The sequence below is a fragment of the Mobula birostris genome, chromosome 9 (genome assembly GCF_030028105.1).
Source record: "Mobula birostris isolate sMobBir1 chromosome 9, sMobBir1.hap1, whole genome shotgun sequence".
In the NCBI taxonomy this organism is placed as follows: domain Eukaryota; kingdom Metazoa; phylum Chordata; class Chondrichthyes; order Myliobatiformes; family Myliobatidae; genus Mobula; species Mobula birostris.
This window is the reverse complement of record NC_092378.1, coordinates 31,195,425-31,457,519: the sequence shown is the minus strand read 5'-3', so window position 1 is coordinate 31,457,519 and position 262,095 is coordinate 31,195,425. Positions and strand designations below refer to the sequence as shown.

Here is a 262,095-nt window from a genome sequence, read left to right as displayed (position 1 = left end):
TGCCAAGAAGGGCCAAAAGGCCTGTTTCTGTGCTGTAATGTTCTATGGGTCTATGACAGACTCGTATGTGGTCTGTGTAATGAAGCGATTCAGAAATGCTTGCTTACTGTTAAGGATCCGGCCTGAACACTGGGTCAAAGGGCCTCTGTTGGTAGCTCTGGATCACAACAGTCTTTAATTTCTGTTTCCTTTCACCTGGCCATGTGGGTTCTGGCCCAGCCCCTTTCCTTTTCGGACTTCCTCCAATTACCTGCTTGTCTCCTCATTTGCACCCACCTGTGTCTAATTTTCACTCATTACCCTGTCCATTTCAACCCTGCCTTGACCAGTGTTCTCTGCCAGTTTGTCCCAGTTCTAACCTGTGTCAGTCTAGCCTGTCATTGTGACTTCTGCCAACTGATTTCTCCTGATTCTGTGTTTTGGATTTTGCCTGTTCCTGGACCTGATTTTTGCCTGTGCGCTCTGGATTGTCTGCCCTCGCCTGACTGCCTTTCATGGTAAGACCTCTGCCTGCCATTTTGGATTCGTGCCTGCCTTCTGTTTTTGAAAAACTGTTGCCTTTGTGCTCCCTAATAAATCCTGGTGAAAAAGTATTCATCAGTCTGCACTTGAGTCCCACCAAAACCCGACACTTACCGAAGGCAGACTAACATTACAGAAGGCAATTGAGATTAGTATATCTATGCAGATGGTAACTGAAGAAGCGCAGCTATTAAGTGCATCTTCCCAAGTTCATAAGGTTGACTGACTTTAAGAATAAGACACCTATTGGCAATCAATGTCACAGTTGTGGCAGAACTGGTCATTCAGCAGAAGAAAGCTGGTATAAGAATTCAGATTGTTGAAGCTGTGGCAAAAAGGGACAGATTGAACACATGTAAAAGCAAAAAGACACTGTCAACAAAAAACACTAATACAGAAAAATGACTTGGAAAAACAAAGAAATATGTGAACAAGATGGAACATACTGAGGACAGACTGGGTGACTCTCACTCTGGTTAAAGAAGCTTGGGATGTTTTATCTGTTTCAGGACACAAAGACTACTATTGGCTAACTGAGTGGTAGGATGGGGCCACAGTGAGGATGCAGGTGGACACGGGTGCTGTGGTATCACTGGTGTCAGAGACAGTTCACAAGGAGAAATTGCTGCATCTCACCCCTGAAGGGGCAAGGTCGACTTTAAACACTTACATTGGTGAGGTTGTTCCAGTGAGGGGAGTGGTACATATTACAGAGGAGGTTAACGAACAGAGAAAGAAATTTCCTCTGTACATTGTTAAACGTAGTTATCCAGTCTTCTGGGACATTTGTGGTTGGAGGAACTCAAACTCAACTGGCATGGAGTGCGCTTGATTGGTGGAAGCACTGGTCTACAAGAGGTATGGAAGAAACACACAGAAGTATTCGATGGAGAACTGGGCAGTATGAAAGGAATCTCTGTTAAACTGACTGTCAAGCTCAACACAACATCCAAATGCCTGAAAGCAAGGCCTGTTCCATATGCCCTCAAACCAAAGGTAGAGGTTGAATTGGAAAGACTGGTCCAGAGCAAGTATTGAAACCAGTGTGTGTAGGTAAATGGGCAAATGCAGTGGTTCCTGTTCTTAAAGGATGGGTCTTTAAGGGTTTGAGGAGCTTCAAGGAAACTATTAACCTGGTTCCTATGGCTGAACAATACCTTCTTCCCCTCATTGATGACTATTTTGCAGGATTGGCTGGAGGACTGACATTTAATATGATTGACTTGCATTAAGTGTACTTGCAATTGCTTGTGGAGCCAGAGTCACAGGGACTGTTGACCACAGTGACTCACAAAGGAATGTTCAAGTATCAAAGGCTTCCTTTTGGCGTCAACTCAGCTCCCACACTTTTTAAGCAAACAATGGACCAGATTCTGAGAGGGTTGACAGGTCCAATGCTATTTGCATGACTTACTTATTATTGGGAAAAGTAAGTCTGAGCACCTACAAAACTTGGATGCTATTCCACAAAGACTCACTGAATATGGGCTGAGCATCTGGAAAGACAAGTGTGAGTTCTTTCGACCTTCGATTGAATATTTGGGCCGTGTGATTGCTAAGGCTTCACTAGGCACCATCAAAGGAGAAGGCTAACATGGAGGCTCCATCACCACAGAACATAAGTCAATTGAGATCTTTCTTTGGACAACTAACATACTATGCACAGTCTGTTCCTAATCTGGGTATCATATTGAAACCACTTCATGAGCTTTTAAATAATTCAACACGCTGGCAGTGGACAGATTGCTGTGAAGCAGATTTTTAAAGGCCAAAGCAACTTTGTCACAATCTGAAGCACTCACACCCATCATTGCTCATACAATGGTGTGCGATGTGTCACCCTATGCTGTGGGGGTAGCTATCACACTAATCGTGCTGGCGAGTGAAGAGTATCCAATTGCTCTTGCATCAAGAGTATTAAGCAAGGCAGAAAGCCACTATGCCCAGATTGAGCAGGAAGCATTTGCAATTGCCTTTGGAGTAAAGAAATTCCATCATTTCCTCTTTGGTCAATGATTTACACTACAAATGGATCATCCTGCCCTCTTTCTCCCCCCCCCCCACCCCCCGCCCAAGTCAATTTTTGGTCCACTTACACTGATTCCTTCCCTGGCTGCCAGTGAATGCAATGTTGGGCTCTGTTATTATCTGTATATCAGTACGATATAAAGCTCAGGAGGTCCCAGCACCATTCGGCTGCTGATGGGCTGTCCAGACTTTCCTTCACTGTCAGAGATTCAGAGTCATACCCAAAAGAGATCTTTCAATAACTGTGGCACAAGACCAGAAGCACACCCTTACTGACCCTGTTCTATCCGAAGTGGTGGACATGGTAACTCATGAATAGAAAGAAGAGCAAACCATAGAACTGAAACCTTACCAGGCTCAATGGAAGGAGCTCCTGGTCCAAGCAGGATATTTACTGTTGGGGGGAAGGGGGGCACCATGTTGTCATTCCTCCACCATTAAGAACGTAAGTGGTTGATGAGTTACATGGAGGACACAGCGGCAGAGTGCACATGAAAGAAATTGCTCACAGCTGTGACTGATGGCCAGGACTGGATGTAACCAAAGAAGAGAAGGCCAAAGCATACCCACATGGTCAGTGACTGAGAAATGTTCCTTAACTTGCTCCTTTGCATCCATGGAAATGGTCTGAAGAACAATGGCAGAGGATTCATATAGATTTAGCAGGACCTGTAGAAGTCCATATTTTCTTGGTCATAGTAGACACGCAGAGCAAATGGCCCAGGGTTGTCATCATGAAGAGCACTACATCTGAAAAATGCATTGAGAAGCTATGTTCCATTTTAGCTGTTTTGAGTTTCCTCAACAACTTGTCAGTGACATTGGCCCACAACTCCTTTTTGAAGAGTTCAAGGCATTTGATATGGAAACAAATGGTATTCAGCTCATCAAGTCAGCACCATATCATCCAGCCAGGAATGACCTTGCTGAACGATTCATACAAACAACGAAACAAGCTGTCAAGACTTCAGTGGGAAGTGGATCCCTCGACCAGAGTCTTAGCACTTTCTTGCTGATCTAACAGCAGCACACCTCACACCAGCAGAATGGTTCCAGCCACTGCAATAGTGAAAAGTCAGCTTCTCACCTGACTTGACCTGCTTAGGCCCCCAAACACAAAACAGATTGAGCTAAATGAACAGAAATCCCAAGCAGAGAGATGTGCCAAAGTGAAGTATAGAAGTTTCACAGTAGGAGAGGGAGTACTTACTCAGAACAACATCTCTGGAACAAAGTGGATACCTGCAACAATGGAGGCACAAATTGGTTCTGAGTTGTACGTAGTAGAAACCAATAACCACAACATCTGGGGAAGGTATGTTAATCAGCTGTTCTCCACTTCTGAGGCAAGTGAAAACCAACACAAACTGACCAATCCAGATCCAGTTATAGAAATAGGACAGGATTCTGAGACAACTGCAGAACCTCTATGAAGATCAAATGGCACAGCCAGTGCTCCCCCATCACTTCTGCATCCTGAGCTGCCCCCAGCTAACAATGCAGTACCCAAGCCAAGATCTATACATACACAACCAAGGGATAAAATTACTTTAGTATCATCCCTAGGTCATCGGTACCCTCACAGGAACAGACAGACTCCAGGCAGATTGGATCTCCAGTTTAGTGACTAATCCCTCAGCATATGGAGCAGAATAATCACCAGGGTTATGTCTGGGATTAGAGGCTGTCTACCCTCTTTCCCTAGATTAGAAAACAAATTTTTTTGTTTTATTTGATGATTACTCCATTGAATGTTAATAGTTCAGCAATTGGTCTGTATATGGGAAGGGAAAGAAGTCTTTAAAATAAGGTGGGAGGGAATTGCTATATATTCTATATATATATTCTATATTCATGCATATATTGACCCTTACGGGTTGCCGTCAAGCTTCCCTGTGTGTTACGCTCTGAACGTAATGTGAGAGGAATTCTGGGTAGATAACTTACAAGCAAAATCAACAGCTCCGTGTTTGTTCTTCACCTCTCCGTCGCTTGTGTGTGTGATATTCATGGTCACTTGGCTTCCCAGTACCACCAATATAACAAAAGTCTTTGAAATTCCTTTGACCATTAAAATGTTATAGAGTCATAGATTTCTATAGCACAGAAGCCAACACTTTGGCCCAACTTATCTAAACTGGTAGCATTTGGTATTTGTCCAGCCTCTCCTTATAGCTAATCATTTCTCATCCATAGCTGCCTGAATTTGGCCCATGTCCCTTTTAACATTTCCTACCTGTGAACCTATACAAATGTCTTTTAAATGTTATAGCTGTACCTGCCCATAGTAAATGTTGTACCATTTCCTCTGGTAGATTATTTTGTACACCCACCGCTCAGCATATAGGAGGGAGATTGAAAATCTGGCTGAGTGGTGCCACAACAACAACCTTTTACTCAATGTCAGCAAGGACCAGAGCTGATTATTAACTTCTGGAGAAGGAAACCAGCCATCCATGAGTCAGTCCTCATCAGAGGATCATAGATGGAGAGGGTCAGCAACTTTAAATTCCTAGGTGTAATTATTTCAGAGGTCCTGTCCTGGGCCCAGCACGTAAGTGCAATTGTGAAGAAAGGACAGCAGTCCCTTAAAAGATTGGGGAGACTCAGCATAACATCTGTACTGAGACAAACCTCTATAGATGTGTGGTAGAGCGTATATTGACTGGCTGCATCACAGCCTGGTATGAAAACATCAATGCTCTTGAATAGAAAATCCTACAAAATGTGGTGGATATGACCCAATTCCATCATGGGTAAAGCCATCCCCACCAGTGAGCACATCTACATGAAATACTGTTGTAGCAAAGTAGCATCCATCATCAAGATGTGCTCTCTTCTTGCTGCTGCCATCACAAAAGTGGTATAGGAGCATCTAGACCAGGGGTGGCCAACTTTTTACATTCCATGCGTCAATTGTTTCACTCACGAGTTCAGATGCGCCACACAACTCTTGCACCCCCATTCAATTCTTGTAAAAATAAGTTAATATAGAACTCCTGTGTGGAAAAAATCGCATCTGAACTCGTGCGTGAAAAAAATTGAAGCATGGAATGTTAAAGGTTGGCCACGCCTGGTCTAGACTCAAACCACCAGGTTCAGGAAAAAGTACTGCCTCTTAACTGTCAGGCTCCTGAACCAAAGGGGATAACTTCACTCAACCTCACTTGGCCCATCACTGAAATGCTCCCACAACCAATGGGCTCACACTCAAGGACTCTTCGCCTCATGTTCTCCATATTTGTTGCTTATTTGTTTATTTATTTATTAATTATTTCTTTTTTCTATTTGCACAATTTCTTGTCTTTTGCACACTGAATGAACAAGTTGGTGCGGTCTTTCGTTGATTCTATAATGGTTATTATTCTATAGATTTATTATGTCCACAGAATATGAACCTCAGGGTTGTATATGGTGACATATATGTACTTTGAATTTTTGTGTGAATATTTGTGCAAAATAACTTGATGTCTATTCACACTACACTCCCATGGTTTAACATTGACACTTATTTCTAGAGATATCATTTTTAATGTCAGCTGTAATTGTGGTCTTAAAATATTTGATCTTCTTAAATCATATTTACCCTCAGAGCATTCAATTCTCTTCCAACGTTCCATATAATCTTATCCTTTGTGGCACTAAAGAGACATGACAGGAGCAGGGAAATGGAATTGGACCAAGTGACTCTTTCACCTACTGTAAATACAATGAATTCAATGGCCTCTTTAAATCCTACATATTTATAAGATTCAATAACTCAATTCGTGGGCATCTTCCTCTTCTGATTTATTTAGAGATACAACGTGGAACAGGTCCTTCTGGCCCAGCGAGTGCCACCACCCAGCCACACACTTATTTAACCCTTTAACCCCAGCCCAGAGGTTCCCAACCTGGGGCCCACAGACCCCTTCCTTAATGCTGTTGGTCCATGGCATTAAAAAGGTTGGGAACCCCTGCCCTAGCCTAATCACAGGATAACTTACAATCACCAATTGACCTACTAACCTGTACAGCTTTGGACTTTGGGAGGAAACTCATACATTCAAAGGCCAGACATATGAACTCCTCATGGACGGTGTCGGAATCCGACTCCAACATCCCGAGCTGTAATGGCGCTATGGTAACCACTACGTTACATGTGTTTCTATTTTCCCTATTCAATACTTAAACCTCCCCCTTAAAATGTATTGTCTTTTGTTTTGTCTTAAAAGCCATGTAGTCAGACAGTGAAAACATTCTCTCGCAGATGGAACTCAACCCAGATAAGTGTGAGGTGGATCAATTTGGTAGAACGAATATGACAGAATATAGTATTAATGGTAAGACTCTTGGCAGTGTGGAGGATCAGAGGGATCTTGGGGTCCGAGTCCATAGGGCACTCAAAGCAGCTGTGCAGGTTGACTCTGTGGTTAAGAAGGCATACAGTGCATTGGCCTTCATCAATCGTGGGATTGAGTTTAGGAGCCGAGAGGTAATGTTGCAGCTATATAGGACCCTGGTCAGACCCCACTTGGAGTACTGTGCTCAGTTCTGGTCACCTAACTACAGGAAGGATGTGGAAACCATAGAAAGGGTGCAGAGATTTACAAGGATGTTGCCTGGATTGGGGAGCATGCCTTATGAGAATAGATTGAACGAACTTGTCCTTTTTCCTTGGAGCGACGGGGGATGAGAGGTGACCTGATAGAGGTGTATAAGATGGTGAGAGACATTGATCGTGTGGATAGTCAGAGGCTTTCTCCCAGGGCTGAAATGGTTGCCACAAGAGGACACAGGTTTAAGGTGCTTGGGAGTAGGTACAGAGGAGATGTCAGGGTTAAGTTTTTTTTACACAGAGAGTAGTGAGTGCGTGGAATGGGCTGCTGGCAACGGTGGTGGAGGCCGATACGATCTTTTAAGAGACTTTTGGATAGGTACATGGAGCTTAGAAAAATAGAGGGCTATGTGTAAGCCTAGTAATTTCTAAGAGAGGGACATGTTCAGCACAGCTTTGTGGGCCAAAGGGCCTGTATTGTGCTGTAGGTTTTCTATGTTTCTATGTTTGAACTTTCATACTCAGTCTCCACTGCCTTAAAAGGCTGTAGTTCTTCAGTTTTTCTTCATAATCATAACTTCAAATTCCTGGTATTTTTCAATTGATCACTTTGGTACTGTTTTTTTAAAAAAAACTTAAGATTTGGTCTAATTGAGGTGTTTACCACCAATTCAATAAGCAAGTGTGATGTGACGTATCGAAGCACTTTCCACATAGAAAAGAATTTCACCTCCTAAAATAATATTAAAATATCTATCACTTGTGAATTCAATCCTCTAGTTACTGTTTAAGAAACCATACTGAATTTATATTTATTTTCCTTTTATTCAGCCAAGTGCATTCTGGTTAGCATTCCAGTAATTTCTCAAAACTTCAATTCACAATTTTCAGCAGTTTGCATCAAGGAAGAAAATGTTTACTTCAGCATTTAAACAATCATGAATAAAATATGTAAAGGAATGCAATGTTGCAAATGGTGGCAACTGAGGCGGCCTATAATCTACATCGAGAATGACACTGCATATTATCAAAACACAAATACATTCCATTACAATGCAATCATGCCTGCAAATGTATAAACATTTTTGATGAAAATGGTCATTCAATTACAGAAGATTCTGCCTAATGAGAAAATTAATGGTTTTGAACCCATATTACTTGTAGCAATACTTTAAGGCCTGCCCTACTTCCCTCTCATTACAGACACTACATATTCCTTTACGGGCAATAAATTGAAGGACATTAAAATCCATGCGTATGTTGTAACTGCATATTGTGGAGAGTCAGAAGGAAGTAACAGTGCTGATCCAGCAGAGTAACACAGCTGAATATACAGGTAACACAACAAGATGCAAAGTACACAAGATTGTAATTTAGAAATTATTTCAGTTGTTATGCGGTGTGAGCTCAGGTACAATCCAAAGGATATTCTTTTAAATCCACTGAAGTACATGGAAAAACAGAAATACATTGCACTGAGGACAGCAAATAGCCACAATCACAATACAAGGAAGATAACAACGAAGCTATGGAACATATGAATAGATCGGTGCACATATATCTGCATTCAATTTAATTCCTGATGGTCGCAGCAAGATAATATGTAAATCCTGGAATAAGTTTGGTTTCTGGTATCTCACGTCCCACAAGTTTAACTCGAACTAGCTGAATGATATAATTGTAAAAGTAATTTTCAATGACTTCTCAGTCTCCAACTTCCAGCAGTTTTTGTCAAAGGAAAAAAAATGTTAATTTCAATATTCAAAGAATCATGAATAAAATTTATGAAGGAATATAATTTGCAATGTTTTTTAATTTTTAAGTGTTATGTGAGGTATCTTCCCTGCAAGTGATGGCCAACTGAGGAGACCTAGAGCGCTCATTTTACTTAAATCAAGACAACAATGTTTATCATTTTAAAAAAAAAAACTGATCGGAATAGGATTAGGCTTCACCTGATACCCTTGTCCTGATTTTTTTTAAAGACCTTGTATAGTGTATACTAAGCTATGTGCTGCATTGTGGTTAGCAGATGATTTGAAGCAGATTACATTGAAAGTAATAGCTATGATAAAGGTGTAGGTAAAGTCAATGAACAAAGTACAGCAGGCTGCCCTTGGTGAACATTTTCTAAAATCAGCAACAAATGACACAATCACCAAATGATGTAACGGCACTGCATTAACTTAAAAGAATGTTGACTATATTATGTGCTGAGAGAGGATTCAGTTGTTTGTTTGATATACAAGTCATATTAGGCTAATTGAAGATAAATCATGGTTTGCAATCTTAAGACACAAAGATGCTACTATCGCCCCCTGATTTTGGTCATTTCCATTACTCTTTCCCATTTTGGTGTCGTGTGCATACCAGATCTCCTGCCATTGTTTCAGTAAAAACAAGCTGGTGGTAATCGCTTCAGACGAATGAGATCGAATAATGTCTCATTTATGTTTTGGGAACTTGGAAACTTTTGGTTGCAAGTTTGCATATTGTGGGAAAATAATATAACAGTCAGAAATTTCTTAAGTTCACGCAGGAGTTTTCATTTTTAAAAAAACTATGAACATGGAAATTTTGAAATGAATAGCCAATGCAAAACTGTTAGAAAGTTTAAACAAGCCAAGCTTCTGTACACAAAATATGTATTTACATGCAAGGTTTCTATAAATACATTTGTGAGAGGCAGGGTGGCATAAGTAAATCAAATTACACTTTGAATATCAAACGTTAACTTAAAATAACAAGGAATTTTATCCATTCGACAAGGTAGCACATACTGATCGAGGCACTTTAATCAAATTTAGCGATCACCATCAACTTCTTCCTTACTGCAAACAGGCACAAATATCCATCATATAGTGTACCAGAAGCTGACAACAGTGAGATAAAAATGAACAAAAAGATTAGGAAATGGTATCAGAGCTTTAAAAAAACTAGATTTTAAGATAAAGAAGAGTAATGGATGAAATGCAGCTTATATCAAAATGTTTTCTCCTCTAGACGTATCTGATAGCTTTGCTCATTTATTCTGATTGCATGAAACAACATGGGAGGGTGAAAATGGAGATGTGTTAGAGAGCAGAGCAGTGTGATTGATGAGGGATGGTGGCTTAAGAAATGTCACATAATACAAGTGTGCAATCCTTTTATGTATCACAACGAAGTGACTGCTCAGAATGGGGCTCAGCCAGCAGATGAGTTAATAGATTACAATACCGCCTCATTCTGGAAAAATACCACTTTAAAAAACACACCCACTGGTAAGGTCCATAATAATGCTGTGACTCAGATTTGTGGACAGTGGATGAAAGAAGGATTTAGGATGGAAGGTGACCACTGGAGAGGCTCAAGGAGAGGATCCTGAGCACTCATGCTAAAGAAACTCAGATAGGTTAGCAAGGAGAACATCCGATGCTCCTGCCTCACAAAAAAAAACTACAAAGCCATTACAAGAATAAAACTCTTTCTGTACTCAAATGTGCCTCAGATTTTTCTAGTGATCCAGCACTCAGTATAACCTGGGGTTATATTTACATATAAATGTGCCTTAGGACCCTTCTGCAGGCTAAGAACTACCATTCATCTTAATTAACAGAAAGAGAAAAGTTCAATCACACCATTCTACCATCGTCTCAACAGCCTAATTATCACATTCTCATCAGGTAAATGTGTTAACATTGAAATAATATTTGTATACAGTATATTAATACTACTACACAAATAAAGGCAAAGCATTGTTTACCAAAGGCAAATGATACCATCTTGTCCATAATAAGGTTCTATCTTGAAACGGACATCAATTCAAAGATGTATTTTAGTGTTTTTATATAAATAACATCTAATGCAATGGCATGACCATGATCATGGCTGTAACTTTGAAATCAACGTGAAAAACTACCACAAACACCCATTTCAAGCCATGTAGACAGTTACCAGTAACAGTCATACATTTGATTTTGTTATATTATATTTTTAGAAAAGTGTGGCCCAGCACTTTTCCCAAAATCTTAAATAACTAAAGAAAAATTCAAAAACATTGTTTCCATTTTTCAAAATTTGACAATAAAAAAGGACCTCCACCACCTGGGTGAAGTTAGCAAATATGCTGCTTGGCCAAGACCAGCTTTGACGATCCAGCACAGCACTTGGTTTACGATTTGTAAACCTTGCACACGATTGCCACACCCAGCATAGCAATCACAAAGATTCCAAACAGCCATTTCAAGACGACATGCTCAATGGAAAGGGCAGTGGTCTGTAAAGCAGAAGAAAAAGAAACTCAAATTAACAAACTCTATATTACAAGTTGCATTTACTTTCCTTTCCAGCAAGGATTTAATAAAACAATGGTTTACAGTTCCTGTACTTCAGAACTCGGTGGTAAACTCCAGGAGGTTTGAGACAAAACTGCATCTATTTACCTGTGCAAATGCCCACATGTTCATGATTTTGCCATGTGCATAATCAAAAATAGAAGTCCTGAATTTGTTTTTACATATTCTTGCTGACAAAATTTGCACTACATTCTGCTGTTGCATCTGTTTGGAAAAGACCACATCATCTAGTAATTACACTGAGGAGTTCGGCCTTTGAGCTGCAAGTACTTCCTTTAAGACTGGCAGGTATGTATCAGGTAGGTTACATAACATTATTTCTGATTGCTCTAAATGTTTTAGCTACTTGAATTTAAATAAATACAATTCCTTGTGCACATCTGAATGACAGGAACCAAGGTAAACAAATCAACCCTCAATAGCTGCCATCTCTAAACACATCAAAGGAACTGTGTGTTAACCACAGCAGAGACAATGTAAAATTAATCAATGAATAGACCCAAGAATGTCAAGTGAATGTGCCAACTACTTGCACTGCTAATATTATACTTCTGTCAGTAATGGGCTGGATCATACTGCTGTTAATCAGGTGGGCCCAAAGGAAAGGCAGCACTTCGGCCTTCTTGCTAGAGTCAGTGATGAATTGGATGCACTTTACATTTACCCATCAATTTTACGTCAAGTATAGTTAATTTTCTGTAATTTTGTTCATCTGAGTGGGAGCATAAGACACTTCTAAAAGGTTCAAAGGCCATTAACAGCAATGAGCTGTCAGAAGTCTATCAAAGCAGTCTGGGGCATGACCTCAGCTGAAGGTTAGCCATTTTTTTTGACCTGTCAACGTTGCAGAAAGGCTATAGCCATCAAGGCTCAAGTTTGGCAGTCTAAAAAGTAGGTACAACCGCAGTAATGACATTGATAATGAACTTGGGAATCAGTGCATTGCTAAAACAGCAATGTCCTCTTTGCCAGATGTTGAAGATCACACTGTTCTATTTTGATGAAATAATTCCCATGTATCTAAATCATAATTTTGACATGGGAATAAAATATTTAAAATTTCCACAGGGGATGTTTCTTACTTCTTGCCTGTAACAGACAAGCTAGCTAAAGCATGGAGAAAGATTGGTCACTAGTAAGCACAACCTTGATCACCTGGTGCTGTATGGCAGACTGAAGATGCAATTTGACAGGAACTAGAATGAGATAGTACACACTGGGAGGGAAATCCAAGAAATTGGGACTAATAGTTAAAATGAGACACCACTATCTTTGTGGAAAATAAATAAGTAGCCTTTGGATATTTGCCTTTGAAAAGAAATGGTCAAATCTCTAGTTGCTAATATGGATATAGATATTCTGTTGACACCATTATACACCCGTCATGTGATATTCCTAATTCTAACATTCCCCTTATGCTTACAACTCTAGAATCAGACTTACTTTTCCTTCAAAAAATTCTCAATTCATAAACAATTGTGAGGCAGAAATTCAATCACTCTCATAATACCCATCCCGCTTACCCAGCCTCCTTGCTCCGCAATCCATTGAGTAATTTGATTCTTTGCTATGGTCTTTCCAATGGGTTCTGTGACTCTGCCAAAATATTCCATGATTCCTCCCCGACAGACATATTTCAAACTCTTGTATCCAAAGCTTAGCAGGGTGATTGTGCGCCACCAGTTTATTTCATTATCAAATAATCTGTGTAGTTGAAAAATATATTTACAAAAATAATCATGTCATTAGATTAATATTAGTCCTGGACTTATTTCCATCTGGCATAATTTACATATTATTATCTAATTATTTATGGTTTTATTCTGCTATATTTATACTCTATTCTTGGTTGGTGCAACTGTAACGAAACGCAATTTCCCTCGGGATCAATAAAGTATGTCGGTCTGTCTGTCTGATTGAGCTTTGGAAAATTTTCTTCTTACAATGTGGTTGCACTTACTCTAATGCAAATTTTTGAATTATTCCATTTCCTTTGGTAACTTATGAACATTACAAGGACTGAAAGGATAATGGAATAGATCATTACTACTTTACATCCCCATGGAGTCTTTTCAGGCTGAGGGTAGGTTTGTACTCTTGCTAACCTACGTTATGCCAAATATTAAGAACTAAAAGACAGCAACGCCACTGTTATGTTAATTTTTAAAGACATTTATTGACCTCATAAATTGTCAGCTTACCTTTCAGCAACTCTGCGGAACGACTCATGCCCAAATGCAAAGGGAAAGTAGACTTGCACATCTCGAGATTCTCCGTTCTTTTGGTTATTGAGCTCATCTCCAATAATTGCCAGCTGACGCCCTATTTCCACAGAGGAACTGAGCAGATAATATTAGAACTCATTCCCAAAAAATCCAAAGCTTAACTTTATACTATAAGAAATAAATAAAAATTTCAGATCTTAATGACCTTGAAGCACAAATCCATGGACAAAACACCATTTACTTTATTCCATTTCTCCTTTTTACTGCCCTTCTCCATTCAGACCTAGAATTTTAGCACCAGATCAAAAATGCTTCTGGAATTCTATTTAACATTATAACAGTGACAGAAGGACATAGAGTTAATTCTAAACTACCAATCATTATCTCCAAACGTAAGCTAATGCTGATGCATAAAGCTTTGTGCTCAAAACTCTGAATCCACCTCTTCTGAACCAGAGGGGATAAAATTACTAAATAAACTAGACTGACTGAAATGATTATGTAAATTTTAGACAAAAATATTACAGAAGTTTTGTATTGAGAAACAAACCATACACCATGTACAAACACCAGGAATTTATGAATGGGAAACTTTCAAAATCTGGAGATTTACCACTGGAGAGAATGCAAGGAGCATTCATCAGGGTGTTGAATGGATTGGAGTACTTTAGTGATGGGAAGAAATTCGATAAGACTGCTTTCTGAAATGAGGCCATCTGAAGAGTGACCTGATACAAATGATCATGAGAGGCATAAAGATAGGGGGTACCAAAAACAAGGCAGAATACTGTAGATTTAAGTGACTCGTGAATAGGCAAGACATAAAAGGAAATGGTCCTAATGTGGGTAAATGGGATTAATGTAGGTGGGTGAAAAGGTCATCATGGACATGGTTTCTGTCCAGTACAATTCTATACCTGGAATGTGTCTGCCACTCGTCCACATCTGATGTCCCAGGCATTGTCACACCATTGCTCAGATCCTCTTCTACCTCATTCTGATGTTGGCAGCAGACATTATTCTGAAAAATGTGCTCTGTTTCTTCCTCCTGATTCTGCTCTGTATATGGTGGGGGGGAAAAAAAAACACAGAATAACACGTTACAAGCTAACATGGTTATTCCTATTCTCCTCTAAAGTTCAGACAGGTGGACCATCTATGGGCACCTCAATAAACTGCAAAACTATAACTTCAATATCATCACCACAAAAATCCTTGAACCAAAGTCAGAGACCCTTTACAGGGCAATATTTACAGCACAACAGCTGAGAACACACTCAACCTGCTCTCGTGGGTTGTCACCCACATACTTAACATCAGATTCCCAAAACAGGTACTTTACCCTGAGTTCTGCCACAACAAAAAAAATTCCCACTGATCCTATTGAGGAGATACTCATCTTCAAGGCCAGTATTCAACTCACAAGGGATCTGAACACAGAATTCCCGGTTGAAGAAGTAAAAGGGTGGGTTAGTAAGTTTGCTGATGACACAAATGTTGAGGGTATTGTGGATAGTCTGGAGGGTTGGCAGAGGTTACAGCAGGACATCAGTAGGATGCAGAACTCAGCTGAGAAATGGCAGATGGAGGTCAACCCAGACAAGTGTGACGTGCTTCATTTTGGTAGGTCAAATCTGAAGACAGAATATAGTCTTAATGGTAAGACTCCTGGCAGTGTGGAGGATCACAGAGATCTTGGGGCCAAGTCCATATGACACTTAAAGCTGCTGCGCAGTTTGATAGTGTTGTTGAGAATGTGTATGGTGTGTTGGCATTCATCAGCCATGGGATTGAATTCAAGAGCCATGAGGTAATGGTACAGCTATATAAGACCTTGGTCAGACCCCACATGGAGTACTATGTTCAGTTCTGGTCACCTCACTACAGGAAGGATGTGGATACTACAGAAAGAGTGCAGAGGAGATTTACAAGGTTGTTGCCTGGATTGTTCCCTTATGAAAATAGGTTGAGTGAACTTGGCCTTTTCTCCTTGGAGCAACGGAGGAAGAGAGGTGTCCCGACAGAGGTGTATAAGATGATGAGAGGTATTAATCGTCTGGATAGCCAGAGGCTTTTTTCCAGGGCTGAAATGGCTAACATAAGTGGACATAGTTTTAAGGTGCTTGGAATGCACTGCCGGTGACGGTGGCAGAAGCAGAAACAATAAGGTCTTTTAAGAGTCTTTTAGATAGGTATATGGAGCTTAGAAAAATAGAGGGCTATGTGGTAGGGTAGTTCTAGGCAGTTTGTAGAGTAGGTTACATGGTTGGCACAACATTGTGGGTTGAAGGGCCTGTAATGTGCTGTAACTTTCTTTGTTCTATGTTCCAAATCCCATGTAAAGATGATGTGCTGTGTATGTAGCATAATTTCAAGGTGAACATCCAACGGCAAGTGCAGATTTGATGAATGACTATTGTCACTTAACCACCATTTACTGCAAAATCTAGAACTTTCTATTAGTACCAGTATTCAAAATAATACAGCTACAGATATAATGCTACAAAAATGAGATTTATCACACGTGATAATTTTAGAATCAGTAATGCAGCTACTTCTAATAACATCCATCTTACAGACCAGCTCCCTTCAAACTGCACTCACCCACATTAATGATAGATCAGTTCTGATGCAAACTAATCTAACTCTATTTCCCACATATGCTACCTAATCTGCATGGTATTTTGTTGTGCTTAGTCATTAATTTACTGTTGTATTTACCCATTGTCAAGGTAACAGATTCAAAATTCATTTGTGCACAATCAGAATGAATTTTATCTAAAACTTGGCTTACAAGTGGGTTTTCATATATTTGATCCAGCTCTTTCATTGTTCGGAAATACATACAGCTGGAATAAAGATTAGAACATTCATCTAAGACTAATGGACAAGCTGAAATAACAAACAAAAGCATGTAGTTTTAAAAATTACATAACTTTGTAATAATTAATCCTGAAAATGAGAATCTATGCCAAAATTAAAAGCTAAATTTTAGGGTCAGAAGTTTAGAAGCTGTAAATGAAAACCCAATTTTCAAATTATTCAACATTTTCAAGGTTTTGAGATGAGAATCAGTTGGCCAATTCAGTGATTCATGATGATTATTCTGGAAAAGACTGTAAAGTGCCACAGCCAGTACCATTGTTGATGACAGAACACCCTTCTCTTTCTCTGTCAGCAACTTCTGCCTTTCCACAGTTGGCTGTGCAAGTATGTAGTCCAGCTGTAGTCACTTTCCCCAGTGTAAAGACAGCAAATTTACCTCAGAATTTGGACCATCATGTAAATGTTCCTTTCTTTCACTATAGCAGGCATCACCAAACAACAGAATTTAAACAGTTACTCAAGTTTACACAATATTCTTTCCACTCTAAGCAAACAAGCACTGTCAATAGTGTTAACTGCTAATTTGGTCATCCCTCATTTCCATGTATTTTCACCATACACCTACTATTTCATTATGAGCATTCAGTGACACAGGAGAATATTACAATGTTTGCCTGTTGAGCAAATGAGCTTTTCTAGTTTCTTTTTGTCCAAGTTTTTGAAAAAAGACAATCGGCAAGAATGGCAGAGAAATCCAGCTGAAATCCTCAACCAGTCTTTCAGCTGTAGTGATGACTGCTGGAAGCATGGCTGACTATAAGTGGCTGGATAATAAAATAATTTGTGCCTATAACCCAGAAAGTGACCAAAAGTTGTAACACTTACAACACACTGGAGGAACTCAGCAGGTCGGGCAGCACCTGTGGAAGTGATCAGTCAACGTTTTGGGCCGGAACCCTTCGTCAGGACCGACCTGAAATGTTGACTGATCATTTCCACGGATGCTGCCCGACCTGCTGAGTTCCTCCAGCATGTTGTGAGTGTTGCTTTGACCCCAGCATCTGCAGAGTATTTTGTGTTGACCAAAAGTTGTATATCCCCAGCAATTCGAGATTATACTTCATTGAGCATAATCTTACATCTTTACATCAGCCACCATCAGGGTTTCTATTACTGAGAATAGTCATGAAGCCATTTACAATAGACCGGTGTTGAGCACCTCCGCTCTGTCTGCTACAAGTGGAATTTCCTGGTGACCAACATTTTAATTCCTATCCCCATTTCTGTTCCAGCATGTCAGACCATGGCCTCCTCTTTTGACATGACGAGGCCACTCTCAGGGTGGAGGAATATCACCTCATATTCTGTCTAGGTAGCCTCCAAACTGATGGCATGAATATGGATTTCTCCTTCCAATAATTTTCCCTCCCCCTTTCTTCTTCCTCTATTCACACTCTGTCCTCCTTCCTTTCCAGTCCTGAAGAACTGTCTTGGCCCGAAACGTTGGTTGCTTATTCATTTCCATAGATGCTACCCAACCTGCTGAGTTTGTGTGTGTTGCTCTGGATTTCCAACATCTGCAGAACAGCTTGTGTTTGTGTCAGGCATACTGAACATTACAGACATATAGGAAAGCTCATCTCGCCAATGCTTGAGGTGAAGCTTTCTATTTTAAGAAATATCATTTTCAGGAATGCAAACATGGCAAACAATTAGAAACATAGAAAATAGGTGCAGGAGTAGGCCATTCGGCCCTTCGAGCCTGCACCGCCATTTATTATGATCATGGCTGATCATCCAACTCAGAACACCGCCCCAGCCTTCCCTCCATACCCCATGACCCCCGTAGCCACAAGGGCCATATCTAACTCCCTCTTAAATATAGCCAATGAACTGGCCTCAACTGTTTCCTGTGGCAGAGAATTCCACAGATTCACCACTCTCTGTGTGAAGAAGTTTTTCCTAATCTCGGTCCTAAAAGGCTTCCCCTCTATCCTCAAACTGTGACCCCTCGTTCTGGACTTCCCCAACATCGGGAACAATCTTCCTGCATCTAGCCTGTCCAATCCCTTTAGGATCTTATATGTTTCAATCAGATCCCCCCTCAATCTTCTAAATTCCAACGAGTACAAGCCCAGTTCATCCAGTCTTTCTTCATATGAAAGTCCTGCCATCCCAGGAATCAATCTGGTGAACCTTCTCTGTACTCCCTCTATGGCAAGGATGTCTTTCCTCAGATTAGGAGACCAAAACTGCACACAATACTCCAGGTGCGGTCTCACCAAGGCCTTGTACAACTGCAGTAGTACCTCCCTGCTCCTGTACTCAAATCCTCTCGCTATAAATGCCAGCATACCATTCGCCTTTTTCACCGCCTGCTGTACTTGCATGCCCACTTTCAATGACTGGTGTATAATGACACCCAGGTCTCGTTGCACCTCCCCTTTTCCTAATCGGCCACCATTCAGATAATAATCTGTTTTCCTATTTTTGCCACCAAAGTGGGTAACTTCACATTTATCTACATTAAATTGCATCTGCCATGAATTTGCCCACTCACCCAACCTATCCAAGTCACCCTGCATCCTCTTAGCATCCTCCTCACAGCTAACACTGCCACCCAGCTTCGTGTCATCCGCAAACTTGGAGATGCTGCATTTAATCCCCTCATCCAAGTCATTAATATATATTGTAAACAACTGGGGTCCCAGCACTGAGCCTTGCAGTACCCCACTAGTCACCGCCTGCCATTCTGAAAAGGTCCCGTTTATTCCCACTCTTTGCTTCCTGTCTGCTAACCAACTCTCCACCCACACCAATACCTTACCCCCAATACCGTGTGCTTTAAGTTTGCACACTAATCTCCTGTGTGGGACCTTGTCAAAAGCCTTCTGAAAATCCAAATATACCACATCCACTGGTTCTCCCCTATCCACTCTACTAGTTACATCCTCAAAAAATTCTATGAGATTCGTCAGACATGATTTTCCTTTCACAAATCCATGCTGACTTTGTCCGATGATTTCACCGCTTTCCAAATGTGCTGTTATCACATCCCTGATAACTGACTCCAGCAGTTTCCCCACCACCGACGTTAGGCTAACCGGTCTATAATTCCCCGGTTTCTCTCTCCCTCCTTTTTTAAAAAGTGGAGTTACATTAGCCACCCTCCAATCCTCAGGAACTAGTCCAGAATCTAACGAGTTTTGAAAAATTATCACTAATGCATCCACTATTTCTTGGGCTACTTCCTTAAGCACCCTGGGATGCAGACCATCTGGCCCTGGGGAAATTGTGCTTTTAAACCTGCAGTTACTATATGTAAATAAGTTTACTGTATGTAAATATGCAGATGGCCTGGCATTTTCAATGTTTATACATACAAGCCCTGACAGAGCTAGTGTGTGAAGAAACTGCTCCTCAGCGGCATTTTTCCAAAACTGGTTGAGCTGCTCACCAAGTGCCATTTCGGTCTTTGTGTTGTGGTATACAATGATGTCTGGCCCATACTGTCCCCTCTTCCAAAAGTTCTGGATTTATTCATTGGCTTTGAATGAGGGGAAAGAGCGATATTTTTCAGCAAGAGGAATTTGATCAGGTATCGAGCTGCTCTTCATATAGTGCTGTACGAGGAAGAGAGCCGCCATTGGCAGGAGCCTGCATCCTGGATAGAACTGGATTTGCATTTGTCATAAGGAACATCTTTATAATAGTGCAGATGATTTTATATTGTACACGTACTTTATTCTCCTGGTGGTTGTTTGAATGTGTGTGTGTGGTTTTACCACAATAGAGGCTCTCTGTTGGTTGAGGCTGACCATGGATGTTGCATTCCAGCTGTCCACGTGACATGCAAGCCAGGGCAGTACAATATGGAGAGCAAGCAGTTGTGCATGCAGCAGGCTCACCCTCTCCATGCAGCTGTTGAGTCCAAAGGAATGGCAGAAACCTATACAGTTTGGCACCTGTAGCGTTGCAGGAACTGCCAATCAGTATTGAACTCAACATTGGAACTCCACACCAGATATTTCCCCCTCAGGGTTTACTCCCAAAGCCATCCCCATTGAGTGGGCATAGTCGCAAGGCAGCAGTGGTTTAAAATCAGAAGTTTCCTTCTCCTAAGTGAGCTGCCAACCATGGCTGACGAGCCCCATCTGCCCAAAGTGACTGGTTTCAAGGCGCCAGAAACCCACCTTTGCCCCTTCTCCTGTCAGTAGAAACGGTTCCATTACTTTTATCACAATACAGTAACAATTAGAATTCTACTTGGGATGAAACTTTCAGAAGAATTTTGAAAATGCAATATGTTGAATTAAAGTAAAGATTCAAGATTCAAGTACATTTATTATCAAAGAATGTATAAATTAGACAACCTTGAGATTTGTTTGCTCCCAGGTAGCCACAAAGCAAGAAACCCAAAGAACCCAATTTAAAGAAAAAAAGAATAAAAATAAAAATAAAAGCCCTTGTAAAAAAAAGGCTTAACCTTGTTAGTATTAAGACAAACCAAAGGAGGAACTGACTTTAAACAAATATATTTTCTTGAATCTAAAAGAGGTTCACCACCTACGTTTGCAGAATTTTCCCTCCCACCTACAAAGTATATATTAACATGAATTACAGGATAGCAAATCAGGAAGTCTCCTGCATAGTGCTAATCTGGGCTCGGTGTTTATCACGTGAAACCAGGACAGTTTTGTATACAATTGAAAGCACCAGGCTGTCTGAAAATCAGCTCAGCATCTCCTTTCACATGAGAAAATAAACACAGCATGTTCACACTATGTTCAAGCCAGCAACAAAGGAGGGAAAAGCAACTTAATTCTTATTAGGATTTTGAAGATATATCTTTCAGCAAACCTCCTCATTACCCAACACTTCTTGAAAGAAAGGTTGATATTTGCAAGCTAAAATTTTTTTACTACTTCCTGTATCATATTTCACATGTATTCATATAACCAATAAAGTAAACATTGCACAATAAAATCAACTGCATTACATAATAGGTTAGAACACCTGCTGAGTTACCCGCTGTTGTCTACAAACAAAAGAACAGTAGCCTGCAACAGAAAATGCTTAATAAGGTGAAATATGCAAACAATAACCATGCATTCACAAGCAATTGACAATGTACAAGCAAAAAACAAAACTGCCACATTGATTGGTATACTATTGAACAACTTTCCTTTGACAAGTTATCAAGAAGTAACTCTTCTTCTTGAGACCAAGTAAACGTATACTCTGTTCGTACCAAAGAGTTTCAACGGCACAAATAACATTCTCTATTCCTCGTGCATCAACCCACATGATGTGTTTGGAGGCATTAACATAGATGCTTCTTTGCCTAAGCTATCCATTTGCAGTTGCAAAAATAGGTTATTACACAGCTCTTAGTAACGGCTACCATTACTTTTTCCTCCAACAATCAACACCAAAAAGAAACCACTTCCTCACTGATCTACCAAAGGAAGAATATCAAAGATTATCCAGGTGTTTTAAAACTCTGAAGCTTGCATAAAAATGAAGAATCCCCAAAGCAGCAGATGAGCTTTCACTTCATAAGCCTATTTTGTACAAACTGATATAGTAATGATTACATTGCTACTCCTTGGAAAGAAAGAGGGAGTGATCTGCTTGATGGCTCAATTAATACCATTGCAGATTTTTCCTAGCTAGAAGTATTATTTAATAATACAACCATGGAGTTCCTTACAGTAGTGTCCTAGGCCCAAACATCTTCAATAACTAAATCAAAGATCATAGGATCAGATCATAATACAACGATTAATTGTATTTAGAGCTCATCAGGTAATGAAGCAACATGTGCCCAAAAGCAACAAGTCCTAGACATTATTCAAACATGGGAATTTTTAGTATAACCATTTTTCAGAATAATCACCAACAACTTCAACATTTACTGTGCAAACTGCTAATTGGTGGCTGTGATCTGCCTTTTTGAATTACGGCAGTCCTTCTAGTGAAGAGACTCTGAAGAACCTGAAAATGTCAAAGTAAATGTATTATCAAAATACATATGTTACCATATACTACCTTGAGATTCATTTTCTTGAATGCATTTACAGGAAAAAGTAAAGAAATACAATTGAAAAAGGATCTAGTGCTTTCCCAGCATATATTTCGAATAAACTCTTCTTGGGACTTCTCATCCCTGAAGAAGATGGCAGAATTTGTCTTCGAAGTATCAGATACAACCGATATCTGTACCTGGCTGGAAGCCCAAGAACAGTTTACTTGAAATATAACAGAATTTACAAAAGACTACACATAAACTAAGACTGACAAAAGAACAATGTGCAAAAGACAAACTGTGCAAGTAAAAATGAATACTGATACCATGAGTTGTAAAGCGTCCTTGAGAGCGGGTCTGTAGGTCGTTGTTCTTTGTAAGTGAAGTTATCGATGGTGATTCAGAAGCCTGGTATCTTGTAGGGTAATAACCTTATGTTCCTGAACCTGGTAGTGTGGGACCGCAGGCTTCTGTACTTTCTGCCTGATGGTAGTAGCGAGAAACGAGCATGGCCTGCATGGTGAGGGACTTGATGACGGATGCTGCTATCTTGGCAGCGCTCTATGTCAATGTGCTCATTGGTGGGGAGGGCTTTGCCTTTGATAGACTAGGCTGTATCTAACACTTCCTGTAGTCTTTTCCATTCCTGGGCTTTGGTGTTTCCATACCAGTTAGGGCACTCCAACTGTGCATATCGAAGCTCATCAAAGTTTTTAGCATCATGCTGAATCAACACAACGTAAGAAAGTAGAGGTGCTGGCATGTCTTCGTTGTCATGGCACTTACATGCTGCTCCTCGAACAGATCCCCTCTGATATGATAATACCAAGGGATTTAAAGCTACCTCCAATCCCCTAATGAGGACTGGTTTCTTCCTCATGTAGGGGATAATCAGCTCTTTAGTTTTGCTGACATTGGGTGAGAGGTTGTTGTTGTGGCACCACTCAGTCAGATTTTCAGTCTCCCTCCTATATGCTGATCTGTCACCACCTTTGGTTCAGCCTATGACAGCGGTGGCGTCAGCAAACTTCAATATGGCTTTGGGGCTTTTACGTAGCCACACCATCATGGGTATAAAGTGAGTAAAGCTGGGGCACAAGCCCACAGCCTTGTGGCGCACCACTGTTGATGGCGAGTGTGGAGATGTTGACAATTTGTACTAACTGGGGTCTGCCAATGAGGAAATCGGGGATCCAGCTGCACAGGGAGGTATCAAGGCCCTGGTCTTGAAGCTCAGTGATGAGTTTTGAGGAGATGATGGTGTTGAATGCTCAACTGCGGTCAATGAAAAGTATCATGATGTATGCAGCTTCATTGTCCAGGTATTGACAAACTGTAGTATTCCCTCCCATCTGCCTGTTAGTCTTGTCCTTCTTGGAAGGAGAGGTCATAGCTTTGGGAGGAGCTATTGGAGTAGCCTAGGTGAACAACCCTAAGAAAATTCGGTAGTAATATTTTTGACTTGCGATGATCAACCATCAACAACCATGGCCATCTTTGTGTGAGTTACAACTCCAATCAATGGAGTGTTTTCTCCCTGATCCCCCGACCTTGGTTTACCATGGACCCTTGTTGCCATATTATTAATGTCAATGTCAACAGCAGGCACTCTCAGCTTGGATCTATCCTTCAGTTCTTTGGTCCATACTTGAAATGACCAGGAGCTGAGTATTCCTGGTGAATCCTAAATTGTACTTTGTTGAGAAGTTGTTATCAAATAACTCCCACTTGCTAATGACACCTTCCATCTTTTGATAACCTTTGAAAGCAGGCAAGCACGTCAGTGTGTGTGGTTCTGTAGACTGGATGTCCTGCTTTCTATGGCCAAAACAAGTCTGGATTGTTGCTCAACTCTTCTGCAGAACAGCTCTCTAATTTTAGATACTATTTCAGATGTTTTGAGGAGAACTCTTCAATTGCTTTTGAGCAATTGTGTTGAGTCCAATTTCAGTCTTTGGGTAATTGCTGGCTGATGCTTGCCCATACTCAGGTAGAAGTTATAATATAATGTCTTGTTGAGCCACTCAGTGGACATTTAAGAGTCAACTGCAATGCTGAAGGTCTGGATCCATATATTGACCAGACCAAGTATGTTCGTCAGATTTCCTTTACTGGTGGACACTAATAGACCAACTAGGATTTTATGAAACTCCAGCATTTTCAGGGTCCAAATTATTAACACTGTGATCTAAAAGAAACATCAAACCATACAAATGCTTCACAAAGACCATATCTGACAAGAGGAAGTCTAATCACTATCCCAAACCCTTCGATGGGCTCGTAATCATTAACTCCCTTGCAATTCACAGCCTGGGACTTCAATTGACCAGAATTTATTTCCACCATTTACTAGAAGTCCAGTATGGTAGAAATTGACCATTATCTGAATGAGTGCAATTCTCAAGAAACTCAACTCCAGGGTAAAGCAGTTTGCATGCTTAGTCTCCTATCCATCCAATCCTGCCTCACCTGTGCACCATGGTGTATGTTATCTATGAAATGTCATCCATTTATCTTCTACAGCATTCTGTCAACTTGTAATCTCTACCACCAAGGAGAATAAGGGCAGCAGGCACATGGAAACATCACACTTCCAATTCTCACTTGTATCAGGAATTCCAGATTTCACATGGAGTAAGTAGTTGTATTTTACTTTGACTGCTATCATCGTAAATTTTTTTTTAGAACATTGGTTAGTGTTCTTTCTCAATGGTGGTGCTCTCAGATCAATAATCCTATTTTATGTTAAGGGTCATAGCACACAGTCATTTCTTAATTCTGTAATTAGAGACTACAAATTATCTGTTTGGTTGATCGTAGCACTTTGCTGTTGGAGAATGATGTAATGTTTACCATTTACATGTAATTTGATCGCACCACACACCAGTATTTCAATACTCAGCAAACAGAATCCAAAGCTTTCACCAGTACCCCTGTATTATTTTGCTCAGTTCAATTTATGCTTTCATCCATAAAAAAACTTCCAAGCAGCCAAAGTAATTCCTGCTAAATGTGTACAGTACTCTTTTTTTCATAACTAAACCATTCAATAAATCCATTTATTTGAACTCTTGGAGTAAGCACAAAGTGATTGCCATTTTTTTAAAAACTGTCTACGTGGTTACGGGGGCCACTCAAGTCAGGATGATGAAATTTGATGTGAATACTGCAAAAGATTAAGATATTTTAGCTATGAATTTTCCAATGAAAGATTTAATACACAGAGGTTTCAATGAGCAAAGATTGCTTTCTTTACCAACTGTCAGTCATGTACACAGTACCAAAGCATTCAAACGTGGGTCTGGATTTTGTGATCATTAGCTAAGTGACAGTCGTTACTGCGGACCATGAAGTAAGCTCCCATTAAGCTCTAGGACCCTGTGGCATGGATTCAAGATCAGGTTTGTAGGCATACAGATCTGGGATATAAATGACATGAAAACTGGGCTTTCCCAATGTCTTTTGGTGTCCAGAATATTCTTCAGCTGATGTGAGGCATCCGTCGCTGGTGGATTCTTCCACCAAGGTGGCTGAGGTGGCAATCTAAATGAGGAAACAATTCAAGCAGTAAAAAGCTCTCAGATGTAACTTACTTTTTTTAATGTTCCCTGGTGGTCAGATAGAAAATGCTTGCGTCCTGCCTCCCATTGTAAACAAAAAACTACTCATACCCACCATTCTGTGATTGATGGGACCCTGCATTTCCAGGATAAAATATAAAGTCCTGCTCCAAAAGGGTGCTTTGACAGCATATTGATGCAATGCTAGCAGCTCCATTTCATCAGGAGTTTGAAGAGATTTGATATGTCACCAACAACTTTTGCCAATTTCTACAGAGAGCATTTTGACTTGTTGCATTACAGCCTGGTATGGCTGCTCCAATGTGCAAGATCACAAGGGACTGCAGAGGACTGTAAGCTCAGCTCAGCCAGCTCGATCAGGGGCACAAACCTCCCCACCATCAAGGACATCTTCAAGGGACAGTGCCTCATTAAAGACCCTTAGCACATGGGACAGGCCCTCTTCTTGCTACTACCACCAGGAGGAAATACAAGAGCCTCAAGGCCCACATTCAACTATTTAACAACAGCTTATTCTCCTCCACTACGGAGTTTCCGTACGTTCCACTTCACTGCACTGTTGCAGCTAAACAACAAATTTCACGTCATATGTCAGTGATTAGAAATCCAATTTTGAGCTCTACATTTACTGGTTAGCAAAACTGTTAAAAACATTGAATGTTTAAGAATTGCTCTAGGATTCAAACATTATTCAAAATTAATCATATTATTTAAGTGTTAAATAGTAAAATCTAAAATCTTCAAGGTTCATAAAAATATTGAAATATACTTAAAATACTAAAAGAAACACTGAATAAGTTGAAGTTTAATTTTCCTTACAGCCATTCCTCTCACACCACTGGGTTCAGGAACAGTTATTACCCTTCAACCTTCAGGCTTCTGAACCAGTCTGGATGAATTCACTCAGCACATTTCTAAACTGATTCCACAACCAGTGGACTTGCTTTCAAGGGCTTTACAACTCATGTTCTCTGTATCATTTATTTATTTAGTATTTGCATAGTCTGTCTTATTTTGCACAGAAGTTGTTTGTTAGCCTTTGTGTGTAATTTTCATTGATTCAATTGTACTTCTTTGTTCTACTGTGAATGCCTGCAAGAAAATGAATCTCAGGGTAGCATATTGTGACATATATGTACTTTGATAATAAATTCACTTTGAACTCTCTACTGAAATGAATGGAATTATGGGCTCAACAGACAGGTTTCAGATAACAGGAAACTGTAAAAAAGCTGGTGCTCTTCTGAGGATCTCCAATATAGATTGCAGTCAAAAAGACAGTGATAATATGACTTATCAAGAAGTTTTGCCTTGCACGTTTTTGTTAGTAGCCTTCAGTTTCGGGTTATCTGACCCTCTCCTAATCCAAGCAGTGTTGCACTAATAAATCTTGTGATGAATTAAAACCTGTCCTCAGCCAGCTTGCAATTTCCTCATAGTCAGAACCATTTAGACTATTCAGCTTTGCATTTTTCAACTAGATCACTCTCAATTCCCACCTCCAAATAATCAGCTGAAAACAAAAAAGAACGGATTAATACTGATAATCTCCATTGTTGGTTCAGCAGATCTGCCACTTTGTTCTGCAAGAAATGAAAAGTTGTCGTGGTTTGATAGCATGCAAGTTACAACAGTTTTTTGGGGAGGCACAAGTGAAAACAGGAAAAGTTCTCTAGCCCATTCAAGGAGGAGTCACAGAAAATATATATAAAATCTTTTTACCTTAATTTATTTTACTCATTCATCCAATATGAATGCTGCTGGCTCTGCCAACAGTCATCATTGATCTCTAATTGATCTTAAACTGAGGATGCATTTAACATTCAACACAGTGGCAGGTCTGTAGTCAAAGGCCATACTGAAGACTTCCTCCCCAAAGAACAGTGATGAACGTAACAGGCTTTAATCCCATTCTAGTAGCTTCACATTCATCATGACGTATATTTTTAAATTCCGTATTTTATTTTAAAGCTCAAAATAAATTTATTATCAAAGTATACGTCACCATATAAAACCATAAAATTAATTTGCTTGCAGGCATACCCAATAAATCCAATAACCATAACAGAGATGTAATAGTAATAATGAATAAATAAGCAATAAATATCAAGAACATGAGATGAAGGACCCTTGAAAGTGAGTCCATAGGTTGTGGAAATAGTTCCGTGGTGGGGCAAGTGAAGTTATCCCCTTTGGTTCAAGAACCTGATGGTTGAAGGGCAATAACTGTTCCTGAACCTGGTGGTGAGAGTCCTGAGGCACCTGTACCTTCTTCCTGATGGCAGCAGCAAGAAGAGAGCATGTCCTGGGTGGTGGGGGTCCCTGAGGATGGATGCTGCTTTCCTTCAACAACTCCTGTGTGGATGTGCTCAACCGTTGGGAGGGCTTTACTTATGATGCACTGGGCAATAACCACCACTTTTTGTAGGATTTTCCATTCAAGGGCATTGATGTTTCCATACCAGGCTGTGGTGCAGCCAATCAATATACTCTCCATCACACACCTATAGAAGTTTGTCAAAGTTTTAGTTGTCATGCCAAATCTTCATAAACTCCTAAGGAAGTAGAGTTGCTGCCATGCTTTCTTCATAATTGCACAAGTGTTGGGCCCAATACAGATCCTCTGAAATGATAACACCACGGGATTTAAAGTCGCTGACCCTCTCCACCTTTGATCCCCCGATGAGAACTGGCTGAGGAACCTCTGGTTCCCTCCTGAAGTAAAAAAAATCAGCTCCTTGGTCTTACTGACATTGATTAAGAGACTGTTGTAGCAACAACTTAGCCAGATTTTTTATCTCCCTCTTATAATGCCGATTCATCATCACTTTCAATTTAACCTATTACAATCGTGTGATCAGCAAACTTGAATTGGCATTGGAGCTGTGCTTAACTACAGTCTTAAGTGAAAAGTGAGTAGAGCAGGGGGCTAAGCACACAACCTTCTGGTGCACCTGTGCTGAAGGAAATTGTGAAGGAGATGTTGTTGCCAATCTGAACTAACTGGGATCTGCAAGTGAGAAAAATTGAGGATCCAATTGCACAAGGAGGAATTGAGGCTAAGGTCATGAAGCTAGTTGATTAGCCTCAAGCCCTTATTGAAGTTTATTGATTATTTATTCGCCTGAATTTAAATTTCTCGGCTGCTATGCTGGGATTCAATCTCAAAGCACCAAATTAGGAGTCTGAGTTCATCAACCATGGGATTGAGTTCAAGATCCATGAGGTAACGTTACAATTATATAAAACCTTGGTCAGACCCCAGTTGGAGTACTGTGTTCAGTTCTGGGCACCTCACTACAGGAAGGATGTGGATACTTTTAAGAGTGCAGAGGTGACTTACAAGGATGTTGCCTGAATTGGAGGGTGTACCTTATGAGAATAGGTTGAGTGAACTTGGCCTTTTCACCTTGGAGCAACGGAGGATGAAAGATGACTTGATAGAGGCGTATAAGACGATGAGGGCACTGATTGTGTTGATAGCCAGAGGCTTTGTCCCCAGGGCTGAAATGGCTAACACAAGGGGTCATAGCTTTAAGGTGCTTGGAAATAGGTAGCGAGGGAATGTCAGGGGTATGCTTATCCACACAGAGAGTAGGGGGTGAGTGGAATGTTCTGCCGGCAGTGGTGGTGGAAGTGATGCAATAGAGTCTTTTAAGAGCCTCTTAGATAGGTACATGGAGCTTAGAAGAATAGAGGGCTATGTGCCAGGGAAAATTCTAGGTAGTTTCTAGAGTAGGTTACATGGTCGGCACAACATTGTGGGCCAAAGGACCTGTAATGTGCTGTAGATTTCTATGTTCTACGTTATGAATGGTAGACCAGTACCTTAACTACCACACTATTCTATCATGTCATCTTCATGCATCAGTGCCAATGCTTGAAGCAACAACAGAATGAAAAGTCTTTGGAATATTGCAAGTCCAAAGGGAGTTAAAGGCCACTTATAACAATAAGATAGAGGAGCAGAATTAGGCCATTTGGCCCATCTAGTCTGCTCTCTGTACTCTCTCTTTCCTGGTCACCCTTGGGGACCCTGTTTGCAACAATGTTCTTGGACACAGTGTTGAAACTGTTCTTGGAAATTTCCATGGGATAAGAAGAGATGGTTGCACCTGTTGGGAAGATTTCTCTCATTTTGCTCCTGTCGTGGCACAAGGAAATTTACATGTTGTATCCAGGTAGCGGTCCAGTGAAAACTCCCAGCCTGCTCTCAGGAAAAGGAACACCATCACTCCTCAGAATAAAAGCCTGTCCTTAGAATCTGCAAGTTTATCAGTGCTCTGCCATTTGATTTTCCATTAGCTAAACTCCTGTTGTGGCCTTGAGTATTGATTATAGTTCATAACACTACAGTCAACAAGTTAGAAATTAATTAGACCATGTTCATAACATTTATTCATAAATTAACAGGATCAAGCATTCCAGAGCCTGCCTGAAGAGTTCGAAAAGACAGTTCCTTTGTGGCCAAGCAGATGAAAACAGAGGAAATAAATGTTGAGCACAGAGGGTGGGGAAGGTAAATTTATAAATTTATAAGCAAAAGCCAGTTTGGTCCATAAAGATTGAGCGTTAGAAAATCAATAATGACATGCTTTTATAATTAAAAACGTTATTTATTTAAAACAAAATCTCTAATCATAATTCCTTCCATTTCATTTGTTATGGGTTGCTGTCAACTTCAACTGAAGCTAGAAAAGTTCTACATTAAAGTTTGTCCTCAAGTGCCTAACTAAAAGGTGTCTTGTTATGTATATATAATAAATAGAAAAGGTTTCATGCAATTGACACTCAGAAGAAATTTGGATCATCAGATTGCCAGACCTCATGGTGGCTTATTGTGAAAAACACCGACAGTGGCCCAGGAATGCGGCGTGTACCTACTTCCTACCTGTAGTGGCATAATGGCGTGAAGCTACAAAAGAGAAAGCAGTATTGCACACAAATTCAACTGTGAAATAAAAATAATAATAAAATTCAAGATTTATGACTGCCTCAGAGTAATATTTATTAAACCTGTAGGCTGAAAGTCTATGGTTAATAACTAAACCAGACAATGTAAACAGATGTATAACAAAGGCTCAGAGTTCGATTTATGAGTTTGTTTGAATATCAATGCAAATGTAGGCAGATGCACACAGCCCCTGGAGAAGTCCAACCGTCAAAGGTTTAATAACTGCCAGGTCCTGGTTCAAAGTATTTGTTTGCTCCCAGACAGCTGTGGATTTTACGCTCAGTATATTTTCAGTGCTTGTCTCAAACCACATGGAACAAGACAAGGCCAATGGAAAGGAGCTGACTGCTGGTTCTTCAATCACTCCCTGCACAATATTTGTACGCATGCATTGAACACCAACTATTGTTCACATAATATAACATAAATATTATTGCTACGAAAGAGCCTGACTACCAGATTGCAGCTGATATCAAACACGCAAGAGATGTAGAGTTTCCTCATACTTTTTCCACAGCTGGGAACCTCTTTAAAAGTAGTTACAAGATTCCATTCAGCCAACAACTGTGCCAGGTTTTTAAAAAAAAAGTTAACGACTTATCAACAAGTTGCCTACTCTTTACCCATAGCTCGGTAAATCTTTATTTTTTAAACATAATTTCCTTTAAAAGCTATTTATATATTTATTTCCAATTCCTCACAGTCATATGCCTTAAACAATAGTTTCCTAAAAAGGATAGGTAATAGAAGAATATTTCAATAGATTCAAAGTATGTTTATGATCAGTGCTGTATGCATGCAGTATACAACCCTGAGATTCTTCTTCCCAGACAGCCGCTAAACAAAGAAATACCATGGAACCTGTTCAAAGAAAACATCAAACATCCAACAGGCAAAAGAGAAAGAACAAGTTGCGCACACAGCGAAAAAAACACAACGGAATATAAAACATCAAAACCACAGTTATTGGAACAGTCGAGGAATGTTCAGTTTGGTCCAGTACTTCTTAGCGCTGTGTCATTTGTTGGCGGGAGGCCGCAGAGCCACTCCACTCTGATCAAAATCGCAGAAAATAGCACAACAAAAGGAGAAGCTAGATACCGGAAACACATACAACATGGACTGCAGAATCCAACCACAAACCGTGACGACTAAACCTTGCTCAGGACCCAAGGCTCTGGCACCATCCAGCGAGAGGGAGAGAAAGGAAGACCTGTCAAGTGCAAGCACCCTTCCTCCGGGAGCAATAAACGAGAGTGAGAGAGAGACCAGTCACATGCAGGCAACTTCCTCTGGCAACAGCAAGCAAGAGGGAGAGAGAGGCAGCTCAAACACAGGCAGACCCACTCGCCTTCTGCTCTCATCCTCGTTGATCTGAATCTTGCTCGACTCCTCAGTCAGCAAGATCGATTCCACTTCTTGCCAATCATGGGCTTGTGCTTCACTTTCAGGTTTCCTGGCCTCCAGACTGCACACTACTCAAAACCTCTCTGGAGTCCCTCAAAGACAGCAAAGCACCAGGTTGCTCAATCAGCCTGAAAACACACCATCAATACGTAGGCCACAGGTTCCAATAGTAACTGAAGGAAGAGGAGGCAGTAAAAGAAGTAGCTTCGTGAACTGTCTGAAGGACGTCACCTTTGGTCACGTCATTCGCTGGTACCATCTTCTTCAGCAAATTTTGGTAAGGTTGAGAATAATTAAGTTATGGTCACCACAATTATAACTGTAATAATTTGATACGCAGTGTAGGCTCAGATTTTCCTCACAGAAACTGCCTCAGTCTTTACCAGCAAGACAATGCATGGCGACAGGCCTGCGAGTGTGTGAATGGTTCTACACACAGAGCCTTAACTCACTTTGTCTGGAAAATCTAAGCCACGTCCCCTAACCTACACTACACTATTGTCTCTCAAAAACATTTTCAAACAGTCAGCAATTTCAAATACCAATAAAAGTTAAGCCATTTGTACCTCAAGAACAGTAAAAAAAATTACAAGATATATAAATTGTCCAAAATTTACCTCTGTCTTTCACAGTTAATGCTCTTGCTGTGTAATTAAATACAGGACATTCAGGTAGATTTCTTTGCCAGATAATGGGGAAATGCTGGAAGTTTATGCTCCAAATTCAGCCTGCACTACTGTCCGAAGACTGGGCACATACCTCCAGGAAAATGCCGAGATGGAACAAACTCGTGGACAGTCCCACTGGAAAATGCTGGCAGCTTAGCACATGGCCATCAATGTTTCCCAATGGTTCTTTATTTACAATCTTAATTGATATTTAACTTCATGCTGCAAACACACCAATTACAAAGGGTAGCCTATAGCTAGAACTTAATGTATGTGCCAATCAGAGCTTAGACCCTTGGCTTTCCATTAACATGCATCCAAAACAAAACAAAAACTAGGAGAATAAATCAGGGTATAAAATATACAGGAAGTTATATAGCAAGCAAATTATTGCATGCTTGATACCACCGATCCCTCCAAAACAATATGAACCTATGAACATGAACAAAACACTTTCGGATCTCACTACTATATCCCTGTAAATGCAATTCTATTTTGAAGCAGCTCCTGAAATAAAATAATCAGAAATAACAAATCATTATATTAATGACCAGATAGATGGGCATCAGCATCATTCAGAGATCTTAATCTCATAATTTACACAGTGCTGAACTCCAGCTCACACTTGAAGTCTTTTTCATCTTATATTATCTGATTTATTATGTAAATGATCAGACGGCAGACATTCCAGGGCCAAACTGCATGTGACATTTTAAACAAATTTTTTACCTCCAACCCCAGCCCAGAAGTTTGTCATTATATATTGATTCTAGCCAGTGAACATACTGCTATCATAACAGCATTAGTAAAATAAAATTAGATATGATAACATTACAGCCAAGTCCAAGTTCTTTTGCAACAATAGTCAGCACCTTTCTTTCACATTTTGCAAAATGCAAGTGCTTCTATTTTTGTTTTTACCAACTTACAAAACAATGAAAGCATTACATACAGTTGAACTAAAATCAGTTTATGCTTTTCAGACACTGTGCATATTTTCAATGTCATCACAGTCACGAGGACAAGTAAATCCAGAGATTTCAAATTGCTGCTAGCTCCAATTCTACCATAATAGCGGCATTTTCCAATTTATTACTGCATCCTTTTAGAAAAGCAACTGGCAACTCTTTAATTTTCATTATGTCAAAGCGAAGATTAAGACATTTCCCGTTTCTGAGTCAATTTGATTTTTTCATTAAACAGAATGAAAATCTAATGTACTATGCAAGAAACTAACAATTCATACCCGTCCAAAAAAAGTGTGATAAAGGTTTGCCGGGATACTGACACTTCATCCACACTACGCCGGATAATTTTGAAAACGAAGCTTCTTCTCTTCGTTTTGACCTTCCGTCCACACTGAAACGACGTTTTCATCCCCCAAAAACTGAGATTTTCGAAAGCACTCTCCAGAGTGTGTAAATTTCAAAACGATTGTTTCGCGTTGTAGTGTGGACGGGGTAAACGGAGAGATTTTAAAATGTTATCAACACAACAACAATGCTTTTTCTGCTTCTGCTTGGTGCTGCACAAGCACTGCCGGATGGCTGTTCTTGGCTCTTGGTTCTTGATCCTCCAAAATATTCCGCATGGAATTTAAACTGGAGGTGGCTTTCAAGCTGGTCCCCTCGGTTTCTCTGTTTGCATCCTCTGTTCTTCCGCCCGTACCCTCCGGTCTCCCAGTCTGCGGTGGTTGTACCCTCGATCTCCTGTACCCCAGGGCCTCCAAGCCGGCACTGTCGCTGACTGACCACCGCTGTTATAACACACAGTCGGTGTGAATGGCGTGAGAGTTAAATTGTAAAGTGAGCTTTTTTGACTAGATCCCCTAAATTGATTTGATTGAGTCTATCTTTAAAAATATTAATGTCAGGAATACTGCGCAGGTCTGGCGGCAGAAGATTCCACTCTCTTGGTTCTTGGTTCTTAATCCTCCAAAATATTCCGCATGGAAGTTCAACTGGAGGTGGCGAAGGGTGGGCTTAAGAAGGAGATTTTTGAAGAAGAAAAGCTGCCTTAAATTTAATTGGGTTTGGTTGTGTGACTGCATTAGGGTTAAGATTATTCCATGCTTTAATTGTGCGGGGGAAAAATGAATTGCTGTACACATCTGACTTGGTAGTTAGTATTTCAAATTGAGTTGAGTGCCCTCTTCTGCTCCTAATAGGTTTGGGTTTGATCTGGGATTGGTAGTCTATGTTGAGTTGACCATTTAACATTTTGTAATTGTTGATCTTGTTGATCTTGGGTAGAGGACGGCTTCATGCTTGTGTTGTTTACTTTATCGTCTACGTTAATAGCTTGTTTGGAATTAGCTCTGCTGACTTTGTAATCGTTTGTCACTCACAGAAACAGCTCGACTTCATTGTCTGTCTAAACAAAGAAGTCCGGTCTGATTTTCCCAGCAAAGGTTTTCTTTGTATTCCTCGAAGACATTGTTGAAAACTTACTTTCGCTGTTGTTGTTGGTACTCTAGTTTTTGACCAATGGATATAGCACAACGCCGCCGGAGTGTTTTTGAAAATCTCCGTTTGTATTCCTTGAAGACATTGTTGAAAACTTTCTTTCGCTGTTGTTGGTACTATAGTTTTATTCTATGGAAATAGCACAACGCCATCGCAGAAACGTAAATATTACCCGTTTCCTCTTCGCTTGTTTTCTGTAGATGTGTCTGCGCATGCCCAGTAGGAGTAGATTCACCCAAATATCCGTTTTGGTGTGGACAGAGATATTTTGAAAAACGCGTAGTGTGGACGCCTGTCGCTTTTACTCGAAACCGGCATTTTCAAAATTATCCGGTCTAGTGTGGATGTAGCCTAAGTCTAATGCTCTTGCTGTCTCTTCAAAACAAAAGCAAAAACCAAACCAAATGCAGATTGGCTATTCGTTTTGTGAAGCACCTATCGCAACCCACAGGGGTGATCCCCTGCTTCCTGCTGCATATCACATTAATTCCCCCTCCAACATAACTTGTCCATCTGTCACCCAACAACAGCTGTACCGAGATCAAATGTAAACTAGAACAATGACGACTCACTTTCCATCCAGACACTTTGCAAATTTCTGGAACTAAACGGAGACTGAATGTTCCAGTTTCAGGTCAAGTAGTTGCTCATCGTTCCCCATACTTTTATTTTATTTGGAGATTCAGCAAAAAAAAAACAGGCCCTTCCGGCCCAATGAGCTATAACCGACCTATTTAACCCTAACCTAATCGCAGGGCAATTTATAATGACAAATTAAGTTACTATCTTTGGACCGAGGAAGGAAACTGGAGCACCCACAGGAAACACATGGGGTCAGAGCCAGAACTGAATGTCATAGTTATGTCCTTTCTTACCCAGTTTACTTACAATGCCTTGCTATCAGGTCAGTTCTCGGACTCCTTATATTGCAATCTGTCTTAACCTATCTCTAGGCTTTTGTCTTACACCTCACTCCTACCCCCTGAGATCCTTTGAAAATTATTAACTCTACACTCCCCCTACTCACCCCTCCAATTTCTGAGGAAGAGAAGATTAACTCATTTCTCTTTCCACACTAGCTGAGTTCTTCCAGCCTTTCTCCTTTTACCTCAGTTCAATATTTCATTTAAAGACTGTCAGAACAACGTTCCCATTGTACAGTACAGCCTCAGCCTAATTTCTGTTCTCAAATTAAACTCAACTTTTAAGTTAGGGGTGTGGCACTATTAAACTCCTTTGAAAACAGCAAAATTCAACACAACATACACATGACAGCCAAGAAATTTAATTGCATAACATCTAACCTCGATGTTATGTCTGTGATAACAAACTTTGCAAGTGCAAAACATACTAACGGCAACTGCCAACCTAGTCATATCACTTGCAAATTTGATTGGATATTTCCTTATATATCAGTTGCACATTAAACCACATCATTCACCATCAACGTCTTGCAGGGAATTGAGATCCTGGCTGCCCAAGAGTGGTCAATTCTCCTGATAACCCACCCTAAGGCCACTTCAATCCTCCTGAGATCACAAATGACCATTAAGGAAGTCTAACTTGGCTTGAGTTTGTGTATCACAAGTATTCGAACTTGTACACGACAAGTACATGACAGATGAGGTTTTGTTTAAAATGTAGTGCATTAGTTAATGCAAATAAAAAAAAACAAATGTTAACCAAATCCTGACACAAGCACTAGGTTTTGCAAGTCCAAGGATTAATATTCGATTCCTATCTGAAAAATACATAGTTCATATAAAAGTAAACACTGCTCTTTATAAAACCCAATGTCTTCAATAAAATGCAAAAGGATTCAGAAGCACCATTCAGAAGGCAAAGGGGACGGTCGATATTTTGGGTCAAGACCATTTCTTGTGTAACAAAAGCTACAAAACAATAAAAAGTGTTGGAAACATTGATCAGGTCAATCACAAAGTGTAAAGAAAAAGAAAAATTAATGTTTTATGAGCAGACCATTCACCCTAGAGAAAAAAAACATTAATTTTAAAATGCTGAGAGGATGGGGAGCATTGGTCCCTCTAAGCCGCACAGGTGCATGACCGCGTAGTAACTGAAACACTCCTGCACATAGCCTTTGTTGCCGTGCAGGTGAAACTTTCTTTGATACAATGTTAATATAAAGTGCCGCGTATTTTCCAGGCCATGTAAAAATTTCCTGCTTAGGGCAATGACTGGACAATGCAACTGTAAAAAAAATAGAGGAAACATTGGTGGGGAGGGGATAGACAGGACAAAAGGAATATCTCTGTTGGGTTGGGCCCCAGTTCACAGAGCTCAGTCGAGTAAACTCTTAGGGACTCCTGGACGAGGGTTACAGAGGCATGAGAGAGGACTTGGCCAAAGTTGATTGGAAGGGGAAACTAGCAGGGATGATGGCAGAACAGCAATAGCTGGAGTTTCTGGGAACAATTCAGATTGCGCAGGATAGATACATCAGAAGGAAGATGAAGTATTCTAAAGGGAGGGTGAGACAACTGTGGCTGACAAGGGAAGTCAAAGGCAGCATAAAAGCAAAAGAGAGGGCATATAATATAGCAAAACTTAGTGGGAAGTTAGAGGATTGGGAAGATTTTAAAAAACCAACAAAAGGAAACCATAAAAGACCATAAGGAGAGAAAAGATGAAATATGAAATTAAGCTAGCCAATAATATCAGAGAGGATACAATAAATATTTTTTTCTCATATACCTGTATAAAGAGAGGTGAGAGCAGATATTGGACTGTTGGAAAATGATGTTGGAGAGGTAATAATGGGGAAAAAAAATAGTAGTAAGTATTCTGTGTCAATCTTCACTGTTGAAGACACTAGTAGAGCACCAGAAATTCAAGAGTGTCAGGGGGCAGAAGTGAGTGTAGTTGCTTTTACTATGGAGAAGGTGCTTGGGAAGCTGAAAACTCTGAAGGTAGATAAGTTGCCTGGACCAGATGGACTACACCCCGGTGTTCTGAAGGAGGTAGCTGAAGAAATTGTGGAGGCATTAGTAATGATCTTTCAAGAATCATTAGAATGGTTCCAGAGGAGTGGAAAATTGCAAACATCGCTCCACTCTTTAACACGGAAAAAAAGGAAATTATAGACCAATTAGTCTGACTTCAGTGGTTGGGAAGATGTTGGAGTCTATTATTAAGGATGAGGTTTTGGTATACCTGGAGGCACATGATAAAATAGGCCAAAGTCAACACGGTTTCCTTAGGCAAAATCTTGCCTGACAAATCTATTGGAATTCTTTGAGGAAATAACAAGCAGGGTAGATAAAGTAGAATCAGTGAATGTTGGTTATTTGGATTTTCAGAAGGCCTGTGACCAGGTGCCAGAAATGAGGCTTCTTAACAAGCTAAGAGCCCATGTTATTACAGGAAAGGTACTAGCATGGATAGAAGACATCTTCAGGAGTGGTGTCTCAGAAAGACGGTGTCCATTATTAAGGACCTCCAGCACCCAGGACATGCCCCTTTCTCACTGTAACCATCAGGTAGGAGGTACAGAAGCCTGAAGGCACACACTCAGCGATTCAGGAACAGCTTCTTCCCCTCTGACATCCGATTCCTGAGTGGACATTGAACCTGTGAACACTACCTCACTTTTTTTAAAATATACAGTATTTCTGTTTTTGCACTGTTTTTAACCTATTCAATAGACATATACTGTAATTGATTTACTTATTATTTCTAATCTATTTTTTTCTTCTATATTATGCATTGCATTGAACTGCTACTGCTAAGTAAACAAATTTCACGTCACATGCTGGTGATAACAAACCTGATTCTGAATATTGGCTGACTGACAGGAGGCACAGAGTGGGAATAAAGGGGGCCTCTTCTGATTGACTGCTGATGACTAGAAGAGTTCATCAGGGGTTGGTGTTGGGACTGCCTCTTTTCACATTATATGTCAGTGATTTGGATAATGGAATTGATGGCTTTGTGGCCACGTTTGCAGATGATGTGACGATAAGTGGAGGGGCATTTAGTATTAAGGAAGCAGGGACTCTGCAAGACTTAAGACAGATTAGAATGGGAAAAGAAGTGGCAGATGGAATATGATGTAGGAAAGTGCATGGTCATGCACATTCATAGAAGGAATAAAGGTGTAGACTATTTTCTAAATGGGGAAAAAAGTCAAAAATCAGAGGTGCAAAAAGGAACTTGAGAGTCCTCGTGCAGGATTCTCTAAAAGTTATCTTGCAGATTGAGTCGGTGGTAAGGAAGTCAAGTGCAATGTTAACATTCATTTCGAGAGGACTAGCACGTAAAAGCAAGGGTGTAATGTGGAGGCTTTGAAACACCTTGATCAGACCACACTTGGAGTACCGTGAGTATTTTATGCCCCTTACCTAGCTGGCATTAGACAGAGGGTCCAGAGGAGGTTCACGTGAATGTTTCCAGGAATGAAAGTGTTAACATAGTAGGCTCTGGGCCCATAATCACTGAAGCTTAGAAGAATGAGAGGGATCACTGAAACTGATTGAATATTGAAAGGTCTAGATGGAGTGGCAGACCAGCGGGCAGAGGCTCAGAATAGAAGAAGTTCTTTAACCTGAGCACTGGTGAATCTGTGGAATTCATCGCCACAGAAGGGTGTGGAGGCCAGGTCATATTTAAGGCAAAGATTGATAGGTTCTTGATTAGTCAGGGAGTCAAAGATTACGGGGAGAAGGCAGGAGAATGGGGTTGAGTGGGATCATAAATCAGCCATGATGGAATGGTGGAGCAGACTTGATGGGCCAAATGGCCTAATTCTGTTCCTACAGCTTATGGTCCAAATCAATTAATGAGTGAAACAAGAGACAGAAGACAAAGAGACATGCACAGCTGTGAAATGCAGGTCATGCAATGGCATGCTGGGTTAATATTACAAATGGATTTCTTGTAGCAGAAGTAAGTAATTCTGACACAAACCTGAATTATCTGAAATGGTTCTATTCAATATTGAGTCTTGAAGGCTTCAATGTGCCCAGACAGGAGGTGAAGTACTGTTTTTCAAGTTTACGTATGTGAGGCCACAGATAGACTGGTTACAATGTATGTAATGGAGAATTAAAGTGACAGGCATTTCCCAGTAACTTTTGTGGACTGAACAGAGATTTTCTTTAAAGCAGTCACTAAGATTGCATTTTGTTTCCTCGGTACAAGAGGAGACTGCATTAAGAGCACTGCGTACAGCACGAGATTGGAAGAATTGCAAGCAAATTACTGAAACATCAACTGTTTCTCTCTCCACAAATGCTGCTTGAACGTCTTGAGTTTTATTTCAGACATCCAGCATCTACAGTCACGCAAAGCAGTACCCATTCCCACTGCTGGTGGACCTGAAACTCTGGTAATGGAAGTCCTTGATGGATCACAGTCTGACATTTTAATTACACATCAAAAACTCAACTTCAGGTGCCTGCCAGCTATCTATTTACATTGAATAGAAACAAACCTGTATCAATCTCATTGGTCTTTTTTTCATATGATGAACATGACCTGCATGGCTCACTATTCCTTCCAGATGCCATGATGTTGCAGTTCTGTAAAAAGAATGAAACCCAACAATTCAGAGAAGATAGCCATTTAGAAAAAAGTATGTTTTAATGTGCTCTTTTTAAAAAACTGACATAAGGTTCAGTGTTTTTGCAATGACAATTGTTTTTGCTTATCCTAAGTTCTATAAAATTACCTACTGTAATTAAAACAACTCTAAAACTAACTACATGCTGAGCAACACACACAAAATGCTGGTGGAACACAGCAAGTCAGGCAGCATCTATAGGAAAGAGTAAACAGTCGGTGTTTTGGGTCGAGGCCCTTCATCGGGACTGAGAAGAAAGGGGGAAGATGCCAGAATGAGGCGGTGAGGGAGGGGAAGCAGGCTAGCCGGAAGGGAGTAGCTGAAGCCAGGTGGGTGGGAAAGGTCAAGGGCTGGAGAAGAAAGCATTTGATAGGAGAGGAGAGTGGACAGTAGGAGGAAGGGAAGGAGGAGGGCACCCAGGGGGAAGGAATAGGCAGGTGAGAAGTGAAATTTCAGAGTGGGGGTTGGAGGAAGGGAGAGGGGGAATTGGCACACTGGAAGGAGATATCAATATTCATGCCATCAGACTGGAGGGTACCCAAATGGAGGTGTTGCTCCGCTACCCTGAACGTGGCTTCACCTCGGCACAAGGAGGCCATGGATCAACACGCTGGAATGGGAATGTGAATCAGGATTAAAATGTTTGGCCACCGGGAAGTCCTGCATGTGGCAGATGGCGCAGGGGTACTCGATGAAGTGGTTCCTCCAATTTACGACAGATCTCACCAATGTGGAGGAGGCCGCTTCGGAAGCACTGGACACAAAAGGCAACCCCTGCAGATTCACCGGTGAAATGCTGCCTCACCCAGAAGGATCGTCTGGTGCCCTGAACGGAGGTGAGAGAAGAGCCGTACGGGCAAGTGTAGCACCTACGGCTCTTGCATGGATGAGTGCCTGGAGGGAGATTAGTGGGGAGGGAATCGCGGGGGCGGGGGGCAGGGAGCAATCGCTGCAGAAATCCGGGGGGGGGGGGTGGAGGTCAAGAAATGTTAGTGGAGATGGTGTAAGTTATGGTGTTGGATATGCAGGCTGATGGGGTGGTAGGTAAGGACAAGAGGGACTCCATCACTGTTACAGCAGCAAGAAGAAGGGGTGAGCGTGGATACACGGGAAATGGAGGAGAAGCAAGTGAGGGTGGCAGCCATTGTAGAGGGAGGGCCCTTCTTTAAAGAAGGAGGCCATCTCAGATATCCTGGAATGGCAAGTAACATCCTGGGAGCAGATGCGGCAGAGGTGAAGAAACTGAGAAAAGGAGATAGTGTGGGAAGGGTATACTTGAGAATCAGTCGGTTATCAAAGATGTCCATTGACAGTTTGTCTCCAGACAGATCAAGAAAGGAGAGGGAGGTGTCAGAAGTGGATCAGGTGGATTTAAGGGCAGGGTGGGGAAGTTAGAAGCAAAATTGATAAAATTGTTCTGCTCTTTTTATCAACAGATCACTATCATACTTCAATTAATCTGTTCCTACAAAAACCCTTAGCTACCACCTGCATTCCATTTGATTGTGTGACTTTATTTGCATAATCAAAAGATCAACAAATTATCTTCCAGTAGAACACAGAGGTTATATCGAGGCTGACAACTAATCACATTTTAATTAAAGAATATTTAACAGATCTTCCATGGAATCAAAACATTGAATGCCAAGAGCTTGAATGCAGACCCTGAACTTACGTGCCTCCCTGTAATTCAAAGGAAATGTGTCTGTTTCAGAAGACATTAACCTGGGATTCCAGTCCCCTATAAAACTCGCAGAGGCTGCAGGGTGAACATCTAAAAATCTTTAGTACAAGGCAATTTCCCAGGATACTGACAGACTTTTACTGCTGTACCACTGAGAGCATACTCACCAACTGCATCTAGTGTGGTATGGCAATTGTCCTGTATTGGACCGCAAAACACTCCAGCGTGTGGTGAAAACTGCCCAGTGGATTATTGGCACGCAATTGCCCACATCTACCACAAACGCTGCCTGGGCAGCGCAAAGAACATTATCAAGGATGCATCTCACCCTAACCATGAACTTTTTACTCTCCTCCCATACGGTAGGCGCTACAGGAGCCTCCGCTCCCGCACCAGCAGGCACAGGAAGAGCTTCTTCCCTGAGGCTGTGACCCTGCTGAACCTCACATCACAGCGCTAAGCAGTATTGCACCCATATTGTACTGTCTCAGTACTTTTATATTTGTGTGCTGTAGCACTTACTTTTTATTCGCAGTTATTTTGTAAATAACACTATTAATAACATTTCCGGTTAGATGCTAACTACATTTCATTGGCTTTGTATCTGTACTCAGCACAATGACAATAAAGTTGAATCTAATCTAATCATGCTAACGGTGGTTGTGGCCTAAACAATGTTGGTCTGCTCTCAGTAATGGGGGCTAATTTGGGTCTGAATGCCAATGATCAGCCTGGAAACCTGTAATCAGGCTGTGTCTGGGCACACCTTCTACTAGTACCAACTGCAATTTCAACAAGCTCTTTACAGTAGGGCTTCCCCAACTTTTTTTTTATGCCACGGACCCCTACCACGCTGTAGACCACAGAATGGGAACACCTGGCTCACAGGTATCTTGTTTACAGCTCTGTGTCCAACAAGCTCCGCCCACAGCAACGCATTATTGGCAACCAAACACCAACAATAGGGTATTGGCTAGATATAATTATTTCTGGATCACTGTGAGAAGGGTGAAGAGAAGGGGAAATCGCATCACAGGATCCCTCCCGAGAATGAGTGGGCTCATATTATCGGATCTCCATCTTGATTGGATAGGAAGGAGGCATCACATCACCATGAGGCCTGTCTGGAGTGGAATGACACGCAGGAACTCTTATCAGCACTTGCCGGGTGAGCTGTTAATCTCAGCTCATTCACATCAGTGACTTTCTGTTGGAACGGGCTCAGGGTTCACCACTAGATCCCTGCTTGGTGGGGCTGGCGCCGGCGCCGGCGCCGACTGAAGATGCGAAAGAGCTATGAAAAGTCCTGACCCAGTCGCCCCTCCAGCCCACCCTCCAGAAATGGCCGGGCAGTGCCCGCTCTTTGTAGTCCGAGCGGACCCGCCCCGCCATTCTCTTCCCCTGCCCGGATCACCTCCAAAAACGTGCCTCTTACCCCTTCTGCAGTCGGGATAGCGACGGCCGCCCTGCAGGGGGAAAAAATGCAAAGCAACAGGTTAGACAGTGATCGGGAGAGACTTGATCTTGACTTGCGAGCAGAAAGCAGACAATACTCACAGCAGCGTCACTCTAACCCACTCGCTCCGCGATCTCCCCTCGACTCGACCCAATGCACCTGAGCAAACAGCGACGTCACCTCCTGGCTTCAGAGGGAGGAGCCGTGGAAACCAGCCCCACGGCGCTCACTGGTTACCGGCCTGCCGGCCGCAATGCTCCCTTCCAAACGCCAGGCTTTCAGTATAGTCTCCGACGCGTTTCCACGCCCTTTGATGAAGTCTGAGATTGGGACTCGGAGTGAAGTAACCCCAACTGCATCTTCCTTCCCACCCTAATGAAAGGTCTCCAGAGACACATGCCCAGACAGACACCAAGTGCCAAGGTCATCAAGTGGGTGAAGTACGCCTTTTGGGCTTCCCCAAACTTGTTGGTCTTCCAGCACGTAAGGACTGGCACATAGTTTGGTGTCGCTAGTGCCAAGGCTCTGTGGGGAAGGACCACAATCTAGTGTCCTGATTCTGCACATGGAGAGGTAATAAAATGAGAGGGGTGTCGCAATGGTGCTCTGTTTCTTCACCTCCCTCCTCATCACCATCCAGGAACCTAACCAGTCCTCCTGAGTGAGGCAGAGCTTCACTGCCTCGCTTCCAACCCAGTCCACTGCATTCAGTGCTCATATTGTCACTTCCTCTGTGCTGGTGAAGACTCCTGGGGCCAGGACAACTTTTCTTTTTGGAGCACTAAGCCCTGTGTTCTCAATAACCATCTCGAGATTTTGGTTTCATGTCATTTTAACTCTCCAATTAAATTCTGACATGTCTGCCCTCTGCCTTCTTGGTTACAGGAAAGGCCGAACTCAAACTGAAACAGCAACATCTCATATTATGTTTGGGTAGCTTACAACCCATTGGTAAGAACACTGAAATTTCTACTTTCAGTTTATCCATACTCGCTGGTGTTCTCCTTCCATACACACCCATTTGTGCGCCAAATTTTCTTCTCTCTTTGTGCATCTGTCACTTCTCCACCCTGTCACATGGTTTCATCTGTCCATCATCTCTGCCCATCTGGTTCCACCCATCACCTACCAATCACTAACCCACCCCCTCCCTTACATACAGTCACTCCCCCTTCTCTGCCCTCATCTCTGAAACATCAACTTGCATCTCTTGCCTCCACAGATACTGTTTGACTGACTGAGTTACGTGTTCTGCCTTTTTGTTTCTCATGTTCAGAGGCATAGCAGGTAAAAGGATTATATAGGAAACGTGGGCTTGGGAGCCAATGGTATTTCTACTGAAACTCTAGAACTTGAGATACAAATCCACCACAACATTTTTCATGTCTGGAGAGAGGGCATGCCAAGGAACCCCCACCCATGATGTACCCTCTTCTCATTGTTCTCACCAGGTAGGAGGTACAGGACCCTGAAGACACACTCAACATTCTAGAAAAAGCTTCTGCCTCTTCACCATCATGCTGTACAGTAAAGATCACATACATTGTGCCTACTTAGAGGCACAGGGAATGTGATCTTTACTGCACAGCAAGTCCAAGAGAAGTACATGGACAACAGCAGAAACAATTTTTGGCTTTTAAAGGCAGTAATTCTGTCACTTGAGAGGGTTTGTCAAGATTTGGCTTCATTTCTGACTCCCCAAGAAATTAATCTCCATCTTATATTTTGCTTCATGATGGCATGTAACTATTGTCCTAACCAACATGTCAATAAAAGAACAAATCACATTACACTCACACTTTGTTCAATCATTTTCATTGCAATTTTACTGCTCACGTCCAAGAAGGTTCCCACTGGAATGGAACAAATACAATATGCAGGCCAAAATGGAAACTGTTTATATCCTCTGCTCCAGAACCTCCAAGGTTAAACTGTTGTTTCCTCATGAGACTTACATAGATATGTGTTCGAAGGCTGAGCTCCATCATCAATGATTCAGTCAGTGGAACAAGTAGAGGTGGTAGGGAGCTGTCGATCCCAGGGGATCACAGGTTTGTGCCTCTGGTGGACCGTGTCCTCTCCAGGGTGCAAACCTGAGTGGGAAGATTTGAAGAACCAGCTGTTGCCCAGGCAGTGGGCACCCTCTCTCCACGCCACTGATGTAGTCCAAGGGAAGGGCAAGCACCAATACAATGTCATCGCAGAGGTTTGCCAGAGTGAAGCTGTAAACAACATCAAACTGCCTTTGGGACCCTGGCTCCGGATTTCTTCCTCGAGGTTTACTCCCGAAGCCTTTCCCATGGGTGGGTATGGCTGCAAGGCAACAGAGGTTTAAAATCAGAGTTTTCCTTCTCCAGCAAGTAGAGGATAGCCCTTATATTCAACATGTGAAAAATAAATGTCTTTTACCAACCTATTGCTGTACAACAACTTAGTTCCAGTAAGACGAACGCAACGGCTTCTATGGGAATCAACCAAAGGCATTGTCTTTTTAAAAAGTACTTATTGCGATCATAAAACCCTTCTGGAAATCAAGTACTGCAAGTCTACCCCATCAGCAAGGACTAGACCTCAAGGGCTGGTGGTGCCAGTTTGCAGCCGCCCAGGGAGAGGTGTCGATTCAGGACTCCTCCGGAGTTCTGGAGGCAGTATGGTGTAGTGTTCATGCTGGAGTCGGTGCGGCCCCCAGTATTCGCTCAGCAGAAACAATCTGTATTGCATTCAACTACAGACTGCTGCAACATTCATGGACTCAGGGACTTAGACTGTATATATCTTTTGTGTGAAAGACTATATTGTGTGACTGTATTTTACTGCTATCATAATTATATGTGCTATATGTCCTTGTGCTGTGTATGACTGTTGGTACTGTGTTTCGCACCTTGGCCCCAGAGTAACACAGCTTTGTTTGGCTGTATTCATAGTACAGTTGAATGACGATTCAACTTGAACTATCCACTGACAATAAGGGACTACAACAAAACCCAGGAAAGTGTGAACAACTCTCCACATCTCAAGAGAAACTTAGTGAAAGACCACTTCATGGCAAAACCTATCATCGCCTCCACTGCTATGGAACAACTGGGGCAAAGTGTATCTGAAGAGCAGGACTTCAAACCTGGCATAAAATTTGTGGTCTACCAAGCAGTGATGCCAAACCACATTTCTAGTTCAGGGACACACAGCAGGCTCCTCGAAGCAACAGCTCTGTTTTTGCAAAATCTTCCAAATCCATTGGTGGGATAAGTGATCCCAACATCAATATTTTCTCCAGCCCCATGTTTCCAACATCAGGTTGCTAATTACACCAACTGACTCTGATGGTCTGAACAGCAGCAAACTCCTGAAGTAGGCATTCAACACCACTCCAAGTGATATCATGCCAACTGTATGCCAAAAGATCAGAGGAAATGCTACTATGGTGTTTCTAGAGCCTTGTTGAAACAATGTAACAAATTTACTGACTTGTGGGAATTGCTAGCGAAAGAGGGATCATATGAGCAAGAACTACAGGAATGGCACCGATAGACTTTAGTACTTTCACTAGGAGGACAAAGAAATCCCACAAAACAGTGGAAAGATTGCATTATTTCCCAAACTATCCACCAGCTCATGCACTGTTTAAATGATTTGGTCAGATGTGAAAATCTCACTTGTCATAAAGGTTTTGCTGTACTGGCTAAGCTGTGTTTTATTGTTTAATTTGCTTTACTTTAATCCAGACCACACCTTGTCTACTAGAAATATTTGTGGGCAATTGAATAATAGAACATGTCAGCATATTGATTTGTGGCTTCACCGATAGCATTGAAGAACAGTGAGATCATACTTTGATCAAAAGCTAAATTTGTACATCCTTTTAGAATGAAAGAACACTTTCATAAATCAAGAAGGAATGAAGTGAAATATTTAAACATCAAAAGTGAATGAATGGAATCTGAAACAATCATGCTAAAGGAAGCATGAAGATTTTTGACTGAAACCAAAAAGACTGACATCGCTGTCAATTGTTCATTCTTAAGAAAAAAATCTTCCCTTTCACATGGACTGTAACAAACTGTCTCCCTAAATAAAAAAACAAGTCATAAGAAACAACGACAAATTAGAAAAGTCTGAAGAAAATGCATATGTTAAAATTTTGTAGTATACTGAAATATCAATATTCGCATCTATCCTTCATAGGAGCATATGATTTATATTAATCCATCAGTTTCCAGTCATATGCTAGATATCACCATCCACTGAAACCATTGAAATCACTGTATTCCTTATCAATATTTTGCTGTCTCAAGTGACTTGCAAAACTTTTAAGTTCTTTCTTTCAGTTCTTCTTCTTTGGTAGTCCTTTAGGATTGAAGATGTCTTGCCTCCGCTGTGGTTTTGGTATTGGTATTGTAAAATGGCTAAGAGGCCATTGAGGCCAATATGGAATGTGCTGATGGGGTAGACATGTGACTGCCAATACTCTTTCTCTACTTTAAGCCCAGGAGTCAGTAGAATTGCTGCAGTTCTTCAAGGAAGCTTGAACAGTTCCTTGAACCTTTTCCTTAGTGTGGAAACAGGGAAAGGATTTGAAATAAGTATAGTAGTTAGTGTCACAAACAAGAGAAAGTCTGCAGATGCTGGAAATCATAGTAATCCACTCAAAATGTGGAGGAACCCAGCAGGCCAGGCAGCATTTATGGAAAAGAGTAAACAGTTGACATTTCAGGCCAAACCCCTTCATCAGGGGTTAGTGTGCCATTAGTATAATGCAGGTGACCAGGTTCAATTCCACTGTTGTCTGCGTCTCTATGGCCTTACTGTGACCATTTCCTCTGAGTACTCCAGTTTCCTCCCACATTGTAAAGATGTATGGGTTAGTAGGTTAATCAGTCACATAGGTGTAATTAGGTGGTGTGAGGTCTTTGAGCCAGAAGAGATTGTAACCATATTGTGTCTCTAAGCAAAAAATAAAATAACATGCAACCAGAATTCTCATTGCAGATTGATCACGGCTGCCCTTTGAAGTGGACTTCTAGTGTCTGCTTGGTTTTGCCAAAGTAGAGCAGGCCACAATGCAGCACTAAATGCAATAGACCAGATGTCATGGTCCAGTCTGTGAAATCCACATTCCGGTTCACAGTCCTGTTCATGGATCCTTATTCTGGGTTTTCCTGTTTTCCCTTGTTCCATTGGGTGCCTTAATTGAGGCAACTGATTCTCGTTTTGGGCTAGCACATAAATACCTCTGCAAACTAAGGATCCCCTGCTGGACTGTTCCCTTCCCCTCCCCTTCCGAATCCCCAGCAGCTTCCTTGGCAAGTTTCCTCGGCAGTTTACCTCGGCAAGTAGACTTGGCAGTCATCCCGGCCCTGCATCCTAGAAAAGGTCCCAGCCCTGCGTCCTAGAAAGGGTCCTGGCCCTGTGCGCCAAGAAGGAGTCCCGGCTCCATACCCAAGGGCCTAACCAAGCCGAGTCCAAGAGCTGAGCCTAGCCTAGTCCAAGAACCATGCCCAGTGCTGGAGTTCCCTGCCCAGCCCAGGCCATGTCCAAGTACCTGGTCTAGTCCAAGCCACATCCAAGTACCTCGTCTAGTCCGAGTCACGTCCAAGAACCTCGTCCTGTCCAAGTCAAGGCTTTGTGTTCTCATCCTGTCCATATGCCTCGTCCTGTGCAGGAGTTTCATGTCCAGTCCTGTAGCCATGTCCCGTCCTCGCCTAGATCCTGGGTCCAAGCTTGAGTCAAGACCCAGGTTCTGGGTCCCTGTCCAGTCTCTGGCTCGGAGTCCTAGCCCAGGCTTCTAGTTCCAAGTTCCTTGTCCTGGTCCTGCTTTCCTAGTTTTAATCCTAGCCCAGGCCCAGTGTCCTTGTCTCGTCCAGGGCTTGTGTCCAGGTCTAGTGTCATTTCTTCCTGACTCTCCTTGCTTTCTTGATAAACCTTGTCCTGTTCCTAGTACTTCAGTGTCTGTGTCTTGCAATTGGGTCCGCCATCAATGCCCCCCACATAATACCAGATTAAAGGGGGTGTTAGTGAACCTCCGCTGTACCTGGAAAGGCATTTAAGGTCCTTGAATGGTAGTGAAGGGGTGAAGTCGAAATATTTAACATTCCTTTCATTGCAGGGGAAAGTGGTGGGCTGGAAAGACAGACCAAACGGAGTAATGGAGAGAATGATTCTTGTGGAAGGCAGAAAGTTGGTGGGTGGGGAAGGAATGTGGAGGAGAAGAGGTGATATGGGTGGTGGTGGGATCCAGTTGGAGCTGGCAGGAGTGTCATAAAATATATGCTTGAAGAAGAGGATAGTGGGGTGAAAACTGAGTACCAGGAGAATTCTATTTTGGTTCCATTTGGGGAAATGGAGACAGATAATCGGCATCTCACAAATCTAAACACTTCAGAAAGGCTTTGCCAATAATTTGGCCTTTTCACACTTTTTATTTAAGGATGTTTGACTATTTGATACAAGGAATAAATGGCAGTATGAAATACATTTAAATTAAACCAATGCATACTTGGCAAATGTAAGAACACAACCTGGGTTTGGCACATGTTAAGAAGGCAGTTCAAAAAATCAAATTTAAAATAATATGACACAAAAAAACGTTTTATTGCTGTGTGGGGCTTTCAAAAACATGGTTTGAGAAATATCCCCACAATTTCATCAATTTTTCCCTGACATTGTTATCTCCAAAAAGAAAAACAATTCATAAAGTAGCCTGACAACAGATAAAGCCTTAATTACTGAGTTTCAGGTTTCCGAAAATCCCTTGATACCAATGACAGGCATTATAGCTAAAGGAAGAAATGACAAGATGTTTCCTTATACGTCTGTGAATTGTGTTTGTATGTGCGTGTGCCCTGGAGCTGTTTTGCTGGTTTTAACGTTCTTTCACACTCAACTGTAATTGTAATCTAAGCAGCAATCTAGTTCCAAGAAAATTTTAAATAAATAGCCGTCAGGTCCAAAAACTGAAGGCAACAAACAAGAACCTGGAGATCTAAGTTCCCACAGGTCCTTGTTTGTTGCGTTCTATTTTTTTTTCGCCAGGAACTGAAACATTGAAATAAGGTTAAGTAATGCCAATTAGCAGAGGAATACCGCCAATGCGAGAGGTAAATCCAGCAGCCCGGGATTAATCCACCTCAATGCTTACATAGATTTTTTTTTGGCAATTCTACAGCAACGCTCCATCCACCTCTTCCGGCTTCTAGGTTGCTAGGAGACGGCCTCAAATACGAACATTAAACGAGCGATGAGCGTAAACTGCTCGTTGGAAAGTTTCTTCGCTGAAGCTTTTCCGGTGTTCTCATCCAGGTAAATTGGCCCAAGGGGTTATAGTGAAGCCCGATATTGGGTTCTAGCTAATTCCGAAGACAATTCTCCTCAGATCAGAGGTATCAGAGTAAGCAACGCTTCTCTTCGAAATCCAGAACGCAGTGGAGAATTTTTTTTAAAGTTGGTATTGGCGTGTGCATCTAAGAAGCGGGGTGAGGAAGAGGATAAGTGAACGTGTGTGATTATGAGAACATTAATTTTGAGAAATCCTTCAAGCGGCGTTTCATTGACCAGACGCACCCATGAATTCTGAGTACTGTATGTCTGCATGACACTGTTGGCGTCTGATCGAGAGACGGTGAAACAGGGCCAGTCTGTGACAGTGCCATGGTACGGCAGGGCAAAGTGGACAGTAGCAGTTGCTGCATGTTCTTGAGGAGCTAGATTAGCTGACAGCCCGTTAAAAAGTGGAAGTGCGAAGGATAGTCCTTTGCAGGCTCAAGGCACCCCACGTCACATTCCAGCCAATTATTGCGCCGTAGGAAGCTCGGCCCAATCATACAGGTTAAAGTCTTATAGAGACAAAAACTGCACATGGACCTGTACCGTCTCAGCCTGACTTCCTTAACACTTTACTTCAACACCCCCACCCAGGCCCAATAAAGGGCAAAAGACTATTTAGCTCCGTAATATATATATAAAACAGAACATACTGGACGCAAGAAGTCATGCAGATGCTGGAAATCTTGAGCAACATAATGTTGTTTAAGGTTTCCAGCACATTTAGTGCGTGTCGTTCCAGCTTCTATTAGATTCTCCTCAGCTCATCCAGCAGAAAATACATAGCAGGCCTTTGCTATGACTGACTAAAACTGAGCTACTCAAGTACTGTAACTGGTCTTTGATCACACTGCAAACTTTCAGGAGAGAGAGTCCAGGACAATCCAAGACAATCTCACTCTCCTGATAGTTTTTTTACTTCTTCAACACAAAGATATCAATAACCAATTAACTCTCCCTTTCTCTTCACCATTTACACCTCGGACTTCAACTACTGCACAGAGTCTTGTCATCTTCAGAAGTTTTCGGATGACTCTGCCATAGCTGGATGCATCAGCAAGGGAGATGAGGTTGAGTACAGGGTTACGGTAGGAAACTTTGTCACATGGTGTGAGCAGAATTATCTGCAGCTTAATGTGAAAAAGACTAAGGAGCTGGTGGTAGACCTGAGGAGAGCTAAGGTACCAGTGACCCCTGGTTCCATCCAGGGGGTCAGTGTGGACATGGTGGAGGATTACAAATACCTGGGGATACAAATTGACAATAAACTGGACTGGTCTAAGAACACTGAGGCTGTCTACAAGAAGGGTCAAAGCCGTCTCTATTTCCTGAGGAGACTGAGGTCCTTTAACATCTGCCGGACGATGCTGAGGATGTTCTACGAGTCTGTGGTGGTCAGTGCTACCATGTTTGCTGTTGTGTGCTGGGGCAGCAGGCTGAGGGTAGCAGACACCAACGGAATCAGCAAACTCATTCGTAAGGCCAGTGATGTTGTGGGGATGGAATTGGACTCTCTTACGGTGGTGTCTGAAAAGAGGATGCTGTCTAAGTTGCATGCCATCTTGGTCAACGTCTCCCATCCACTACATAATGTACTGGGTGGGTACAGGAGTACATTCAGCCAGAGACTCATTCCTCCGAGATGCAGCACAAAGTGTCATAGGAAGTCATTCCTGCCTGTGGCCATCAAAATTTACAACTCCTCCCTTGGAGGGTCAGACACCCTGAGCCGATAGGCTGGTCCTGGACATATTTCATAATTTACTGGCATAATTTACATATTACTATTTAACTATTTATTACTATTTTTCTATTACTATTCTATTACTATTTATTATTTCCATGACTATTACTATTTACCATTCACTAATAGTAGTATTACTATTACTATTTCTATTATTATTTATTATTTATGGTGCAACTGTAACGAAAACCAATTTCCCCTGGGATCAATAAAGTATGACTATGACTATGAACTACAGTTTCAATTGCTATAAACACTGGCTTTTTAATATAGATAAATTTACAGGATTACATATTCACTATAGCTTCACAGTCAACCAACAGAACCACTTTGAATATGCAGTGTTGCTATCTGTTGCAATAGGCAGACACTCAAAATATACCATTTTATTAAAGTTTTGAAGAAAGGCTTCATGAATATAGTCATAGTCATAGTCATACTTTATTGATCGGGGAAATTGGTTTTCGTTACAGTTGCTCCATAAATAATAAATAGTAATAGAACCATAAATAGTTAAATAATAATATGTAAATTATGCCAGTAAATTATGAAAAGTCCGGGACCAGCCTATTGGCTCAGGATGCCTGACCCTCCAAGGGAGGAGTTGTAAAGTTTGATGGCCACAGGCAGGAATGACTTCCTATGACGCTCAGTGCTGCATCTCGGTGGAATGAGTCTCTGGCTGAATGTACTCCTGTGCCCACCCAGTACATTATATAGTGGGTGGGAGACATTGACCAAGATGGCATGCAACTTAGACAGCATCCTCTTTTCAGACACCACCGTGAGAGAGTCCAGTTTCATCCCCACAACATCACTGGCCTTACGAATGAGTTTGTTGATTCTGTTGGAACTAACCAGAAGGTTAAGTGCAAAACAGGTCTGTCCTGAATTGTGATTCCAGTGGCAGGAATACACCTTTAACAATGTGCTAATAGCAATAACATTCATCTATTCTCTTTCACTATGTAGTTTCAACGGGACAGAATCTAAATTAGTTTCACTAGCCACAAAGTATCAGTTGGAAAAAGGATCTATTGCTTTCCCCGCTGTATATGATGAATAAGCTACTCTTGGGCTTCTAGCCAGATACAGATGTTGATTGTAACTGACATTTCAATGACAAGCTTTGCCACGTCTAGTCTGGTATATACCCTTGTTGTTCCTGCTTCCTTACATAGAATTCCAGTTCTTACACAGAGCGAGACCCTTGACTTTGTTAAAATTCTTTTCCTCTAGTTTTATTTCAATAGTTTCTATTTCAAACTAGAGGAAAAGAATTTAGTTCAAGGTGAGAACTGGAATTTGATTGTAAGCAAGGCAGGAAAGCGGAAACCTGATTGGATGAGGACTAACCAATCAGGTGGGATGGATGACGGGGTATAAATACCGCTGGGCTAGACATGTCCAGTCGTCATCCCTGAAGAAGATGGCAGAGTTTGTCATCGAAACTTCAGTTAAAATCGATACCTGTACCCAGCTGGAAGCCTGAAATAAGTTTATTTATTGGTTGGAAATTAAACTGTATACATGTTTTATTTCCTGAAGACTGGTTCTCAGTTCAGTTAATCCATAATTGCCATATCCATAATGCCATAACTCCACAATGATTCCTAACAGCCTTATCTGTAAGAAAAGAAATAGAGATAATGCTTTAGGTGGACAACTTTTTCTTATTATTATCAGTTTATCATTTGTTCAAAAATATGCAGTTTCTCTATTCTTTCTATCAACGTGCGTAACCTCACATTTATTTATTTACTTACTGCCAGTTACATTGTTGGCGTTTAGGGCAGCAATGAAGGTCCTCCACCTCTTGGGGTGTTCAGAGCTTCCTTCATCGTGGCAGTAGCTTCCTCTCAGTTTTCACTACTGCCAGTCATACAAGATCCAGCTGGAAACTCAGGGATGCCATCACACTCAGATGCAGAAGGATTCTTCATTGCTATTTTAGGGTTGTTAACCTTGAGCTGAAATCTCAAACCTGGAGGACTGGTGGACCACTTTTAGTCTGGCCTCTACCCTTTGATCTGTGTGGCATGGATGACCCTACCAAAAGCCAAAGCACAAAGCCCTGACTCCAGCCAACATAGCTTTCCGGGTCATTGAGGCACACAAGCCTCCAAACCCTATGACAAGGTTGTGGTTCTCTTGGCGGAACTTCACATTTCTGTACATTTGCTACCTTCTTGACAATTTGTTTAACTTTCTATATCTCTTGGCAGACATCTTGAATCCTCCACACAACTCATTTTTCCACTTAATTGTATCTTTAGCAAAGTGGATACATCACATCCTGTTTTCATCAAAGTTATTGATATATTCATAAATAGCTACTAGTGCCATTGGTTCATCGGAACAACTTCCTACATTATGCGCTAAGCATCCTGTATCCATTGTTCCCCTTTTGATATTGTGAGCGTTAACAGCTACACTTAGTTTGCTCTAACTAAAGAGGAGGGTCAGTTTTGCTGCAGGAAATATAAATAGGAAGTGAAAGTGATCTGGGGAACAGTGAGAATCACATACACAAGAGAAAAGGCTGCAAAGATTTGGATGTCCTACTAAAGGCTTTAAAGGAGGAAGTGGAAAGAGAGAGAAATAGTCTGTAACAGTAAGGAAGGAGAAGAGGCAAGAAATCCTTGCGAGCACGTACTTCCAAAGCAGTGGAGATGGGCTGCTTTGGATTTTTGACGTGAGTCGAGATCCAATGATCTGGATGCAATGTTGCCAGATTCACCAGCCTCACCATGTGCCTAAGTGCCAGTGAAAAATGCCAAATCCTATCAACCACCACCAGCCTCAAAGACAATTTAATAAACATCTCCATTGCTTATTTGCCAATAATCTCAATAATCAGAAAATTGGGACCAGTTCAGTTCTGCAATTTGATCAGTATGTACAAGTTGGGCCAAAGGGACTCTTTGCCATGCTGTTTTGCTTAACAAATCTATTCTTCATACCCAACAAGGCCACACAGACATTTAGCATTGCTCAGTGTCTTGTGTACATAAGTTCCTGCATGTTAATAATTCATCCCTGTTAACTACATAGGAGGAAGTCATGGAGGGGCTGTCTATGGAGGCTGTGTGGGTGGAAGTTAGGAGTAGGAAGGGGTCAATAACTCTACTGGGTGTTTTTTATAGACTACCCAATAGTAACAGGGACATCGAGGAGCAGATAGGGAGACAGATTCTGGAAAGGAGTAATAATAACAGGGTTGCTGTGGTGGGAGATTTTAATTTCCCAAATATTGATTGGCATCTCCCGAGAGTGAGGGGTTTAGATGGGGTGGAGTTTATTAGGTGTGTTCAGGGAGGTTTCTTGACACAATATATAGATAAGTCTACAAGAGGAGAGGCTGTACTTGATCTGGTATTGGGAAATGAACCTGGTCAGGTCTCAGGTCTCCCAGTGGGAGAGCATTTTGGATCACACTTCTATCTCCTTTACTATAGCATTGGAGAGGGATAGGAACAGACAAGTTAGGGGAATTGTGAGGCTATCAGACAGGAACTTGGAAGCATAAATTGGAAACATATGTTCTCAGGGAAATGTACGGAAGAAATGTGGCAAATGTTCAGTGGATATTTGCTTAGGGTTCTGTGTAGATACGTTCCAATGAGACATGGAATGGATGGTAGGGTACAGGAACCGTGGTGTACAAAGGCTGTTGTAAATCTAGTCAAGAAGAAAAGAAGAGCTTACGAAAGGTTCAAAAAAACTAGGTAATGACAGAGATCTAGAAGATTATAAGGCTAGCAGGAAAGAGTTTAAAAATGAAATTAGGAGAGCCAGAAGGGGCTATGCGAAGGCCTTGGTGGACAGGATTAAGGAAAACCCCAAGGCATTCTACAAGTATGTGAAGAGCAAGAGGATAAGACGTGAGAGAATAGGACCAATCAAGAGTGACAGTAGAAAAGTGTGTATGGAACTGGAGGAGAGAGCAGAGGTATTTAATGAAAACTTTGCTTCAGTATTCACTATGGAGGATTAGAGGGTTGCAGATGCTGTTCCCTTATTCAAGAAAGGGAGTAGAAATAGCCCAGGAAATTATAGACCAGTGAGTCTTGCTTCAGTGGTTGGTAAGTTGATGGAGAAGATCCTGAAAGGCAGGAATTATGAACATTTGGAGAGGCATAATATGATTAGGAATAGTCAGCATGGCTTTGTCAAGGGCAGGTCATGCTTTACGAGTCTGATTGAATTTTTTGGTAGGATGTGACTAAGTACGTTGATGAAGGTAGAGCTGTAGATGTAGCGTATATGGATTTTAGCAAGGCATTTGATAAGGTACCCCATGCAAGGCTTATTGAGAAAGTAAGGAGGCATGGGATCCAAGGGGACATTGCTTTGTGGATCCAGAACTGGCTTGCCCACAGAAGGCAAAGAGTGATTGTAGACAGGTCATATTCTGCATGGAGGTTGGTGACCAGTGGTGTGCCTCAGGGATCTGTTCTGGGACCCCTTCTCTTCATGACTTTTATAAATCACCTGGATAAGGAAGTGGAGGGATGGGTTAGTAAATTTGCTGATGACACCAAGGTTGGGGGTGTTGTGGAAGGCTGTCAGAGGTTACAGTGGGACATTGATAGGATGCAAAACTGGGCTGAGAAGTGGCAGATGGAGTTCAACCCAGATAAGTGTGAGGTGGTTCATTTTGGAAGGTCAAATATGATGGTAGAATATAGCATTAATGACAAGACTCTTAGCAGTGTGGAGGATCAGAGAGATCTTGGGTTCCGAGTCCGCAGGACACTCAAAGCTGCTACACAGGTTGACTCTGTGGTTAAGAAGGCATATGGAGTATTGGCCTTCATCAACCGTGGGATTGAGTAAGACCCGAGAGGTAATGTGGCAGCTATATAGGACCCTGGTCAGACCCCACTTGGAGTACTGTACTCAGTTCTGGTTACCTCACTACAGGAAGGATGTGGAAGCCATAGAAAGGGTGCAGAGGAGATTTACAAGGATGTTGCTTGGATTGGGGAGCATGCCTTATGAGAATAGGTTGAGTGAACTCAGCCTTTTCTCCTTGGATCGACAGAGGATGAGAGGTGACCTGATGGAAGTGTACAAGATAATGAGAGGCATTGATCATGTGGATAGTCAGAGGCTTTTTCCCAGGGCTGAAATGGCTAGCACGAGAGGGCATAGTTTTAAGGTGCTTGGAAGCAGGTACAGAGGAGATGTCAGGGGTAAGATTTTTTACGCAGAGAGTGGTGAGTGCGTGGAATGGGCTGCCGGCGGTGGTGGTGGAGGTGGAAATGCTAGGGTCTTTTAAAGCACTCCTGGATGGATACACGAAGCTTAGAAAAATAGAGGGCTATGGGTAAGCCTAGGTAGTTCTAAGGTAAGGACATGTTCGGTACAGCTTTGTGGGCCGAAGGGCCTGTATTGTGCTGTAGGTTTTCTACATTTCTATGTTTCTATGTAGCCTCAGGAGATTCCATGCCTATGACAATTTCCTTTTCTTCAGTAGAAGATAATGCACTTCCTCAGATTATACAGTCAGCCTTATGGTTCAACATGTTCAGTTACAACTATACATCAAGTAGCAGTCTGGAAATAAAAAAATATTGCAGCATTTCTTAGATTTCAGCTCTGCAGAACTGAAACATTGAAACAAGGAGCTAACCAGGAAGCGTACACATCCTTATCAGTGGGGGAAACAGTCTGGCCATTACTGGAATGCAATTGCTGAGCGTACAGCTTACATCTGAGTCAAGTGCATTAAGTATGCCGGTGTTTCTATCTCATTCCACTTCACCTCAATACACATTCTTTTCTGAATTACAGATTGTAAATAGTGTAAATAATAATTGATTCATTATCATTGCATGTACCAAGATACAGTATGAAGTTTTGTTTGCATACCATTGAGATTGATCATTCCATACATAAGTATATTGGGACGGTACAAAAAGAAAAACCAACAAGACTTACAGAATGTACACTAAGTGGCTATTTTATTAGGTACACCTGCACACCTGTTCATTAATACAAATAAATAATTAGCCAATTATGTGGCAGCAACTCACTGCATAAAAGCATACAAACATGGTCAAGAGGTTCAGTTGTTGCTCAAACCAAGCATCAGAATGTGGAAGAAATGTGATCTAAGTGACTTTGACTGTGGAATGATTGTTTGATTGTTGGTGCCAGACCGGGTGGTTTAAATATCTCAGAAACTGCTGATACTGGGATTTTCGTACACAACAGTTTCCAGAGTTTACAGAGAATCATGTGAAAAACAAAAAAAAATTCACTGAGCGGCAGTTCTGAGTGCCTTATTAATGAGAGAGGTCGGGGAGAATGGTCAGACTGGTTCAAGCTGACAGGAAGGCAACAGTAATTCACATAATCATGCATTACAACAGTGTTGTGCAGAAGAGCATCTCTGAATGCACAACATTTTGAACTTTGAAGTGGAGGGGCTACAGCAGAAATCCACCAGCATACACTCAGTGGCCACTTAATTAGGTGCAGAAGATACCTAATACATTGGCCACTGAGTGTATAATTATTAGGGGGCATGATGACATGATAAATGTTTTATAAAGTGTTTCTTCCAATGGGAGTCTTGAAGTTCAAATCCCAAAGTAAATTTATTCTCAAAGTACGTGTATGTCACTATATATAAACCTGCTGTTTGTTTTCTTGGGGCAATCAGAATAAATCCAAGAAACACAATAGAATCAATAAAAGACCACACCCAACAGGGCAGACAACAACCAATGTAAAAAATACTATGCAAATACAAAAGAAAGAAAAAAATTAACAATAAATAAATAAACAAACAATAAATTTTAAGATCATGAGATGAAGAGTCCTTGAAAGTGAGTCCAGTTCAGTGATTGGATGAGTGAAGTTGAGTGAAGTTATCCCTTCTGGTTCAAGAGAGGCAATAACTGTTCCTGAATCTGCTGGTGCGGGTCCTGAGACTCCTGTACTTTCTTCCTGATGGCAGCACCAAAAAGGGAACATGGTCTGGATGGTGGGGGTTCTTGATGATGGATGCTTCTTTCCTGCAACAGTGATCAATGTAGATGTGCTTCATGGTGGGGAGGGCTTTACCCGTGATGGACTGGGCCATATCCACCACTTTCTGCCGACTTTTCCATAAAAGGACATTGGTGTTTCCGTGCCAGGCCATGATGCAACCTGTAGTGTATTTAATGTCTCAGCAATATTTGAGTAATATTGTAAATATATTGTTTGATTAAGCATTCTTTGTTGTTTACGTATGGGCTATATGTATGAAGTATGTGAATACCATACATTATTTTGCCACCACATCATAAGAGTGCACCTCTCCAAAGTAAAAACAAAGTGTACACATTATCCTGCTTTCCCATGTGTTTCTGTCAAATAGATTTATGTTTTCGAATTATAAAACATAAGAAACCAGTCATAGAAGAACATACACATCTCGAAGGAAGGAACATAGTTATAAGTTAAAAGGTTTAAAAAATACACATAGGAGTATTTTTTTCTCACCAAAGGTGATAAATCTTTGGAATCCTCTATCCCATAGGTTGTGGAGGCCAGATTACTGGAGGAGAACTTGGGCAGACTTCAGAAATTGGAGGTGCAAAGGGACTTGGGAGTCCCTCATTAAAAGCTACTGGATATTGAAAGGCTTGGATAGAGTGGACACCTAGAAGATGTTCCCTATAGTGAGGAGGTCTAGGGCCAGAGGACACAAACTCAGAATTGAAGCAGAGATGAGGATGAATTTCTTTAGCCGGAGGGTGGTGGATCTGTGGAATTCATTGCCACAGGTTGCTATGGGGGTCGAGTCATTAGGTTATAGGTTTTTGATTAGTAAAGGCATCAAAGGTTATGGTGAGAAGGCAGGAGAATGGTGGTTGAGAGAGAAAATGAAACAGCCATGATTGAATGGTAGAACAGATTTGATGGGCCAAAAGGCCTAATTCTGCTCCTATGGTCCTATGGATATATCATGACTATACTGAATAATGGACAGGCTCGAGGGGCCAAGTGGCCTACTCTTGTTCTTTTCTCATGTTTTTGCATATACCTTTTAGCTTCACAACATTTTGTTTTTTTTTACAGCGTTAACTGCAGCAGTTCAAGTGAACCCATGGCAGGGAAACTAAAATGGGTTTCAGACATTGACAAGTCTGTGCTTGTAAATAACTTCCAAAAAAGAGGTTGGATACAGGTTTCAGAAAATGAAAACTGGAATTTTTATTGGTGAGTACATTGCTTAATAGTAAATGAATGGTTGCATACCTAGATACTTGGATACGTGGATAAAATTTGGAGTCATAGCTAAAATTTAATAGTTTGGAGCATTTTGAAGACAACAATGCAAAGAAGTGACATTACTTGCAGGAAGTAAATGCCAAAGCTGCATCATGGCAGCAAAGTGAGCACTATGTTTTAAGATATGTTTTGTGGATCATATGTTTTCTGGTGTTGGGGCACCACCAAGGTGGGTAATGTTGGGGGATTGTTAACAGGAAGGAGAAATATTTCATATAGCAGCAGTCTATTAAGGTAAATATTAATCCAATTGCAGATTGTTTAAAATGTGGTACAGTATCACGAGCATGAAAAAGTGCCTTGCGAAAGCCAGGGTAAAAATTGAAGACAGCAGAGTATCTACAAGTGTTAAGGTGGCACACTTCAAGTTGCCTCTGAAAAGCTTCATGGGGTGGGTGTTTGATGGAAAGCTGGCTGAGGCTTTAGAGAGCAATGTCCTTAAAATCTTAGCAGTGCAGCATGTCTGACAGAATAGGGCGTGAAGGTGCAGTATGGCTGTCAGTCTACTTTGCAGTCTTACAGCTCCATTGTTGTTTGTTAATACAACCCCATTCAATTCTGACATTTGTTTAAGCCACAATATATAATTAAAGACCTTGTCACATTTCTATTTTCAATATACAATTTTTAGAATGCTTTTGAGCAAATGAAATTCAAAGACATTTTTAGAATATTGAATGTATCCTGGTAACATGTCACATGAAGGAGCACATTTTAGACAGAATTTCTTCTCCTTTACCTTGCAGTACAGGGCACTACTACTTTATTTTGATGACAAAACAAACAGTACCAAGTAGGTATGAACTGCGGGGGGAAGGGCCTTAGAAACTACTAACCCTATATCCCATTATAAATGAACAACCTTTTCAATCTCACATGCAAGTGGAAATAGAAAAGGATGAAAAGATGCAGCTTGATCAAATTCTGAGCTGACATAACGTGTTTAATATTCCTGTTGAATGAAGAAAAGAGAATATTAAGTGGACGTCCTGAGGCATATTGGAAATCATACAGAGGCAAACTAATGCTGAGGCAGCATTCTAACATTAGCAACACACATCAAAGTTGCTGGTGAACGCAGCAGGCCAGGCAGCATCTGTAGGAAGAGGTACAGTCGACGTTTCAGGCCGAGACCCTTCGTCAGGACTAACTGAAGGAAGAGTTAGTAAGAGATTTGAAAGTTGCAGGGGGAGGGGGAGATCCAAAATGATAGGAGAAGACAGGAGGGGGAGGGATGGAGCCAAGAGCTGGACAGGAGATAGGCAAAAGGGATACGAGAGGATCATGGGACAGGAAGTCCGGGAAGAAAGACAAGGGGGGGGCACCCAGAAGATGGGCAAGAGGTATATTCAGACGGACAGAGAGAGAAAAAGGAGAGTGAGAGAAAGAATGTGTGCATAAAAATAAGTAACAGAGGGGTACGAGGGGGAGGTGGGGCCTAGCGGAAGTTAGAGAAGTCGATTTTCATGCCATCAGGTTGGAGGCTACCCAGACGGAATATAAGGTGTTGTTCCTCCAACCTGAGTGTGGCTTCATCTTTACAGTAGAGGAGGCCGTGGATAGACATGTCAGAATGGGAATGGGATGTGGAATTAAAATGTGTGGCCACTGGGAGATCTTGCTTTCTCTGGCGGACGGAGCGTAGATGTTCAGCAAAGCGGTCTCCCAGTCTGCGTCGGGTCTCGCCAATATATAAAAGGCCATATCGGGAGCACCGAACACAGTATATCACCCCAGTCGACTCACAGGTGAAGTGTTGCCTCACCTGGAAGGACTGTTTGGGGCCCTGAATGGTGGTAAGGGAGGAAGTGTATGGGCATGTGTAAGTATGGGTCCAGTATGGGTCCTAGCTATGCCTGCCTTTTTGTTGGGTTTGTGGAACAATCTATGTTCCGTGCCTATTCTGGTATCTGTCCCCCACTTTTCCCTAGCTACGTCGACGACTGCATTGGCGCTGCTTCCGGCACACATGCAGAACTCGTTGACTTTATTAACTTTGCCTCCAACTTTCACCCTGCCCTCAAGTTTACCTGGTCCATTTCCGACACCTCCCTCCCCTTTCTAGATCTTTCTGTCTCTGTCTCTGTCTCTGGAGACAGCTTATCCACTGATGTCTACTATAAGCCTACTGACTCTCACAGCTATCTGGACTATTCCTCTTCACACCCTGTCTCTTGCAAAAACACCATACCCTTCTCGCAATTCCTCTGTCTCTGCCGCATCTGCTCTCAGGATGAGGCTTTTCATTCTAGGACGAGGGAGATGTCTTCCTTTTTTAAAGAAAGGGGCTTCCCTTCCTCCACTATCAACTCTGCTCTTAAACGCATCTCCCCCATTTCACGTACATCTGCTCTCACTCCATCCTCCCACCACCCCACTAGGAATAGGGTTCCCCTGGTCCTCACCTACCACCCCACCAGCCTCCGGGCCAACATATTATTCTCCGTAACTTCCGCCACCTCCAACGGGATCCCACCACTAAGCACATCTTTCCCTCCCTGCCTCTCTCTGCATTCCACAGGGATCGCTCCCTACACAACTCCCTTGTCCATTCGTCCCCCACATCCCTCCCCACTGATCTCCCTCCTGGCACTTATCCGTGTAAGCGGAACAAGTGCTACACATGCCCTTACACTTCCTCCCTTACCACCATTCAGGGCCCCAAACAGTCCTTCCAGGTGAGGCAACACTTCACCTGTGAGTCGACTGCGGTGATATACTGCGTTTGGTGCTCCCGATATGGCCTTTTATATATTGGCGAGACCCGACGCAGACTGGGAGACCGCTTTGCTGAACATCTACGCTCTGTCCGCCAGAGAAAGCAGGATCTCCCAGTGGCCACACATTTTAATTCCACATCCCATTCCCATTCTGACATGTCTATCCACGGCCTCCTCTACTGTAAAGATGAAGCCACACTCAGGTTGGAGGAACAACACCTTATATTCCGTCTGGGTAGCCTCCAACCTGATGGCATGAACATCGACTTCTCTAACTTCCGCTAGGCCCCACCTCCCCCTCGTACCCCATCTGTTACTTATTTTTATGCACACATTCTTTCTCTCACTCTCCTTTTTCTCCCTCTGTCCCTCTGAATATACCTCTTGCCCATCCTCTGGGTCCCCCCCCCCCTTGTCTTTCTTCCCGGACCTCCTGTCCCATGATCCTCTCGTATCCCCTTTTGCCTATCACCTGTCCAGCTCTTGGCTCTATCCCTCCCCCTCCTGTCTTCTCCTATCATTTTGGATCTCCCCCTCCCCCTCCAACTTTCAAATCCCTTACTCACTCTTCTTTCAGTTAGTCCTGACGAAGGGTCTCGGCCTGAAACGTCGACTGCACCTCTTCCTACAGATGCTGCTTGGCCTGCTGCGTTCACCAGCAACTTTGATGTATGTTGCTTGAATTTCCAGCATCTGCAGAATTCCTGTTGTTTATTCTAACAGTAGTACACTTCCGGTCATTGTACTTAGAAAAGAAAAAGATCTTGCACTTTACCAGTGCCTTTCACAACCCTTTCCAAGATGGCACACGTGAATCACATGTTGAGGGCTGCTTACGAAACTTCTAAATGTACCTCTTCTGAGTTACTGTCACTGCAATCCACTGCCTTTAATTTCCCTTCAAGCAACATATCTTTGAATCATCTTTATGAACTAGCAATTTCACAATTTTCTGAAGGACTCTGCGGACTTATCTCTCAAGAATACGGGTAAGTGGACAAGGGTACATTGCAGTGGCTGGAAGAGATGGAGGAGGGGAGGACTGCAAGCCAGTCTGAAACAGCAAACAATGTAAGTTCCTTTACCCAGCATCTTGGTAGCAAACGTACAGTCACTAGAGGACAAGATCGAGGACCTAAGGGCAAGATTGCTGTATCAGAGGGAAATGAGGAATTGCTACATTCTGTGTTTCACAGAGACATAACTCACTCCGGATACACCAGATATGTTGGTAAGGCTTGAAGGCTTCTCAATACACAGGGTGCACTGGACAGCTGATTTGGAGAAGGCAAAAGGTATTTCTTAATAAAGCCTCTGTGTTCTCAGACATGGCATTCTTAATGCACACTGGTTCTCCCAACCTGAAACATCTATGTATTGATTAAGTGCCAATTGTTCTTCTTGCCAAGAGAGATCTCCTCCATTATCTTGACTGTAGTTTACAGATCACCAAGAGCCAATGTTAACCAGGCACTTGAGATATTGTTTGCTGCCATCACCAAACAAGAAACAGCCCACCCTGACACATTTCAAATCATTGTCAGGGAATTCTATCAGGCTTGTTTGAAGAAATTTCTGCCCGTTGTCATTAGCATATAACCTGCAGTACCAGTGGCCTCAATATACTTGACCACTGCTATAGTATGATTAGGAGTTCTATGCCTAGACCACATTTTGGAAATCAGATCACTTGGCTGTACTTCTCCCACCTGCATCCAGGGAGAGGCTAAAGAGCAAGGTTCCAGAGATAAGGACAACAAAGAGGTGGTCATGGGAGGCAGAGGACTGCTTCGAGTCAGTGGACTGGAGTGTGTTCACCAGAGGATCTGACTGAATATACCATGGCTATCACAGACTTCATAAAACAGTCATAGATGAGTGTGTCCCCACAAAATCATTCAGAGTTTTCTGCATCCAGAAGCCCTGGATAAACCATGAGATCCGCAATCTGCCGAGGGTCAGATCAGTGTGACAGGGCTTGAATGCGGTTATCTCTTACAAACTGAAACCAAGTGACCTAGGTGACAACAAGGCTTTGCTCCCAGATGAGCTCAATGCCTTCTGTGCTCACGTCCACCAATAAAACGTGGAGAAACCTCCAAGAACACGAGCCCCCAGTGACTCAGTGGTTTCAGTCTCTGAGGCCAACGTGAGAGCATCCTTCAGGAGGGTGAACCTACAGAAAGCGTCCAACCCAGCTGGAGCACCTGGCCGAGTACTGAAGACCTGTGCTGATCGACTGGCTGGAGTGTTCAAATATCTTTAAATTCTTGCTTTGGCAGTCTGAGGTACTCACCTGCTTCAAGCAGACTTCAATTGTACCGGTGCCTAAGAAGAATGTAGTAACCTGCCCCAATGACATTGTCCAGTAGTACTTACGTCCACAGTGATGAAGTGTTTTGAGAGGTTGGTGATGAAGCATATCGACCCCTGCCTGAGAAGCAACTTGGATCCACTCCAGTTGGCCTATCAGCACAACAGGTCCACAGCAGATGCCATTTCATTGACTTTTCACTCAAGCCTGAACATCTGGACATCTAAGATGCATACATCAGGATGCTGTTTATTGCTGACAGCTCAACATTCAAGACCATCATCTCCTCAAAACTAATCGATAAGCTTCAAGACCTTGGCCCAAATATCTCCTTGTGCAATTGGATCCTCAGTTTGCTCACTTGAAGACCCCAGTCAGTTCGGATTAACAACATCTCCTCCACAATCTCCAGCAGCACAAGTGCACCAGTAGGCTGCGTGCTTAGCCCCTGCTCTTCTCACTTTATACTTAATGACTGAAAGGCAGCTCCAATGCCATATATAAGTTTGCTGATAACACTACTATCGTTAGCTGAATCAAAGGTGGTGACAAATCAGCATAAAGGAGGGGCGTTGAAAATCTGGTGAGTGGTGCCACAAGAACAACCTCTTACTCAATGTCAGCAAGACTAAGGAGCTGATTATTGACTTCCGGAGAAGGAAACCAGAGGTCCATGAGCCAGTCCTCATCAGGATTAGGGGTGGAGAGGGTCAACAACTTTAAATTCCTCCATGTTATCATTTCAGAGGATCTGTCCTGGCCCCAGCATGTAAGTGCAATTACAAAGAAAGCAGAGCATTCCTCTACTTCCTTAGAAGTTTGTGAAGATCTGCCATGATATCTAAAATTTTGACAACTTCTATAGATGTGTGGTGGAGAGTATGTTGACTGGTTGCATCACGGCCTGGTATGGAAACACCAATGCCTTGAATGGAAAATCCTACTAAGGGAGTGGATATGGCCCAGTCCATCATGGGTGAAGCCCTCCCTACCATTGAGCATATCCACAGTGTATATATTGGAGATGGGAAGTTATTTTGCAGTTATATAAGAGGTTGGTCAGGTCTCACCTGAAGTATTGTGTATAGTTTTGGTCATCCTGTTATGGGAAAATGTTAGTAAACCAGAAAGAGTACAGAAAGATTTATTGGGACGTTGCCTGGACTTGGGGGACCAAGTTATATTGGGAGGTTGCATAAATGAGTTACCTTATTCCCTGGAACATTAGAGATTAGATTATGAAGACACGTAGTCCCCTTTTATTGCCATTTAGTAATGCATGCATTAAGAAATGATACATTATTTCCTCCGGTGTGATATCACAAAAACACAGGACAAACCAAGACTGAAAAAACTGACAAAACCACATGATTATACATATGCAAACAACAGGAATTCTGCAGATGCTGGAAATTCAAGCAACACACATAAAAGTTGCTGGTGAACGCAGCAGGCCAGGCAGCATCTCTAGGAAGAGGTGCAGTCAACGTTTCAGGCCGAGACCCTTCGTCAGGACTAATTATACATATAGTTGCAACAGTGCACAATACCATAATTGATGAAGAAAGTCCGTGAGCACAGTAAAGTTCAAAGTTCCTCAAATGTCCCACATCTCACACAGACGGGAGAGGGAAGAAAGACTCTCCCTACCATGCTGACCACAATCCACCTCTGAGTCATCCGAAAACTTCGAGCTCTGATCAGCTCTCCGACACCGAGTACTGAGCGCCATCTCTGTCGGAGCGATTCGACCTCTTTCTCGGTCACCAAAAGCAGGCAAGGCCGGGGATTTTGAGGCCTACCCTCCGAAAGATTCCCGACCACACAGTAACGACAGCATCAGATGGGCGTTTCAGAAATTTCTCCAGGTGTTCCTCTGTGCTTTCACGTCTATCTCCATCAAATCAGAAATTGTCCACGGCCCCTATTTAACAGATACGATATCATTTTTCACTGGAGAGCTGCACACGCGTGGTGTGCTGCCATCTTCTCCTCCCACCTGTTTGAGAGGTGTCCTGATGAAATTAACACGAGGGACACAGACATGGTGAACATGCATATTGTCTTTTTCGCGAGGGGAGGGGAATGTGCTGAAAATAAGGGGGGATAGGTTTAAAATAAGAGGCAAGAGGTTTAAAAGGGACTCCAGAGGCAACTTCTTTATGCCAGAAATAGTGGGCAAGGCAGGCACATTAGCAACATTGAAAAGCCATGTTGATAAGTTCATGGATAAGAGAGGGACAAATGCAGGCCGATGAGGCTAGCTTGCTGGGCACTAGGGTCAGCATGAATGAGTTGGGCTGAAGGGCCTGTTTCCATACTGTAAATCTTTATGACTCTGTGACTCCAAAAGTACCCTAAGTTTCTAATTCCCTATGGTTTTAATTCCTGCCCCATTTTGACCTCTCTTCTCTCTTTGGCTTCCCACAATCTTCCAACGAAGCTTAACACAGGCTTATGACGCAGCTCCTTTGCATATTACCTCCTCAAAGACACCTATTTAAATTCATTGATCATCTGAGTCTTATATCTTACATTTCCATCATTATTTTTTTCCTGCTTCACTTCTGGAATTTAAGGTTTCGTATATTTGCTCCAGTTTACACTTCTTCCAAACATAACTTTATCATCCGCTTTCAATCGGCATCTCTCTCCCTCTCCCTCCCTACCATTGTCATAGAAACTACTATATACCTTTTCGTTGTTTTGTCTGCATAGCCCTCCTCAGCCCATGACCACGTGAGGCAGTAGTTTCCCCCATTCCCATTGGCAGTGATGACAGAGGCTGTCTGTCAGCTGAGGGAGCAGCCACTGCCAGTTCCCAGCAATAGCCCAGCCTCACCAAGCTGGCTATGGGCAGCCCCGAGCATCACATCCCAGCTTCGTGTGGCCACATGTTAGCTGTAGCTCAATTAACACCAACCCTCACTGGCAGCCTCTCTACATACAGCCATTGTTTATTTCTTTAAGCAGGAGTGCCAGGGGCAAAGCAGATAATTGTGCCAACTTCCCTGCACAGTAGCCTGCAGAATGTGAATGGGTGTGTTTTTGAAAGGACGGGTTGTACGTACCTGTGAGTGTTCAGACTGGAGGGCCAAGAGCACCATAATGAATTACACCTTGTGGGCTCGTGTTGAGAGTGAGTTGGTAGTATAAACCTATTGCACTCTGGTTTATCTATTGCTTTGTAATATTTCAATCTGGGAAAATTTATTTTATGCTGCAGTGAAAGATTGGTTGTAAATAATGGCAATGTGACAGTAAAATGGAGTTCCATCCGGACTCCGAAACGAACTTGCTTCCTGTGACCTGATAAACTCACCTTGATGTTCCTTCCTTTGCCCTTCATGCTCCTAACAGAGGAGACTTGACTGGGTGGGGCAGGAGAATCATCTTTCAGCGTTAGCTTCAGAACTATTTTAGTGAAGTTTCCCCATTGTGTTTTTCGAAGTGACATTCGACGTAATGACCTGAAGTATCAAAGTGACGAAGATCGTGGTTCAAATGCTGACGAATTTATGGCTAATACAAAAAAGGGCAAGGAAGCAAAAGCAAAGGTTGTAGATCTGTGCAACCTGGAAAAGTAAAAGAGGTTTGGCGTGTTTACATTTTGTTACCCTGATGGTTTTGGAAACACATTCCAGTAAAACCCATGACAGCGGGGCCCACTATTCTGTCTGGAGTTGCCTTTTAACACAAACGACGTATTCAGGACAGTGTAGATCTAGCAGAGTGTGATGCAGGTAGAAGGTCCCAGTTTGAGTGTAGTTTTAAAGCATCTTGTCAGGATTTTCTATTCTAACAACTAAATGAACTACAGGGGGAATTTACTACCGGAGATCTCCAGCTCTTGTTCCTCACCCACACCAAATACCTCCTCCGCAGTTAAATAGTCTGCCAGCTCCCCAAGCTCAGATGTGAAGAAGGGTCACTGCACCTTGGTACACTGCCAGTTCTTCTCGAAATATAGCTCAAAATGGATCACAATTCGTTTTAAAACAGGAAACATGGGAAAAGAAGATAGCACTGAAAGAGTTTCTTCTTTGGATCAACTCCTCAGATCAGTGAACATAGAGAGCCAGGTATTGAGAGCATCCAGCACACACTGATGTGCCAGCATTGGTATCAACTGTAGGCCATCCCACTGGACATCAGAACTGTTAAGCCAAGCAAAGGCAATCAAGTCTGGCACCAGCATCCATGCTGTAATGAATGTGATCATCTTAAACCAAATGACAAATTGTGTGCCAAATCGTATTTGCTCTACCCATTTGGAATTCAATAGCAGGACTGAGTTTGCTGAGATACTGTGGCATTTAGGTGGGATATTACTTCTTGAATCCTGTAATAGGTTAGACCAAGTGTAAGATCCGAGGCCCTATTCCTATCAAAAGACAATGTAGGGCTGCAAAGGAGAAGAAAATTTCTGTTCAAAATTAAGTTCATTTAATGGTATTTTTAAGTATTTAGTCATTATGTTTCATTATATTTCTCTTGATGATTTTAAAATGACTTTGAATGCCAAAGACAATTACCATCATAGCTTTTCCATCCAGCAAAGTTGCCAGTGGATCTTTGCTAGCTATAAACATATTCAGGTGAGTCTTTAGGTGGAGCTTCACTATGCCATCAGCATTCCTGCCCTGTCAAGCTTCTTCTGGAGCAGGAGAAGCTTTGGCCAGCCATATTGGCCTCTGGCCAGCTAAGTAAGAGAGTGTGTGTATGTGTGTGTGTGCGCGCTTGTTGGTGGATGGGGGGAACGTTGGCAAGTCTTGGTGAGTTGGGACAAGCAGACCAAGTCAGAAGTGTCTTTTTTTTTACTAGCTTTGTACACTTTTCAATAACAGCAATATTTTTAAATGAGAAATTTTGACTGCAACTGAAGATATATCAGAAGCACAATTTTTTTCCTCTCTCTGCACAGTGTTTTTTGGCCTTTCTTTTAACTGGGTTATTTGGGTTTCTTGCTTTATGGCTGCCTGTAAGCAGGCATATAATTTATACATTCCTTGATAATAAATGTGCTTTGAATCTTTGAAATGCATTACAATCTCCGTTGTTAGTTTTAGCTGCCCCAAATGGCGATCATCAATCTATACAAAACTATATAAATGATTAAAGACGTTATAAAAATAATCTCATAGTTAAAAGTAACTTTATTATCAAAGTGTGCTAGATATTAACTATACAGTGTATTTTGGTTAATTGGGATACATTGGGACCCATACATTTTGGCCCAATTAAGCAGTTACCCAAATTAGCCGAAGTTTCATGGAAATAGTTAAAAAGATATAAAAGAAGTTGAAGTACCATTTAACTGTGTAACAAATTATGTATTTAAAAGAAACACAGAATAAATTGGAACACTACCAAAGGTACTACAGTACTGTGTATTAGTTCCTAATAGCTGTGGATGGAGGAATTCATCCAGTGTACGCTGCTGTGTTCTTCTGATTGACTGTAAATGAACACAATCAGCGCAGACACCTAGTGCTGATAATGGACTGCCTTCATACAATGCTTTAGACAATTGCATCCTCCAAATCTTCATGTTCTTTGTAACATTCAAGATGATTGTTGACACTTTCAAATTCTTCCTAGTTCCTAACTTGTTGAAATTGTTCATTTTCACTCCTAACCATTTCTGGCATCTCTAAGTGAGTGCTTGAAATTGCAGTGAGAAAAGCAGTTCTGGATTGTCTTACTGCCTATGTCTCACCAACTATCAGTTACAAAAATCACTGCTTTTTGAACGCAAACACGCGCATCTTACGCTATTTAAAAACTGTTCATTTGAAGCATGGTGTCTAAAGGGCACGCAACTGAACATCACTGACGCCAGTTATAAAGCTGTTCAGCAACAGTCTTCTGGCCCAATTAATCCGGCATAGTATCCCAAATAAATGAAGACAATCTCGGCTATTTTCTAAATTAGGTTTTGTTCTTTAAGAATTGTCCCAAATATGCAGCTGCCCCAATTAACCGAAAGCACAATTAACCAAGATCCACTCAACTAGCTGGAGATTCATTTTCGGTAGGCATTTACAAGAAAAAAGAAATACAATAGAATTTTATAAAACACTATACCTAGACAAAGACTGATCGTACCCAATGTACAAAAGAAAGCAAACTGTACAAATCAATTTCCGCCACTGTCTGTAAGGAATTTGTGCGTTCTCCCCGTGACCATGTGGGTTTCCTTTAGGTGCTCCAGTTTCCTCCCAGTCTAAAGATGTACCAGTTGGGAGATTAATTTGTCATTATAAATTATCCTGTAATTAAACTCGGGTTAAATCGAGGGTTGCTGGACAGTGCAGTCTGAAGGGCTGGAAGGGACTATTGCTGTATCTCAATAAACAAATTAAAAAATACTGAGAATAGGAATTGCTCTGAAGTTAGGGTTACAATTAGCATGAGTTGTTATGAGGACATGAGTCTATTATAATGTCCAACATACAATCAAATATCCTTTTGTTCCTGGTAGTAAGAAATGTCAAGATTTGCATTCACCTTGTGGCAGTGGTATGTACTTTACGTTTGGGTTTGGAAGCAGTGTTGACTTTCAGGTTTACAATTTATTGCAAACGTCTTTGGGCAGGGCAGAGCAACATTTTTATTTATTTATTGAGATACAGTGCGGATTAGGCCTTCCAGCCCTTCGAGCCGCCCCGCTCAGTGACCTCTGACTTAATCTAGCCAAATCGCAAGACAACTTACACTGGCCAGTTAGGCTGCCAACCGGTATGTCTTTGGATTGTAGAAGGAAACCAGAGCACCCGGAGGAAACCCACACATTCACGAGGAGAATGTACAAACTTCTTAAGGACAGTGGTGGGAATTGAACTCCGGTCACTGGTACTGTAAAGCATTGTGCTAACCACTATGCTACTGTGCCTCCCCATCTGTAACTATAAGCCTAACTTGTAAGTTTCCGGAAAACATGAATTCACATGCTACCCTGGAAATTTGAGGATTTCAGTCCAGTTTGAAATATCAAGCAGTAGTAAATCAGGGCAACTGGTCTTATTATATTGTCTGGAAGACATTTCACCACTGAGGCTTCTTCAGTTCTAATCCATGGTGGGTAGTTTTCCAGTTTATAAACTGTGAGTTGTTTAAAGGTATAGCAATCACATGAGAGTCATTATGAGTTATAGAGGTGATGATAGGGTCATTAGACTTATCTTTGCATGATTGGAGGTGTGAACTGCTGTGGAGACGTGGGGGGGGGGTAGAGATGTTAGAATTGCATTGTAAGTAGCTGATGGATGGTGTCGTACCCCACCCCCTCTGTAGAAGCCCCTCGGATGAGTGGCCAAACGTCTTCTAGACAACACAGCAAGTCCAGTTGCCTTGATTTACTACTGCTTGATATACAATGACCTGGATGACTGAGAACCTTCATAGATATATTTAAAATATAATGTAGTTAAGATAAACCTTTATTGACATCGTGGATGTCTTTCCAGGAACACATGGAGTGCATTGCTGGAAATCTTTTCAGGACAAATAATGATGGGCAACAAATAGTATCCGTGACAGAGTATCCCCCATTATCAGCGCAAGTCCTTCCGTTTCTCATAGTAATAAATGTTATAGCTTTAGAATGTACTATGTTTTGGATATTTAATGCTGCTAACTATCACATTTGCATTTCCCAAGATGAAGTGATGTTTTGTCAGTGTATTTTCTGCCTTACGTTAACTTTGCAGGATGAATGTACAGACCATCCGCAATGCCTTCAGTGTTGAAAATGGCTATCGTCTCTCAGATGATCAAATCGTAAACCACTTTCCCAATCACTATGAGTTAACCAGGAAGGACCTGATGGTCAAGAATATAAAGCGTTATCGCAAAGAGCTTGATAAGGAGGGAAGTCCACTAGCAGGAAAGGATGAAAATGGCAAATACATTCACCTAGGTAACAATATTGTATTTTTATAGCTGCTTTGATCAAATATGACAAAAATAATATAACAGAGTTAGCAGCAAATATAAATGATTATGCTGTGTTATTTCCAGATTACTAAAAATGAAATAATGTAGAACAAATGCTTTAAATACTCAGCTGGTCAGGCAGCAGCTGCAGAAAGAGGAAGAAAATGAACATTTCTGGTCAAAGATTCTTAATCAGAAGCTTGATTTTCATTCATTTTTGTAGAGTAGATGTTCAGTGTGTATATTTCCATTATGAATTACCAAACCTCAGTGGTGTCAACATCAAAATATTTACCAACAACAGAAATAATGAGCCAACAAGTACCAATAAATCATAACAGGATCTCAATGGTATCGACCAAATTAAAATATGAAAACCACGAGTAGTTGAAATCTGGAATAAAAATAGATAATTGCAAGAGAAGGTCTAACAACATGCCCGAAGAGAGAAAGTTAGTTTCAGGGCAATGTCTCTATTTTATACTAAATTTAAAAAAATAGTTGTTTTGAGGGAACAAGCTGCTTTTTGATGGATGTCTTTGAAATTTTTCTTGTTAAATGTGTGCAGCCTGTGTTTTTTTTAATCGTTCATCAACTCATCCCAAATCATTCACAAAAATAAAAAAGACATAACCATATCAGTTCCTTCTCCATAAATAAACATGCCCACAGAGTTGAAACAATAAAAGGTATTAGAGAATTGTATCACATTTGTTAATAAAAGCAAGAACAGGTCCTCCCTTATTCCAATCACTTAAATAGCTTTACTCCCAACTGCCATTCTTAATCGAGCCTAGACTAGAAAAAATACATATAATGATATTATTAACCAGTGAGCTGAAGTTTTGTAGGTTCCACATCTGCCTTGGGAAATTCTAAGCCTCAGTCAGTACCGCTGCAATTCTTTTGCTACTCTTATCTTTCGAGATAACATGAAAATCAATTACAACAGGCCTGCTATTGAAGGTTTAATATTGAATAGATAACGTGATTGTTTTAAGGAATCATTAAATGAGGTGTTAGAAAATTAATACATGTGCCCAATCTGATAGTTCATTGCTTATGTAGTGACTTCTCTCAGAATTAGTTCCATTTTACTCAGTGTGGTCTTCAGGAAAGCCAGAGAAAGCAGTTCAGTTGGTTCATGTCACTGACACACAATTAATTTTTCTATTTAAACATGTATTTGCAGGATAAGAACTTATAAACCAACTAACATCAAATTCTAAGCTTACCAGGCCCAATATCAATTTATTTGGAGATCTTAACATAATATGTGGTGTTCTTTCCCCACAAGATGTACCTAAAGACATTAAGCCTTCAATAGCAGAACTGGAAGAAAAGGTGAGAAGTTATAGCAAGATGTACAAGGTGGTAGGTGATAGGTGAAACCAGGAGATGGGGAGGGGTGAAGTAAAGGGGTTGAAAGCTGATAGGTAAAAGAGATAAAGGGCCAGAGAAGGGGGAATCTGATAGAAGGTAGAGACCATGGAAGAAAGGGAAGGGGGGGAGAAGAACCATAGGGAGGTGATGTGCAGGTAAGGAGATGAAGTGAGAGAGGGAAACGGGAATAGGAACAGTGAAGTGGGGGGGGGGGGCAATTACCAGAAGTTCCAGAAATCAATGTTCATGCCATCAGGTTGGAGGCTACCCAGATGGAATATAAGATATTGCTCCTTCAACCTGAGTGTGGCCTCATCGCAGCAGTAGAGGAGGCCATCGACTGACATGTTGGAATGGGAATGGGAAGTGGAATTAAAATAGGTGGCCAGTGGGAGATCCCGCTTTTTCTGGTGGATGGAACATAGGTGCTTGGCAAAGCAGTCTTTCAGTCTACTCTGGGTCTCACTGATATACAGGCAGCCACACTGGGAGCACCGGATACAGTAGATGACCCCAAGAGACTCACAGGTGAAGTGTTGCCTTACCTGGAAGGAATGATTAGGCCCTGAGGGAGGAGGTGTTGGGGCAGGTGTGGCACTTGTTCCACTTACAAGGATAAGTACCAGGTGGGAGATCAGTGGGGAGGGATGAATGGGATTTCCAGCATATGCAGATTTTCTCCTCTTAGTGAAATAGTGTTTGTGTAATCAATATTGTTTACATGAATATATGAATTTAGCAGGAGGAATGGGCTTCTTGGCAACTCAAATCTGCTTTGTTATTCAGTAAAGTCATGACTGATCAGATCGTAATCTAAATTCTACTTCCCTGCCTAGCTGTGGTAACTTTTTTGCCGAATTGTTCGTCAATAATCGATCTACTTCTGCTTTCAAAACTAACCCAGGCTACTCAATTTCCCCCAAACCCAAACCTCTACTACCAATGAGGACGAGGGCAGCAGGTGCATAGAAGCCCCTCGAACTTGCACACTATCCTGATTTGGAAGAGTATCTTTGGTCCTTTAATGTCACTCTCGAAATCCAAGAATTCGCTCTCCCCTAGCACTGTAGGTGTACGTTCTCCAAAAGGACTACAGTGGTTCAAAAAGGCAGATCACCACCTTCTCAAGGGCAATTTAGAATTTGGATTGCCAGTAATGCTCTGATCCTTTAACTTTACATTATCCCACAGAAAGGAACACATTCTCCATGTTCACTGAGTCAAGACTGCTCAGGTTTTTATAGTGTCAATCAAGTCACCTTGTACTCTTCTAAACTCCAGCAAATAATGCAGCTCGTCCAACCTGTCTCATGAGGTAGCTCACCCTTTTCATGAATCAGTCTATAAAGATTTCTCTGAACTGCTTCCGATGCACTATATCCTTCCTTAAATGAGGTCATCAAAACTATACTCTAGGTATGGTCTTACCATTGTCACTGGCTTCTCTTTATGTCATGGACTTGGACTTTGTTGGCAAAAATCGTGCTTGTTAGTCATATTTCAGAAATATGACACTAGGTATCTTCAAGTATACCTGTTGGACTTTAGGTAAATGATTAATTGTGACGTGACCAGTTCGAGTTTCTTTCCTCGGAGTGAAGTTCTCCATCTAGTGGCTTCATTAAGAATTAACTGAATTTACCAATGAGAAATTTGTGATAAACTGCTGCTGATTAGATACTAAACTAATCTACCATTTACCATACTCCAGAATGGTGATGTGGAACAATCCGCCATAATAATGAAAGAAGTCGAACAAATGACATCAGAGCAGACTGACGATATTTAGCATTAAAAATAATTACCTGTTTTTTTAGTCTGAAGTCATCTGTTGATGACATTTTAAGAATCAGGCCATAAAAATGTAACAGACTTTATGGCATGGGCTTCCTTTCCCATTTTCAAACGTTGTATGGTAACAGTTCAAAGGATCCCTGTGAATAGCAGCATTAATGTCAGGTGTGCTGAGCAGTCCAGCACATTAAGACATTTTGTCAGATAATAAAGTTAGGGGAAACAACCTTAGGCTACTGTTTTCTTAATGTATGGAATGTGATTAGCACTGACAAGGGTCACATTTGCTATCCATCCTGCAGATATCTATTGATAACACTCCCAAAGAAGAAGATCTAAGATTTTGACCCACTGGTGGAAATGTAATGATTTTAACATACAATATAGTCTTACATTTTTATCTGAGGCTATTTCAAACCATGCACCTAGGATGTTAATGCCAGTGAGTATTCTGTGCAGTATTAATGATGTAGAATTCCACTTCAATCTCACTTATCCTTCTTGTAATAAAACACAGCAAGCTCAATATATTTTACAGCAAGAATAGTTTGCAATTACCTGAAACTTTAGTCATGTCGTATCGTGAAGAGAATGCACCAAATATTTTCCAATTGTATTTATGTTCCTCTCTCAGTATTTCGAGACAATTAAATTGTTGTTCTGCTCGACAGTTTGTGATATATTAGACAGCAACCTTTTGCTGTTTCTTTAGCATTTTGTCTGTTTTATTTTTATGAGGCCAAATTGCTAGCTCAAAGCTCAACCCAGCACGGATGGAAAGCGTGTAAGGACCTGGCCGGATTCGAACCCGGAACCACTTGCCTCGAAGTCCAGTGCAGATGCCACTACGCCACCGGCCAGTCAGGGACAATTAAATAGGAGCATTCAAGTGGGTAGTTATGGGTGGCACGGTGGCAAGCAGTTAGCATAATGTTTTAAAGCGGCAGTGGCTTGTGTGCAATTCTACCTCTGCCTGAGAGGAGTTTGTGTGCTCTCCCTCTGACTGCGTGGGTTCTTCTGGGTTCTCTGTTTTCCACCCACATTCCAAACGGTTAGTAGGTTAATTGGTCACATGGGTGTAACTAAGTGGCACGGGCTCTTTGGGCTATAAAGGCCTGTTGCTGTACTGTGTCTCTAAATAAATAAACTCAGTATTGATAGGTGTCAACATTTTCATCAATTAAAGAGGAAAAGGATAATTTTGTACTCTGAGGGAGAATAAAGATTAAAGAAATAGATTGTTATTGAGATTGAATGCAATGGAGATAAATTTAAAGAGACAATGATGTAAAGAAACCACGTGAGCAAGTTTGGTAGGGTGAGATCAGAGAATGAGATAAGTATTCACCACCTCAACATTATCCCTTCCTGTGATTGTCACAATACCTTCTCAAAGGGAAAATTGTTTTGCAAATGGACCTTCTTCACTCCTGCCCTGGTGACTAAATATTTTAGGAGAAAGGAGCATCATACTTAATATAATGTCTTTTGAATCAATACAAATTTTAACTAATAAAACTCAACAGATGAATAATTTTCATCGAATTTTATAATTGCTGTTAAACTTTGGGGCTATTTTTCCAAGTTTACAGTTAACCTACAATACTTTCCCTCAACATTATCATGCACCTAATAGTTCAGATTTATCTGAATGATTACACATACTGTCTGCCTAGGTACCATATCCGATGTGGACTTTGGTGACCATGGTTTTCCATATAGATCTATCCTTCGTTTTTCGGATGACTTCCATTTCCTCGATGTGTAGCCACCTGGCTATGCTTTTGATGTACATAAGCCGAGGTCTTCCTCAAGGTTTACTTCCCTCAATCTTTCCAGAGAGTATGAGTTTTTCTAGTTCATCTTTCCGCATGATGTGTCCTAGGAATCTGAGTTGTCTTTCTCTTGTTGTTGGTATGAGTGATCGAACTGCTTGGGCTTTTCTGAGAACTTCTTCATGTGATGTGTGTGTGGTCCACGATATTTTTAACATTCTCCTGTAGAACCATAATTCAGCGGCTTCTAGTCTCTTTTCCATTGCTGGAGAAATGGTCCAGCATTCACTTCCATAAGTCAGGATTACACATACATAGAGTTAAATTTACTTATTATTTTCTTATTTCTTAGTCACAGTAAATAGATAATTTCCAACTTGTGGTCCATATTAATTGAAGATTTAGGAAGATCTGCACACTTTGTTAGACTAATATTTCTATTGCATTTATCCAATTTCATAAAAGACTTTATTGATAGTTTATAACATAGATAGTTAATATTTTAGCTTGAAACCCATTAGAAATGCACCTTTGGGGCATGACTGGTATCACACCACAGAAAATGCTGGACCACAGAAATTTCCCTGATCATCGTCCTCTGAGCCGGAGAGATGTTCTTTTTAAGAACAGGCTGTCAATGGCTTTCATAAGAATTCTGAGTTTAGTTTATAACCCAATTTATTACAATTCATCAAAGTCACAAATACTACCAGTTGAGATCTCTGTAGGTTAATTAGCTGCAGATTAGTACAGATCTTAGTTAATTTTAGAAATTAGTTAGGTTTAGTTAATTTTGTCTCGGGTACATCATTTAAGAAAGTGACCAAGGAATGTCACCATTCATGATTTTCCTGCTTGTATTTCTGTGATAGTTTTGAGTGACAATCTTCAATTTTCACAAACTTTAATTCCTGAAGCGAATTTAATGAATTTGTAATGTGTGCCCCATACTTTCCTAATACCCTGTTTCTTAAACTGAAAGCTGTGCATATATGCTAAATGTGACCTAATCATGCAACTAAAATTTACTAAAAAAATTAGTAATTCACATAAAGATTCCTAGCTCTTTTCCAACAGCAGCTGGTATAGCCGGAAAGGATTTTCTCAGAAACCATAAAAAAATGACATAAAATAAAGAGCTAGGGAAAGAGATTTCATCGATACTCATCTGTATCTAAAATGACTTGCAGAGTTCCTCAAGGGTCTGTACTAGGGCCTCTTCTGTTTAATATATACATGCTCCCTCTAGCTCAAATCATGGTAAGCGACAAAATATCTTACCTTAATTACACTCAGATTTATATAATAGTGTTATCAAGTACTATGGTCCCATACAATCACTAATAAACTGTATTGAACAAATCACTGCTGAGTAACTGCAGTTAGTTACAATCAAAGTTATGTTTCCTAGTACAAAAGAAATCTCTAGCCACTCAAGGAAATTAAGATATTTAAAACAGTTGTTTGTTTAAATTGTTTTCTAAGGACTTTCACTTTTTATGATTTTATTTAATGTCAGGAAATAGTTATTAAATTTAAATATGTCAATACTGTTCCTGTGGTGTTTAAGATTAAGTCCATAATCTTTATGTTTTCACTTGTATCTTCCATTTGTTCAATTAACTCTTCAACAGAAACAAAGATCTTTCTACAACCTTGCGCCACATTCTGCACTGTTAACTGGAAAGGTGGCAAGTATGTGTACCCGCACAAGGTGCACCCCGGTATGCTCACTAGCGACAGAACACCGGGTCGTGAAAAAGAACAAAGCGACTTATTAACACGTCTAGCAAAAAATAAAGTAAGGTCAATTGTAGCTATTTTGCTGCCATCTTGGGTGATACCATCAGGAAGCTAGACAACAGACTGGAATATAGATTATTGCTTTCATGTATGACAGTTTACTGATGGAACTAATGTAGCTTCATGCCAGTGATGGTAGACTTTTGTACTTTATCATAAGGATAGCCATAAGTTAGACATTACTCTACAAAGCTACGTGGTAATTGAAACATATCCAATATTTATTGACGTACAATTTGATTATTTCAAGCTCTGTTTGTTTTTAAAGATTTTATTCCAGTTACATTTATGCTGCCGGCAGACTATAATATGTTCGTGGAAGAATTCAGGAGGAATCCGTGCAGCACCTGGATCATGAAGCCATGTGGGAAGGCTCAAGGGAGAGGAATATTCCTTATCAACAAGCTCTCACAAATCAAGAAATGGTCTCGTGACAATAAAACTTCCAGGTGAGTACAAAAACACCAAACTCCATCTTTACTATTTACATTTTACTATTAGCAGAAGGCACAAATCAACACAATTCAAAGGATCATCATCGTCATTACCATCCTCCTCCTCTTCCTCCTCTTCTTCCTCCTCCTCTTCCTCTTCTTCTTATCCTCCTTCTCTTTCTCTTCTTCCTCTTCCTCCTCTTCCTCCTCTTCTTCTCTCCTCCCCAACGGACTAATATCCTTAATGTTAAGTCACTAGCTAAGTCAGTATTCAAAGGCCTAGACTACCTGACTGTTGGTGTAAGTACAAATCTCACCACAGTCTCGGCAAAATTTAAATTTATGTAGTTAAATATGAAAGTTAACGATATTAATGATGACTTTAAAACAAGTGATTTCTCATAAAACCGCCTTCTACGTCAGCAATGAATCATTCAGGGAAGGAAATCTGTTAAGTACGTGGTCTGGCTGATTAATGAGACCTATATTAATCTGGAATGACTTTTAACTGCCGTTGAAATAGAGCATAAATGCCAGCAACACCCTCAATCCACAAATGAATAAAAAAAGTTCGCATAAAATCTTGTGTCCACTAATTTCTGATCATTTTGGAAAAATTAAGCTATCACATTTGTGCATTTCGAGTTGTTACTTTCCTGTAATTACCAACATAAATACATTTTAGTTGTTTACTATTTGTTTCCTCTGACTTGTCAAATTAAATAATCTTCAACTCTAATCCCAGCAAAAAATAAAGTCAGAGAAAGGAGTAGAAGATCATAGAGGGTGAACTGAAAATGACTAGCTGACCTGAGGAATCTGCTCATTCCAATTTACCTTATTGAAAGCAGTCCAGCTGGTTTCTTCTAATTTGCCTTGTTCTCATGAAAGAAGTCCCTGTTTCTCCTCACACCTAAAGGCATCCAACCCTGATATCAATTGAGTGAATCTCTTCCTGACTTTGTTTTACTGGCACACTTGTAAATTGGTGGCAGTAGTCAGGCTGTGACTACAGCAGATTGCGTTTTGAATTTGTAAAAGGAATGTATCTACCTTAAAGAATAACAGTTGGAGAAAAAAACACCTGAACATGCCAAAGGTCCATTGGATCTCCATGCAAAAATGTCAATTTACCTTCCTCTCCCCCCCTCCACTTCACATTGATTGATGCATATCTCCTCAGATTTTAATGTTCAAAGGAAAGACAAATGAATGGCTTACCACCACCCTAAGGGTTCTACTACCTAAAGGTAGCACCAGGCCATTCTGTCCCACACCATCACCGACCTTATTAGCTCTGGGGATCTTCCATCCACTGCCACCAACCTCATAGTTCCCTTACCCCGCATCTCCCATTTCTACCTCCTACCCAAGATCCACAAACCTGCCTGTCCAGGTAGTCCCATTGTTTCAGCTTGTTCCTGCCCCACCGAACTCATATTTGCATACCTTGACTCAGTTTTATCCCTTCCTGGTTCAGTCTTTTCCTACCTATATCCGTGATACTTCACATGCTCTTGATCAAGTTCAATGATTATGTTTGATCAGTCAATGATTTCAAGTTCCCTGGCCCCAAGCATCTTATTTTTACTATGGATGTCCAGTCCCTATACATCTCCATCCCCCCACCAGGAAAGCCTCAAAGTTCTCCATTTCTTTCTGGACACCAGCCCCAGCTAGTTCCCCTCCACCACCACTCTCCTCCATCTAGCAGAACTTGTCCTCATTCTCAATAATTTCTCCTTTGGCTCCTCCCACTTCCTTCAAACAAAAGGAGTAGTCATGTGTACTCACATGGGTTCCAGCTATGCCTGCCTGTTTGTCAGCTACGTGGAACAGTCTATGTTCCAAGCCTACATTGGTGTCACTCCCCACTTTTCCTACACTACATCGATGACTGTGAGACCAGACGTAGATTGGGAGACTGCTTCACTGAGCACCTACACTCTGTCCACCAGAAAAAGCGGGATCAACAGTGGCTACCCATTTTAATTCCACTTCCCATGCTTATTCCAACGTGTCCATCCATGGCCTCCTCTACTATCGCAGTGAGGCCACACTCAGGTTGGAGGAACAACTCTTTATATTCAGTCTGGGTCGCCTCCAACCTGATAGCATGGACATCGATTTCTTGAACTTCCAGTAATGCCCCTACCCCCTTCACCATTCCCCATTCCCTGTTCCCTCTCTCACCTTATCTCCTTCCCTGCCCATTGCCTCTGTCTGGTGCTCCTTCCCCTTTTCTTTCTTCCTTGGACTTCTGTCCTCTACTATTAGATTCCCACTTCTTCTGCTCTGTATCTCTTTCACCAATCAACTTCCCAGATCTGTACTTCAACCCTCCCTCCTCCCAGTTTCACCTATTATCTTGTCCCCCCCCCCCCCCACCTTCTAACTCTGACCCCTCATCTTTTTTTCCTCCAGTCCTGTTGAAGGGTCTTGGCCCAAAACATTGACTGTACTCTTTTCCATAGATGCTGCCTGGCCTGCTGAGTTCCACCAGCATTTTCTGTGTGTTGCTTGGATTTCCAGCATCTGCAGGTTTTCTCTTGTTTGATAAGGTTTTGTTAATGATTTTAATTCCTTTTGCAGCTTTGTGACTAACCCTTCCAAGGAAATTTATGTCATTTCCCTCTACATAGACAATCCACTATTAATTGCTGGGAAAAAGTTTGATCTTCGTTTTTACGTGTTGGTGACATCATTTCGTCCATTAAAATGTTATTTGTAAGTACAATAAACTTTAATATTCAATCACTATTTTCAGGAGCCACTTTATTCAGTACACCTTACATCTGCTCATTAGTGCAAATATCTAATCAGCCAATCTTGTGACCGGCAACTCAAAGCATAAAAGCATGCAGATATGGTCAAGAGGTTCAGTTGTACAGACCGAACATCAGAATGGGGAAGAAATGTGAGCTAAGTGTCTTTGACAGTGGAATGATTGTTGGTGCCGGATGGGGTGGTTTGAGTATCTCAGAAACTTGCTGATCTCCTGGGAGTGAGAAACAAAAAAACATCCAGTGCGCAGTAGTTCTGTGATTGGAAATGTCTTGTTCATCAGAGGAGAATGGTCAGACTGGTACAAGCCAACAGTAACTCAAATAACCATGCATTACAACAGTGGTGTGCAGAAGAGCATCTCCGAATGGGCAACACATTGAATCTTGAAGTGGATGGGCTACAAACATGCTATACTCAGTGGCCATTTTATTAGGTGCAGGAGATACCTGAATGTTTGCATCTACTTTATATACAGCTTTTGAGCATAGAAGCTGTATATCCCTCTGTTGACAAATATATCCCTCAAATATATCCCTCCGTTGACAAATATAATGCAAAGATCATGAGTTGGTCCTGGGTAGATCCTGAAATCTGCATTGCCCATCCTTGAGTGGGGAGCAGACCAAAAGTAGTTGCCTGCTCCATCTGATCCTAGGTATTGTAAACCTATTTTACCATGATAGCTCTTGACTCGTCATGGGTACAGAAGTAGTTTAGAATCTTTCGAGTTATTCATGACCACTGCCCCAGTAAGAAGCTGATCGGTCACTGTATTGCATTTGCTGACCCCATCCTGTATGATTTCTGACTTTCTCAGCAGTTGTGTCACTATTTGAAGGGTAGCTGGCATATTATGCTTGCTTATTTCTTCTTCTTTGGCTAGCCATGGCTCTCTGGATGTCTAATGATGGTATTCCACTGAGGCTGTACATCCATTGACATTCATTGGCGTAAGACAACTAGCGATAATTCTGAAGCTGCTATTTAGCATAAGAGTGAAACAAAGTATATTTGCAGAAGTTCAAATCCTGGTCAGATGCTCCTCCTATTTTAAATCTGCAAGCTTCTGCATAGTATTGTTTTGAGCACTGGCTTTTCTTCTCGTCCGCTTGATGAGACTCTTGTAAGAAAGTGTGAAGACCACAGTTCTTCTGTGCCTCCTTGGGTCTGTGCACGATATCATTGTGATGCCAGCTGACGCTTGCATTTGAAATGGGGCGGGGATATGCACTTGTTGAATTTACTGCTTGTCAACTTTCATCAGATATTGTTTTAATAGCATCTAAACAACAACCACTTAAGATCGGATGATGAATTCACCTTTTGAGTAACAAAGTTTTAATGTGGCACAAAAGACTTTATTTGTCTCCTCTGGATTTTTTGGGATTGAAAGAAACCTTCCTAAAATATACATTTATTTATTTATTATAGGTATAAGCTGGGCTTTTGCCGATTCTGCACAGTGAAATACACTCCAAATGTCAATGAACTGGACAACGTATTTGTGCATCTTACAAATGTTGCCATACAAAAACACGGGGTAAGGCCTGGTTAATACAGAGAAGTAGTAATTTGGGATTGTTCATGCTGATGGAGGCTTTGATGCAGGCAATTCTCAGCATGGTTCTATAAAAAAAATGATTTTCTAGAGAGCTCAGCAAACCTGCAGATTATACTGTTCCTTCAAAGTTTTGCTACAAGACTGTAAAGCCACTGTGAGTGGACAGTAAAAAAATTCCCAAAGTAAGCTCTTGAGCTAGCGAACACAGCCTTCAAACTTGTCATTTAACTCCAATGGGCCAATGTTGTGAACATGCCTTGCCTAGCATGCCTGTACCAGACATGGTGCTTTTCAGAAATTTGTCCCTTTTACTTTATTTGTGAAACTTTATTTGTGCATGTGCACAAGAAATTGAGCCACCTCACTTAAGAAATTGAATGCTTGGTTTCTTTTCCCAGTTTCTGATTAGTTAAGAAAACTGTTTAAAACTATATTGATATTGATTTAGTCATCCCAAGTGCATAATCCTTTGAAGAAAATATTGCTCTATTTGTGTGAAATTTGAGCCAGTCTATGTGCAAGATCCTCCAGATAACAGTCCACTCTGCATAACACTGATGAGATGAAGCATCAAAAATTCACTATTTTAAAACCATCTTCAAAAGATCTTCCTGGATCACAGGGAATGTGCTTTTTGTCATATCACCATCATTGAATGCTCTGAATACACTCATTAATTTAGGGTAAACTACTGATGAATCATCAGTAATTTAGTATTCATATTAAATTCATAACCATTTTGAATTATTCTGAGTACTAATGGAAAACTTAAAATACTTTTGAAGGATGACTACAACTCCATTCATGGTGGGAAATGGACTGTGGCAAATCTGAAACTTTACTTGGAAAGCACACGAGGAAAGAAAGTCACTGATAACCTGTTTGATGAAATTCACTGGATGATTGTACATTCGCTCAAAGCTGTAGCTGTGAGTATAATTGTGATATTTAGTTACATTTAAGAGTGCAATAAGATGGCTGGAAATCGAAAACATTTTTAAAAATCTAGCACACAACCAAATCTCTTTAAGAAACTTTAAAACTCCTCCAAATTTATTTCTATTTATTCAATTTTCAGGATATGGTTATTGTTGGCAAGGCCAGCATTTTTTGCCCAAATCAAATTCACCTCAAGAACATGGTTGTGAGCTTTCTTCTTGAACAACTGCAGACCTTCTGATGAAGGTATGCTCTCAGTGGTGTTGAAAAGGGTGTTTCAGTACCCAATTCACGGTGAAGAAGCAATGACGTATTGCCAAGTTAGAATGGCATATGCCTGAGGAGGAAACGTGAGGTGGTAATGTCCTCTTCCACCCGAAGCTGCCTTTGTTCTTTGTGATAGCACTTCGTGAGGTTCAATCAGAGTAGGTAATCAACTGCAGTGCATTTGGTAAATGGTGCACTTATGGCACAGAAAATTAATATTTAGGGTGGGTGAGTGGGGTGCCAAGCAAATGGGATGTCTAAAACTGGAAGGTGTTGATGGGCCAATTTTAATCAGATTGGATATGTAAATGTAAAAAAACTATATGAATCCAGCCCATAAAAATCTTTGTTTTAACAGGGCTGGGTAGATAACTAACATACTCTCTTGGATGGTTTGCTCATACAAATGGTATAATAAGGCTTTGTGCTTCAGACTCTTCTCTACTGGTTTAAACACGACGAGATAGAGTTCTCAGACCTCAGGAGAACCATGGAAGAGAAAATATCCTTTCAATTGTGTTTGTGAGTCATAAGGAAGAGAATTGTAAACACAAAAAGGAAGAGAATTAAGCTGGCCGGTGGTGGTGTGACATCAGCACAGGACTTCAAGGCCAACGGTCCTGGGTTCAAATCTGGCTGGCTGCTTGCATGCTTTCCATGCATGCTGGGTTGAGCAACGAGCTATCAACTTGTCATAAAAAACAGACAAACACTAAGGAAACAGCAAAAAAAAAGCCGCCTGATGTGCCACAAGTAACAACAAAGGAAGAAAATTACATCTGTCTGCTTCCACCTCCCGGAAGGTCATGTCCCGCTCTAACCCACAGTACCACTGATCCTCTTCCAGTGGACTGCTGAGCAGTCATCAGGGTTTCTACTTCACCATAACTGCAAATCAAAAAACTGCAAGTGCTGGAACAAATCTGTATTAGAAGCAGAAAATGCTGTAAAAACTTAGCAGGATAGTCAGCATCTGCATAAAGAGTAAGCTAATATTTCTCTTTCAACACACATAAGATGCTGGAGGAACGCTGAGTTCCTCCAGCATTTTGTTTGCGTTGTTCGGATTTCTAGCATCTGCAGATTTTCTCTTGTTTGTAATGTTACTCTTTTGTTGGAACTGGGAAAGAGCAAAACCAAGTACAATAAGCAATTAAGAAAGAAATTAATATGTTGGTCTTTATTGTAAAGGTTTTTAAGCACATTGATTCAGAAGATTTGTTGAAAGTATACATATATAACATGGAAAAACAGATTCCCCTTTTTGTCTTTTTACATGAAGTGTGTTTTACTTGTTTTTAAGACAGTACCGTGTAGATTCAGCAGCTTGTGTAGTGTGGCTCCCTCTGAAGCCATAATGGATAAGATCTTGGTTGTCGTAGTTTGAATATTAATGTGTTAGTAAATTTCTAGCTTATCATGTCCTAGTTTTCATAGTTTTTAGAGAATTGTGGGCAGGGCAATATTTTGCTGTCTTGTCCAAAATTTCGAGGCCTTGCTTTATATAACAAAATCTTACTGAGTGAGGAATTGAATGTAACCATTTACAGAAAAATGCCTGTAGCAAAAAAATTGCAGTGATAATTGTATGCCATCTTGAAAAGTAGTTTATTTAATTTTTAACACCAGTAATATTTAACAAAGAAATTAAAATATGTGAATTCAAAAGCTTTTTCATTACTTTCACTATTTCTGCAGAAGATTGCTTGTTTCTAATCGAAAGTATTTGTTACAAGACATACACGACCTCACCAGCTTCCGGGGTTTAGACATTCTAACTCTGGAGTATAGATAGCTGGCACAGCCCTTTTAAGGGTTCAGGACTGTCCCGCTAATTGGCAATCATATTTTGGGCGCTTTTGAAGAGCACCTGAACCAGAGTTATCTAGTATTTGGTTTTGTGCTCAGTTCTCGATTCACTTTTATTCCATGTCTCTTTGGGTACTCCAGCTTTTGGGTCTGAACCAATCTCACCAAGGACTCATCACAGTATTGTGAGGTTTCTGGTTTAATAGTGATTTAATATCCATTTAATAAGCATTTATAAAGACTAAAGCTATCTACTGAGTGAATTCATTCAACAATTGTTTCTTCATTTCAACATTCTAAGCCAAATCTCTTCTGTCTTTTACAGCCTGTAATAACAAATGACAAACACTGCTTTGAATGTTATGGGTATGACATTATCATCGATAGCAAATTAAAACCGTGGCTCATTGAGGTAATTGGTGCTGAATAAATGCAGATTGAGATTTATGTAACAGCTGTTATCAATTGCTAAGACAATTCTAGAAAAAAATATGCTAATATGGTACAACACACTATGGAATAAAACAAAACAATGCTGTTCCATTATTAGAATTACAATGAATCACATGTAGTTAGACTCCTTTCTCAATCTTATTGGGACATCTTTTATTGGGCAGCACTTTTTAAAGCTTTCTTTGGAGTAAAGCACTGATGGAAAACAACTTACTGTAATGGATAGCTTGTGTCACTAATCATTTGACTGGCTTTTGTTTTTTAAGCAAGCAGTTTGCAGTTTTAATGGAGCTGAGAATAATACATGTAGATGCCACATCTGTTATCCTTTCCCAATTTCATTCTGATCTTAGAAATAGAATGGCCTGGGTGTCTCTTCCTTTCTGCTTACAGTATAAGCCCTATTTGAGATAGATGGAGATAACTACAAACAAAAAGTCAACAAATCAGATCCTAGGAAATTTTCAGTCTCCCTGCTGTACTTCTACACAAGCTATGCCTCATGTAAATCTTGAACTATAGAAATTCAAGAAGTATATGTATTAAATATATAAATGGAGGATTTCAGAACTGCCTTTTATCAGTGACTCATTGAAATGAGTCACTGTCTGTCTATTCAGGTGAATATAAAAGGCCCTTTGGTCAGGATGAGGGAGGATCTCAGTGAAGCCTTTTGAAGGTTGAAAGACCTAGACAGAGTAGATGTGGAAAGAATGTTTCCTGTGGTGGGGAGTCTAGGACAAGATGGCACAGCCTCAGGATAGAGGAGTGTCCATTTAATACAGAATTGCGGAGAAATTGCTTTAGCCAGAGGGTGGTGAATTTGTTACCACAGGCAGCTGTGGCGGCCAGATCATTGGGTGTATTTAAGGCAGAGCTTGATAGGTTCGTGACTGGACATTGCATCAAAGGTTACAGGGAGAAGGCCAGAAAGTGGGGCTGAGGAGGGGGGAAATGGATCAGCTGTGATTGAATGGCGGAGCAGACCCAATGGGCCAAATTGCCTAATTCTGCTCCTGTGTCTTATGGTCGTATTAGAGAAAAGGGCATCATTACATCTAAAGGACAGAGTACAACATGCAGGTACATCTCATTGTTCATGTGGCTGAGTTCATACATAAATGACTAACTTCAAAAGCTGGGAAAATACGTCATTTTATGAGCATGAAGGCAAGGTTTCCACTGTAAATAACTGAGATGCTTAAATGATGTAATTATTAGTATTTTCCTACAGGATAAGTCCTATTTATTTCAATTATTTCCATTTTTATAAAATCATTTGTCCTTCTAACAGGTAAATGCTTCTCCTTCATTGGCAGCCAGCACTGCTAGTGATCGAATCATGAAATATAATCTCATCAATGACACGTTGAATGTTGTAGTTCCCAACGGTGATATCTCAGCTTGGAAGTTCAGCAAAGCTCCTACTAAAGAAACCCTTGGAAATTATGTTATCCTGTAAGTTAGAAGAAAATAAATCTAAGTCCATTGCTTTTTCTTTTTTAATTTCTGTCTTCTGTCCATGTCAAGAGTATCACCTAGCTTGATAGAATGTTGTCTTTTTTATGCTGCAAATAGGTGAAGCAACATTTAATTTTTAAAAATATTCTTTTGGACCATTGAATTCATGTGGTTTGCAGAGCAATCCCATCAATCCTATTTCCCAACTTTCTTTTCCATAAGCTATTCTCTCTCACATGCTCATCAACTCCACCTGGTATCAGCCGCCTTCAGGAGGTGAAGACATCGCCAGGAGAGACATTTAAACCCAGTGCATTGAATGTAGTAAAGAGTCCCCGGCACTTCACAAGAACATTGCTCAACATTACCAAAGACAAACTGATAGCCATCAATATAGTAAAAATGAACAAAGATTGGAGGAAGTGTTTTAAAAAACATTTTTAGACTCTCATAAACAGAAACATAACCATGTCCCAGGTACCTAGAGGTGCATGAAAACAATACTCCCCAATATTTCATTAAAATTTCAATTCAGTAGCTTTTGATAATCCAAAGAGAGAGATTCATGTCTTATTATCATTTCAAAAATGTCATCTTATCAAGTTTACCTTCTGTGATAATTCAGAATTGTAGTTAATGATGGAATCTATTGCAAATAATCACATCCCATCAAAACAGATTAGAAATGGATAAAACCACTGCTGAATCCTTACCTAAATAAACACCTGTTTAAAAATCTAAAGATTCCTTGTTTTTATGTTTCATCATCAGCTGTGATGAAGATTTAACATTGAATGATGGAGCTGATCGTGAAACGAAAAATCGCCCGGGTCAGTCTGGTTCAAAAGGTGGAAGGGCAAAAGAGTTTGGACGACCTACCACCACAACTTGGAAATAATGTCCAAATAAAGAAGAAATTAATTGATAGCAGCAACTGATCTAAAATATTACTGTCCACATCCTTCATAAGCCAATTGTTCTAGCAACCCAGTTAATGATGAAGAAAGAATTTGTTGTTGGCAATTTGCTTTTCATTACTGGTTGGAAGAAGACAGGACAAGTATTATAGAGACACAATTTTATTTGAATTATATTTTGTATACATTCCTCTGCTGAGAGCTTCAAGTCAGGTCCAGACCCAAGCAATTTTTTTCTCCTGAACCACATTTGAATCACTTGCTACATTCCCAGAATTGGCAAGAGTAACATTATAACTCTCAAGGAGTAGAAACTGAACTGGGGACAGTTAGTATGAAATAACTACTGCTAAAGCATTAGGCTTCATATATTTATTTTGTGCAGATATAATTGTATCCTGATGATAATAAATGAGTGAAAATGTGTAAGTACTTCCTACTTTATGATAAAATATATTGTTTAAGGAGGGGAAATTTTGTGTTTGGAGGGTGTTGGTATTGCAGTGTGAAGTTCCCTTTACTATTCCTGCCACATTAATGAGATGGGGGAAGAGGAGCAGTTTAAAATCAATCACTTTGTATTTGCAAATGATATCTTCTCAAAACGTATCAACCCTTTTCCCTTATATCCTTTTCACATAGTGAAGGATTCATATCGCATGGCACAGTGGAAAAGACATTACTATTATAAAGCTGAGCTGTTGTAATAAAGTAGAGCCTGTGTGGAAACTAACAGAGTCATATGGTCAAGTAGAACTGATAGTTACATCATCAGTATTATGTGTCATGTCCTATGACATGTGCATTCATGGACCCATGACCATGATTGTTCTTGGCAAATTTTTCGACAGAAGTAGTTTGACATTTTCCTTCTTCTGGGCAGTGTCTTTACAAAATGGGTGACCCCAGCCATTATCTGCCTGGTGTCAGTGGTCACATAACCAGGGCTTGTGTTATGCACCGCGTACTCTCATGGATCACATGACCCGGACTAAGGGGATAAGCTACACCTAGCCCAAGGGTAACCTACAAGCTAGCAGAAGGAAAGTGCATCTTACACCTCCTTTGTGAGGGAGGAATCTCCACCCCGCCTTAAGAATAGAATATCTGTACATACATACAGTATAGTTCTGCGACATTGTTTTCCAGAATGAATTAGTTCATATATTTCCCACTTAATTCCAGATTTATACTAAGAAATGATTTCCAATTACCTAACCTTCAACATTGTTAGTAATAAGTTTTCTATTGTGTTTAGTGAGAATGGCATAAAATCCAATTGTGGTAATAAATCTGTGTTGAATTATGAGTAGCAAAAATATTTTCATGCAAAATCATTGCTTGGCTTACCACAGAAGTCTTGGTTTTAATCAACCTCATTGTTGAATCATTGGATTTATATATGTCACTGTTGCTGATCACAAACATCTTTTGAAGTTGTTCCATGAGGCTAACATTTTATTTTGAATGTCAATACGATGGAATTGCTGGGAATAATAGTTACAAATTAAAATAACGTAAACTGTTTTTAAATAGCTAGGGAGGAAACATGGCTCGACTTCATCCTTGAGGTTCTTTCTTTATGTTAAAAAAACTACAATCTAATCAATTCTAAGGTAAACTGTCAATTTCAAAGCAGAACAAAGAACTCAATTTACTTATTTTAATAAATATAACCATCTCATTACATAGTCTGCTCATATCTTTTCTATTCATCAACAACCTTTACTACCACTGGGGACATCTTAAAGATGCGGTGCCTCAGGAAGATGTCATCCATCATTAAGGACTCTCATCTTTCACGATAGGCCCTTTTCTTGTTACTACCATCAGGGAGGAGGTACACTCGCCTGAAGACTCAGATTCAATAATTTAGGAATAGCCATCAAGATTTTTTAATGATCCATGAACACTGTCTTTTTCTTTTGTACTATATATTTATTCTTGTACTTCATAGATTTTTCAGTCCTTGCACTGAACTTCTGCCACAAAACAATTAATTCATGTCATGTGTCTATAATAATAAATCTGATTCTGAAAATGAAGATAAAAAGACAATAATACAGATTACAGAACTGTGCAGGTCTTAGGTGCATGTAAAAAGTTCTGCAAAGTGAAGATACCTTCAAAAATAATTAAATGAAAAGTTCCTAAATATTAAAAATTTACTATAAAGAGCAGTAAAATGTAAAAAAAAACTAAATCAAATCCATATTTGGTGTGACTGCCCTTTGCCTTTAAAACTACATCAATTCTCTTAGGTACACTGTCTTGGAATTTTATTTAAAAAATCGTCTAGTAGATTGTTCCAAGCTTTTTGGAGAATTTTCCACAGTTCTTCTGCAGACTTGGCTGTTTTGCTTGCTTCTGTCTCCTCAGGTAATCCCTGACAGCCTCGATGGTTTTGAGATCAGGGCTCCAGGATGGCTGTATCATCTGACACCATATAAAATCTAGGGTGCCAAAGACTTTTGCACAGTACTGTACTGTACAAAATATACAGCCTGTTGAGAAAGGTTGGATAGGGAAAATGATTCATTTTCACATTCTTACACTTGTTTTATCATCTCCTTTCATCTTTCAATCTCTGCTGCCTTATATGCGATCAAAAATCTTTTCCCTGTTCCTTCCCTTCAGTTCTCTACTTTAAAACATAGAAACATAGAAGACCTAGGCCCTTAGACCCACGAAGCTGTGCCGAACACGTACTTACTTTAGAAATTACCTAGGGTTACCCATAGCCCTCTATTTTACTAAGCTCCATGTACCTATCCAAGAGTCTCCTAAAAGATCCTATCGTATCCACCTCCACCATCGTCGCCAGCAGCCCATTCCACACACTCACGCTCTCTGCATAAAAACTTAACCCTGACATCTCCTCTATATCTACTTCCAAGTACCTCAAAACTGTGCCCTCGTGTTCGCCATTTCAGTCCTGGAAAAAGCCTCTATCCACATGATCAATGACTCTCATCATCTTATACACCTCTATCAGGTCACCTCTCATCTTCTGCAGCACCAAGGAGAAAAGCCCAAGTTCACTCAACCTATTCTCATAAGGCATGCTCCTCAATCCCGGCAGCATCCTTGTAAATCTCCTCTGCACCCTTTCTATAGTTTCCACATCATTCCTGTAGTGAGGTGACCAGAAATGAGCACAGTACTCTAAGTGGGGTCTGACCAGGGTCCTAAGTAGCTGTAACATTACTTCTCGGCTCTTTAAGCTCAGTCCCACGGTTGATGAAGGCCAATGCACTGTATGCCTTCTTAACCACAGAGTCAACCTGCACAGCAACTTTGAGTGTCCTATGGACTTGGACCCCAACATCCCTCTGATCCTCCACACTGCCAATTGTCTCACCGTTAATATTATATTCTGCCATCATATTTGACCTACCAAAATGAACCACCTCACACTTACCTGGGTTGAACTCCATCTGCCACTTCTCAGCCCAGTTTGCATCCTATTGCTGTCCTGCTATAACCTCTGACAGCCCTCCACACTATCAACAACACCCCCAACCTTTGTGTCATTAGCAAATTTATTAACCCATCCCTCCACTTCCTTATCCAGGTGATTTATAAAAGTCATGAAGAGAAGGGGTCCCAGAATAGATCCCTGAGGCTCTCATTGGTCACCGACCTCCATGCAGAATATAACCTGTCTACAACCACTCTTTGCCTTCTGTGGGCAAGCCAGTTCTGGATCCACAAAACAATGTGCCCTTGGATCCCATGCCTCCTTAATTTCTTAATAAGCCTTGCATGGGGTACCTTATCAAGTGCCTTTCTGAAATCCTTATACACTACATCTACTGCTCTACCTGCATCAATGTGTTTAGTTACATCCTCAAAAAATTCAATCAGGCTTGTAAGGCACGACCTGCCTTTGACAAAGCCATGCTGACTATTCCTAATCATATTATGCCTCTCCAAATGTTCATAAATCCTGCCTCTCAGGGTCTTCTCCATCAACTTACCAACCACTGAAGTAAGACTCACTGGTCTATCATTTCCTGGACTACCTTTACACCCTTTCTTGAATAAGGGAACAACATCTTCAATCCTCAAATCTTCCGGAACCTCTACTGTCCTCATTGATGATGCAAAGATCATTACCAGAGGCTCAGCAATCTCCTCCCTCGCCTCCCACAGTAGCCTGGGGTACATCTCATCCGGTCCCGGCAACTTATCCAACTTGATGCTTTCCAAAAGCTCCGGCACATCCTCTTTCTTAATATCTATACAGGTATTCTCAAGTTTTTCAGTCCGCTGTAAGTCATCCCTACAATCACCAAGATCCTTTCTCGTAGTGAATACTGAAGCAAAGTATTCATTAAGTACCTCCACTACCTTGTCTGGTTCCATACATGCTTGATTGGCCCTATTCTCTCACATTTTGTCCTCTTGCTCTTCACATACTTAATTTTCCCTGCATTTTAAACATTGTTTTATCTCTGATTTTTCCTAGTTTCATTGAAAGGTCACTTACTTGAAATATTAACTATGATTATCTCTCTGACTTTACTTGATGCTCTCTGTTTTCCTTTGTTAATAATTGAGATTTTGTTAGATGTACCTTGTGAAAGGGAGAACTTTTTAAAAAGTTATTTTCAGTTGATTACATTGGAGCAACCCAAACACAACATTAAGAATTAAACAGATGAAGCCTCTGCAAAAGGAACAAATTTTCTTGGTGTTGTATTTTACCTTAAGTGAGCTTCTAACTACTTTTCTCTACTTTCTCTTTGATAGCCACTTTATTCTACCCTGCTTTAGTTCATTTGTTGCTAAAACACTCAACTATGTCTTTGTTAAGTCAAGGCTTAAACATCACAGTCAAATTCTGGCCTCCTGCACTATATTCTCTATGAGATTAAGTTCATGCAAAACACTGCTGTACGTATTTTAACTTGGACTAAGTCCATTCCTCCTATCACTCATGCCTTTGCTGATTTATACTAGCTTTCACTGAAGAAACATTTTACTTTTAAAATTCATATCCTTATCTTGAACTCCTTCTAAGACCATTTCTCCTCTTGTAATCTCCTCTAACCATTATAAATTATCTGAGATCTAGCAAATCTGGTTTCATGATCATCTAGAAATATGAGCCAACAGTTGTTTATCTTCCAAGATAAAGGTCTGAAATTTTGACTCCTTCTTCTCTTCAAAACATACTTACAGTTTTGGCATAGTAATTTAGTATTTGCGTAGTTTAGTATTGAATTTTGCTTGTCATGTTAATGAGAAAGAACAAAATGTTTTTATTACTCTGTAGCAGGATTCCCAATCTTTTTTATGCCCCGGACCCCTACCATTAACCGAGGGGTCTGTGAAATCCAGGTTGGGAACCCCTGTTCTGTAGGCTCTGCGTCAATAGAAAGTCTTACAATTCAGCTACAGATTTCCACCACAACTGGAGCAAGGCCAATATTTAAACAATGGGTTTTGCTAGTGTTTTTGGAAAGGGTTTATACTAGCTTGACAGGAAGGTCAGAACCTGACGGAAGAGTCAGGCAAGAAGGAAGCAAAGCATGAAGTTTAGATTAGAAATGTAGCAGACAAAATAAATAGACTGTGGAAAAAAGGTCAAATAGCATCAAATTTTTTAAAACGTTAAAAGGCCATGTAGATAGATGCTGTATCTGCAACAAGGTGAGTGAATATGATCGGACTGCCATTTCAGAAATGTAGTTGTAGGGTGACCAAAGCTGAAAATTAAATCTTCAGACTGTTCAGCATCTGGGAGGTACAGACAAAGTCAAAAAGGAGGTGAAGTAGTTCTGTCAATAGAGGATTCCATCAGCACTCTAGTTAGAAAGAATCTTAGCTTTGAAAATCATGGTAGGTAATTCGAAAGAGACTGGTTTGAACTAAGAAGCAGCAAGAGAGCAAAGGAGTTAAATACTCCCGGTCCAAGGTCCTTTGTCAGAACTGTGGAAGTGAGAAAAGAAATTAGTTTTCATATCAAGGAAAGTGGTTAAAACAAAGATAGTGTCTCTGACAGAGTGTGGCAGAATGAGTTGAGGTGAGAGTAGCAATCAAATTAAGTTTCTGTATCTTCAAACATGTTTATATCCTAAACTTAGCCAACACAGTTGGCCTGAAGTATTAACACTTATTCTCTTTTCACAGAACATCCTTGACATCAGAATCAGAATCAGGTCTATTATCATGGCCATATGCTGTTAAGTTTGTTGTTTCGTGGCAGCAGTGCAGTGCAAGACGTAAAAATGACTATAAGTTACCATAAACAAACAATTAAATAGTGCTGAACAGGAGTAGCGAGATAGTGTTTATGGGTCGTTCGGAAATCTGACGGCGGAGGGCGAGAAGCTGTTCCTGAAATATTAAGTGTGGGTTGTCAGGCTCCTGTACCTTCTCCCTGATGGTAGTAATGAGAAGAGGGCTTATATATGATGGTGAGGATGCTTAATGATGGATATCACTTTCTTAAGGTAGCACATTTTGAAGATATACTCGATGCTGAGGAGGAGGCTTGTGCCTGTGTTGGTGGTGGCTGAGAATACAACCGTCTGCAGGCTCTCGTGATCCTGCACGTTGGCAGCTCCACACCTGAATGTGATGCAGCCAGTCAAGAGTGCTCTCCACTGTAAACATTTGCAAGAGGCTTTGTGATGTGCTAAATCTATTCAAACTCTGAATGAAGCACTGCCACTGGAATGCATCCTTCGTGTTTGTAACAACGTGTTGGGTCCAAGGTAGATCCTCTGAGATGCTGACACCCAGGAAGATGAAGCTCTTTTTTTTTTTTTTTTTTTTTTTTTTTTTTTTTCTTTTCAAAATTCTTTATTACAAATGTCGGTGCCATACAATATTTACAAACCCAGTGAATAACACATTTACTACACTACAAACAGACAATACATGTTAAACCAATATATTGCCATCCTCGTCAATGATGGCATTTACACCCCGCGGAGCCCAACGGTCCCGGAACATCTCGACGGTCGCCGTGGACTGTGCGTATTCCTTTTCAATGTTCACCCGGGCTCGAACATACCCCCTAAACATAGCCAGGCAGTCCGCCCGGGGAGAACCTCCTGCCACCCTTTTCCAGGAGCCACGGATGGCAATTTTCGCCAGCCCCAGGAGCAAGTTGACAAGGACATCCTCATCCCTCTGTGCCCCCCTCCTTACTGGATGACCATATATGAATAGGGTGGGACTGAAATGCAACCAGAAGGCGAGAAGCAGCCCACGCAAATACGCGAAAAGGGGCTGCAGCCTCACACACTCCACGTACATATGGTACACGGTCTCCTCCAGCCCGCAGAAGTGACACGCGGCTGGGAGATCCGTGTACAAACTAAAGAACTTATTGCAGGGCACCGCTTTATGCAGCACCCTCCAGCCGAGATCCCCAAGGTGCATGGGAAGGACTCCCTTGTAGAGGGACTTCCACTGGGGACCCCCCTCACCTCCAGGTGGAAAGACCGACCGCCATGGCGTGTCGGGACGGTGGACAAATGCTAGGAAGTGGAGGGTGTGGAGCAGCAGCCCATAAAGGTACCTCCTGCCTGCATCCCTAAATGGGATTGTGGGTGTTGATGAAAGACGGCTCAAGTTGTGTGGATTCGTCTCTCGGGTAAGGCTGCGGGGCCTGGGCCCGACGAGCAGCTCAGCCCGAGTCGTTCCACACACCTGAGCCGCACTGACATCCGTTGAGACAGGGCAAGGGTCGGCCAGGACCCCGCCCTCTGCCAGAGGAGGGGATTCCCAGCCTGAGGCAACCATGTTCCAGACTCTCAGTAGGTCCTGATAGAAGCCGGGCAGCCTCTGCAAAGCAGCACGGCTGACGCCCGCCGGTGGTAGCTGCATATCTTCGGCAAGACAGCAGCCCCTCCGGAGGAAGAAAGTCGCCAACACGTGCCACCTGGGAGGGTGCTCGGCGTACAGGAATCTCTGCAGCGTCCTGAGGCGGAGAGCCGCCAGTCGTGTGCGTACACACACCAGCGACTGTCCGCCCTCTCCTTCTGGGAGACTCAGAACCGCTGCAGAGACCCAGTGCTTCCTGTTTCCCCAGAAGAAGTCCACTAGCTTCCTCTGCATTCTTGCGACAAAAGGGGCAGGGGGGGCCAAGGTGACCATCCGGTACCACAACATGGAGGCCACCAGCTGGTTTATGACCACCACCCTGCCTCGATAGGAAAGCACCCTGAGAAGGCCTGACCAGCGCCCTAGCCGGGCCATGACCTTTGTCACCAGGTCCTGCCAGTTCGCCAGCCAGGTCTCCCCAGAAGGACTCAGGTAGACTCCCAGATAGAGAAGACGTCTGGTGCTCCACTCAAAAGCTCTCATCTCCTCCGGCAGGGAGTCCACCTGCCACTGGCCTACTAAGAGTCCGGAACATTTCGCCCAGTTGATCCTGGCGGAGGATGCCGCCGAGAAAACATCTTGGCACTCGCGCATCCTCCGCAGGTCACAGGGGTCTGTCATCATGAGGAGTACGTCATCGGCGTAGGCCGAGAGGACGACCCCCATGTCCGGTTCGCGCAGAACCAGACCTGTCAGCCTTCGCCGAAGAAGGCCGAGGAATGGCTCGACACAGATCGCATACAGTTGACCGGACATGGGGCACCCTTGACGCACTCCTCTTCGGAAGTGGATAGGTCCTGTCAATGATCCATTAATTTTAACTAGGCACTCTGCGGCAGAGTACAGGAGCCGAACTCGGGCCACAAAGTGTGGTCCGAGCCCAAAAGCCTGCAGGGTGCCCACCAGGAAACTGTGGTCCACCCGGTCAAAAGCCTTCTCCTGGTCAAGAGAAAGAAACGCTGCCGGGGTCCCAGTCTCCTGGAGTAGGTGGATCAGGTCCCGTACTAGGTGGACATTGTCCTGGATGGAGCGGCCCGGGACTGTATAAGATTGGTCAGGATGGACCACCTGTCCAATTACCGAACCCAGACGGTTGGCCATTGCCCGGGCGAAGATCTTGTAGTCCACGCACAAGAGGGAGACCGGCCGCCAGTTCTTTAGCAGGCGGAGGTCTCCCTTCTTGGGCAGTAGGACCACAACAGCTCTCCGCCATGAGAGGGGCATTTCTCCAGTGGCTAGGCTCTCCCCTAGGACAAGGCTGTAATCATCCCCCAGGACATCCCAAAAAGCCTGATAAAACTCAACACTCAGTCCATCCAAACCAGGGGACTTGCCCCTCCGGAGTTGCCGAAGGGCAGTGGACAGCTCCTCCCGAGTCAGGGGGGCATCCAGACGCACTGCGTCCTCTGGGCTGACCTTCGGCAAATCCTCCCAGACCTCATTACACGCCTCCGCATTTGACGGATCAGGCGAGAATAAGGACCGATAGAATGAACGGACCTCGTTGTTAATTCCATCAGGGTCCGTGATGGAGGAGCCATCGGCAGCCAGCAGCTCCACTAGCTGCTTTTGAACTCCCCGCCACCTTTCCAACGAGTAGAAGAAGGGTGAGCCACGGTCCAAATCCTGCAGCATTTGGATCCGTGACCTCACGTACGCACCTCGGGACTGCTGAAGCTGCAGGTTCCTTAGTGCGTCCTTCTTCTCCTGGTATTCCTGCCACAGCTGTTGGTCTCCAGCGGTCGGACCGAGGCGGGACTCCAGGTCAAGCAACGCTCTCTCAAGCCGCTCAACCTCAGAGCTCCGCCTCTTTGTCGACCCCCTAGTGTACTCCCGACATAAAAACCGGATGTGGGCTTTGCCCACATCCCACCATAGCCGTAGGGAGCAGAAATCTCTTCGCCTCTCCTTCCAGGAGACCCAGAAAGCTCGGAACGAATCCCGGAATCGGCTGTCCTCCAGCAGCCGGTTGTTAAAATGCCAGTACCCGGATCCCACCCGAGGGTGTAGTGGAATAAATTCCATCCACACAAGGTGATGATCCGAGCACGACACCGGCTGCATGGAGGACGCCGACACGCGGGAGACGTAGGCCTGAGAGATGTAAATGCGGTCTATCCTGGAACCTCCTTCTCTAGACCTTCTCGAGAAGGCGCTAGAGTTGGGGTGAAGATTCCGCCAGCTGTCCACCAAGTCAAAGGAGCCGACTAGCTCCTTTAACTTTTTTGCCGATGCTGGGTCGCGTTGGAGGCCCGAACGGTCCTCCGCCTCGAGGGTACAATTGAAATCTCCCCCGAGGATGACGCAATCCCCAGGATCGATGGAGCTCAGCAGGGTGGACAGCTGGCAGAATAGGCGCGTCTGCATCACACCGCGCCTGGGAGCATACACATTGATAAAATGCAATGGTACGCCATCCAGGCGCACAACCAGGTGGAGCAGACGGCCGGGCACAACGTCCTGGACTCTTTCAATTACTGGCTGGAAGGTCGGGGCCAACAGGATCGCCACCCCGCTAGAAATGGAGCTGAGGTGACTCATGTAGACCCCGCCCCGCCACTCCAGGAGCCAAGCAGACTCGTCCCCAGGGATGGTATGGGTTTCCTGCAGGAAACTCACCGTATACCGCCCATCCCTGAGGGCTGAGAGATTGTTATGCCTGCGAAGAGGACCCCTGCTGCCGTTTACGTTGAGACTAGCTATGGTAAGCTTCATGGCGGGAGCACACTAGGTCTCAGCAGCTGTGCCCATTTCGGTGAGAGCGGAGGCGCCCTCCACCACACTGTCCGGAAAGAAAGCAAGGTTACTTTTTGCCTTCCGGGCTCGAGCGGTACCAGCGACACCCTGTGACCCACCATCCCCCGTAGGAGCGAGGCTGCTTCTCCCTCTAATGTCCCTTACTAGGTCATCTAGGAAGGATTTTAGTTGCCGTCTGTCGTTCCCCGCCACCGCATTCCTCTTTCCCTTTCCCTTTCCACCACTGACCCCTCAATGAGGATTGGTGTGCGCTCTCCTGACTTTCCCTTTCTGAAGTCTACAATCAATTTCTTGGTCTTAATGATGTTGAGTGCAAGGTTGTTGTTGTGATACCACTCAACCAGCTGATCTATCTCACTCCTGTAAGCCTCTATGTTGCCATCTGAAATTATATGCACCAACTATGGTGTCATCAGCGAATTTACAGATGGCTTTTGAGCTGTGCCACACAGTCGTCATTGTAGAGAGGATAAAGCAGTAGGCTATACATGCATCTTTAAGGTGCACCGGTGCTGATTATCAACAAGGGGGAGACATTATTACTGATCCACACGGACTGTGGAATCCTGCTGAGAAAGTCAAGGATCAAGTCGTAGAGGCAGGTAGAGAGGATCAGAATTTGAAGCTTATTGATTAGTACCGAGGGGATGATGGTGTTGAATGCTGAACAGTAATAGATAAACAGCCTGATGTATCCGAATCAGACTCAGGTTTATGATCACCGGCATGTGACGTGAAATTTGTTAACTTAGCAGCAGCAGCAGTTCAATGCAATACATTATATTGAAGAGAAAAAAAAATAAAAATAATAATAGACAAGTAAACCAATTACAGTATACGTATATTGAATAGATTAAAAACGTGCAAAAATCAGAAATATTGTATATTTTTTAAAAATGTGAGGTAGTGTCCAAGAGTTCAATGTCCATTTAGGAATCGGATGGCAGAGGGGAAGAAGCTGTTCCTGAATTGCTGAGTGTGCGCCTTCAGGCTTCTGTACCTCCTATCTGGTGGTAACAGTGAGAAAAGGGCATGTCCTGGGTGTTGGAGGTCCTTAAAAATGGACGATGCCTGTCTGAGACAATGCTCCGTGAAGATGTCCTGGGGACTTTGTTGGCTAGTGCCCAAGATGGAGCTGACTAGATTTACAAGCCTCTGCGTCTTTCAGTCCTGTGCAGTAGCTCCGCACCCCCCCCCATACCAGATCACTATGCAGCCTGTTAGAATGCTCACCACGGTACATCTATAGAAGTTTTTGAGTGTATTTGTTGACATGGCAAATCTCTTCAAACTCCTAATGAAATATAGCCGCTGTCTCCAGGTGTATTGCTGTTCTCCAGGTGGTCTAAAGTTGAGTGGGCAGCCAGTGAGTGTGTCCACTCTAGATTGTGGTGGTAGGCAAATTATAGCAGGTTCAGGTCTTTGTTCAGGCAGGTGTTAATTCTAGCCATGACCTCTCCATCACAGCAGATGTGAGTGCTACCGGGCAGCTCATTCTGCTTTTTGAGCACCAGATTCAGATTTATTTATCAAATATATATCAAAACACATAGTGAAATGCATTGTTTGCTTTAACAACCAGCACATCCTGATTGCTCTCTCTTTGTGCTAAGTAGACCTATCAGTTTTCTCTGTGGGTGGTCAAAGAGCTCTGCCAGTTGATGAAGCTGCTTTTGGTGCTGCCAAATTCTAACTGTGATGTAGAAAGGGCATTCAGCATGGTACATCACATTAAGACAGAAGTCAGAAGTCAGCTGCCTCACAAAACACTTTTGAATCTGATGTCTTGCAAAATTAGCAAATTCATTGACACAGACTGCTATGAGGTTGAGACTTCCGGCAAAATGCTCAAATCTGCCAAGCAAGCCACATCACAGTACAAGGAAAGTTTGCAAAAGAAATAGAAAAGCTATTTGCAATAGCATTTAGCTATTAGCATTGAGATGCCAACAAAATACCCAACAAGATATATATATCTTGTTGGGTATTTTGTTATATATGTATATATCTATACATATATATATATGTATAGATTTCTACCATTTGTACAATTTCTTGTACAATATCCATGATTCAATGACAAATCAACGGGCCGGGGCACTGCGCGCACTGATGTCGTCAGTGGACGCGGGCGCATGGGAGACGTCATAGGGACGCGCCACACGGAGCGAGGAAGGGTCGAGAGCAGGTAGGCTCTGTTTCTGGGGAAGGGCTCGGTAAACGGGTGTTGTATGAGTGTCGATACGGCTATCACCTCGGTGGAGTGTGTTAATTGTTTGCACGATCCCAGCCAGGGCTCGGTAACGGGGAAAATAGTGCTGGAGAAGCGGCGATATCCGATCATGACGGCAGGTTTCCCCAGCGGCGGGCAGTTCCTGTCTGATCTCCCCCTGCCCGACGATTCGAGAGAACACACAGGGAAAGTTTGGGCTGCTTGAAGGTCTGGTGCCGGCGCCTCTGAACCGTCTGTGTTAGAACAATGATTTTGAAGGCAGTCGAAATGATATACTCGGCTAATTCCTTATATAGGAGGGTTGACTTATCACGAATGGATTCCACTGGCACGTTGAGTCGGTGTCAAGAAAGGCAAATGCAATGTTGGCATTCATTTCGAGGGGACTAGAATATAAAAGTAAGGATGTAATTCTGAGGCTTTAGAAGGAATCGGTCAGACCGCACTTGGTTATTGTGAGCAGTTTTGGGCCCCTTATATAAGAAAGAATGTGCCGGCATTGTAAAGGGTCAAAAGGAGAATGATTCCGAGAATGAAAGAGTTAATGTACGAGGAGTGTGTACACTCAGTGGAGTTTAGAAGAATGAGCGGGCTTCTCATTCAAACTTATTGAATGTTGAAAGGCCTAGATAGAGCGGACGCCTAGAGGATGGGGAGAGTCTAGGGCCAGAGATCGTTGCCTCAGATAGAGAGACGTCCGTTTCGGACAGAGATTTCTTTAGCTAAGGGGTGCTAATACTGTGGAATTCATTGCCCAGGCAGCTGTGTAAGCCAAGTCATTGGGTATATTTAAAACAGGGGTTGCTAGGTTCTTGTTTAGTGAGGGTGTCAAATGTTATGGGTATAAGGTAGGAAAATAGAGTTGAAGGATAATAAATTAGGCGTGATGGAATGGCAGAGAAAACTTGATAGGCTGACTGGCCTAATTCTGCTCCTATGGTCTTCTGGTCTTTTGGATGAAGAAATCAAGTACATATTCTGTGGGAGACTGAGTGATGATGTTACTGAAACACATAAAATTCAAAGGGGGCATGATGGAGTAGATCTGAGATGTTTTCCACTGGTTTAGGGGTCTTAAAAAGGGAGCATAGTTTTAAGATTAGGGGTGAATCATTTAAAATTGAAGTGAGTTACAACTCGAGTTCTTTCTTTGGAGGGTTGTGGGTGCTAGTTCATTGGGTGCATTTCAGGGAATGTGGATATACCTTTGAACGATTAGGGGACCTGACACAGAAGAAACATTGAGACATTTGACACGGCTAGGGTCCTATCAATGGCTTAACTTACTATTTTCTTATGTTCTAATTGAAAATGCTAAAAATACACACAGCAAGTCAAACAATGTGTGTGGAGAGAGAGAAGAGGCTAATGCATTTTAGGTTGATATTCTTCATCGTACTGGGAAAATTTGAGATTATGAGTCTTAAGTTTAAGAGAAAAGGGAGAAAGGTAAAGGCCTGTCATAGGTTGAAGAACATGAGAATGTGGACTAGGCAATTCAGTCTATTCTGCCATTTAACATTGTGGCTAATCTTCCTGATTGTCATTTCCTGAACAAATATCCATATCCCCTTTCACTGTCTTCACAGCTTTCTTGGGCAGTGAGTCTCAAAGATTTGCCACCACCTGGATGGTCCTGAATGGTTACTCCTATTTTAAAGTTACCCTCTGATCCTAGCCAGAGAAATCTTTAACTTCAACTTTGTTTTGACCCTGTCAAGTCCCATAGGAACTTTGTTCAAGAGAGACTAAATGCTGGAGCTGGCTAGTGGCAAAGTCTAGTGAATAACAAAAGAGTGAGTGTAAACAGAAGGTGAGTTTAGTCATTTTGCCAGAGAGTCATTGAACGTTACAGCTCAGAAACAGGCCCTTTGGCCCATCTAGTCAATGCCAAACTGTTATTCTGCCGAGTCCCGTCAACCTGCATCCGGACCATAGCCCACCTTACCCCTCCCATCCACGTACATATCCAGGTTTCTCTTAAGTAAAACATAGGAGCTGAATTAGGTGATTTGGTCTGCTCCACCGTTCTATCATGGCTGATTTATTATCCCTCTAAATCCCATTCTCCTGTGTAATCTTTGATATCCTGACTAATCAGGAATTTGTCAACCGCTGCTTTAAATATACTTAATTACTTGGCCTACACAGCCGTTTGTGGCAATGAATTCCACAGATTCACTGGCCTCTGGCTAAAGAAATTCCTCTCCCTCATCTGTTCTAAAGGGACATCCTTGTATTCTGAGGCTGTGCCCTCTGGTCTTAGACTCCCCCATTGTAGGAAACATCCTCCAACGTCCACGCTATCTAGGTGTTTCAATATTCGATAGGTTTCATTGAGATGCCTCCACATTCTTCTAAACTTCAGCGAGTACAGGCCCGGAGCCATCAATTGCTCCTCATAAGTTAAACCTTTCATTCCCGGAATCATTCTTGTAAACCTCCTTTGGACCCTGTCCAATGTTAGCACAACTTTTCTTAGCTAAAGGACCCAAAACTGCTCAAAGGTGTGGTCTCATCATTGCCTTATTAAACCTCAGCATGACATCCTTGTTCTTATATTCTAGTCCACTTGCAATGAATGCTAACATTGCGTTTGTCTTCCATACCACTGACTCAACCTGCAAGTTAAGTTTTAGGGAATCTTGCAGGAAGACTCCCAAGTCCCTTTGCACCTCTGATTTTTGAATTTTCTGCCCATTTAGAAAACAGTCTACACCTTCATTCCTTCTGCCAAAGTGCATGACCATGCACTTCCCAACACTATATTCCATCTGTCGCATCTTTGTCCATTCTCCCAAATTGTCTTAAATTCTTCTGCAGGCTCCCTGCTTCCTCGACACTACCTACCCCTCCACCAATCTTTATATCATCTGCAAACTTGGCCACAAAGCCATCAATTCTGTCATCCGAAGTATTGACATATAACAAGAAAAAAAGAGATACCAACACCAACGCTTGCAGAACACCACTAATCACGGACAGCCACCCAGAAAAGGCCCCACTCTTTTCCCTCTGTTCTACTGTACTCTTCAGTGCCCTACTGTTCACCGTGTAAGCCCTGTCATGGTTTGTCCTCACAAAGTGCATTAAATTTTGTCTGCATTAAATTCCATCTGCCTTTGTCAGCCCATTTTCCCAGCTGGTCTATATCTTGCTGCAAGCTTTGATAACCTTCCTTGCTGTCGATTTGGTGTCATCTGCAAATTTGCTAATCCAATTTACCACAGTATCATGCACTGTTGTTAATCCCTGCAGCACACCACTTGTCACAGTCCTCCAGTATTGTGTGCAGTTTTGGTCCCCTAATCTGAGGAAAGACATCCTTGCCATAGAGGGAGTACAAAGAAGGTTCACCAGATTGATTTCTGGGATGGCAGGACTTTCATATGAAGAAAGACTGGATGAACTGGGCTTGTACTCGTTGGAATTTAGAAGATTGAGGGGGGATCTGATTGAAACGTATAAAATCCTAAAGGGATTGGACAGGCTAGATGCGGGAAGATTGTTCCCGATGTTGGGGAAGTCCAGAACAAGGGGCCACAGTTTGAGGATAAAGGGGAAGCCTTTTAGGACCGAGATTAGGAAAAACTTCTTCACACACAGAGTGGTGAATCTGTGGAGTTCTCTGCCACAGGAAACAGTTGAGGCCAGTTCATTGGCTATATTTAAGAGGGAGTTAGATATGGCCCTTGTGGCTACGGGGGTCAGGGGGTATGGAGGGAAGGCTGGGGCGGTGTTCTGAGTTGGATGATCAGCCATGATCATAATAAATGGCGATGCAGGCTCGAAGGGCTGAATGGCCTACTCCTGCACCTATTTTCTATGTTTCTATGTTTCCAGTCAGAGATAGAACCATCTACTATCACTCTCTGGCTTCTACTGCGAAGCCAATGTGTAATCCAATTTTCTACCTCATTCTGAAGGCCAAGCGACTTAACCTTCTTGACCAACCTCTCATGTGGAACCTTGTCAAAGACCTTGTAAAAAACATCCATTAAAAATTAAACTGCAAACAGTGGAAATGAAATTTAAGTCTGGATTGACCAAGTATTTGGAATTGTTCTTTCTCAAGAGAGTGTAAGATTACCAAGAAAAAACACGGAAACACGTGAAACATTCGGCTTGTTAGGCAGCAATTTGGAAAAACAGATAATATTTCAGGCAGGTCACAGACAATTTGTCAGAATTGGGAAAGAAAAGAGATAAAGTAGCTTTAAATTGCAGAGGGAGTGGGAAAGGAATGGATAGGACAAGGGAAATATCTAAGGATGGGCTAAGCTGTTAAGTAAAATGCTGATTCTGTTTCTACTATACTTACAGTGATACTAAGTAGTCGTCATCATACTAAGACTAGGTGAGAAGTACTTGACAATTATTTTTGTCTTTTGCCTAAAATTTTTAAGTCTTTTTCTCCTGGGCCATGCCTGAACTTCCTAATTTTAATAAAATTTCTTTTTAAACCTAAGATTTGAATTAACTTGAAGACAAAGGTAATGGATATCCGACCTAATCAAACAATTTATATTAACAATATCAACGATAAAGTCAAAAAAGAAGGTAAGTGGTTGTGAAAGTTTCTTGACTACTTACTTGCTTGCCTGTATCCCTGTTATCTATCTGTGTTTGAACGATCAAAAATGAGTGAAAATCATGAGGTAGTTACAGTGGGTTACTGTTGATTAGAGCAGACCTGCTTAGTTTGACTAAAAGCTAACCACTTCTTGTTATGATTAATGCAATGAAGCTTGACGAATTACCAATTATATGACCATTTTGTAAAGTATTTATTTGACAACTTGGCCTCTTGCATTATATTTATACAGTGGATTAGGGTTATTTGGGACACATTGTGACCTGTATATTTTGGCCTAATTAAGCGACTGCCCTAATTAGCTGAATTTTCAAAGGAATAGTTAAAAGTGTTTTTAAAAAAAAGATGAGCTACCATTTAACTAAATAAATTTGATATTTAAATAAAATACAGAACAAATTAGAATACTACCAAAGTACTATAAAACTGTGTGTTAGTTCCTAATAGTTACCAATGGAGGAATTCATCCAGAGTAACCTGTCATGTTCTTTTGATTGACTTTAAATGAACAAGATTAGCGCAGGCACCTAGTGCAGATAATGGACTGCCCTTATTGATTTCCTGCATAAAGTAATGTCATCATTCAAAAATAAATTGATCGTGAATGGTGTTAGGCAGATGGCTTTTAATTTGGTCCAGTAGGTTAATTTTTTTGGCTAGTGTCCAATCTTTTCATGGCATTTTGGCAAGGGTCTGAACATTTTTTAAAAGTCAAAATAAAAAACAAAATGTCAAAAATCACTGCTTTTTGATTCTGCATCTGTTGGCCCAAATGGATAACATAATATGTTATTTTAAAACTGTCTGCTCCAAGCATGGTGTAATGTCTTAACAGCCATACAAGTACACGTGACTGACACTAGTTTAAAAACTGTACGGCAACAGTTTACTGTCACAATTAAGCGGCAAAGACTCCCAGATAAACAAAGGGGATGTCGGCTACTTTCTTGATTAGTTAATGTACTTTAAGAGTTGTCCCAAATAAGCAGCTGCCCTGATTAATTGATAGCCCAATTAACTGGAATCCACTGTATATTAAGATGTAGTCAATTAAAATGGGTGTTGTTAAAATGAAACGTGTATCTGAGGATAACGTCAATAAGGTTGAGAATATAAATGAAAAATGGTAGCTGGCTCAAAACTGAACATTACTGCATAGATAGTAGTGGAGTTAGTATAGTTAAGTTTTGAACGTTCTGTAGATCAGAATCACATGAACGAAGGATCTCATTTGTTATTTTTGTTAGATGTAGAAATGAAACATAGAAAAACTACAGCACAATACAGGCCCTTTGGCCCACAAAGTTGTACCAAACATGTCCCTACCTTAGAAATTACTAGGGTTACCCATAGCCCTCTATTTTTCTAAGCTCCATGTATCTATCCAAAGGTCTCCTAAAAGACCCTATCGTATCTGCCTCCACCACCGTTGCTGGCAGCCCATTCCACGCACTCACCACTCTCTGCGTAAAAAAAAAAAAAACTTATTCATGACATCTCCTCTGTACCTGCTCCCAAGCACCTTAAACCTGTGCCCTCTTGTGCTAGCCATTTCAGCCCTGGGAGAAAGCCTCGGACTATCCACATGATCAGTGCCTCTCATCAAGTATTTAAAAAGTTAGAACAAAACAGAAACCCTAAAATTCTCTATTTGTGGGAGTACTTTGAAAAAGATCTGTGGTTCCTTAATATTCTTTATAATTCTATGTTTTTCATCAGTGGAATAAGGAAGAAAATGGGATACAAACCATTTGTGATCTCATCCCCCCCCCCCCCCCGTCGTTTGAGAATAAAAGACGCTTTAAAACCTGTTTTCTTCTCCGTTAATGTGACTGTGACCATCAAGCTACAAAGAAGAGATATGGTCAATCGCATTCATGAAGGAAAATAAACTAGAATTATTTGAAAACAGGCTATTTCTGGAAGTTCAATCAGTCTGTAGATCTTCTGGCTTCATTATTTTAAGTATAGCATGCTGTTTTAAATCTCAGTTTGAGTTGACCTGACACAGTCCAAAGGACCTAGCTTTGGAAATGGGTAACAGGAAGGATATACGTATGATAAGGGCAAAAAAAACTTAATTTTAATTTGGTCAGAAATTCAGGAAAATCTGAAATCTGGCACAATCTAGGTCTACTTTTGAAAATGCCAGATTTTGGACATTGAACCTGCAGTAAACATTATTTTATATTTAAAAACGAGGTTACAAATGTCTTATTAAACAGTGCTGCCCAAATTGTTTGGGAGTTGTATGGTGGAAGATGGTTGAATGGCTAACACTGAGTAAATCTGGATAACAAAATTAAATATTCCCGGATAAGGTTTTATTTTGAACTTTTTCTTTCATAACATGGATTACAAGACAGTAATCAAATTTAAAATTTTGTAACCATATAGTTTGCAAATGATGTTGAATCTCCAAAATTGTTGGCAGTAAATTTTGATAATGAATGACAATGTTGGCTGTAAGGTTGTAATGCAGTCCATGTATGGACTGGGTGTATCAGCCCTGAGAGCACAATGTTGTCTGTGTCTGTTCCTGTCTCATTTGTGTAACTGGCAACAATCTCATGGTCCTGTTCTTGAAAGTGACATTGGGAGTTGATGGAAGAAATGTGTCAGGTTTCTTCCGATTCAGATTCATTTATTTAACACATGTATATTGGAAACATACAGCTAAATGCTTTGTTTGTGTTAACAACCAATACAACGTAAGGATGTGCTGGCTACAGCCTCAAGTGTTGCCATGCATTTTGGTAGCAACATAGCATATCCATAGTGTTCAGCAGAACATCATAGCAAGAACAGCATAAACAAAAATAGTAAAACAAGTCCCTTTTCTGCCTCATTTATCACTTAATCAAATGAACAGACAGGTCTCCAACCCCAGGGCAGGCTTTCTCTGGGTTTCCAACCTCTAATCTCTGGCCTGGACTTGTAGACATTGGGCCTTCAACTTCTAACCCCTCACTCCCATCCAAAGGGCCTTGACCATTGGGCTTCAACCTTCGGTATTGACTCCAGGACTCGCTGATCACTTTGAACTCAGGGCCCCCAACTCAGGACTTGCACAGGCTTTTAACCCCAGGATTCGTTGACCTGTGCACTTAATCCCTGGCCAAGACTTGTACACTTGCAGACATTAGGCCTCTTGTCTTCCAAACATGCTGACACTGGGCTTCAATTTTTGGGCTTGCTGACTTTGGAATTCAATCTTAAGCTTCAACCACATGGATCTCCGTTTCCAGATCTCACTGACCTGTGAGGAGGAGGGGGGAAGGGTGGGGGTTGCCAACTTCAGTCATTGACCAGTGGGTTCGGAGGTCCTTGTCTCAATGCCTGCTTGTAGCCACAGGGAAAACGAACAAATGCCCCACACAGTCCTGAAAGTGAGAATTGAACAAGGATTGCTGGAGCTGTAAGGCAGAAGGTTATCTATGCAGCACTGTGCTGCCTAACTTGAGTGGAAAATGTTGGTCCATTGAGAGACTTTTTTAGAAAACAACACTTGCCTTTTTTTCCTGTATGGTAAGGAGTGTCAACATTAGACAATAGGTGCAGGAGTAGGCCATTTGGCCCTTTGAGCCAGCACCGCCATTCACTGTGATCATGGCTGATCATCCACAATCAGTATCCAGTTCCTGCCTTATCCCCATAACCTTTGATTCCGCTATCTTTAAGAGCTCTATCCATCTCTTTCTTGAAAGCGTCCAGAGACTTGGCCTCCACAGCTTTCTGGGGCAGAGCATTCCATATATCCACCACTCTCTGGGTGAAAAAGTTTTTCCTCAACTCCATTCTAAATGGCCTACCCCTTATTCTTAAACTGTGGCCTCTGGTTCTGGACTCACCCATCAGTGGGAACATGCTTCCTGCCTCCAGCGTGTCCAATCCCTTAATAATCTTTTATGTTTCAATAAGATCCCCTCTCAGCCTTCTAAATTCCAGAGTATACAAGCCTAGTCGCTCCAATCTTTGGACATATGATAGTCCCGCCATCCCGGGAATTAACCTTGTGAACCTACGCTGCACTCCCTCAATAGCAAGAATGTCCTTCCTCAAATTTGGAGACCAAAACTGCACACAGTACTCCAGGTGTAGTTTCACCAGGGCCCTGTACAACTGCAGAAGGACCTCTTTGCTCTTGTACTCAATTCCCCTTGTTATGAAGGCCAGCATGCCATTAGCTTTCTTCATTGCCTGCTGTACTTGCATGCTTGCTTTCAGTGACTGACGTACAAGAACACCTAGATCTCGTACTTCCCCTTTTCCTAACTTGACTCCATTTAGATAATAATCTGCCTTCCTGTTCTTACCACCAAAGTGGATAACCTCACATTTATCCATATTAAATTGCATCTGCCATGCATCTGCCCACTCACCCAGCCTGTCCAAGTCACCCTGCATTCTCATAACATCCTCCTCACATTCCACACTGCCACCCAGCTTTGAGTTATTGGCAAATTTGCTAATGTTACTTTTAATTCCTTCATCTAAATCATTAATATACATTATAAACAGCTGCAGTCCCAGCACTGAACCCTGCGGTACCCCACTGGTCACCGCCTGCCATTCTGAAAGGGACCCGTTAATCGCTACTCTTTGTTTTCTGTCAGCCAGCCAATTTTCAATCCATGTCAGTACTCTGCCCCCAATACCATGTGCCCTAATTTTGCCCACTAATCTCCTATGTGGGACTTTATCAAAGGCTTTCTGAAAGTCCAGGTACACTACATCCACTGGCTCTCCCTTGTCCATTTTCATAGTTACATCCTCAAAAAATTCCAGAAGATTAGTCAAACACGATTTCCCCTTTGTAAATCCATGCTGACTCGGACCGCTCCTGTTACTGCTATCCAGATGTGTCGTAATTTCACCTTTTATGATTGACTCCAGCATCTTTCCCACCACCGACGTCAGGCTAACCGGTCTACAATTCCCTGTTTTCTCTCTTCCTCCCTTCTTGAAGAGAGGGACAACATTAGCCACCCTTCAACCCACAGGAACTGATACTGAATCTATAGAGTTTACCTCCTAAGTATATTTTGTTTTGCCTTGTTGGATCCAGAGAGATTTTATCAACAATCATTGGGAAACTTGAATGTTTTTAAAAAGAACAAGACTAATACTACAAATTTTAGAAATCTAAAGTGAAATGGAAAATATGCAAATATTGGGCAGAATAGGCAGCATCTGTGGAGAGATCAAAGTTGTGTTTCAGGTTGATGACCTTTATCAGACCAGTGCCATGAGATCAGCAACCATTCAATGAATTTAGAATCACAACAGAAAGTACAGCTATTTTACAGGGGTAGAAATTACAGATTTCATAATTACATTTATTATGTTTTATAATAATGGGACAGTGAAATAATTTGTTCTTTTCCCATTTCTACCACATTGCAACATTTTTCAGCTAAATTCTTGGAATTGTCATCACAAATCTAATCTCTCAGTCATTTCCCTGATTCTAGCATTTTGTGCTTTAGTCTTTTAACTCAGTAAAGCTACCTCAGCCCCATATTTCGGAAATTCCTCCCACTCATCCTTCTGCTGCTGCCTTTTTTCTCGTTTTCAATCTCCCCTCCTCAGTTTTCCCTCTTTAAGAGGAAAACCAATGGATTCCATGGTTGGAATGTTTATAGTAAGTGCTTGAGGAACTCAGCAGGCCAGGTAGTATCTATGGAAAAGAGTAAACAGTCGACATTTCAGGCCAAGTCCCTTCATCAGGACTGGAAAGGAAGGGGGAAGGAGTCAGACTAAGAAAGTGGGTTGTGCCTTCTGGGGTGTGAGGCATTCTAGCTATGGAGTTAGTCTTAGACCCATATTGTCGACTCAATTACTAATGAATCATTCTTTATTTTTTGTTTATGTTAATTAATACATGCTTGCTAGATTAATATTTTGCAACTAATATTAATCTAATTTTTTATATATAAAATTTAAATTATATGTAATGAAATTTGTAACAGTATATTTTTGAATCATTTGTACTATTTAAAACTGATAGTTCTGCTTAAAATTGATCAGTGGTGGTTATTTAATGATGGAAAATTATTTTCTGTTATCATATACATGCATAAGGGACAAACATAAAATTAACATTTACCTGTTTTTCTCTGCAGAGTTGAAGAGAGCATTATATGCCTTGTTTTCTCAGTTTGGTCAAATTATTGATATTGTAGCGTTAAAGACTATGAAAATGAGAGGACAAGCTTTTGTGATATTCAAAGAGATAACTTGTGCAACAAGTGCTTTACGACAATTACAAGGATTTCCATTTTATGGTAAACCTATGGTAAGTTGGATGTAAGTGCATAAAAGTGTAAAATGAGTATACTGGTCATAAAGCACAGAAGTTGCCCCTTGGCAGACCCTATCCATGCTGAGCATCAGGTTCCTGACCACGTTAATGCCTTTAACTAGCATGTAGTTTGCAGCTTTGTAGTTAAATTTTTTCTTGCATTTGAGAATTTGTAACCAACTTCCCCAAGAACCATCACTTGACATTTGTCAACATTTAAAATGTGTTTGGACTATTAGCCATGCAGTCAAATGGTTAACAAAATACTGTCGGTCACATATTAATCTGGGTCTTTGAGTAGATTCAAACCTATTTGCCAGCCCTCCCATTTTCTCCTGTATTGTGGGTGGAGCACAAATGACTGGCTTGTAGCAGATTCTCCCAGTCACACGATGAGAGTGGCCGAATGTTCCAAGTCCATTATTTTGTTAACCAGTGTGGTACTGATGTAATATTTTCAGATCTAATGAATCAAATACAATAAGGGGTCAAATCTCTCATACAGCATTTTTGCTAAGGGGCTGATTGTAATACGACCAAAAATTGATTATGTTAATTGATGCGACCAGCCATTACAATTAAATAACTTTAAAACATAGATTTAAAACTTAGTTCGATCAAATTTACTAAGAGTTCAGCGTTTCACTTAGGCAGCTGTTTTTTTTTTATTGTAAAACTGTAATAATAAGGCAAATAATTTAATTTTAGCACAGAAACATAAAAAATGTATCAATAGGACCTAAAAAAGTTGGTAGCAAAGGAATAACTGGATTTAAGAAATGAAGGTAATAGATTAGTGTGTTTTTATGCACGGAATCTGGGTGTCTGGAGAAGCTAACATTTAATGTTAATCCCAAATTCCATTTGAGAAGATAATGCTAAGAAGCACTCACATTTTGGGTGAGATCACTTTAATAGTGCATAATATATTAATTTGGTTATTTTGACACAGTAGCCTAATGGCTAGTATTTAATTATTTTAGTTTTTTGCTGATGGAAAATGGGGAAAATGTTTTTTAACAAAATTTAATATTAATTTGTGGTCTGTCAACTTTGTTTCAAAATGCTTTTATTTTATGAAGGAAAGTATATTTTGCATTTCTAAATAATGTCTCTACAGTTGCCGTTCTGATGGGGAACCTGAACTTAAATCTGACATCAAGCAACACACATCAAAGTTGTTGGTGAACGCAGCAGGCCAGGCAGCATCTGTAGGAAGAGGTGCAGTCGACATTTCAGGCCGAGACCCTTCATCAGGACTTCATCTCGGCCTGAAACGTCGACTGCACCTCTTCCTACAGATGCTGCCTGGCCTGCTGCGTTCACCAGCAACTTTGATGTGTGTTGCTTGAATTTCCAGCATCTGCAGAATTCCTGTTGTTTGCGCTTAAATCTGACATACTATTTTTCAGTCCTTGTGAATTCCCAGATTAGTGTTGAACTGTTAGTGTTTTAATTGTTTAAAAGTAGAATACTGATGAAGGTGAACTATAAATTCATTGCGTGAGGAACAAATCCAAGAGGTATTCACCTTTGTATGCCAATGATGTATTTATTGAAACGTGCTTATTCGTTTGTATTATTTGCAGCGTATTCAGTATGCAAAAACTGACTCGGACCTTGTATCAAAAATGAGAGGCACTTTTGCAGATAAAGAAAAGAAAAAAGAAAAGAAAAAGGCCAAAACACAAGAGCAAGTAGCTGCAAACAAAAAGGCTAATCAGGTAAAAACATGTCTTATATCTCACAACTTTTTTAAAAATTCACTTTCATTTTGTTTGCTTTTGACTTTTAATTTGTGGGAGTGGTGTGATTTGGCAGTAATTGTCTTGTAGCTTATTGCTTATAGCATATCTAGAAAAGCCTGTCAAAAAAATCTGAAAGCAAAGACAAGTGCTAATGTATTTTGTGTTTGAGAAAGAAACAATAATAGGACAAGGCTGATGTTTAAATTTGTAGTTGTGATGTACTTTCAATCTAAACTTTTTTCACTGATTCGAACACATAGAAACAGAAAATGCTGGGAATACTTAGGTCAAGCAGCATTTTTGGTAAGAGAAATAGCACTATTGCCACAGATGCTGCCTTACCCATTGAGTGTTTCCAACAATTTATTTTTGTATAATTTCATATTTCCAGCAACTGCAGATTTTTGATTTGTTTATCAGAAATAAAACTTGTGACAGAATAGTCTTTATTTAATATTGTAATCTGGAATACATTTTTGGTTACGCCCTTATATGCCAATTTGAAGGTTAGGCAGTTGCTGGCTTTTTAGGAGTTGAAAAAATGCTTGTCTCCTAAGCCATTTTCATACAACACAACTCACTTTGCAGGGTTGGGGAATTAACATTTTGGAATAGCCATTTATTGTTTCTTTGAATTGGATATGACCATGTAGCAAATGCTCCCCTACATTGTATGAAAACATTTGGGATTTTAGTTATCAATTGTGACAGTACCTTCTTTATTCATAATGTTAAAAACATTCCACAGTTCAATTAAGGCCTATTTTGAATTTAAAATAAAATTGTTTCAATACTTATGAGTTGTGTGTTCTCTTGTTCATTGTGCCCTTTATGTAAACTGTATTCCTGCCGGGATTATCTCTTGATGTACTTAAAACCTGCACCAGAGGACTTAAGTATGCTAACAGGATTAAAAATTGTTTAAAAAGTAAATGTTAAACTCCGGTCACAATTGATCATGTCAATCCACCGTTTTGTGGATTGTATTAAAGAGACTATTTAGCTTGATGATTGTAGGCAGTGATTAAAATTGTAGGTTTTGATTGGTTTTTATTTAGCTTAGATTAAAATGATAAGCAATTGTAGGTTGTTGGCAAGATATGGTTTGAAAGATTCGGAGTTGTTCATATTTTTCATTTCAAGTCGATGTCTCTTTAATTTTAGGCAACAACACAGACAACAACTGCAAACTCTAACCAAACAACCTCTTCTACAGCTCAGCAGGTATGCTTTGAATAAAATATCTGTATAATTCTACTACTTGATAATCAGCTTAGATCCTGATCTTACAAGGCATTTGGAAATAGATGGCAAGTTTTCTGCGGTTCCCTTGTCAACAATACCTGACACGGCCATGTATCTAGGACCTCTGAGTTGCCAATTCATGTATTAGGGACTCTCAATTCCATTCCCATGCTCCTACTTTGACCAGTGTGAGTTGGGCTCCAAGAAGTCACTAGGGATATTGCATTGAATTGAATTGACTTTATTATTTGCATCCTTCAAATGCATGAGTAAAAATCTTTACATTACATCTCCATTCAAATGTGCCATGTGCAATTATAGTAATTTATAACAAACATTATGTAAAAAGGATAGATAATATCACATAGAAATACAGTTGCGTCGGCATGAATTAATCAGTCTGATGGCCTGGTGGAAGAAGCTGTCCTGGAGCCTGTTGGTCCTGGCTTTTATGCTGCAGTACGTTTCCCAGAAGGTAGCAGCTGGAACAGTTTAGGGGTGGGGTGACCTGGGTCTCCAGTGATCCTTCAGGCCCTTTTTACACACCTGTCTTTGTAAATGTTCTAAATAATGGGAAGTTCACAACTACAGACGTGCTGGGTTGTCTGCACCACTCTCTGCAGAGTCCTGCGATTGAGGGAAGTACAGTTCCCATACCAGGCAGTGATGCAGGCAGTCAGGATGCTCTCAATTATGCCCTTATAGAAAGTTCTTAAAATTTGGGGGGCCATACTAAATTTCTTCAACCGTCTGAGGTGAAAGAGGCACTGTTGTGCCTTTTTCACCACACAGCCAGTATGTACAGACCACATGAGATCTTTGGTGATGTTTTTGCTGAGGAACTTAAAGCTGTTCATCCTCTCAACCCCAGATCCATTGATGTATATAGGGGTTAGCCTGTCTCTATTCCTCCTGTAGTCCACAACCAGCTCCTTTGTTTTTGTGACGTTGAGGGAGAGGTTGTTTTCTTGACACCACTGTGTCAGGGTGATGACTTCTTCCCTGTTAGCTGCCTCATTACTATTTAAGATTAGGCCAATCAGTGTAGTGTTGCCAGCAAATTTAATTAGCAGATTGGAGCTGTGGGTGGTGACACAGTCATGGGTATACAGAGAGTAAAGGAGGGGGCTTAGTACACAGCCCTGAGGGGCACCTGTGTTGAGGGTCAGAGGGGCAGACATGAAGGAGCCCACTCTTACCACCTGCCAGCAATCTTACAGGAAGTCCACGATCCAGCTGCACTAGGCAGGGTGAAGGCTGAGCTTCCTGAGCTTCTTGTCGAGCCCGGAGGGAATTATGGTGTTGAATGCTGAACTGTAGTCCAAGAACAGCATTCTCACGTGAGCATCCCTCTTTAGATGTGTAAGGATGGTGTGTAGAGCTGTGGCATTTATTAGTGAGCGCTTTTAACACATCCTTGAGTTTTGAACAGAGCCTGTTTTGGAACTGTTACATCAGATATATGAACAATATGGTCAGTCCTTTATAACCAATATGTCCTCCTCACAAGGTGCCCGCCTTTGCCTTGCCACCAAACTTTGTTCTTTCTTCAAAGTCATTAATGTTCATTGTTCTACTGTAACTCTCCTTTTAAAGGTTTACGTAATAAAGCTTGTTACATATTTGTCATAAGTCCTTAGTTTTTCAGGTTTCCTAAACAGTACATTAAGTTGATTTTTTTTTTTACCAATCCAATTCACTTTTTGATCTGAATTGTACTTTAATCGTATTTCAATCTTATTTTCTTCAAAGGTACCAGACAATCCACCCAACTATATTCTATTTCTCACTAATTTGCCTGAAGAGACTAATGAGATGATGTTATCTATGCTGTTCAATCAGTAAGTAGAAATTTGGGGGGAAAATTGTATGAACATTACCTAAATGATTTTGTGTATTAATGTAGTAAATGACATGCCTGTTGGTTTTCAAATTCCTATTTAATTTACTTATAAACGTAACTTAGATTTATTTGGGAAGGTATGTGTTGTTTCCCTGCAAGAGTCCTGAGAAGTTGAAACGGAATGCTTTTTTTAGTAACTTAATTGACAATAAGCTGCACCATAATCTCTACCCGAGTACATCTGTGAAACTGATGAGCTACTGGGAATACAGACTCCAGACCAAAAGGATACCTTAGTACTCTTATAGTTCAGCTGGTTTGAACTAGTGGTTCCAGTTGTTTCCAGTGCATTTGTCCAGGAATACATAAGTACTGTGATCGGTAATAGAAGCAGTTTCAAAAGACAAAAAATTACATTTTCCAATTGTTAACCTTTTTTACTTTGAAATAGTTTGTTGGAAAGTACATCAACTAGGCAGCCCTGATGATTGGCTTTTTGTTTTAAAACTGTTTATTACTTGCTTCACAGTAATAAACAGGAAGACAACACCGCATTTAAGTTGTCATTCAAAATGATGACAAAGTTTGTGCAATTTATTTTTCTATTGTAATATTGATGGTGTTTTTCTCCTGAGTTAACAAACTTTACTCATTCCATTGGATATGGATGTTGCTGGCAGGACCATCATTGGGATGATTGTCATAGGCTGTCATGTTGAATTCCTATTTGTTGTAGGTACTCCAATATAGCTATCTGGTTGGAGTTCAGGATTTGGACCTATTAGCACTAATATATTTGAGTCAGACCTTTTATTCTGGGGTGGGGGGGGGTGGACGTCATATCTTACAAATAGTAAAAGTGCATGAACTAGTTGCCTCTACCCTTGTAGGCAGTTGAGGTCACAACTTTTGGTGGAGAATGGGAAGAAACCTTGGTGAGTTGCTGGAGTTCATTTTGGAGTTGGAGCATAGTGCAACCATTATTGACAAAGAGGATGAATGTTGAAGATTGAGGATGGGCTTCCAATCAAATGGGCTGCTTTGATTTAGGAGAGTATTCGATCAGGATCTTGGCATGACTCTTGTAGAAAATGTTTTGGAGAGCTGGGCATTGAGCTACTTGCCCTAGGGTACTATCTTACAGTGGAAGGACTTGTGTGGCTAGCCTGGATTGTATATGGTAAGTGGATACTGAAGGTGGAAACTTACTAGTAGTATTACCATTGAATGAGAAAAGGAGGTTATCTGACTGTACTCTAGTTAGGAATGGTAATTATCTGGCTTTTGTGAGGTAGAAATAATTTTTATGGAGATGGTCTGATTGTTTAGGAGATTTTTTGTAGTGTTGGCCTTTCAGCAATTTAATTGCTCACTACTTTTTCTCCAGATTATTTTAAATGAATTAAACATTTTGTCTTGATATCTAGATCATTAGCCTGGGACTTTGGGAAACAACAGTATTATTATCCTAACTGGAATGTCAGATCCATGCTTAGTTGTTAAAAAGATTTAGAATGATGTGTGATGCACAATGTGGGTTTTAAAATTCATGCCTGCAGTCCAATGATTTAATTCCTGAAGTTGATAATCCATTAGGTAGAAGCACTTAATACATTTAAAATTTTGTTAGTCCAGAAAACAATTAATTCATTGTAGTCAAGCTGTTGAGTTTTTCAACATGGCAAAGTGAATCCAAGTGTAGGCAATTGCGATACATTTCTTAGTGAACACTTGAGGCTAACATCTTAGTTGAGCTGCCCCACAGATGACTCGTGCATCAATTTGACGTGTTTACATTTAAAGAATGGTCCTTTACAGTCATGCCAAGGCAATTCATGAGCAGAACGTACCAAGGGGAGATTGCACATTAGTTTACAAGAGTTGGTCCTGGGAGTTTGTCCCATGAAATCTCATAGCATCACATCAGACACTGGCAAGGAAGCATCCTTCTGGTTACTACTTATTGTCTGTCAGCTGATGAATCTGTACCTCTCCATGTTGAAAATAATGGGAGGAATTGAGAGCAGCAAAGGACATAACACTCACACTGGTAGTGATCAGTGTTAATCTCAGAGTGATACACACAAGACTGAGTGGTTTAGTGGAGGCATTATCACTATCAAAGCTAGATAATTCCTGAGGGTCTTAACCATTTTCATGATTCACTAAAATCTTGCACCATCCTGACTTGGAAATATATTGTTATTGCCTCATAACTGCTAGGTCTGTATCGTGGAATCGTGAGAATATCTTTAGGATGAAATCAGTGACGAGGTTATTGCTGGTGTAGTTAGTGTTAGGATATAACTACTGGCTGTACCAGCCAGTGCCCTCATCTATGCCTCTCTGTTTTCCTTTATAAATTGACTTAAGAAAATGGAGAAATAGAGAATGTGCCTATTGAGGGGCAGAACTGCATCCTACCAATTGCAAGATTTCCCTAATATTTGGATTGACTAAATGGGAATTGTGCCTTAGTAATATGCAAGGAATTTTTGATTCTTCAGTGAAACTCAAGAAGGATTGGTGATGCTTCCTGAATGAGCCACCAAATGCAAATATCTGCAATTTATACCAAAAATTTTCGGCACCATTGAATGCAGTTAATAATCAGTTGCAGTGTTTTCTTTTTTCTTTCTGTAATATAATGCAGAATGTTCAGATTAAATGATCTAACTTGTGTATGATAAAGCTTCTCTTGGTTTTCATATTTATCTCTCACTATTTGGAGCTCAAAGATATCCAGCAGTGGACAGAATCATCATTCAACAACTGCTTAATAATTCTTACTGAGTAGTTCCATTTTAACCATTAAGTTGATTAGCTGCTCATCAACTTAGTTCTAATAAATCAATCTTTAGTGTTCAAAACATTTGTGATACCTATACTAAATTACTTTTATTTCACTATCTAGATTTCCAGGCTTCAAAGAAGTGCGTTTGGTGCCAGGCCGCCATGACATAGCATTTGTGGAATTTGAAAATGAAGGACAAGCTGGGGCTGCTCGTGATGCATTGCAGGGGTTCAGAATTACACCATCACATGCAATGAAGATCACTTATGCCAAGAAATAATCCTGAGGTCACAGGGAGTAAACCTGTTGTACAATATGTCGGCCCCCTTACTCAAAAAGACCCACACAACTTCTTGGATAATTGTGGACTTGTCACAATGATTGCATTCTTCAATAATTGCAATGTGCCTCTATATGGTTAATTTTCCTGCAGATTTGATGGTGGCTGCAGACATCGGAGAATGCCAAGAGACTGGTTGTTTTTATATAATAAATGGTGTTTTCCAATAACTTTTTTCAGAATAAAAGTTAATTCCTAGGAAAATTAAAACTCTGAGCTCTGATTAATTAAAATTGTAGATTTAAAAAAAAGCAATTTGCACGTGAAAGATGAATTGTCACTAACCTGCCTACAGTATACAGATGAGCAGTAGAATCGGTGAGAGGTGGAAGAAGAGTTGATGGGCATATGGGGAGAATTAAATGGGAATACTGTAGTTGGGTCCTTGATGGTTATCATGGAATCGTCAGGCTGAAGGGCCTATTTCTGTGCCCTGTGATTGACTCCAAAAATAGTTTGTTACTGTCAATATACAATGGAGGGGGTCTGCTACATAAATTCAATAGCGGGGTTATTTTGATGAAACAGAATTTAATTCCCCATATTCTTGCTTCAGTAGGGTTTATAATAGTTTTTCTGACCATCTCCAGAGTAACTTATTAGGAATCAGTGAGCCGACTACTTAGTGGCAAGAGCATCATGGAAGCCTTTTCAGGATGAAGCATTTGGACATGCAGAAGCTAATTAATACATTTCTGAATGAAGGCAGTTAAATTATTTACTGGTTAAAATTTTGAGCAAATTTTGGGAACTGAAGAGATATAAAATAGCAAAGTAGAAAGGGATAAGTCCTAGAGATTTGTGGAGGAGGGAACAGAGAAGATGGCTGATTGGGATATTCCAATGATTAGTGCTTGGACTTTTAAATCTATCTTTAAAAACAATGTAACTGACATAGTGGATTTAAATCTGTTTGAAGGTAATTTGTTGGAGATAGCAGGAATAAGACACCTGCCACTGAATTTGCACAAATCATCTGATACCTTGTTCTAATACTTCACATATCCTATTCACATAAACTGAAATCTATGACCTTGATTTAACTGATTTTCATTCTAATTTCTATTTTTGATACTTCTTGCACAAAACATCTAAGATTAGTAGCAGATGAAACTAACTTAGGTTGGGTTGAAATAGTTATAGGTGAAATAAATTTCAATTCTGGTTAAATGTCTCACCCTTGCAGGTCAGTATAAAATGAATTGTGTAGCTGTCTTTTACAAGTCCTGAATAAATCCTGTTGTCAGAAGATGGGTGTTAGAAAAGTCTTCGGAAAGTTGAGATTAAGCCCTGTAAAGAAACTTACTGAAGAATAAGAAACTAAATTACATGGAATAGAAAAATCCAAAAATTACTTCAAGTGAAATCGTGAGTTCTCAACCGGGACCTCTCCCTTGTTCTTTAAGTACGACAGAAGAAGTGAATAAAAGAGTTGATGGCATTTGTGAAATAAATGATTCCTAAGCAAATATCATTAAAGTTTGTTTCGCAATAGTTAGTGATCAACTAAATTGTAAACTTTAGAGCTAAAGTTTTAAAAGTTTTTAAATGTTTTAAAAGCCTGGAAAGAAGATAAGGCAGCTTGGGTAGTATGGAAAACTTCATCTTGGGTAGTCATGGAGTTTGGGAGGGCATCTTTGCCATCATAATTCCTAATCTGGAATAATTGAGAGAACGTTGCTTGGATCAATAATTAAATTTTGATAGGTTTGTACTACACTGAGGTATATGTAGATTAATTTTGTTATTCCTTAAAAATATTAATAGTTTTAATGTTACTGGCTTAAAATGTAATTAATGTTGCAGATTTATTTGCATATTCTGTTCAAAGCATGTGTCAGTGAATCTTAATTTTTGTTTAAGCTACTGAGTTAGCACAAAGATCAGTACAGGTTCAGATTTTGTCTATATTTCACACTCGGATGCCTGAATTTTCCTGTTGCTATTCATACCTGTTAGTCCTTCAGTGCTATTTTTCTGATTGTTTTTTTGGACAGTCAGTCTGTTTATCGCTATCAGCTTTGTCAATGTGGGGCTAACTGAACTTAAGGAGATAAAAGAGTTAGGGTGGTGCAAACGTACTCTGTGGAGCCAAACTTAAAATTCACGTTAAGCTGTGAAATATGGTTTAACTAATGTATAAATTCAACCATATATAATAGTTTATTGAGTTAGAACAAAATCTGTAAAAAGTACTTTTCAACTTACAATTAGTGATGCTTTTAAAATGTCTTTAAATCTTTGTCGAGGATTTGTGGGAAATTGCTGTTAGTTTCATCCAAAACTGTTGGAAGTCATCCTCTGCAAGCAACAGGAAGATTGGAACATTAGAATGTGTGTTCCAGTACTGACCGAGCATTATAGGGAATTTCTGGCTGAACTCCAGCATTGGATTGTTTCTCATACTGAATATTTCCTGATTATACTTGTAACAATGGACTCTTTTACCAATGATGCCAGGGAGTCTACCTGTTCAACCTGTGTCAAGTTAGAGCTTGTGCAGGAATAGCTAATTTGTTCATTGAATGGAGAGGAATTGCTGTGGTGAAGAAGGGCAAGTACAAGTAATTTAAAAAAAATGTTTCCATTATTTTGCCTTAATGTGTTTTATTCTTTCAATATCTGACGTATATTTTTAATGTTTTTTTTTAATAAATTAAAATGTTTGAATATTAGAGATATTTAACACCATTCATAATCTTTGGGAACTGGCTAAGATTGGAAGAGCAGTGAACATTTTTTAAGTTGTTTTGCATTTTTGATAGTGACCTCAGCAACTTGACATTGTGGATCCAGAAAACTTACTTTTTTAAAGATGAGGAAAACTGCCTTGCTATTAACAGCAAGTTATGACTTATTCAACTATTACTATCCTTTATTTTGATCATCAACCATGATAACTGCTTATGTCAGTTGTATGTGAATTTTTTTAAAAAAAATTAAGATCTCCTGTTGGTAATGTCTGTCTGTTAATTAGTACTATTGGAAGAAACTAACTAGCCCTTTAACTTACACACACAAAATGCTGGAGGAGCTCAGCAGGCCAGGCAGCATCGATGGAAAAGAGTACAGTCGATGTTTCGGGCCGAGACCCTTCAGCAGGACTGGACTCTTAGATTTTGTCTGTTTATGAATGATCTATTTCAAAACAGCTTTTTGTAAATTACGATATGACTGTTAAAGTTACAGTCATATAGATTCAGTGACCCTTCAGTATGTTCCCACATTTCACTTCATGCAAAATTCAAATTTAGATGTGTTTAGTGCTGCAACCACTGTGTTCTAGTGCAATATTTGCTGGATTTCCTCAATAGTTTGGCAAGGAGACCAGAATTGTACATAATATTCCAAGTATTAACTCTATTCATACTGAACTACAATTGCAGCACTGGCATTCTATGCAACAATGTGGTAGATTGCCCATTTCACAAAAAAAAAGGACAAATTCAGATTGGTTATTTACCACCCAGTCTGTATACTCTCATCAGCAAAGTGATGAAAACTCATCAATAATATCATCAAGCAGCACTTGTCAGAATCCTACTTGCTGATGCCTAGTTTAGATTTCACCAAGACCACTAGGTTCCTGACCTCATCACTGCCTTGGTCCAAATGTGTATCAGGAAACTTAATTTCAGACATGAAGTGTGTAGGATCCTTAGAAAATAAAGCAGCTCATGCTTGCAAGCAGCAAGACACGGCAGTGTAGTACTTCGTTACATATTACTGCTGTCTCACAACTCAAACAATGCAGACTTTACCCTGATCTTTGTGCTGTTTGTATGGAATTTGCAATGTTCTTCCTGTGATTGTATAGGTTTCTCCTAGGAGCTGCACTTTCCTCATAAAGATGTGCTGGCTGGTAGTTTAATTGGCTACCATAAATTATTCCTGGTGTAGATAGATGGTTGGAGAATTAGGCACAGTTAATGGGCATTAATGGAAGATTAGGAAAAAAATAGTGGGTATAGGTGGGGGAAAGGGGATTGCCTTGAGAGTTTGCATAGTCTTGATGGGCCAGTTGATCTCCTGTGATTTCCAAAAGTAAATATGAAAATAAGACTAACTCCACACTTAGCCTAGAGCCGATGAGTTACAAATAACAGTTTATCACAGTAGTGTCAAGCATTGACCATTTTCAACAAGAAATGCCCATTGAAATTCAATATTTTTTTTATATTGGATCCCCACCATCAATAATTTTGGGGTAACTAATGATCAGAATCTCAACCAAATTGACTACACAATCTTCAATTCAATGTGGTGTAGCAAAGGCTGTGGGATTAGATTAAGGAATTGCAAATCAGCAGATTGGAGATGTTATTCATTTGTTGTGGAATTGCTCAACTCTGTTTACTGCACACTCCTTTTGAACACACTCCTGCTCCTAACTTATTTGTTTGTATGTGTTCAGCCCTTGAGCTGTTCCACCTCTTAAAGTCATAGTCATAGTCATATTTTATTGATCCAGGGGGGAAATTGGTGAAATCATGGTTGGTTGGATTATAACGTACAGTTTGCATTCAGTAACTTTCACCCCCTTGTTTATCCAACTACCTTTGCTTTAAGAATATACGAAGAATTTGATACAAGCTATTTAGTTTAGAGGTAGTCTTACACACAGTGTAGTATGTAGCCTGGCACTGTGCCTACCGTGTCCTCTTGACTTCTCATTAAATCAAGATTGTTTCCCAATCAAAATAATAAAGACTAAGAAGTAACAACTCAGCATTGATAATTCTTAATGTGGCATTTTAGTAATTACCCGAAGTGCCATTGGTTATTGATTGTTCTGCTGTTCACCTTTACTCACCTTGATCCTTGACACACTTCACTACCTTTATTTCGTTTAAGCTCAAAAACAATTGAAGAATCTCCAGTGTCTTGACAGTCTTTCATTGTTGATATTGTTTGAACACCTCTCTTCACAATTTCATCCAAAACTGTTGGAAGCGCTCTTAATGTCGGTGTCCTGAATTGAATGCATTATCCAATTACTGTTGCAACATGGGCATCCATCCAGTTATGTGGGAAATTAGTTTGGTATCTCTTTTTCACAAAAAGGACCAAATGCCCCTGATTTATTACCGCCTTCAAAAATCAAACTCAACCTCTCTTTAGGTAGGAGATCAGTTTCAGGTAAATGGGAACACCCTGATTTCAAATTTTCTTCTTAAACTGTACATAGCCCTCTCTTGGAATTATACTATCGTTTCTTAATTACTGTTGCGTCTAAATCCTGGGACTCATTACCAAATGATGTTGAGGGACACTGCTACCAAAAGAAATGGTTCAAGGCAACATCTTCTGAAGAGCGATAGGAATGGACGATAAAATGTTCCCCTTGACAGATCCTGAAAATGAATATCTTTATTTTTTGTCTTAAAATGGTTTTACTATAAAAATGACCCAGAACTTGCCGACAGCAAGCTTTCTGGTGCAACACACATCTGCAAATTTTCTCATGTTAGTGCTAGCATTCCGATGTTACTCCAGACATAAAAGGACCGGCAGTTTGCGGCTCCCTTTGTCGCTCTTCGCCCACGCATCCCTTCTGTAGTGCTTTACCTGCTGCAGATTAAGGCATAGTGCCGTTGCTCTCCCATGTAGAGCACAGCAGGGAGATCTCCCGGGGAGATGGTTGGTAATTCCTTAATCCCGCACTAATACTGACTCAGGTCACCTAGTGGAAGAACTCCGGAAATTCGGCAGTGTTTCCCAGTTACACACACAAAATGCTGGAAGAACTCGGCAGCATCTATGGAAAAGAGTACAGTCGACGATTCGGGCCGAGACCCTTCAGCAGGACAGGAGAAAAACAGATGCTGCCGAGTTCCTCCAGTATTTTCTGTGTGTTGCTTGGATTTCCAGCATCATTCCGCAGATTTCCTCTGCTTCCCAGTGTACAGTGGAATGCGTGTGTACGGCAGCAGCAGCCGCCGCCGCCGCCGCCTAGCGTTGAGTTCACCGCGGGCGGGAGCGCGCCTGGTTCCGACAGTGTGGGCAGGCACGCGCGGGGCGGGGTTGGCGCGCTTGCGCGGTGCCGAGCTGATTGAGCTCGGGAGGTTGAAGCCTGCGGAGGAAACGGCCAGTGTCGAGGAGCCTGTCAGTCAGCTGGTGATTCGCAGCGTAGACACGGCAATACTACAGGGTAAGGTTTGGAAGAGTTTAACAATTCGGAGGCGGCCTTCGAACTGCTCTGGATTTATGAAAGCTTGTTCTACAAAGAGTATTTAAGGATGTTTGTCAATGATCTGAGGGAGGGCAAAGGCCCCGATATTTACCAGTAATTGCAAAGTAAAGGAGGAGCTTATCGTGCTACGGAGTGAACATAGTAAGTTACTGTTCGAGTGTTTTCTACTTGAAATCAGGCTGCCCTGCCTTCACGGCTGAAAAAAAGTTTAAAGGTAGGAGTTACTCCGGGAGCTTTTTAGTTTCATCAGGTGACGCAACTATGTCGGTATGTGTTTAGGGCTAGACTTTGTAATGTACTGTATTATAGGCGGTTTTAATGTCCGGTTCCGACCTGCCCAGTGACATTGTTTAAGATATGTAATTGTATAACTTCCACAGAAAATTTGAAGTTCTGATATCCCAAGGTTACTCCGGTGTATTCCTGCTAGGTTAGAATCTGCAACATCTGTTTTGAAAATGTGCGGAAGTCTTCAAGCTCTTCCACATCCCATGCTTGTGGGGTGGGTTGAAGAAAAGGGAGGGGATGGGCGGAGAAACTATCGCCCAAGTCCACTTCAAGGACTTAGATGGAATTTATCACTGGAGGTTGTAAATCGGCCTATAAAGTTTTAACAAGAGTCGAGAAGGTTAATTGGCTCCTCTCTCCTTAGTGTAGATGGTTAAAGTGAAACTTCAGGAATCACAGAATAAGCTCGAAATCATGTGAGGGGTGGGTGGGGTATTTTAATTGGTTGCGAAAAAGTTAGTTAATTATTGGTGAAACGCTCTTCTGATAGATGGTAATTTTTTTTGTGAAACTGTAATCACGTTACTGATACTAACCTGCGTCAGTGTTCCACCTTCATTTTGTAAGGTGATCTCCTTGAGAACTTGACTTATTTTGATAGCTGTAGCGGAGGATCATATTTCGTAATTGGGTTAATTAATATTTGAAATTGACCAAAATTTAGGAGTTAATTAAAAATCGTGGTGTATATTCTGTACAGAATTTTTGAGAGGGGACTTTTGCTGATATTAAATTGTTAAATATGTTTTTATGTGTATTTACAACCTGAGTGGGGCCTAATTTCTGACAGTGAAAACTGCATTAGTTTATAATCCATTTCAGTGATTTAGGATAAAAATCGAACTTTAAAGCTCAGTTTATAACTGAGTTCTTAAGTTAGAGTTATTTTTCTTTTGAGGTGTCCATTGTTTAAAGTTTACCTTCTTTCCTTTACAAATGGAGCAAATGATTTGCTCAGAATAAATGGCTGTACTTAAGTTTTTTTTACAGATAATTCCATATTTGAGTAGATTTTGGGGATTTTAATTGCTCCTTGCAATCAGCACTTTTTTAAAAAATCAGTTTTAATAGCATATGCTTTAAAGTAGCATTAAATTTAAAGGAGGGAGGAAATCATCATCTGTGTTCTGTGTTCATCAGGCTGGTTATTAAAATATTCAGCTTTGTTTGCCTGCTCCATGTTTTTCATGATATTTTTGCCTTGCGAAAGAAGCGTTTCGCTTTCTAACTTCTTGGATCTGTCAACATCTGAAAATATGGAGTGATTTACTGTTGTAGGTATCATTTTATAGTGAATTTTTATCATAATTTTTACCCATTTTCATGAAACGTACCAAGTGCAAAAACTTTAAAAATGTATGAAGAAGGTAACCTTTTTAAATTTATTCTTAGGATGTTGTTGCCTTTGGCAAGGCCAAATTTGCAGTTCATTCCTAGTTATTTTAGAGTTATAAACAACTTCCTTAAACTGAAAGAATTCTTGCAGTTTTATAGTGTTAGGGAGCTTGATGATATTGACAAGTGGTGACACAATATTACGTTTGGATCTTGGAAGGGAATATTAAAGAAGTCCTAGTGATTAGCACTGTTCATGCTGTTGACAATGGCAGATACTGTCATATCTGTAAGAAAATACATAGTTGGATGCATCAGCAAAGGAGATGAGGCTGAGTACAGGGCTACGGTAGGAAACTTTGTCACATGGTGTGAGCAGAATTATCTGCAGCTTAATGTGAAAAAGACTAAGGAGCTGGTGGTAGACCTGAGGAGAGCTAAGGTACCGGTGACCCCTGTTTCCATCCAGGGGGACAGTGTGGACATGGTGGAGGACTACAAATACCTGGGGATACAAATTGACAATAAACTGGACTGGTCAAAGAACACTGAGGCTATCTACAAGAAGGGTCAGAGCCGTCTCTATTTCCTGAGGAGACTGAGGTCCTTTAACATCTGCTGGACGATGCTGAGGATGTTCTACGAGTCTGTGGTGGCCAGTGCTATCATGTTTGCTGTTGTGTGCTGGGGCAGCAGGCTGAGGGTAGCAGACACCAACAGAATCAACAAACTCATTCGTAAGGCCAGTGATGTTGTGGAGATGGAACTGGACTCTCTCACGGTGGTGTCTGAAAAGAGGATGCTGTCTAAGTTGCATGCCATCTTGGTCAATATTTCCCATCCACTACATAATGTACTGGGTGGGCACAGGAGTACATTCAGCCAGAGACTCATTCCACCGAGATGCAGCACAGAGCGTCATAGGAAGTCATTCCTGCCTGTGGCCATCAAACTTTACAACTCCTCCCTTGGAGGGTCAGACACCCTGAGCCAATAGGCTGGTCCTGGTCTTATTTCATAATTTACTGGCATAATTTACATATTACTATTTAACTATTATGGTTCTATTACTATTTATTATTTATGGTGCAACTGTAATGAAAACCAATTTCCCCCAGAATCAATAAAGTATGACTATGACTATAAAAACAGATGTCAGCTGTTTTTATAGTCATATATGTGTGTGTGTGTCTGTGTGTACACAGATACACAGACAGACACACCCTCCACACCCCCAGCAGGTCAGGCAGCATCTATGGGGAAAAAAAGTACAGTTGTCGACGTTTCGGCCTGTGTGTGTTGCTCGGATTTCCAACATCTGCAGATTTTCTCTTGTTTGTGATTTTATACTACCTCGAGGTTTACCTTGCAGGCATCTAGAGGAAAATAAAGAAATACAATAGAATTATGGAAAAACTCTACATAAAGACTGACAACCAATGTGCAAAATAAGATATTGTGCAAATATAAAAATAATACTAAGAACACGAGCTGTGGAGTCCTTGAAGGTGAGTCTGTAGGTTTTGGAATCAGTTTAGAGTTGTGATGAAGTTATCCACACCAGTTCAGGAGTCAGATGGTTGTAGGGTGATAACTGATAATGTTCAAAATTCTTCAATTCGCTGTAGGCAGGATTGAATAATTCTAGTCACAAACTCTTGGATTTGATCCTTTTTATTTTTAAGTGTGTATATTTCAACTAGACTTGGTGATTTATCCACTTCAATAGCCCTCCCAAACTTTGAGCACATCTACATGAAACACCGTTATAGGAAAGCAGCATCCATCATCAGAGATCCTCACCACCCAGGCCAGGCTCTTTTCTAGCTGCTACCATCAGGCAGAAGGTACAAGAGCCTCAGGACTCCCACCACCAGGTTCAAGAACAGTTGCTACCCCTCAAACATCAGGCTGTTCAACAAAAAGGATAACTACACTCACTCTGCTTCTGGTGTTCCCACAACCGATGGTAAGACTTTTAAGGACTCTCTATCTTGTTATTTATTTATATTTGCATTTGCACAGTGTGTTCATCATTGATCCAGTTTACGGTTACTGTTCTATAGATTCACTGAGTATGCCCGCAGGAAAAAGGAAAAAGAAAAGTTGTGTGTGGTGACATGTATGTACTCTTGGTAGTAAAAATTTACTTTGAACTTTAAAACTTCAGTTTTTTCTCATTTACTATGTTCATTCAAGTCAGTGTTTCATAGTTATTCTCCATAATTACAAGATTAGTTGGATCCCCTCTTGTGAAAACACCTATGGTGTTTTCATTAGGAGTCGGAGTCTTAGCCTCATCCTCTTTACATGGGTTATCATAATAGACCCTACTCTTAGTTCTCCTGTTGCTGTATGTACTTATTTTAGTTGTCAGAATATATTTTAGTGCCATCTCTTTGCTTTGAGTTTCCTTTTAATTTCATACCTTTCCTAGGCTTCATGCTGTAGTTTTCACTTGGTGTCACTTATACCTGGTAAATGCTTGGGAAATGTTGCTCTGAAGGACCTGGCACCGAAAGCCAATGTGCAGCTGTAGCTAGTGATTAGGAATGCAAATAGGACGTTTGTCTCTGAGAGAATTTGAATACAGGAGTTAAGATGTCTCACTACAATTATATAGGGTGTTGAAAATGCACCCTAGGCATTGCGTAAAGTTTGTTTTACTCACCCAAAAACAAAATGGAGTGTAGTGTCCAGAGGAAGTGTAAAGAAAATACACTGAACTAGTTTCAGTAATTTGTAGGACTTGACAAGCTGGATGCACAGAGGATGTTTTCCATGTCTGACAAGTCTAGAGTTGTTTTATGCAGAGAGTGATGAGTCTTTGAAATGTTGTATTTCAAGACCTGAAAGCTTGATGTGCCATCAGAATGGGAAATCAAGAAGGAAAACGTGTATTAAATTGCAGTGAGGGTTAAGAATTGGAGAGCATAGGGACTGTTAATGAAGTTTATGTCAAAGTTGTCAACATAACAGTAATACTAAAAGCCGTCTCAGTGACCTATGTCACGTGTTACGGCTGTTTGAATTATGAGACTTAATGTCAATAAGACCAAAGAATTGATGGTGGAAGGGGAAGTCGATGGAATGCACACCAGTCCTCATTGAGGGATCAGCAGTAGAAAGGGTGAGCAGTTTCAAGCTCCTGGGTTTCTACATCTATAAAGATCTATCCTGGACCCATCATTGATGCAGTTATGAAGAAGGCATGGCTATATTTCATTGGGGGTTTGAAGAGATTTGATTTGAAAATTTCTACAGATATACCATGGACAGCATTCTAACTGGTTGTATCACTGTCTGGTGTGGAGGGGCCCCTGCACAGAATCAGAAAAAGCTGCAGAGGAGCCAGCTCCATTATGGACACTAGTCTCCTGCCTGAAATATTTGGCATCCATCATTAAAGATTCCCACTATCCAGGACATACTCTCTTATTACTAACTTCAGAAAGGAAGTATAGGGGCCTGAAGACACACTCAGCGATTTAGGTACATCTTCTTCCCCCCGGCCCTCCTATTTCTGAATGGACAATGAACCCATGAATGCTACCTCAATTTTTGCTCTTTTTGCACTAATTATTTACTTTCATACATACATTCAGTGTCCACTTTATTAAGTGCACCTGTACACCTGTTTGATAATGAAAGTATCTTATCAGTCAATCATGTGGTGCAGTTCAAAGCATGTAGGTCAAGAGGTTTAGTTGGTGTTCAGACCAAACATCTGAATGAGGAAGAAATTTGATCTAAGTGACTTTGCCAGTGGAATTATTGTGGGTGCCTAACAGGGTAGTTTGAATATCTCAAGAGCTCCAGGTCTCCTGGGATTTTCACTCGTAATTCTGCAGAGTTTACAGAAAATGGTATAAAAACATCCAGTGAGTGGCAGCTCCGTGGATGAAAATGCCTTGTTAATGAGAGTGGTCAGGGGAGAATGGCCAGACAGGTTCAAGCTGACAGGAAGGTGATGGTAACTAAAATAGCTGCACATTACAACAGTGGAGCATCTTTGAACATACAACACATTGAACCTTGAAGTGGACGGGCTATAGCAGCAAAAGACCACACTGGATTCAACTCCTGTATCCAATAAAGTGGTCACTAAGTGTATATTCCTACATAAGTTTTAGTATATTTTATATACTGCACTGCTGCAGCAAAACTAATTTCATGATGTGTCAGTAATAATAAATCTGATCCTGAGTCCTGACGAAGGGTCTCGGCCTGAAACGTCGACTGCACCTCTTCCTACAGATGCTGCTTGGCCTGCTGCGTTCACCGGCAACTTTGATGTGTGTTGCTTGAATTTCCAGCATCTGCAGAATTCCTGTTGTTTGCTGATTCAGATTCTGGTTGGATGTCACATTCATGAAGTCAGAATACATTATTTTAAAGTAAAAAGGTATGGAGCCACCTAACTTCAACAAAATGTGTCAAATGATGCAAACCCATGGATTATATGGAGCCAGTTGCAAAATCAGCCTTTTTTATTTTGCAGTAAAGATAGCATGCTTGTGGTTTATAAAAATAGCAATTTCTTGGTAAAGTGGATTGATGTCTGTTTTTCTAATGTGCATTCTAGTTTGCTTTCAAATATTTTTGCTGATTTATTTTTGGAACTATATTTGAACTTTTTCATGAAGCTGTCAGTAACTTTTAAAAGATCACTTAACAGAAACTTTGACAATTAAAATAAACACTAGGTTATGATAGGATTTTCTGCTGTTGTCGGAAACAGGTCAGACAAGCAATTGTGTCCAAATAAGAATTAGATTTTCCACCAGCTGTATTTTAGTTTATGATGTTTTTTGTCACTGGGCGGTGGTGGAAATAAAGGATGGAGGACAGGGTTTCTGATTAATTTAATTGGTATTGATGGCTTATATGATGGCCTCCAAAAGTTGGCCATGTTAATTTTATGGTAGGGACATTGACGTAGAGGGATGCATGAAAACATGCACTTTAGTCCAGGCACTAATCCTTTCCTAACCCATTTCATTCTCCCTGCATTCCCATCACCAATGTTTGTATACTGCCATAACGATGCAACTGATTACCATTATGTTGTTCAACTTTAGTTGCATTGATGAATTAGTTATTATTCACAACATTTATTTCTCATTTCCCAATAAGTTTTTTCATATTTGGTGACGTTGTTAAAATAACCACTTAGTCAAAAGTCTAAATTTCTTGTAGGAGAATTTGAAGGAGATGGTGTGAGGTGATGGGAATGTGGGGAGAGTGAAATTGATTAGATGGGATTATTGCTTAGGTGGGTGCTTGATTGCTAGTGTAGGTTCAGTGGGTTGAAGAGTCTGTCTTCGTGTTGTATCGTTCCACGTTTATATCCCCATCCAATAATCATGAAAGTTATTCTAATTGTTCACAAATGACTATTCTGTAAAGATACTTGTTGATTTTTACAGTTACTGTAAGCTCAGTCGCAGTATCGAACAAATACATTAGTTTTTCTGAAATGAGTTTCAGTAATTGCTATGCATGTCTTGGTCTTTATGAAAACCACCTTGCATGGAGCTCTGGGGGGGTGGGGGGGACATTTTTTTTAATGTCAGAATATACTTACAAAACAAAGGCGCTGCTTTTTTTTTTACACAGCGGACCAGTGACTGGTTAATACAGAACACTTAAGGAGCTTGACCAAGTTGGGTCAGCCATTCTGGGTGGAGATGAAAAGGCATTTTTTAGAATTTGAATCTTTGGAGTTCAGTACCCAAGATGACTGTGGAGACAGTCATCACATTTAATCAAAACATTGAGATTTAACAGATTTTTGGATATTAAGGGATATTGAATTAGCACAAAAAAGTGGGATGTGGGGGAAAAGATGAATTGTGATCATTTTGAATGACAGTAGGAATGATGTGCCAAAAACTATTGTTCATTTCAATGCATTACAAAGTGGTTGTAAGATTTAGGTCTTTAAATTTTCAAAATGACTATTGAAAGATGCCTGAAGAACATCCCAAGAAAATAGAGAAACTGAAATTCTACTTAAAGTTTACCTTTGATCTAGCTTTTGATTTCCTCCATCATATGTTTCTTCTTGGCTTCTGTTTCCTTGAGTCCCAATGGTGCTGTGTGAATACATCTTGATTATTCATTTGCAAAGTGTGAATTCTGATGAACGTAGGACGGGCAGCATTCAATTCCCATTCTTAATTACCTTTGAACAGAGCGACAACTGGTAGCTCTTGGTAAAGATCTAAAATTTAGGCTGGCTAAATCAGAGCTACTGGTTTTACAGACTTATTTTTTTTATTTTATTGACGTACAGCATAGAGTAGGCCCTTTTGGCCCTCAGAGCTGTGCCGCCTCGCAATCACCCTGTATAATCCTAGCCTAATCATGGGACAATTTACAATGACCAATTAGCCTACCAACCGGTACGTCTGTGGAATTTGGGAGGAAACCAGAGCACCGGGAGGAAACCCACGTGGTCATGAGGAGAACATACAAACTTCTTACAGGCGGGGAGTTGAATCTGAGTTGCTGGCACTATAAAGCATTGTGCTAATCACTACTCTATTGTGCTGCCCCAAGTATTTGAAAGTTTAATGTACTAAATTAAATTCCCCAGGCTGCTTTGGTCTAGTTTGAGGTTTAGATTCCCCAAGTCTAGGCCTTTGGATTGCCAGCATAGTAACACAACCATAATAACATTTTATTGCTTTGTGTCATCTTTCATTTCTATAAAACACACACAAAGTACTGGAGGAACTCAGCAGGCCAGGCAGCATCTATGGAAAAAAGTAGATTTGAAGTTTCAGGCCGAAACCCTTTGGCAGGACTGTTTTTCCAGCATCTGCAGATTTTCTCTTGTTTGTGATTTCATTTTTATAATTTGAATTGGTAGGAAAATGGTATACAGATAACATTTCCCAGTTTGGGTAGATAGGAGGAAATGTTTCAATGTTGTAATCAGTTTGAAGTGGTCCACTTGGTGTGTCTAAATTGACTAGCAGTTTTGTCCCGATTATGAGAAATATTTAAGCTGCAATAAGCTTCTATATTCCTGACAATGTGAAAATTGTTATAATCACATCCTGAGGTTAGGTGGGGGTTAATTGATGTGAGTGAGAAGATTATCTTAATAATGCACATTGCAAGTATCCTGTTGCTTTCTTGGAGTAAATATACCCTTTAGAATGTTAAAAGCACTTTGTGAAATAAATTTAAAACAAAGATAAACAAGTAAAGTTAACTTGTATTTATATTTACTTATGAAAAAGGAGGCTATTTGGTCCATGGACTCCATACCAGCTCTGGGTAATCTTATTCCCACTTACCAACTTATTTGCCTGAAGTCCACATGCCTATTATCTCACCTCCTGATTTTCCTACAGCCTGTCTACACCAGGGAACAATTTAAATTTACCATAGCTGATTTACCATACCAGCATGCCTTTGGGATGTGGGAGGAAAATTGCAGTCACAGACAACATATAAACTGCTCTAACAGGACAGGATCAAAACTAAGTTATTGGAACTGTCTCTTTGGCAATCCTTGATATTGAAAATGGCTTGTCATCACTCCAGTTTGTTGTTGTTTTTTGTGGGGGGGGGGGGGTAGTTCCTAAATGGCTTAGAAAGCTGATATGGGAATAGCAGACACTTCTACTGATGAGACAGGAAATGGCAGAAGGGGCAGGTGACTGGTTTCCAAGAAGGGCTTCTGTGTAGTCTTGATACATAGCCTTGTGCTTCTCAGTACTGTCCAGAATATTTCTCTCTGATTTGACTAGTCATATGAGAGCAGGGTTTACTGCGGTGAATTTTGTGCCAGGTCTGAGAAGCTGAGCAAAACGTCTTAACAACTCTGCAGTAAGGTTGGAACAACGTATTATTTCTACAGTTTATGGAACCAAGGGCAACATCCTTCAGACAGTTCACAGTACTGCTTTCACTTTTGCAGCTGCTTTTAAATGTAATTCTGCTGCTGTTGGAGCCTGCAATCTACATTTTGGTGGTGTGTTTTTGGGCCGATTGGGCGGTCTTGCACCTTGCTGTCACTGAGGGAATTCGGTGAGGTTTCCAATCAAGTGTGTGGCTTCAATACCAAGAAGCGTGTGGTCAACTCCATTTCTCACTGAACCCATGATGAAAGCATCGAGAAAGATTGAAATCAACGCGAGCAAAGGGTGTCAGCACCGTCTGCCTGTGGGTGACCAGTCTGTCGCTGGCTGCTGCCAGAGGAAGGTGTCTGAGTGACTGGTCTTTTGTTCTTGCTCACTGCTCCTGGAGGAAGGTGCCTGTGAATGGTCTCTCTCTCCCTCTTACTCTGCTGCTGGAAAATGGTGCCAGCTGGCCAAGGTTTAATCTTCGTGGTTCTGGTTTGGATTCTGTGGTTCATGTGTGTTTCTGGTTGTTTTGTGTGATTTTGATCGGGGCTGACTTGCACTGAGCCTGGAGGCAGCATGGCCCTGGATTGAACTGAAACTGGACTGGGCTGAATATTCCTGGACTAATTTGACTTGTGGTTCAATGTTTTATATTTTGTAGGAAGAGGTACAGTCGACGTTTCGGGCCGAGACCCTTCGTCAGGACACGTGAGTCCTGACAAAGGGTCTCAGCCCGAAATGTCGACTGTACCTCTTCGTAGGGATGCTGCCTGGCCTGCTGCATTCACCAGCAACTTTTATGTGTGTTGCTTGAAGTTCCAGCATCTGCAGGTTTCCTCGTGTTTACATTTTATATTGTTTTTTTTTCCCTTTTTTTTGTGCTGTTTTTTGCAATTGGTTCTTTGTGCGATGTGGGGCTTGATGAGTTTCTTTGAATGGGTTCCATGCTTTCCTTGTTTTGTGGCTGTCTGTAAGACGAACATCAGGGTTGTATAGTGTATATATACTTTGAGAATGAAAGCTCACATCAAACATATGAAGTCTTGGGTTTTTCATTTTCTGCTTTCTTTTTAAAATGTTGCGATTAGAAAAACTTAAGAAAATCTGAAATACAGTTGACCTTCACTAATCCGTCTACCTGTAATCCGGTTCCTTCGATAATCTGACACTGATTTCAAATTTTCCACGCAACTGTAATTTCAAACTTCCCAGGCCACCATACCAATCTGCTGCACATTGTTTTGGTTGCGCTAGATCTGTTCTCGTGTTGGCGCGCTCTTGTAAGCACAGACAGACGATTCCTGCTTGTTTTCCTGCATTTATTAATATAATTTGTGTGAGGCGCAGCCACCCAGCACCCGCCCGTCTCACCTGACAGCGGCAGGGGAGCTGGTGTGTGCTGGGTTGGTCCGCCTTTTCGCCTGCCTGCTGGCAGTCGCACACTGCCCTCCGGTGTCGCCTGGTCGGCGCTCTGTTCTCTTCTGCCTATGACCTCAGATCGGACATGGCGACCCGCTGAATTTAAGCACATTACTAAGTGGAGGAAAAGAAACTAATGAGGATTCCCTCAGTAACTGCGAGTGAAGAGGGAAGAGCCCAGCGCCGAATCCCCGGCCGCCTGGCAGTCGAGTGAAATGTAGCGTCTAGAAGACCTCCTTTCTTGACTTCTGCTTCCGCTCACTTAGATGTGCTGCCACCAACATCAACAGTTTTTGAAGAAACTGTTGTGCCAGTTTCAGCACCAGTTCCTGATGCTTCACTCATTTTTTCAAGATGAAGTTGATGATCCCGTCAACCCCACACTTGCAGACATGTAACTTTGCCTGAAGTTTAGAAGCGGAAGTGCTCAACTGTTCTGTATTAGTTAGTTCCTGTACATTTACCTGTACCCTTTATTTTATCTGTGCCTGTACAGTATATTACTTTATTAAAGTTTCACTTGCTACTCATTTCATATTTCTGTTTCATTATTATCTAACGTACTGAATTACATGGTATTTTAAAGGTACGATGAGGTGGTTAGCTATTGCTTAATGTGATCCTTCTGTAATTTGGCATTTTCACTAATCCAGCACTCCTCAAGTCCCAGTGGTGCCGGATTATAGAAAGTCAACCTGTATTAAGCTTTCATCTTAATATTAGTTTTACTTTAGAATCTAGATAATATATAATCCCTCAGTATCTATAAAATAAAGTGCAAGGTTATGGCATCTGTTTATCATATTGAGCAATTGTTCTGTTTTTGACAGTTGATTATCAACTGGTCAGTTTAATATGGAATATTTCTGAAGCATGTTTTTTTAAAAAATGCATGTTTTTGATTTGCTTATTCAAACAAGGGGTAAAGTAGCTTGGATGGAAAAGGTATCCGTCTCTCATTTTGTCATACTTAATTGAACTGATTATTTGTGTGATCAATAGATATTTGTGAATTTGGGAATTGTGGAAAATCTGATTATGACCAGTTTTTGTTGAATGAGGTCCTTTGTCCCCGCTTGTGTGCCCCATTGTCTTGAAGTCATTTGATCTAGGTCCTTACAGAGCCAGACTTATTTGGTCTTATTTGGATTTTGAATGACATGGGTTTAAATGACCTTCCCAGAAGACACACCTTTTAAAAATGTATTCAACCTTTGGCAGATAGCAAAGTTAACAGTTCCAACATTGTGACCTGTCAAAAGTGTTTATTAATGATGCAGGTACAAAATTCTATGAAAATTTGAAAACAGAAATTTTCCTAAAATTAAATTTGCTTAATAAAAAAAAGTATACACACATTTAAAATAACTTGGGCTTTTTTTGTGACTTTTTCTGGAAGCTGTCCAATTGTCTTTCAATGAAAGCATTCACAGATCTGTCCCAGTTCTAACAGGGTGCAATATATGAACACAAGTTTTGATAAATTCCTTCTCTGTTGTTTGAATCTGTACAGTGGAGCACAACTGCCAAGTTGCTGATAAAGCTCAGTCAGTGCTAGTAGGACTTTGTGGGAACCCCAAAATTTGTGCTCACGTGAATAAAAGCCAGCAATTTTGTGTGGAACTGCCAGCAAAATTCCAGACCATTACTGACAAAGTTGTGAAGAGCTGAAAATCTAAGGAAGTTGTGCAGAAAGAACAACCAAGAACATGGTTCTACAACGATCCTTTTAAGTTCATGAAAGGTCTCTTCACACTGAAATAAAGTGGAACTTTGAAAACATCAACTAGAAGAGCACCTGGAAAAGATTCATACCGACTTGGAAAGTCTGGAACATGTCATTCGATCCAACATTCCACCAATTCTGCCCCTCACCTACCACCTGGATTCTGACCCTCCAAAATGAGAGAAGTGGAGAAGGCAGTCTGATGGGCAAGAACAGCATTTGCTCCCAGGCCTAATAGAGTACCATATAGGTTTTATAAGAACGCACTGGACGTCTTGCGGTTTCTCTGGAGGCTCATGAGGGTAGTGTGGCAGAGGTGAATAATACCTGAAGGGCTGACGGTGTCCTGACTCCAAAGGAAAATGATGCAGAAAACATCAGTCGGTTTCAACCAGTCTGTCGTCTGAGCGTCAAGGGAAAACCTTCTTCACTGCAATAGCTCAAAGTCTGGCCAGCAACCCGGAGAGAAACAAGTACATTGACACATCTGTACAGAAAGCAGGAATTTCAGGGTTCTCTGGGTGTTTGGAACATACAAGCATGATATGGCACCAGATCCAAGCAGCTGGGAAGGACTGAAGAAATCTCTGTGATCGTCTTGGACCTCGCAAAGTCATTCGTCTCAATTTCCCATGCACTCCTCTGGGAAGCATTTGACTTCTTCCAAATATCGGAGTCCATCACAATGCGGGTGAAGCCATACTTTCAAGACCTGCAATTGTGCTTAACAACAGCAGATTTTACCACAACATGGCAGAGACTGGAAGCAGGCATTATGGCAGATTGCACTATATTATCCTTGGTCTTCACAATGGTTATGGAGGTCATTATCAGGGCTTCAAGATGGGTGGTAGGGTAAGTGCTGGTCTTCGTCTTCTCCTATTAGAGATACATGGACGATATAACAGCACTGACCATGACTGCAGTATGCACCAAGTGACTACGTGGAAAGCTGCAGGAAAACATCAAGTGGGTTAGAAAAAAAATCAAACCCAGCAAGTCATGAAGCATCTCCATAGACAAAGAATGTTGAAAGACACAAAGTTTTTCATCGTTGATGACCCAATTCCAACAGTGAACAGCCTGTCAAAAGCCTGGGGAGGTAGTACAATGCCAGCCTTGTAGAGAAAGAACACATGCAGCAACTAAAGCAACAGCTTGGATAGCATTGACAAGACCATGTTGCTTGGAAAACTGAAACTTTGGTGCTTACACTTCAGACTCCTGTCCCAGGTGATGTTGCCACTCACTGTCTATGAGGTCCCACCAATAACCGTGAAGAGGCTTGAGCAAAGCATCAGGTCATTCACAAAAAAAAAGTGGCTTGGTGCACCGGTACCATCATTGAGTCCTTGAACCACCTTTCACTGGCCTTGTAGAGGAATTCAGGTGTTCTACGGTCTACCTACAGATGACACTGAATCGTGACAAGACCATCAGTAACGCTGCACAGACCTTATCAACTGGGCGGAAGTGGACCCCAGCTGATGTGGTGTAGCAAGCAACAGTGGCCCTTAGGCATAAAGACATTGTGGGGTAAGTCCAACAGGACAGGGGTCACTTTGGTCTGGCAGCAAGTGGACCCTCATGGCTTAAAAGGCCACAATTCCAGAGCGAAGAAGGATGGTTGCCGAGGAAGTGTGATGAGCAAGAAGAGTCAGACAGAGGTGCAAAGGCTTTTTCCCTGGCTAATGGATGTGGTGGGAAAGCATTGAGAGGAGGAAAATCAGCTGGAAGGACATATGGGAGATGGAAGCAAACAGACTTGGCTTTCTTATCAGAGTCACATATGATGTGTTTCCCTCACCAAAAAGAAACCTCCACCAGTGATTCGGTGAGAAGCCAACTTGTTCCCTGTGCCTGATTCTGGCAACCCTCAAGCATATCCTGGCAAGGTACAAAACCATCCTCACACAAGGCAGACACACGTGACATCGCAATCAGATCTTGAAGAGTCTGACAGCAGCAATCGAGACCAAGAGGAGAGCAGCCAACTCCTTGCCCCCTAGAACGATCAACACTCTGACTCCAGCAGGGAGGGAAAAGACCAACTAATCTCCCTCCTAAGCAAAAAACAGGACAGATGAACATGGCTCATGACTGGAAAATGCTGGTGGATGTCAATTAAACAACTCGTCTTTCCAGTGAAAATTGCTACCACCAATCCTTAGGCCAGACTTGGTTCTCTGCTCCAGTTCATTACAGATCATCTACATCATGGAACTCTCAGTCCCGTGGGAGGATTCAGTGGCTGAAGCATATAAATGCAAGAGGTTGCGCTATGCAGATCTAGCAGCTGAATCTCACTGATGGGGCTGGAAAACCAAAGTTTGTACTGTGGAAGTGGGAAGTGGGATTTATAGCCACATCCACCATCAAATTACTGAAGGAGCTAGGGATCCACGGTCAGACTGTACTGCAAACCATCAGCGCCACATCAGAAGTGGCCGAAAGAAGCAGTCAGTGGCTTTGGCTCAAGCTAACAGACCCCTCCTGGGCTCCAAGATAGCATCAAGAGAGTGGGAGGACACAACAGGGGGTGACTCTGGGACGCCAGAAGTCATTGTCAAGCCCTGCAGAGATGTAGTAGGCTAATGAATGAAACATGGCAGAGGGAAAACCCCTGCGTGTCAACCCTGCGCCACTCCTAACATCAAGGCAGTTTTGAGTAAGTGCTAACGACCTACTGGCAACAGAGATATTAACATCTTATCCTGTTTTTTTATTTTGATCTGTGAATGAGTTCTCATTTGTGCTGGTTTCAGAAGAACTTGGTTAAGGAGATGCTGTGGTATCAGTGTTCAGATCAGTTCATTGTCCTGGGTCACAGCAACATATAAAAACAACAATAAAACATGTTCAAAGGAAATTCCAATTTTTCTGGCTGATGTCTTTCTATTGTTCGCCTGATCTCTAAGGAACAATAGTATTAATGTTACTATTGTTCCATATTCTAATTGTTTATTCCTGTGCTTTTGCTATTGCTTTGTGATGACCTTTAAACTGAAATTAAGAGGTTGTTGATGTAAACATCATTTTCAGTTGTACATGGGAGGTGGTAGTTGTGGAGAGCAATGGTGATTATTTTGTTTTGGGACAGGTAATCTGCCTGATAGGATAATTGCGCTTGCAGTTCATGCTTTCTGATGTGCATTCAGTCCTGGTCTGGCAATATTCGACTTTATATAATACATCTTTTTCAAATTCCTCTGTCCTTCTACATTCTCAATTCTGCAATTTATTTCAGCTGAATAATACTCTAGTATTCCCAATCTTCTCTGATGTTGGGCTCTGATTTAAAAAAAAATTAAACTAATATTGGCAGCATGCAATTGGAACCTGAAGATCTGCTTAGTGTCACTTTTTTTCCACTACTGCTGTTCTGTGAACACCTCCTTAGCCATGCTTTTTATTCCCAATTATCCTATCTATTTATTTGGTTCAGTGCTAATTTTTATTTCTATTTTTGTTCTTGTGTTGTTTTACTATTGTTAAAAGTTCTATGTAGGTACAGTTTGTTGCCGTTATGTAAATAAAATAGCTTAGAATGTGTATGGTCTTTTAAATTTGCTGGTTATTGGAGAAGACAAGAACTTAATATGTACTTCAGCAAGAATTTGTGGTTTCTTCAAATTTTAATTTGAAAATTTTGGAATTTGTCATTTTGAATGCTATTTTTAGCATTTTAAGATCTCTTGAAATGCAGCTTTGGAAGGCATTCACCAAGCAATTATATTAGAAAAGTTTTAGTTCATGTTTTCATACATCCAAGTGACAAGAATATTTGTTAATTTTCAATTTTTGTATATAGCAAGTAAAGATTGGAACAGAACTCTGCAACCTTTATGAAAAATAAGTTGTTAAACAATTAATTACTCACATGAAAATTTGGATCTCTCAGACTTCAGTGATTACTTTTGTATAATTTTCACTACATTCTAAAATTGATCTGATCAATAGTTGTATTTTGCATGCAAAATAATAAGAGTAAATTGATCTAGGTTTTGATGTAGCATCATCTAATATTAAAGTTTGAGCACTTTCTCAATTTGGTTCAGAATGTGGTTTGCTTCGATTGTTTGCATGATTTTGAGTTTTTTTTCTCTTGTGCGTCATGTGTTAGTCTTCTAAATTTGTTTCTTTAATTGGGTTCTTTTGGGTTTCTTGCTTTGTGGCTCCCTGTAAACAAATCTCAAGGTTGTATAACTTATGCATTCTTTGATAATAAATCTTTGAATCTTCTGAACTTTCTCTCCCTTCCCTCTGCTCCCCTCAACCAAGCTTCCTGTACAGATATGAATTTTAAAGTATGCTAATTAAATAGTTTAAAATATATAATTGAATCCACAATTGTTAAGAACAACAGGAGCTTATTGTGTGTGTGTGGGGGGTGGGGAGCGAGATAGGGAATAATCTTTATGTACATTTCTCAAGATGTGATTCAGTGTTTCCTTGACACAAATTTAAAACAGTATGTATTAATATAACATGTTTCAGTAATGTCTAAAGTACTTTACATTTAGCTGTAGTCACTATTGTAAAATTCTAGGATAAATTGAAAACAGAATGCACCAACAAAAATATTCTAAAGTAGAATATGAACACTTGATTACTTGCAGTGGCAATTAAAACAGAGGTTGAGGGTCAATCAGAAAATAAAACAGTTTTAGCAATTAGTTACCTTTTCAAGGGAATCCTTTCTGTTTATTAACTAAAGAATGTCTTGGAGTTTACAGCTTTGTTTATGGCTAATGCACCATCATATATTGAAGATGTATTTCATAAAATGACAAAGCACTTCTGTTTTTAAAAAAAACACTGGATCTGGGGAAATCACATGACTTCAGTAATTTGCTAGTTGACGTCATATCAGCAAGGTCTCCAGTTCCTTTTACATACTTGGCAAACTAGGAAAATGTAATTTCCCTGCAAAGTAACCAACTTTTTCTAGAGTCTAGATTGTGATGAGATAGCTACACTTTAATGTGGCTAACCCTATTATCATTGTAAAAGAATAAAATTATATTAATTATCTGAAAAGTATTGGGTAAATAGCAGGTTAATCTTTGTTAGTGCAGCTGGAGTGCTAGCAGCTTGGGTTTAATATTGACTGCAAATGTTGTCTCTGTGGTGGTTGCACGTTCACTCTGTGACTGTACCTTTCCTCTGGGTGGTTCACTTCCCTCCTGTGTCCCCAAGATGTAGGAGTGGCTAGGTTGAATGGCCACTGTAAATTGCATCTTGTGTGTGTGTGAGGGATAGAATCTGAGGGGACTTGATGAAACTGAGAATAATAATGGGATTCATGTAGGATTAGTGTAAATGGGTCTTTGATGATTTGTGAAGACAGTGGGCAAAAGGACCTATTTCTGTGCTATATTTCTCGATGACTTTAATAGAAGTACTGTTTTTGGTGTGGTATTGTGTATTAAATGTAAACTAGATGAATATTCACAAATTCAAATATCTGAAAAGCAATTTATTCCCAAGAAGATGTTCCAGATTTTCAGAGCGAATTCTTCTTTTACTTTTACTTGTCATTTGGTAGGATTACTTAAATAACTCTTCCTGACATGCTGAAGCACCTTGTACAGTTCTCTATATATGGCCTGGTTGAGTTAGATGCCTTCATTCTTTGGAGTATTGTGGTTACCACATTATAGGGAATATGTGGAGGCTTTGGAAAGGATGCACAGGAGGTTTACCAGCATGTTGTGGATTGGAATGTATCAACTATGCAGAAAGAAGGTTGGACAAACTTCGATTGCTTTCTCTGCAGGTTTGGAGACTGAGGGATGACCTGATAGAAGTAGATAAAATTATAAGATCCTTTGACAGGATAGATGGTCTGGTCTACCTTTTCCTCAGGAAGGAAATGTCAAATAATAGAAGACATAGGTTTAAGATGAGGGAGAAACTTTAAACAAGATGTGTGAGGCAAGTCTACTTTTACACAGAATTGCATGTGCTTGGGATGCATTGCCAAGAGAGGTGGTTAATACAAATACAACAGCAACATTTAACAGTCATTTAAGCTGCTGTTTGAACAGACTGGAATTGGAAGGATGTGGACCATGTTCAGGCAGAAGGGATTAGTTAGATTAGCATCCTGGTCAGCATAGATATGGTGGGCTGATGGGACCTGCTCATGCAATATACTGCGTTGTATTTGTTTTCTGTGATTTTATTTTCCCCCATGTTCTTAAACTGTGTATCTCCATTTAACGAAACTTTGGGCTTGGATTGTGGCTAAAGTCGAAGGTGAGCTTATTGTCATATGCACAAGTACATGCATGTACGGGTGCAATGAAGAATTTACTTGCATCAGCATCACAGGCACATTGCATCTGATACACAATATTCACAAGAGAAAGAAATATAAATTGCGCACAACTTTTAGAAGAATGCCATTAGAACAAATATTGTTTTAAAATAATTGTAGCACAAAGCAGTCATAGTGTTGCTATAATGAAGTAGTGATAAGGGTTGTGCAGGTTGGTTCAACACCTGAATAATTGCAAGGAAGTTGCTGTTTTTGAACTTGGTGGTGTGGTACTTCAGACTTCTGTACATCCTGCCTGATAGTAATTTTGAGAAGATGGCATGGCCTGAATAATGGATATCTTTGATCACATTGGCCTCCTTCCTCTTTTTAAAGTCAGCAATCTGTTCTTTCTTTTTATTGACATTGAGTGGGAGATATCAGCTGTGGCTCCGCTCAACCAGATGTCCTATCTTGCTCCTGTATGCTGACTCATCACCACTGGTGATTTGTCTAACAGCAGTGGTATCATCAGTGAACTTGTTTCCTATTTGTTCTGAAAATTAGCTCCCCACCTGTGGAAAGTTTATTAGAAGTGAGGTTCCACATTATGGTGGGAAAGATTAAATCAACTGTTGGGGCAGTGATGCAGCTTGTTTGATCTGCTGCTTACTACGATTGGCTCTTTTGTAGACCCACTGGTTATGATCATTGTTTTGGAAGCCATCATAAAGCAAACATAAGACAGAAACAAATTTCTATGGATGATGGAAGTTGAGTGTGCAATACAGTTCCTCTGATTTGATGAAGTCAATCAATTTAAGAGGTCAAAAATAGGTGTAAGATGCTTTAGTTGCATTTCTCAGAGCTGTGATGCAGTGATCATTATCTCCACTGTGTGTCTTCTGCCACTGGGAAGAGGTGGTTGAAAAGGTTGCCAGCAGTAACTTGTGAACAGGAGGCGGCAGTGGACAAGAACGTATCTGTGTATTTGCAGACATGTACCCACAAACATTTTGATTACTGATTATTGATTTAATTACTTTGGCACAATATTATGGGCTGAAGCGCTTACTCCTATGCTTTATTGTTCAATGTGCATAGTGCCAGGTGCCATAAGTCTGTGAGGATTAGCCCACATAACAAATTCCAGTGTTTTAACCAGATACTGCCATCAGGTCTTCAGTTCCCTTTTGTAACTGGATCAAAAATACGCTCAGTTATTTGAATTAGCAGGTTAGCAATAACTTTCCATCTTAAGAAGACCCTTACTCACTCTTCCTTCAGTTAGTCCTGACGAAGGGTCTCGGCCTGAAATGTCGACTGCACCTCTTCCTAGAGATGCTGCCTGGCCTGCTGCGTTCACCAGCAACTTTTATGTGTGTTGCCTACAACATTAACTCTGTTTCAGTTTCCACAGACAATACTGACTTGTGCAGGTAAATAGGTTGGTGGTCTATTTGAAGTGTGGTGAAGTCATTATTATGGTTTTGCAATCACATGAATGGTAGCCAAGGCAGGTTTCTTTTCAAGGATATCAGTGAACCAGATGGATACTTACAACAAGCTGCATTGTATGTTCAGTGTTACTAATATCGGCCTTTTCAGTTCTAGACTGACTTAATGGTTCCCAGTTCCTTAAGTCAATCAAGTGAGAGTTTGCTCCAGATAATTCGGAGGAAGTGGATTCTTAAAAGATAAATAATACTTTGATCCATCTAGTGTATGGTGTAGGTAGCTTCAAGGCAAAATCTGGTCCAATGGTTGGCAAGAAATGACTGGTGATATCTGCATTACAGGCTTCCCTCTCCGTCCATCAACACCCCACTACTCAGTTCCTGACTGAATCAGAGACGTTTTTTTCCCAAGGTCATAGTGAGTCAGAGGCGTCCCAACTCTCAGCAGTCAAAGTGTGCTTTAAAAAAAGAAACCTTGATGCTTCCTGGATCATTGATGGTGCAAAGTGTGGGGAGTTGTTTTCCATGGGAACTTGGCAATGATAGGAAGGACTGTCTTAGCAGGGTGATCATAATTTCAGAGGGTTGGGATTGGCACATGTCTCTGCCAAGGCATTCACCTTCCTTTTCAAACTGATAAATATGAGCTGTTGCCTGTTTTGGGATGATTTGACCTAATGAGGACATGAGGAGCTAAGGTGAAAGTGCTTGTAAAAAGCAGAATTGTGCAGTAGTGAAGAAGGCGGCGGCTCCATTTAATCTTGGATATGTGTATGCAAGGTATTCTAGAATGCGATCTATTTTTATAGAAAATCTTCAGTGACAGAGTGCTTAATGTATTTAAGTAAAAGCCATGCTTCTAGTTCTCTGTGTTGGGACTATAACTGCCTTAACCAAATATTTGCCTCCTTTTTCCTCACCAAAGCCTTACAATGAGTACTTTCTCAACCGTGTGGAAGTAATGCAATTCATTAACTCAGAGATGCTGAATAAAATCTGGAATAGACAGCAACGTGACCATTTGGATGTCTATCTTGCGTGTTTTAATTTTAATAAGGTACTTGGGTACTGATTGTAAACATAACTTTGCTGGATCAAATAACGACAGCACAAAAAGATCATTACTTATCTTTTCACCAGTTTATTTCATCGAGCTCAACCGGCTTGGACCCGACATCAGGGAGAGAACCTTTCTCATCTCCCTGACAGTTTTACAAGTTCACTGCCTGATGTCAGAATTGTCAGAAGTTATAAGGCCACCGATACAAAAGAACGATCAATTTGATAACCATTCCGGCCAAGTCGATGGACTATTGATACAAAAGTACAATTGATTTGTTAGACACTCCAGCCACCTTAATTAAAGAAAAGAATGTCCTGCCTGGTTTGCTGGAGCCACAACTTAATTACAAAGATAGGAACATCCGTCAAATTTATGCTTTAATTAAGAAAAGAATGTTCTGTCTAATTTCCATCAGGTACTGCTTTTTGTCAAAATCAAAGGGTGTGAAAAGCCCAGAGATATCTTATGTGGATCTGGGTGAACTTTAATCCTTATCTTGCTCCAAAGAAAGCAGCTGTGAGACATTATTCAAACACACTGCAGTTACAGACATAGTATACTTAATCCATTGTTTACAGGGATCTGAGGATCCCCCATTTCCTTGAACTTTGTCACTGATCACTAAAATTCTGAATCTTAGAAAGGTTTGACATGGTCTGCTTCTACTAAAATTCTGCTGCATCATGACAATAGATTTTAGAAAGGCCAAAGAGGTTAGAAACGTAGAAAACCCTACAGCACAATACAGGCCCTTCGGCCCACAAAACTGTGCCAAACATGTCCTGGCCTGAGAGATTACCTAGGGTTACCCATAGCCCTCTTTTTCTGAACTCCATATAACTGTCCAGGAGTCTCTTAAAAGGCCCTGTCGTATCCGCCTCCACCACCATTGCCAGCAGCCTATTCCACGCACTCACCACTCTCTACATTTTAAAAAGAAAACTGAAGAAGAAAAGTTTCAGAGGCTTATTTAAAGTCAGTTCTGGAGATGCATCCCTCAACATTGAGCAGTTGACTGTTTGCAATGTTATGCTTGAAATTAAGAGCAGAGTAAGTGAAATTAGGATCAAGCAAATCCCATGAATACAAGGGATGTCTGAGTATACTTTGGCCGGCTGGTGGCATAGTGGCATCAGCGCCGGACTTTGGAGCGAAGGCTCCCGAGTTCAAATCCAGATGGCTTCCTTGCACGCTTTCCATCCGTGCTGGGTTGAGTGTCGAGCTAGCAACTTGGCCTCGTAAAAATAAGAAAGACTGCTTAAAAAAAAACGCTGTCATGACGGCGTCCTGATAGCTCTACCCGAGTTAAGGGCTTTCTTCTTCTTCTTCATGATCTTTGTATCTTCTTTGTATCATCTCCTACTGTTTTAATGGTAAGAAGATTTCTTATTTAATGCTGGACAGGTAAGTAAAGGTTGTGAAACGTATGAAAGATTAAATATTTCTGAACTTTGCTTTAAACAACTTACTGGAGGGTGACCATTCTACAATGTGCTGAGTGTTGCCTTTTTCTAAAGGGTTATACGAAGTGTAAAAGGTAACTAGAATGGAGTGTTGTGACTTGATCCTGTATGTGTTACAGGCAGACTCACTGTTGGCTAAGACACTTGGCTTGGTCCTGGACATAATCGCTCATGCTCATGTGTGCCCTGTATTATTGCTGGGTGACCTTTCATTTAACTGTAAAGCTCCTCACCCTCTTGCTTTGCTGCTGCCTCCAATATCTCTATCTGCTGCGGCTGCAGCCTTTCTTTCAAGATGCAGGGCTTGCAAATTAGCCTGTAACCGAGCTTTGTCTGTTTTAATGGCAATCTCCCTCTCTGCAACTGTAGCACATGCTTGTGCAATCTCTGCCTGGCCTCTGCCTCATGATGCTGCAGCACCAACTGATGATTTGCCCGATTGCAATGAGGGTTATTATTAGATGGTCTGTCTTGTGAGCTTTGTCTTTTCTGTGGTGTGTCTTTGGCCGGTTGCATTCTTGTCTTTTTATTTTTACTCGATTGTATGTATATGTGCTGCCCAAATAAAGCACCCAGAGCTTGGACACTATTTCCTGACTCCTGTGTTCAGTTGAGTGGAGTTTGGCTTACTCCTGAGTTGTGCACTTCCTACTTCACACACAAGAAGAGCAGAACAATAAAAATACAATGATTTTAATGGTGCAAACAAAAGAAAGACAACACGGGATTGTATACATGTACTTCAGTCTGACTGAAAAACTCCAAAACAAAATGGTTGCCCTCAAATGAGCCAACTGAATTTCAAATTTAAAGGCACAGCGCTATCAGCATTTAAGTTGGCAGTGCAATCAGAATAAAAGTCAGTAGGGCTACATTTCAAAATAAAAGCCTAAACACTCCCCACCCAGTAGGTGATTTTTTTTTTCCGGTTGCATTACAGACTACATTTCCATGAAAGGTGCAATTGTTCCCTTTAAAGCTGACTTACCAGTATGGAGGAAGCAGTAGCATGTTACCTTGACACTTTCCAGTTTATGTGAGCTTCCCATCGTACTACATTTAAAAAGAGCAGTTGCCTCAGGATCCTGGCAATGTTCAAACCTTAGCCAACACCAGCAAAGCAAATTACATTGAACTTTTGCTGCATGGTGTTTGGCCCATGAATTTGTCAAAATAACAGGCTAGGCACTTAATTTCAAGGTTTGTGTGAGGTAATTTCTTAATTTTCCAATGTCAGACATCCCACCCTGCAAAAACTCATTTCAGGGAGGTAGCACCCCCACCCTCCGCAACCCCATATCCCCTCCCATGGGTCAACCTCCAAGGGTGTATGTAATACTTTGTTTAGTGATTTTGTCTAATCTGTAAACCAAGTTGGGTATATGTAGAAAATGTGACTTTAAAATATGTACTTATATTATCATGGAGTCATTTTTTTTATTCTATTACAACTTTAAGCAAGTCTACAGGGAGTTTGGCCTCATCACGTAGGACATCAATAGAGAAGCTCCTTAGTAGCTAGCCAGCTAGTTTAAATAACGTTAGCTGTGCTATTGAATGAATGACACCTGTTAAACTCGCCTCAACATGTCTTTTACATTTTAACCCACCATGGGCAATAGAAAAGTCACTGTTGCAAACAGTGCAGCGAGCAACAGTCATTATTTTTGAGGTCAACTGTAAAGCCCGCCCACAGAGAAAATTGATAGGTCTACTTAGCATGAAGCGAGACCAATCTGGATGCTTGCTCTCCCTCTCAAAAAAAAACATTTCTGGGATATTGTATATAATTCGCAGGCGTCAGGGAGCTGCCATCAATATGCGGAAGATTCCCGGAACTTCCGGGAGAGGTGGGATGTCTGCAATGTATTCCAAAAGGAACAGTTTGAATTTCCAGGCATAATTTATCCCCTGCCAATAAAAGGCTCCAAGCCAAAACGATATCCATTATCTCCAGGAAAATGGGAGGCATATTGGGTGTTTAACCTGGGTTCTCTATATTTACTGAGCAACTTGTATCAATTGCTCTCGCCTGCTTGATCAAACATCAGTTAGGTTGGGTCTATCAGCAGGTATGCATACTTGCATGTTAATTAGAATTTAATTAAGTAGGCTGTGCTTGGCAGTGCATATTTTTGCAGCTACTTTTAACATAAATTGACTGTACATAAGATCTTAAGTGGCTGTTAATTACACTGTACATCTTTGAAGTCTGTATTCACTGGAATGTCTTCATATTTGAAATTATGCTGCTATCTATTCACACAAAGACATATTTGTGCACTGACATTACTCATATCCCTATTTACACAAGGATTTACTTGAATTGAATTTTCCCACTATCCTATTTATGTCACTACAGTTAGATTTAATCTTAAACTTGAAACAAATATCAGTAATATCTGATATTAAATGTGCTCACATAATTTACACCTGGGCCAGGTCTTTATTTTGAAACTGAAAAGCTTGTTTTTTTCCCCCTCTGGGTAGGGTGGAGTAATTCTTTCATTGTCAGCAGACAGACAAGTACAATCACATGGTGTTCTCTTGAAACTACTGTGTAACAGGACTGAGTGATGGGCCAGATTACCAAATTGGGAAGCTTTATGGAGCCAGTAAGATTTGACAAATGTCATGCAGTGTAGTCATAACTCTTAAGATAAACAGAGTTGGCCAAGTGGTTAAGGCGTCGATCTAGTGATCTGAAGGTCGCTAGTTCGAGCCTCTGCTGAAGCAGCATGTTGTGTCCTTGAGCAAGGTACTTAACCACACATTGCTCTGCAACGACACCGGTGCCAAACTGTATCGGCCCTAGTGCCTTTCCCTTGGACAACATTGGCGGCGTGGAGAGGGGAGACTGCAGCATGAGCAACTGCCGGTCTTCCATACAACCTTGCCCAGGCCTGTGCCCTGGAAGCCTTCCAAGGCACAAATCCATGGTCTCACGAGACTAACGGATGCCTAAATAGAGTTGGTGAATATTGAGTTGGATATTGTTTCATCAGTTGATACTTGGTAGGGATTTGCAGTTGTTCAATGCTGAACCTTAAACCAGTTTAAAAAAATTAACTCACTGCTTCTTCCTCACTATTAATGTAAACTGAGGTCTCTTTGTGTAACATTTGTTAATATATGTAAATTGATCACATTGTCAAAGTCATTTTGTAAAACTTCTCACCGTCTGATCTTTCAACAAATCTAAACTTTTTTAGTGATGAGGGGGGCAAATGTGGTAAACATTTTCCACATTAAGATGAATATCAAGTTCTGCTGGAAGAGAATTGACTCAATGAAAGCTGTCCTCATTTCTTTTCCCTCCCCCTCCTGTGATCTGGCTCATTATCTAGAATTCTTTCTTGCGATCCTGAGTCATCCAGATTTGTTCTTAACAGAGGGGCGTTGGGTGAACCTTAGTATCTGAGAATACTGAGAAGCCCCCTTAGTGCTGCCACATACAGTTCAAAGTTGTTCTGTGAGGGAAAAACGTTTGGTCATCTCCTAGATTCTTTACAAAGAAGGTCTGAAAGGAAAAGCAGTATTGGTTTTAAAGTTTCGTCCATTACAACTTAGTTACACAGTAAGCTGATTCCAGCTTCTTGTGTATTCAGTTGCAGTAGCCATAAAATGTTTCTATTACTCTTTGGACCTTGAGATTAAACCTGGTGCATATCCCAGGGTGTAGTCAAAACCCAGGAATGCCAATTTTCAATGCTAAATCAAGGAAAGCACTGTGGACCTGAAGGTCAGCAAGCAGCTTGCCAGTATCAGAGATGTTTGAACAGCATTTAAATTGTTTTTCATTGTCATTTAAGTTATAAATAGACTAATTTTTGAAACATTATTTACATTTTCAAAATAATTTTTAAAATACATGAAAAAGCTAGCAAATGAAAACATTAACATTAAGTAAATTTTAAAATAATCTAAGTAATTACGTTTTATCAGGAGATTGCTAACCATGTTCAAATGAATGAGGTTAATGTTTATCAGTGGGCCTGAGAATAAGCGAAGGAGTTGAATGCAAAGATCCTCTGGCCCCTTTATCAGTGATCCACCACTGGGCTCAGTGGTGGGATGAGGAGAAAGGGAGGTGATCATCTGTGTTACCACTAGATCTCAGAGTTTTGTTCTTAGACTCTTCAATATGCAAGCCATGTGCATTTTACTAGCTTTTTTCAGATGAAAATGTGGTAAAATCTTAAGGTTAGATGTGCTTGCAAAAAATCTATTCAGATGAGGGAAATAATTTCTTGCACTATGCTTCATACCGGTGATGCAGTGAATTAAACAGAGTTTTGTCTTACATTGACATTAGCCCGAAACGTCAACTGTACTCTTTTCCATAGATGCAGCCAGGCCTGCTGAGTTCTTCCAGCATTTTGTGTGTTTGGATTTCCAACATCTGCAGATTTTCTCTTGTTTGTGATTGGGTAACTAATGCAGTAGTGCTTTTTACTTAAAGAAAATGCATTTTTTTGTTTGAAGTGAAAGAGAAAGGTTGGTAGTTTGGGTTGGCTGTTTGTAGGGTTGTTTGCCGAGCGTGGAGGTTAGATTGCAAATGTTTTGTCACCAGTTGAAGTGACGTAATCAGCAGAAAGCTGAATGTTGTTTCTGTTGAGTGCTTGCATTTACATTGGTCTGACCTGTTGTTCTGATTGACTGTCACACTGCTAGCCTTCACTGAGTTCTGGCCAACTGGATAGTTGAGTGATCTCCGCTGGCCCATATCCCTAGTAATCAGTTGTTGTGAGCATCGGTTCTTTGGGTATCTGTGGCTCACCCCTTGGCCTTGTTCCCGCAGAGACATAGGTTTGTAAATTACATCCAGTTCAAGAACTACGAATATGCTTAAAGCATCTTGTCGCTCAATCGGACTAATCAATAAACAACGCATGACAGTTTCTACAGAAGTTGCAGAACATCCAGCTGGATAATGATGGTCTCATTCAACGTCACTGTACTGTTCATGTCAATCAATCACAACTTGGTGAAAGAAACGATATGCAAACTACTAAAAACCAACCAAACTACTTAAAAACCAGCAGCAAACCCCAATCTATGAGACCCCAAAGTATATGCGGACTACTGAACTTTTGCTCTGTAACGTACTTCAGATTTAACTGACATCTCTACCAACAGCTGAAAGGAACGCCAGTGGGATCTCCTATATCCAGGCCCATTGCAGAAGCTGTCCTGCAAAAACTGGAGAGGGCGGTATTACCGATCATCAGACCAAAACTATGGATGTGCTAAGTCGAAGCAAGCAACCAACTCCCTTCAGGAGGATCAGGAGGAATGCGGACAGAAGTTTGGAAACATACAGACCAAATCCTCAATGGTCACTGCAATCACTCCAACTACCACAAAGGAGGTTGTGTCCAAAACCTATTGAACCGAGTGGAAGCATGCTGCAGTATGTGAACTTCAAAGAATGAAGAAAATCGCCTTTCCAAAGTATTATACTCAATGACTATCCAAAAAACTTACTGTAATTGGAAGGTGTCTTGTCCAGAGAAACAACTTTTTAACTCTTACTGAACAGACAGGGAAAGAGGCTAACCCTACCATACATCAGGAATATTTCCAAAATGAAATCAAGCCAGCTCCAACCACACAATAATGATAGCGCACAAACCTAACACAACTATCAGAATGCTTGTGTTGAGACCTAACAATCCAGCAGGCCACATGGAGAGAACAAATGTAATATGCCAAATCCAACGTGGAGACGGCCCCAAACTCAGGAGGACAGACGGGGAGAAAACTACCTACGAGATTACATGAACATCAGCCAGCTGTAAGAAGACACAATCCTCTGTTACTTATCTCAGTACATGAAGACCAAGAAGGACACCAAGTTCATCTAGAAAACTACAAAAATCCTGGCAGTAGCACAAAAGAAGAAATCAAGAGAATTCTTACAAGTTTGTTTCTCAATCGAAGACTCTATTAAGAAGCATATGGAACTGGATGCAATTTGTGAACCTATGTGTCTGCAGGATCAGGGCCGAGGGGTGAGTTGTGGACACCCGAGGAACCAGAGCTCACAACGACCGATAACCAGGGATATGGGCCAGTGGCTGGGACCCAGTGGAGACCAGTGGCCAGTGCAAGAGCCAACCAATCAGAACAACAAGTCAAACCAATATAAACGCGAGCACTCAGCAGAAACAACACTGATTATGTCACCTCATGATGAAAAGTTTGCGACCTAACCTTCTGGCTTAGCGAACAACCCTACAGATCTGCATCTTTCGTGCTGTTCAATCAAGTTCATCGGTGGGGTGTGGTGAAGAGCAGGAGACCTACCTATGTAACAAATTAAATGTTATCCATAGCTATAGTTAAGTAGAAGTATCATGGCCGTTTTATAAAAAGGAGAGCGGGTGGAAAAGTATCTTAAGTTTGAAACATAAATATTGTTGTAGCCTTTTTGGAATTTGAGAAGTGTCAGCTGATGTAGAATGTGTGCTAATCTTGGTTAGGTACAGTGAGTTTTAATTGTAACATGAATGGTGTGGAATAACATCAAAATATAGTGATGGATGCCAAAAGATTTTAAGTACTCAGGTATACTAATGCATAATTGAAATTGGAGATTATAGCTTAATCTATAGTTCTACAGGTTTTAAGGGACTAAATGTCCTACACCAGTTTGTATGTAATTCCATAATCTGTGTGCATTTTGAAAGGTATCCTTGCACAGACATTAAAATTTGGTAAAAATACTCAGTTTAGAGGTGAAGTGAAAACATTGGCAACAAAATTAAATTCCAGCACGTTACCAAGGGTAACATGCAATATAAATATCAAGTATATGATTAGTCATTATCAGATATGACAAATGTTTTGATTATCATTTTATTTGATTGGTTAAGCAGAGTTTATTAATTGTAAGTCCACATTAGGCCATGAAGAGTTGAGATGATCTTTCACAATTTTCATTATTTGTTGTGGAATAAATGGTACAGTTTTTTTAATATTAAAATGTATATGCCCTTATCAGATAATCTCACCATATCTTTGTGACTTTTTCTTTTAACTTTGCATATTGTTCCTACTTGACCCTGGCCTTCAAAAGTAACTCGTGCCTCCCTGTCACCTTTTTTGAGTTTGAACTGAACAGAAAAAAAACATCCAAGGATGTGCTCAAAGCCTCCTTGGAATAATGAAACATACCCATTGACTCCTGGAAATCCCCGACATGTGACCACACAAATGGAAGCGTTCAATAGTTCCATTCAATATCAGGGAATATATATAATATACAACCTGAAATTCTTGTTCTTCGCAGACATCCTCAAAAACAGAATAGTGACCCAAAGAATGAGGAACAGTAACATTGCTAGAACCCCCAAAGCCCCCCTACTCCCCCACCCCACGCACAAGCAGCAGCAAAGCATCGACCTACTGACTTCAGGATAAAAGCATCAGCACCCTCTACCCGCCGAGTAAGCAATAGCAAAGCCCTCAAAAAAGGCCATGATCTGCAGTACAACAAAAGTAGATCGTTCACCCAACATTTCAACATAGCACATGCACTCTGTCTCTCCCTAATAAAGGGCCAGAGAGAAGACAAAAAAATCACTCACTGATTCATGGTGTTAAAGTTGGTCACACTGCTTTTTCTGCCCCGAGTTTTCCAACTCGAGAATCAGCAACAAACTCTCCCTCACCAATGAGAGAGAGAGAGAGAAAGCAAGCGACCCGAGCGCAGAGCCCTCTGACAGCTGATCCACTGTTCCTGATATTGTTTTCACCCATGATGCTTCAGTCGGCAGAATAGGCTTAGAATTGGCTCATCCCCTGAGCCACAAAGCCTCGGAACCCCGAAGATGCGCTTGTCTTCTAGGCTGCATTCTTGGGATGTCGAAAATGGCTAGTCTTACCGAAAGGGGGAACCAATGTTGTAAAGACCAAAAGTTCGAGTGCAGCTGTAGGTCAGGGTCTTCAACAGAACCCATCCACTTTGAAAAGGAAAAAAGAGAGACATTAAAGGTAGAAATTAAGCTGTTTTCATGGATGACCTCAAAGAAGTCAGTGTCCAGTGCCATCGTAGCTCTGCCCCTCCTAAGGAAGAGGAGACTTGGGGTTTATTTTCAACTTCTTGTCCATGGATTAAAGGACACAGAAGCCTAGCATAAATGACAGAAGCAGTGCACTACATCATAAAATGCCCATTCAACTGTTCAGTCAGGTATCACCTGCCCCATCTGTGAAACTGTCTGCATTTCTCATATTGGCCTCATTGGTCACCTCAGCATCACATAACTGGAGCGGAAGCAAGTCGCTGTCAGTCCTGAGGTACTACTTGTGAAGAAGGCTTGGAACAAATATAGATAATGCTGGAAGGGCAACATCAGGGAGTAGAAGATGTGAATCCTTCATCAAAAATGGAAAAATGAAAAGATAGTATGTCTTAGTATGGAAGATGAAGTGGAGAGAACAGACTAGAGGGAATATCACCAAAATGGGGGAAATTGACGAGTCAAGGGAGGGGGAAGCTGCAGATGTAAGCAATAGGAGCATGTGATTTCCTCATGCTTGCTCTGCCATTCAGTAAATTGTGAGAGATCCACTCTTGGCCTCAACACTTTTTCTGGTGTCTCCCTATACTCCTTGACTCTCCTATTTACATGTCTATCACCTCCACAGTTCCTTGCTGCAGAGAATTCTAAAGATTCATGGCCTTAAGAAAATTATTCTTATCTTCTGGAATGGGTGACTTTTATTCTGAGTGAAGGGGTAGGAGATGGGGGACAAAGATAATGAGAATAAAGGGGGCTGGAGATCAGGTAGGGGAACTGAAGGAACAAGATCATGGAAATTGGTATGGACAAGATTATGCTTGTCTATATACATATGTGTGCTTTTGGTTTGTAATGGTTTTGGACCTTTGTGCCAAGTCAAATGTCATAGCAACAGTACAAAGGCCACACCAATTAAAATAAATGTTTATGTATCTTCCACTCTTCAATATTGTCCTTTATCTGGAGAAATGGCTTAAGATGATGACTCTCAGTGTCACTGTGTTTCAGTGTTGGTGGGACAATCATTTAATTTCACCAGGAAAGTTTAAATCAAATGTTGCAAGTTCTGCTTTGAAGACTGACTAGGCTAATTTGGACTTGAATAGAGTTTTTAAAAATCTTTTGAAATTGTAATTGAGTGGATCTAGAAAGTTAAGCATGCTGGTAACTGTAATAAATGAAAAGTATTTGTTTATTTTCATTTTTTCGTAGTTCTGAGTAATGAATGATTTTAAGTAGGGCTGATTTTTGATTTATACATATCTACAGTATGTTGGCAATTTAACATTAATCACTGTATACATGAAAAGGCTTTTATAAATGGCTTAACCCTGACCTTAAGCCCCGAATTTTGTAAAATATTAAACATTCAAATAAAAATGATGGCATAATAGCAATGCTATTTATCAGTTTTTAAAAGAAAATGAGTTTTGCCATGATTAGCTAACAGATAATTTTACATTTTATGATATATTTTTGTAATCTAAAGATTGAGATATATAGTAAAGGTGGAGAGATTTCAGAGCAGTCATGATCTTTTTGAATGGCAGTGAAGCATTGAAGGACAAACAGGTCTTTTTCATGTTAAATTTTGTTAAAGTCATGCAAGTGATGCATTCACAAAATATTAAAATGTCTCAACACAATATGCATAGTTTTTAGCTCTTGTTTACCATTATAACAACCTCTTAAAATGTATTTGCAGGTTAATAGGCAGTGGAATAAGTAGGTAACAATGTGAATAAAAATAAGTTTTAATTCAGGTTATTATCACTAACATATATCGTGAAATTTGTTTATTCACCTTTTGAAAGACCTGATATTAAGTAATAGAAAATAACCTAAACTGTGTAGTTTCCTAGGATTCTTATGGTGCATGGGCATGTATTAGTCAATTTCTTAAATATTTAAATCATGTAATTTACTAAAATATTTAAAAATTTGTACTGTACCTAAATAAATCCAGTTGTGGTAAACTTTGATAATTTGATCTGGAGATACAGCCATTTTGCAACCAGGGCTCTTTTCAAGCACATTTTTTTTTAAAAGGCAGTCTGCTAGATTTTGAAAAACTGATTTTTGCTGAATGTAACTTGAAATTTATCATTCTTTTAAGCTGGTTTAGTCAACTTAGGCTGAAAACCAGCCCACCTAATGAAATAATTATTTGGAGAAGGAATAACATCATCTTTACAATTGCAAGCTTATCTAGGTTAATTTGAAATAGATAAGCATCCCAAATAATCAACGGGAAAAGAAGCACATAGCATTTTACTGAAAAAATATTATTTTTATTTCAAGTCTTAAAAACTATTACTGTAATTTCAGTTCTCCTTAGGTTCTGTCATGCTTTCCTACTTTGAATATCAACACTCAAATTCAGGGCAGCCTCTAGTGACTGGAGAGTATAATCCTTGTGAGCCAAATCAGTGTCTTGTTATTTCAAAACAAGTGTTTGTTTAAAGAAAACACCGTGAGGATGGGGAGTTGGTATTATACACGAGAAGATTTTGATTAAACAGGAAGTGAGATAAGAAACAAAAAATTCAATAGTATGTGTGATTTGCTTCCTTTGTAAGTTGGACCTTTGAGGTTACTAATTCCCACAGTGGGTAAGATTTATTGTCTCTACTGTATCTAGAGGACACATAAGTAAGATTTTTAATTACAATTAAGATTTTAGCCCTGCGGTCAGTGTAGCAGCCTCATAACCCCAGCAACTGAGCTTAGATTCTGACCTCTGTTGTCTGTGTGGAGCTTGCATGGTCTCCTGCTGCCATTATGGGTTTCTCAAAGTTCTCCCGGTTTTCCCACATTCTGAGGGCATGTTGGTATATAGGTTAATTAGCCACCATAATGTCCTTCCAACTTGGATGGTAGTGAGAGATTTGGTGTGTGAGAGAATAAGCTACAGAAAGAGAAGTGGTATTGATGGATTGTTTTGAGAGCTAACATAGAATCAATGGATGGAATGGCCTACAGTCTAATAAGAAATTGTCAAATGAAGCTTCTTGCCTTATTTTATGCTTAGTGCATGGGATGTTTCCTCATATCAGACTCTTAAAAATACTTAAGTATATGAGTCACTTTTTGGATCTTTTCCCAACTGGAATGAGTCTATCTGATAAAAAATTTAGGATTTTGGAATATGATTTAATATGGTTAATTGTGTTTTTATCATGAAATGAAGGTCAAATGATTCAATCTGAGAAACATCCAGGGATGTAGGAAAGAAATGTGAAATTCTGCACATTTTCAGATTACTCACCTCTTCCAGGATGAGTTTAGATTAGATTATGGGGACACTTAGTCCACGTTTATTGTCATTTAGAAATGCATGCATTAAAAAATGATACAGTGTTCCTCCAGAATGATATCACAAGAAACACAGGACAAACCAAGGCTAAAACTGACAAAACCACATAATTATAACATATGCAACAGGAATTCTGCAGATGCTGGAAATTCAAGCAACACACATAAAAGTTGCTGGTGAACGCAGCAGGCCAGGCAGCATCTGTAGGAAGAGGTACAGTCGACCCTTCAGTTAGTCCTGACGAAGGGTCTCGGCCTGAAAAGTCGACTGCACCTCTTCCTAGAGATGCTGCCTGGCCTGCTGCGTTCACCAGCAAATTTTATGTGTAATTATAACATATAGTTACAACTGTGCAAAGCAATACCGTAATTTGATAAAGAGCAGACCATGGGCATGGTAAAAAAAAAGTCTCAAAGTCCGATAGCCCCAACGTCTCACACAGGCGGTAGAAGGGAAAAACTCTCCCTGCCATGAACCTCCAAGTGCCGCAAACTTGCTGATGCATACCATTAGAAGCACCCAACCACAGCAGACTCTGAGTCCATCCGAAAATTTCAAGCCTCCGACCAACCCTTCGTCACTGAGCACCACATTCTGCTGAGCGCTTCGACCCCGCCCCAGCCACCGAGCAACAAGCAAAGCTAAGGACTCGGGGCCTTCCCCTCCTGAGATTTTGGACCACACAGTAGCAGCAGCGGCGAAGCAGGCATTTCAGAAATTTCACCAGATGTTCCTCCGTGCTCTCACGTCTGTCTCCATCCTTACTTGACAAATAATAGACATCACCACCGGAGTGGCTACTGTGAGCTGCGTCGCGCCGCCATCTTCTCCTCTCCTCTGAAGATCCCCTTAGAAATTAGCCCTTAAACAAATTTTATGCAACATAAACAATCAAATTCACTCAGGATTTGAAGTGATAAAAATTGAGATGAATGTGTTTAAAGATGTCCTTCTAAGTGACTTGGAACCAGAAGGGAGATACAAGAATATGGTCAGAGGTGGCTTAATCTGATTAAGACTATAGGGGAAGAGAAGACTTGAGATAGCATATATTGAGGGAACACAAATTCAGGGACTGCCATTGAGTATATTTCATGCAGTAGTGCCACACAAAAGCAGCGTCCATCTTCAAAGACCCCCCATGTCATGACCTCTTTTTACAATTATAGGAGATGCAGAAGTCTTAGGTCCCATACTATCAGGTTCAGAAACAGTTATTAATCTACAACCATTAGGCTCCTGAACCATTGTGAATAACTTCAATCACCACTACTCTGAACTGATTCTTTGACCTACAGGCTCACTTTGAAGTTTTCTTTAAAACTCCTCAGTATTTCTTTTTATTTGCAGTATGTCTTTTGCGTATTGGTTATTGTCAGTCTTTGTGTATAGTTTTTCAGAAATTCTGTTTTCTTTATCTCCGCTGTTAAAGACTACAATGAAATCAATCTCAAGGTGTATATAGTAATATATATGTATTTCAATAATAAATTTAATTTGGACTTTGAGAGGTCCATGAAATTAGGGAGAGAATACAAGGTAAATTGAGTTAGAGATTGAAATTTTTGACATAAATCATTGAGAACACAAAGGAACAGTGGACTTAATGGGAATCAAGCTTGGCAGAGAAGTGATGGTTTAAATAAGCATTTTCTATCGGTGCACTCAAATAACAAGAAATACAAAGCAACAATTTTGATTGGGGGGGTGGGGAAAGGACTAAAACTGAACAAGCGGAGGAAAAACAAATCTGTTGGATCTGGAGAAACACTAAGATGGAGAAAGGAAGAAAGTAAGATACAGAAATAATGCATCTTGGTTTGTGGTGGCTTGTAGTTTGGCAAGGAGAAAGTTATAGGTATGTTTATAGTGGTCCACAAGGTTGCATCCTCAGCCCCCAACTCTGCGTCTGAAGCCAGATTCTGCTCTAACTCCATTTATGGTTTACAGTTGATACCACTGTTGTGGACTGTATCTCAAATAACAATGAGTCAAAATACAGGAAAGAGATGGAGCTTGGTGACCTATTGTCATGACAACTATCTTTCCCTTAACAAAAGAGTTAGTCATTGGTTTCAGAAAGGGAGGTGATGCACATGCTGTTGTCTACATCAGTGATGTTCAGGTTGAGAACTTCCAAGTTCCTAGGTGTGAAGGATGCTTCTACTTCCTCAGGAGGCTAATAAAATTTGGCATTTCCCTGCTGACCATTACAGATTTCTTTATTGATGCATCATAGAAAGCATTCTGTTTGGATGTATAATGGCTTTGCATGGTAACTGCTCTATATGTGACTGCAAGAAACTGCAGAGAGTTGTGAATGCAGCTCAACACCTCATGAGTGCCAGCCTCACCTCTATAGACTATGTATATACTTGTTACCTTATTAAAACAGCCAGCATAATCAAAGACTCAACCCACCCTGGACGTTCTGCCTTCTCCCCTCTCTCTCATTGGGCAAAAGATAAAAAAGCTTGAAAGCATATAGCACCAGGCTCAAAGATGGCTTCTAACCTACTGTTATTGGACTCTTGAATGGACCTCATACAATAAGATGTCTCTTGACTTCACAATCTAACTCATTATGATTTTGCATTTTATTGTTTACCAGCATGACATTGTTTTGATAGCTTTATTTTGCATTGTTACTATTTTGGATTATTCTAGTTTAGTGCACTGTGCAATGTTTTGATCAGTTGACTGTATCTTGAAGCATGTGAATAAACCAATACCAGTACCAATATCCTTAAAGCAAATGATGAGAAATTTTGGCCTAAACTTAGAGAAAAGGATCTTGACTGAACACAGCCAGAATCTCACCCCCCCCCCCCCGCCTCTTGTGGCATGAGCAATTACTTGAGAATACCCTTTTTGCCTCTTGCTTTTCATCAACTTGCTGCCTCTAGGTAATGCTATTTGAAAATACATTCAGTCTTGTGTCAGCATGGGTACAACCTCAGTTTCCAAAATATCACATCAATCCCTGTCCCTGACAAGGCTCTGAAATTGAACCAGGCTGTTTGCAACTTTGATATTATGTGGACACTTTTGACCTTTGGCGCCACCACTAAATGGCCTTTGTAATATCATCCTCTGCCTTGACTCATCAGCTACAGAAGCGTAATCCATTGCCTTTGCTTCTGCAGATTTATCAGTATTCTCCTGGCTGGCCACCTCTTTAATTCTACTTTCTGTAAATTAAAGATAATTCCAAAATAGTGCAGCCCTTGAATTACTCATTCTAGTCCTGTTTACCTGTTTGTCCTTACCCTTGTTGAGTTATATTTGTTAAACAATGAGTTAATTTTAAAATTATCTCCTTATTTTGAAATCTGTCTTTTACTCAGCCTTTGTAATTTTCTCTAGAGCTAAAATTATATATGTTCATGTATAGTTTAGAATTAAAGAAATTGCTTGATGTGTTAGAATCCACTGACATTTTCTTCCATTACACAGTCCACGATTCAGTCTCTTGTTGGTCTACAAGTTTGCATGAAAGATTTCATTGTCAAATTAATTTGTTTTTCATGCAGATAAAATTAAGTACTTCAGGGCAAAATTCACAATTTGTAGATAAGAGTTGTCAAGAGTGAGGTGAATAGTAGAGGGCAAAGGCTGGCAGAATGGACAGACAAATGGCAGATAGTTTTTAACAGCGGTGTAAAGAAAGTGAAGGGAAGACCAACTAAATGGTTCAAAGCAAAAAGATATGCAGGAACAGAACAATCAGATTGTGTACTCTAATTATTTGGGGAAGGGGCTGGGGTCAGGAAACAAGTAGAATGTGCTGTGAAAATAATGACTAAAGTGGCCAGTATTTACATGAAGTACAAGAAAAGAAATGTTGCAGAGCTATAAAAAGAAATGAAGCATTGAGACTGACAGGGTTTCTTTGCAAAGAACAATGCATTCTGTGTTGTAACAATTCTAACTGTGCAGTACCCTGAGAAGAGATCTTTTGGGCATGGTGGCAGGAGCAGGGCAGAGAGGAAGATGAGGGCAATCCCAAATATCAAGGAGACAAATTGATTAGAAACTGGACTATTATTAGTGCCTGCAAAAAGTGATTGATGAAACATTATATGTAAAATATTACTGGCTCATGTAAGGCAGATAAGGAATGTCGATTCAGCATGTGCTTGATATAAGAATGAGAAATTAAGTTAAAATTGTTTTTTTTAAAGGAAGCTTCAAAACAGGTGTCAGAAGCATTTTCACCCATAAACATCTGCAAGTCATCAGCTAGAAAAGAGGGAAATATTTTTCTAGTAATATCCATTTTAATTATTTTTTTAAACCATCAATTTTGGATAAGACCTTTTTAATTTGGAAAACCGTGGGAATAACAACTTCGATTTGTTTTTACGGGACTTTAATGTCTTTTTCTCAGTTAGTGGATAAATATGGTTTACCTAATGTACATTTCTTTAGATATTTACATATTAGGAATTTTTTACGTGGATTGCTGCCAAATTACCCTTCTGCTTATCCACCTAATATGACAGATGCTCTTTTTCAGCTTAAACCACTTCAAAAAGGGTTGATACCTATAATTTATAAATGGATATTAAATTTACGAATGATATTTAACGATAAAATTAAATGTGCTTGGGAATTAGAATTTCAAGAGTCATTTTCAGATAATCAATGGAGTAAAATTCTTCATTTGGTTAATAACTCATCTATTTGTGCCTCTCATTCCTTGATACGGTTCAAGGTAGTGCATTGGGCCCATATGTCAAAGGATAAACTAGCACATTTTTTCCAACATTAATCATATTTGTGACAGATGTAATAGTGAGGTGGCCACTTTAACTCGTATGTTTTGGTCTTGTATAAAGCTGGACAATTTTTGGAGAGATGTTTTAAAAATATTATCAAAAGTCTTGGATCTGGACCTACAACCTAATTTACTTACGGCAATATTTGGGATTACCCCATCGAAACCAGGAAATATTCCTGTTTCTGCTCAACGTATGATAGCCTTTTCGACTTCATTGGCTAGGAGAGCCATTTTACTGAAGTGGAAGCATTCTAACCCACCTACTGTCTTTTATCGGCTTTCTTCCATTATGTCCTGTTTAAGTTTAGAGAAAATAAGAAGTCGGACATTCGATACATCCTTTAAATTTGAGCAAATCTGGTGACCTTTTATTCAATATTTTCATTTTATTTGATTTATTACTCTTCCAATTTTTTTTTTGAAGTTTTATATTTGATCAGAAAGTTTTTCTTTTTTTTGGTTGTATCCACAGAATGGACTGCCCAGTCCCTTTTTTCTTTTTTTTCGTATAGTGTAGTTGGGGGTCTTTTTTTCTTCATTTAAAATTCAAAGTTTTTTTTTCTTTCCTCTTCATGAACTGATAAGAGGAGAATAGCTGTTTCCTTTTTTTATTATATACTAGCTTAACACTATGTTTGATTTTGATGATGTCTATTTCAATCTCTATTTGTATTGATATATATATATGAGATAATTCTCATGTTTGCATTTATGTTCCCTTTTAAATCGATAAAATGATTAATAAAGAAAGAAAAAAAAGAGGGAAATATTTTTATACGATTTGAGCTAAAACAAGTTGTTTGGCCTCTTATGGGTTGTAATGCACTTTTCATAATATATTTGAGATAATATTGGTATATAAACAGTTGTGTTTTAAATTGGTTCATTTAAAACATTTAATTGTTTTCGGCACTCTTTTTAGTTCTGTCACATCTTTTCCTTGGTCTGGTGACGAGAATTACGTAGGGTAGCAGCTTCAATATGGTATCCCAATATATTCAATATCTCTGCCTATGAAGGCAAACATGCAAAATTCTTTCTTTGCTACCCTATCCCCTATGTCATAATTTTTAGAGAATTATGAAGATCTCTCTTTATGTCAATGTTTTTAATGTCCCTTCTATGTATGGTGGGCCAGTATTAGATGACCCAGTCTGCATTCTCTTGCACTTTTCCATATGCCACCGCTCCACACAATTTTCCAGTTGATCTATTTCCCACATTGCAAAATATCTTGATTTTAACAAAACAAACTGTTAAAAATGACTTCAACTGTTTAACACTAAGCATTAAAATTTAAGGCCAGAAATGGTCTTAAACTTTAATGCTTAGATCTGGAACATGACTTGAGATGGATATGAAGTATAAATTCTGCACTGCATTAGACTTGACGCTTAAAAGATCAAATGATTTTAGAAAGGGTTAATCAAAAAGGCACTAATTCTTCATACTTTATGCACAATTCATTTTCTAATTTTAGGGGAAACTGCAGCCACATATGTGTAAGATCTTAAAAAGGGATAAAACTGGGCAATCTAAACAGGGAAGTATATTTTTTGTCATTGTGATTATTTTGTATTTGTAAATATGGAAAATGAAAGATCATAGATGTTCTTTTGTGAAGTTGATGGTGTCTAAGTAATACTTTGTTGTAACTTATTGCTTTCAGATTAAGAAAGTGCAATATTTAGCTCTTGTGTTTGGTTAAGTTGAGGCTGTGTACAAATTTGCTGCAGTATACAGTATAATCTTGTTAAAATACAGTATTACATACAGACATAATTAAAACTGTGGATGTGAGTAAAGCTTCAGATTGTCCACTTCAGTGGGATATATGCTGCAGTTTCAGTTGTCTTTGTTAAGTGCAGTCTCATCTAGTGCAGAAAGATGAGCTGATTTTTTTTGTCCTGCCGAAGGGTCTTTGGCTGAAACGTGGACTGTTTTTTCCTTAGATGCTGCCTGGCCTGCTGAGTTCCTCCAGAATTTTGTGGGTGTTGCTTGGATTTCCAGCATCTGCAGATTCTTCGTCTATGATTCTTTGTAGGTTTTTTTGGATATAAGTAGCTCTTAGCATCTCTGAGAATTTGTGATCAGAATGCCTGCTGCATGATTTGTTTGTTGAATTCTAGATAGTGCCCCTTATCAAGATCCAAAGAAACACTAGTAGCACATGTATATATTTTTTCAGGGGAACCTGCAATGTAATTCCCAAAGTATTTGTAATTATCAGCATTTAAAAATCATTATTATTGACGATTAAGTTCAACCAGGAATGTACCAAAGTTGGCATTCGTTTTTATTTATATATTGAATTGTGAATTTTCACATTAGTCAAAATGTTAAATGACATTGAACTGATTTTACAAGCATTTACTAGGAAAAAGTCAATACAGTACAGTATGTACATTTCAGAGTTGCAAAGCCTCTGCTTTCCAGTACTGGTAGAGACAGGCACCACAGTGTATGATCTTAACCTATGCTATTTTGAGTGCATTTGAACTTGATAACCAGGGCAAACACGAGGAATTCTGCAGATGCTGGAAATTCAAGCAACACACATCAAAGTTGCAGGTGAACGCAGCAGGCCAGGCAGCATCTCTAGCAAGAGGTACAGTCGACGTTTCAGGCCAAGACCCTTCATCAGGACTAACTGAAGGAAGAGCTAGTAAGAGATTTGAAAGTGGGAGGAGGAGATCCAAAATGATAGGAGAAGACAGGAGGAGGAGGGATAGAGCCAAGAGCTGGACAGGTGATTGGCAAAAGGGATATGAGAGGATCATGGGACAGGAGACCCAGGGAGAAGGAAAAGGGGGAGGGGGGTAAAAAACCCAGAGGATGGGCAAGGGGTATAGTTAGAGGGAGAGAGAGAGAAAGAATGTGTGTGTATATAAATAAATAACGGATGGGGTATGAGGGGGAGGCGGGGCATTAGCAGAAGTTAGAGAAGTCAATATTTATGAGGGTTTCCCCCCTCCCCCTTTTCCTTCTCCCTGGGCCTCCTGTCCCGTGATCCTCTCATATCCCTTTTGCCAATCACCTGTTCAGCTCTTGGCTCCATCCCTCCCTCTCCTGTCTTCTCCTATCATTTTGGATCTCCCCCTCCCCCTCCCACTTTCAAATCTCTTACTAGCTCTTCCTTCAGTTAGTCCTGATGAAGGGTCTCAGCCCAAAACATCAACTGTACCTCTTCCTAGAGATGCTGCCTGGCCTGCTGCGTTCACCAGCAACTTTGATGTGTGTTGCTTGATATACAGGGGTAACTTTTCAAAAAGATTCATGAGCCCTTGCTCCAATCATATTAGAAAGTTTGTTAAATTTTCACAGATTGGATCTAATTATCTATTAAGACAAGATGATGCAAGTGAACAATGGTGACATTCTGCAGGCTACATACACTGCTTCTAACTGTTCTTTCAAATTGCTCTCACTGCAGTCTGCAGCATGTAATTTCCCTCTAGCAATGTACTTTTAAATCAACTTAATGGTCTACAAATTTCACAGTTGTCTGAAGGGTTGAGCAGACCAGGCAGGTACAGCACCTTTGAATGGAATTGGCCAGAAGCTAAGCAGGAGGAGTGGGGACTCCAAGCCAGGCTGAGATGCAGAGGGATGAGGGCCCCTCTACCCAGCATCTTGTTAGCAAATGTGCCATCGTTGGAGAACAAAATTGAGGAGCTGAGGGCCAGATTGCTGTATCAGAGGAAAATTTACAAGGACAGGTGTGTAAAAAGGGCCCGTAGGATCTCTGGGGACCTAGACCATCCCAACCACAATCTATTCCAGCTGCTACCATCCAGGAAGTGGTACCGCAGCACAAAAGCCAGGACCAACGGGCTCCGGGGCAGTTTCTTCCGTCAGGCCATCAGACTGATGAACTCATGCTGATTTGAGTGTACTCTATATTACATTGACTGTTCTATTTATTATAAATTACTATGATTGCACATTTAGATAGAGATGTAACATAAAGATTTTTACTCCTGTATGTAAAGGATGTAAGAAATAGTCAATCCAATTCAAATGAGAGAGATTGTTGTGTCCTTTGTCTGAGCAAGACATGGCTTTCTCTCAGCACTCAGATACAATGATCAGACCAGAAGACTTCTCAGTATACAGATTGCTGATCAAACTACTGATTCAGAAAAGGCAAAAGGTAGAATTGTGTGGTTCATGATAAACTCTTGATGGTGCTCCAATGTAGTAGTTTAGTTTAACTCTTGATTCTTGTTCCCCTGACCTTGAACACCTAACAGTCAAATGCCATCTGTTTTATTGACCTAAGGTATTCTCCTCCAGATTCCTAACCACAGTTTACATACCACATACCATACCACCAGCAGCTGACTATAATCAAGCACTTCAGATACTTATTTTAACTTCATTAGTCCACAGGACTTGTTTCAAAAATGCATCAGGCTTGCTTAGATGTTCCTTTGAACTTTTGGATAGAACTTTTTGGCCGCAATGAGCAAAGGTGTGTTTGGGGAAAAAAGGGTGCAGAATTTCATGAAAAGAACCTCTCTCCAACTGTTAAGCACAGGGGGTGGATCAACCATGCTTTGGGCTTGTGTTACAGCCAGTGGCACGGGGAACATTTACTGGTAGAGGGAAGAATGAATTCAATTAAATACCAGCAAATTCTGGAAGCAAACATCACACCATCTGTAAAAAAGCCGCAAAGATGAAAAGAGGATGGCTTCTACAACAGGATAATGATCCTGAACACATCTCAAAATCCACAATGGACTACCTCAAGAGGCGCAAGCTGATGGTTTTGCCATGGCCCTCACAGTCCCCTGACTTAAACATCATCGAGAATCTGTGGATAGACCTCAAGAGAGCAGTGCGTGCAAGACAGCCCAAGAACCTCACAGAACTAGAAGCCTTTTGCAAGGAAGAACGGGTGGAAATCTCCCAAACAAGAATTGAAAGATTCTTAGCTGGCTACAAAAAGCGTTTACAAGCTGTGATACTTGCCAAAGGCGGTGTTACTAAGTACTGACCATGCAGAGTGCCCAAACTTTTGCTTCGGGCCCTTTTCCTTTTTTGTTATTTTGAAACTGTAAAAGATGGAAACAAAAAAGTTTTCTTAAAATATTAAAGAAATGTGTCATCTTTAACTTTATGCCTTTTGGAAATCAGTTCATCTTTTACTCGCTTAGCTATTCACAGTAACAAAAATTTTGACTGGGGTGCCCAAACTTTTGCATGCCACTGTATGTATGACTGAGATTAAGCACAGCTGTAATGCCATATTTAAGTTTTCTGACAACACCACTGTTGGCCAAATCAAAGTTGTTGAGGAATCAGCACGAGGGAGATTGAAAATCTGGCTGTGTAGTGCCACAACAACAACCTGTTAGCAAGATCAAGGAGCTAATTATTGACTTCAGGAGGAGGAACCTGCAGGTCTATTAGCTAGTCTTCGTCAGAGGGTTAGCGACTTTAAATCCTTTGGTGTTATCATTTCAGAGGTTCCGTTATGTACCAGATGCAGTGACCATAAGCTGTATATATTCAATTCTTCCATGAGAAGTGTTTTCATTAGTCTATTCATGAAGGATCTTTAAAAAAACACAGTGAAATTATTTTATTTACAGTATGTGGGCTGATTTTTATGGGAGTTACTATGTTTATGAAACAAAAACAATTATTGAGAATGGCTGGGCAGTTACAAAGTGATTGAAACATGTCTATTTATCTCCAATTTACTCTGGATGATAGAAACACAAAACTCTGCAGGTAATTCCCAACTTTGGTGCCCAAAGTGTCGATCTCTGACTTTATGTAGTGAGAAAAACAACGTGTGCTTGTTTCTTTAGTAATTTTGGGGAGCTCTAGAGAGCCATATAATGTTACTTGCACAGTGATGTTCTGCATTTCATAAAATTACTTTACACATAGTAGGGCACGATGTTGACTGCAAACCAGGCAGGTTGAAGGCCTATGTATGAATTTTACAAATATGCAGTCTGCTTGCAAGAAACTTTATAGTTGTTAAGTCATTAGGAAAAGCCTGACATATTTGGAAATGTTCAGGGGCAGAAGTTCCTAGATTATTTGACTATTTTGTAGGATAGATACCTTTACAGGATCCTTGGAAGAGGGAAACTGGTATGAGAGATTTGATAGTCATTAACAGACAAGTTAAGAAACCATAGGGAAGAGTGGTGCACAGAGGTATAACTTGACTATCTGCACAACACTTTGAGCAAGTGGTTCCTCACAATGCAGAGAGTAAGGATTAATATTGCAATGGGTAAAGATTTGAACTAGATGGTTGGAGTGGATATATTTTGGAAAAAAAGAATTAGAAAGACTGTAGGGCCCTACAAAAACTGGTCCAGATGGTTAATAAAGAAATGGACAACTTACTCAATGAGTATTCTATATCCAATTTTCATAGTAAGGACAAAATTCAGTAATTACAAGGGGAGCTAAAATGCATTATATTTGATAACTTGTATTATGGTTTTCTAATGTTTTATTCATTGCATTCAAGTTGAAAAGTTGCTTTATTGTATTTTTGTTCAAAATTAGCTACAGTACTCTGCAAAAGTCTTAGGCATCCTAAGTTTTTTAATACAAATTTTGTTTTAGATGTTTATTTTTTGTCTTCTGCATGAGTGTTTTAGTAGAAAAGAACAATTTTAGATTTCTAAACATTCATTTTCCAAAAAATTAAATGTTAAAGAATTTTTTGCGTTTCATGAGAGGAAGTTACATATTAAGTAATAGATCACTTTTCAAATTTAAAAACTTGATTATTTTGTAGGTACTGTATATAGCCCAGTGCATGATTAAACAAAGATAACAAACAGATGCTAATAATCAATGGCATAATGAGTTGAATAAACTAAACTGATTAAAACAAACAGGTGCAGAAGGAATCAAACTAGGCAACTAAAAGGTGAAGGTGTGGCAGGTGTGACAGTTCAACTTTCAAATCGTCAGTTCTTACATGATGGCAATAACGAGCATAGCAACAAAACACAGTGGTCATTCTGCATCAGCAAGGTCTCGCCCAAATAGAAACTTTGTGGCAGACAGGAGTTTCATGATGTTCTGTTCAAGCTCTTCTGAAGAAGTACAAAGAAACGGACAAGGTTGAAGACCAGAAATTCAGTGGTTGGCCACGGAAATAGTTCATCAAACTGATGGCCCTTCTAAATCAGAAGTCCAGCACTGCGATCATCTCTGAACTCTCAGAAACCACTAGAACTCAAGTGCACCCTCTATAATCCAGAGAGGTCTTGACAGAAATGGGTTCATGGAGGAGTTGCTACCAAAAAGTCATTTCTCTGAACTGGAAACAGCCAAGAGACTCACCTACGCACAAAAACACAAGGACTGGGGTATTGAACAATGGCAGCAAGTATTCTGGATTGACAAGTCAAAATTTGGAAACTTTTGGCTTAAACTGGAGGCACTTTGTCTGTCGAAAAGCTAGAGAGCACTACATGGATCAGTGTCTGCAGCCAACAGTGAAGCACAGTGGAGTTCCTTGCAGGATTGAGGCTGCATTTCTCCAAATAGAGTTGGTCATCTGGTAATTAATGGAAACTCAGTGCTGAGAAGTACAAGCAGATTTTCAGCCATCAGACAGTAACATCAGGGAGGCATCTGATCATCCAAACTTCGTTCTGCAGCAGGACAATGGCCCCAAACACATGGCCAAGGTCATAAGGAACTACTTTCAGTGAAAAGAAGAACAAGGAGTTCTGCAACAGATGGTATGGCTTCCACAGAGTCCTGATCTCAACTTCATCGAGGCTGTCTTGGGATTACCTGGAGAGACAGAAGCAAGGGAGACCACTGAAGTCTGCAGAAGAACTGTGGCAGGTTCTCCAAGATGTTTGGCACAACCTGCCAGCTGATTTTGTTAATAAAACTGCATGACAGTGTACCTAAGAAAATTGATGCAGTTCTAAAGGCAATGGGTGGTCACACCAAATATTGATTTGATTTAGGTTTTTTTCATTGTTTACTGCTCTTTTATAGTTTTTTCAATATTTAGAAACTTTTCATTATTTTTGAAAGCATCTTTGCTTTACAGAATTTTTTACATGTGCCTAAGACCTTTGCACTTAATGTACAAAATCTTACAGAAGGTATATTGAAACAGTATTAGAAAGTGAAGTTCAGCAGTCAATAGGATCCCATCCCTTAGGCACTGTTTAAGTAGAATTCTCTTGACCCTTTGGTGATTATAGAAGCTTGATAGGCAGTTACTAATTTGAGTGGAATAAAGAAATTGTTTAAAATGAACATGAAATTCAAATAGTTAGATTATCCATCTTTGATGCTGCCCTCACCCAACATCTCCTCCATTTCCAGAATATCCACTCACCCCATCTTCCCGTTGCCTTAACAGTAACAGAATTCCTTTTGTCCTCACCTACCACCCATCTCCAAAGGAATCCTACCACCAAACATATCTCTTCCTCCCCATACCCCCTTCCCTAGCTTTCTGCAGGGAACACTCTCTCTGTGATTCCCTTGTCCATTCATTCCTCCCCACTAATCCATTAATCTCCATCCTGACACTTATCCCTATGAGAAGCCAAATTGCTACACCTACCCATTTACCTCCTACCTTATCTCCATTCTGGGCCCCAAACAGCTCTTCTAGTCCTTCACCTGCAAACCTCCTGGGGTCATCTATTGCGCCGGGTGCTACCGATGCATCTTTTTCTACATTGGTGAGATCCGTCATAAATTGGGGCACTGCCTTGTCGAGTACCTCCATTTGATCCACCAAAAGCAGAACTTCCCAGACATTTTAATTCCCATTCCTGTTCTAATATGTTGGTCCATGGCCTTCTCTTGTGCCACTTTGAGACCACTCTCAGGATGGAGGAGCAACACGTTGTATTCCATCTCTTCTATTCCCCACTCTGGTCTTTTGCCTCTTCTCACCTGCCTGTCACCTTTCCCTGGGTCCCCTCCTCTTTCCAGTTCTCCAATGGTCCACTCTCCCATCAGATTACTTCTTCTCCTGTCCTTTATCTTGATGACCTACCTGGCTTCACCTATCACCTTCTAGCTATCCTCCTTCCCCTCCCCTCACCTTTTTATTCTGGCGTCTTCTCCCTACCTTTCCAGTTCTGAAGAAGGGTCTCTTCCCAAGACGATTGACTGTTTTTTCATTTCCATAGATGCTGCCCGAACATAGGTGCTACCTGACCTGCTGAGTTCCTCCAGCATTTTGTGTGTGTTGCTTTGGTTGGGTTTCGTTTCATAAAAGTGATTTACTGGTAAACTGACTAGCTGGTATAGATAACCATTTGAAGACTACTATGTTCTTTCTGTAGTTTATTTTTTCAAATACTATTGATGGTACAAAAGAACACCTCAGTGATCTTGCATGTCTTGATTAAAATTTCAGTCTTTTAGCTAATGCAATTTGAAGGAAAACTCAGCCACTCCTTTCATTTGTATGTTAGTTATTAGAAAAACTTGTACAGTACTTAAACCGATGTTTATTGCTGTATAATTACCATGCTGTACATTCAATGCTATTTTAAGTATATGACCAAGTGAAACTCTTGATTCAAAGCTATTAATAAAGTAATTATAGAATCCTTGGGTGGGGACATAAAACAGATTCAACACTAACAAATTTAGCAGTTCTGTACCCAATCATTACAAACTTTTGGATCATGCCCTCCTGGGTAGGATATGAAAATGAACCCCGGCACATTTCCAGAATTGTGTAATCGTACATCAGGAAGAAATCCTCAAGTAAGTGTTAGCTGGTTAGGAGTAACTAGATAGATCAGGTATATACAAAAAAACACTAGATTCTGCAGATGCTGGAAATCTTGAGTAACGCGCACAAACTGCTGGAGGGCAGCAAGTCAAGACAGCATCTGTTGAGGGGAATAAACTAATGGCATTTCAAGTTGCAACCCTTCACGTGGACTGAAAAGGAAGAGGGAGGAAGCCAGAATAAGAAATTTGGAGAGAGAAAGAAGTACAAGCTGGCAGATGATGTGTGAGACCAGGTGTGGGGAAAAGTAGGTGGAGGTGTGAATTAAGAATCTGCAAAGGGGATAAGAGTCTGTTAAGGGGCTGAAGGAGGAATCTAATAGGAGAGGACAGTGAACCATGGAAGAAGGGGAAAGGGGGGAACTAGAGGGAGATAATGGGCATGTGAGGAGAAGAAAAGGGATGAGAGGACAATTAGAATGGTGAGTGGAAAAAGAGGAGCAGGGGAAGAGAAGTTAATGGAAGTTGGAGAAGTTGATGTTCATTCCATTAAGTTGAAGGCTACCCAGATAATGAAGGCTTACCAAATTCAGATTGGAGGAGACTCGCCTCATATTCCATCTGATACCTCTAATTTTTGAATTCTCTCCCTATTTAGAAAATAGTTGTATGCCTTTTAGTATATGCCTTTATTCTGTCTACCAAAGCGCATGACCATATACTTATGCTGTAATACTTCTACCACTTCTTTGCCCATTCTCCCAACCTGACCAAGCTCTGCTACAGATTCCTTGTTTCCACGATGTTACCCGCCCCCTACCAATCTTTGTATTTTCTGCAAGCTTTGCCACATAGCCCTTAATTCTGTCATCCTGATCTTTAACATATAATGTGAAAAATAGCAGACCCAACACCAAACCGTGAACAACAGTACTAGTCTCTGGCAGCCAACCAGAGGAGCAAAAGAGGAGACCCCCTTTTATTCCCACTCACTGCCCTTTATCAGTCAGCCAATCTTCTGTCCATGCTAGTACATTTCCTATAACAACATGAGCAGCCATCTTGTTTAAAGTCCAGAATGGTTTTCCGGTGGTCCAATGTCCACACTTGCCTCCTTATTACTTTTTTTAAACTGAAAAGCTTTCAGTATACTCTTTTATATTGTTGACTAGCTTACCTTCATATTTCATCTTTTCTCCCCTTATCGCTTTTTTAGTTATCTTCTGTTGGTTTTTAAAAAAACTTGTTCTCTATTATTTTTTTAAAAGCTTCCCAATCCTGTAGCTTCCCACTATTTCTGCAATATTGTCATCTCTCTCTCTTTTGCTTTTCTACTGTCTTTGACTTCCCTTGTCAACCATGATTGCCTCATCCTCCCTTTAAAATATTACTTCTTTGGGAAGAAATGATCCTGCATCTTCCAAATTATTCCCAGAAATTTCTGCCATTGCTGCCATCCCTACTGGTGTCCCCTTCCAATCTACTTTGGCCATTTCCCCTCTCATGCCTCTGTAGTTAACTTTACTCCACTGTAATATCAATCAATACATCCAGTTTTAGTTTCTGTCTCTTAAACTGCAGCATAAATTTTATCAGGTATGTTCACTGCCTCTTTCAGGACTCTTATTTAATAAAGGATATTGGTTTGATCAGAGAAAAGGATATGTATCTCAGGAATAAGAAATTGGAATAGTGCCAAAGGGGTCAATGGCATAAAAAAAGGTCAAGAACCCTGCCTTAAACTTTGCACCACCAGCTCCTTAGCCACGCATTCAACTATTGTATCTTCCTATTCCTTTACTCATCAGAACATGACACAGGAGGTAATCTTGATATTACAATCCTAAAAGTTCTGTTTTTAACTTTGAATCAAACTCACAATTCTCTTTGCAGGGCTTCTAATTTCCTCTTACACTCGAGGGACTTGCTGACTATCTTGCCTTAACTTATTAGCTGTTGTTTTCCCCTTGAGCAGGTGCTCGTAATCTATGTCTCCCAGATCCTGTCTTGCTTATTGAAATCCACCTTCCCTCTTGTTATCTGCTCAGAAGACTGGCTTCATTCCAGCTGGCATCATAAACTACTAATAGAGAACAAGTTTCAGATTAGGTTTTCACAGGTTTAGTGGCTGATGGTTTTGATTCTAACCGCTCTAGATGCCCCTTTTATCACAGAAGTATGGATGAAGGAGTTGAGTTGCTTATCCATTTGCCCAGGCATGGATATGTTGGTAGCTGATTTTCAATGCGTATTGTGCAATTGAGTAAGTGATGCCACCTAATTGTTTATGGTTACTTATATGACAGCATGGTTTTGAATCATTAACAGGGAAGCTAAGGGATGTATTTTGTTGATTTATGTCAACAGTTTGTTGTCAGGCTGATAAACATTGGCCATTTTGGTGTGAAAGTGATAGCAATATGCTTCAGGAATTGGTTTGTGAATACACTTGATGATAATTGGCTTTCAGTTCAAATACTTTGCTGAAGTATTTACAGATGTTATAGAACAAACCTGCTTGAAAACTTAACGCAGTAGAATATGGTCTGAATTAGCACTATTAAAAGAAGCAATTCCTGACCTTTTTTTTTCTCTTTTCACATTACCAAATTCCTAGTTAAGTAGAGAATCATCTGGATGACCCTGCTCTTTCCCTATCTTGTTTCTAATATAGATGTACAGTGGCCCAGAAGAGATCCCAATGATCCAGACACCTTAAGCCAGGGCTCTTAACCTGGGTGTCCATAAATCTTGTTCTTTAATGCATTAATAAAGAAGCAAATTTGTTTTTATATTTTGATAACTATTTCAATATAATTGGTTTCTTTTGTAATCCTATGTATTTTTATATTTTTAATACTTTATTCTGAGAAGGGTTCTACAGGCTTCACCAGGCTGCCAAATGGGTCCATGGCAGAAAAAAGGTTAAGAACCCCTGCCTAAAGCTCTTGCCTTGCATCACCACCTCCTTAGCCATTCAACTCTTCTGTCTTCCTACTCCTGTACTCATTCCTACATGACACTGGGGATAACCTTGAGATTACAGTCCTAGAAGTCCTGGTTTTAATTTTGAATCAAACAATTCTCTTTCCAGGACACACACACACACACACACACAATCTCAATCAATCTCCCTCTCCCCCTCTCCCCCTCTCCCCCTCTCCCCCTCTCCCCCTCTCCCCCTCTCCCCCTCTCCCCCTCTCCCCCTCTCCCCCTCTCCCCCTCTCCCCCTCTCCCCCTCTCCCCCTCTCCCCCTCTCCCCCTCTCCCCCTCCCCTCATTAGTACCAATGTAAAATGATAGTTGCTCCCTCTCCATGTCACAATGTTCCACACCCACTCTGAGACTCTGGCACCAGGGAGACAATGAGCCACCCTTGAGACTCGCTGTGAGACACAGAAGTGCCTGTGCCTGTGTCCCCCTTGACTGTCAAGTCCCGATCACCACCAGCACTCTACATTTTGTCTTTCTCTCTGTACAACAAAGCCAATTCTGATGACACTGCTTTGGGTGCTCCTATCCTCAGAGGCAATTCCTCTCTCCCTGCCCCCCCCACCCCCCAGAGTGGTATACCAATTAGAGAGGAAAATAGCCACACAGGGAACCTGCACTATCTTCCTTCCCTTCTTAGTACCAGCCTACTATATTATTGAATCTTTGATGACCATTTAACTGAAGCTCATAAAATACATTGTGATTCCAGTATGCTTCCCATGTGGTCTGAGAGGAACTACAGCTGGATATAGTTGTTAGGAATGCTTGACCTTTCCCTGATCTCCCACATTTCACAGAAGGAGCATTCCATTCCACTGACTGCCATTTCATGTTATTACTATGTTTAAGAGAAAAGCATAGATATTATCTGATTATCACTCAGCTTTCTCAATGAAGCCGCCTTTGTCAAAGCCTCTGCATTTAGATTACAATCTCAGCACTTTGACCTCGAAACGTCTTTTCCAAAAAATTCCGCTCTGAGTTGTCAAATGAATTGCATATGGCAGCTACTGCAGACAGATACATTGAGCCTCAATGCATGGAGGTACACAGGAGAGCCATAAAGTAGCAATAACATGTACTAATATTCATGACTGTGCACCAATTATTAGCTTACAATGATTTTAAAATAGTGGAAAATCCAGCTATTCGCACCAGTGGAATATTTAGAACATAGAACATGGAATAGTAGAGTACAGGAGCACGTCCTTCAGCCTACAAGATTTATGCCAACTGTGTTGCCAATTGAAATTGGACCCGGTCTATATCCCTCTGCCTTGTGCCTGTTCCTATGCCTGTTGTAATGCCTGTTAAGTTTTGCCTACATGTCTGCTTCCACTACCTCCCCTGACAGTGTATTCCAGCCTCTTACCACTTTCTGCACATGTTTTAAAAATCTTCACAAATCTCCTTGAAACTTTCCTTCCCACCACCTTGAATCTATACTCTGTTGTATTTGACATTTCAACCCTAAGATAAAGACTCTGAATATCCACCCTATGCCTCTCATAATTTTATAATCTCCTGTCAGGTAACCCATCAACGTTCAACACTTCAGGGAAGTCTATTCACCCTCTCCGTGTAGCTAACAGTCTCTAATACAGGCAACATCCCAATGTTGTGTTTTTTTTGCATTCGCCAAAGCCTCCGTAATGCTTCCTCTAATGCAGTAACTAGAACTACAGTACATGCAAGTACTCTAAATGTGGCCTAACCAAACTTTTATACAGCTGCAGTGTGACTTGTCCAAACCAATAAAGGCAAGTAATGCATTATTTACTACACAATCTACCTGTGTTGACACTTACAGGGAGCTGTGGATTCGCACTCCAGGATTCCCCTGTACATCACACTTCCAAAGGATCTAGCCATTTACTGTACACCTCACACTTGCACTGATTAAACTCATCTGCCATTTCTCTGCCCATATTTCCCATTGGTCAAATCCAGCAGTTCCTTAGACAACTGCAACTCCATCAATTTTTGTGTCATCTGTAACCTTATTAAACAGTCTACCAATATTTTTGTCCAAATTAAAGGTCCTAGTACTGATCCAGGTGAAACACTGTGGTTCACTGATCTCCAGTTAGAACTATACCCTTCCACCACTATTCTGTTTCCAACGGCTAAACAAATTTTGAATACAACCCAAGAATCTGTACATTCCCACGTGCCGTAATCTTCTGGATCAGCCTACGATGAGGGACCTTGTTATGCCTTAATGAAGACAGCATAGACAACATCCACTGCCTTATCAAGCATTTTCATCAACTCCTCAAAAACAAGTCGATCAAGTTTGTTAGACATGCCCTGACCAGCACAATATAATGTTTACTCTTCATGCTGTAAATCACCTTCAACTTTGTGTAAATCTTTCACTTGTGTTGCTTTTAAATTGGGAACCTTTTCAGCTGTTGTTATTCTAGCTTGCAGTTTTGCTGAGATCATTTGCCCCTTTTGCATTGGAAGAATTTCACAGTTCAAACTTGTTATGGAGCACTCCCATTAAATTGTATCATCTTTCTCCTCTAGTTTCACTTTTCACATCAGACTTGCTCAAATGATTTGGGCTTCATCTGCTCTTTGACTGACTCCATACTAATGTACAGCTTCAACACTAATATAAATTACTGGCAGAAATTCTCTTGCATATTAGGAAATCTTTTCTATAGATATGATAATTCTACATGTACACTCAAATGTTATATCCTATAAATTTAATATATTAGATTGAATTTATTCCTCTATTTAAATGGCATGCAGAATTGTCCCACTGTACTCAATTTAATAAAGAAATTGCAATATTCTACATCACAATTATGCTAGAAAGGTGATGGTATTGTTACTTTATGTGCCATTTCTATTAACATACGTTTTTCCACTTTTTCAGTTTTAGAAGATTTCTAACTGCCAGTTGACCTGCAAGAATAATATCAACACAATCATGTCATATGAAGATTCAGCTGTGAATGAAACAGCCAGTGACAGCTTCTGGGAGGTATGGTTGAACGGTTGCTTTGTATTTTTTCCTATGTTTTGACCTTTCTTGAATCAGTTGGCTGAATTTGTATCATAAACATACAAATATTTTCCACTTGATTATGAAGTCACAAATGCAAATACCAGTACTTGATTATACACTCACCCCTTGTTAATCAGTAATATCTGATCAACAATTCTTGATTGCTTATAGCCCATACCTGTGTGGAACATGTTGGTCAGTTTCCGGACCACTTGTGTCAATGGCTTCTATCTATGTAATATTGCCACTGCTGACCCAGTAGAGAGTGGGTTGTGTTTATATAGCTGCACCCTGTGTTTTCGGATTTGATTACTTCTTGTTATTGAAGTAGTTCTTTCTTATATCAATGGTTACGCTATGAACAATATACACTCTTAACTATGGCACTCCACTCGCTTCTGTGTAATCCCTGGTATTTATAAAATTAGTCCACAAACTGAGTTAACTCAACTCCGATCTCTTTCTTGGGTGCTTCCAAACTTGCAGACACGCTATAATCTTTTGAACCTGTCACATTCCATAATTAACTTCTTAAACATTATGATACTGTTGGTGTTAATAGATTATTTGGGTATTTTCAGCTGGAAGCATTAAGATGGTATATTTATTTTGGGCAAAATCATTCTTAGCAAAACTTGTTATTTGTGGACAGATTGTATTCATTATGAATAACAGAAAAAAATATGTAGTTAGCAATGAACAAATGGGTCAAGTAAAGTTGCTATCAATACTTAAGATTGTGCTAGATATTGTACCAAAATGTATGCATCAAAAAGCATTTACACTTTTGGCGAAAAATAGTGACAGTATGTAAAGAAAGAGAACATTTTGCTGAGTCTACAATTTGTACAGTGATGTTCTGATTTGAATAATAAGTTTACATTTAAAAAAAACTCCAGTGATTTCCTATATCCAATTTTTCAATGATTCTTTATCTGGCTCAACATGGAATGTTTGTGGTACTTCCTTTGTACTCACCAGAGCACTGGTTCCTGCATTCCCTTTAAGACAACCTAGTTCATTGACATTTTTAGTTTTGTTATAGTACTGCCTAATAACTTTTTTAAAAAAATCAAAATGTCCTGGAGCAATAATAAAAAAAAACCTTTGTTTGGAAAATCTTCTAGTCCAACAGCACCAATATGTCAGATTGATTTTTAATAGTTATAGAAAAAGTAATTTCCAGCTGTTATGAAAAAGTAGCTAACGGACTTTTGATTCATCACAGTTGTTAGATATTTTGCAGTATCTTTGTAACTGAAGAGCTGTTAACTTCGTGTGAGCATCATAGACATGGCCTGTATTTATTGTCCCTGCAGTTGTTAGGCCATTTCAGAGAGCAATTACAAGTCAAGCATCTTGCTGTAGGTCTGGAGGTCTCAATTCACATGTAGGCCAGACCAATGAAGAACATGTCTCTTGCTTCTTAATTGTCATTAATGAATTGAGTGCATTCTAATTTTTTTGTTACTGGTTATAACAAATAAATTTAGATTTATTGACTCTATTAGTTTTGACTCTTGTAAGAGGGAAGATATACAGGATTTCAGAATTACAGAATTTTAAGTGGAATTCTGAGTATAATGTTGGTTCCCTTTTTTAAAGTAAGGATGTATTTGTTTTTGAAGTAAAGCAAAAAAAAGCTATGTTGCATTAATTCCTAGAATAAATAAATTGTCTAATGACGAAAGACCAGGCCCATACTCATGGAACAAGAAAAATTAGACTTCTTCATATTGATGCATATAAAATTGTGTATTAGAGTAATGATGTAACAGGTTAGATGCTCTTAAAGCTAGAGCATAAAATTTCTAGAAGGTGTTTGATAATGTCCCATAAAGGCTGTTGGTCAACAAGGATCTACAGCAAGTAGAATTTGAGATGGTGCATAGATAAGACCATAAGCCTATAAGACATGGGAGCAGAATTAGGTCATTTAGCCCATCTAATGTGCTCTGCTGTTTCATCATGGCTGATCCATTTCCCCCTCAACCCCTATTCTCCTGCCTTCTCCCTGTAACCTATCATGCCCTGACTTATCAAGAATCTATTAACCTGGTTGGTAGGTTAATTGTCCATAGTAAATTGTCCTGTGATTAGGTTGAGGTTGTTGGGTGGCACGGCTCAAAGGGCCAGAAGGGCCTATTCCGCACTGTATATCAATAAAAAATAAAATACACCCAATGATTTGGCCAACACAGTTGCCTGTGGCAACAAATTCCACAAGATACCACCCACTGCCTAAGGAAGTTCCTCCTCATCTCCATTCTAAATGGATGTCCCTCTGTTCTGAGGTTGTGCTCTCTGGTCCTAGAGTAAAGAGGAAGTATACTCTCCAACTCCACTCTTTCTAGGCCTATTAACATTCCATAGGTTTCAGTGAGATTCCCCTCATTCTTCTGAATTCCAGTGAGTACCAGTCCAGAGCCATCAAATGATCATCGTACAATGACTCTTTCATTCCCGGAATCACTTTCGTGAGCTTCCTTTCTTAGGTAAGAGGCCCAAAACTTCTCTCAGTTCTCCAAGTGAGGTCTCACCAGTGCCTCAAAGCCTCAGCATTATATCCTTGTTTTTTATTCTAGTCATTTCAAAAAGAATGCTAACATTGCTTTTGCCTTTCTCAGCACCGACTCAACCTGTTAAGTTAACCGTTAGGGAATCCTGCAGGAGGAGTCCCAAGTCCCTTTACACCTCGGATTTTTGAATTTTCACCCTGTTTAGAAAATAATTTACACTCTTATTCCTTATTTGCCCATTTGCTTAATCTGTCTAAGTGCTTCTGTAGCCTCCCTGCTTCCTCAGCACTATCTGCCTTTCCAACTATTTTCGTTTTGTCTGCAAACTTGGCCATAAAGCTGTCAATTCCATACACCAACCCCTGTGGAACACCACTAGTCACCAGCAACCAATCAGAAAAGGCTACATTTATTCCCACTCTTTGTCTCCTGCCAATCAGCCAATGTTGTATCCATGCTAGTATCTTTCCTGTAATACTAATAGGCTCTTACCTTGCTAAGCAGCCTCATATGTGGCACCTTGTCAAAGGCCTTCTGAAAATCCAAGTGTACAACATCCACTGATTCTCCACTGTTACTCTGCTTGTTATTTCCTCAAAGTATTCTAATAGATTTGTCAGAAAAGATTTTTCCCTCCCTTCTTGAAGAGTGGAGTTTGCAATTTTCTGGACCTCTGGAACCATACCAGAATCTAGTTATTCTTGGAAAAATCATTGCAATGCCTCCACAGTCTCAGCTACTTCTTTCAGAACCCTGGGGTGTAGCCCATCTGGTCCAGGTATCTTACTTACCTCCAGCTTCTCAAATATCTTCTCCATAATAAAGCAACTGTACTCATGTCTTTTCCCTAAGACTCTTGAATGTCCAGCATACTGCTAGTATCTTCCACAGTGAAGACTGATGCAAAATACTTATTCAGTTCGTCTGCCATTTCCTTGTTCCCCATTACTACCTCTCCAGTGTCATTTTTCAGTGGTCCAATATCTATTCTCACTTCTTTTTTACTCTTTATATATCTAAAAAAAAAAATTTTGGTATCCTATTTTGATATTATTGGCTTACTTACCTTCATATTTCATCTTTTCCCTCTTTATGGCTGTTTTAGTTGCTTTCTGTTGGATTTTAAAAGCTTCCAAATCCTCTTACTTCCCACTATTTTTTGTTATATTATATCCCCTCCCCCTTTTGATTTTATGTTGGTTTTGACTGCCTTTGTCAGCCACAGTTGCATCATCCTGCCTTTAGAATGCTTCTTTACATATGGATTAAGATTTGGTTGTTGGACAGAAAGTAGAGTGGGAATGAACAGATCTGTATCAAGGATTTAGCTGAGTGGACAAAATGTCATATTTCCAAGTTGTCTGATGATAATTAAATTAGATGTGATTATGAATAGGAAGAGTGTGTAAAGAAGCTTCAAGGGAACATTGAACAATCTGAGTGGGAAATTGAATATTGCAATTAACAGAAAAGTATTTATTAAAGGGCAAGCAATTGGATAGTGCTGCTGTTCATAAGTTCATGATGTTGGGCTCTCTGCACAATTTTGATCTCTGTACATAAAAAAGATGTAGTTACCAATAAAGACTGTGGCAAAAATTCCCTGAAAATTTTCCTGAGATAACAGATTCGCTCTAGGAGAAGAGATTACACAGAGTCATAGTTATACAGCACAGAAACGGGCCTTTCAGCCTAGCTCATCTATGCAACCAAATTGATAACCTTAGTTCCATTTGCCTTCATTCAGTTACATTTCTGTAAACCTTTCCTATCCATGTAGCTGTCTAAATGTGTCTTTAAATGTTGTTGTTATACTCATCTCTTCCACTGCCTCTGGCAGCTCATTTCATATACCCACCACCCTCTGTGTGGAGAAACTGATCCCTTTTTAAAATTCTCCCCTCTCTCATTAAACCAATGCCCTGTAGTTTTAGACACTCCTACCCTGGAAAAAGATAGGCCATTTACCTTGTATATGCTCTTCATGCTTTTATAAGGTCACCCTGATTTCATAAGCTGCTCTAAGGTCACCCTCTGCTTCCTGCACTCCAGAGAAAACAGTGCCAACCTATCCATTTTCTTATAAGTCAAACCATCCTATCCTGGTAATATCCTTGTGAACTTTTTCTACACCTTTTCTAACTTAATAACATCATTCCTATGGCTAGGTGAATGAAACTACGCAATGTCTGAGTGTGCATTTATCAATGTCTCATACTACTGTAATATGAAATTCTAACTCTGTGCTCAGTGCTGTGAACAACGAAAGCAAGTAGGCCCAAATGGTGACTACTTTTCCCCAGCCTAAGACAGGTAGAGCCCTTGAGTAGAATTTCATAATAATGGGTAGGCTGTTTCAAAATGAAATAAGGGTATATCTCTTCACTAGAGGGTGGTGACTCTTTGGAATTTTCTGTCCTGGCCCTACTGTGGAGGTTGTCTTGTGTTCATTCAAAAGACAGATCAAACATTTCTGGATATTAAAGAAATTGAGGGGTATAGGTATAGTGCTGGAAAATGTGAGTTAGAAGATCAGCCATGACCTAGTCCAGCTCCCATTACTTAAAAAAAAAAAACAACAAGGAAAACTCTGGATTCAGTAAATTATGTTATGCCACTGGACATTTGATGCAGCAGTGTCAGTGATGTGAGCTGCAGTAGATAATTGGCATAGGAATAATTGGTTTAGTGATATATTTGACTGCTTTGGCTTTGACACTAGCTTCTACTTCTTTACTGATTGGTTGTAGCCGTTTGCATCAAACCCACCACTTTAAATTAACCACTTTTCTTTAGAGTTTATTATTAATGAAGTCTGAATACTGTATTTTGGACTATGAATACTATGACACATCTTAGTCAAACTATCATCTCAGTTTCCTCTGTGGTGACTTCCTGCCAAATTGGTATATGAATAAAAACGCTTCTGATTCGCAGTTAGATGGTATTGGCCTTCTCTGTGCACAGTACTGTATTTGTCAACATGGAGCAGAGAGTAGGTTTGTAAGGATGTTGGGAGTGGTGAGGATGAAGTGCCTCGGGAGGCATGTGGGATAGGTGGCAGAGAAGGAGTGCTAGTGGAAGGGGGTGGTGTGGGTGCAGACACACCTGGCCCTAAGACACCAGGAAAGGTCATTTGATTGCAAACAATTGGTTTATTGATCATTTCAGAATGTCTCTTGGGTGCTTCCCCCTCCCTCCCTTCTCTCTCCCCCTTTTTCCAACCATGATTCCCCTCTTCTTGCCCGCTTCCCACTCTCAGTCCGTATCAGAGTCAGGTTTATCATCACTCACATATGTCATGAAATTTGGTTTATTTTATGGCAGTAGTACAGTGTAATACATAAAATTACTACAGTACTGTGATAATCTTAGGCACCTTAGCTATATATATGCAAATATGTTTATGACAGTTTCAGCTTGGTGAACTCCTTGGCAAATAAATTCAACTTCTGTTTTGTTCATGTTTCTGTCTTCTAGCACAATCCTAATATCACTTTGTTTGATAATTACCTTATGGTTCCTGTAAAGTTGGGTAGCTAGTATGCTTTCGGCACTATGATAATGTTGTTGCCCAATCAATCCTTACATGTTTGATCAACACAATTTCAAACAACACAGTTTGATCCTTCCATTTGAGCCTTCGGCACATCTGGTAGTGGACGAGGTTGCACTTACGGTAATTTGCATGACATTTGACGATGCATATGTGGGCTTCATGCCCCTTAATTTTGCTTTGCAAATATTTGATTTTCATATTGCTCTAGCAGTTTATCTACATATGGCTGTAAAGTGCCTACACTAAAAACATTTTTCTAATCTACTTTTAGTTCTTTGTCTATTTTCTCATAATAGAGTTGGTCTGTTTATATAGTTGGTGGCTATAATTGGTAGTTTCGCTTTTTTACCATCATGTGAAACTTCATTTTTAAAAAAACCAATGAAGCCAAATTTAGTTGTAATTCTGTCAGTATGTGCCTCTGTAAACATGCAGATTGCAGTAATTGCTAAGTATTGAGAATACAATACACCAGTTAGATCTTTTTGGATTCTTGTCTGCTGTCTGGATTCATGATTGCCAGTCCTTGTCTCACCTGAGATGAACACAAACAGATGTTCTTGTTGGCAGTCCACAGAGGCAATAGCAAGTCTCAGTGACAACCGTGTTGAGACCTCTTCTTAATCATCAGTTATCCAATAAGTTGAAATTATTTTCATCTGAACAGAGCAAGCAAAGTTCAGGCTAACCATTTTTTTAAAAATATTCACAATATTGACCTGCACATTTTAGTCAGCATTACATCTAGGGAAAAATAGAAAGGTTAGAAATATACAGCAAGTTAGGCAGCATCTTGTGGAGAGAGAAACAAAGTTAACATCATGAGGTAATAAAATGCTATCGGGGCTGGTTCATAGTTGTTTGAGGGCAATTAGAAATGGGATTTAGAAGGGTGGCACTGTAGTGTAGCAGTTAGCACAATGCTATTAAGCACCAGCAACTCGGGTACAATTTCACTGCTATCTGTAAGGAGATGTTTCTGTGTGACTGCATGGGTTTCCTTCGGGTGCTCCAGTTTCCTTCCACATTCCAAAGATGAACGGGTTAGTAGGTTAGTTGGCCACATGGGTGTAATTGGGTGGCGTCGATCATTGAGCCAGAAGGGTGTGTTCCTGTGCTGTATCTCTAAATAAATAAACAGACAAAAAAAAATAACTTGCCGGCATTATAATTGTATGAATACAGCAGTTGATGGTGCAAATTTATTTGGGCAAATGGCTTATTTCTATGCTTTAGCTCACTGCAATTTGTTTTTAATAAATTGAATTAGTCATATAGATGGATGACCTTAGAGTTAATGTTCTGGCATGAGCAAGAAAAGTTGGCTATCTGAAACTGCTGAAATCAATGATGAGTCCTTAGTGCTGCAACAAAACTTGATGGAAAATTAAGTTGTGTTCCTTGAATTTATTTTGGGCTTCCTTGGAATAGCTAGGGAGGCCAAAGAAAAGTAGTCAGAGTTGGATGGAAAAATAAAATCACATGCTTAAAGTCACTAATATAATTGTTGAATTTAAGATCATCCACCTGTAACATTAATTTCTTGTTTCTCTCTCTGCTTGATCTGGGTATTGCTAGCATTTTTTCTTGCCTCAATGTTCCAACTGTTGTGATTTGTCTCCTTACAATTTTAGGTGCTGAATTTGTGAGAGGTGGATCACTAGACAGCTCTGAAAGCATTGTGTTCCTGGGAGCATTTCTGTCTATCCTATCACAGACATTCCAATTTATTCTCCTCTCTCTCCCTCCCTCTCACCCAGCCCACAACTTAAAACATACTTATTTTCTGACTTCGGTTCTGAAAGGTCACAGACCTGAAACATTAACTCTTTAGTTCTCTATATTATTGCTGAACTAATAAACAATTCCAGCACTTAGATTTTATTTTAGATATCCAGCATCTGCAGTTATTCAGAAGCAAGTTTCACTTATAATTTGCATTCATGTAAAGTGAATGGTTTTATAAAACGAGGTTTAAAGTAAATTGATATAAAATTTATTATGAAAATCTTCTGTCATGTTCATTTGTAATAGACTGACACTTCTTACTACATTCAAAATATTATTAAAGTGCTTCTCCCAAAATGAAATAGAATTGGCTTTAGTCCTCATTTGCCCGTTGCAAATTTAAAGAACAGGTATATTGTGCTGAAAATTTCATGAACAGCTAAGCCAATCAGATGGTTTAGTTTGTTTTGGAATAGCTGGCTATAAGATACAGAATTCCCTTACTCATAAATGAAATTGAATCTGTTATGTTCATATGTAAAACCAGGTGTGAATGTTGGTTTATTGCTTCAAGTTGGATAGGTAAACAGGTTTAGCAGGTTATGGGCCAAATACTGGCAAATTGGACAAGCTTGGATGGAGCATCTTAGTTGACATGAGCCAGTTGGACCAAAGGGACTATTAACATACTGATTAGCTCTATAACTCTAAGTAAAGGTGAGACCTTATTAACAGTATTTTCCCAGTACTACACTAATGAGGCATGTTTCTACAGCCTTCTGATTCAGAGGCAAATTGTTACTACTGCAGGTTGGGCAGCATCTGTGATATGAGTCTATGTTAAAACTCAGAGAGGGGGGGAGAGAGAGAGAGAGAGAGAAACACTCTCCACAGATGCTGCCTGACAATCTGAGCATTCCTTGTGCTTTGTTTTACCTTTAAAGTGTTAAATGTATTCACATAATTTGCACAGAAACTTTGTTAATAACAATATTCTTTTATTTTGCCCCTTGCTGTCTATAGATTGGAAACTATAAGCGCTCTGTAAAGCGCATCGATGATGGCCACAGACTCTGTAATGACCTTATGAATTGCCTCCATGAACGAGCTCGTATAGAGAAGGGTTATGCTCAACAGCTTACGGAATGGGCCAAGAGATGGAAACAGCTATTGGAGAAAGGTAAATATAGAATTCCCAATTTATCATCATTTCCATTGGGAGGAATAGAAAGAATTTTATTTGTATTTTCAATAGTATTTTCATATTTCTTGGATGAAGATTTATTTTTGAAGCTTATTTATATTAGTATAAATTGGGCTAAACCATGCAATTAGCTGAAACAGTGCAGAAAGTTGGGCTGGTCAATTAACCAGCAGGCATTTAACGTAAATAAAAATTAACATTTTTAAATTTAGAACCACAGAACATTACAGAACAGAAACAGGCCTTTTGGCCCTTCTTGGCTGTGCCGAACCATTTTTGTCCCTAGTCCCACTGACCTGTACCTGGACCATATCCCTCCATACACCTCTCATCCATGTACCTGTCCAAGTTTTTCTTAAATGTTAAAAGTGAGCCCACATTTACCACTTCATCTGGCAGCTTATTCCGCACTCCCACCACTCTCTGTGTGAAGAAGCACCCCCCCCAATGTTCCCTTTAAACTTTTCCTCCTTCACCCTTAACCTATGTCCTCTGGATTTTTTCTCCCTTAGCCTCAGTGGAAAAAGCCTGCTTGCATTCACTCTATCGATACCCATCATAATTTTATATACCTCTATCAAATCTCCCCTCATTCTTCTACGCTCCAGGGAATAAAGTCCTAACCTATTCAACCTCTCTCTGTAACTCAGTTTCTCAAGTCCCGGCAACATCCTTGTAAACCTTCTCTGCACTCTTTCAACCTTCTTAGTATCCTTCCTGTAATTTGGTGACCAAAACTGTACACAATACTCCAGATTCGGCCTCACCAATGCCTTATACAACCTCACCATAACATTCCAACTCTTATACTCAGTACTTTGATTTATAAAGGCCAACGTACCAAAAGCTCTCTTTACAACCCTATTTACTTGTGACCCCACTTTTAGGGAATTTTGTATCTGTATTCCCAGATCCCTCTGTTCTACTGCACTCCTCAGTGCCTTACCATTTACCTTGTATGTTCTACCTTGGTTTGTCCTTCCAAAGTGCAATACCTCACACTTGTCTGTATTAAACTCCATCTGCCATTTTTCAGCTCATTTTTCCAGCTGGTCCAAATCCCTCTGCAAGCTTTGAAAACCTTCCTCACTGTCCACTACACCTCCAATCTTTGTATCAACAGCAAATTTGCTGATCCAATTTACCACATTATCATCCAGATCATTGATATAGATGACAAATAACAATGGACCCAGCACTGATCCCTGTGGCACACCACTAGTCACAGGCCTCCACTCAGAGAAGTAATCCTCCACTACCACTCTCTGGCTTCTTCCATTGAGCCAATGTCTAATCCAATTTACTACCTCTCCATGTATACCTAGTGACTGAATCTTCCTAACTAACCTCCCATATGGGACCTTGTCAAAGGCCTTACTGAAGTACATGTAGACAACATCCATTGCCTTCCCTTCATCCACTTTCCTGGTAACCTTCTCGAAAAACTCTCATAGATTGGTTAAACATGACCTACCACGCACAAAGCCATGTTGACTCTCCCTAATAAGTCCCTGTCTATCCAAATACTTGTAGATCCTATCTCTCAGTACTCCTTCCAATAATTTACCTACTACTGACGTCAAACTTACCGGCCTATAATTTCCTGGATTACTTTTAGAGCCTTTTTTAAATAACAGAACAACATGAGCTATCCTCCAATCCTCCAGTACCTCACCCGAAGATACCGGCATTTTAAATATATCTGCCAGGGTCCCTGCAATTTCAACACTAGTCTCCTTCAAGGTCCGAGGGAATACCCTGTCAGGTCCTGGGGATTTATCTACTCTGATTTGCCTCAAGATAGCAAGCGCCTCATCCTCCTCAATCTGCATAGATTCCATGACCTCACTACTTGTTTGCCTTATTTCCATTGACTCCATGCCAGTTTCCTTAGTAAATATAGATGCAAACAACCCATTTAAAGATCTCCCCCATTTCTTTTGGTTCCATACATAGCCGACCACTCTGATTTTCAAGCGGACCAGTTTTATCCCTTACTATCATTTTGCTCTTAATATACCTGTAGAAACTCTTTGGATTATCCTTCACCTTGACTGCTAAAGCAACCTCATGTCTTCCTTTAGCCCTCCTAATTTCTTTCTTAAGTAATTTTTTGCACTTTTTATACTCCTCAAGCACCTTATTTGCTCCCTGTTTCCTATACATGTCATACATCTCTCTCTTCTTCTTTATCAGAGTTCCAATACCCCTTGAGAACCAAGGTTCCTTATTCTTATTTACTTTGCCTGTAATCCTGACAGGAACATACAAACTCTGCACTCTCAAAATTCCTCCTTTGAAGGCCTTCCATTTACCAATCTCATTCTTGCCAGAGAACAACCTGTCCCAATCCACGCTTTTTAGATCCTTTTTCATTTCTTCAAATTTGGCCTTTTTCCAGTTTAGAACCTCAACCCAAGGACCAGATCTATCTTTATCCATGATCAAGTTGAAACTAACGGTGTTACGATCACTGGAACCAAAGTGTTCCCCTACACACACTTCTGTCACCTGTCCCAACTCGTTTCCTAATAGGAGATCTAATATTGCATATATATTGATTTAGAAAACTTTCATGAACACATTTTACAAACTCTAACCCATCTAGGCCTTTAGCAGTATGGGGATCCCAATCAATATGTGGAAAATTAAAATCCCCTACTATCACAACTTTATGTTTCCTGTAGTTGTCTGCTATCTCTCTGCAGATTTGCTCCTCCAATTCTCGCTGACTATTTGGTGGTCTATAATACAACCCCATTGATGTGGTCGTACCTTTCCTGTTTCTCAGCTCCACCCATATGGCCTCGGTAGACAAGCCCTCTAATCGGTCCTGCCTGATCATTGCTGTAACATTTTCCCTGACTAGCAATGCCACCCCCCCCCCACCCTTCATTCCTCTGCCTCTATCACGTCTGAAACATCAGAACCCTGGAACATTAAGCTGCCAGTCCTGCCCCTCCTGCAGCCAAATTTCACTAATGGCTATAATGTCGTAATTCCATGTGTCAATCCATGCCCTCAGCTCGTCAGCCTTCCCCACAATACTCTTTGCATTGAAATAGGCACGCCTCAGAAGGTTATTGCCACCACACACAACTCTTCTATTTGTGACTTTGCATGAACTTTTAACATAATTTATTTTCACCCCCGCTCCACTATCTGCTCTGGCACTCTGGTTCCCATCCCCCTGTATATCTAGTTTAAACCCTCCCCAAAAGCACTAACAAACCTCCCTGCAAGGATATTGGTCCCCTTGTAGTTCAGGTGTAACCCGTCTCTCTTGTACAGGTCCCACCTGCCCCAGAAGAGGTCTCAATGATCCTGAAATCTGAAACCCTGCCCCTACAGCAGTTCTCCCGCCACATGTTCATCCGCCAGAGCATCCTATTCTTACCCTCACTGGCACGTGGCACAGGTAGCATTCCTGAGATTACCACCCTCGAGGTCCTTTTTAACTTCTTACCAAGCTCTCTATACTCACTCTCCAGGACCTCCTTACTCTTTCTTCCTATGTCATTGGTACCTATGTGTACCATGACATCTGGCTGATCACCCTTGCACTTCAGAATTTTAAAAAATTTGTTAACAAAATCTCTATCTCTTTAAGAAAAAAAATGAGTACTCTATTACCTTTGGGTTTTTAACCAGGTGATTCCGTGTTGATCAAATTTATAATCAGTTGCTGCTTCAGGCATCAATGGGAATTGATGGAAGTCTGTATCAAATGTGCACAGAATTCTGACTCATTGGAAGCTGTGCAAATGGTTTCAGTGAGTTCAGTTCTTTGCAGTACATAGAACCCAAGCTGTACTACTTTCGATCTAGTAAAAAAAAACTCCATTCTCTGAGGACAGCTATGCCATGTTTCTTCTGTTCCTTCTCTTTTTCTACCTGCCTGCTTATTACCACACAGACAGAGGCCATTCAACCCATTTTGTCCACACTTGGTCCTAGCAGAGTAATTCCATCAGTCTTGTTCTCTCTTTTGTCTCCCTGTGATCCTGAAAATCCTCTCTCACAATCCCATCAACTCCCTTTGATTCTTTGACCACTTATCTACACTGGGGATAATATATTGTATCCAGTTAACCTATCGCGCGTCTTTGGGATGTGGAAGGAAACCAGAAGTCCTGTCATAGGGAAAAGATGTAAACTCTACACAGATACTGCTTAGATCCAGAATGAACCCACATTGCCTGAACTGTGAGGTAGTAGCACTGATTCCTGTACCATTGTGCCATCTTTCTCCACACTGTGCCACTTTTCAGTTACAAAGGGGTGGAAATGAGCACACGATTACAGGAGTGATGTAGAGGTGCTGAAGGGAAAGCTGCAACATGTTAAGTATCTCCTACAACTTTGTTAGAGCTGGAGAATGCAATGTTCAGCATGAAAGACTTCCTGTAATGGCTACTGTTCAGTCTTTGGGACTACTTTACTCTCTGCTTTCTTTTAAATTCAGTTTATTAAACTGTTTCACTAATGTTTGAACTCTTTGCTAGACTGAAGAATTTGCTTGCACCATTCACAATATTGAAACTTAACAGATCATACAACATTTTGTTGTAAAGAAAAACTTGTATTGCTTAAATTTTATGTTACTAATCTTCAACTTCCTGTGTAAAATGAATGCAAAAACTATATTCTATGGTTGCATTTATAATTATATTGTTAAGAAGTTAAAAAGTCAAAACATCTCACAATCTCAACAAGATGCCATCTTACTAGTTCTCCACACAGCTTTGGAGCAGCTAGATGAGTAAAACATACGTCAAATTGCTATTTATTAATTACAGCTTGGCATTCAGCGCCACTATCCCCACACTACTAATCAACAAACTTCAAATCTTGGGCCTCTGTACCTCCCTCTGCAACTGGATCCTCCACTTCCTTATCAGGGGACCACAGTCAGTGCAGGTTATTAATACCATCTCCTTGTTGACAATCAACACAGGCTCACCTCAATGATGAGTGCTTAGCCCACTGTTCTACTCTCTCATGATAGTGTGGCACAGCTCTAATGCTATCTATAAATTCACCAATGACAGCACTAATGTTGGCAGAATTTCAGATGGTGATGAGGAGATGTACATGAGTGAGGTAGATCAGCTGGTTGAGTTATGTCGCAACAACAACCTCAAATTCAAGGATTAGATTGTGGACTTCAGGAAGAGAAACTGGGGAAACACACACACCAGTCCTAATTGAGGAGTCAGTGGTGGAAAGTATGAGCAGTTTTAAGTTTCTGGACATCAACATCTGAAAGGATCTTTCCTGCACCCAACAAATTGATGCAGTCGTAAAGAAGTCACACCAGTGGCTCTACTTCATTAGGAGTTTGAGGAGATTTGGTACAGAATGTCACCAAAGACTCTTGCAAATTTCTGCAGATGTACAGTGGAGAGCATTCTGGTTGGTTGCATCATGGCCTCGTATAGCAGTTCCAATGCACAAGATCACAAGAGACTGCAGAAGATTGTAGATTCAACCAGTTACATCACAGCCACAACCCTCCCTACTATCGAGGAGATTATCAAGAGGCAATGCCTGAAGAAGGTGGTACCCACCATTAAAGGCCCTCACCATCTGGGACAGGCACATTTTCCATCACTACAATTGGGGAGGAGGTACAGGAGCCCAAAGACCCACATTCAACATCTGAAAAACAGCTTCTTCCCTTCCATCAGACTTCTGAATGGTTCATGAACACTATCTTGTTCATCTTTTGCACCATTTATTTATTTTGTAACTTATAGTGATGTTTAGGTCTTCCTGTGTACCGCTGCCGCAAAACAAGAAGTTTCATGACATCTCAGTGACAATAAACCTAGTTTTATTTCTGTTGTTTTTTTCACCAACCATTCAAAACTAGTACTTAGTCAATTGTGTGGTTTAAGATTGTGATTATATAACAATTACTATTTAATAGCATTATGTTCGCCCGAGTGACATCCAAAACTGTAACCTTTTGTACTGGTTCAGGCTACTTGCAAATCAATCACTCGCTCAGGCTGAAATTGAAAGACTCTGCACTGCATAATTCTACATAATTCTGCATAACTGCCACTTATCAGCATTAAAAAATACTGAAACCTTTAATTTAAGAAACCAATGAAGACTCTATAGGTCTTTAACTCAGTAATTTTGAATCAAGTTGCACACAGGTGGAGATAAGCCTATTTCCAACCTTATTATTTAAGGTTGGGGAATATATTGACTGGTTGCATCATGGCCTGATAGAGAAACACCAATGCCATTGAATGGAAAATCCTACATAAAGTAGTGGATATGGCCTAGTCTATCACAGGTAAAGCCCTCCCCACCGTTGAGCATATCTACATGGAGCGCTGTCACAGGAAAGCAACATCCATTATCAAGGACCCAGCCATGTAGACCATGCTCTCTTTTCGCTGCTGCCATCAGGAAGAAGGTACAGGAGCCTCAGGACCCACACTACCAGGTTCAGGAACAGTTATTACCCCCCAGCCAACAGGCTCTTGAGCCAGAGGGGATAATTTCACTTGCCCCATCATTGAACTGTTCCCACAACCTATGGAATCACTTTCAAGGACTCTTCATCTCATGTTCTCAATATTGCTTATTTTTTTCTTTGTAGATGTGCAGTTTGTTCTCTTTTGCATATTGACTGTTTGTCCGTCCTGTTGAGTGTGGTCTTTCATTGATTCTTGTTTTTCTTGGATTTACTGTGTATGCCCACAAAAAAAACAAATCTCAGGATTGTATATTGTGACACTTATGTACTTTGATAATAAATTTACTTTGAACTTTATTAATATAACTGAATTGTGTTGCCACTCTGTGTATCAAAAAATACATGCTTTTAAAGTAGAAATTCACAATGATTTGACCCTTCTCTAGAACATATTTTGTCCTTTCTATTCAAATCCTGAATTATCTCTTGAATGTTTCAATATTTGTTTTTGATAAAATTGAAGATAAGATGGTTGTTGACAGCTGTTAATATTTTGCAAATTGGCTCATATAAGTGTTCAAACAGGTTTATTGATTGGTGTCATCTTTGCAGGTCCACAATATGGTTCTTTGGAAAAAGCTTGGGTATCATTAATGACTGAGGCAGAAAAAGTCAGTGAGCTGCATCTGGAGGTCAAGAGTACATTGATGAATGAAGACTTTGAAAAGATCAAGAATTGGCAGAAGGAAGCCTACCACAAACAAATGATGGCAGGCTTCAAAGAAACCAAAGAGACAGATGATGGATTCCGTAAAGCACAGAAGCCATGGGCCAAAAAGCTGAAAGAGGTAGGGAGAAGCAGATCCGTCAAAATAAATTGATTAATATTGGTAATGTACAAATTTCTCCAGAGGTATTCTGGACAGTACATTTGAAGCAAATTTCCAAAATTCAGACTTTGGGGGAAACTAAAAGTGGAGGTGGGGGGGGGGGGGGGGCAGGGAAGAAAGATTTTTCTCATATCTGATTACAATGAAAAATATTCCACTTCAAATTGTACTGTTTCTAAGTGAAATTAATAGAGAACCAGTAACAAGTTCCTTGTCCATTCTTTTGAGATCCAGACATCACGGGTTTAAGATCAATGCAGAGCAGAACTTACCTTACATCATGACCTTAAGGACGGTCACCATGATTCTCCATGAGCCTTTGCTATTTGGTTTGATTTGCCTTTGAATAAGTTTGATTTTTAATGGTGATGTCAATGCACATTGAAAGCACTTTGCATCGACTCTTAGTTATAATATGAATTTAAAGGAATAAAAAACTTTTAAAGAGACACTTCCCATAACAAGATATATTGGATAAAGATAAAATATATGGAGGGCAGGAGCATGTTTGGAGCAAACACTGTTGCTTCAAATGCTGTGTAATTCTAGTTTTGTCATTATAATATGGATGTATTAAAATGCTGCAGTGTTGTGAAACATCAGTCTTGATTTGACAAGTGCTACAATTTATTACTGGTGTTTGTTAAATGTATCCTTAAGAAAAGAAAGTTTCCTGACAGCCAAACAACTTTATTTTCTTCTATAAGGTGGAAGCTGCCAAGAAAGCCTATCATGCAGCTTGTAAAGAAGAGAAATTAGCAATATCCAGGGAATCAAACAGTCGGTCAGATTCAAACGCAAGTGCAGAACAGATGAAGAAATTGCAGGAAAAAGTTGATAAATCTAAGCAAGATGTTCAAAAGGTAAAGCTGCCTTACAACTGATATTCAAGATTCAGTCAAATAGTAAGTTCGTATACATAGTATAAAACAGTATTGACAAGGAATCAGACTATGTTCACTTAATCCCAATTTAGTCAACTCTACAAAATCTCCCTCAATGATATATAAGCGCCGATGGCCAGTCTTAAAAAGAAGTACATGCAGGAATATACTTGGTGTTTATTTAATATCACTTTGCCTTGTTACTTCTATGATGATTTTGAGGCATGTGTTATAAAATTGAATTCAACAAATATGATGACTTATGGTCATGTAAAACTGCTTCCAAGATCCTTTTAAGGGAAGGAAAGCTTCTATCCCAATCACACCAGACATTTGTGGTTCAAATTCCATAGTATGTACTTGGCAATGCAATTGAGTGTCAGTTTGACCTCATTGTACTTACCAACTCACATTTAACAGCTGTTCTCTTCCAATTCCTTCAACACAGTCCTTTAGTTTAATCTGTTCCAGAATTGGAGGCAATATGTGCCAGGACTATGAGTATGAATAAAAGTGACTCATTGTTCTTACTGCATAAGAGAGAAATTAGGTGGTAAAGGAAATAATTTACATAAATTTGGCCCACACAAGTCAGGGATGGTGAACCAAAGCACACATGCCCAACATGACATGTTCAAAAAAACATTTGTTGGCATGTGGCATGCAATGCAGCCCCTGAATTCATTAAACCCAAACATAATAAAAAGATACATAATGATTATCTTTACTGCCAGATGCAGCATCAAATGATATTTTTTTAGAACCTAAGAGCAATGAGATGTTTTCACAGGAATCAGAATCAGGTTAATTATCACCAGCATGTGATGTGAAATTTGCTAACTTAGCAGCAGCAGTTCAATGCAATATATAATATAGAAGAAAAAAAACAAAATAATGATTATAATAACTAAATTGCAGTATACATATATTGAATAGATTAAAAATTGTGCAAAAAATCAGAAACACTCTATATTTAAAAAGTGAAGTAGTGTCCAAGGGTTCAATGTCCATTTAGGAATTGGATGGCAGAGGGGAAGAAGCTGTTTCTGAATCACTCAGTATGTGCCTTCACGCTTCTGTACATCCTACCCAATGGCAACAGCGAGAAAAGGGGATGCCCTGGGTTCCGGAGGTCCTTAATAATGGACACACTCTTCTTGAGACACAGCTCCTTGAAGATGTCCCGGGTACTTTGTAGGCTAGTACTCAAGATGGAGCCAACTAAATTCAAACCCTCTGCAGCTTCTTTCAATCCTGTGCAGTAGCCCCTCCATACCAGACAGTGATGCAGTCAGAATGTTCTCCATGGTACATCTATAGAAGTTTTTGAGTGTATTTGTTGGCATACCAAATCTCTTCAAACTCCGAATGAAGCATAGTCACTGTCTTGCCTTCTATATATAACTGCATCAATATGTTGCGACCAGGTTAGATTTTCAGAGATCTTGACACCCAGGAACTTGAAACTGATCACTCTCTCCACTTCTAATCCCTCTACGAGGATTGGTATGTGTTCCTTCATCTTACCCTTCCTGAAGCCCACAATCAGCTCTTTCATCTTAGTGACATTGAGTGCCAGGTTGTTGCTGTGACACCTCTCCACTAGTTGGCATATCTTGCTCCTGTACGCCCCCTCGTCACCACCTGAGATTCTGCCAACAATGGTTGTATCATCAGCAAATTTATAGATGGTATTTGAGTTATGCCTAGTCACACAGTCATGGGTATAGAGAGAGTAGAGCAGTGGGCTAAGCACACACCCCTGAGGTGCACCAGTATTGATTGTCAGTGAGGAGGAGTTGTTATCACCTCACACCAGCTTGGTGCCAGCTAGACTGTTGTGAAAACATGTTATGTTGGATGGTACGTTTTGAAATCCTCGCAGATTTAATGTACACATCTGATAGTAAATGTTGAGCCAGTTGGTATTGGCTTTGCTCTGCTTATATTTTTTTCTTTTGTCATTTGTGAATAAACACTAGATATTCAGTGACTACCTTATGTAGTTTAGCACCTCCATGAATATTCATGTGAGTTCTTATTTTCAGTGATGAACTTGGTTGTCTAGTTATAGAAGTAGACTTACTGATGAAATTAATGCTACATGCATAGGTCTTAAAACAACCAACTTTTAAATATTTGTCATTGTTACTGCAACAACAGAAGTCTCACTGAGTAAAGTGTTTAATTTACCTGATATTTTATGAAAATGCACCAAATCTTATAATTTCACATTCACATTTCTTGTGTTATATTTGAGTGAAATAACAATACTATTTAGAAATTGTTACTTTTTCCATCGTCTTTTAAAAGATTAATATTAATAATTTTGAGCAGGTTTTCTAAATGCTTCACTTATTTCAGTCTGTCTCTCTTACACTTTTATTCATAGAAAAACAATACCGTAAATAAGCAATGGCTCTCATTTTTCCTTTTTTTAAAAGGGTCCATAATTATTGTTACTAATTCATTAATCAATGATCTCTCTCAAAATTAACATGACGTGAGAGAATTCACTCTCACGTCAACTCTACGGAGAGCAAGAATTTCAGGTTGTATGTTGTATACATCTCTGATACGAAATGGAACCATTGAACCGCTGACAGTTTGGGCATGCTCTCTCAAAAAGGTTTGCCACACCTGGTCTATCTGTTGAAGCTACAATAATCATAACATTGACTGGAATGACTATTAAACAGAGATGTAAAATTGAATAATCTAATTTGGGCAGTGAAATATACAGTTCATTCTCTCATTCTCAATGTTAAATAATAAAAGCTTTCTCAAAATATAACTATGTGCATTTTAATAGAAATATGTAAATACTGCAAACTAGTAATTTCATTTAGTCCTACTTGTGTATTTCACAAATTACACTGATTAGCTTATGAAATATCAACGGATCTGCCTTTCTCAATTGATTTCATATCTTCTAGACAAAGGAAAAGTATGACAAAAGTCTGGAAGAGTTAAATAAATGTACACCGCAATATATGGAAAATATGGAACAAGTTTTTGATCAATGTCAACAGTTTGAAAAAAAACGATTAGATTTCTTTCAAGAGGTCCTTTTGGGGGTTAAACAGCATCTTGACCTATCTGCCACCAGGTAAGGATTAAAATATGCTTGGTATGAAATAGAACTGAAGAACTTAAAATACCAGCTCAATTAAATTCCAAATAAATTGAGGTGGCATTTTAAGTGACCACTAAAAGTTACTGAAGGAATATTGTTTCAAAGCATTTCACAGTTAGTAAGAATGGTGAAGTTGGAATGAAAGAGAGAAGTCATATGAGCAGAAAATTAGACACTATTAGTCTATTAAGAGTTTATATGGGACTGCCCACTAAGGTGATTTGTAAAGAAGAAGAGGTTAAGGAATTAGGATGTGTGAATTTAAATTTTGTTCACTGTGGCTAGAAAAGGGAGGCTTCAGGAATGATTTGTGTTGTCATATGTCAAGTAACAGCAGATCTGTAGGTGAAAGGCAAACAATTTTATAGAGTTTAAAGTAGATAGTTTTAGTGAGGGTTATGTGACTGTGGCTCATCTGAAGGTCAAAATGCCCAAAATCTGGCCTAGTTTTATAGTTGTCAGGTTGAGAAATGGAGACTTTTTTGGGGAAGTTTGGGATAGACTAAAGGCAGTGGTTTTGGCTTTCCTGATATACGGTATATTGGAGAAAATTTCAGCATATCTGCCATAGGATGTTTGATAAAAGCAGACAGAAGAATCAGCAGGGGTGGTGTTAAGGTGTATTTTAGTGTTGTAAATGAAGATGTAGAACTTGCCGTGTTTGGAAAGCTTTCCTGACGGACAGCTTGTAAATAGGAAATAAGAGGTTGCCATGGATAGCTCTTTAGTGGATGACAGAGGTAGGGGATGGAAGGAGAGGTCATGTGGGTGACTCGCTGCCTACACTACAAAATGAAAAAAAGCTGCTAAATGTGTTCTACCCAGCTTTGTAAGAAGAAGAGTTGGTGTGGTTAATGATATCAAAGGTTCAAGACTGGTCAAGGAGAAGAAAGAATTATTTTGTTCGTGTTAGAGGCATGTTATTTGTGCTCTAGCAAATGTTATTTTGGAGCTGTGGTAGGATAAAAGGTTAATTGGATATATTCAACAAGAGTTGCGAGACTGATTGGAGAGATAACTTTATATTTCTGATATTTTTTCTGCCAGCTGGATTTCCTACATTCCCACAAGGTTGACTCCTTTATAAACAAGGGCTAAACAATGTGATTTGTCAATTTGATAAAGGTGTCCAAATTGTGAAGGGCTGGGACATAACTGATAGAAATAGACCCTTTACAGCAATTGAAGTGTGCTGAATAAAAGGCCAATGATAAAAAGATTTTGGTGTGATCTTGTTTGGAATATGAAGTTAACAGCTTGGAAGAGAGATTTTTCATTCCTTAACTGCATAAGTAAATCTGCCTTGCTTTTTGAAAGTGCATTTTAATAATAAGTCTTGATTCATGTTCCTTATACTTGTCCAGCTCTAAATAGGGGAGTTATATAAACCTGAACTTTAATTGTAAATTGATATTCTCCTCCAGTTTAAAAATAATTATGTCAATTCTACATAAATGAAAGTAACTAGAAAATTATTCGAATATGGAGGTAGTACTGAAAGATAAACAGGAGCAAGGGATAGAATAGCTTTCACACTAACATCATGGTGGTGTAAGATGTAAGTATGCTTAGAGATTCTAATTTCTAATAATTGGTATGTTATAAATATTTGTTCCTTTGACAAACTTTTTTGCTTTCAAAGCTATACAGCTATATATCAAGAATTGGAGCATGCAATTAATTCAGCAGATTCTGAAGAAGACCTTAAGTGGTTCAGAAATACACATGGTCCAGGAATGTCTATGAACTGGCCCCAATTTGAGGTATGAAAGCTGAATTAAGTCCAATGGTATAGTTAGAAATCTGGCTCCTTCAATCTGTCTGTATTTGCTTTTAATAATCACTTATTATAATTCTATGTAACAAAGATGTCTACTTGTACATTTTTGCTGCACTTGATTATTTGAAACTACACTGATAATGATATTGTTTGCACAAAGGTTTGCACCTTTAAGCCGGCTTTGTCTTGGCTGCTGCTAAAACATTGCTGACTTGGTGTATTCTTGAAAGTGTTTAAGCTATTATTATGCCAGTATAATTACAGCTATTCATTCACCTATAATAATACTGTTTTCAATTTTTGTCTTGCCTTTGTTTTCTTCATCTCTTCAAGTAGTCTGCACTTTCTCATGATTTTCCACACTGTGGGGCACAGTTAAATTCATTATAACCTACAGAGGGTGTAATAGCATAGTGAATAAGTTAATATTGGTGTAGTAACTAGTGGCCTAGGTATTCAAACCTGAGGCGTGAATTCAAATCCCATTATTACTGATAAGGGTACAAATGAAATGTGAAACAAATCTAGAATTTTTAAAAATACTTATATCATTAATGATGAACACAAAGGTACTGAATTGCCATACATGAATATCTAACGTTCCTGCCTATTCAACATCTACATGTGACTCCAGAAATATGTTTTGTCTGGAAATTTATCCCGTAGCAAAATTGCCGATTTTTACTGCCCATTGGGTTGAGAATATACAACTTGCCAGTGATGTTTCACAGACTGTGAATGCAAAGTACTGCATGCTTCTTTGGGTGCTGCTTCATGGAATTTAAACTTTGTCATAAAATACAGGTGCTTTCATTTCTAATAATGAAAGGAGCATGCTAACAAAATGCATTTTTGTTGTTTTATACCTTCTGGTGTAATCTTGTTGCCTGCTACCTCCAACCTTCATATTCTAAAAGCTGTGCATCTTAGGAATAATCCAGTGTTGCATTCTACATATATGCTGAAGATGGCTCAAATTGTCCTTTTAACTACTTCACTTCTGTCATCAAACTGCCTTCCCAACAAGTATACCTACATCTGTTGCAGGTTTCTTCCTTAAATTTACTTTGACCTATTCCCTCCCCACTACCAACATCTTTACTTCATTGCTAATTATATATCACTCATAGGTACGTTGATGAGGACCTCGACACCATTATTGATGGTGTCGAGACTAGCGCATGACATGGATTTAAGTGAGGGAAAGTTGCGCAGCGTCAGCCTCACTCTCTCTTCCCAATTCCCATCTGGATCCAGTGGCAAGACAGAGTCGAGACGGCTGGAGATGGGACTAGGCGCAGTGGATGACCAGGACGTCTTCTGTGTCTTGTCCTGCTCTACACGTTCCACGACGCTTGCAGAGACCGCCTTCTTGACCGTTGGTCCTTCCATAGGTCTCGTCCGCTCAATCCGCCGGAGTCTGTCTTCACATGCTGGGATAGACAACTCCCTATCTCACCGAGGGTTTGAGACCCGTCAGCTACCCTCACCTGGTTTAGCCGGCTTGTCGAAGCCATTGCCCAGGGTGTGGCCGCTGTCGCATGCAAATAGTTACGGGGAGCCACTGTGAGAGCTGAGTGCCAGGTGGGGACCAAAGGTGGACTAACTGCCTTGAAACTGCCTCCAACTTTCAAATCCCTTACTCACTCTTCCTTCAGTTAGTCCTGACGAAGGGTCTTGGCCTGAAACGTTGACTGCACCTCTTCCTACAGATGCTGCCTGGCCTGCTGCGTTCACCAGCAACTTTGATGTGTGTTGCTTGAAAAGGACGTGACATGTTACCCCACCAGAGGTGCTACCCCTCCCTGACACCCCATATATATATACACATACACACACACACACACACACACACACACACACACACACACACACGTTTGTAAATAACATTGCTTGTCTCTATTTCCTGTTAAGCTTATCTGCTTTTGAAACCCTAACCTATGCTTTTTTTCTTGAAAAATCTGGCATTTACTCCATCTTGGAAATAATGCAAAACACTGCAGCTTGTGCCCTACTAACATCAAGTCTTATACATCTTTTATCTCTTTGCTTGCTGACTATCTTGGCACTTGATCAATGCATACCATAATTTTAAAATGCTCATTATTTTATTCAATTCTATTTATTCTTAACCAGGATCTTGTAATTTGGACAATTGGCTGTATCATCAGGTTCATTAGTGGTATGACTACTAGCAGGACTGAGGACGTCTAAGAACCAAAAGTTTATAAAATAATTCCCATCAATCCCTCACCTTACTAATTCTGTAATCTTGTCCATTAATAATCCTCAAGAAAATCTTCCTGTATTTTAGGCATCATAGCCTGTAAGGTTTTGTAACTCCAAAACATAAAAAATAATTGAAAGATAAACAAGGAGCCAAAGCCGGGGTTAATTTGTGTCTAGTTTATTTTTACTTTAGTGAATCGTGCACCTATGATGTGGTGGCATGATGATGTATGCCATTCACATACTTTTACATATAACCTATAATGAATTATTTAAGCAAACAAGAATGCTTAATCAATCAAACAAACCACAGCATGGTAGATTTTAAATTGTCCCATTCAAGTCTAAAATTTAATCACTGTGGAGGCTTTCTTACTCTTCTGGGATAATGTCTTTCCTGACTTGCTTGGCAGGTGAGACTTCTGGCTGTGAAACAATCTCGGGTTCTGGAGCCTCCTTCATGATGTTTGTAGGAATTGACTCTTGGACTGCAATAAGTGGTTCTGATGGCTCCGGACAGCTTTTCTTTTAAAAATTGACTCTGCTGTCCTCAACTGATTGATATAACATCAGATTCACAGTAGGACTGTGGTCCAGTTCTATCTTTAGTCTTGCCAAGTACCCACTAGATCACCTCTGTGGTCCCTTGCCAGGAGTGAAACAACAAACCTCCTTCTTTGAGATGCCCTCAGTTTTTCTCAGCTGTTTGCCCTGCATACTCCTTCTGAGATTCAGCTTGAGGAAGTCCAAGCATGAACACAAGGGACAAATTAGGAATAGCATAGCTGATGAATTGTTGGTTGTGGAGAGTGTTTCATCACAATATGCAGGAAGGAAATTGGCAAGCTTGTGATTCAGTGTTAGTGTAGTGTATTCTGCTGACATTGCTCACAGTGTGTTCTTTGTACTCTGGGCGAACCTTTCCACCAGGCCATTTGTAGTCAGGCTGTATGGTGCAGACGTACTATGTCTTATTCCATTCATTTTTAAAAAGTCTGAAACTGTTCCACAACAAACTGTAGTCCATTGTTACTGACTGTGTTCTAGAACACCAGTCCTTGAGAAGGTGCTTCTCAACACATCAACTGTGTGTGAGGCTCTAGTGGAGGCTATTAGAAATACTACTTTTGTAGCTGCATCCACTGTTATCAAGAAATTTGTGCCCATGAATGGTCTGACAAAATCTAGATGAATCCTCTGCCAGGACAATGCAGACCATTCTCAGGAATAGAAAGGTGCTGCTTTGGGCACCTTGGCTCCCCAGACAGTGCATGTCAAGCTGTTCGATATGCTGACCTATCCCAGGCCACCAAACATAACTTTGAGCCAAAACTTTCATTTTGTACATGCCTATATAACTCACATGTAGCTCCACAAAACTAGCTCTCAACTTGGATGGCACAACAACAATTGAATCCCCACATAAGGGCAGGTTCACCTCAGTGTTGGTAAAAATGGCAAACTGGAGTTTCTGCTACACATTCCATCCATTTTGGTTGGTCATGTAGACCTGAGACAGTGTCTGGTCTCTCCTGGTTTCCCTTTCAATCATCTCTGCCATAATAGGGAGTTTTTCAATTTGCATTAGGGAGAATACATCCAGAGGAGTGTCCTCTTTTGTAAATTTTTCAGGCATTTCTTTTTCCAAGAGCAAACAGGACAACCAGTCAGCATTTCCATGATTAGTCGTCCTCTTGAATGCAATCTTGTAATTGTCTCCTCTGAGAAACAGAGCCCATCTCTGCATTTGTGCTGTTGCTGTTAGTGAAACACCCTCTGTGGATTGAAAATTGGCACTAGTGGTTGATGATCAGTAATGAGGGTAAACCCTCTCCCATACAAATACTGGTTGAAATGTTTTACATCACAAAGCAGACTCAAGGCCTCTTTGTCAATCTGCGTGTAATTTTTCTCTGCAGCGGTAAGGGAACATGATGCAAAGGCTATGGGGAGTTCACTTCCATCACTCGTAACATGTAACATGACTGCAAAGGTGAAGTGGCACAGGCAAGCTTCACTGGACCATGTGTCTGATGTCACTATTTCCTTTGTGCTTTAGAAGACACCTCACACTGTCTTGTTCATTGTCATTTCTTCCCGATCTGCAGTAATGGGTTTAAGGGTGGAGCACAGTAGCCAGGTTTGGCAGAAACCTGTTATAGTAATTGACAGATCCTAAAAGGGAGACATAATTTGGCCTTGGGGCATTAACGACTGCTTGCATTTTCTTAGTACACATGTGTAAAACTTGTATGTCAATGTTGTGACTATAGTAAGTAATGCTTGGTTTAATGAAGTCGCACTTGTTGCATGGTGTTCTGAGCCCACAATCTTCTGGTCTTTTCAAAACTAAATTGAGATTTTGGAGATGTTCCTTGTCATTTTTACTGGTATCAATGATGTCATCCAGGTAACATTGAGTGCTTGGGCAGTCATGCAGTACCTGGTCCATTGCTTACTGCAGGTGCAGATGCTTCTCCAAAAATAAGCCTATTATAGCAATATAACTCTTTGTGAGTGTTTCTGGTGAGAAACACTTTGGACTCTTCTTCCATCTCTTATCTCTAGGTAGGCCTCAGTTAATTCCACTTTTCTGAAGTATTTCTCTCCTCCAAAAAGATCTGCAAAGATATCCTCTATCCTGGGCAGAAGGCATTGATCTACTTTCAGTACTGGGTTGATGGTGACCTTAAAATCACCACAGATCCTGACAGACCCATCCTTCTTGGCTACTGGGACCACCGAATTTGCCCATGGGCTCCACTCAACCTTGGAAAGAGTTCTTTCAGCCTCCATGCAATCTAGCTCACTTCCTACTTTATCATGGATGGTATAAGGAACCATATGGGCTTTGCAAAATTTGGATGTGGCATTTTTACTTAACACTATTTTACCATTAGTATGTTTGTGTTTTCCAATGTCATTCTTGAACACTGCTGTGGCATCATCCAGTATCTTAATTTGCTTTCAGTTGACGCTATTGTAGGGGATGTGGCATGCAAGTGGTGAATGGATCTCCAATCAAGTTATAGTTGTCTCAGCAAATCACATCCACACAATGCTGGCCCGCCTGCTGTTACCACATACAAACCCAGTGTGGCTTGTTGGATATTGTATTTCACTGTTACGAATGCCATTCCTACAGGAGTTATCTTTTCTCCAGTATAAGTTTTTAGTTGGATATCTGCAGGCTGCAGTTCAGTATACTGCTCAAACTCATTTTGTGGAATGACTGAAACAGCTGAGCCAGTGTCTAAATTTTAATTAATTTGCCATTCACTTCTGGTGTAAGCCACATTGCTTGTCTCTTGTTAGTTTCCATATTGTAAATCTCAAGGTTACCCAGTCCTGGCAACACACACTCAGTAGGCCAGGCAGCATCTATGGAAAAGAGTACAGTCGATGTTTTGGGCCAAGACCATTCCACAGGTCCTGTGGAAGGGTCTCAGCCCGAAACATCAACTGTAGAGTCCTGCAGAAGAGCCTTGGCTAGAAATGTTGACTGTTCTCTTTTCCAATGATGCTGCCTGGGCTGCCAAGTTCCTCCAGCATTTTCTGTGTGTTGCTTAGATTTCCGGCATCTGCAGTTTTTCTCTTGTTTGTGATTGAGCTCAGTCCTATGTCACTCTAATCATTATCAGATTTTTCATCAACAGCATGCAAATTAATGCTCTTTTTAGAACTGCAACTTGACTCTTTAGCTTTTTCTCTGTCCCGTGTAGTCCATTTATTTTTGTCTGCCCAACCTGCTCTTTGTATGTGTCCTACTTTGTTGCAGTTTCTGCAACTTTCACCTTTAAACCTGCATTGGTCTGGTACACGTGAACTCTTGCCAGAAGAGTAACGCAATTTGTTTGGCCGGTAGGTTTTTGATTAGACATTGCAATCCTGTTCACACTCACGTTCATTCCTGACTGTAAACTCCATTGTGTCTGTCTGCTGTTTCCATTGATACAGCGATTTCAACTGCTCTTTTAAACATGAGTTGTGCTTCAGCTAGGAGCTGTTTTTGAATGCTTTCTTGTAAGGTTCCACAGACTCATCACTGAACTCTCAATGCTCGGACAATTTCTTCAATTCGACCACGCAAGCTAAAATGGGCTCCCCTTCCTTTTGATTCTGCTTATGAAACCTAAGGTGTTCTGCAGTCAACATGGTTTTGGTTCAAAATGTTCCTGCATTACTTTCACATTATCAGTAAAGCTCATTTCTGCTGGTTTGGTTGGAGCAGCCAAACTTCTAAGTAAATTGTATGTGTTTAACACCAATGCACTTGGCAAAGCTAGCACTTGCTTTTCATTGGCTATTTCATTTGCTTCAAAATAGACCTCAATTCACTCAGTATACAATATCCGGCTTTCTTTTGTGCAATCGAACGTGCCTATCTTTCCAATGTAGCTAGCCATGCCTGCTTTTTTTCTTATTTATGATTATCACCCAGTGCTCATTTTCTGCCTTTTTTAACTTGACTGTGTCTGTCTCTTGAAGAAGCTTGTGCTGCTTTTTTTTTTACTTCACTATTTCTCATGGTGCTTTTTTGTTTAATTTTAACATCTTGCTGTGCTTCAACAGGTAGGCAGTTGTCACGGGTTCATTTAAGACTTCCTTGTTGGCACTATTATGTTTTGTAACTATAAAACATAAAAACTAATTGAAAGGAAAACAAGGAACCAGAGCCAGAGATAATTTGTATCTGGTTCATTTTTACTTTGGCGAGACACGAACGAATGATGTGGTGGTTTGATGATGCGTGCCATTCACATAGTTTTACATGTAACCCATAATGAATTATTTAAATGAACAAGAATGCTTAATCAAACAATATATTTACAATATTACTGAAATATTAAATAGACAACATATCCTACTCTTCGTCATCAGGTATGTCTTTTGCTACTTAGCTACCTAACTTCTTGTAGAACCCACCTTAATTAAGCATTATTTACCATCTTAATCTCTTAATTTTTTTTGTATGTTTCTGGGAATGGTTTTGGAGCACTTTCCCGCAATAAAGGTGCAGTAAGTCGCCCTGAAGTAAAATATCAGCCTTGATTTTATTGAATAGAGGGACTGAGTGACCCACTTCTGCTACTGATACTTACATAACTACAGGTTATTGTTCTTATTCTTGCAGTTGCTGTTGACATGATCAGTCCTCAGTCACTACAGTAGAGCAGCAATGCAAGGTTAAAAGTAGAAATGAAGCTGGAAACAATTGTCAGAGTTAATGTGCTGCTTTGATTTAATATGAATTTTACTTATAGCTGGCATACATTATGTTGGCATATTTAAATGCAATTCAAAGGTTAATATAACATAGATGGTGTTACATTTTGTAACTGTTTCTTCCCATTTTATTTCTGGCTATCAATGATCAGGATGAGGTTAGTATTTCTTTTGCTTCAGCCATTTTTAATGAAAAATATTCTTTAATTGCTCAAATAATTCCCGCTGATTCATGTTCTCTGACCTGCTGAATATATAGTGCCTATAAAAAGTATTCACCCCCTTGGAAGTTTTCATGTTTTGTTGTTTTATAATATTGAATCACAGTGGATTTAATTTGGCTTTTTGTTTTACATTGATCAACAGAAGAAGCCTTTCGTGTCAAAATGAAAACACACCTTTACAAAATGATCTAAATTAATTACCAATATAAAACAAAAAAATAATTGATTTCATAAGTATTCAGTCCCTTCAAGTCAGTACATAGTAGGTGCACCTTTGGCAGCAATTACAGCCTTGAGTCTGTGTGGATAAGTCTCCATCAGCTTTGTGCACCTGGACATTGCAATATTTCCCCATTCTTCTTTAGAAAACTGCTCAAGCTCAGTCAGATGCATGGGCATCATGAATGAACAGCCCTTTTCAAGTCCAGGCACAAATTCTCAATTGGACATTAAGCCAATCCTGTGTAGCTTTGGCTTTATGCTTGAGCTCATTGTCTAGCTAGAAAACCAATCTTCTCCCAAATTGCAGTTCTCTTGCAGATTGCAGCAGGTTTTCTTCCAGGGTTTCCATGTATTTTGCTGCATTCATTTTACCCGCTACCTTTGCAAGCCTTCCAGGGCCTGCTGCAGTGAAGCATCCCCACAGCATAATGCAGCCACCATCGTGCTTCACGGTAGGGATGGTGTGTTTTTGATGATATGCGGGGTTTGGCTTATGCCAAATATAGCATTTAGTCTGGCCAAAAAGCTCCATTTTTGTTTCATCAGACCGTAGAACCTTCTTCCAGCTGACTTTAATGTCTCCCACATGCCTTTTGGCAATCTCTAGCTGAGATTTTTGTGAGATTTTTCAACAGTGGCTTTCTCTTGGCCACTCTCCCATAAAGCTGCAACTGGTGAAGCACCCCCAGCCAACAGTTGTTTATGCGAAGTCTCTCCCATCTCAGCCACTAAAGCTTGTAACTCCTCCAGAGTCATCATAGGTCTCTTGGTGGCCTCCCTCACTAGTCCCCTTCTTGCACAGTTACTCAGTTTTTGAGGATTGTCTGCTCTAGGCAGATTTACAGCTGTGTCATATTCTTTCCATTTCTTGATTGACTTGCAGTAAACTGTATTCCAGGGGATATTCAGTGACTTGGAAATTTTCTTGTATCCATCTCCTGACTTGTGCTTATCAATAACCTTTTTGTGGAGTTGCTTGGAGTGTTCTTTTGTGTTCCTGGTGTGGTTTTTGCCAGGATACTGACTCACCAGCAGTTGGACCTACCAGATACAGGTGTATTTTTACTACAATCAATTGAAACACAGTGGCTGCACGCAGTTGATCGCCATTTAACTAATCATGTGACTTCTAAAAACCAATTGCCTGCACCAGTGTGTCATATTAAAGAGTGAGTACTTATGCAATCAATTATTTTGTGTTTTATATTTGTAATTAGATAACTTTAAGGATCTGTTTTCACTTTGACACAAAAGAGTTTTTCTGTTAATCAATGTCAAAAAAAACCAAATTAAATCCACTGTGATTCAGTGTTGTAAAACTACAAAACATGAAAACTCTGGGGGTGGGTGAATACTTTTTATAGGCACTGTAGATAACACAGTTTGCAGAAACATTCCATGTAAAACTTGTGGCTGAAAGTGCATACACTAAATATGACTAAACTTGTCAATTTTTGTTTAATTGTTAAATAGATCAGTAAGGCAGTAGCTAAAAAGTGTCCATTTAAAAGAAAATGTTAATTTTTGTATTTTGTTTTCTTTCTTGTCTCTGAAATATGCCTTTATCATTATTGGTTAAGTGAAATGCAGTCACTATTGTTGGATTGATAATTGAGCTGTAAAATCTTCATAACTAACATATGAATGACAGATATTCCCCTTCTGATGGATGAGGGCGTATGTTTAAAAAAAATCTCATAGATGTTCATCTTCTGTGAATGGTGTTGGTGCCTTGATTTAAAGGTAGTGTCTCCTGCAATGCAATAATACCTTCAGTATAATATTAAAACTTGAGTCTGAATATAGATCAACAATATACAATCACTGTGACCAAGGGATGAGAGTGGTACTGTGGAGCCTTGCTGAACCACTAACCTCATTTTATTCAACTTCTGTCTTTCTTGTTTTTTTGCATGTTTGGAAACATTTTTTTAATTTAGCTTGAAATACACTTAAAGGCACCATATTTGGCTTGATTCTTAAAAAAAACAACAAACTTGGAAAATCTTTCAGCAATGTGAATTGAGGTTGTGCAACTCAGACCTGGTCATAATGACTTGTAAAATTGTTGGAACCCTTATCTGTCAGCAATTATGATGGAACCGTAGGTAGAAAAATTTATGATGGAACCGTAGGTAGAAAAATTTCTGATGACACTTGATGTAGAGGAGAGAATATAAATGAAGCCTAATTGAATGTTTTGTGCTGCAGGAGAATGATTTTAAAAACCCAAGTTAATCTTGATATGTATAGGAAGAAGTACAGTCGACGTTTCGGGCCGAGACCCTTCGTCAGGACTAACTGACTCTCAGTTAGTCCTGACGAAGGGTCTCGGTCCGAAACGTCGACTGTACTTCTTCCTATAGATGCTTCCCGGCCTGTCGCATTCCACCAGCATTTTTTGTGTGTTGCTTGAATTTCCAGCATCTGCAGATTTCCTCGTGTTTGCGTTAATCTTGATATTAACATTTTGAAGTGAGGGGAGAGATGAATGGGTGCAATGGGGGAGTCCAAGGAAATTGCAGGTTTTCTCACTAATAATGGATGAAAAGTTGGGAGAATTCAGTAGTCAAAGACTGTTTGAGGAATTTAAGACCAGCGAGCTTGCAAGAGAAAGATGGGGATTAAAAAAAATAAACAAGTCAAAGTCTGATGATTTGCACAAGTTTCACATCAGTGTTTTGGATGGTGGTATTTGTACCAGTTGACATTTAACAACCTGAAAAAGTTTAAAAACCTAGAGCTGAGTGACAATGTTTCATGATCATACAGTGTTCAATTCAGCTTGCAACTCTACAGATTTTTTTTAAAAAAAAAGCAATGCCATGTTTTCATTGATCTGACTGATGGCAGATTCATTCTAATATTCATTCGAACAGAAGAAATAGCGTAGCCAGTTAACCTCTCGAGTCTGCTCTGCCATCAGTCAGAATATAGCCTACCCATCTAGGTCTTTACAGCACTTTCCCACACTCTTCCTGTACACATTGATTCCCTTGTGATTTAAATACCTGTCAGTCTTTTTCTTGAATATATTAAGTGACCTCTTCCATAGGTCACTGGGAGCAAGAATTCCGAAGATTCATGATCCTCTAAGAAAAATTACCTTTTCCTCCAACTGAAGTAGTCAACCCCTTATTCGGAAACCATTACCCCTAATTCTGCATCTCAGCATTCATCTTATCAATTCTCCTCAGAATCTTAGGTTTCAATGAATATAGGCCAAACCTTTAATCAGAAGTCCACCCCCTTTTCAAGGAATCAAGGAATCAATTCAATGAAATTCTCTGCAGTGCCCCCAATGTAAGCACATCCATCTTAAATATGAAAACCAAAACTGTATGGGTAGCAAGAGCTCTTTAAGGGTGCATCAAAGCTTCTCTGCTATTGTACTTCATACCCCTTGCAATAAATGCCAATATTTTATATCTTCATTCCTAATCACTTGCTGTACCTGAATGCCAATAATTTATTTCAAGTGCTAGGATTCCCAGATTCCTTTGTACAATAACCTTTTGTGGACTCACTCTAATCTCCAATCTGAAAATGACCCAATTGTTTTCTGTTAGTTAATTATTCCCATAACTATGCCAGTATCTGCAGCCCTCTGTGCTCTTATGCTTTGAACTTCTGTTTGCACCTTATCAAATGCCTTTTGGAAATCTAAAGAGATTATGTTCACTTGTTCTCCATTATTTAACTAGTTTGTTAAATCCTCTAAAAACTCCTGCAAATTTGTTTCTTCCACAAAACCATTCGGATATGATCTGGTATATGGCAAGCGGCATATGCCACGCAAGTGTGAAGAAATGGCCATTTCCAACAAGTACGAGCCTTACTTTCAACGTTTGTTGGTACTGTGGTATGCCTTCATGAGAAAGACTATAGCAATTTACCACCACCACCATCCTATGGACAATTGGATGTAACCCTAATATTGTGCGAAAAATTCCTCGTGACTGCTATGTAATCAGTTAGAATAGAATAGAATATCTTTATTGTCATTGTTGTGGAGCAATGAAACACAGTTTAGCAGCTTAACGTTTTGCAGCATGACAAAGAATATATTCATAAAATAAACTCTAAAACCTCAGGAGTGCAGTCCAAAATTAATAATATATGGATGGGGGGGTAGGACTATTGCACACCTGCCATTACTGGAAGTGTGATGCATTTAGCTGACGCTGTCTTAGGAGGGGAGGGGGTGTTATACATTTCACTGCTTGTGGGTAGAAGCTGTTAAGGAGTCTCTTTGTTTTTGTCCTTAATGCTCTGTATCTCTTCCCAGAAGGTAGAGGGGAAAACAGGTGATGTACAGGATGAGTGGGATCCTTTGAAATACAAGTAGCCTTCTTTTGAAGTCTGCCAGTATAAATGTCTCTGAGGGAGGGTAATGTTGTGCCAATAACCCGCTCTGCTAATCAGTTTTTTCAATTTCAACATTTTCTATTTGAATTTATAATAGAATTTCAGGTTTACTTTTGCTTCTGTGTCAGGTTTTGAAATACACTGAGGCAGCTTACAGAAATCGCACACTGGCCTTATTCCAGATTATTTTGAAGATAGCAACAATTTTTAACTAAATGTGGCAACATTTAATATATTTAATTGGCTAAATGTGCTGGAAAATTATTTTTTCATTCAGTGTTACTTATAATAATAGGAATGGAGTGTAGATGTCAATCGCACACTCGGCAGGAGAGAAAAGCCGAAAAAGACTGGAGATGGAGTGATCTTGACAAGCGTCAGTCAGACGGGTGATCAGGGAGTCCAGCCGTCAAAATACAACAGGTAGGAGGTTGAGTAATTGCAAACTATTGTTAGCTCACCATTGAGGAAAAAATTAACACACAATATTCCTCGACAGTGCATATAGTGCATATGAGTATTTTGGTGACTCTTTGTACAGAATACAGTGATACAGCAAAACTGAGTGCCCTTGTATATGAAATGCAAAGTTCCTATGCAGGTATGACAAGTAATTAGGAAGGCAAAAATAATGTTGGCCATAATTGCAAAGGGGATATGGTATTAGAGTAAAGAAGTCTTGCTTTAACTGTGTAGGATGTTTGAATGCATGGGTATATTACATACTGTATAATACGTATGGAACACTTTTTGTTTCTGTATATGGAAGAATATACTTGCATTGGTTCACTGAGTTGATTCCTGGGAAGAAGGGGTTGAATTAGAAGGAAAAATTGAGAAGACAGGGCCTCTGCTGTTTGAAGATTAGAAAACCAAGAGGTGACTTGAAGCAGATAATGAGAGGACCTTCAGGAAAAAAAAAATTAGAATAAGGGAACATGCATGTCACCTCTTCCTTTCAACAAGGTAATGACCAATCTTTTGCCTAAATGGTGCAGTCCTGGGCGATTGATGAGGGCAGGGTAGTAGAAGTTATCTGTATGGACTTTAGTCAGACCTTTTTGACAACATGTATGGGAGGCTGATCTGAAAAGTTAGATAATATGGGATCCTGGGTGAGCTAACCAGTTGGCGAAGTGGTAGGAGTGGGAGTGTGGTGGTGGAGGACTGTTTTACAGATTGAAAGACTGTGCTACAGGGATCATCCTGGGTCCCCTGTTGTTTCTCACCATTACCAATATTTGAATGAGAATGAAGATGGTACCAAAATTTGTGGCGTAGTGGACAGTGAAGAAGGTCTTCTAAGATTAAAACAGAATCTAGATCAAATGGAAAAGTGGGAAAAGGAAGAATAGGTAAAATTTAATTCTGAGAATTTGAAGTGATGCATTTTGAGAAGTTAAGGCAAGGCAGAGGCCTGGAGTGTGTTGTTGAACAGAGATCTAGGGATCAAAATATATAGTTCCCTTAAAGTGTTGACACAGCTGGATGGGTGGTGAAGAAGACATTTGGCATGCTTATTTTCATTGGTCAGGGCAATGAGTATCAAGACTTGTGATGTTATGTTACAGCTGTACAAGATGCTGGTGAGACAGCACTTGGAGTATTGTGTGCAGTTCTGATGCCTAGCTCTAGGGAGGATGTCATTAAGCTAGAGAGGTTGCAGAAAAGATTCACAGATCCGCCTTGAAAATAACAGAGGAGGTTGAGGGACATGTAATCTGCTCGTGATGTTCTTACATTCATACTGACATTCGCAAATTCTTGTCATGCTTATCAAATTGTGCAATGTTTATGAAACTGGGGCTTCTGTAGAAAAGCCTGGATTCTTTAAATACATTACTGTCCCCCCCAACAGATCTGAGTGGAACCAGGCAACCATTTAGTGATGAACTAAAGATGTTAATGATTCAGTTGTAAATTTTTTAGTTAATAGGCAAGTTTAAGATTTGTCTTTTTTAAAAAAGTATTCTGTACAAATTGCACCGAATATTTCTGAGATTATTCTCAGTCAATTTCTCAAGACTGAAGTTTCACAGAAGTCATTTTACTGCTTGACTGTACCATTAGAAAGATATCCAGATAATCTGTGGAGGTTTGCCAATGTGTCTGAATCAAACTTAAAGACCCACCAGCATTAGAGGTTGTTGATTGAATCATATGGCTTGGCAAGGTACAGACAAATCATTGATAAATTTCTAATTAGACTGCTAACTGGCATGTTGTGAGCAATGCCACTTTAGATGTAAAAATTTACCTTGGTACCAAGATGGTAGCGTAGCAGTTAGTGTGACACTATTACAGCTGGGGCACCGGAGTTCAGTCCTGGCATCCTCTCTAAGAAGTCTCTGTACGTCCTCCCCATGGAGTGCTCGAGTTTTATCGGGTTTTTTAGTTTCCTCCCACAGTCCAAAGACGTACTGGGCAGGTTAATTGATCATTGTAAATTGTCCCGTGGTTAAATTGGGGTTGTCAGGGGTTGCTGGGTGGTGCAGCTCAAAGGGCCAGAAGGGCCTATTCTGCATTGTATCTTTAAATAAATAAAAAGTCCAGATAGACTGGGATAAATATCTGCAGAACTCTTGACTAAAATTGCAATTACACAAGATCTTGAAATGCAGAATATGATTTTTGCTGATAAAGTACATGTATGTTGGGATTTGACTGCATATGCTAAAAGCAGGAGAGAAACTATACTGAAATACAAGAATGTATTAATTAGCAAAAGGTATTGTTATGTTTTGTGGATTAGTTTGTGTTTGGAAAAAGTCATTGCTGGTGCATTTAACAACCGTTTCATGAAGCTCCAGCAACATAAGTAACCTTATTTCTGACAGCTGACGGAAGAGTACTGATTGAATGTCATTGTGAAAGAAACCTGCTCTTAATGAAGTTATTTCAAATGACATTCTTAGTGTCCGGAGTACTACCAGCTCGATACGTTCCAGTTGTAACCCATTTGACGAGGAGGAGAATGAAAAGCCTGTCGATGAGAAGGAGAACACAATTCCAAAAAAGTCGGTGAAAAATTGTTTTTGAACTTCACAGTTATGTTCTTCTGCTTAACATTTCCTCATTAAATCAACAAAGACATTGGACTGATTAATGCATGGATTTCTGCAGAGCTGTGTATTTCAGAGATTCCAAATGTATTGTTTCTTCCTTTAAACAGTTATCTATTTGGAGTCTTAGTTTTTATACTTGTTTCTTCTGACATTAAACTATGTCATTTTAACATTGCTTAAATATTGATCTGCTTTCCTTATGCTTATGTGTATTCTGTAATGTTCTTGAACTTGAACTGGTGTATGTGTTGACGTTATTTTTTTTATAAAACTTATGATGTTCAGTTTATGGAATCTGCTATTTGGTAGAAACTAACCACTTGAGTTAGACAAGTGATTAATTTTGTCATAATACTCTGCTTCATAAGGAAAAGGATATCCTATTTATTTTTAATAATCAGGGGAATACATATTTACACAAGTGTCATTAGAATTTAGATCCAAGGTAATGAGTTGAGATCATGCTGCTCTCTGCCATGATGAATTGATCCATTTTATGGCTTAGTGCCCAAATCTGACTGTGGCCCTTAAATACTGAAGCATTACTTATTCTTTTCCATACCCTTACAGGTAAAGGTTGGTGTTCCATTTAGATTTTTGCTACTTTTTGTTGCTAAATGGTGGACATGAACAATTTGTTCAGTTGCTGCTCATTATAATTAAACCTAATCTTGCCTCCACCATTTATCCACACAGGCACAGTTCCATCAGGAACTCTCAAGAATAAGAATCCAGTATATTTTTCACATGTTGGGGGCAGACACGTTATTCTTGCCTCACTTATTTAAGTCAAGGTTGACTACCCCTGCCTGCATAGAGCAAAAATCAAACTTCCCCACTCTGCAGTGTACAGCTCAGTTAATTTATTTTTGAACTAGTTTTGATCTCGAATAGGAAATTAGTTTAGTAGCATAACTGAACATAAGCCAAGTATCTTTATTTTTGGACAGTAATTACTGAACATTTATTTTCATGATTGTGTGCTATCATTATTGAATAATCAAAAATTTCTCTCATAGTACTTTTTTTTTAACTATTGATCCTGATGTGATTTCAAATTGTATGGAAGGTTTGATGCCAACTCTCAGACCTTACAAGCTCCCAAATTCCATCACTTTCATTGCCAAATCCACTCATGGCAAGAACCAGAATTGCTTTTCTTATTATGGAAAAGGACTACAAATCACTGAATGGTCATGGGCTCTTTCACTGGATGTGCTTAAAATACAGATATATTCCTCTTTCTCTAATAATATGTTTAGCTTGTTTTGGAATGGTTTGATAAATTGTTTGTCTTGATTATATCATCTGTTTAAATTGTCAGAAGTGTACTAATTTGAGAATGATTAATGGTCATTGCAAATTATGTTAACTACTTATTTTGTTTTGTTAACAGTGTTAGTACTCATGAAAAGAACCAAAATTACACTACTGATTGGTCAGATGATGAAAGCAATAATCCCTTCAATTGCAATGAGACAAATGGTGACAATCCTTTTGATGAGAATCATTCATCAGGGTCAGAAGTGCGCGTACGAGCATTATATGACTATGAAGGACAGGAACATGATGAGCTTAGTTTCAAAGCAGGTGACTATTTATGTATTTCTAAATGTAAATCTGAATAATTTCTCTCCTGGAACTGACAGAACTACATTTAATGGATGGAGATTATTAAAGGAATTACTGTTTTCATATTTTTATGATGGGTGGAGGAGGAAAGCTCAAGGGTGCTGAAAAAAAGTGTTTATTCTGTTTTGAATTATTTGGATATTGGGCCAATTATTCAGTAACAGATATTCCGAATAGATTTCAGCATGTATGTTCATACCAAGAGGGGAATTTTGCCAATGTTAAATAAATAAGGAGATTATTGGTGTGGTGAAAGGAATAAAAAAAGGAAAAAGGAGCTAGAAAGGCTGATATTGCCTAAAAGTTGGCAGTGCCAAGCAAACTAATGAGTATGATCAACATGTACTCTGCTTCCAAATTCATTCGTCATTTAACACTTTTTAAAAAAAGATAAAGATTAGCTTTATTTGCCCCATGTACATTGAAACATGCAGTGAAATGCATCATTTGCCTCAATAATCAACACAGTCCAGCTATGTGCTGGGGGCAGCCTCCATGTGTCGCCATACTTCCGGCACCAATCTAGCATGCCCACAACTTACTCTAACCCTTACATCTTTGGAATGTGGAAGAAAACTGGAGCACCTGGAGGAAACCCATGTAGTCACAGAAGAACATACAAACTCCTTATAGACAGCAGCAGGAATTGACCCCGATCTTCTGATCACTGGCAGTGTAAAGCATTACGGTAACTACTACACTATCTGCCACCCTAACCAGTGAAGTTTTAGATATTGGTTAAGTTGTGCAGTCCAGATGGATTGCAACCTGGGATGTTTGGAAAGTGCTGATCACAGCCAGTCTTGAATGATGAAAATTGTTCAAAAAAAACTGGAAAATTGCAGGTGTTGCAGTCTTGTTCAAGAGGCAGATATGCTTGGAAATTGGTTTTACAGAAGTGTTGGGATTCTGGAGGAAAATAAATGTTTGGTCAGAAGTGCTCTAATAATGAAGCGTTTTCAGGACTTAAAATAAAATCTTATTTGACAAACCATTTTGGGTATATAAATGATGTATGTATCATCTACCTAAAGTATCTGTATTAAAAATATTAGATTATAATTAAGGTATAAATTGTTCAAGATAAACCTTTTGTGGAAATGCATATTTCCTGCTAATGTTAGGCATATGTTATGTTTATCGCAACTAACTTGGTGTTCTTTCTGTAACAGGTGATGAATTAACAAAAGTAGAAGATGAAGACGAGCAGGGTTGGTGCAAAGGGCGACTAGAAAGTGGTCAAGTTGGCTTGTACCCTGCCAATTATGTTGAAGTTATTCAGTGATGTAGAATGTACCAATGCAAAATGCAATCTCTTTTCAATTTAAATACACAGTTACATCAATCTAAAATAAAATATATTGGTGTAGAGAATGTACAAATTCATTATAGTAGGCGTTATTTCTTCAGCTACTGCTTTGCTTTGAGAAGAATCAAGTTTTTAACAATGAACGAATAGGCATTTTAGCAGGCTGGCATCCTCTGAAGTTCAGCTGAAGCTTCCTGGTAATTGTGATATTGGATTTAAATATTATCTATTAGTCCATGGCAATGGCAAGTTTTGTTTTCAAACATACAGATTGTAAAAATTGATTTTAAGAACTTGCCTTGTGTGACTGCTGAATATCAACTTTAATTGTTATGCAACCTTTCTATTAAGTGATTTCCCTTGCCCAGTTTTCCATTTTTGAAAGAGAAATCAACTAAGTTGTCTGTTTTCAATGTTATTTTTAAAAATTAAGGCTTTCAATATTTTCCTATTAGTTATTTTAATATTTAATTTGCAGTTTCTCTTTTATAGAAATGGCATTCTTTTAAATGCATGAGGTATTGTAAGAAAGAATGATCTACTTTTATTTCCTCCCTATAGTGTAGAAATATTTAATCATTTATAGCTGTGCAAAACCATGTGCTTTGGTGTGCTAGCTAAACTTCCTGCACCACGTATTCAGCACATCAGTGAAACACTGGGATGCGTTTTAGTTAAGTACTACTGCACTTGTTGCCTGTTACTTTAATGTGATGTATCATAATTGATATATATCTATTGAAATAATGTAACGTTAAACTTAGGCAGTCTGCATTGTGAAAATTGTGGATTTTAATGTGGCTGCGGAATACAGGACTCCATGATTTTTAATATGTTCATTTGCTCCTAACCTTTGGAAGAGTTAATGTTAGATGTTGAAGAGAATGTATTCCAATATTTCATTTACTTTCAGTTGTTAGTACACTGTTCTGCATATCTCTTTGATAACTGGAGAGTTTGAAAATCTGCTTTAATATGCAGCATGGAATCCTCCTTTACAGCAAAGACTGCAGAACTCTTAACATGTATTAAAAATTCACATGAACAAATAATTTGGAACTGGTGAATGTTTTCTAGTGCAATTTTGTTCAGTGAATCCTTCCAAGTATTCTTCACTGCTAGGATTAAACCAGAAATTGTGTGCAGTAGTAACAAGGTAGACTTATGATTTAGATTATGAGGACATTTTTAATACTATTCTGGCCAACCATCTAGCTGAATGGAATGCTAAAACTCTACAATTTTAGGTAAGTAGCTGTATTGGAATACCGTGTATTATAATCAACTAAATGGCTGGTAGGCTTTTAAAAAAAAAAGTAATTATTTGTTCAGCTGGTGTGAAATGACGGTTTTAAGTATTGCATTTGTGTCATTTAATTCAGTAACTTATTAAATGATGGTGCCTTAGAAAACTTTTTCTCAAATGTTTTTGTAGAATCTATAGACAATGGGTTTCTTTTTTAAAAATCTTTTTTGTACACTAGTTTGAGGGTGAAATTTTAAAAATTAAACCCATCCCTTGACTCCAATATTTTGAATTCCCAGTAAATTGGCTTTTACAAAACTAATTATCTTTATAACACATAGGTTTTGACTTTTAAAATTTAGTAGCACTACCAAATACTTGATAAAAAGTCTTGTGAACTAAACCATTTTTAATATCTGTTTGATACTTCAATCCATTTATAGAGATGTTTTTTTTGTACAGCACCCTGAAAAATTCCTGTAGATAGTAGAGAATGAAAATATCAAACAGGAGAACTTGGAGTCATCTGATCATATGAACACATGAAGTATAACAGGAATAACACCTGAATCCATTTAGTAGCATTATAGATCTGATTGCAACCCCAACTCTGCAATTCAGTCTACCTACCCACGCCTCTTGATTAAAAAGAATGTATGTCTGCCCTGAAAATATTAAAAGCCTTTGTTTCATCATCCTCTGAGGTAAAGAGTCTCTAAGTCTTGTAGTAATGAGGAAAAAAATCTCACCTGAGTCTTAAAAGTACAACCCTTGACTTTTAAACGGTGACTACCCAGTTCTAGTTTCTCACATAAAGAGAAACATTCCCTCTGCATCCATCCATTTGGGGCATCTCAGGATTTTAAATATTTCGGTTGTCTCCTCCCACTCATCTAAAGTCCAGCAGATACAGCCTTAGTCTATTCAGTGTTTCCTCAAAAGGTAACCCAGCCATTCTAGTTAAATCAGGATCACCTTCTCTGAGCTGCGATCAACACATCTTCCCTTTAAAAAGGGGCACCAGTACAGTACTCCAGATGTGATCTCAATTTCCACAGCAATAAGTCACTTTTTAAAAATTCCCAGTATCCACATACCAGACTTTTGCTCATGCACACCAGAACACCCATATTTCTCTGCAGACCAAAAGTTCTCTAATCTCTCACCATTTAGATTCTTTAATTTTCCAATCAAACTAGACAGTTATACGTGTTCTGACATCTAATTTTCAGCAGTTTGTCCACTTAACCCATCTGTAGCCCTTTCCCTTCTTATGTCTGTTTCATAATATTTACAATTATTTTATGTTATCAGCAAGTTTAACAGCCATCCCTTCAGTTTCTTCATCCCCGTGATTTTCATCAATTGTAATCAGTTGAGGCTCCACCACCGACAACTTTAATGACATCCTGGTACCAGAAAAGGACTCATTTACACTCATTCTCTGTTTCACTCTATCTTCTATCCATGCCAACATTTTACCTATTATGCCATAAGTTTTGATCTTCTGTAGTAACCTTTGATACTGAATTTTATCAGAAAATAGGAAGTAAGATGGAAAATAGTTATAGGAAGAATGTACCTAACAGTGAAATTAGAAGATTTTGGTTTCTCCTATTAATTAGAACAACAGGGTATGCAAATTTAGATAGGAGGTACAGTGAGGCTTTGGAGGGTTTTAAAAGAAGGATGGAGATCCTATACTGATTATTTGAGGATATTGAGACAGTGAAACTTTGTTAAAACTAGTAAGACACTGCAACAGATTTTCAAGGCTTTAAAGGAATGATCTGAGGAGCCTTGGAGAATACTGGGAAAATAGTGGAGTTAAGTTTAGGAGTGTGACGTAAACATTGTTTGATAGGTGGAGTGATGGCTGTGGAAGTGAGTCAGGAGGTGAGTTGAAAGCTCAATTCAGAAGCAGTTTGCATACCAAACCTGTGCATCATCTGATGAGGTTGATGAAATCTGGAGTTGTGTAGGTTGTGGTTGGACAAATAATTGATTTGACTGCTAACAGCCATTGTGCACACTTAGTGATTGCCAGTAAAAATATACCTCAAAATGAAACTCCATGGTGAAAGAAACAACACAGCAGGGTCTGGTCAGTTAGCATCTACAAAGAGTTAATGTGGAGTTAATGTTTCATGCTTGATTTGTCATTGGAGCGTGCCAAAACTCCTCCCTTCCTGCCACAACCACCACCACTTCAACGCCATCTATTGGTGAAAGCAAGACCATTCCAGCAAAATGAGAATTAACGTTTTGTCCCTATACTAGCAAATGTGGTAGCATCATTAAACATATAGTTCTATGTGTGTTTGAGTTCGGAATTTATTTACACTGTTAAAACTGAATGGACATTCCACGATACTGACTTTCAAATTTTCTGCTTTGCATTGCAAAGGACAAATAACATTACTGAACTGTATTTACATTTTTACAAGTCTCATAACAGATGTGCAAATTGGTAATCAGTCACAATGAATTCTGATTTTTTTGTTTCCTTTTTATGATACTACTGAATTGAACAATGGAATTTTAATGAATTTTAATTCACTGCAGAGCCTTTCATGTTTTTGTATACAAGTCAATTATGCTGAGCCTTTAATCTTAAATGTACCACTTTAAAGATAAATTTATTCTTTAGAGGTGAATAGATACTGACATTAATTTCAAGAGTGGTGAAAAGTGGTGGCGGTAGTAGTGATATAAATTGTCAGTATGTTTGTAGACCACGTTTTATTCAGGATACATTGGTATGGGACATCAAAATACAAATTTTCTGGTGGGTTCGACCGCAGACATGAATATAACTAGACACAACAGTTTGAAGTTATATATGGGGATTGGCTATCTGAAATCCTTCTCTAAACTAGGAGTCATGCACATTTCTAGTCAGGTGTAAGAAGTATCCACAACCTCTCAGTTCTCCTGTACCTCATTCATAAAACTTCACCCAGTGGCAAGGATTGGATGGAAAAGTGACCAAAAGGCATGGAGGTTTGTGGGGTCAACAAGCAGTGCACAGAATTAAGATGCAATAGCAGGACACATAATTCGTTGTTGGGAAATTATATTAGAACACGTACCTTGTAATTGACAAACAAAAAAAATAGCAGTTTAAGCATCGTTAAGCTAAAGTCAAAATAAATTCACCTATTGCATTATTTTTCTCACATCAGAAAATATGAACTTTTTTAAGAGACTACAATGTATGCAACCCTGAGTAAAATCAAAATGGACATATTGTACATCTGTTAACACATCGACAATGAGATACTGTACATGGAACTATTTTATTATCATGATGCTGAGATACATCTTAGGATGTGCTGGGACACATCATCAGTATTGTAACTTGGGGTCATTGGGTGTTTCAAGTCTTTCAACATCAGACACCCTCACCTAGGAGACCCAGCCAGGGTTAATCAGGCCCCACCTTATGTCCCAGCAGCATTGGTCTATGGGGCACACCTCCTGATCCGTAGCTACCTGAAGGCCTGCTCAGCAGCCTCTGTGACAGTCCTGATGGTTCTTTTCTTTGCGGCCCCTGTAATGCCATGGAGAGAGTAGGTTCTATAGGGTGAGCAGCCAGCAAATCCTAGACACTCCACCTCTATAGGCTTGCATTGTGACTTCCACACCTGTCTCTGGCACTGCTGTACCACCTCCGGGTATCTGGCTTTCTTGTGCTCAAACACCTCCTCAATCCGGTCTTCCCAAGACACTGTGAGTTCCATCATGATCACCTGCATTGAGGTTGACACAATGCTGATGTGATAAAGTCAGGGAACTTTAATTGCTTGCTAAAATCGACTTTCAGTTGCCAGTCAGATGCTGTGGTGAGCAAGCCTGATGGTGATTTAGGCTGAGGCTGTAGTTGGTCTCCAGCTTTGACAAAGGCTGTGGGATTTCTGTATACTATAAATATGCTATGATTCTTCAACAGATCAGAAATTATTCCCATCACAGCAGTTTTTGGGCAATTCTAAATGCTTTGTAACTAATTCAAAAAAGGAACATTAAAGAACAGCCATAAACATTGACCACCAACAACAGGAAAGGGGCAAAGTGGAGCAGAAGACAAGAGATTATTTATGTTGATTTGATTCTTTAACCATCATTATCTATATTGAATAACTTTACCTTATTTAGTAAACTTGTTTTACTGAATAAACCAATAACAGTTTATTCAGTGCAAGTGTATCTCAAAATGACAGACCAGGGGAGATAAAGGAAGGCATAGGAATCAGCAGGTCAGATAGAATCTTCAAAGTTCAACATCCTTAGTTGCAGTACATTGTATCAACACTACAAATCTTCATGTTAACAAATTATTTATCTGCAGTGTCTCTATCAACAGCTGACAAATCCTATTCTTAGTGCTTGATGTCATTAAATGTTGTTTATAGAATGCATATGATACACAGTGAAAAGTAATAGCTGCATGCCTTCCTCCCATGTATGAAGTTCCTGCCATTCACACTTGCCAAATTTCTATCATACTCTGTTTCCACTAGATATCACGTTGTATTTGATGTGCTGTTTAGTCTGCCTGTTTGCTATTTTTCCAGAACTGTTAGCATCTCAGCATCAAGTTCATCATGAAACTCTAGGAGTTAATTCCTGAGGTGGCTGACAATTTGGCTTTTTTAAAAAGGTTGTTTGAAAACATTATCACACCCAATGTTCTGGATGAAAAGAGTCAAATTTTCTTTGCCACAGGAGTAACTACAGACCCAATATGCCAGTGAGATATGAAATTTTGACTAAATTTAATGCATTTTAGATGTTCCAATATTTTAATTCTGTAGGCATTGTTAGATCCTAAGAAGAAAGAGGAATAACTAGCAGTGCCTTATTGGCTGTAATCCATAAGTTCAAAAGGTACATGAAGATCCCGAGTTAACAACTTCTAAAAAATGAGCCTGCAGCTAATTCCACTATGAAGTGTAATACCAGCATCAGTACACAGCCAGGAGCATGACTGTTTTTCTCTTTTCCCTCACTTCTAAACATTCTTCAATTTTGTCTGACTTTCAGAGAGCTCTCCCAGTTATAATAGCTTCACAACTTTGTCTGCCTAGTCTCATTCCTTCTGTTTTCTTTTTGTGTTCATGGGAAATTCTATGGATGGAAAACGTTATTAGTCCTACTTGCTGTTTCTTTCCTCTTGATAATTCATGGTATGACTAAAACAGGCCTGTCCTTGTATTTCTTTCAATCCTTTTTTTGAAGGCAAGTGTTCCAAACAGAAAATGCTAATAAATTTATATACCTGTCAGCTAATAGCAAGTTATTTTCAGACAAATTTCAGTAATTAGATTTAGGATTAAGAGAGAAAATCTGCCTGACGCAGTGTTATGTTCATATAAAGAAAGTTGATCAATTGCTTTCTGAGGCCTCCTATTGGAGATATTCCCAGATGACCAAATAATTACTATTATCCTAAACTCTATTGATCTGTATTGAGATGTGACCAAAAAGTTGCAATAGATAGAAATCCTTTTAAATTTTCTATTACTTTGCCTAAATTGCCCAATAATTTTATGGATTCATCATTAGCACCAATGAAACTGTAGTAAAACACCTGCGCTGATGCAGGGTTTTGACCTTTCTATTCCTTTCTCCCACAGATGCTGATTGACCCACTGAGTTGCTCCAGCAGATTGTTGACTAATTAATAAATCTGTTTTAACATGTACATTGGTTATCATATTTATCAACTCATTGAATAACTAAGTATGATAACACTTAGCTGGCTTAACTGCACATTTAATTAAATATCCATAAACCTTTAAGTTTTAAAGATTTAGATTGTAGTTCCTGAATACACAAAGGAATTAGACAAAATACCACAAGCAGAGGATACCAGTTGATTAGAACTTGCAATTCTAGATAAAACTATACAATATGAAAACCAAAAATTCTATATAATGAAATATTCTGATTTGTTAAATAAAAATCGATAACTGCTCCTATTTGATTGATAGTATTTAAATTTTTAAATATTAAGGATTATTCAAATGTAACTAGTTTTGTTACATTTGTCATTTTTAGCATTATTGTTGCAACTGTTACTAAAGAATAAATTTGATTGCCTTTGAAGTTTAAGCTCATGACAATATTCGCATTATAAACTAAAAATGAGTTTAGGTCAACAAATTAAATAGCTGGTTCCTACTGAAATTACTGGGAAAAACTTCTGATCAACTTTGATATGTTAATCTAGTAAAACATTTCTTCTAACTGGTGAATTAAGATCAAAGGAATATTCTTAAAATTAGAGCTCCTCCATACAGGATCTAAGCTAACAGAAGTAACTTTTCAACTAGATATAAATAAAAACTGGCTATGTCTTAGTCTTGTGATTACATTGTAGATTGCTGTTGATTGTGATCTGCATGAGTTGATTCAGACCTGGCTTCCAATTTTGGTTTTAAAAATTGCATGAGTGCATGCAAGTCCTTGCACTACTTAAACCTTAAATGTTTTCAGATTATGGAAGGAGAATAATAAGAGTAATAATTATGATACTTTTGTTCTAGTATTTTTGCCTTTGTTGAAAACATTAGTTGTCATGGCAATTATGAATATGAAACAAAGCAATAATGAAAATGAGTGTGTCTTCCTGTTGTTTCATTGATATTACCACTGACATGGTCAAAAGAAGATTATACCCTTGAGTGAACTTGTGCTTCTTCCTGAAAATAAGTCAGCCCGAATTCTGTAGTGATGCTGAGGCGTAAATTCCAAATTCCACTAACTGTGGTTACAAATAACTGTATTTGCATCATACCATGTACTTTATGGAAATAAGATGCTAATTCGTGTACTCTTCGTCCCATTACCTTATATTTTAAAAAAAGCAACTGCAAAAGTGTTCCATCTTACCATCCTATGTAAAACTGCTCTATTGCTCAACTTGGACAATGTTTCCTGAGTTATCTTTTAGTTATTCTAATAAAAGGCACCTTTAAAACATCGAGAGGTGGAAAGAGAATTATAATTAGGACTTGAATTTGTTCTAATATTGAGAGCTCTAAGTTTTCACAATAATAAAATGAAAATGGAGCTTATTAAAGTGTATAATTTCAAAGGTTAATGTATTTTTGCCCAGAAATTGGAGCTTAGCCTTTTTGGTATGCTGAACAAGTGCTGTGTGTAGTATTAGTACCTTGCAATGTATCGGGAAATTGACAAATAACCTGCTTAGAAAATGGAGTGCCTTGAGTTATGAGTTAGATTGCAGCTGCCTAAAGGACCTCTGTCTATGGAAGCCTGAGGGCAGCTGCAGGAGGAAACAGAACTGCAGTCGGGGAAATTGCAGAAGAGAGGATACAAACAGTATATAGGGTTGAATAGTGCTGCCCACCCACCTTATAATCATTAACATAGATTCAATGCCTTCGCAAGAGATGGGCTCATCATACTGACACAGACAGACAAACTAGTGTGTACATCTGTTGCAAATTAATAGAAATTCTGCAAGAGATATGTGGGCAATAAATAGGCTGGAAGAGAGTGTACAGAGAAATGTATTTGATAGAACATTGACTTTTTAAATGTATTATGATCCATTGCTGATCCACAAGGCTTGCCCATTGATTTTCTTGCATTTTAAATGCAGGTGCTGGGTTGCACATATTTCTGTTAGTTAATGTGGAAATGGCTATTGCCACACTGAATTGTAATCATTAGAAATGCTTTGTATATCAGGCAAGATTCAGACAAGCTAAAGTGAATTTCAGTTTTTTCTCCTGTTGTATCATCTCATTTATCTCAAGCTCCTGTTTATCACCCATTATTTCAGTTATTTACTCTCAAAATTCATTGGATTTTTTTTTAAAAAGGTATTTGACGTTATAGATACTCCTGATTACTCAGCTTGTCATCAACTTTCCTGATTCCATTAGTACCCGAGCTTGTCTTTTCTGTTGGAAGGTCCACACTGAACTCAGAACAAAAGGCAATATACTATGAATCTAATTCAGATACGATATTAACAGAAAATGCAAACAGCAGGTCATGTTGCATCTAATGGGAAGGCTGGCCATATAGCTCCTCCAGCCTTTTACACAATTCACTGAGGTTGTGACTGATCTGTGGCCAAAGAATACAGGCCAGAATTTTCATCATGTTCTCCAAGAGTTTAAAACTACCAATGAAACTAACATTGATTGCACTCACAATTAAGTAGCCACATGACGTGAAATTTTATGATGTAAAGGAAAAATTGCTCAGTTGAATAGTTAAATAAGGTTATAACCTACTTTAAATATTTGAATGAAAAAACAAAATTCTGGTGATTTGCCACTGCTGTTATTTTTTAGTACTGTAATTTTTATCAGTCCCTATCCCTGATTAAATGTTAAGCTTCTCAGGAAGTTGTTTTCTTACTCCAGTGGAAATAATGCAGAAATATTATTGTCTGTACTTAATTTGCATCATCACTTAAGAGCTTGCACAGCAGTTTAGAGTTGGTAGAGCACAGCACATTGGTGGGCTTATGGAGTCTGGGTTGTAAATAGACCAGAGTAAGACTTGCGTGTTTCTTTCTCTAAAAAAAATCCAGTTGTTTTATGGTTCCATTTCTGATCCTAGAGATTTATTATAGACTTTTGATTCCTCACATTTAATGTTGAGTTTCAAATTCATTCATATGTTGTGATACAGGCCTCTGAATATTTGCTGAGTAATAACTACAATGCCAGAAATCCATATCATACTATATAATCCCTTCTCATGAAGAATTAAATGAAAGAGAAGAATAGAATCAGCATGCCTGATATGCATATGTAAGAATTAACAATTCAATAGCCAGAATATGGATTACATCTGTAATTCTAGTAAACTTGATAGCAGGACCAATTGTCATTCTTGGAATAATTTACTATTCATAGCCAACAGGCTGTTTGATATTAGGTGGATAGGTCGCTGCATGGAACCTTGCTCTGTTTGCAGGGAGGGAGGTAGGGAATGATAGGAGCTTTGTGAGCTATTGATTTGAGAGACTGGAATAATGGGTTAAGAGGAAGAAGGTTGTAGAAATTCAGGAAGGAGCAGTGGGAATGCAGCAGGCCTGGGAGCACATGGTGGCTGTGGGCTAGGGAAGAAATTGTAAAGCCTTGTTTTGTTCAGTTGCCATGTTCTCCAGTGCTCTCACCTGAACACATTAAATTCTTAGGATTCAGACACTGATAAAATAAATGTTAATTCTTGTTTTATTCTTCTCATGTTCTTTCTGACATGTTGACTATTTTAAGTACTTTCTTTGTATAGTATCTACATAAATGTTGACCTATCCATTTTGTGTTTTAATGTAAAGAAACTTGAAAAGGAATTCCAATTGCCTATGATTATTATTATTATTTAACCTGAATAAAGCTTTATTTGCATAATGAAAATACCAAAATTTGTTTTTAACCACTTGTGTGCTTATTACTTTGGAAAGATTTCACATGCACAAGATGCAGATGCACATTTCAACTATTTTCCTCTCTATCAAAAAATTTCTTTAGAGATTGGAAGGGACATTTGGAGAGGAAGGGGGAGCAGCCAGATGTCTTGGTACATATTGATACCAATGACATAGGAAGGAAAAACAATGAGGTCCTGAAAAGAGAATTTGGAGAGCAAGGTAGAAAGCTGAGTAACAGAACCTCCTGGGTAGTAATTTCTGGATTGCTGCCTGTGCCACGTGCCAGTGAGAGTAGAAACAAGATGAAGAGTGAGTAAGGGATTTGAAAGTTGGAGGGGAGGGGGAGATCCAAAATGATAGGAGAAGACAGGAGGGGGAGGGATAGAGCCAAAAGCTGGACAGGTGATAGGCAAAAGGGGATACATGATCCTCTCGTATCCCCTTTTGCCTATCACCTGTCCAGCTCTTGGCTCTATCCCTCCCCCTCCTGTCTTCTCCTATCATTTTGGATCTCCCCCTCCCCCTCCAACTTTCAAATCCCTTACTCACTCTTCCTTCAGTTAGTCCTGACGAAGGGTCTCAGCCTGAAACGTCGACTGCACCTCTTCCTACAGATGCTGTTTGGCCTGCTGCGTTCACCAGCAACTTTGATGTGTGTTGCTTGAATTTCCAGCATCTGCAGAATTCCTGTTGTTTGCGTAGAAACAGGATGATGCGTGGCTGAGAAGCTGGTGCAGGGGGTAGGATTTCAGGTTCTTGGAACATTGGGATCTCTTCTGGGGGAGGTATGACCTGTTCACAGTGATGGGTTGCACCTGAACCCAAAGGGAACCAATATTCTCATGGGCAGGTTTGTTAGAGCTGTTGGGGAGGGTTTAAACTAATTTGGCAGGGGGGTGAGAACCGGAGTGGAGGGACTCTGGATAGGACAGATAGTAAAAAAGTAAAGATAGCATGCAGTCAGACTGTCAGGAGGGGCAGGCAGGTGATGGAACTCAGTTGCAGCCAACAGGCTGAGTATCAAATCATTAGGGATGCCAAATCAGAAAGGATAGCAAATACGATACTCAAGGTGGTGTATCTAAAAGTGCATAGTATAAGAATAGGATGGATGATCTTGTTGCAATATTACAGATTGCCAGGTATGATGTGACCATCACTGAATTGATGATAGTAGTTGGGAGCTGAATGTCCAAGATTACACATTATACCGGAGAAATAGGAAGGTATGCAGAGGGGGTGGTGTGGCTCTACTAGTAAAGAATGGCATCAAATCAGTAGAAAGATGTGACATAGGATCAGAAGATACTGAATCCTTGTGGGTTGAGTTAAGAAACTGCAAGGGTAAAAGGACATTGGGTGTCATATACAGGCCTCCCAACAGTGGCTGGGAGGTGGACCACAGTAACAACAGGAAATAGAAAAGGAGAGTCAAAAGGGCGATGTTATGGTAGTCGTGGGAGATTATAACATGCAGGTTGATAGGGAAAATCAGATTGGTAATGGATCTCGAGAGTGAGTTTGTTGAATGCCTATGAGATAGCTTTTTAGAGCAGTTTGTCATTGCCTACTAGGGTATCAGCTATGTTGGACTGGGTGTTGTGTAATGAACTGGAGGCGATTGGGGAGCTCAAGGTAAGAGAACCCCTAGGAACCAGTGATCACAGTATGATTGAGTTCAACTTGAAATTTGATAGGGAGAAAGTAAAGTCTGATGTAGCAGTATTTCAGTGGAGTAACGGAAATTACAGTGGTATGAGAGAGGAGTTGGCTAAAGTAAATTGGAAGGAGCTGCTGGCAGGGATGTCAGCAGAGCAGCAATGGCGTGTGTTTCTAAGAAAAATTAGGAAGGTGCAGGACATGTGTATTCCAAAAATGAAGAAATACTCAAATGGTAAGATAGTACAACCATGGCTGATAAGGGAAGTCAAAGTTATTGTAAAGGCAAAAGAAAGGGCATATAACAAAGCAAAAATTAGTGGGAAGATAGGGGTTTGGGAGGTTTTTAAAAACCTACAGAGAGCAACTAAAAAAAGTCATCAGAAGGGAAAAGATGAAATATGAAAGCAGGCTAGCAAATAATATCAAAGTGGATAGTAAAAGTTTTCAAGTATGTTAAAAATAAAAGAAATGAGAGTGGATATAGGACTGCTAGAAAATGACGCAAGAGAAATAATAACGGGACAAGGAGATGGCTGACGAGTGATGACTAGATGAGTATTTTGTGTCAGTCTTCACTGTAGAAAACACTAGCAGTATGCCTGATGATATAGTGTGTGAAGGAAGAGAAGTGGGTGCAGTTATTGTTACAAGAGAGAAGGTGCTCAAAAAGGTAAAAGACCTAAAGGTACATAAGTCACCTGGACCAGATGAACTGCACCCGAAGGTTCTGAAAGAGGTAGTGTTAGAAATTATGGTAGCATTGGAAACAAACTTACAAAGATCTTTGGACTCTAGCATGATGCCAGAGGACTGGAAAATTGCAAATGTTACTCCACTCTTTAAGAAAGGAGGAAGGCAGCAGAAAGGAAATTATAGACTAGTTAACCTGACTTCAGTGGTTAGGAAGATGTTAGAGTTAATTGTTAAGGATGAGGTGATGGAGTACTTCGTGACACAGGACAAGATAGGACAAAGTCAGCATGGTTTCCTTCAGGGAAAATCCTGCCTGATGAACCTGTTGGAATTCTTTGAGGAGATTACAAGTAGGATAGCTAAAGGGGATTCAGTGGATGTTGTATATTTGGACTTTCAGAAGGCCTTTGACAAAGTGCCACTCATGGGGCTGCTTACCAAGTTAAGAGCCCATGGTATTACAGGAATGTTACTAACATGGTTAGAGTATTGGCTGAAGGAGGCAGCGAGTGGGAATAAAAGGATCCCTCTCTGGTTGGCTGCCAGTGACTAGTGGTGTTCCACAGGGGTCGGTGTTGGGACCACTTCTTTATATGCTGTATCTAAATGATTTAGATGATAGAATAGATGGCTTTGTTGCAGATGGAAAATTGATGGAGCGGAAGGTAGTGTTGAGGAAACAGGTAGGATGCAGAAGGACTTAGATTAGAAGCATGGGCAAGAAAGTGGCAAATGAAATACAATGTTAGAAAATGCATGGTTATGCACTTGTAGTAGAAATAAATGTGCAGATTATTTTCTAAACAGGGAGAAAATTTAGGAATCTGAGATGCAAAGGGACTTGGGAGTCCTTGTGCAGGACACCCTGAAGGTTAACTTGCAGGTTGAGTTGATGGTGAGGAAGGCAAATGCCATGTTAGGATTTCTTTCAAGAGGTCTAGAATACTAGAGCAAGGATGTGATGCTGAGGCTTCATAAGGCACTGATGAGGCCTCACCTTGAGTATTGTGAACAGTTGTGGGCCCCTCATCTTAGAAAAGGTGTGCTGGCATTGGAGACGGTCCAGAGAAGGCTCACAAGGATGATTCCAGGAATGAAAGGGTTATTGTACGAGGAACGTTTCATGGCTCTGGGTCTGTACTCGCTGGAATTCAGAAGGATGAGGGGGGATCTCATTGAAACCTTTGGAATGTTGAAAGGCCTAGACAGAATAGACATGGAAAGGATGTTTCCCATGGTGGTAGTGTCTAGAATAAGAGGGCACAGCCTCAGAAAAGAGGGTGCACTTTCAAAATAGAGATGCGAAGAAATTTCTTTAGCCAAAGGGTGGTGAATTTGTGGAATTTGTTGCCACATGCAGCTGTGGAGGCCAGGTCATTGGGTGTACTTAAGGCAGAGATTCTTAGGTTCTTGAATGGACATGGCATCAAAGGTTACAGGGAGAAAGCCAGGAACTGGGGTCGTGGAGGAGAAAAAAAAGGATCAGCCATGATTGAATGGCGGAGCAGACTCGATGGGCCAGATGACCTACTTCTGCTCCTATGTCTTATGGTCTTATGATCATGGCCTTTTAATCACAATGCTAGTCAATCTGTATTGATGATGTAACCTTTATTTTATTTAGTGATACAGCATGGAACAGGCCTTTCTGGCCCTTTGAGTCACAGTGCCCCTACAATTCCCTGACAAATCTGATTAATAATGGGATAATGCACAATGACCATTTAACATCTTTGGACTGTGGGAGGAAACCAGAGCACCCAGGGTAAAACCCATGTATTCCACAGGGAGGACATACAGAAGCTCCTTACAGAACAGCTCCAGAATTGATCTCCGAACTCTAGAACTCTTGAAGCTGTAACTGTGTCATGCTAACTGCTGCACTACCGTGACACCCAGATGCTGTCACAGTAGTCAAGGTGAGCAACTGCAGTCCGGTTTGAAAATGAAGAATGCTGAGATGGTAGTTGAAGGATTGAATGCTGAGGATGGTGGATGGGGTGCCAGTCAAGCACACTCTTGTCCTGAATGGTGTTAAAGTACTTGAGTGGTGTTGAAACTGCATTTACTGCCTGGTAACTGACATCCACCATCATGATGTGCTTGGAGAGTCTGGTCTGGTCAAGGCCCATATTAACTCCAGTCTCCCAGACAACCTCAATCCACTGCAATTCACCTACTGCAAATGCCATCTCTGTGACCGAACACTAATTTCTGGAATATTTGCACCATAGAGGCACCTATATTGGATTATTGTTTATCCTCCTTCAACACTAAATTCCAACTAAACTCGTAATCAAACTCTTCAAGCTAGAACTCAGCACCTCCCCTTGCGACTGGATTCTTGATGTCCTGGCAAATAAGCTGCAGTCAGTAAGGATAGACAGCAATACTTATGCCATGATTACCCTCCATACTAATGCTCCACAATGTTGTGTCTTCAACCACTACGCTACTCTCTATTCACCCACGGCTGCGCCGCTAGATTCTGCTCTAACTCCATCTACAGATTCGCAGGTGACATTCAAGCAACGATGAGTTAGAGTACAGGAAGGAGGTTGAGAGCCGAGAGGCATTCCATCATTGCAAGAACCTAAACGCAAACAACAGGAATTCTGCAGGTGCTGGAAATTCAAGCAACACACATAAAAGTTGCTGGTGAATGCAGCAGGCCAGGCAGCATCTCTAGGAAGAGGTGCAGTTGACGTTTCAGGCCGAGACCCTTCGTTAGGACTAACTGTTAGTCCTGATGAAGGGTCTCAGCCTGAAACGTCGACTGCACCTCTTCCTAGAGATGCTGCCTGGCCTGCTGCGTTCACCAGCAACTTTTATGTGTATTGCAAGAACCTTTTCATCAATGTCAACAAAACAAAAGAGCTGGTCGTTGACTTCTGAAAAGGGTGTGGTGCAAATGCTCCTGTTTATATTAACAGTGCTGAGATCAAAGGGGTTGAGAGCTTCAAGTTCTCAGGAGCAAACATCACCAATAACATGTCTTGATCCAAGCACACAGATATCATGAATGATAAAGCACACTAGCACTTCTACTTCAGGAGACTAAAGAGATTTAGCATGTCACCATGACCCTCACCAATTTTTATAGATGCACCACAAAAATGTCTGTCCTGGCTGAAATCATTGTAGCTTGATATGGCAACTGCTCTGTCAAAGACTGCAAGAAACTGCAGAGCGTTGTGGACATAGCTCAGCATATCGCAAAAATGCCTACCTTCCATGGACTCGTCAATACTCCTTGCTGCTTGAGTAAAGCGGCCAACATGGTCAGACCCCACCCACCCCAGATATTCTCTTTTCTTTCCCATCCTATCAGATAAGAGAAACAAAAAACTGAAGGCACCTACCACCAGGCTCAAAGACAGCTGTTTTGAAGACTATTGAATGGTTCCCTTGTATGATAAGATGGATCTTGAACTCACAAGCTACCTCATTATAGCCCCTCATTATGGCACTGCATCCGATTGTCTGCTCTGCACTTTCTTTATAACTGTAACATGTTATCCTACATTCTGCTATTATTTTCCCTTGAACTATTTCAATGTACTCTTGTGATTAAATGATCTGTATGGGTAGCATGCAAAATTATGTTTTTCACTGTAGCTCAATAGATGTGACAATAATAGAGCAATTGACCACTTTTCCAAAGTTTCAGGCAGACCAAAATGCATTTTTCACCAGACTGGTGATTTTCCATCAGCAGGTAATGTTTGTCTCAGTATGTGTGCTAGGGAACAGCTTGTAGAGCACAGGTCTCAATCACATGCAGCATCTTAGAAGGCAACATGTGGTAAGATAGAGACAATGTGAAAACCTTGGGAAAAAATTGACCTGCATTGATCATTTTTATGTGTAAAAATGGCTTGACATAATTTTATGAGTTTAAATCTCAAAGGAATTCAAGGAGGCAAGGTAGGAAGGAGATGATAGAAATGTAATAAGTAAAATACAGGGTAAAAAAGTCAGGCAGCAAAGTATAGAAATATATTAAAATCACAGAAGTAGGCATTATATTTGAATGCATAAACACAAGAGACTCCAATGCTGGAAATCTAGAGCAACACACACAAAATGTAGATAAACTAAAAGCACAAGGAAGGATTGGGCAAGATCTACTTGTCATTACTGAGACCTGCTGCAGGTTGAGTAAAGCTGGAAAATAAGTATTCTAGGGTATGTAGGAAGGATAATAAAGAGAAAGGGGGTGGTGTAGCTCATAAAGAAAGAAAGGGGTTCAGTGCTGAAATGAGAAATAATCTTGACAGATTGCGATGCAGAACTAGCATCAATTTGGGTCAAGCTAAGAAATGATAAAGCGCAGGGGAAAAAATGGTGTAAATTATTTATTTGCAACCAAAAAGTTAACATGTATGAATATTAATTATGGTGAATAGGCAAACTTTCAAATAGAGAAGAATAATTTATAATAATTAATAAAGAAAATGGTGGAGGAATTAAACAATTGTTTTTTCAAGTAAGACACAAAATTTGACAAATGTATATTAGAATATCAAAACTGTAAACACAGACTTTTGGGAACGTTTGGTCAAAACAAAAAGCATTACCCTGCAGTTTGAAAAGTGATAAATCCTAAGGACTGAGTAATTTACATCCTAGAATTTGGTAAGATGTGGCTATAAGAGTTAGTAGGTACACTGTTTGTTATCTAGCATAATGACTAGTGTTGCATGAATGAAATCAACAGAGAGAGTTACTGGCAGATACAAAGCAGCTTCTTTATTTGACAAAACAGGGTACAGCAGGCATACGGAGACCCTTTTGGTAGAAAGGTCTGCTGCCCTATGTGGGGGCTCGATATTTATTTGCTACACACACAAAGGACAATCCATATTTACAAAGTATAGACAATGCTTTCTTTTGAAACTACACACAAACTTCACACCTCCCGATTACATCCATCCCACCAGCGCCAGCAGCATCAGAAACAAAGAAACATAGAAAACCTACAGTACAATACAGGCCCTTTGGCCCACAAAGCTGAGCCAAACATGTCCCTACCTTAGAACTACCTAGGCTTACCCATAGCCCTCTATTTTTCTAAGCTCCATATAGCCATCTAGGAGTCTCTTAAAACGCCCTATCGTTTCTGCCTCCACTGCCGCCGCCGGCACCAGCATCCCGTTCCACGCACTCACCACTCTCTGTGTAAAAAAACTTACCCCTGACATCTCCTCTGTACCTACTTCTAAGCACCTTAAAACTATGCCCTCTCGTGCTAGCCATTTCAGCCCTGGGAAAAGCCTCTGACTATCCACATGTTGCCCCATTATAGGAAGGATATCAAGGCTCTGGAGAGTTTGCAGAAGACAATTACTAAGATGTTGTCTGGATTAGAAGGCATGAGAGGTTGGACAAACTTGGGTTTTCGTTTTCTCTGGAGCAGCTGAGACAGAGGGGGGGATGTGATAGAGGTTTATAAGATTATGAGAAGCATAGAGTAGACAGGAAGTATGTTCTTCCTGTGTTGAGATGTCTTAATACCAGAGGGAATGCACTTAAGGAGATGTAAGGAGCAGGTTTTTTTTACACAATGGTGGTGCTGGATTGCACTGCCTGGGGTGGTGTTAGAGGCAGATACATTAGAGACTTTTAAAAGATACTGTAAGCACATGAATGTGAGGAAAATGGAAGGATTTGCACACCATGTAGGCAGAGAGGATTAGTTTAGTTGGCTATTTGATTACTAATTTAAGTAGCTTGGCATAACATTGTGGGCTGGAGGGACTGTTCTATGTTCTTGTCAAGGTAGATGACATGAGGATTTTTCCCTGGTGGGTGAATCTAAAACCAGGACAAAGGTTGGGGTAATTGGTTGTAAACCAGCTCTGAAATTTTACTGCCTGAAGTGTGGTGGAGTCATGAATCTAAACATATTCATTGCCAAACTGCATGTATTTTCGTAGCTTCAGAGATTAAGCAAGAAATTGGTGTTGAGACCAAGATCTGATCAGCCACAATCTCATTGGATGACAGAGCAAGTTAGCGGGGCTGTTAATGCGCTCTGTTACTAGTACTCTTCAGTACGTCTGGATTGGTTTGCAACACTAGCCTGGAAAAAACTGCCCTCATCACAATGGGATGGATTACTTAACTGCTTGGTCCCATGATTCTTATCAGAACTGGTATTCAGGAATCCATTGTTCCAACCTGAATCCACAATACATTTATTCGATATTTTACGTGCTTAACATGAAGGACAATCCGTATTTACAAAGTATAGATAATGCTGTCTTTGAAACTGCATGCAAACCTCACACCTTCTCACCAGCAGTGTCTGGACTGGTATTCCGGTATTCACAGCTTTTAGGAAATGCATTGTCAAGGAAAAGAAGACTGGTGGCTGAAGCCATTTACTAAGTGTTAATGACCAAAACCCAAAAATTACTCTAACAACTAGTAACTGTGACCCTCACTATTAGATTAGATTAGATTCAATTTTATTCATTGTGCCGAGTACAGATACAAAGCCAATGAAATGCATTTAGCATCTGACCAGAAATGCAAAGAATAGTGTTATTTACAAAATAACTGCGAATTTAATAAGTGCTACAGCACACAAATATAAAAGTACTGAGACAGTACAGTACAGATGCAATACTGCTTAGTGCTGCGATGAGAGGTTCAGCAGTGTCACAGCCTCAGGGAAGAAGCTCTTCCTGTGCCTGCTGGTGCGGGAGCAGAGGCTCCTGTAGCGCCTACCGGATGGGAGGAGAGTATAAAGTCCATGGTTAGGGTGAGATGCATCCCTGATAATGCTTTTCGCCCTGCCCAGGCAGCATTTACGGTAGATGTTCTCAATGGTGGTCAATTGGGTACCGATAATCCGCTGGGCAGTTTTCACCACACGCTGGAGTGCTTTGTGGTCCGATACGGGACAATTGCCATACCACACTGAGATGCAGTTGGTGAGTATGCTCTCAATGGTATGGCAGTAAAAGTCCGTCAGTATCCTGGGACAGAGGTGAGCTTTCTTGATGCTCCGCAGGAAATAAAGGCGCGCGCCTTTTTGATCAGGATGGAGGAGTTCAGGGACCAGGGACCAGGTGAGATCCTCAGAAATGTGGACACCAAGGAATTTGAAACTTGATACACGCTCCACTACAGTTCTGTTGGTGTAGATGGGGACGTGAGTGTGACTCCTGGCATGCCTGAATTCCACAATGATCTCCTTGGTCTTCTGGGTGTTAAGGGCCAGGTTGTTGTCAGCACACCACACAGCCAGGTGCTGGACCTCGTCCCTGTAGGCCGTCTCGTCATCCCCCCGATCAGACCAACCACCGTGGTATTAAACGCAATACACGCAATGTGTTGGAGGAACTCAGCAGCTCAGTCAGCATCTGTGGGTGGGAATAAACAGTCAACGTTTCAGGCCAAAACCCTTCATCAGGACTATTCATCACCCTCACTATTGAGAAAGGATGGAGTTAGAAAGATTTCCTCACCTATTAGTTTAATTTCAGTGCTAGAAAAAAATGCTGGAATCTTTATCAACAACAACAGGACACCTTGAAAAGAGGAAAGGGACAGAGTAGATTCAGCATGGATTTATGAAACAGGAGTCATATTGATCAAATCCACTGGCATTCTTTGAGAATTTAACAAGCAGAATAGATGAGGAGAAACTGGTGGAGCTGGATTTCAATAAAGTGCCTCAGAGAAGATTGGTCAACAAGGTTCGAGCATATGGAGATGAGATTGCAGATGGAATAGTCTGCTGGAGGAACTCAGCCAATCATGCAGCATTGATGGGACGAAAGAAATTGTTCACATTTTGGGTCAACACCCTACAGAGAGTGGCAAAAAAGGACTGAGTGAGATGAATGGTGGACCGAACAGGGGCAGAAGACGACAGGCAGATAATGTCAGGTGGGGGTGCTGAGCAGAGGTGGAGTTTGGAGATAGACAGAGAGAGGAAAAAGAAAAAAAATAGAAGCAGCTGAGGAGAGGGGAGTGTAGAGCAATGTGGAAGAGCCCACACTGAGAGCACTGAATGAAGTAAACAAGGTTGGAGGAGATGCATGTGAATATGGAATTGAGAGTATTGAGACTGCAGGACTGAGCCACATAGAAGCCTTTGCTGGGAGATTCTATTTCTCCTCTCCCCACAGTGAACAATGCTTTATATTTTTTAAACATGAAGACAACAGTAAGTGCTTAACTACTGATCTAATGCATATAATCAGATACATAACCTTAACATTTTGAATGTTGAGAAGTAACTTCTGCAGAACATCATGGTTACAATGGGAGCACAGCATAACCTGCAGAACCCTTTAAATATTCAAATACTGGGACAGAGCCAAGAGCTTCTGAGCACAAACTCCAGATGCCTCCCTTGTTATGAGGATAAGGGGTGACTCCCTGGATACACAAACAGCTGGAACATTAAATTACAGCGCATGCCTTGAACTGTGCATAAGTGGCAGGTACATGCTGTTAGGAATGTGTAAATACACCAGATGGTCACTTAATGGCTTTCCTGATCTCATCAAGAATTCAAAGAGCACACATTAATCGGAATATTCATCTGTTGTAATTAAGATGAGAAAGAATGAGGATACTCCTTACCCGGCGGTGGTTTTAGATGACCATAAAGAGTCTGTGAAAGTTATATTGTGAACAGGTATTTCCTACAAAATCTTCCTTACTTTATATGCCACCTACACTCTGGCCACTTTATTACATACCTCCTATACCTAATAAAGTGGCCACTGAGTGCTAGTAGCACACGTAAAGGTCTGCAGATACATAGAGGTCTCCTGCTGCTGTAGCTCATCCACTTCAAGGTTTGACATGTGTGCTCAGATACAGTATACCCTTTTTCACACACTGTTGTAATGTACGGTTATTTCAGTTACTGTCACCTTCCTGTCAGCTCGAACCTATCTTCTCTGACATCTCTCATTAACAAGGCATTTTCGCCCAGAGAACTGCCACTTACTGAATGTTTTGTTTTTGCTTTTCGCACCATTCTCTGTGAACTCTAGCGACTGTTGTGTGTGAAAATCCCAGGAGGTCAGCAGTTTCTGAGGCACCAGAGTCAAAGTGTCACTTAGGACACATTTCTTCCCCATTCTGATGTGTGGTCTGAACAACAACAGAACCTCTTGACCATGGCTACATACTTTTATGCATTGAGTTGCTGCCACATGATTGACTGATCAGATATTTACATTTAAATACCATGTGTACAGGTGTACCTGATAAAGTGGTCACTGAGTGTACATCATTTCATTATTCCAGACTAACCTTTGCAGAGTAATATGCAGACAAGAAAGCACAACAACAGTTGGATCATACTCTGGCTGGCAAGTTTTGACTGGTAAACACAAAATAATCTGCAGATGCTGACGAAGGGTTCCGGCCCGAAATGTCAACCGATCTTTTCCACTGATGCTGCCCGACCTGCTGAGTTCCTCCAGCGTATTGTGAGTTTTGCTTTTGACTGGTGGTTGTTAAACCAAGGCTATACCTTCTAGAGTTTAGAAAAATGAAGAGATCTCTCCAAAATGTACAAAACTCATAAAAGACTTCACAGGGGAGATGTAGGAATGATATTTCCCCTGTCACTGGAGTCTTGGACGAGGGAGGGCAGAGTTTCAGAACAAGGTGGTGATGAAGAGATTATTTCTTTCAGAGAGTGGTGAATTTTAGGAATTCTTTACTCCAGAGGGCTCAGTCATTTTGTTCAATCAACACAGAGGTCAATAGATTTTTTGGATGTTTTGGGGATAGATCAACCATGATCTTAGTTAAAGACAAAGCTGGCTTAAAAAGGCTGGCTGGTCTACTTTTTTTTTGTTATGCACTGAAGCAAATAAACATCAGTGTCTGAGTCGTATAAAAGTAGATGTAAAACTGGAATTACCAGTTTCCCAAATGCTACATTGTATTCTACATAAAACTATTGATAAACTTCACAAACAAGAGAAAATCTGCAGATGCTGGAAACCCAAGCAACACACACAAAATGTCCTGCCAAAGGGTCTCAGCCCAAAACATCGACTGTACTTTTTTCCCATAGATGCTGCCTGGCCTGTATGTTGCTATTGATAAACTTGCTGGAATTTGAATTTTTAAACTAACCACAATCAAGGGAACAGACATAGACCTAAATTTGACAAGAGTGACAACACAGAAGACGTAACTGGGAAGAGGAATGGGAACAGGCCCTTTTGCCTACCATTCTGTGTCAACTACAATGCAAATTAAACTAATTCCAGATGCCTGCAGTTGGACTGTATCCTTCTATTCATTCTGTTCTGTTCATGTGCCTGTCGAAATGCCTCTTAAATGTTGCAATTGCATCTGCTTCCACCATCTCCCCTAGCATCTTGTTCCAGGTACAGGATACTCTGTGTAAAAGAAAATGTGTCACTCAAATCTCCTTCAAACTTTCCCCCTAAAACCTTAAAGTTTATGCCCTCTAATATTTGACATTTACCTGCACTCAATAAACTTTTCTCAGTGGTCAACAGCCTTGTAATAAGATACCCAGAAGCACTTTTCATCATTGCCGGTGACTTCATATAGCCAATTTCAGGAGTGTGTTACTACCAACATGTCTCCTGTCCTGCCAGGGGCCCATACACACTCAACCATTGCTAAACAACCATCAAACATGCCTACTAAACCATAAACCACCCACCTTTTGGTAAATCACACCACCGGACTCTGTTCCTGATCCCTGCATACAAACAGAAACTGAAATGGGAGATTCCAAAACAGAAAATTGTAATGAGGCTGGTCTGAAGAAATTGACGGGCCTCTGCGTGACTGCTTTGAGTCAGCAGACTGGTCCATGTTCAAAGACTCAGCTGCCAGGCTAGATGAGTATGCCATTACCATCATAGACTTTATCAGCGTGTGTTCAGGACTGTGTACCAAAGAGGACAAACAGGATTTCTTCAAACCGGAATCCATAGTTGAACAGGGAGATCCACTCTCTTCTGAAGTGTAGATCTGCAGCATTCGAATTAGGTGGCCCTGACTGTTATAAGAAATTATCTCTGCAAAGCTGTCAAAGATGCTAAGAGACAGTCCAAAACTGAGTCTCAGTTCAGCCAAGCCATCAGCTGCGGCAGGGCTATGTACTATACCAGGTTACAAAAAAAGCCCGGCAAAAATTGGCAACAACAGCATATTCCTTCCGATGAGTTTATCACATTCTTTGCATGTTTTGAACAGAAGGGAACAGGTATGTCATTCCCCCCCCCCCCCACCCTGACAGCCTCCAATACACTTGCATCTACAGTCACCATCACGGATGTAAGATCAGGTTGGTGAACCAGGCCTGGATGGTGTTCCTGGCCACGTTCTTAGGTCCTGTGCAAATCATTTGGCAGGGGCACTTACAGACATTTTTAACCTTTCCCTGCTTCAGGCTGTGGTTCCCTCCTGCTTTAAGAAGGTCACTATCATCCCAGTATCCAAGAAAAATAAGATAACGTGCCTTAATGACTACTGCCCAGTGGCTGTAACATCAACCATCATGAAGTGCTTCGAGAGGCTGACCATGACGCACATCAGCTCCAGCTTTTCAGACAACCTTGCACCCTGCAATTTGCCTGTCTTAAAACAGGTCTACAGTGGAAGCCGCCGCCACACCTCCACACCCTATGCTCCTGTTCAAAGCATCTGAACAATAAACACACCTACATCAGACTATTGTTTGATCTTTAACACTATTATTCCAAGAAAGCTCATCACTCAACTCAGGACCCTGGAGTTAATGCCTCCCTTTGCAACTGGATCTTTTATTTTCTGACCAACAGACCACAATCAGTAAAAATAAACGGCGACACCTTTACCTTGATTCTTTTAAACACTGGTGATCTACAAGGCTGTGTCTTCAGCCCTTTACTCTACTCCCTGTACATTCACAAGTGTGTGGCCAGTTTCTACTCAACTCCATCTACGTCTGCAGATGATACCACTGTGTTGGGGCACATCTACAATAATGATGAGTCAGGGTACAGGAATTAGATAGAGAAATTTGTCATTTCAATGCAACAACCTTTCCCTCAATGTCAACAAGACAAGAGTCCAGACGGTGCCTAGCTGTGATGTCATGGCTCAGACTTAGCTGTTTTTTTCAAGTTCATAGCAAGGTTTTGGGACAGTGTGGGAGTTAAAGATCAGCATAGGGTTTAGGGACAGAGCTGAGGGAGAGTTAGAGATTGGGGTAGTAAATGAAGAGTCAGGGCAACACAGACAAAATGCTGGAGGAACTCAGCAGGTCAGGCACTATCTATGGAAAAGAGTAAGCAGTCGATGCTTCGGGCCGAGACCCTTCTTCAGGACTGCAAGACCCAGTGTTCAGAGTTCACACCAAAGCGCTCTGCAGTCGGAGGTCAGAAATCCCAGAAGTCAGGTCAGCAGGTGCTGAGGAGACCGGCGATCCCCAGGTTAGCGAATCCTGGGTTGGAGGTTCATGTGAATCCAGGGTTTGAGACCTGAAGGTCTGGATCAGGATCAGCGAGTGCTGGGTCAAGGCCCAAATGTCAAATACATGATCAGCAAGTCCTGGGTCAAGGCCCAGATGTCAAATACATGATCAGCGAGTCCTGGTTAAAGGCCCAAATGTCAAATGCATGATCTGCGAGTCCTGGGTAAAGGCCCAAATGTCAAATACATGATCTGCGAGTCCTGGGTCAAGGCCCAGATGTCAAATACATGATCAGCGAGTCCTGGGTAAAGGCCCAAATGTCAAATGCATGATCTGCGAGTCCTGGGGTCGATACCCAGAGGCTGATGAAGTCCAGAGAGTAAAGCTAAAGGTTAAAGACCAAAGTCAGCGAGTCCAGCGGTAGATATTCAAAAGTCGAAGCCTGGAGGCCAGAGGTCTGATGTCCACCTGTTTGCAAGTCTGGGCCAGGGATTGAAGGTTGGAAGCAAGATGTCTGAGAGTCTGGCACTAAAGATGGGAGGCCCAGAAATGGTCTGTCTTGGGGCTGAAGGCTTGTCCGTGTGATGAAACATGGCCTAAAACATTGACAGTTCACTCTTTTCCATTGATACTGCCTGGCCTGCTGAGTTCCTCCAGCATTTTGTGTGTGTTGCTTTGAACTTCCAGCATCTGCAGATTTTCTCGTGCTTGAGTGGGTGGGAGGGTGTGAAAGGAGTTTGGTTTGCCGTTGTTGTCCTGCTTATGTTGTGTTGTGTTGTGGACATGTTATATTAGTGCCAGAACGTGTGGCAACACTTGCAGACTGCCCTCAGCACATCCTGGTTGTTAATGTAAATAACTCATTTCACTGCGTATTTCGATGCACACGTGGTAAATCTGAATCAAAATCTGAACTTGAGTTGGTCACTGACTTCAGGAAAGGAGGGAGGGTGGTGCACATTGCTCCTGTCTGCATCAACAGTGTTGGGGTTGAGAGGGATAGGAGGTTCAAATTCCTAGGTATGAACATCACTAATAGCCTCTCCTGGTCCAACCATGTTGATGTCATGGCCAAGGAAGCTCACCAAGGCCTCCATTTCCTCAGGAGGCATGTCCCTGTTCACTCTTGTCAATTTTTATCAATGCACCATAGAAAGCATTCTGTCTGGATGCATAATGGTTGGTATGGCAACTATTCTGCACGTGACGGGAAGAAGCTGCAGACAGTTGTGGACCCAACTTAGCACATCACAGGAATTAGCTTCCCCTCTATGGAGTGTCTATACTTCTCATTGCCTCATTAAAGACCCCACCCACACCAGGCATTCTCTCTTCTCCCATCAGGCAGAAGAAATATAAGGCTCAAGGACAACTTCTAACCCACTGTTATCAGACTTTTGAACAGACCTCTTTACCGTTGGTACGATAAAATGGACTCTTAGCCTCACAATTAACCTTGTTATCATCTTGCACTTTATTGTTTACCTGCACTGCACTTTTTCAGAAGCTTTTACACTGTATTCAGAATTCAGAGTAAATTTAATATCCAAGTACGTATATGTCACCATATACTACCCTGAAATTCAATTTCTTGTGGTCATTTACAGCATATACAAAGAAACACAATAGAATCAACAAAAAACTATACACAAAGATAGACAAACAACCAATATGCAAAAGATAAAAAACTATGCAAATACAAAAAGAAAAACAAATAATAATAATAATTAAAAAAGTAAAAAAGATTGAGAACATTAGCTGTAGCGTACTTGAAGGTGAGTCCATAGGTTGTGGAATCATTTCAGTGTTGAGGTGAATGCAGTTAGCCACTGTGGTTCAGGAGCTTTATGGTTGAAAGGTAATAACTGTTCCTGAACCTTGTGGCGTGGGACCTGAGGCTCCGTACCTTATTCCCAATAGCGGCAGCTAGAAAACAGCATGGCCTACATGGTTGGGGGGGGGGGGGGTGTCCTCAATGATAGATGATGCATTGTTATTATTTTCCCTTAATTTTGCTGGAAAATGAGGCTGGTGAGGTAGTAACGGAGAACAGAGAAATGGTGGATGAACTGAATAAGTATTTTGTGTCAGTCTTCACTGCGGAAGACACCAGCAGCATGCCAGAAATTCTACAGTGTCAAGGGGAGGAACTGAGTGTAGTCTCTATTACAGTACTGGAGAAAATGCTTAGAAAGCTGAAAGGTCTGAAGATAGATAAGTAAGCTGGATCTGGTGGACTACATCTCAGGGTTCAGAAAGAGGTTGCTGAAGAGATTGTGTAAGCATTATTAGTGTTCTTTCAAGAATACTGGATTCTGGAATGGTTCCAAAGGACTGAAAAACAGCAAACGTCACACCACTCTTTAAGAAGGGAGGGAGGCAAATACAGGAAGTTATAGACTAGTTAGCCTGACTTCTGTGGTTGGCAAGATATTGGAGTCCATTATTACGGATAAGGTTTTGGAGTACTTGGAGGCACATGATAAAATAGGCCAAAGTCAGCATGGTTTCCTTAAGGCAAAATCTTGCCTGACATATCTGTTGCAATCCTTTAAGGAAATAACAGGCAGGACAAACAAATGAGAGTCGGTGGATGTTGTTTGCTTGGATTTTCAGAAGGGCTTTGTCAAGGTGCCACACATGAGGCTGGTAAACATAATAAGAACCCATGGTATTATAGGAAAGATTCAATGTTAGCATTAATTTCCAGAGGACTAAAACATAAAAACAAAGATTTAAAGCTGAACCTTTATAAGGCAATGGTTAGAATCAGAATCAGGTTTATTCTCACCAGCACATGTCGTGAAATCTGCATTTGGAGTATTGTGAGCAGTTCTGGGCCCCATATCTAAGAAAGGATGTGTTGGCATTGAAGGGGATCCAGAAAACATATACAAAAATGATCCTGAGAATGGAAGGGTTAATGTACAGGCTTGTACTTGTTGGAATTTAGAAAAACGAAGAGAGATTTTATTGAAACCTACTGAATAGTGGAAGAGCATGGAGAGAATGTTTCCAAAAGTGGGAGAGTCTAACATAGCCTCAGAATACAAGGTCATTCCTTTATTAGAGATTAGGAAGAATTTATTTAGCCAAAGGGTGGTGAATCTGTGGAGTTGATTGCCATAGATGGCTGTGGAGGCCATGTCATTGGGTATATTTAAATAGGAGGTTGATAAGTTCTTGATTAGTATAGGCAGCAAAGGTTACAGGGAGATGCAGAAAATCTGCCCTGATCGAAAGGTGGAGCAGGCTCAACAGGCCATTTGGCCTAAGTTTGCTCCTATGTCTCATGATAAAGATATGATCTGTATAAACAATATTTTTTAAGAAGACAAGTTTTTCACTATATCTTGGTATAATAGTAAACCAGTAAATCAATACATTTCCATAATGGGAAAAAGACTTTATCTACCTTATCTATGCCTCTCATAATCTTATAAATTTCTTGCAGGTCATTTCACAGCCTCTGTTGTTCCAGAGAAAACAATCCAAGTTTGTCCAATCTCAGAATCAGGATCAGTTTTATTATCAGGGGCATGTGTTGTGAAATTATTATTATTAGTCTTGTATTTTTGCCCAAATCCAGGGCAAAAATCAAAAAGGGCCACTTTTCAACATAATTGTATAAGGGCTAAGAGTGTTGTAAAAGCAAGCCTGAAGGCTTTGTGTGTCAATGCAAGGAGCATTCGTAACAAGGTGGATGAATTAAAAGTGCAGATTGTTATTAATGAATATGATATAGTTGGGATCACAGAGACATGGCTCCAGGGTGACCAAGGATGGGAGCTCAACATTCAGGGATATTCAATATTCAGGAGGGATAGACATGAAAGAAAAGGAGGTGGGGTGGCATTGCTGGTTAGAGAGCAGATTAACGCAATAGAAAGGAAGGACATTAGCCGGGAGGATGTGGAATCGATATGGGTAGAGCTGCATAACACTAAGGGGCAGAAAACGCTGGTGGGAGTTGTGTACAGGCCACCTAACAGTAGTAGTGAGGTTGGGGATGGCATTAAACAGGAAATTAGAAATGCGTGCAATAAAGGAACAGCAGTTATAATGGGTGTCTTCAATCTACATATAGATTGGGTGAACCAAATTGGTAAGAGTGCTGAGGAAGAGGATTTCTTGGAATGTATGCGGGATGGTTTTCTGAACCAACATGTTGAGGAACGGACTAGAGAGCAGGCCATTCTAGACTGGGTATTGAGCAATGAGGAAGGGTTAATTAGCAATCTTGTCATGCGAGGTCCCTTGGGTAAGAGTGACCATAATATGGTGGAATTCTTCATTAAGATGGAGAGTGACATAGTTAATTCAGAAACAAAGGTTCTGAGCTTAAAGAAGGGTAACTTTGAAGGTATGAGACGTCAATTACCTAAAATAGACTGGCAAAGGATACTTAAAGGGTTGATGGTGGATATGCAATAGCAAGCATTAAAGATCGCATAGATGAACTACAACAATTGTTCATCCCAGTTTGGCAAAAGAATAAACGAGGGAAGGTAGTGCACCCGTGGCTGACAAGGGAAATTAGGGATAGTATCAATTCCAAAGAAGAAACATACAAATTAGCTAGAAAAAGCGGCTCACCTGAGGACTGGGAGAAATTCAGAGTCCAGCAGAGGAGGACAAAGGGCTTAATTAGGAAAGGGAATAAAGATTATGAAAGAAAACTGGCAGGGAACATAAAAACTGACTATAAAAGCTTTTATAGATATGTGAAAAGAAAAAGATTGGTTAAGACAAATGTAGGTTCCTTACAATCAGAAACAGGTGAATTGATCATCGGGAACAAGGACATGTCAGACCAATTGAATAACTACTTTGTTTCTGCTTCACTAAAGAGGACATAAATAATCTTCCGGAAATAGTAGGGGACCGAGGGTCCAGAGAGATGGAGGAACTGAGGGAAATACATGTTAGTAGGGAAGTGGTGTTAGGTAAATTGAAGGGATTAAAGGCAGATAAATCCCCAGGGCCAGATGGTCTGCATCCCAGAGTGCTTAAGGAAGTAGCCCAAGAAATAGTGGATGCAATAGTGATAATTTTTCAAAACTCTTTAGATTCTGGACTATTTCCTGAGGATTGGAGGGTGGCTAATGTAACCCCGCTTTTTAAAAAAGGAGGGAGAGAAAAACCAGGGAATTATAGACCGGTTAGCCTAACATCGGTGGTGGGGAAAATGCTAGAGTCAGTTATCAAAGATGTGATAACAGCACATTTGGAAAGCAGTGAAATCATCGGACAAAGTCAGCATGGATTTGTGAAAGGAAAATCATGTCTGACGAATCTCATAGAATTTTTTGAGGATGTACCTAGTAGAGTGGATAGGGGAGAACCAGTGGAATATTTGGATTTTCAAAAGGCTTTTGACAAGGTCCCACACAGGAGATTAGAGTGCAAACTTAAAGCACACGGTATTGGGGGTATGGTATTGATGTGGATAGAGAATTGGTTGGCAGACAGGAAGCAAAGAGTGGGAATAAACGGGACCTTTTCAGAATGGCAGGCAGTGACTAGTGGGGTACCACAAGGCTCAGTGCTTGGACCCCAGTTGTTTACAATATATATTAATGACTTAAATGAGGGAATTAAATGCAGCATCTCCAAGTTTGTGGATGACACGAAGCTGGGCGGCAGTGTTAGCTGTGAGGAGGATGCTAAGAGGATGCAGGGTGACTTGGATAGGTTAGGTGAGTGGGCAAATTCATGGCAGATGCAATTTAATGTGGATAAATGTGAGGTTATCCACTTTGGTGGCAAAAACAGGAAAACAGAATATTATCTGAATGGTGGCCGATTGGGAAAAGGGGAGGTGCAACGAGACCTGGGTGTCATTATACACCAGTCATTGAAAGTGGGCATGCAGGTACAGCAGGGGGTGAAAAAGGCGAATGGTATGCTGGCATTCATAGCAAGAGCATTTGAGTACAGGAGCAGGGAGGTACTACTGCAATTGTACAAGACCTTGGTGAGACCACATCTGGAGTATTGTGTGCAGTTTTGGTCCCCTAATCTGAGGAAAGACATTCTTGCCATAGAGGGAGTACAAAGAAGGTTCACCAGATTAATTCCTGGGATGGCAGAACTTTCATATGATGAAAGACTGGATCGACTAGGCTTATACTCGCTGGAATTTAGAAGATTGAGGGGGGATCTTATTGAAACGTATAAAATCCTAAAGGGATTGGACAGGCGAGATGCAGGAAGATTGTTCCCAATGTTGAGGAAGTCCAGAACAAGGGGTCACAGTTTAAAGATAAAGGGGAAGCCTTTTAGGACCCAGATGAGGAAAAACTTCTTCACACAGAGAGTGGTGAATCTGTGGAATTCTCTGCCACAGGAAACAGTTGAGGCCAGTTCATTGGCTATATTTAAGAGGGAGTTAGATATGGCCCTTGTGGCTAGAGGGATCGGGGGTATGGAGAGAAGGCAGGTACAGGGTTCTGAGTTGGATGATCAGGCATGGTCATACTGAGTGGCGGTGCAGGCTCAAAGGGCCGAATGGCCTACTCCTGCACCTATTTTCTATGTTTCTAACTTAGCAGCAGCAGTTCAATGCAATACTGTACATAATATAGAAGAAAAAAACAAAACATAAGTAAATCAATTACAGTATACATTTATTGAATAGATTAAAAATCATGCAAATAACAGAAATAATATATATTAAAAAAGTGAGGTAGTGTCCAATGGTTCAATGTCCATTTAGGAATTGGATGGGAGAGGGGAAGAAGCTGTTCCTGGATCGCTGAGTGTGTGCCTTCAGGCTTCTGGACCTCCTACCTGATGGTAACAGTGAGAAAAGGGCATGCCCTGGGTGCTGGAGGTCTTTAAATAATGGATTCTGCCTTTCTGAGACACCACTCCTTGAAGATGTCCTGGATACTTTGCAAGCTAGTACCTAAGATGGAGCCGACTAAATTTACAACCCTCTGCAGCTTCTATTGGTCCTGTGCAGTAGCCTCTCCCTCCCCACCCCCATACCAGACAGTGATGCAGCCTGTCAGAATGCTCTCCATGATGCACCTATAGACATTTTTGAGTGCATTTGTTGACATACCAAATCCCTTCAAACTCCTAATGAATGAATGTCTTGCCTTCTTTATAACTACATCAATATGTTGGGACCAGGTTAGATCCTCAGGGATCTTGACACTCAGGAACTTGAAGCTGTTCACTCTCTCCACTTTTGTTCCCTCTATGAGGATTGGTATGTGTTCCTTCGTCTTACCCTTCCTAAAGTCCACAACCAGCTCTTTCGTCTTACTGACGTTGAGTGCCAGGTTGTTGCTGAGACACCACTCCACTAGCTGGCATATCTTGCTCCGGTATACTCTCTCATCACCACCTGAGATTCTATCAACAATGGTTGCATCGTCAGCAAATTTATATTGGAGAAAATTTGTAGCTGTACATTGATTCGTCTGTAGAGGAGAGTCAATAATTATTGCAGGTGAATATTTGGTTGTCCAATTTCAACTTGAATGGAAATGTTTCACTTTATTTTGAGTCCATTTGCCAAATTATTATGACTTTCCAAATAATTTATCAGTGACCATTGTTAAAATGTGCAAATAAAAAATGTTTTTTTGATAATACTAACATCAGACTTTATATATAGGTTTATGATCAAACAGCCAGCCACCATTCTTAGTCCAGGATCACCCAAATATCTATTTTCAATATGTAAGGTGCAGGAAAGTTGACACCTTTTGCAGTGCATGATTTCGAAGTGGACGAAGCACAGCATCACAAAAAAAGAGAAAATCTGCAGATGCTGGAAACCCAAGCAACACACACAAAATGCCAAAGGAACTCAGCAGGCCTGGCAGCACTCTTCTCGTGGGGAATGCCTGTAATAGCCGGGTCTCTCTTTCCGCCATTACAGACATTTACGCCACATGCTGCAGATGCAAAGCTAACAGCATTGTGAAGGACCCACGCACCCTTCACACAAACGCTTCTCCCTCCTGCCATCTGGCAAAAGGTACCGAAGCATTCTGGCTCTCACGACCAGACTGTGCAACAGTTTCTTCCCCCAAGCCATCAGACTCCTCAATACTCAGAGTCTAGACTGACATCTACATCATTTATTATTATATTGTAATTTGTCCTCCACTGTGCCTATTGTCTTGTTTATTAATTATTGTACTGCCCTGCACTGTTTTGTGCACTTTATGTAGTCCTGTGCAGGTCTGTAGTCTAGTGCAGTTTTTATGTTGTTTTATGTAGTCTAGTGTAGCCTTGTGCTGTCTCACACAGTCTGGTGTAATTTTGTGTTTCATGTAGCACCATGGTCCTGGAGGAACGTTTCACTTTTACTGTGTACTGTACCAGCAGCTTATGGTCGAAATGACAATAAACTTGACTTGACTTGAGCACCTATGGAAAAATGAACAGTCGACATTTCAGCCCGAGACCTGTCCTGCCAAAGGGTCTTGTCCCGAAACATCGCTAGTACTTTTTTCATAGGTGCTGCTTGGCCTGCTGAGTTCCTCCAGCATTTTGGTGTAAAGCAGAACATCACCTTGCTTCTTCTTACTTGGCCACTAATGCATGTGCTCATTGATGTGATGCAATCCTCTCAGTGGGTCTCATTCCAATGCACTGAGGAAACACTGTTTAAGCTTTTACCATTAGGAGACGATTCAATTACACCAAAAATGTAACTTAATAGTAACAATATATCTTTGACCCATTTTCTGAGCAGTGTTAAATCTGCTCTTTGTAACTGTTGATTAAATACCATGTGATGCCCTGAAAAAGAAATTTGATCTTGCCTTGTAGTCTGTCTAAGCAAAAAGAGAAAATACACATCCCTGCATTGAGACAGAACCAGAGCATTTAGAACCAAACCAAGAAAAGTTAAAGGTTATTGGTATTGACATTGGTATTGGTCTATTATTGTCACATGTATTGAGATACAGTGAAAAGCTTGTCCTGCATACTGTTTACAGCAGATCAAATCATTACACAGTGCTTTGAGGTAGAACAAGGTAAAGCAATAAGAATGCAGAATAAAGTGCAACAGCTAAAGAGAAAATGCAATGCTGGTAAATTATAAAGTACAAGATCATAATGAGGGAGATTGTGAGGTCAAGAGTCCATCTTATCATACTAGGGAACCATTCACTAGACTTATAACTGCGATGTATGAGCTACCCCTGAGCCTGGTGGTATATGCTTGCAGGCATATAATATAATCATACTAAAGGTACATCTTCTACCCATGGAAGAGGGGAGAAGAAAGAATGTCTTGGGTGTGTGGGGTCTTTGATTATGCCGGCTGCTTTATTGAGGCAGTGAGAAGTATAGACAGAGGGTGGCATGTACTGTTTGGATAACAAAAATGAACTATCACAAAATTTACAATAAAACATCTTTGAACATTGATAAATTGGTTACTTTGGGATTACTGACATCTCAACCATTTGTTGCCTTCTAAATTGAATGAAGATGCAACAGCCTTGGATAAATTACAGCACAAAAGATATTGCAGCTATTCAGCGATTAGACAGGCATTATTTAAATTATTCTTTTGGCAGGAAAGTCACAGCTATGCAACTAGTTAAACCAGCAACAAACTTTAAACCTTCTTAACTGCATTTAGCCATCAGACCTTCAAATGCAGAGATCATGGAGCATTAAGGATTTATAGCATAACAGGAGTCGGGTACAGGATATTATATGAAAAGAATGCTGTGAAAATTCAGGTTCCCAACAGTTATTATCTAGATTATCTAAATTTACTGTCAGGAATAGGATTAGAAACAAATACAAAATAGAAACTACACTCTTTTTACCTGATTGGTGTGTGGTATTTGGGCACTCCAAAGCAAAGTTATAAAATGATGCAGGGATATGTGCAAGCTAAAGCTTTGTACATTCTGTTCATTGAGAGTCATTGTCAAGCAAACTCCAGTGGCATGTTGAGGACACAAGGGAATGCACAGAATGTTCACCTCATGCTGCATAATTTATCTATCCCTAGTCAAACTCTACCTTGCTCAAAACATAGTCCAGAGCAAAATACTGTACCCAGTGACTGAGACGAATAAGGGAATTCCAGCGTGGAGCAAAAGGGTAGAAAATAAACTATAGGGAAGGTACAAAGATATCTGATTGATGAAAGGTTTTTAACACAAGTGAGAACCAGGTTGGTTATAGGAAGTTCAGATGCAAATTGAAAAGGAGAGATTATAAGAACAAATCTGAGGCAAACATGCAGCAGTGTTATGCAGGCATATAAACAATAAAAGTTTTAAAGTGGAGAGGTGCAGCTGTACAGACAAAATGAAAATTCTTCTGTGATACTCATGTCAGTTTGTCCATTCAATGGCCTTCAGATGGTACAGGCCATCTGCTTTGCAAATGGCCAAAATAAATTCCCAAGGCACCTGGATAATCCTGAGATTGGAGACAGGTCTTGCAGTCCAGTCCATGGAGTTGATCACCGTATCATGGTGTGAACTCACTGTAGACAATCCCTTTAGATTAATTGCATGCACCAACGAATGAACACAGCCTCATCCTGTACTGGTGGATGGGATGAAAAGCTTTCTCCTTTAATCCATGCCTTATAACAATGTATATGCTAAGGACAAATTTCTTTAGCACCTTCCCTAGCATTGAACACAAAATGTCCACAGCGTTGTCTACAGAGAGCAACAGATTAATTTTGTGAACAGATATCATGCCCAATCATACTAAAGGTACAACCCTGCCTTGCCAGTGCCCTGTACTGTCAACTTTACCTACTGATGCTGAGTGATGCCACAACAACCTCCTACTCAATATCAGCAAGACCGAGGAGTTAATTATTGATTTCAAGAGGATGAAACCCGAGGTCCATGAGCTGGGGATCAGAGGTGCAGAGAGTCAACAATTTTAAATTCTTTGGTGTTATCATTTTCATTGGACCTGTCCTGGGCTCCACATGCAATTGCAATTACGAAGAAAGCACAGCAATGCCTCTACTTCCTTGAAGGTTCAGCAGGACATCTAAAACGTTAACAAACTTCTACAGATATGTGGTGGAGAGTATATTGGAAACACGCACACCCTTAAATGGAAAATCCTACAAAAAGTAGTGGATATGTCCCAGTTCATCATGGGTAAAGCCATCCCCACCACCAAGCTCATCTACATGAAGAGTTGTTGAAGGAAAGCAGCATCCATCATTAGGGACCCCTACCACCCTGGTCATGCTGTCTTCTCAGTGCTGCCATTTGGACTCGCACCACCAGGTTCAGGATCAGTTATTACCTCTCAACCATCAGGCTCTTGAATCTGAGGGGATATCTTCACTCAACTTCACTTGCCCTGTCACTGAACTGTTCACACAACCTATAGACTCTGTATCTCATGTTCTTGATATTTATTGCTTGCTTATCTATTTGTTTATTGATTAATCATTTCTTTTTTCTTTTTGTATCTGCAGAGTTTGTTGTTTCTTGCACACTGGTTGTCTGACCTGTTGGTGCAGTCTTTCATTGATTCTATTATGGTTATCGGATTTATTAAGTAAGGCCGCAAGAAAATAAATCTCAGGGTTGCATATGGCGACATATACTGTATATGTACTTTGATAGTAAAT

The 262,095-nt window shown here is 40.2% G+C and overlaps 4 protein-coding genes and 1 long non-coding RNA gene across 13 annotated transcripts; 3 read left to right on the top strand and 2 right to left on the bottom strand.

Moving 5' to 3' along the window:
* Positions 1 to 7,910: 7,910 nt before the first annotated feature.
* Positions 7,911 to 44,455, bottom strand: LOC140203351 (bcl-2 homologous antagonist/killer-like). 2 transcript variants are annotated; one of them, XM_072269391.1, is made up of 7 exons: positions 44,401 to 44,455; positions 44,279 to 44,309; positions 41,031 to 41,118; positions 14,567 to 14,708; positions 13,626 to 13,763; positions 12,948 to 13,128; positions 7,911 to 11,345 (listed from the first exon to the last, which is right to left on the bottom strand). In XM_072269391.1, exons 3-7 carry the CDS (start codon positions 41,104 to 41,106, stop codon positions 11,241 to 11,243), a joined length of 642 nt encoding a protein of 213 aa, XP_072125492.1. In that variant the 5' UTR covers positions 41,107 to 41,118; positions 44,279 to 44,309; positions 44,401 to 44,455; the 3' UTR covers positions 7,911 to 11,240. The 2 variants fall into 2 exon arrangements, with proteins under 2 accessions (XP_072125492.1, XP_072125493.1); XM_072269392.1 differs by having other exon boundaries at positions 14,567 to 14,703; positions 44,401 to 44,447.
* Positions 44,456 to 51,540: 7,085 nt separating this feature from the next.
* LOC140203350 (polyglutamylase complex subunit TTLL1-like) lies at positions 51,541 to 92,724 on the top strand. The gene is made up of 10 exons (XM_072269390.1): positions 51,541 to 51,595; positions 61,440 to 61,580; positions 74,399 to 74,607; positions 81,648 to 81,828; positions 84,406 to 84,540; positions 86,032 to 86,140; positions 86,947 to 87,090; positions 89,502 to 89,588; positions 90,924 to 91,087; positions 91,862 to 92,724. The coding sequence occupies exons 2-10, from the start codon at positions 61,468 to 61,470 to the stop codon at positions 91,986 to 91,988; spliced, it is 1,269 nt and encodes a 422-aa protein (XP_072125491.1). The 5' UTR covers positions 51,541 to 51,595; positions 61,440 to 61,467; the 3' UTR covers positions 91,989 to 92,724.
* A 12,025-nt stretch (positions 92,725 to 104,749) lies between these two features.
* Positions 104,750 to 123,877, top strand: snrpb2 (small nuclear ribonucleoprotein polypeptide B2). Of its 2 annotated transcripts, XM_072267745.1 has the most exons (8): positions 104,753 to 104,794; positions 109,163 to 109,196; positions 109,309 to 109,399; positions 115,559 to 115,731; positions 117,327 to 117,461; positions 118,650 to 118,709; positions 120,483 to 120,571; positions 123,488 to 123,877. In XM_072267745.1, exons 3-8 carry the CDS (start codon positions 109,336 to 109,338, stop codon positions 123,645 to 123,647), a joined length of 681 nt encoding a protein of 226 aa, XP_072123846.1. In that variant the 5' UTR covers positions 104,753 to 104,794; positions 109,163 to 109,196; positions 109,309 to 109,335; the 3' UTR covers positions 123,648 to 123,877. The 2 variants fall into 2 exon arrangements, with proteins under 2 accessions (XP_072123845.1, XP_072123846.1); XM_072267744.1 differs by lacking the exon at positions 109,163 to 109,196 and having other exon boundaries at positions 104,750 to 104,794.
* A 5,874-nt stretch (positions 123,878 to 129,751) lies between these two features.
* Positions 129,752 to 235,705, top strand: LOC140202643 (protein kinase C and casein kinase substrate in neurons protein 2-like). 7 transcript variants are annotated; one of them, XM_072267736.1, is made up of 11 exons: positions 129,752 to 129,858; positions 184,499 to 184,606; positions 193,460 to 193,616; positions 200,689 to 200,924; positions 201,674 to 201,829; positions 204,787 to 204,959; positions 206,629 to 206,749; positions 219,331 to 219,458; positions 221,951 to 222,052; positions 223,497 to 223,690; positions 224,905 to 235,705. In XM_072267736.1, exons 2-11 carry the CDS (start codon positions 184,553 to 184,555, stop codon positions 225,015 to 225,017), a joined length of 1,434 nt encoding a protein of 477 aa, XP_072123837.1. In that variant the 5' UTR covers positions 129,752 to 129,858; positions 184,499 to 184,552; the 3' UTR covers positions 225,018 to 235,705. The 7 variants fall into 7 exon arrangements, with proteins under 7 accessions (XP_072123837.1, XP_072123844.1, XP_072123840.1 ...); XM_072267739.1 differs by lacking the exon at positions 129,752 to 129,858 and adding an exon at positions 129,871 to 130,041; XM_072267738.1 differs by lacking the exon at positions 129,752 to 129,858 and adding an exon at positions 130,028 to 130,114.
* On the bottom strand, positions 132,617 to 147,298 carry LOC140202644 (uncharacterized). The gene is made up of 3 exons (XR_011887140.1): positions 147,212 to 147,298; positions 137,550 to 137,621; positions 132,617 to 132,899 (listed from the first exon to the last, which is right to left on the bottom strand). It is a non-coding gene; the product is annotated as an uncharacterized lncRNA (long non-coding RNA).
* Positions 235,706 to 262,095: the final 26,390 nt, after the last annotated feature.

What these genes read in the sequence shown, in the direction of transcription:
- LOC140203351 (XM_072269391.1), bottom strand. Translation starts at nt 41,106, where the DNA reads ATGGCATCTGGAAGGAATAGTGAGCCATGCAGGTCATGTTCATCATAT. An exon ending in GACCAATGAGATTGATACAG is followed by an intron (nt 14,709 to 41,030) that starts GTTTGTTTCTAT and finishes CACCATATACAG; the next exon opens with AGCAGAATCAGGAGGAAGAA. An exon ending in GAGTGGCAGACACATTCCAG is followed by an intron (nt 13,764 to 14,566) that starts GTATAGAATTGT and finishes TTATCTGCTCAG; the next exon opens with TTCCTCTGTGGAAATAGGGC.
- LOC140203350 (XM_072269390.1), top strand. Translation starts at nt 61,468, where the DNA reads ATGGCAGGGAAACTAAAATGGGTTTCAGACATTGACAAGTCTGTGCTT. An exon ending in CGTCCATTAAAATGTTATTT is followed by an intron (nt 84,541 to 86,031) that starts GTAAGTACAATA and finishes TATTTATTATAG; the next exon opens with GTATAAGCTGGGCTTTTGCC. An exon ending in ATTCGCTCAAAGCTGTAGCT is followed by an intron (nt 87,091 to 89,501) that starts GTGAGTATAATT and finishes TGTCTTTTACAG; the next exon opens with CCTGTAATAACAAATGACAA.
- snrpb2 (XM_072267744.1), top strand. Translation starts at nt 109,336, where the DNA reads ATGGATATCCGACCTAATCAAACAATTTATATTAACAATATCAACGAT. An exon ending in CAAACAAAAAGGCTAATCAG is followed by an intron (nt 117,462 to 118,649) that starts GTAAAAACATGT and finishes CTTTAATTTTAG; the next exon opens with GCAACAACACAGACAACAAC. An exon ending in CCTCTTCTACAGCTCAGCAG is followed by an intron (nt 118,710 to 120,482) that starts GTATGCTTTGAA and finishes TTTTCTTCAAAG; the next exon opens with GTACCAGACAATCCACCCAA.
- LOC140202643 (XM_072267736.1), top strand. Translation starts at nt 184,553, where the DNA reads ATGTCATATGAAGATTCAGCTGTGAATGAAACAGCCAGTGACAGCTTC. An exon ending in GAAACAGCTATTGGAGAAAG is followed by an intron (nt 193,617 to 200,688) that starts GTAAATATAGAA and finishes TCATCTTTGCAG; the next exon opens with GTCCACAATATGGTTCTTTG. An exon ending in CTAAGCAAGATGTTCAAAAG is followed by an intron (nt 201,830 to 204,786) that starts GTAAAGCTGCCT and finishes CATATCTTCTAG; the next exon opens with ACAAAGGAAAAGTATGACAA.